Source organism: Nipponia nippon, unplaced genomic scaffold, assembly GCF_047370975.1.
Source record: "Nipponia nippon isolate SJK-2023a ecotype South Korea unplaced genomic scaffold, ASM4737097v1 scaffold_2, whole genome shotgun sequence".
NCBI lineage: Eukaryota > Metazoa > Chordata > Aves > Pelecaniformes > Threskiornithidae > Nipponia > Nipponia nippon.
This window is the reverse complement of record NW_028262336.1, coordinates 122653469-122941826: the sequence shown is the minus strand read 5'-3', so window position 1 is coordinate 122941826 and position 288358 is coordinate 122653469. Positions and strand designations below refer to the sequence as shown.

General features: G+C 41.3%; 2 protein-coding genes across 5 annotated transcripts; one reads left to right on the top strand and one right to left on the bottom strand.

The window, feature by feature from the left end:
• Positions 1 to 48711: 48711 nt before the first annotated feature.
• Positions 48712 to 54631, bottom strand: FZD4 (frizzled class receptor 4). Of its 3 annotated transcripts, none has more exons than XR_015704955.1 (3): positions 54348 to 54631; positions 51909 to 53288; positions 48712 to 51670 (listed from the first exon to the last, which is right to left on the bottom strand). XR_015704955.1 is itself a non-coding variant. In XM_087758434.1 (3 exons), the coding sequence occupies exon 3, from the start codon at positions 53259 to 53261 to the stop codon at positions 51960 to 51962; it is 1302 nt and encodes a 433-aa protein (XP_087614560.1). In that variant the 5' UTR covers positions 53262 to 53288; positions 53734 to 53969; positions 54348 to 54467; the 3' UTR covers positions 48712 to 51959. The 3 variants fall into 3 exon arrangements, 2 of the variants coding, with proteins under 2 accessions (XP_087614560.1, XP_087614559.1); XM_087758434.1 differs by adding an exon at positions 53734 to 53969 and having other exon boundaries at positions 48712 to 53288; positions 54348 to 54467; XM_087758433.1 differs by having other exon boundaries at positions 48712 to 53288.
• Positions 54632 to 72715: 18084 nt separating this feature from the next.
• On the top strand, positions 72716 to 257632 carry TMEM135 (transmembrane protein 135). 2 transcript variants are annotated; one of them, XM_087758855.1, is made up of 15 exons: positions 72716 to 72880; positions 86914 to 87041; positions 94590 to 94682; positions 114399 to 114432; positions 151298 to 151363; positions 191734 to 191780; positions 236241 to 236282; positions 238288 to 238434; positions 240600 to 240669; positions 246063 to 246230; positions 249439 to 249502; positions 250207 to 250283; positions 251929 to 252027; positions 253610 to 253677; positions 255291 to 257632. In XM_087758855.1, the coding sequence occupies exons 1-15, from the start codon at positions 72740 to 72742 to the stop codon at positions 255421 to 255423; spliced, it is 1377 nt and encodes a 458-aa protein (XP_087614981.1). In that variant the 5' UTR covers positions 72716 to 72739; the 3' UTR covers positions 255424 to 257632. The 2 variants fall into 2 exon arrangements, with proteins under 2 accessions (XP_087614981.1, XP_087614982.1); XM_087758856.1 differs by lacking the exon at positions 151298 to 151363.
• The last annotated feature ends 30726 nt before the right edge of the window (positions 257633 to 288358 follow it).

The window sequence follows — 288358 nt, the reverse complement described above, 5'->3', positions numbered from 1 at the left end:
TTCTACCATTCTGAGCTTTTAAACGTATGCCCCAAAGCGTCATAGAATCATAGAATACCATGTTGGAAAGGACCTCAAGGATCATCTGGTCCAGCCTTTCTAGGCCAGAGCACAATCTAGACGAGATGGCCCAGCACCATGTCCAGCTGAGTCTTAAACGTGTTCAGCGTAGCGGAGTCAACCACTTCCCTGGGGAGATTATTCCAACGATTAACTGTTCTCATTGTGAAAAATCTACCTCTCGTGTCCAATCGGAATCTCCCTGGGAGTAACTTGTACCCATTACCTCTTGTCCTCACCATGGGACTCCTTGTAAAAAGGGAGTCTCCATCTTCTTTGTAGCTCCCCTTTAAGCACTGGGACATGGTGAGGAGATCAGCTCTAAGCTTCCTTTTCTCAAGGCTGAACAAACCCATCCAATATAAGCAAGGAGTTTCTGTTGCATTTTTGTGTGGGCAAAATGTGCTCCCCTCAATGTGACCCTCTGTTCGCACCCTGCCTCTACTCCAGAGCCACTGACATGGGCCCTCCAGCACCTGGGCGGGACTGAGTCATCTCCCTCATTTTAGCAGCTAAAAAGAGTGTTACTCAGTTACTGAGCAGCCTAGACTAGCACACAAGTTTTAGATGACTAAGTTCAGGTGAGACAAACACCAGCTTTAGGACCATATATTAAAAGATAAATCAAAGGGTTACCTAGCAATGGCATTAAAAGTGCAGAGGATCTTAGGAAATGTAAGCCCCCAAGTGAGTTATTCACTCCACGTTTGTATGTGATTCATGTTTCTAGCTCTGCAGGCTTACACGCTCCCTCTGCCCTACACCTCAGGTTCAGAGCCTCAGGGCTCACAAAGATGTACTTCTTACACCAGGAAGCCAAGACCACACATTTTTCATCTCCATGAGGACCCATGCACCATGTGGCTTTATCAAAACAGTCTAGCTCTTTAAATAGTGTAAGAGGGAAACAATTTCACCTTGCATCCTTTTCTGTCACATATGCTCCAAGATAAAGAAAGCTTTAAAATCAAATCAGATCAGAAATATCTTAATGAAAAGAACACAAGGTACAAGCAGCGGAGAGTCAGGGCCAACAGATTCACAGATTCTTATGACATATGAATATATTTCAACACCAAAAGATATTATTGAACACCAGTAGAAGTATTCATCAGTGAAATGAGGGTTGTTTCTCTTTATTTTGTTTTTTGGATGCAATTATGATGAAAAAGGGGGGGGGGCACTGTCACAGGCTCCACTGTCTCTTGATATCAAAACAGAATGGTCGTGATGGTGCCCAACAAAAAGCACAGCGACGAGCTGATGTGGAGCTCAGCCTTCCTAAGGGGTAAGGCAGGTGTCCTCTGCCTCCAGCAGTGCACAAAATTCATTTAGCTGGAGAAAATCAGTGACTTTGGACATCAGTTCTATTAAAGCAGCAACAGCAACCAAAGAAATGAGCAGACATCTGAAGCAGGCTTTATCTGTCCCCCTTTAGACTTTTGCTGTGTAAAATATTGATCTGAATGAGTCAGTGAGGTTATCCTGGTGGCAAGCAGAGGGAAATATGTACTTTGTCAGGTGAGAGTCACTCTATCCTAAGATGGGTGTTTGTAACAGAACAGATGCAAGCGCAATAAGGTCAGTCTAGATGACTAGCACAGAAGTAAACATCTACGGTATAGCTGTCTGAAGTTAAGTGAGCTAAATTCCATCCTTATTAATACAGAGATGCAAGAGCTAAAAAGTGGTTTTACAACAGTAGCAAGAAGAGAAATTACAGTCTGGTAAATGCCTGAGCCTTACAGGAACAGGACATGCTCTTTATTCAGAGTTACATCAGACTGTCAAAGATGCGATGAAAGAATGGATGAAGAGGTACTTTATTCAGGGTTGTTCATGGAAAGGACGGAAAGGCAGGACGCCTGGGCATGTTCTGACTGACAGCACTGGATCAATTGCATTTACCTCTTCTGTCCAGTGCATGGTCACAAGAGTTGCGCATTGAACTGTGGATCTAAAAATAATGCACTCAACCATCTTCGCAGTAAATGTATTTCAAAATCCTGTTTTATTTTTCAAGTATGTCCACACACCAAAATAGGTTTTTTTGGTACCATTGAGTAGAGCCAGCCATGAATTCTCCACTAAGTATATTTGGGTTATAAGTAACCTTTGGATAAAAAACTTTTGTTCACAGCTTAATTACAAGAATAGTAATGAATCAGCAAAGTGATTGAAAGGTGCAACAAATGTCCCTGCTACTTAAACAAGGGAGAGACCAAAGCTCTTCAGTCCCTTTTTTGGGCTACTAAGGTTTTTTTTTTGTTTGTTTTCTGTTTTTTGGGTTTTTGTTTCGATTTTTTTTAATAATTAATGTGCCCTGCACAAAGGCAAAAGAGAAAAAACTGAGATGTATTTCTTGGTCACTGTAGCAGTTTGTCCCTATTTCGTTGAGTCCTGCATCCTTTTCCAGACTCCCTGGAAGTCCACCCTAAAGAGTTTGGGGAACTCTTTAATATTGAGATGTGTTCCTAATCTGGGACTATAGTTTTTTGAGAAACCACATTTACTGACCCATCGTATCTCCTGCATCCTCCAGCCTGGATCAGGGTGGATATTTTGCTGCTTTTTGCATAGTTGCCCTGTATTTTGGATATGAGTTGAAACTCTGCTGAAGTGACTGTCCAAGCTGTTTAGTGGGCCACCAAATTAGCTTTCATTTTTTTAAATCTCTGTCTTATCTTAGATATTCTTGACTTAAATTGGAGTGCACTGGAGTGTGAATTTAATACTGACTTATCTTCTCATACTCCATAAGGACTTGCTTCTGTCTTCCTTTTGCCTATGTTAAGTTTGGATCCAAAGTGAAATCTTGTTTTAGATGAGGTTTCGAACCTCCCCTAGAGCTTTGGATTTGGGTCAGATTCAAAATGGTCAGAAGATTGTGCTCTGAATCTCATTCATTTGCCCACAAAACTATAGAAAGTATAATGTATTGTCTAATGTTGCCAGATGAGTGCCACTGAAAATGACATACTTCCCTCATAAAACTTATTTTATGAGATCTCCACCATGTGGACGGATTTTATTGGTTGGACTATGAACTTCCAAAAGGAGTTTGGCTCTTTACATTTCCTTGAGTTTTAGTCATCCAAGTTATTAAAGAACACAAATAAGAAAACATATTTTAAAATGATAGGCTTTATCTTGGGGATGTGATTACAGTTTTTTTGAAGTTTACTGTGCTTATTTGTGCTGATTAAGAAGCTTTGTAGCCCACTGGACCGAAAGTATTTGATAAAAAAATGAATGTTACAGAACTTCTAAACATCCAAATAGATATACAATAATTCCCCTAGATTTATCACCTCCATTACTATCCCTTCTTGTAAAACAAGTAGCAGTTCTCATTCCTCCAAGTCACTGGCCAAGAATCCGTCCTGGATCAAAAGGTAATGCAATAGTCAGAGGATTTAGAGTAGTCAGAACACTTGCTAGTGGTCAAAATGCCAAGAGCAGCCTTGGTGCCAAGTGAACCAAGACACAGCTCTGCTTGTACTTACTTGGACGGCTATTGCAAAAGTCCCAGGAGCTAACAGCTAACAGTTCTCCAGAGGCGAGGAAAGAGGTCCTTGCTCCTTTTATTGCATAGTTAACAAAATAAGTGGCTTAGCTGGTAAACATGGCCTTGGGCTCTTAACACAGGTTATAGTCCTGAGGTTTATACTACCAAAATCTGCAGGCCACATTTCCTGGCTGCTTTGCCAAGTGGGGCTGTAGGGCTGTTCTTCCGCATGCTTCTGTTGGGCGTTCTCAAACTTCATGGTCATTTTCACAGTTTTAGTTGTAAATTGGTGCTCATCCTGCCTCTGAAAAAGGGCTTGGAAATGTGAAGTGAGAGGAGAAAAAGGTGCAGAAACCAGGAGGCAGATATAAAGATGTAATAGTTTATCTTTAAAAAAAGTTCTCAAGATTCTTTTAAGCATTTGCCTGAACACTGCAAGTGTGAGGCAGGTAATGTGGTGGCCTTGTCCTGCAGCATGCAGGGAAACACCTCTGTAGAGCTCCTCCTCTAGCACATACACTGGTACCACACTGCAGTCCCACGAAGCGAGTGGCGCAATTTGTTTCATGCTGACTGTGATCCCCGAGGAGAGTCTTGAAACCTACTGAAGGAAAAGATGCAGCAGTGGCTTCCATCTCCTGCCATTACAGAGATGTCACCCGCTGGGCAAGATACTTGGAGTTGAGACGTGAGGGAGGAGAAAATGCTGTGCTCTAGCTGTGGGAGTTTAACGGTTTTGAAAGAGGTCCAGAGGTACATGAATTAGCCCTGCTATATGGTACCAAGAGTGCCAGCCACATGCAAAATAAACTTGTGAAATTCTTCACAAGTCAAATGTAACTCTCCCATTTTTTCACCCGTCCCGTCTGCAGAATGGCTCGGGGTACTTTTTTCCTGCATGCCATCTCCTCTACCCTCTTAACTGTAAAAGATGCTCTATTCTCTCTGTGCCTCTCAATATCAAAATAGAGGCTTTTAAGCACTGATAGATGTTTTCTGCTATTTTTCCATTTTCTTTCAAATGTAAAATTCTGCAGAGCCTATTCACTCCATTTCAGTGAAGACTCCGCTTCTAGTTCACGTTTAGTACAGTTGTGAAGGAAAGAAATGCCCTACAAAAGGCATTTGGAGTCTAGGAAGGGGTATAGGCTGGTTTGCCCCTTTTAAACACAACATAAACAAACTATAAGTTTGTTTGTTTAGAATTGTATGGATTTATATTGCAGCTTTGTTGCAGCACTGACTTAGTGAGCAGTCCAGGTTAATCCACTGTTCAGGTGGGTAGGGATTGAGCAACACAAAGACATGAATGAACTGGCAGAAATTTAGAATAAACCAGCAATTAATTACACATTAATGACACAACAATGATTATGATGAAAAAAAGATTTTCAAAATGTAGCCAAGTATAACGTAATCTAATGACAGTGCTAGGGGACATGGAAAGTAGCTATGTATGTATTACATACAAGCATATGCAATTTTAAATTTCAGAGGGACCATGGGTCATGAGGTTAGACTATGAGTAATAGGATGAAGTTGTGCAAAAAAAACTTTAGGATGAATTACAGGAAAAAATAATTAGCTCCACTGAGGTAGTTTAGACTCATAGGCTCCCAAAGGAAGCAGGAAAATCCCAACACATTTGTCACCTAAAACCAATGAATTAGATATTCTAGCCAGTAGATGTTTGAGATCAGTCCCTTACTGCCTCTATGGATTACAGTAGATATCTAATAGCACATTTTAATCAACTCAGCTTTCCATGAGCCTGTTTGTCTAACAGCTCAGAAGAAACTATCTAATATATCTGCACGCTTAAAGAAACATGGAGTTGCCTTGGACTTTTTAAAGCACCTTAGAAGAAAGATCATATGTCCTACCTGCCTTTTTAACTTCCTAAATATCTTTGGGGTGTAATCTCTAGTGCAAAGATGAAGAGTTTATGTGAGTATCATTAAACCAAACTTCCAATTAATAAAATTATCTTGGGGCAAACAAATTGTTAGGGAAAAGATGAACAAGGTACTATACTTCAAATATAACTTTGAAATTTCTGGTAATGTCTGATATGATAGATCATTGCTATCGTATACAATAATAAGCAGAACATTTCAAATTGAAAAGACAGTTTTCCAGTGTTTCTTCTCAGGCATGTAAAATTAAGAAATGGCCAATTATTGCTGTGGAGGTATTTCTGGGGATCATCTTCTTCGTGGTCTGTGAATGATGGAACAGACAGTATTTTCCACTAAATAGGATGAGAAAAACGGCTCTGTGTTAGAAATCAGAAAGTTATTTTCGCAGAATCAATAGAAAAATTATGTTGAGTCTAAAACGGTCAGCAAAAAACACACCTCCAGCAACTGCCAGCAGATTAGAGAGGGGCTTACTTTCTTCCCTAGGCTGTCTGCAGAAACCACCTCTAAATTACAGCATTACCATGAGGCCACTGAGGGAAATGAAGTAACTATTGAGACAGCCCTTCCTTTCCCACTCCAATACCAGGAAAAGCTGCAGGAACAGCTCCCAGTCCCTTTGCAGCCCTCACCTCATACTGCATCTCAGGGCAATCCTTTCCTGGGCCTGTAACAACTCATTTCTGCTTCCTGCTTTCTCAGCAGCTGACTTCCAACACCAGGGAGATATAAACAATTTCCTCTTATTCCCATTTGTGGTAACATCTATTTCTGCTGCTGTCCCTTCACCTTTGGCATGGCTCGGAGAGATTTTTCTGCCAGGAGCTCAGATAGCAGAACACACCTGCAACAGGCTTTGTAAATTCTGATGGCATTTGTGTTTATAAATGCCCAACTGACTTCAAAAATCTCAGCTTTGGAAGTATGTCCATGGAAGTCAATGTATGGTTACACAGTCTTAACTAATCAAGTTACTCTGCCTCTGGTGGTTTAAGTCACTGCGCTCAAGTAACTGGTCAAGTGCATGGGTGCTTTCTGGGCTCAGCTCTGATGTGGTAAATTACTAAAGTCTACTAGTTTCTATCTATTTTAGACTCCTAGGTACTCAACCACTTCTTAGAATATAATTTGCAAGATGAAGTCATTCAAGGTCTTTGAAAAGTTTTCTTTGTCTATGTATTTCATGGCTAACTTTGAAAGTCTCAAGCATTTCTAAAACTACTCTTAAAATTCTTTGCAAGTCGCATGACTTTTCAAGCTCACTAAGGTATGTTAGTAAATTTCAAAGAGATTGGGTTTGATTTAGAGATTTATAATTATTTATGTTATTTCTAACTATTTAATGTTTTTTTTCCAAGACTGGAGAAGGTTATTATCATGCTGATCCTCTCAAACCAACTCCAAGCTGAATCTTGTCTTATTTAGACTGGGAGCCATTTAGGCTGTTAATAATTGATTTTAATTCCCAAATGACTGAGAATAAAAATTACAAACCAAGACTCTCAAGAATAAGTCCTCCTACCATACATTTATGTACAGTTACATACTAGATTTCACTTTAGGATATGAGGGTAATGGTACTTCATTCTACCAACAACTAAAATAATGGAATGACTCTTGAAGGAGTGCTGATCACTGCTTATGTTCTGATCTCAATTCTAATTAGGAAAACAAATTAAATATAAGGATAGGTATGATATCCTTAGCTGGTATAAATCAACATAATTGCACCGAGTCCAGGGGAATGACATCATTTTACGTCAGCTGAGGATCTGACCCAAGCTTGCAGAATGATTAATCTTCCTCATGTACTCCAAAGTTTACGGAAATTACATTTTTATGTGTAAGTCCTCCCTTCAGCACCACCACAAATAGATTCACTGTGCTATAACCCTAATGCTTCCTTTTCCTAACATACATAAAACATCTGGTGCAATACGTCATTCTTAGCATCCGTCACCCATATTTACTAAATCCTAAACAAAGATACACTTTTTCCAATAATCTCTTTTTCTAAATATTTCCTTTAACATGCTTCTTCTAAACTATTCTTTCCAGGTCCAGTTCCAGATAGAAAAGTAGAATTTGCCAAACAGGGTTAAAGCCGTGGCATGTCTAGTACAACCCCAGAAGCATCCATGCCAATAAAGGATGAAAAAATGAAGCAAAGGGTCCCTTTGCTCCTACGGGGAATCAGTCAAAGCAAAATATCTGAATAGCATTATTATCACAGCTTGCACTTCTAGGATTGTCTACTGCTTTGTTGCTCATTTTATGATCATTGTGAGTGTGATTCTCCGCTGTCTGGAGTTTGTACAAGCCTATGTGTCTATCTATCTCACCTCTTCACATATGGATGGAAGGGCTCATGGAAGGGTTTCTATGGCAGGAGAAACAGTATAGAATCCACACCATGGGAAATGCTTGGAAGAAAGCTCACATTCATGGATGCAGGATAATCCAAACAGGAGATAAAAGGTCATGGGAAACCAGGCGCCATCACTTCTGCTGCTTGTGGAACCACTTGTTTATATCTAGTTTCCGGATGAGACAGGAAGTACTGAAATATCTCAAAACCAGTTCTTCCTTTAGCATTTTTAAGTAGAAGTGGGAAAAGAAGTAGCTGGAATCCTCCATCCTGATTTCACAGATGCCACAGGGGTGTATCCAGCCTTAATCAAACTGGGGAATGAAATGGGGAGAGAGAGGACCACCATTGAGCACAGTGCAGCGGTTCTGTGGTGACTCTAGTCCCTTAACCTTGCTCACATAACCTGGGACCTGTCTGCATTGCCTTGCCTCCAGCTTAAGATCTAGACTTCAGTTTGCTACAGTGCAGGGAAATTGCCTCCTTTGTTCAGGCTGAGGCAGCTAGATTCCTTCTTGTACGTGTTCTTGCATGTCTTGCATGCAGCTCAACATAGGGGATTGAAAGTCCTGCACCTGGAGAAGAACAACCTCAGGCACCTGCTGGGGGCTGACCAGTTGGAAAGCAGCTTGGCAGAGAAGGACTTTGGGGTCCTGGTGGACACCAAGCTGAACATGAGCCAGCAATGGGCCCCTGAGGCAAAGAAGGCAGCCAATGGTATCCTGGGCTGCATTAAGAGAAGTATTGCCAGCAGGTCGAGCGAGGTGAGCCTTCCCCTCTACTCAGCACCGGTGAGGCCACACCTAGAGTGCTGGGTCCAATATTGGGCTCCCCAGTACAAGAGAGACATGGACATAGCGGAGGGCCACAAAGATGATGAAGGTTCTGGAGCATCCCTCCTGTGAGGAAAGGCTGAGAGAGCTGGGACTGTTCAGCCTGGAGGAGAGAAGGCTCAGGGGGAACTTGTCAATGCATATAAATACCTGCAGCGAGGGTGCAAAAAAGATGGAGCCCGGCTCTTTTCAGTGGTGCGCAGTGCCAGGACCAGAGGCAATGGGCAGCAACTGAAAAACAGGCAGTGTCACCTGAATATCAAGAAACACTTTTTTTTTGTACTGCAAGCATGACCTACCACTGGCACAGGTTGTCCATAGGTGCTGTGGACTCTTCATCCTTGGAGATATTCAAAAGCTGTCTGGACATGGTCCTGGGCAGCCAGCTCTAGGTGGCCCTGCTTGAGCAGGGAGGTTGGATGAGATGATCTCCAGAGGTCCCTTCCAACCCCAACCATTCTGTGATTCTGTGATTCTGTGATTCTGTGTCCCTGAGCTAATTTTTACAGGAGAAAGGCAGATCCCTGGGCCTCAGATCCAGGAAAGGAGGTCTTTATAAAAGAGCAGTGCAAACCTGCAAGATTCTTCTATGCAGAGATGTGGGTCATATGATGATTCTGATGGAGCAGAGATTCCCAGTGATTACTTCTCACAGGTTAGAAATTATGAATAAACAGTAAAACAGGCTGAGGATGATCAGAGGCTTTGCAGTTATCTCAAGTTAATCTGTGTAAAGTCAGTCGTTGTAAATTTTCTTGTTCATCTGAAGTTTCTAATGTTGTCTCATATCTGTCTAGCTAGGTTTCTTCCCAGCCAAGTCAGTCATCTCCTAGTAATTGGCTGCTCCTATTTACTCAGCCTTCTTTTTTTGGCTTAGCCCTGTATTTAGTTTATTTGATAGCTTCTTTATCTAAAACCAGATTTTTCCTACCACCCCTGCAAACAAACTGAAGAAGAAGATTGTATGCCTATGGCTGAGCCTGAATGATTTTTTTCTTAAAAGATGTAAGGAACATAACAGATAACTATACATAATTAACCTTCAGGATTTTATGAAACTTTCAGCTATGTTTTCTTTTTTTAAAAAGTTTCATATTTTTTAGAAATATTGAATTTACTTCTCAATCTACGGTGGTCATCAAAATTTACATCAAACATATATCTGTGATGAAATCAAGATATCCTGCTGTAATTCTTTTTCATAGTAAGTGGCAGCTTAGAAGACATCCTTGCAAACCAAAGACAAGCCAGGGATGGAGCTACCAGCTAAGCAGTGGGGCTGACCAAGTGCCCAGTACTTGAGCCTGGATCCAAGTCCTCTTTTACTTAGGAGTGTTGGTGTGTCCTAATACTCCGCAAACTTCTAATATGACTTCGGACATATCACTGAGGAAATTGAGGTACCAAGACTCTCACATGACAGCACTCCTTTCATTGCAAGGAGTGTTGTGGGTTACAAAGCACACATAAAAAGTTGTGACAACTGAGATGGGCTATACATAGGAATAGATGATGGCTACACTCTTAGCTTGCATACCTAAGAAAGAGCTCAGCTTATCACCACTGATTTGCATGAGTCAGACCAACTAAGGATTGACTCAAGGTACTGTATAAAATAGCTTGGAAACCCCAAAATATAGTTAAAATATGGTTAAAAAGCAATGAGACAATTTTGTCTCCGAGATGCACTTCAGCAGATGACTATCGGATGTCAGTAACTCTGCTGGTTTTTAAGATGCCAGCACACAGCCATGACATGTAAGAAAACTCACTGGTTTTATGGCTCACAGAGCACTATCTTCATCCAGAATAAACTAACTAGTTCATTATATATGTATTACATAATACATGAATATATAACGTTATTTCTATGAGTCAGTGGTGTAAATATGTGAGCAAAATATTTTTACATAAAAAAGCTCTGATTAAGAAATTGAGCACACCAAACCTCCATGTGTCATGGAGGGCAGTACAGACAAGCTGGCCCTGGCACCAGGGTCAGCACAGCTCTGTCACTCTGACGCTGCAACTGAGCTAAGAAGCCTTGCCTCGGGCAGCTAAACTCTTTCTATGAATGGAGTAGTGCCATTGCTGCTCAGTGCTTCCCTGGGTGGTGTAGAAATACCATTGAATTATGCTCTGTATTTCCAACTGTACCCACACGTCTGGAAAGAGTCATCCAGTCAATACAGTAGGGTGAAATCCTGGCCCCAGTGCAATCACTGAACGTGTCACCACGAATTTAGAAGAGTACAAGAAACCAGTGGAGTCCTCTCTCCTCATATCTGCTACGTTAGAACGAACCGCAGCATCCTGAACTTTTTAACTCTTTGCCAAAAAAAGAGGACTATGACAGAGTAGTTTATAACAAAGTATGCATCAGGATTTTTTTTAAGTAGTAAGAGCCTTTAACCTGCTGCCAAATCTGCATGTAATAACTGGAACTCCAGTGCCTTGCATGAGTGGGGCCTGGACCACCTCCAGCACAAAGTAGTTCAAAAAAGATTTATTTCAGTGTAGCAGACTGTTTCTGTGAGTAGCACTGAACAGTGCTGCTTTCACAAATAGATGCTCTAAATTTCAGCTGTTTGTTCGTGTACTAGGAGCACCTTCAGTCAGAGGTGAAAATTCCTGGGTGCTGGAAGGGCTCACGGGGCACCAACAACTCTCCTGTACCTTTCCCCCGTGCAGTTTAATAATCCAAGCAGTGCATACAACACCAAGAAAGGACGTGTTTCCCTGACTGTCACAGGCCACAGGCTCCAAAGGATTTTTCTCCATTAACCACTCTCCAAAGCTTTTTACACGTCAGCTGATTTCTTCCTACCCAAAGCACAACGCTCTGACCAGCCCATTGATATAAAAACCACGAAGTACTTTCTTACAATAGGCAGCAGAGGGAATGGCAAAGGGCTAAACGGATCTTCTCTTACACTAGGTTCATTAAGTGAATTGCACTGAGCTCTTACCGTGTCCAGTGGACTTATCATAGGTTATAATACAGCTTGACAGGCTGATAACTGTATATAACACACTACTTATGGCTGTCCTTTTCTTACAACATCTGTTAATGGCACATTTCAGGTTCTTGGCAGAGGAAAATTAATTTAGAATATGATCAACTGAGAAAATAAGTCCACAAGTATACACAAGATTGGATTGTTCCTTTAAAGAGCGAGTCGTCTCCATGGCAATGTGTTTCATGGGAATTTATTTCTTCTTTTTGCTGTTTTTTCTACTCTGTTTCTGCTATATTCTAGTATGTCACTGATGGTGGTCTTGTTCCTGTTTCTCATGGTGTAACCCCAGCTGTTTCATTCAGTGGAAATACTTCTGATGCTCAGCCATGGCTTACCAGGTAGCAGAAGGGACCAAGTGGGTTGTTCTTTTTTCTTTTAGCTCTCTTCTTTCCATCAGCATTAACTCTTTTGGCAGGTTACTGAGCATTTCTTATAAGAGATGTTTTGTATATATTTTTATGTTCTTTTCCAGCTGGAATGGTAGCTGTAATGTCTTGCACTAAGAGTCCACAATTCAATGTGCTAAGGAGAAGTTTCACTTTCAGGCCGCTGAAATCTTAGCCCTGGAAATAAGTATATGGCTCTTATCTTTCTATATGCTTCCTAAATTAGAAGTAAGAATGTCTCCAACCCCCACAGCTATATTTCACAATAATCTTGCTGGTTTTTCCTGCCTTTTTCTAGGCAGTATATATAAGGAACATAAAGACATTTCAGCTGTGCTTTTCTCACAAAAGATCACATAACATAACACTTCCACAGATGAAGAAACGCAACCCGATAGGAGAGAGGTATCTAACTCTAAACTAGCACGGAAGCCTGTTTGGAAGATCTTGACAGTTTGAGGTATGTGCTTGTGGGGCATCAGGAGGAGAATCCTTCTGTGGAGATCCACGACATTGCTCCCTTACCCTCGTTAGCAGAACATGTGGGGCTGGGGGAGAAATGCGTGGTTATAGCAATGCTCCCATCTTTTGCAAATGGCTTATAGGGACAGAAGAGGGGATGAGAATGGACAATTTCATGTTGAACCCGTTGGCTCCAACTTACCTGTATTTTGTTGCCCTACTTAGAATTTCCTTCATCTACAAAGGCTCAAACAGCAACAACAGAAGACAGAAAAGGAATGGTTACCAAGACCCAAGAGGTGTCCTGCATCTCCATGGCTGTCTGTCAGAGCGCTAACCCCTCAGCCAAGGCAGGACATGTGGAGAACGCCACGAGAAGAGGCCTGTCCCCCAGACAAGGCAGCCTCTGTGTGTCCAGGGTACCCGATGGTGAGGACAGGAGGGTGAAGCAGCCACAGACCTGCCCCTGTAGCATGTGGGGACAGGTAGAAATGAACATACCACCCCGGGAGTGCTGGGGAGGGAGACACAAGAGCCCTCAGCTCTCCTGCTGAATACAAAACTTTAGACAAGGCTACGACTACAGCGCTGTAATTAAACGGCTGAGGATGAGGATGGCAAGGGCGATCAGAGTCCCAGGTCCTCACGCCCGCTGTGGTGCAGCCCAAGTGCTGGGCTGAGCCCAGGACATCCCTGGCTGCTGGCGTGGGGGCCGGGGCTGGTTCACCTCCTTTCCTCATCAGCTTTTCCCTGGCAGTTGCCCATACGTCCCATCATATACATAGACATATACTCATCATATACATCCCCGGAGGTATTTAAAAGATGGGGAGATGTAGTGCTTAGGGACATGGCTTCGTGGTGGGCTTGGCAGTGCTGGGTTAACAGTTGGACTCGATGATCTTAAGGGTCTTTTCCAACCTAAACGATTCCATGATTCCATACTCACTGTGGGGAACGGACGGGCAGCGAGGGCAGCAGGGGCTACCTGAGAGCGCCGGCTCTCACACTCATGCATTAATGCAGCATTTAAGCGCCTAGTTTAAGCATGTCAAGGCCAAGGAGTAAAAAGGGAAAATCAACGCGAGGCACCTAGCCCTTGCCAAAGGACACACCAGCGTTTCCAAACAAAACATGCACATCACAACCCATTTGCTCCCATCCAAGTTCCTCTTTCAGGCTACTCTGGGCAGAAAAGGCTTTGATTTTTACAAAACAGAAAAGAAAAAAAAAACAAACAACCAAACCCAACACCCTCCTTTAATTATTCTGTCGATTCTTATGTTTTAGCCTCTTCTAATTGTGAGGCTCCCCACCCCACCAGCTCCTCCCTGGCCGGGACGGGGCGGGGGGGGGGGGGGGGGGGGGGGGTCGGGGCTTGAGCCCCGCGGCCCGGGGGTGCGGGCAGCGGCCGCGCCGCCCCTCCCCTCCCGCCCTCCCTGGCTCCGGGCTGGGACGCGGGGTCCCCCCCGCACTCACCCGCCGGCCCCGGGCCGGGCAGCGCCAGCAGGAGCAGCAGCAGCGGCAGGGCCCCGGCTCGCCCCGTCGGCATGGCCCGCTGGGGTGGGGAGGGCGGCCGGCGGCAGCCGCGGGGGGAGCCGGGCCGGCGGCGGCGGGAAGGGCGGTGAGCGCGGCTGGGTCCCCTCAGGGAGGGCGGGAACTGCGGCGGCTGGGTGGGGTGTGTCCCCCCACCGAGTCCTCCCAGACACCCCACAGGCACCGGTCGTTACCCGCCCCGTGTCCCACCGGTGGGGGGGTGTTGTCACTACTGCTGTGACAGAGGGGGTGGCGGGGGGTCCCCATCCCTGCCCCCAGGCAGGGGGCTATGGGGGGGCTCTCATCTCCATCCCCCGGGGTGAGGGCAGCAGGTCCTCACCGCCACCCTGCCCGCAGGGCTGAAGGGTGTTTTCCCCACCTGTTCCCCACAGCCACTGGGGGTGGGGTGGGGTGGGTAAGGACGGTCACATCCCTCTCCTCCTCCTGCCCCGGTGCCGTGGGGTCTCGGAGAGCTGGAGAACAGCTACGCTGATGGAGGAAGGTGAGGGCCCTTTGCAGAGACAGGGTGTCTGGGAAAAGTGAGACAGGACAGAGGAGGGACCAGAGTGCGCTGAATTCCTGGGGGACCCCAAGGGCTGAGGGATGCGTAAGTCTTTGCAAGAGAGGCATGTCTCCGCGACGAGGTCTGGGAGGGGGATGGGGAATGAAGACCCTGTGTCAGCCCGTGGCACCAGTGCTGTTGGTTTTCGGAGAGTACTGGGAGCACAGCAGGACACCCAACTCGGTGCAAGTGGCAGGGGCAGGATTTACCTGCTCCCAGAGTAGAGAATGTGTAAATACAACGAGTTTAACTCCTTGGGAAATTAAAGAAATCATCTCTTGTAGGGACGGAAGGAGCCAGTGGGCAACTGGATCTGAGACCTGATGGCCACCATCAAGTGGAAAACAACCAGAGAGGACTGTACACGTGTGAGTTTAACAAGGGAAACCTTCAGGGGTCTTAATGTCTCTCATGTTGCAGACCTTTCTTTTCCCCTTTCACCCTCTCCCATTTAATAGCACCGAGATGTCATGAATTCCTGACATCTATTTATGGTCACATCCTAAGAAGTTCACTACTGTTTTGCTCATGGATTTTTTTTGTTCTTTTGAGAAAGCATTGGAAGAAGTAATAAGCCACTGCTAGCCAAAGTGAAGAAAAAAAGAAGTCTGAAATGTCATAGCAAAGCACCCTGACATTTTCTAAGAGTTTTGCAGGCACTTTTAATACAAACCAAGAAATCACTGGGGCTAGAGAGTCATAAATAGCTCTCTTTGCAGCTGCTTAGTATTAATGCCTAAAAGCTGACTAACACTTCCACTCCAGCACAAAAAGTTTGGCTCAGACCCACAAATCACACAATCACAGAATGGTTGGGGTTGGAGGGGACCTCTGGAGACCATCTAGTCCAACCCCCCTGCTAAAACAGGTTCGCCTAGAGCAGGTTGCACAGGATCACGTCCAGGCGGGTTTTGAATATCTCCAGAGAAGGAGACTCTACACCCTCTCTGGGCAGCCTGGTCCAGTGCTCTGTCACCCTCAAAGTTATGAAGATTTTCCTCAGGTTCAGGTGGAACCTCCTGTGTTTCAGTTTGTGCCCATTGCCCCTTATCCTGTCGCCAGGCACCATTGAAAAGAGTCTGGCCTCATCCTCCTGACACCTGCCCTTAAGGTATTTGTAAGCGTTGGTAAGATCCCCTCTCAGTCTCCTCTTCTCCAGGCTGAGCTGTCCCAGCTCTCTCAGCCTTTCCCCATAAGAGAGATGCGCCAGTCCCCTAATCATCGTTGTAGCCCTCCGCTGGACTCTCGATGGTAGTTCCTTGTCTTTCTTGAACTGGGGAGCCCAGAAATGGACACAGCACTCCAGATGTGGCCTCACCAGGGCAGAGTAGACAGGGAGAATCACCTCCCTCGACCTGCTGTCCACACTCTTCCTAACGCACCCCAGGATACCATTGGCCTTCTTGGGCACATTGCGAATGGACCCCCCTAAATCCCTTCCACCCGTTACTTCAAGGCCAGGGCTCTGTGGGTTTTGTGGAAGAGACTTCGGACGCGTTTGACTCATGCGGAGGGGTGCTCCCTCCCGAGACCCTGCCCCAGCCCCTGCCCGCTCCCTGCCCGGCCGCAGCCCCACGGCCGCAGCCCCACGGCCGCGCCCTGCCCGGGACGCGCCCACGGGGGAGGCGGCGGGCGCTGGCCGTGGTGCTGAACCGCCGCGCCGCCGGGCCGGGCTGGGGAGCCCGCCGGGGGCTCTGCCCTGCCGCCGGCTGGCTGGCTGTTCACAGACAAGAATTAGTTCATCTTGCCTAGGATTTTCCAGGGTTTTTTTCTCCCCTCTCTGCTCCTGTTTCTTATTTCAAAATTTTCTGTCAACCCAGAGCGTGGCCAGTTCATTCAGCTCTCCTCTCTGTTAATCAGGGCATAATTCCAGTGAGGAGGCCAGAAGAAAAATGTGGGGTGAAGGAAAACCTGAGTGTAGCGCATGTCTTGAAGAAATAGGAACATATCCACGTTAAGAGAGTTCTGTCCCAGTCCCCCGTTGTTCATTCCTGAACAAACAAGCAGAAGTTTCAACTTATTTATAGCAGATTTATAGCTGTGCTTCAACTAAAGCAGCAAAAACTTCCTATGATGTAGAGGACAGGAAGACAGAAATGGTAATGGCCTAGTGTATAGGACAGAAAGGCAGAAATGGTAATAGAGTTTTGGGGGGTTTTCCCAAGTTGGACAATGGTGCTTGTGAGGTTAAATTAACTACTTTTATTTGTATCACAGTGAGTTCTTCTCATGAGAGAGTGTATGAGTGGCAGGAAGATATTTCAGACCAACAGCAGGGTTCTCAATGCCTACATTCAACCTCACTATGCAGAAGTGATGTTAGAAAACAAACAAAAAGTGGTGCTCTCTTTCTCTCAAGAAACATAAACAAATGATCATCACTTTGCTTCACTTTGTAAAAATTGATTCCCATTTTCCCCCACTAAGCTTCCATTTATCTCCTTTCTTTTTTCAACAGCTAAAAAGGAGAGGAAACTATGGATTAATATCTCACATCATACAATATCAGGTCTATTAAAAAGCAGTATTGATGAGATCCAGAGGTAAAAATGGTCAGCTGAAGAGACTGTAGCCATGCTTCAGAGTCTCTAGGGTGGTCTTCTAAGTGAAATAAGTTGCCTCACTACCACCAAAGTCTGACTTCGTGTCAGTTCTTCCCTTGTGTACCAAATCCATACCAAGAAAAAGATGAACTCAGCATGTTGTAGTAGCACTTTGTTCATCTAAGTGACTCAGTGTTTACTTGGAATAAGATAGCAAAGAAAGGTCATACATATTTTATAGCCAACATGGATTTGCCTAGTGTAAACCATTTCTAAATCCTAAGATAACACATCTAGGCCTGAGGATAAAAGAAGAACAATGGATGTTGTCTACCTTGACGTTAGCAAGGCTTATGACACAGTCAGCCACAGCATCCTTCTTTTCAAGTTGGGTTATTAAGGTTTGACTAGGTGGATTACCATGTGAGGCTGAAAAACTAGCTGGGCTGTCAGGTTCAAAGGGTTTTGGTTAAGGGTTTGTACTCTTCCTGGAAGCTGGTTACAAGTGCAGTTAGTCAGATGTTTATCCTGGGATGTACTTTTTTTAACATCTCTATCAATGACCTGGAGGAGAAGACAGAATGCACCTCAATGGCTTTGCAGGTTACACTAAACTGTAGGAGGATCAGGGGAAGAGCAGTTGGTACCCTTGAGGGGAGGGCTGCCATTCAAAAAGACCTGGACAGGAACGGGTCAACCAGGGCCTTATGAAATTGAACAAAGATAGCAGCAAAGTCCAGCCCCTGGGAAGGAAGAACTCATTGCAGTGGTGCAGGCTGGTCACTGACTGACTGGGAAACAGCTCTGCTGAAAACGTCCTGGGAAGTCCTGGTAGACAACAGCCAAAATATGAGCCAGCCGTGTGCCCTGACAGCAGTGAAAGCTAGCAAGTTACTGTGCTGTACTAACAGGAGTGTAGCTAGGTATTGGAGGCAAGTGATTATTATTCCCTTCTACCCAGCGCTTGTTAGACCACACATGGAATATCATGATGTGACAAATTTTTAGGCCCCCAGTAAAAGAAAAATATTGATAAACTTGAGCAAGTCTAGTGGAGAGCGACCAAAATTGTCAGGGGCATGGAGCACATGCCCTGTGAGGGGAGGGAGAGGGAAACAGGCTTGATCAGCCTAGAGAAGAGAAGGTTGGGGGGCGGGGGGGGGTACCTAATAGCAGCCTTCCCATATCTATGAGGAGGTCATCCAGAAGACAGAGCCAGGCTCTTCACAATGGTTCATGGTGGGAGGAAAAGAGACAGTGGACATCAGATGAAACAAGAAAAGGGTGGTCCTTAAAGAGTGATCTGGTAGAACATTATTCCCACAACATAAATTTTCAGGTTAGGGTATCCAGATGTTTGGCACTTCCTTTTATCTTGAAATGAGATTCTCTTTGTATTGTAAGTCAATATTTCAGCCCCAACAACGGGTTGCTCATAAAATTTCAGAGATAGCACTGGAACATGCAACTTGTATTGGACACTTTTTTTTTTCTTACTTTCTTCTTTGAAAAGTAACAAACAAAAGAAAAATCAATGACTCCAAGAAAAATGTTTTTATGTGAGTTTTGACAATTTGGACAATCACATATGTGTCAAATTGCCTTTGTCTTCTGGAACAGGATAGTTTAAAAAGTTCTAGTTTACCAGGCTAGATATTCTGTGCAAAACTGCAGACACACTGACAATATTAACTTCACCAAATAGTCTGCCACATGCATTGGATTTCGACCTATTGATTGGTTTCTGCTCAGCACTCAAGTTAATTTTCCAGAAGCATAGAAATAAATTCTCAGGACACAGTTGGAACTTCTGGTGACTTTTAGGTGTTATTTTTGTTTATTGTACAAATGCACCGGAGATTTGACAGTGCAAAGTACTCAGCATTCTGGCCCTAGTTCAACAAAGCGTGTAAATATGTGTTTAACTTCAACCTTAGACTTCAGTGCTTTGCTGGATCAGGGCCAGAGAGGGTATTGTGCTGAAAATCCATCCCAAAGGTATGCTTGCCGTGCAGCTAAACACAAAAGACAGCCTCTAAGTGGCTCTCCTCACTTCCTTTTTCAACTGCATTTTTTAATAAATAAGTAAATAAATAAAATTAGCCATCCTTCTCCAGCTATACAGCAAAGGCATTATGAGAAGCTTTCTGTGTGTGGCGTTAGAGTAAGCATGCAGTATCCCATGGAGTGGCTAATAAAGGGGTGCACAGGCATGCAATAGTGATGTTGCTGGGAATGTGACTATTCATTGAATTTTCACAGCAGTGTCTCATCCCAAGGGGTAACATCGTTTCATGTGATGCTAGCAGCTATTTGGTTTTAGTTCAGGTTTTCCTAATAAATTCCAGCATTATATTTTTGCAAGTAAAAGCTATAAGTGATCTTTTTTACACACCTGAATAAGCTTAGTTCATAGCTTCATTAAAAGACAAGCTTGTAGTAGATTTTCTCCTCCAGATACATATGTAAGTATATAAATTATAACTGTGCTTCTAGTCTGTGTACATAAATACCTCATTTTTGTGCAATGCAGATATATATTGCTGAGTTGCAAAGAGCAGCAGTGCAAATGGCCAAGGTGGCCAAGAAGGCTAACAGCATCCTGGCTTATATCAGAAATAGTGTGGCCAGCAGGACCAGGGAGGTGATAGTGCCCCTGTACTCGGCACTGGTGAGGCCGCACCTCGAGTACTGTGTTCAGTTTTGGGCCCCTCACTACAAGAAGGACATCGAGGTGCTGGAGCGTGGCCAGAGAAGGGCAACGAAGCTGGTGAAGGATCTAGAGCACAAGTCTTATGAGGAGCGGCTGAGGGAGCTGGGGTTGTTTAACTTGGAGAAAAGGAGGCTGAGGGGAGACCTTGTCACTCTCTACAACTGCCTGAAAGGAGGCTGTAGCCAGGCGGGGGTCGGTCTCTTCTCCCTAGTAACAAGTGATAGGACGAGAGGAAATGGCCTCAAGCTGCGCCAGGGGAATTTTAGGTTGGATATTAGGAAAAATTTCTTCAGTGCAAGTGTAGTCAGGCACCGGCACAGGCTGCCCAGGGAAATGGTTGAGTCCCCATCCCTGCAGGTATTTAAAAGACGGGTAGATGTGGTGCTTAGGGACATGGTTTAGTGGTGGACTTGGCAGTGCTGGGTTAACGGTTGGACTTGATGATCTTAAGGGTCTTTTCCAACCTAAACGATTCTATGATTCTATGATTCTACAGATGCTTCCCAAAGGCACACAGCTGCTCCTGCAGCACTTGAACGCAGCAACCTTACCCTGGGAGCCAGCATTGCCAGCAGAATAATACACAAAGACAGACTCCTGTTTATTCTTATAATTTACAGCTAAACACCACTAGATGTCCTCTGCTGCCAACCCTGCTCTTAAATACACAGCTAAAGTGTTACTATGTTCTCTTTTTACAGTTATACCCCTTGCATTGAAAAGCACATTACTACTGCCAGATTATTACTGCCTGGAGAAGAGAAGACTCCGGGGACATCTTATTGCAGCCTTTCAGTACTTAAAGGGGGCTTACAAGAAAGACATACTTTTTAATAGGGCCTGTAGTGATAGGACAAGGAGTAATGGTTTTAAATTAAAAGAGGGTAGATTCGGACTAGATAAAAGGAAGAAATTTATTATGATGAGAGTGGTGAAACACCGGAACACGTTGCCCAGAGAGGTGGTAGATGCCCCATTCCTGGAAACATTCAAGGTCAGGTTGGACTGGGCTCTGAGCAACCTGATCTAGTTGTATATGTCCCTGCTTATGTTGGACTAGATGAACTTTAAAGATCCCTTCCAACCCAAACCATTCTATGATGCTATGATTATTTTTGCTTTATTAACAAATGCTACATGACAAGTGTTAGAAAAGGTGTGATTGCAGTATGTCCTGAACACCTGTACAGAGGAATTGGAGGTTTTCAACTTCCCTTCCATTCTTGGACTTCACCTTTCTACTCACTCTGTCATCATCCCCTTTCTGGGGACATGAGAAATTAGTAGATGAAAGGTCTGAGATTTGGGTTCTACACCAGCAAAGGATTGGCCAAGCTCTGGTCATTGGAGAGCTCTTTCTTCCTGGACATGATCTTTTCATGCTGACTGTCATATCTTGTATTCATACCTGCAAAATCATTTGGTCTTTTTTGCAAGCTGGAACTTGGATCAGAGCTGAATCAAGCCTGCTAATGGGATTAAAATGGCCTTGTTGTTACATGAACTCGCAGTCTGTATGATAATGAAATCCATACAGAGGGATATTTAAAAACAACCTGCAGTATGGTGGATGAGGTGGGGACAGACACATAGTGCAAAAAGGGTTCCAGGTACATCTCAACAGAGAGGACTAGAAAGTTGTGTGTTCACAGTCAGAGTGTTTGTGTTTATACAGAATAATGTATCACGAATGGAAGTAAAAAGGTTTAGCTCAAGTGACAAGCCGGTTTATTATCTATAAAATTGTCTTCCTCTTTCTAGGAAGGCACCTTGTGGGTGTCAGTTCAGGGACAACTTGTGTCTTACATCACTTGCTGGGGGCATGGATTGAGGCTTTTACTGAAGAATGGCGTTGGCATTTCATGATTGTTTTAATTGCTAGTACTCTGGGCTCAGAACACCGTTAAGGAAGAGTTTCTCTGTATTATCACTTGTAAACACACTGTTATTTCAGGTGAGAGAAAGGAAAAGCTTTTCACAAAGGATAACATCTCTTGCTAGATCATCCAGGCTTTAATTATTTTCACATAAACTGGTAAAAGAAATTTCATTTATTTAAGGGAAGAGTCTATAATACAGAATTAATTATGAATCGCTTGTGCTTTCATTTTGGCAAGAATAGCCTAATTTTGCTTCATGAGGCAAATGATGTCTTATTATATAAAATCTTTTTCCTGCTCACATATTTGTACTATCTTAGTGAAAGGCTATGAAAATGGCAGTCTTATTTTATGAAAAGGCAGTCTTATTTTATATTGCTTTATGTCTCGAATGTTTGTTTATTCTTTACATTATACTTATTTGTATTGTGCTTGTGCCAAAATAATCTTAATCTATTGTGCTAGACATTGCAAAATACCTAATAAAAAAATACTGTTTCTGACCTGAATAATCTGCCTCCTGGCCATGAATTCAGAAGCAGTTCAGGGGTGACAATTAACTTGTCCCAATTCAAGACACCTTAAAATGTCTTCCACAAGCCGAAATAAAAGCAGCTTTGCCCCAACACGGCAAATTTACTACTTCACAATTGAGGGGCCATTTTCTCATGCTTTGTTGTAACTCTTTAAGTGCCTCCTTAGCTACCACTGCATGATACACACCAGGTTTATGCCTTAAGCTTCGGTGCTGTGTGTACATAGTCATGGATGAGAGACAGCAGGTAATTAAAGCAAACAGACTGTGAAGTTTGAGTTAAGCAAGCAGCAGTTATGGGCTAAAAGATCAATCTGAATTATCACAGTGGCATTTTATTGTTATTTGCCTTTGTAGAAGGTGTAAATGAACTGTGATGATGCACAGAACTGTGGAATAAAGCCTGGAGCCTCTTGACACTCCTTTCCACCTAATACCTTGTGCTGGTAAATTCCCATGATATTGTGCTGTTTTTCCTCTTATTCCAACATTGACCATATAGTTCTGATCTTGGCAATGACTTCTCTGTTTTTCCTGATGCCTCACTTCATATCTAATTGTGGAGTCTCACTTTACATCTAGCTTTGTCAAGTCAGCTTTTTCATCTTCTTTTTCAAGAATTCATATAATCTCAGTGCATCCCCTCGTATTTATACTACTTTAATCTTTGGTGCCTCCAGTTAAAGCAGGAGTAGAAGAGACTGGCTCATTGTGTGCACGTTCCTCCAGACACAGAATGGATGTAGAAACAAACTGCAGTGGCTAGTTATACATTTGGGTTTGGGACCTTGTCTCAGCCACCTCATGTTTAGCACTTTCCTCCATGAAGCTGCTTAACCTTTCAGACAGTCCAGTTTGGAAACTTGCATGTCCATCAGCAACTAATAAAACCAGCAGTACCAGCTGATCAACTTTCTATACCTCAATGAGAGACAGAAAGAAAAGAGGTGTCTACAGCAACATTGAGACTAGATATGTAAGAGAAAAGTCCCCTGGAACAGTGGTCTCTGGTTTGCCTTCTTGAACATCTTAGAATGAGAACGTTTGCCATGACATTATGAGGCCCTTGAGAAGTGTATGCTCTGAGTGGCTGCCGCATGGAGACCAGGGTTGAGAGTTTCTTTCTTTTTGTTCCTCATCATATAGACTAAGTCTTGTTCTGTAAATATCTGACTTAAGAAATATCAATCTAATGATAAGAAATCATAAAGATAATTTCTTATTGATTTTGGCTGAATGTTTTAAGGGGAAAGGAAGCACTGAGGAGTCCTTCAGGGACCTGTGTAGATTTGCAATCAGCTACATCACCATTATAATGTCTACTATGTAGCAGAACTTTGATTAAATGCCTCATAAGAAAGCAAAATGTGTCCTGGCAGCACCTCTCCTTTCAAGGGTTTCTTTTCAAGGGTCCTAAGAGACAAATTCAAATCATGACCATTGCACATTAGTGTCATAGAGCCTGATCTAGTGTGCCTTATGCAAGAAGCTAAATGCAAGGTTCTCCTGAGAAAAAACTGCAAAAACTAGTGATCTTAATTTTTATCATAAGAGACATCAGCGAGGAGCCCAAGCAGCCTTCACTTGTCATTAAATCTGGGATCATAAATGAAATATAGATTCACACAGCTTTCTGTGCAAACACACTACACAGAACGGCAGGCCTGGTATGGACTTTTTTAAGCCCATCTTTCCCCTCTCAAAAAATCCACCATAAACCAGTGTAATCAACTTGTCACCTGATCTCTGACTTAATTGCTTCTTGGTTATCCACCTAAAGAAGGCTAACTCCTCAGTCTAGATCTCCTTTTCGCAAAGAGCTCAACATCTTCAGGTGAGTTAAGAGGCAATCCACCTCAGCAAGCCACATTAGCTCATTTATCTCTTTACCAAGCCTGATCAACAAATGCTGATGGGGCAGGAGATTTCAGGCAAACACTATCAATCTGGCACAACAGCTGGCTTCAAAATGTCTCTCTCTGTCCTTTATTGCCTCATAATTAAAACCACAGTGGTACAGAAAGCACTTCTAGTCCTGATCAATTTCATATTAAATTCAGTTTCATTCTTTCCATAGATTTTAATGAAGGCCATATCAGGTCCTGACAATATAAATATTCAACCTTCCAGGCTGTTTCAAGCTCTCATGGTGTTGTTTTTTTTTCTTGTTTATCACTACAAAACCTAATCTGCTCAAGTACATCCGAAAAGTGAATGCTGCCAAATACAAATGAAATCATGAAAGTTAGCTACTAACTGCTCTGAGGGCACTAGCCTGAATGATAGCAATGACAAATTGCAATTATTATATTGTTTTGCCATATGCCTTAAAAAACTGAGTCAGGAAAAAAAGTTTCCTTATCGTTTGTCTAAGCTGCCACTTACATTCCCTTTTTCTCTAATCAGCGATTGCATATTAGATAAAGTTTGTCTCCATGCCAACCCACTCAGAAAGGTCTTGGACCGGAAACACGGCCAGTGAGGGACAGAAGTTCATGAGAAAAAGTTTCCAACATTTTTCCAGCTGACAGGAAACTACAGTTACCGCAAAGGATTTCTTGACGTTTTCGCTCCAAAACATGGGTCAATAGTCAGACGTTCAGCTCATGACTCAGCCATGAGAAATGTAAAACATCTGGCTCAAATCTCCGCTATGAACAAGCTACGGAGAGATTCATGACCTTAAGCTAAAGGCTCATTGGATTCGCTTTTAAAGACGACGAGTTTTATCTGAAGAACAACCATGTAGGAACACCCTGCAGTATTCTAGTTGTCAGGACTGAAGCAGTGAAATGCCTTCCTTTGATCAACAGCAAATGGAGGAATAATAGAGTATAGCACTATTCTGCATTATTCGAAAATAGAAAAATAGTCTTCATTTTTCCGGTCCATTGCATTAGGGCTCATTTTCTTCATTTTCTTGAAGTTTTGAATAAGTAATGACAATGTAATAGTAACTACAACAACAATTGTGTGGAAGCTGAAGCTACTAAGAGGTCTTACCTCTCACATGGTAGGTGCTTACTTTACTCACAATCACTGTCATAAAAACTTAGTTCACAAACACTTTTCACATGACAGATGTTTTTTATAAACCCCGCTTCAAGTGATGAAATATTTATCCTTGTTTTGCAGACAGAAGAATAAATGGCATGCCTGAAAACAGAAGCAATATTAGCTATGCTAGGGAATGGACCCAATTCTCTTCAGAGCCAGTCCAACGTCTGTATAAGAATAGATTCACGAACTGAGGACTGATCCCTCAACACACCATCACTCTTGAAAAATCTTTTAAGTAGAAGATAGTCTGAAATGCAGAAATGATCGTGCAGTCACAGACAAATTAGTGGCAACATCAGAACTAGACCTCTGAAGATAATCACAGAAGTCCATACAGATGGATACAGATCTGGCGCAGTAAAACCACATCCATCTTCTTGATATTTGGCTAGCTGAGAACGTAGCAAGACAAGCTTACATCTGCCTGTATGTGTCTGCGTAGACATATCCATAAATTCCAGCCTCATGCTTAATTCTCTCACTCACACTGCTTCCCCAAGAGTGACGCAGAAGCAAGTTACTGCTATCGTTCCTCACCATCACTCCGACACCAAGCAAAGGAATGCAATGGAGCAATTTTGGTTTGCTCCCTATGCTCAAGGCTGACTCGCATCTATAGAACTGTGATTCTGAGGCATCTGGAGGAACAGCTTGAAAAAGTGTCTGTAAAATCGGCCTGCTTATGGTCGGTCCCTATCTCTAGTTCTTTTTGTGGCCAGGCAGCTGTAGTGGGCACTGGGATCCAGTGGCTGTGTGATTTTTAACTACTGATGTATTCCAACTACCTTTTTCATAGTGGATTCTCAATTAGTGGAAGAAACACTCATGAAATATCTGTAGGTAGTGCATTTTAGGCCATTACTGTAGCCATCCTGTGAGCCTTTCTTTATGTGTCATGGCTTTCTTTTGAATTTCATGGTCTTTAGCCTATCTCTTCAAGCAAATTTATTTCCTTCCCCTTGTTCCTGCTTCCCACTAAAACCCTTTTCACAGGGGGAACTTTTCAATGGCTTTGCCAGTCCTGGTGATAATAATGCCTTTCTTACATTAGTTTTACCCTTAATTTCCTTAAAAAATCAGAGCAGAGCTGAAGCCTGGGGCAGGGAGGAGTGCTCACCCAGCGCCAGGCTCTGCGCTGGTTAGAGGACAGCATTTAATGCAAACATAATCGTAAATAGGACAAACTCAGGAAGTGGTTTTAAATGTGTATATTGTTCAAGATTAAAATATTCCCATGGGAGCCAGTGCATCAGCTGCTTCCAGCCTGACAGGGAACCATAATTTGGATGGGAACAGGTGGAATTCTTCCCAGTGTGTGAGTAATTTTTTCTCTGGCTCCCCTTACAGACTTTGGTACAGATCCTAACGCAACACACACTATTCTTTTTAGTTCTTTGTTTTGCTCCAAACCCAATCAAATGGGCAACATGCAGGATGACTAAGCTGGTGGACAGGACTGTATTTTTTCAAGGCTGTTGATTCTGGCTGAAAATGGATTATCTTGGTTTTGTCTCTTTGCTCAGATAAAATACAGATGGATAGCTTGGACTGCAGATAACCTTTTTTCCTCCAGAAAAAAAAAAAGGATTATTTCATACCTCTATCCATCATGAGTGCTATTGCTACAGACTGGGAGAAGGACCAAGGAAAGATAAAGTAGAAACAATATATCCAGTCTTTCCTGAGTAGTCAAAATTTGGTAAAAACTTGAAAATCACATTAGGATCTGAGTTCAGAAAATATCAGGAGTGTCTGCGTGTGATTTTTCATTTCAGGTGAATTATAGGTCCTGGAGAGGCCAACAAATCCTGCATGGAGAAATGTATTAAAAAGGTTAAGTGTATCACACTCCTTTGTTGTCTGCATCACTATTCCCCTAATACTGTTTCTGCCAAGGCCCCATCATTACTACATCACTACTGAAGCTGAGAATAGTATAGTTGCTATAGCACAGTACAGATGAGATTTAATGAAAAATATCCGAGACACCGAGACAGCCTGATGGCTAGAGCCAGCAGTCTCTCTTCTGTTGACTAGCTTGAGTTTAGCCCTGTAAGAAGCTTGTTTCTGTATTGATTTTTCATATGTGGATTTTTCTCCCAGGTCAGAGGAGCAAGGAGCATCATATATTCAAGTACTTCTGAGATAAACAGAAGGGGGAGAGCTGCACCATGAAGTTCCTCATGCCTGTGGCTTCTGCATCTCACTCCTGCTGGCTCCCTTCCTCCCTCAAGGTACCTGAAACACAATAAAGCAAAAGCCCTGAGTCTTCCTATGAAGTGAATTTTCTCTAAGGTTTGAAGGGAAGTGGCATACAAATGGTGAAAGCTTGGAGTGTTTACAATGTGAAGCTCCTTCGGTCTGTCCTGGTGCAGAGGAGCAGGAGGCATTGGTAACTAGCACTAGCACACCTCTTACTGAATTCTCCAAGAGCTGAGCCAGTGCTTTTAAGGAGTCTCCCTTGACTGATGTTTTTCACAGAAATGATCTTCCATGAGGAAGGATTTCTCATCTGTGTTTTGTGTCATCTGCGGTGCAGAGCCTTGAGGCTGTTGTTGCAGTCAAGGTTCCCCTCTGCTTCCAAAGGTGGTTTTTTTTGCCTGGATAAGATATCGGAAACATTTGTGAACTGTGAGTATTTTCACACAGGGCAGGAAAAACATTTCCTGGCCAGCCTTAAATATACCCCATGGTTAGAGGTGAACTCTGACTCAAAAATCCTCTAGTCTGCAAACATCAAGAATGGAGAAAACAAGACCTTTTGTCCCAATTTTATAGTGACAGACAGGTGTAGATTTTGAAAAACTTAGATCTGAGATGACATGTCTATGCAGCATTTTGTAGGCTGCCAGGGACTTTTGAAGGCTGCCCCAGATTCACATACAGAACAGCTAGACCATGCTCCAGTCTATCTGATGGGTTATGTATCAGTAGATACATGTCAGTCACTCATCCCTTATGGGCAGCAGATGGGGAAATTGCTGGGTGCATTGTGCTTACAGCTGGCTTCATACCTGCCCACGAGGTGTAGCATGGATGCTCCTGTGACAGTCAGAATTTGAACCTAAATCTCACTTCAGCGCCTTCCCATATGAACATCCTTCACATGGCTATGGATAGCATGAGTAGGTGTATGGATCGTGACCTATATTCAAAGTTAGGTGGAAAAGAGTCTTCTCCAGTTTCACCAATGTTCAGGGTGAAACCAATACCTTCAAAGGTATAATAGAGATAAATAAAAGCAGCTGCCATGGAAAGCCTTGAACTCTCTGGGTCTTTTACTGTGTATGTGGGAAATCTTTCTTCTTTATTTCAAAAACACGTCGGGAAAATATGTATTTATGTGTATGCGTTTGTGTATATAAACGTAAGTCTTCTTCTGAACACAGTTGGAGTTACAGTTGCAGGGATGCTGATATCTAAACCTAGGGCTGTTTTAGCAGAGAATGCCATCTCTGGATACAAATGTTCTCTCTGAACGTTTTTCCAGAATAAGTGTATAGACAGATAAATCTCTAGTGAAACTCCCCTGAAATTACATCACAGATTAAATTTTGTCCCATGTTCTTCCTTGTTAACAGCTTTCTTCCAACAGAGTTGGCTTCTTCTAAAGGCTGAAAGACAGAAAAACCTGCTAGACTGGGTGCTGTGTGTGCTTCTATACCACCATGATTTTATAAAGGCTGGCATTAGAGGGGTTTGCTCTGAGGACAACACATCTTGAACTGGGTTTGATGGTCCTTATATCTATTGTATGACTTTCTCAGGAGCATTGTGGAAAATCCCACAGATAATCTGGTAATATAACTAAATTAATAAAAACATAGTTATAATGGAAGGAAGCTACAAACCCTGTCAAGGGCTCCAATTTTGCATTTCTACTACAGCCAGTTGTCTAGCACCGCTGCCTGGAAGAGAGGTTTCTGTCCAGCCTCCTCTATGGTCATGGCTGTCACAGGGCAACTGAGATCTTTGGGTAATGAAAAGACTACCTGTAAGTGTTGGGATCTGGTGTGAAATCTCTGCTGCTGCCTGCCTTCTTTCTCACCTGACTCTATCCTTCAGTTCTAGCTTCAGTTATCTCATTAAATGGATCTTCTCTCTTGAGAAGCTCCCAAGAAATACATCCGCCTCAAGCCTTGAGATGTTATTCCCTTAACAAGGTTTGTCCCATCCCAGCAGTCCTCCCAAAACATCTTGAGCATGATCTGCCAGGTTGCTTTTTGCTCACAAGCAGTAGGTGTTTAAATATTAATTCTAACTCTCATGCTTACAGGGGGTGAGGTCAATCCATGTTACATTAGGCTGTGAGGCAGACTCTCCAGATGTTTGCACAATTTGTATCAAGAGACCCTAGCCAAACACTATATGGTTGCAGCTTTGAAAAATGCTCTTAGACCTCATTTTGTAGGCAATTTTGCTTTTCATACATTCTGAGGTTAATTTATTTGGGCTGCATTTTTCCCCTTTTAAGATTGTGGGTGGATGTCAGTTATGACAATTTGTGTCTGGCATTTTGGTACTCTGGTATGTTTGCTTTTACGGTACGTGGAAGTGCCATGGATTCCTGTTGGATTGTGGTCATTAAAATCACAATTAATACCTATCTATTTGTGATGGATTGGGTTGGTCCTTCAGAGTTAACTTTGAAGCTTTTCTTAAAAGCAACTTCAGTGTTACCTGTCTAATTCCAATGGCATGGTCTTTCCATCTTCAGAGATCGAAGTGTGTTGATGAAACACTGACAAGGATTGGCAGATGTCTGCTGTGGACATGAAACAGTATTCTGGTTGGCTTGCTGAATTGAGTGGGAGCTATGGAAGCTTGCGTTTTGCAGGATATACTTCCAGCAAATATATTTTGTAGCAAATATTTCAACATTCAAACTTGGTAGTAAAAATTCAGAGTCAGCATCTCAACTATATTCCCATCCTATGAATTCTGATGTACTAAAATGTTTTTTGTTCTCCATCAGAGATAAAATGAACATCTTCTGAAGTTTGTAATGAAAAATCTGAGACAAATTATCAATAATCAATAACCTCGGGACTGGGGCACTTCCCTCAGAGTGGAAGGAGTGACCTAAATTCAAGTTCTTGGTCTGACTTTGGAGCTTTCAAGATACTCCTCACGTCCCAGATCAATGGTATGATAAATCTGTTGCTCTGGGTCAAAAGTCACTCAGTTTTTACCAGAGACCCCATGCTGATGTTGAGAAGAAGTTTATAAAAAATTTGGAGAGGTTTTCTGGATTTGATTCCAGGCATGCAAAAAGAGTTCATGCAAGCAGCTTTTTCCAGTCCTCAGATTAAAAGCTACTGGGTAATTGTTGACTTGTTCAAGTCCTGTCCCTGAGAGCTGCCTAAAAAAAAAAACCCACCTTTGTTTTGCGCACTTCATGTCCTCAGCTTGGGAAATGGAATCCAATTTTCTAAACCATCTGTTAAAGCAGCTAAACGTTAGCAACAGAAACACAGAGCTGATTTCCAGGAAGAGCACAGGCTGTTATCTAATTGTATTCTCTGTGCTGAATCAGATGGTTCCTGAGTCGTTAAACAAGTGGCTTTGCTTGTTCTTAGTGATATTTGGCACTGAATCTTGACAGATAGGTTTTTGCAGGCTGCAAATAGCACAGGGACTTGAGAGTGGTAATGATAAAAATTAATGGGAGGACTGGCTGCCCACACAGGAGTACAACACCCTGCTAGAGCATTATTTGTACATTGTATTTTCCATTGTGTTTGCTCAGTGTTAGGACCAGCTGCCTTCTAAATTTCATAATTAATTTCTGAAGATGTAAGGCTATGCTGTTTAAGTTACATTGTCATAAAATGAATAAATACAGTCCACATGTAAAAATCATTCCTTCCCAAATATCTGACTGAGTTTTCTTGCAGACAGGTATGTTTAGCATGACCAGTGGCCACACTTCTGCTTTTAAAATCTTTTCTTAAAGCTTCATCTCACATAAATAAGTAAAATAGGCTACTATGATTCATAAATGAAAAGAAAGAAACACAAGTATATTTATGTAGCAACAGACTTCAATTTTAACTCTCAAGCACTCTGTATAGAAAGTAACCCTATTCCAAAAGGCTTCCTGTCTGCAAGATTTAATTGCAGACTTCTGATAATTTATTCCCTAAGAGGAGCACAGCAAGTTCTGTTCATTTCTCATATCCCTTTAATGCTGACTTCTGTGCATTTCCCATGTGAAGTCATCCAAATAGATTTGCAAACTGTCTTGATTTCACACAAAGATACTGCCCTGGGATCCTGGCACCTACATGAGACAAACACCCACCAGTGCTTCTGAATCAGAGGAGCTTGCTATATTCTCTATCAGATCGCTGACGCACTTGGTGGCCTTGGCTGAGACTGTCCTACCGTGCCAGGCACTGTACAAGCAGAAAGGAAAAGACAGACTGTCAGATAAAAACGTGGCGGAAAGGAGGAGTGATGCTCAGGGGTGCAAAGAGATTAAATGACTGGCCAGTGGTCACCCCTTAACAGGAGTGTGAAGCACACCCTAACCTGTGCTCAGTTCTGCGATAAAGGCATCAGACCTCCTCTCACCACCTCCCAAAATTCCTGACAAAAATGCCATCAATGAAAGCACAAATTATTGAAGCTGAATGTAGCCTGTGCTTGCATGATGAAATGACCCCTTCCTCTCTTGTTTTGTTCCGCCGTTCCTGTTCTTGTACGCCAAATCACGGCGAACCATAGCAGCGAGTCCATCTAGTGACTCTTGAAGTGAAAATAAAAATTATGTTTCATTTCATGAAGTTGTCATCAGAAATGATGATTGTAATTAGAAGAGAGAAAAGCTATAAGGATGCCCGAAGACTTATGCTGGGAGGCACCCAACTGTGCCGACTGCAATTTTCTATAATAACCGAATAGATAACCGACGGGGCTCGGGAACTCCTTCTGAAACGACGGGAGGATGGGGCCGAGTGATACTCAGGCATGTCTATATAACGCTCATCTGCTGTTGTCATCATCATTCCTCTGGTGCCAAGTCTGTCTGCTGTGAGACAATGGAGGCTCAATTCACGATGACGCAACTCAGTCGAAGGCCAACAGAGCTCTGCCACCTGAGGGATTAGTCCCTCCTCTATCTTTTTCAGAGAGTTGGATGTGCTGCCGCTGATGTGTTAACGGCTCTTGACATATGCTGCAGGAACATCTTTGCAAAGCAGCTCACAGGGAATCTCTCGTATAGCTCAATTAATATTAATTTACATTACTGGGAGGTGGTGTGCATTTCCCACATGCCAGCGCAAAAGCAGACCCAAAAAAAGCTTTAATAATGAAGCAGATCGCAATGGGAAGCGACTGATCCACACAGCCTCCCCGTGAGGGTAATCCCAGCTCCAGCAGTGGAAAAGTAAACAGAGGGGCTGGCTGGCGGCGGGCATGCGGACGGTGCTAAAAGAGCAGGAGACCTGCGGGGGGGCTCGATAGCAAGGAAGATGGTGCTTCAGAGAAAAAGTAAATGTTTGAGCTGCCTCCTTTCTCACAGACACAGTCTAGCTGTAAAAAAGCTCCAGCAGAAGCCTGGCTGAAGGCTTGGTGAGAAACATAGTAGAAAAAAGGATTAGACAAGCCTCGTATAGTAATGCTTTTAAGGACTGAGAAGAAAGTAGGTGGTTTTTTCTGAAATACCGGATTTATGATCTGGGTGGAAATTACAGTATGTAAAGTATTTGCCACTTCTGTGGAGAAGGAGAGCTTAAAAATGAACCAGGGAAACCCATTCTGAGAAAATACACCACAGAAAGGGAAAGGGTCTGAGACTCTTAATAACACCGTTGTAGAAGACACGTGTGAAACTTAACCTGAAGCGCTGGGTACAAGGCCCGTTAGCCACGTTAGAGAAATATTAAATTGTCCTGGGGCGTGTGCGCAGACTGTAAACTGAGACACCTGGGGAATACGGACCCTGGTTTACGAGACATTTTGTCTTATGAATACACTTTTGCGAGCCAATCTGAAAAAAATCAGTCCTGCACCTCCGGTTCCCTGCTCTCGGCATGCCATGCTGGAGACAGACGGTGGCTCTGGTGACACCCCGGGAAGTCCCCCCACCTCTGCTCCCCCTCCATGGGGGCAAGGGTAGCGCCAGGCACAGCCTCTGCCTCCCCTGCGTGCTTTTATGAGGATTGCGTGGTTTCTGGCAGCCGAGAAGAGAAAGGGACCGTCGTCTCGCTGCTTCCAGGGCGCTGGGACACGGTGGGTTCGTGGGACAGCCGTGACACCTAGTGGCCACACACGCGAGGTCCCGGGAAGCTGCTCCCACGGCCCTTGGAGACCACCCGGCAGGTCTTCAGACCCCACCAGGCACAGCAAAAGGGCACAAGGTTTCTGTAAGAGCACCGGTGGGAGAGTCAGAACACATTTTTTAAAGGATCTCCACATATTTAAGGAAGATTTTTGCTCTGCTCAGACTCCCTGCGTGCTTTTGGAGGAATCCTGTCTCCTGGTGTCACCCTCTGGATCCACACCGGTGGGTTTTGCTCCTCTCCGACAGCCCCGCTGCAGTGGGCATGTGGTAACCGTGCAGAAACTCAACCACCCACCTTGAAACCAGTTTAGATGATGGTGATCATTGCTGGGTTTGGGTCTAAAATCCACACTTGCCTCTGTGCAATAATCTGTGGCCTTCGTCACTTACAAGGGGGTCAAAAAAATTGTGCTCAGACTCGGTCTAAGCAAGCAGGCTTGTTGGGGGGTGTTCTGTCTGGTTCCTGGCTCCTGTGTCTGTGTGCCCTGAAGTCACTGCAGTCCACCTGCATCTTTGCTGGGCAATGATTGCTGTGATAGTACTTCTGACCTGTAACTTAATCCAAGGCTCAGTAGATGTGGTCAATAAATGTATCAGTTTTTACTGGTAGGTTTGCTTTTTTGACCAGGCAAACAGTTTTTTTATCACAGTGGATGGTTTACTTTCCAGAGGCTTATCCCTAATATTATACTAATTTTTCCAGCAGTAAGATGAGCTCCTGGTCTTGATTAGCCTCTTAAAATATAAATTTTAATATTCCAAACTCCACTGGAGAGGGCAGTAGTAGGCATTCCTATCGTCAACCTTATCCAAGCATTTAAAAACCAGGAAAAAAATAAGAAAAGAAGGGACTTAGATGAGGCAGTGCTCAGAAGTGTAACATTTAACTTCTAGTTTGCAGGCCTCCAAACTGGGATCTGAACCCCTGCTTTAGGTGCAGATGCTGTGGAGATCCTGCCCATGCTCCAGTGATGACGGCTCTATGAACAGCTGCACGTGAGCCATGTACAGAGCCAGGACGTTCTCTCCAGGGCTAGCTGTGTTTCTTACCCTAGGGCTATTTCAAACAATTTTTTACTTAAATTCACTTCACTGAAATACATTTATGATTTAGATTTAAAATTCAATGTTTAACTTTAGTTTTTAATTTAATTAGATATTTATAAAATTCACTTGAAAGATTGTTTGGACACTTCAAGAATGTTCTGATAAACTCACACAGAGGATGGGAGATAGAGCTGAGTGTCTCCAAGTTACTAACGCTGAACTTTATATGCAAAATACACCCAGGTACTAATAATGCACGCAAATATTGTGACCACATACAGATATATAAACATAGAATCATAGAATCAATGGTTTGGGTTGGAAGGGACCTTAAAGATCATCTGGTTCCAACCCCCCTGCCATGGGCAGGGACACCTTCCACTAGACCAGGTTGCTTAAAGCCCCATCCAACCTGGCCTTGAACACTTCCAGGGATGGATGGGGCATCCACAACTTCTCTGGGCAACCTGTGCTTCACAACCCTCATAGTAAAGAAATTTTTCCTTATATCTAATCTAAATCTACCCTCTTTCAGTTTAAAGCCATTACCCCTCATCCTATCACTACAGGCCCTTGTAAAAAGTCCCTCTCCAGCTTTCTTGTAGGCCTCCTTCAGGTACTATAAGGACCCTATAATGTCTCCCCGCAGCCTTCTCTTCTCCAGGCTGAACAACCCCAACTCTCTCAGCCTGTCCTCATAGCAGAGGTGCTCCAGCCCACTGATCACCTTCATGGCCTGCCTCTGGACACGCTCCAACAGGTCCATGTCCTTCTCATGTTGGGGGTCCCAGAGCTGAACGCAGCACTCCAGGTAGGGTCTCACCAGTGCGGTGTAGAGGGGCAGAATCACCTCCCTTGACCTGCTGGCCACACTGCTTTTGATGGAGCCCAGGATATGGTTGGCTTTCCAGGCTGTGAGCACACATTGCCAGGTCATGTTGAGTTTCTCATCAACCAACACCTCCAAGTCCTTCTCCTCAGGGCTGCTCTCCATATATATGTGTGAGGGTGTGTTTAAATAGGGCACACTCCCAGAACTCCAGGCCAGTGATCTACACTCCTCCATCCACATGAGCTACTACCCACTTTGCACTTATATGTACCACAGTTCATGTCCAGAGCCTTTCTAGTGTGGCCAATAACCTGCTGTACTGAAGATGAGGAGCAAGCGCTGATGTATTGGAGGGCAAGGAGATCTGAATGAGACACCGGAAAATCTGGGAAGTCTCAATCAGAGCAGGAATGCGAGTGAGCTGTGCATGCCTCAAGGGATACAGTCAGTGCTCTGCAAGCGCTGGGTAAATCATCTACAGGCAACGGCAGTGTGATGAAGGTGCTGCAGGGGGGGGAAGAGACAAATGAGACCATGGGGAATGACTGACTACAGTTAAAGGTCACAAACCTTTGTAAATATATGGTAGAAGCTGAGTTAATGTGGTGAAAGATTTACAAGGCCTGAGCAGGCATAGGAAGAGGGGTGAGGGTGGCAAATTTTGGACCAGTATAAAAGTTGACAGTCATGTATTGGCAGGAGATGAGCAAGCCGGGCAGATCTTCAGTAGCAAAGAGCAAGACTTAAGTCTCCAGTTTCTGAAGGGACTGATGCTTTTGGAAGCCCCAGTTGGGATGGTCTATGGAAGTCTTCACGTCACAGATTGTCACAGTCTGGAACAGCCTTTAAAGTATCTCCTTTTGGGTCTCTGTGTAGGATGGCCCTGCTAAGGAGGTCCATCAGAACCTTCTCCTCAAAGGCCCAGAAACTGTGTAAAGTAACAGTTAAAAAGTGTAAGGGCAGTAGGAAGAACAGCTTGCTTGGGTACCAACTTTCATAGGGGCATTGTGAAAATGCCAGCAAATGAAAGAACCGGCTGAGGCATAATTCACACCACTGAGAGCAAAATGCAAATAAAATGAGTCGGTTGTGGGCATGGCAGCTTGCCGAAGTACGCCATGTGCACTTGACATGACAGACCCCTTAGCAAAGCTGCTTTATCTGCCCAGGGCCAAGGCAGCCGGTGCATTTGTGCTGCTGGAACAGAACAGGTAGACACGTCAGCTCACCGATCAGTTGGTCCCAGTTAAGTCAATGGAGCGGACGCGGGTTTTAGAGTCGAGGACACTTTTCCCTTTGACTGACCAGCAACCAGCTGAGCTTTTGTGTGCCTTGGGCAGGGTATTACCAGCACAAACCTCCAAAATGTCCAGCCCTTAGACTTAAACCAGGAAAAAATAGTTCCAAATCTACCCTGAATCAAGAGATGCCAGAGATTCATATTCTTCAAACAGCATTTTCTTTTAGCTGTGTTAGGAGGAATAAAAACTTCTCTTGAAAATCTTTGTGATCATTTTTAAGTCTTAAAAGTGCCCTTTCCATACCAGAAAAATCAAAATATTTTTACTCCTAATCAGTCTCAATTGCATTTTTCATTTCAAAAGTGTCGCGAGAACAAGGACCCAAAAGGTGGCTGGAGCTGAACACCATCAAGCCAGGAATACAGAAAGCCAAGAGGCACGGTGGCATCTCTGAGCAGCCACTCTCTGCTTGCAGGCTTCACTTGCATAGCCTGAAACCATGAGCATGAGCTGAAACCAGGTGAAATTCCAGGCATTCATACTTTATTTTGACAAATTCTTTCCTCCTTCCAAATGGCCAGGCCTGTGCCTTGGGATACAGCTGTCCTTTCACTCCTGAGAGGCAACCTTTTCAGTTGTTTCAACAGAAAAGTTTTCTACACAATCCTTCAAACTGAACATTTACAGTGTTTAATAAAGTCTGAGCACCCTAGGACTTGGAGAAATGCACCTCTTGGTTCCCTCTGTAGAGGCAACGGGATAAGGTAGCTGTGTGCCTGCCTATAGTTCAACACCGTTTATGCATAGCTGAACTGACAGCAGAATTTGTTCATTATTCCTCATTCCTGGATTAATGTAAGGACAAAAGGATCATGAAGGATGCTAACTGGAACACAGGCTTTAACATTTTCCACAAATTTTCAAGACTTGACGCAAGCTGCTGCTGACAACAGGTTTGTTTTCCTAGGCTTGCTCTCGCAGGCACCGTGGAGGTTACACATGGGAACGCACCAGTCTGTGGCCACCGAAGGAAAGGGGCTGCTCAGAAATGAGAAGCTCCACTTGAATTTGCAGCTATTGCACTTTGATTTGGTGAGCATGCTCCCTATCAACAGGGTGGAAAGAAGATTGACTTGGGGATAGGGGGAAAGTCCTGTGTTCATCACCAGCAAATTCAGTTTCCAGGATATAACTAGGATTTTTCTCCCATTGTCAGAGCTGCAGGCTTGTCTTTGGCAGGGGTCACAGAATAACAAAATCACAGAAGGGTTCGCATTGAAAGGGACCTCTGGAGGTCATCTCATCCAACACCCTCTTGCTCAAGCAGGGCCACCTAAAGCCACTTGCCCAGGACCATGTCCAGCTGGGTTTTTAATACCTCCAAGGATGGAGGTGCACAGCCTCCCTGGGCAACCTGTGCCAGTGCTTGGTCACCCTCGCAGGAAAAAAGTGTTTCCTGAGGTTCAGAGGGAACCTCCTATGTTTCATTTTGTGCCAATTGCCTCTGGTCCTGTCACCGGGCACCACTGAGAAGAGCCTGGCTCCGTCCTCTTTGCACCCTCCCTTCAGGTATTTATAGACATCTGTAAGATCCCCCTGAGCTTTCTCTTTGCCAGGCTGAACAGTCCCAGCTCTCTCAGCCTTTCCTCATAGGAGAGATGCTCCAGTTCCTTGCATCATCTTCATGGCCCTTTGCTGGACTCTCTCCCACTCCAGGTGGGACATACTGGAGAGAGTGCAGCGGCGGCTGGAGGCATGGGGCTGCCCTGGCTCCACTGCTGAACGGTAAGCACAGACTCAGAGGGGTTGTTTTCTCCCGATGGGCATTCCCAGCAGGGAAAAACCCACTCCCTTCTGTCTCACTGCCACTGCCTGGATGAATGAGCGATGACGGGTTAGTGGGCAGTGTGGTCTGTCAAGCCCACATGCTGGGTTCTCACGTTTCAGTCAGTTGTTTTCACCTTTCCGCCAAGTAAAAATAACATGTTTCCAAGGGACTTTGAGTCTTGTGATGTGGGAAGAACCACCTGCTAAAAAAACACCAGGGAAGTTTTCCTATTCATTTGTCAAAGGCAGAATTTTCATTTATCTTTGTGGAAAAAGGACCCTTGAAATCATTGAACCAACCCCTTGCTGAGGGGCTTAACATGTGGCAAAAGTTACAGGAGCAGTCAGGAAAGCGCGGTGTTTTATTAATGACTGTTTGCGGCAGTCCACGGAGGGCTCTGCTGAGGTCGGAGACGTTTTTTGCCTCTTACTCGAAGGGAGCGACATCGTGGGTTATAGAGAAATAAAGCTTTCCTTGGCTCTGAGATATGTTTGGTGGAAAGGTCCATCCCAGATTGGGCAGACTGGTGTTATTTAGCCTTGTAGGGTACAGCAGCTGGACAACCCAGACTGGAAAGCTTTTCTTTTGGCTTTTGCTTCCTTGGGACACCCTTCTCCACCCATGGGTAGGTGGCCCAACAGGCAGAAACCCTGAGTGATTCACCCGTGCGTGAGCTGTGCCCGGCAGGACCGTGCGGGAGTGTGGGTAGAGAGAGACGCTGCCGCAGCAGGAATATCCTCGGTCCCCTGGACACCCCCTCAGCACCGCGTGGGACTGAGCAGCCCACTCACATCGCACACCAGGAGGGTCCAACCCACAGCCTTCTCCAAGCAGTGAACAGGGCCAAAGTCCTGCTCCCCGAAGGAGGTCAGAGCCTCCTACTTAATTTAGTGGCAGAAGCAAGACTATCCTGCTTGTTCTCAGCAGAAGTATTGGAGAATGGAAAAGTGGCTGAGCTCCATGTAGGGTCTCTAGAACATCCAAAGTCTCATCCTGAGTCTGGGAAGCATTCAGCTGGCCCTCAAGATCTAAAAATGAGTTTTCAGGTCTCACTGTTAGAAAAGACTCTCTGTTTAGAAACAGACAGCAATTAAGAGCCCAGTGCTGAAATTGGTGGGACATCAGTAGGGTTTCAGGTCTCAGCCAGTCCTTCGTGGTGGTGGTATGACATCCCCACGCGCTGGCAGACCTCCCGCAGCGCTGCCCAGCCAAGCAGCCCCAGTTCCCCATGGTACGAATGCAAGCGGGTCCGTGTCCTTGCAGAGCAATGTTCCACTAGAGCTTTTGGTGTTAGAGGTTTTACTGAAGCTGTTTTTGAAGTGATTAGGGCAATTCTACACAAGGTTATCATTAGGAGAACGTTTGAATTAAAAATACAAACATATATATGTATACATATGTACCCTGTACGTGCTACTTACCAACCTACTGTGTCCGTCCTCAGAAACAGAGGTTTCCATATCCATGTATTTCTCATGATAGATCAAGAAGGTCTGACCTCTACCATCTTAATTGCATAATCACTATGCTAAACAACAAATTGTAGGGAAAATTCTGTGGTGTAGATAGAGATTACACTAAAAATAGCACATACAAAAAGTACAGATGCCAGATGCTGGACATTTGGAACATTCTGCTTATTTACACAAATAAAAATGATATTTCGTTGCTTAATCCAGTGCATGCTTTCTTTTCTTTTTTTATCAACCCCAAAATCTGTTATGAAAGTTTCATGTATATTTGCTAATGACACACTAACAGTTGTTTGAATAAACAAAGTGTATTTTCCTTCATCCCTGCCTGCCCCATTGACTTTGCCTGGAAATGCCGATGAGGAACTTTTGTTTGCAAAACTAGTCACAGAAAGATAGCCGTGTGAATTCTGTCCTGCAGTGTTTGCACAAGCACTGGCAGCAGAACCAACACAAATACTCATGGGAATTTGTTTCTGCAAGGTTAATGTCAGAAATGATTTATTGAAACCTTCCTCCTGCTCACCAGTCTGGCATCCATCAAGCGAGTAAACAACACCCCCATGATTTCAGAGTGCTCTGAGGCTGGTCACTGAGCAAACACTCCAGATCAGAGTCAATATTTTGGGAGTAATCAGTCAAATGGCATTTATTCCCACAAAATTTAGGTTGAAATACTTTGAATCAAGAGTCAAAATCAATGTTTTGGAAGATAAGTGCATTTTTTCCTGTTGATGCGTTAAAGTTGCTCAGCAAAGTTGGTGAGATGATAGTTAATCCAACTAAAGTTATACTCACATTACATAGAATAATTTTTAAAAAACCAGCTTTTTAATGAAATGACAGAAATGAATATGTCTGTTCTCATGTGTTCCCATTTCAAGAAGAATTAGGATTTGCATGGTGTTGCCACACTTGTGCCATGGAAATGCCCCTTCCAATCCTTTCTCCACTACTCCTTGCTCCTGAGAGTTTGTTATTTCTTTAAAAGTTCTTCTTTCTTTCTAATCTATTTTCTTTATGAAATGCACACTGAAATGAATTCTTCCTTTCCCATCCTGAGTTATAACTATAGAAATCTGCATTCATAGGGCCCTGCTGAATTGCGGGTAGAGCTCCCAGAACCAAGCCCAGCCCTCAGGGAATTTAATTTATACAGCAAGCAGATTGTAGCCAGTCTTATGGTTACTTATGGCCAAGTCAGTGGTTACTGAACCCAGCCAAGAAGGATAGTAATTATTTTTTTCTGTTTATTTACCAGACAAATGGCTATTACCTTCACGGATATAACATGTTACGTTCTAGTCACAGCCAAAGCCACTTTCCCTCACCTCCAGCAGGTGTTGGGTGGTTAAAGGATCGAACGGGAACCTGAGGCAGTGGCTTGAAGCTGGCAAGTACCTCCAAGCCAGTATCAGATGGAGCTGAAATGCTAGTGTTGTCCTGTTCAAATGCCAGCTTAAAGTGTTCCTGTCAATGTGAGGACGTGGTCAGAGCATATTAAGCCATAAATAAAAAAGGGCTAAAGGGTGTTAGGTTTACGGTTGGACTCAATGATCTTAAGGGTCTTTTCCAACCTAAATGATTCTATGATGCCATGATCAGCTGTGGCCAGACATGCACTTTGCAAACGACTGCATTTATTGAAAATCTTTCACTCTCAGTTTCTGCCTCTGCCGGCAGCTACTGACCCTTCAGCTCTGCCAGGGGCCGGGCGCTGCCTCATCTGCTTTGGGCAGCGGTGCCCAGGTTAGTTTAAACACCCCGCACCTTTGAGGTGTTGCGTGCTGTCCCTTTGCCAGCAGCACCGTGGGAATGCCGAGCAGCCACGGCTGGCCCGGGGACAGATGTCTGCCCATGCTCTGGGGCACCTTGGAGCTCTCCTTCCATGCTGTTTGAGTTTGCATCTCTCTGGTGTCTTCCTTCCTCTGCTCTATAGGGCTCAAGTCCAGTTTGTTTTCCAACCTCTGCGTTATTAGAGAGATTTTTCTTTTTTCTTCTGCATCCAGGGGAATCAACGCATTAGCCCAAGAGCATGGTGCAGCTCAGGAGACCCTGGGTTTAGTGGTCACGTCTGTACTCCTTCTCCAAAGCCTGCCCCAAGGGCCCTGGCTAGCCAGGAAAGGCAGCCTTGGATCCCAGCCGTTCCTCGCCATGGGTACCACCGCGCAGCACAGCAGCTCCATCTCCTTCGGCTGCTGGCACGTGGCAGCCCTGCGCCTACCTGCTCTAGTGCTTCCTAGGAATTAAGAACTTGGTTTTCAGAAAGGGATGCAGCCTGAGGTCCACAAACCTCCGTAAACCAAAAGCCTTCTAGTCCCAGACTCAGCAATCACTTCCCCTCTAATGGGAGGTAAATTATTTAACCTGAGCTTTGTCTTCATTAAGAATATGATTCTGAAATAGGAATTTCTAAAGGCTGTCTATCTGCTTGTCTGCATTAGTGAAAAAAATGCCTTTTAGTCAAATTTGTGTGTAGATTTGTAGGTGAGCTATAGAAGTTCGATGGAGAGAGGACTTCACAGTCTTTTTTTTTTTTCATTAAGGCAGATTCTTCCCTTCTCCTTGTGGAAGAAATCTCTTTCCTTCCTTAAATGAGCAGTGATGAGCCAGCAGGTGCAGTAGGGAATAGGATGTGAAGTGCCAGGTTTTATTTTTGCTGCGAATCTGTTCACATGGAGGTTTTTCTCCTGCTCAGCCCTCTCTGTGTGCCTCTTTGGGCCAACAGATCCTCAAACCTCTTGGTCTTTCTTCTGTTGCTAGGAGGTTAGTTGGGTTCTTCTGGGGTTGTAAGGAAAGGCTTTCAAAGCTGAGCGTTTAAAAACTTGGGCCTCTTCTGCTCCAGTTCCTTTAGCAGAGCTGGTGAAGTGTAGAGGTCCCGGGCACTCCTTGCCTACCCGTACACTGCCTTGCTCTGCATGGCCCCGTACCGAAGCAGTATCATAGAATCATAGAATTGTTTAGTTTGGAAAAGACCTTTAAGATCATCAAGTCCAACCGTTAACCTAACACTGCCAAGTCCACCACTAGATCATGTCCCTAAGCACCACGTCTACCCGTCCTTTAAATACCTCCAGGGATGGGGACTCAACCACTTCCCTGGGCAGCCTGTGCCAGTGCTTGACAACCTTTTGGTGAAGAAATTTTTCCTAATATCCAACCTAAACCTCCCCTGGTGCAGCTTGAGGCCGTTTCCTCTCATCCTGTCATCGCTCACGTCCCGACAGCCATGGCAGCTCTTGGATCCTGCTCTCTCTCTTAGTCCGCCCCGGGAGGGCCATCACCTCCGTGACACGAGACAGCAGCTCAGCAGCAGATTTAGGAATGGGACTGCAAACTCCTGACAGGAGCCCCGGCTGTGGGAGGGAGTCATGGGGCTGCAGAGCACAGCTACTGGAAAGGCCGCACGAGTGAGGAGGACCGGGCTGGTGGCCATGTCTCTCAGACTTGATTTTTCACAGCCAAAAAAAGAAAAAGCGCCTGATATCCTGAGGGGGGTGGAGGAAGGGATGCGGCCCTGTGCCGCGTCCTGGTGCATCCCGAAGCTGGCAGGGCTGTGGCAGACGCAGACGCTGCTCTCGGGCATCTTGGAGAGGGAGGGACCTCGTGAGCTCGCAGAAGCCAAACCCAGCTCATCCCATGGCAAACTGAGGGCCGGCTTTGCTCATGCTGACAAGATGAATTACTGGTGTTTCAGGATGAGACCTGCCCCTTTCCCTGCTTCGGTTATAAAACTGTTCTCCAGGGAAGCAGGGATTGCCCCTCACTTCTTTTGGCTCTGCTTGGGCCACAGCTGTAGAAACATGATTGTTTTGTGAGTGGAATGGTATTATTGTTTGTCATAACTTTCATATGCTGGGGCCCCTGTAGCTGATTTTTGCAGCATTATATATATATTCCCTCCTCCTCTGAGAACCCCTCTTCCCCATTTCCAGGCCTCTCCCGCACCCCCTACCTTTCAAAAAGATGCCACGATTTTATTGTGGTTCTCTTGCGCGTGACTCTGCAAATGCTTTTTGCTTTCTGCCTGGGGCCTGCCAGCTTTTTCCCACCGCTGCCAAATGGCAGCAGAAAGAAGAAAGGCTATCGTCTCAGGCTGGAGGCTCCCCTTTCTGCTGTGCTCTCCCGGTCCTTTTTCTTTTAAACATAACCAGCGTGAGGTCAAGGAAGAGATCATGTTAAGTCTTTTGAATGACCTTTTTGGAGAGTACGTGTTGCTGGCTTCTGCCACCGGCAGCTTCCCTTGCCACAGCCAGGGGAAAGATGGACCTTTGGCCCTTTTGCCATGCTACCACGTTATTGGGTCACGTGTTTTTTTTCTCTGTGAGCAATGTTAGCAACCTGCTGTAGCCCCGCCAGCCCTGAGCCCAGGGCTGAGCAAGGAGAGATTAATATTAAATGGAAGGCGAGCTCGTGATTTCCTTATCTAACGCACTTGGTACAAACCATCACGTATGGCCCAGAGCTGGTAGATGTGCTGCTGGACAAAGCCTTCACACCAGCGCCTGAGGTACGGCCCCGCTTTGCCCTCACCTTTCCAGATGCTGGTTTGGAGCCTTGATGGAGGGAGAGGATGGACGGTCCTCCTGTCGCTGCACCCCATTGCCTCTGAACACCCATTTAATGGGTTCAATGTTAGGAGCCTGGAAGAAAGCCAGGGTGGTGAAACACTGGACCAGGTTGCCTAGAGAGGCTGTAGATGCCCCATCCTTGGAAACATTCAAGGCCAGGCTGGATGGGGCTCTGAGCAACCTGATCTGGTTGCAGATGTCCCTGCCAATTGCAGGGGGGTTGGACGAGATGACCTTTAAAGGTCCCTTCCAACCCAACCCATTCTATGATTCTATGAAAGCCTACGGCAGCATTGGTCTTACCGAAGAGGTACCAGCCCTCTCGGGAGCGATGCAACGCGGGTCGGGGTGCAGCCTGGCAGGGCTGGGGAGCAGCTGGAGGCGAGGAGACCCAGTCCGGCAGCAGCTCCCCCGCTTTGCATCCCAGCCCCACAGTGCCATGAAAAGCAAATCTGCCCCGAGCAGCCCCCCGGGAATGGCCTGGACACCAGTGCGGAGCAGGGCTGGCGAGGGGCTGGGGCCAGGGTGCAGCTGCCGCTAGATGTCAGCCACTCCTTGCTGCAAAGAAAGAGACCCAAAAATGGAATAAAAATCCCCAAAAAGACTCAATTCCTCCTTTACCATGGCACTCTGCTTAACATCCCACACCAAGTACTTGAGTGAGAGCGTCTCTGAGTTGCTTCGGAAGAAAATACTTCACTTCATCCATTGAAACATTTAATGTCAGGCTGTTTCTCTGCACAATAATGTTTTAAACCTTAATATTGTAGAAGCAGATTGTCAAATGAGTTGCATCTATTTTGCAGGAAGGATGTTTTTCCCTTCCTCAGAGTAAGCTCAGGAAATGAGAGAACCAGGCAGGAAACTTGCTAAATGCTGATGGAAATATAAAATGAAGATATTTATGTTGCCAGTGTATCAACAAGCCATGGGTAATTGTTTTGGGGTTTTTTTTTAATGTTTTAAACCATTGATTTGAAAATGGACAAAATTAAAGTTATGTCTCCCTTCCCTCTGAAGTGGATCTAATTAATCAGCACTTTTGCTTCTGGCAAGCAAACACAGCAACAAAATCAAAAGTTACAAATTACAGTAAACTTTGCGGTGCAATAATATTTGCATTTGGAGTTTAACCTGTTTCCTCTGGTGTTGTACCTAACATCTGGCACACGGGAGGTCCCTGCTGCCCCCAAAACCTAGGAAACCAGAACAAGTTTCTCAATACCTTCGCACGTGAGTCCTTGTTCGGTGCCGCTGCCCTCTAAGCCACCTTTGTGCTCTTCCAGCCCCGTGGTGACTGTTTGGCAGGGTGTTCCCAGAGCGTAAAACAAAACATCTGGTTGTTAACAACACAAGGCTGTTACAACAGCTGGACTCTGCCAGGATGCACAGGACCTCTGGCCAGAAATCGTTTCCCAGCTGCAGGAAATACTAGTGATACGGGATCTACTGTACCAGCTCAGCATCAGCTGGGAGCTGCCTGATCTGCACCCATCCTCTTGGCCGTTCTTGGCGAGGTGCAGCAGGACGATGGCACAATGCAGCTCCAGCCTGGACCGTGCTCTGCCTCATCACCATCGCAGCCAGCGTTGGCTTTGCAAGCATGAAGAGATGCTCTGCTTTGCGCTCAAACTACATTCATATTTGTCAGCCTGGTTGAACTGTCCTAGGTTGAGGCAGAGGCTGCAAACTCCTGGCGTATATTACGAGCCAATTAGCCCAAGCGTGCCCAAAAGGGCACTACGGAGCATCAGTGACACAGCTGCTATGGGGCTGTGCAAGGGGGCTTTCACCTACAGGTGAGCAGTTCAAAGCTGGACTCGATCATCCCAGGCGAAGCATCAAACTTAAGGAGTTACCAACTGCCCTACCAAAGGCTTTGCTATTTTAGCAGAGGCTGGGGAAGCTGGAAGTGGTCGCGTAGTTGCCGCTTGTCTCTCACCCATTCCTGCATCCCTGCAGGCAGACGCAGCTCTGGCCTCGGCGGGATGACGGTGCAAGGGGGCTCGGGGAGCAGCTCCCCAGGATGCTGCCTTCGGGAGCCACGGCAATGCCAGCCAGAGCCCTGCTCCCCGGCGGTTCACGCTGCCTCGCTGGGCCAGCACAGCTCTTGGTGGGGCTGCTGCATAAACCAGATCACCGACATGATCCCAGTTAAAAATAAACCTCCAGCATAAAGCAAAGTGAAAACTCTGATGGTCATTTTTAACCCGCATCTTTTTGCCGATCTGCTTTGCAGCTCAGCGTCGCAAATAGTTGCACTGGCAAAATGAAGGAGGAGCTGAAATGCGGCACAGTTATGGGAATGAGTGGCTGAGGACGGAGTGGGTGTGATGGAAACTCCACCACCGAAGCCGGGGTCTCATGGTACCACGTTTTCGCATTACTAGAGCTTAGGATGCTCCTGATTTCTGGCAGCAGAACTCTGGTCTCCTTCACCATGAACTCCTTAACATTTGCTCTCTTTAAAGACAGCTTTAAAAAAAACAAGACAAAACCAATCCAACAAACAAAAAGTCCTGATAAAGGCTACTTTTTGTGAGTTTTGTATACAGCCACGTACTCCCCTCCGTAGGCAAACCTGAGCTGATCTGTCACCCCGGTGGCTCGGGAGGCTGTCCCCGATGGGAGCCACCACAGCGGTCAGCCGTCACTTCGCAGGTGATGCTCTGAGATGCCTGACGTGGGGGACGTGCATATGGGCAAGTGGCCGCCAGCGAGACCTGAGGCAGCCAACGCCACCTCAAACGCTGTGTCCGAGGTTCTCTGGTGGCGTGACCAGCCCCAACAACAAGAGGAGATCCTCCACCCTCCCCCAGCGGCTCTTTTCTTTTATGTTTGTTACGCTTAACTGTAGCTATATTAAAGACTCCTGATGACAAGTTTCAAGTCAGAGATCTCATTAATCACCAACCTGAGAACATTACAGTGATGAGCTGCCAAAGGCATGAGCAAATCACTCTAATTGCAAGGTTTAGATGCTGCTCTTGGAAACTTGATTAGCTACAGATACACAGGTGATAATTCCTACTGTCTTCTTTATAGCGCATCCTCACCATTATCCACTCTAGTCTGATTTAGGTTCTTATTAGAATAATATTATGCTAATCAAGTAATCCTGCACACAGACTGCTTCATGATGGGGATGATTAAGTGGGTTTAGGTGATGACTAATAGCACAAACTGCACTATCAGCGTCAGAGAAACTGGTGAGGGACGTACACAAAAAGAAGGAACTCCTCATACATCCTAACTGTGAACAGAAATGATAAAAAGCAATGAAAAATAAGCAGAGCATTAATAAGCTTAATTTTTAAAAGAAAACATTGCAAGAAAATGTAGACCATCAATTGAATCTGTTCTCTGAAGGGCTGAAATTACCCCTAGGAGTGAGCCCATTTCAAGCATGTTACTAAGAGCAGAATTCACCCCTTCCAAAAGCCACTAATAGTTCTCATATACTCAACAGGCAGGGGGTTACGCCGCCCTCCTCCGCCACACGCCCTGGATCTGAATGCTCAGTGCAGCTTTGGATGCACGTATTCCATAACGCGCGAAATAAAAATCACAGAATCATAGAATCATTAAGGTTGGAAAGGACCCGAGATCATTAAGTCCAATCTGTAAAAAGGAGCCTTACAGGAGGCTCTGCTGTAGATGAAACACGGCGGATGGCTGTGTTTCCATCTTTGCACTCCTGCTCGGTTTTGGGGATGTGCTCAGACAAGCCCAGGGCTCCAGTCGCTTCCCCAGCCAGCGCCCAGGACTTGTGTGCCGTCTTTGAAAGGGCTTCTGTCCACCCCTCGTGCCAGCCCTGAAGCATGCACGTACTTCCACTGTTGCCCAATGATGTTTTGTTCTCAGTTATTTCTCACAGCCCACATTTAGAACCAAACCGTGCCGGATTAACCCATTCGGAGCATCCATTCACCGCAGCGTGAGCATTTCAGTCCTTCTGCCTTCGGGGGAAAAAAGCACTTGCAACAGTGATGAAGCCAATTTAAGAAACAAACTCACCACAAATGTGAGGGCTGCCAGGAATACCTTAGTTATCCACAGAGGTTAAAATTTTATTTTGATATAAAAATTAAATAGCAAAGGTTTTGGGTTTTTTTACAGTGATAAATTAGAAATTTACAGTACATACATCAAAGCAGATATATTTTCTGTACACCCCAAAATAATCAGTGTCTATTTCCTTAAAATTCAGAAGAAGGACCTAACTTGTCTGTTTAATGTAAGAGCCAAGCTTATACCTCTCCAGCAGACGCTTCCAAAACCTGCAGTGAGAAGAGCACACGCGGGGTGGGGGAGAAGGGAGCAGGGACTGCACAAGGAAGGGAACCGCTGCAAAGTTTCTGGTTGTATAACCGCAGCAACTGCACTTCCAAGACAGGATTAGTCACACATTTTTTGGCTTTGAATTCATAACAACGTTGAAACGAGAGAACGTACGAGTTGCAGATACCCACTCTTCACAACCACCGGGTTTTAGGCTATCTGCTGTGACTTCCCACTCATACAGCCCCAAAGTGGAGCAAGGTAAATCCATGTGGATGAATGCATTTATGGAACGATGTCATTGCTGTAACAGCTAATTTCGCTTTGGGTTGGTACAATATCCCCCCAGATGCTCGGGGAAGACGTTCCTTCGGGAACAGCAGCGGATGTCTCTCCCCAGCCCACCTCCTCCCCATAGTATTCGAGTCTCTCACACTCTTTAATGGAACATCCCCCCAGGTCCCTCGTATGGCTACACAGTGCAATCTTCATCCGACTCACTTCCAACGTCTCAAGTCACAGGGGACGTCTGTCTGTCACAGTTCGTGGGGTCACAGGCAGTGATGCAGGGATCTGATAACAAGGGACTACTTAACATGCACTTCTGTGTACATACCATGGTTAAAAACGCTGTTTATTGAATCAGTCAGGTCAAACATGGGTAGTATTGGCCAGGAGAGTATCCAAACCATTTCAGAGTGAAGGACACTTGAGTGAACACGACACCTTGGCACAGCCCGATACTAGGATAAAAGACAAGGCTCCTACTGCATCCTCACCCCTTGAAAGTCAACATAGAGCTGCTGACTTTACATCCCTCGCTACGCCAGGAGAAAGGTTGCACGATGGAGAAACTCAGCCATCTGAAGATTTCCTACTTGCAGAACTCCTGGTCCACAGAGGAACAACCAGATCCAAACACAACACTAAAAGGGAGAGCCTATGGAGAGGATGAAAAGGCGTTGGCCAAGACAATGCTTGCGCGTCTTGAGCAGAATGCATCAAGTTGTCACTTGTTCTGCTGGAAAGGGAGCCCAACCGCAAAGACTGCAATTAGGGTTTGTTTGGGGTTTGTTTTTGTTGCTTTTTTTTTTTTAAACGTGCTCTAGCACATGTTTCAACATTGACATTGAAACAATACACACTTCTGGGACAGATTAGTGTTCACGGCCAGAGCTGGAATGAACTGTGGTTTGGGAAGCACATGGGGCACCTGTATGAAAAGTGAGGACTGCAATAACGCAGTGCCTGTTCTCAGCTGCCCTCGATGGCCGTGCGAGTCGGGGCACTGCGGGGATGCTCCGCAGCTGACCAGGTTCCACACAAAGCGAGCAAAAGTTTAGGGCACACAGATAAAACCGAAGGTCCTTCAAACGGATAAAGTATCAGAACAGTGTTCTCTTAAGTACTCCCGGGCTATTTCTATTTGCATCACCTTTCTTATTAGCCAGACAAGCCCCTGCCACAAGGTTCAAGCTACCCATGAGCACAAGCCGATGTCTCCTCAAATAAAAGGATTAGAAAACTCGACAGTTGCTATGAAACATTATTCACCAAGAAGTTGGTATCTCTCCTCTTGGGACCCCTTTACAAAAACTGGAAATGTCTCTTGCTCCCGAGGACTGAATGCCTGCTCACATTCTGCATGTAAATATAGGTTAAAAAAAAAATCTCCATAGCTGTCAGTGAGCAATTGGAGCATCGTCATAAGGCAGTCAGCTGTACTGCGATGTCATGGGCTGAGAATGTTCTTTTAATTGTAACTGACACAGATAATTATACAACTGATCTGTGTGAACATGAGGTTGCCAAGGAACTTAACATTTCGCTTCTCCCCAGACTGGCGTCTGCAGAGATACCATCTCACTGAATGAAGTATATTAAGACTTAATTGCTTTACGCAACAGGTCTCCAGAGAGAGCCAGATAAGTTTACTTGGAGAAAACTGGCATTGTTTGAAGAGACCCTCAACTCATTTTTCTCTTTCCTGGAGGGAGGAACACTATAATGTAAGACTTTATTTAAAGCTATTAAATGCAGCAGAATAAAGTAGTCCCCTGGAAATAGCAGGAGCACCTGAAGGGACAAGGAATGGAGGCAGGCAGATAACGATAATCGATGCAGAAGACCATACACAGTTCCCCAGCTCCCACTGACTCCTCTACTTCTGACAACGGCCTTGAGTAAAGCTTTAAAAAATAAGAAATATTGATTGAACCACAGAATAATTCGGTGGGAAGGGACCTAGGGAGGTCCAGATTCCTGCTCAAGGCAGAGCCAACTCTCAATTCAGACCAGGTTACAGACAGTAAATGAGTCAAAATTATTATTAGACCATCAGATGACTTAAAGAATCATCCTCACTAATACCTCACTAAATCCTACTCATCATGGGTAACTCTCAGACCTGGGAATTCCACTTGGCATTTGCTGGAGGATCCGATCCTTGGCCGACTTGCACAGCGTATGGGAGTAACAGAATTCTCCAGGGCATAAAGACACAACCCTCAGCAGGCGCTTCCTTCACGACGCTGAACTCGGAAAGAAGGCATCTAACTGAGGTCCTGGGTGCTCCATCTTCTGATAACTGGACCCTAAATCAGCCCAGAATTTGGCCCTGGACTGCCCTTCCTCCATCAGCTATAAGACGATGAAAAGAAAACAACATCCCACAGCTGTGGGCTACAGTCCCTCAGCTTCTAAAGACTTCAGTATATTGCAACCTGCTTTAAAAAAAAAAAAAAAAAAAAAAAAGGAAGATAACGTGTTTGGATATTTCACAGCTTTTAAAGCCTCCCTGGGCTTTCCTATTTTGGGCAGCATGGTTTATGGCTATTGTATCTGCAGCATGATCTTTTTTGCTGTTTATTCTTTAAGGCTTTTTCTTCCATCCCCCAGAGACAGGTTGTGTAACCGTCTCCCTACTCTACTCCCAACATTTCCACGGCAATGCTTACACACCATCAGTCCTTCACAGGAGAGCAGTCAGACCCTCGGCGTGTTGTCCTTTTCTCATACCACAGTCTCGTTCCCCTTCCCAGGTTTCACCCAACCGTCTGCTCTCTTCTCCCGCTTCACTTTCCCTGAGTTCACCAGTCTGTTCGAGCACTTCTGCCACGTGTGCAGAGTTTTGGCTGACCAGATCCACATACCTGATGTGATACCCACCAAGAGGGACATGAAGATTTTGAGCATCTCCACTGCCATGTTGGAATCATCTGCCGAATAGCGGAAAACGGCCCAGTTGGAGATTTCGTAGAAATAACAGGCAATGACACACGTTGCTGGGACGGTGTACAGCACTGAAAAGACACCGATTTTGACCATCAGTCTTTCCAGTTTGTCGGTTTTAGTTCCATCTTTCTGGAGGTTAGACCTGATTTTAAATAAGGCCACGAGTCCCGCTGCAATGAATAAAGTCCCAATGACCAGGTAGGTAAAAAGCGGAGCGACGACAAAGCCCGTCAGCGCATCTAGGTTCTGGTTCCCAACGTAGCAGAGACCGGTGAGCTCGTCTGCGTCTACTAGTCTCATAATCAAAATGACGATGGTCTTCACCGCAGGGATAGCCCAGGCTGCGATATGGAAATAAGAGCTGTGCATTTCTATAGCTTCATGACCCCACTTGAGTCCTGCAGCCAGAAACCACGTCAATGTCAGAATAACCCACCAGATGGAGCTAGCCATCCCGAAAAAATACATCAGCAAGAAAATTATAGCACATCCTGTGTTCTTAAGACCTTCTTGGATAAGAACAGGTTCTGCTGCCTCTTCAAAATCACAGGATATCCTTTCCCGGCCCACAGTTAGCCTCACAATATAAGCAATGCTATAAATATTGTAGCACATGCTCAAAAATATGATTGGGCGCTCCGGGTAGGAAAATCTGGATGAATCAATCAGGAAGGTCAGGACTGTGAAGGCAGTCGAGATGAAGCAAAGGCTGGCCCACACGGCCATCCAGATATCCGTGAATTCCTTAGCTGACCTGCTGTAGAGACCAGCGTCGTAGCCGCACTTCAGGACACAGTTCAAGCTTCTCTTCACCCAGATGTACTGCTCCGAGCTAGATCCCATGCTGTGGCACTCTTCTCCAGGCTGCAAGGAGGTCTTGCTATGGAGGGGAACCTCTTCATCTCCTGGGCCCTCCATGCACATGTGGTTGTGATCATTCTGGGGTGGGAATTTGCTGCAGTTTAAGCTGTCCGGCCAGGCAAATCCAAACTCTTTTAAAACGGGTTCGCACCTTCTTTTGACAGAGAGGCACATGCCACCGCAGGGACCTATGGGGATGTTAATCTTCTCCGTGCACATCGGGACGTAGACCGAACAAAGGAAGAACTGGAAGAAACAGAAATCACAAGTGCGTTAGGGGAAAATTAAACAGGTCAAAATGTAACAAGTTTTCTTTTCTTGCCTTTTTAGCCGTAATATTTGGTCCTTTGCCTTAAAAAACAGGAAGCAGCATAAAACAAATAAACCAAGAACAATAAAAGCAAAGGAGAAAAAAAACCCCAAAACCTAAAAATGTTGTCTTCTTTCAGTTCAAATGTGGTCCAAGCCAAAGCCTGAACATTTTACTCCCCAGATTAGCTCCATGTAAATTTAGCCCATCAGTTTCAATAAAGCGAGCGGGATTTAGCCAGATCTAAATCTCAAGGGTGCAATTTAGGAAAGCAAAAAAACCAAATTGAAACTGTTTAAACAAATACATATATTTGTTCTAGGCACTGCCTGGATACTACAGCTAACAAACAAACAGAAGAAAAGGCATTTATTGAATTACTTTGGTTCACAATCCTCCTAGAAGAATGTCTTTTTCTTTTACCGTAAGGTCACGCACGTATTTACAACGGTAACGAAATATTGTCGTGCTCTCGGCTTTTGAATAATCGCAATTCTGCGCCGCGACAGCGTGAGGGGGGTTGCGTGCTCGTTCGGGATCTCTGCCCCAAGAAACAAGCCGGGTTTTGTTTGATGAAATCCATGCCCGTGGGGAGGAACGAGGACCTCGCCGTTCGCCTGGGAAAGAAACTCCTGCGGTGAAACTCCGGGAGGAGGTCCGGAGCAGCGCCCAGGAGCCAGCTCCCTGGGCTTCTCGTTTCAGAGGCTCGCAGCAACTCGGGTACCACAGAAGCGGGGGGGACACGGCCCGGCAGGGCTCCGGGAGCCGCCGCTTCCCCGGGCGGGAGGGGAGGGGAGGAGAGGACCGCGCCGCGCCGCTCCCCGCTGCCGGGCCGCCCGCCGCCTCCCGCGATGGGCCCTGCTCCGCCCGGCCCGCGGGGAGCCGCGCCGCGAGGCGGCGGCACTGTGGGGTTCTTCAGGGTGTTTTTGGACCGGGGATGGGGGGTGGCAGCCGGTCCGGGCACAAAAGGGGAACCCCCGGCCCCCCGAACCCACCTGGAGCTGGCTGGAGCAGCCGTACTGGATGAGGGGGGTGAAGGTGGTGAGCTGCAGCTCGGCGTCCGCCTGCAGCTCGTGTCCCACCAGGTTGGGCATCTTGGTGACATTGTAGCCCAGGTTCTGGCACATGGCGATGCGGATGGCGTCGCAACGCCGCTCCTCCTCGTCGCCGAAGCCCCGCGCTCCGCCGAGCAGCCCCGCCAGCAGCACGGCCAGCAGCCGGGCCCGGCCGCTCGCCCCGCCGCCGCCCCCCGCCATGGCCCGAGCGGCCCCCACCTGCCCCGGCCGCGGCCCCCACCTGCCCCTGCCCCTGCCCCTGCCCCTGCCCCGGCCCCGGCCCGGCTCCGGCCCCGGCCCCGGCCCCGGCCGCGCCGTGCCGCACGGGCCGGCTCCAACGGGGAGGGGCCGGGGGCGGCTCCGCGGTTAAAGAGCCTCGCCGAGAAACTGCCCAGGGGAGGGACGGCACCGCCCCGGGCCCTCCCAGCGCCACCGCCCCCGCCCCCGCCCCCGCCCCGGGGAGCCCGGCCCGCCCCAGCGGCCCGCCGGGGGCGGGGGGGGTCCGACCTGCACCCCCCACCTCGGCACCCAGGGCTGCCTCCCCCGGGACCCCCGACCCGCACCCCCACCCCCCGAGAAGCGCCCTTCCTCCTGGCTGCATCCCGCCACCCCTCGCAAGGGACCCCCCTCTTCTCCTCGCTGGGGACCCCCTACCTGCACCCCCATCCAGAAACACCCAGATCACGGCCCCTCGCCCCACAACGGGTACCTCCTTCCACCCCTCCGGCGGGCCTGGCGCCCCTGGGAGACATCCCCCCGCCCCGGTGTCCCCACCATCCCTCCCCACAGCACCCAAGTCCAGCTCCCCTGGACATGTCGGGGCTCCTCGTCATTGCACCCCAGCCCTTCCCTCGCTTCTGGCCTGTCTTTGTACAGCCAAGGGCGCGCAGCTTCTTCGTGGCCGGGTTAAAAATATCCGGGGTGGCTTTCTAAGCTGCCACCTACTTCCTAATGAGTTAAATTGCACCGCTGGCCGCTGGGTTACACCTGGGGTTTAGCGCTGTTTGTTTTTTCATTGGAGCCAAGAAACCTGGAGGGCACTGCTAGGTACCCTCTGGCATTTGTATAAATCTCTAAAATAAAAAAGTGTGGATGAAGCATTCGTGAATTTGGAGGGGAAAGGGCTGGACGATTAAGCAGACCCTTAACGTGTCCGCGGGAGGAGGGATTAAGAGCAGACAAGCGAGACTCGCGCTTAAATTCTCTCAGTATTATTTACACCTGTAATAAAATCTGGTTGAGCTGGTTGTGCCTTTAGCAAAAATATGTCATCTATTAATGAATTCTTTGTAAAGCATTTTGAAAATGTTTGTAAAGCATTTTGAAAATGTTTGTAAAGCCCCGGTTAAGTGACCTCTTACTGTGTGTGTACAGCGTGGGGCATCTGCATGTGCTCCTGAGCATGTCCGTCGCGAGCAGCAATGCCCTGTACGCACCGCGGGGCCTTCACTTCTCCCCGATATCTCCTGGATGCATTGCTGGACTAAGACTAGGACTAACAGACTAAGGCAGCGCCTAACAATGCCTCCTTTCTGGGCATGAGATTGGAAATCACAGCAAAACCCATGCTATCAAGTGCCCTGTGCTCAGTCACCGCGGGTTTCCCCTCTGCGGCTCCATCGCCATTGGGTTTTTTTCACCTCCGAGATGTGGGAAATGCGTGTGTGAGCTGTGCCGTGATGCTGTAGGGACTGCTGGGCTTTAAGTGTGCTTTCCTCTAGCAAGACAGATAGTATTTTAATTGGGGTTTCATGAGCATAGCTGTTTTCATAGCTCTCACCACCGTTAGTACTTTACAGCTAGCTCCAATAAACAGTGCCTATAACCTTACAAAACCCTTGCGAGGCAGACAAGTAATATTATCTTAACTTTTTAAACGCAGAGGCAGACAGTGCTACAGTCCCAAGGTCAGGCAAGGAGTCTACGATGGAGTCAGCAACTCAACCCTATCTTGCAAGGCCCACACGTACTCCCCAGCGCTGCCGTCCGTACCCAGCAGTGCTCAGCTGCTAATCCGGGTGGACGATAACGCTGTGACCGCACACGGCGTGCTGCGCGTCTCCCGAGCTCTTCCCAGCCCCACCGAATTTACCACCTGCATCAGACAAGCGCGGGGAAGGGGTGACGGGTGCTCTCCATGCAGTCAAACACTCGAAAGCAGGAGGCAGAGAAGTTTTGGGATTTTTTTTTGTCCGAATTATGTAGGAGAAAAGACTAGAGGGAGGATCACGGTGACCTTAAAAACTACGCATCTTTGTCTTAGTATATGAAAACCCTTTTCATTTGCAGTCTCCTGCTGCAGTTAGGCACCGAAGCAGAGTTTGCTGCTACCAGAGCAGGATCTTTGCCTCCTTGCCATGAAAAAAATCACGTGCTGCATATTCAGCAGTTACACAGCAAAACCTTCTGCCCGTGGACCTGGTCCTTGGACTCAGGGAAGGGGTAGGGGGGCATTTTAAAGCTACAGTGGCCACAAGTATCTTTTTAGAAGAAGAACTCTCCCCCCCAAAAAACCCCTACCGCTATTGCCTTTTCTTTGAGAACACAAAATAAATATTAGAAAGTGCTACACTGCTGTGTTTGCTTTGGAAAGTCTTTTAGATAACAGGAATTAGTTTTCAAAACAAGAGCACTGGGAGAGGTGGTGGCAAATCGTACGAGAGGTCGGAGTTGGAAAAAATGGTAATTACCCTACTTTGAACCTTATGCATATATTAACAGTGATTACATGTCACCATGATAAGCTTGTACAGATCAAAGTAAGAAACCTCCAGGACAGTGGGTTTATAGGTTCTTAGGTTACTGGGCAGTGCGAGACGGTGGCCCGCATCCGGCACAGCACAAGCCATGTTCCTTCCTTGATTATTGCCTGACTTGCAGCATATTTTCTTTAATAAATCTGATTTCGATTTTGAGGTTGCCTTCGTTAAAGGATAAGCAGCCACCCTGACAATTATTATTTATTGCGGCTGCCAATAATTATATTTGGTATCTAGTCTGAGTTATCTTCAGCTTCCAGCAACTGACTTTTGTTCTATCTTTACCGGCCAGGTTGAGAAGTCATTACCGAGATTATCTCTGTAGGTAACGTCAGGCCATGATTAAGTCACCCTTTGGCCTTTTGGTAGTAAGCAAACGAGATTGAACTTCCTGAGTTTCTTACTGTAAGGCGTCTTTTCCAATTCTTTAATCATGCTTTTGATTTTAAAGGAGCAAGATTTGACCCTGCTGTTTGAAAAGCACTTTCAGCCCAAACCACCCTTTACAGTCTTAATGGATATGTCTGAATTCGTAGCCTAAGCACCCTTGGTCCTTTTACAGTCAACTGGGATAGGCAGACACTTGCAGAAGGCAACTCACATAATAGGAATCACATGAATATAAAATTCTGCTTATAATTTATTATTATCTTGCTATAACTATTTCCCCCTTAAGTTGTATGCGTACTTTTGCACATTTACTAGAGTTGTGAACATATTTTTACATTACAAAACTAAATAAGGCTTACCAGCATCTCTCAGAGCCTTCCATCACCTCGCAGGGAATTTGAGAAGGTTCGTAACTCTTCTCTGAACATTTTCAATGCCTCAGCGTTTGCCTGAACTGCGATATTAGAACATGGCTCAGCTTTCCCATAGGAGTGACGCTAATGTCAAATGTGCAGGTAAAATCACCTCGTCATTCCTACAGAAGACGACCCTGCTTAGACCTCCGAGGACACGATTTACCCCACAGCATCGCACTGGGAGCCAGGACTGCTGCCTTGTGGGCAGACCTAGGAAACCTCAGGCACGCTGTTGGTTTTTTTTAAAAAGTTGATACCACATTAGGATGTGATTATTTTAACCAAATATAGATGTCAACTTTTGATCAGATTAATTTCATTCTAAAAATGCTTCTACCTCTCAACTGACTGTAGAGGGAACCCAGGATGCCTAGCCCAGAGGTGAAAACTCACCAAGAGGTGTCTAATGCTGGGTGAGAGCAGTCCCTGCCTTCCCTTCGTCACATTCTTGTAATTCTTTTTGGATTTATATTCATTCAAATCAATGTCTCCTTCCTACTGTTGGACATTTATGCTTTTCTTAAACTTTATTGACTTTATAATTTTAAAAAATTTATTAAAGATTTTTTCTTTAGTTTTTCCACCTATAAAGTTAGCTGAATTTTTTAATCAAGACAGATTGCTTTCTTTATGCAGTGATGGCTTTTCAGGCATCTAGTAACATATCTACAATTGATTCCTAATTACTATTCACACGCTTAATATGAATTCTCTCCCCTACTTACTTCTGTACTTTGTGAAGCTGTCTCTTTTAAAGCAGGAGATGAGCCTATTCCCCAATTTGCATTTATTCTGCTGTATTTATCCATTATAATCAGCATTTCAATTGTCCAGTAACAACCAGAAAAGAAATTATTTGTTTTGTCATGACACTTCAAGTGAACGTGGCTCTACTCGACCTCAGGGAAAAACCTGGTGCAGTGAGCTGCATATGTATTTATGTGTGTATATATATATACACATACGCAAATATGTACACACACATATCTGGTTTCTTTCATACATGAACTATTCCTATATAATACCAGCGCACAAGGTAGTGCACAGAGTGGGACTCTGATTCAATGACGTTGAATCAATCAACATTGATCTCAATGGGGCAGAACGTGTCCCAGACCTTGAAATAAAGTATATAGTACGTGCAAATTCACCTGCCACGGTGCATCGCGGGCCCTCTCCGGGCCTGATCCAGCAGGGTGGGATTTGCTCCTGATGCTCTCAGGGTACTTTGTTTAGGTTTCTACCTTTGGTGTCTCCATGTGAGCCAGCTGGCCCTGCAAAGGGAGGCCCAGACAGTACCAGCAATGCAGCCTAGAGGGCAGGTCTCCTGACATGCTGTTGATCTCTGTTTTCATGCCGACATGACTGTAATTTACTTTCATGTACTTTGGTGCAGCTAAGCTGTGACACGTAGATCCCATATCTGGATTCACGTGTGTAATTCCTCGCATGCCAGCATGGGTCAATAGTTGCCCCATGACCCTTGAAAGTCAATATTTTGGTCTGCACAGAGACCTCAGAATTTGGTTTTATAGCATTGTAAACAGGAAATTTCAGTGTTACTTAACACTCATCATTTTGAGAAATCCTTTGCATTTAGATAGCATCAAAACATTTGACAATGCAAGAGGATTTTTCAAATTGTGTGTGTGGTTAGAAATCCAGAAGGCACAGATGTATCACACGCAGCGTTCAATGGGGCACTGAGAGCAAAGCTGGCCATAACTTTCATAAGATGAAAGGTGCCCATATAAAGGTCACTTTATCCATGTGTGAGTATTTTTTCACACAGCTATTTCTCTTTCTATGCTTAAGAATAACTTTAATTCTTTTTTTTTAAACAGTTTTCCCAAAGTCCCTTTCCTCAAACAATTCAGAGATTGATACATCTCTCCAGCCAGATTAGCAGAACAGACAAGAAGCTGCGAGGCAAAGTCACTGGCAGGATCTGGTGAGACAAAGACATTTGCACAATGATTTTTTTTCAGAGTGTAGCTACATTTATAAAATGTTGTACTAAAATACCATCCCATCCAAACCAACCAGCCCTCCTCCCTTGTCTGATTTTACCAGACTTCTCAGGAAAGCTTTCCTGCAGAGATCGAGCATGCCCAATTTCAAGAAAATCTGTTCCTTTTGGGAAAATTAGCAGACTGTAGTTGGAAAATCAGACCCACAGTGGAGGCAGAATTCAGCCTGAATTTTGGAGTCAGTGCTACTGCCTCCCAAAATGACTTTCTGTTTGAATTGCTACTCAGCTTTGCTGCTATAATGCTCAGAGATTTGCATTTTGGCTTGAAATTTCCCACACTTGACCTTAGTCCAAGGGATTTTTTTTTTCTGGAAAATGATGAACAGTTTTCTTCTCAGAAAATTGTTCAGAGGCCTCTTTTTTATGCTCAGATAACTCCAAAACAGCTTGGTTTTATAACTTTGGATTTGGCATGTGCAGAGTGCAATCCTGAAGGAGGAATGCACTTCTTGTCTCATTTGAAGAAATTTCATTTCGCAATAGCCAATTAGCCTGCAAGTTTTGGAAGTAATAGACCGATCGTTCACAAGGCATGATTTAACCATGGTAGAAAATGACAGGCTGAGTTCTTGTTCTCTGAGAGGTCATGAGTCTTGCTTTATAAATACGGCTTAGTTTCCTTCTTGCAGAGTCATCTTTCCCACTAAATCTTTCTGCATCCTGTTTAACTCTATGGCAGCATCGGAGGTTATTTCCCGTATATTTGCTCTCCATAAGCAACGTTGTACTTGGCTCTCGGTGGCATTGTGCACGTTCTGCAAAGCAAATTTCACTGGACATGATTTAAGAAGGACTCTTTCTGCCTCGCATGGCATGCTGAGTTGAATTACTGCTCCTCACTCACCCAGACTGCACCAGGTCCTGTTCCTCACATCCAGTTGTCACCCACATCACACAAACCCGCTTAGGGACATAGGGGACAGATTTTTTTGAAAGCATCCTATAGTGCTTTCTCCTCAAATGTATTACCCAAGAAGCAAATACTAAGCTTTTAAACATTTAAATTAATTAATTTATTACCCAAGAAGTAAATACTAAGCTTTTAAACATTTAAATTAATTAATTTATTACCCGAGAAGTAAATACTAAGCTTTTAAACATTTAAATTAATTAAGTAATTAATTACATTTTTAAAGTTTGGAAATAGGTTAGACTGAGATACAAATTGCTTAAAATAGGAGCAAAGAAGGTGGATTTGCTGATACGCTTCGGCTGGTTTGCACTGCTGCAGCGATACCGCGATGAGCTGGTTTAATCAATCAGTTATTGCAGGCTTAAGGTTGTTCTGTGTCATTGGAGCAGCACAGAGCTATCAAGCGCACAGATGAATCTGGCCACAGATCTTAAAATGTACTGGTTTTACCCGTTAAAAAGCCCATGTGAGCTGATATGCTGTGTTTAATTACATAACAGCAAGTATTGACTTGCAGGGCACGGCTGGAAAAAAACCCCTTCTTTGTATTGTGTTAGGCAGGCGGTGGGTCATTCTCCTGGGAACAAAATTCAACATCTGCCAGGAGGTGAAGTTCGCTGCATTCACACCGCTCCTGTAGCATCTGTGAATACACAAAGGGGGACCGCACACCGCAGTGAAACCTGTCCCCGTGCTGATAGGGACCGCTGGCACGACTCTCACGAGGAGCCGCCTCACGCGCCCGTAACGTGGCTTTAAGTTACACACACAACCGCCTTCAGGTCCTTATAGAATCGCAGAGAAGTTTAAATAGGCAGCAATACCTGACTCTTCCAGTTCTAGTGGGACTGCCCAGTTCACAGTAGCGCTATTCTTCACTTTGTGGGCCATTTAAAATACAGTCACTGAGTGCTAATTATTTCCAAATTCCAGTCTCCTCTGCAATTCTTCTGATTTTTTTAATTTATTAATGGTTGTTTTCTCTTTAAATGATCACAATATGCATGCAGTTTGGGCGCTGGTATAATTATTTCATTTAAGGAGACGAGTTTTTGCTAATATATTTATACATAGAGCATGGACATAATTGCAAAAGATATCTGCTTTATTCTGCTTCCTCTTTCAGTTTAGTTTATCCCCTTTTCTCACACAGACAGAGCTGCTCTTCCACAAACCATTTGTGTATGGCATTCACAGTTGTGTTTTTTCTTTACCTTTTCCTATATAGTTAAAGCCGTGCTACTTTCATATGAAGACAAACATAAACTTCATTCCAGACAGTGAGAAGGACTGGTTTGGCAAGCCTTTGGCAAACAAGTTTCTTAATTTCTATCCAAGTTGGCAAATTAATCATATGGATTACTGTTACACAGACTAAGGGACTTTCAAAATTAGTCTGAGCATAAATGTCATTCGCTTTTGTCCAGAAGCCTTTGCTGCCATTTTACATTTACCTTGTGTTCCTTGCATGGGTACAGGTGCTTACATGGAGTGCAACCCACCTTGTCCTATGTGCATATATGCTCTTCCTCTGACTCCCTGGCAGGGTAGGTCCAGGTACTAATTGTCAGAAAACTAACCCAATAAAATAAATACTCCTGTGATGACGAGGAGGGGTGGTGTGACCACGAAAGAAAACAGATCAGCTTAGATTGGCTTCAACCGTCGAGGAACCGCACCCTGATTCTTTTCTACCGTGCTGATCACGATGGTATTTTAGCACTGTACTGAGGTTTTGTTATCAATGGAACAAATGCAGAATTTTATTTTTTATTATTGCTGGATCGAGCATTTGCGTATGTACTGATCTTTCATTCTTGAGCAGTGTTATTTATATTTGGAGGCTGACAATTCATCTAGTTCCCCATAGACATATAGATGAACTTAGAAAATAACGAGACTTTATGTGAATTCTGTTTTTCTCAGGCATTTTTATTCCTCGGAGAGACGTCCATGGGGCCAAATTACCATGAACACTAGATTACCATGATATTTCAGTTCCTTATGGTAAAAGTTCATGTCATTCATTACTGTTGACACTATACACACATCCTTGGGGAACTATGAAAAATATAAAAAGAAACTCCTAAAAATGTGCGTAAAAAAAAACATAAGAAAGCTGCCATTTAACTCAAATATTCCCCAAGCAAAACTAAAGCCAATTATTTCCCAAATATGAAAATTTCAGGCCACAGCTGGGCATAGTGCTGTATTGAGAGGTAAGGTTACTCAGTTTATGACATAAAATCACTCCAGATACGGAGGAATCAGTTGGAAGGAAGGCCAGCGTACCAACTCCTTTGCTCTGAATACAAGGCGCAAAGCAGTGAAGAGCCAGGCTCCCAATTTAGACAAAAGCCACTGTATCTGCTCCTCCAGTGCAGCCCATTCCTCAGGCTAAGAGCTAGATTGATCTCACGTTATTTTAATCTTGCAGGAAAGGCTCTCGTGGTTGCACTTTGCCACCACACCAAGACCACTGCAATGCAGGACAAGCACTGAAGCGGCCAGCGATGCTCTCCGTGCTGCCCCAAACATTGCCTCTTCTTCCTACGCATCTGATGCAGGGGTTGTGCAGCCTAGGGTGAGTTTTTTGATAGGTTTTGCCATTGCTAAGTTAGTCTGCCATCAAATCCTGTGTAGTCAAGGCAGACGGAGAAGGTACTCGGGAGTCCAGTTCAGATCTAACGGGGCAGCATTGGAGATGCTCCACTCTCCCGTGACTATCAAAGGAGCTCAGGACATCTATCTCGTTCCTTAGCTGCTCCAGGTAGTTGGGTACAGTTAAGAGGAATTAACATAGGCTCAAGTGTAACAAGAAAGCAGGGACTAAGGAAGAATTTATGCAAGAATCCTTGGGCAACAATGCATAACCGTAGGATAAAAAATTCTTTGTTTCAGCCTGACTAGAGGATCATTTGGAGGCTGACATACCTTTATTGTAAGACTCGCGCATAAAGTGCAGTGCCATGCCACTCCAGGCTCTGAATTATGAAAGGATGAACCGGCCCCCAAACCCATGATTTGAGTAAGTAAAAAGCCAGCATTTCCAGCGATCATTTGTTAAGTGGACACCTGGGGAAAGAGAATTTTCAAAAGTCCTAGAAAGTGGTACTGGTAAGAGATGGCCCTGGGGCTTATTTTTCTTCAGCTAAAACAGAGATGCTGGGTGTTAAATGATATTTTGAGACAGTGAGCTTCTGGTGAGCTGTACTGTAAACCTGTATATCTCTTTTTTTGGATCATCAATAATCCATCAATAATTATAGCTCCTCTGTACGGTGGTAAGAGTGTATGCTCTTTCAACTTAGTCTATTTAGTTTACTTAAAATTTCCTATGAAAATATGCTTTTTTCACTATTTTTATGTAAAATCTTTCCCCCAAAACAGAGATGGATGCAGTTCAGTGGGGGTGGGAGTGCCAGGAGGAGGTATAATTTCTTGCTTACATTGTGATTTCCCATGTAAATTTTACTAAAGTTCTGGTATGAGGGAACTTATTTTAAATATATCATATGGGTTAATGCTGCTTCGTGGTGCCGCGACATAAATTGCACATCCATGGACATCAGGTCATTAACCATCCTTATTGCCTTGTTTTTAGGGGCAGTATACTATCCCAACCAGCCTGTACCAGTTTCCCCCTGGGTTTCTGACCGAAGAGATCTTTATAAAATATTACCATTACACCTCTTCTCTAAAAAAAAAAAAATCAAGCAAAATTCTTTTATTTTCTATAAATAGGATACAGAAGGAAGGTGCTTTCCTGGTGTGGGAGGGGAATGTAAAATGATACCTTGTCTGACCAGTTACCTCATCCCTATGCACATGCATACGGAACTCTAGCCAACGCAGTAAGTTTTCTGCTCCCTATCTTCAAAGTCTTCCAATGCTAAAAAATACTGTAAAAATATCAAGAGAAGCTTTCTGACAGTGACATACATCAGGCTGCAAAATGACCTCTCCCAGGGAGTGGTGAAAGCCCTATCATTTATGTTATAAACAATAGTAATTCTTAACACATGATGTGCACAGAGCTGGACAAATCTTAAATGTTCTGCAAAACACGCCTTTGAGATGTTACTGCTACACAGAGACATGGATGGGGTTCTGGGCTTAGGGCCCAGAGAGCAAATGTATTCCTAATAAAGAATCTACACTCAAGTCCATCTCTTCTAGCTGGGTACTTAGCAAGATAACCATTTACTCACAACTAGACAAAACACTGGCAACTATTCCCTGGAAGACAATATTGGGAGAGCCAGAGAAATAACCTACTACTTTAAGGAGGGGATTTTTTTAGAGACACAAAGTTAGGTGTCCAACCTGCACTGAAATCCAATGGGATCTGAGCATCTAACTCCCACAGGGTTCTCTGAAAATACTGACCTTAACATGTTAAGATTTTTCTCTTGGCCACGCCAGAGCTAGTACGAGGGAAGTCTCTGCAGGAGATGTCTGTAAATGAGATCAGAACTCAACCATAAAATGCTGACAAAGTCATCTGGAGCGCACAGAGCTGTGCTCAGTGATTAGTATACCATTCCATTATTTTTGTGTTTATTACATTTTTTTCCCATGTGTTGGTTTTGGTTTATCGGCAGTTTTTATTTTGATTTGTCTTTTATTATAATTTACTTTCATTTGCTAGTTCTCAGTCTATTTACAGAGAACAAAAGAATGCACAATGTAGAACAGTAGAATAATAGTGTTTATTTTCACAAGTTTGGACCGATCAAATAACTCACAAGTCCCAAAGCGGAACCATGCCTGAGGTAGGTTAGGTCATCTCAAGTGTGGGGAAACAAACAGAAATATCCCATTCTTCACTATTGTTTATTATATTTATGCCACTTGGGAGTTTTAACAATACCACATATATAAAACATTTGTTCTTGCTTTCTGCGCTATTCAGAGTTTTCTCAAGCCTCTTTGGTGCTTTTTTTTTTTCCTAGGGACACTGCAATGTTGCTATGCTTTAGTGACTTTCTCAACTGATTTAGCAGAAATGTAAGAAATGACCCCTAGGAAGGAGCCAGGGGTGCTGAAAAGGAGGTTTTGTTCTCTGAATGCTTCTATGTTTAAAAATGGTTCTTTTGAGAGTTTTAACGAGTTTGCTTCAACTTCTTTCCTTGATTCTTTTTCATGTACATTCAAAGCTCAGTCCAGCAGAGAGAAACCAAAGGCAGAGTCTCTTCTTGCTCTCAGTATCTTTACAGCCCCATCAAATCCACAACTGGTTTTTATACTGCCTTGAGTTTTGACAGGAGGTCCAAACGTGGATGTCTAAAGCCACATCTGCCTGCCTAAACCCAGTATTTCAAAAGCTAATAGTAATCACGGGTACATCGTTTCTTTTATTTGCAATTTGAAGTGCTTTCAAGACACCTTGTAGCAAAGGGTGGCTGCTCAGCCACCCTGCTGAAAATAAAGGCAAAGGCAGCAGCTTGCCTCAAAGAGCCTCCTGCAAGCCATGCACCCTGCTCACAGCTTTGGACACCCAGAGTCCTGCTGAAGGATGATGTAGTTTACGAACCCAACATTGCAGGACAACCTAAAATCACTGCCAATCTGCTTGAAAATACAAACCTGTAAAATGCAGCGATTCAGCAGCGGCTACTTAGGCCGTTGAATTCTACCGCTGTGACGTCCAAGTGCTGGCAGCAGGAGTGATCACACTCCTGAGGCTATTTCAACATAAGCATTTGAAAATTAACTTGCTGAAATTTACTGTTCATTATTCCTCTGGAAAAATTCAGGCTTAAAATGAAAGCCTTTTCAAAAGTGCTGAGTTCCTAGAAATTATCATTACTTTGCAAAGGAGCTGTTGGGTGCTCAGTTGCTTCAGAATAACTACATTTCTATCTGTGGTCTTAGCAACTCAACTTTATGGACTGATAGTTTTATTACAGAAACTTTAAGTGCCCTAGGAACTTCAAACAGAGAAAAAATGGCTCCTTCTGAGTCTTTTCTTAAGTTCACGAAGCTGCTCATGACTTTGAAAAAAATCCTGTTTGAAGCATAAATAATGTTGCAGTAATGACCTCAAATAAGATGGAAATGGGTGAAGAGGAGGGCCAAACAAAAATATTTTACTTGAGGATTTCATCGTTCATTCTGCCTCCTTTTTCTCTCCTATTTTGTGAAAGATCCTTTGCATCGACGCTGCTGAAGAACAGCCAGCCACCGACTGCGCTCCTGCCGGCAAATGGCAATGACAGGCTTGTATCCACCCTACTTAGGACCAGACCTCTCTATAGTATATTTATCTCAGATCTCATTCAAAAGGCCCAAAAAAAGAGCCAGAGAGGGAATTAGCAACCAGGTGGCACAGACAATAGAGGTCCAGAGCTCTAGTTCGCTCCTCGGACCGCTTTAGGAGTGGAGACCCATCTAATGGTGCCTCAGAGCCCCATGCGTGCAGCGGCGTGCAAGCCCAGCCTGCCCTCATCCTTCCCACTCATAGTCATGGCAAGGTGAACATCACCTGCACATTTGAAGGCTGCTGCCCTCCCCCGGTATGCAGAAATGAAGGACGTGGAAGCTATGCGGGACAGGTCTTTCCTGACTGCTGGATTTGATAAAGATCGAGACAGAAGGATGGCAGAGGAAGGACACGAGCTCCAGACACAGCACGGTGACCGCAGAGCATGGGCAGACATACCTTTCGATAGCACACAACTTTTCCACCAGAAAAGATTTTATTCCGTCTGGGTGGTGTCAAGGTGGGTTGTAGCAGTTTCAGTCAAATGAAGGTAGGGAACTAGCCGTTATTATCTGGGCGAGGGAGTTTCAAGCACAGGAGGACGCTGACGTCCCCGGATGATGCAAGACATGATCCTGCATTCTTTGCAGAACTCCAGAAAGCACTTTCCTGGAAAGCAGGAAAGCAGCAGAGAAGCAGCAGGGTCACAGTTGCTGTTCTGGGCTGCTCTGGGGACGACATCCACATGCACTGCCTCTTACTCCTCTTCTAGTGAACCCAGGGGCTTAATTTAGCCTTTAACGACCAGTGCTGTCACCTGATTTAGAAGGAAGAAATCACTGTCTCCAGGAACAGCGGCACCATAGGCTAAATACTGTTGAAGTACAATTCTACTGATGCCAGTAGCATGACTATGGCTCAGTATGTCACCTCTTGGTTTGGCCTGCAGAATCGGCGTGGTGAACATTACAATTTTGTTTTCTTGATGTAATCCTTGGTACCTCTGTAAGAAAGACTGCAACATTTATGTCTGGAAAAAAATGATTTGTATAAACTGGAGGGTATTATTGTGTGTATTAAAAGGTTCACAGGGTATTATCCCACAGCCCATTCCATATTTATTTTGGAAATGATTACATCTGGAAAATGGGAAAACTTCCAGTTAATTCCTTTACCTTGAAATATCAGCAAACACAAGAGTATTTTGAGATTATTCCCTGCTAAAAAATGAACAAGTAGCATTCATGACTGTAAGCCAAAAGAGAATCTCTCTTCAAATAATGCAAAATTGGTTAAGTTTAAAGTGTAAGTAGTTTCAGATATAAGGGTGAAAGTAGTTCTTAAAGGGACCTTCTTTCTTTGGAGGAAAGTAAAACCAGCTCAGTTAGCAGCCGTTCAGTCCCATTCAACACAGCCATTTCAAGCATTAGTGATATATGTTACAAGCTTTGTGGTTTATTTCTACAAAAGTAATTATATATTCTAGCTACCATTGTCCTGGATTTTGAAAAGAAATGGAGATTGGCGGAGCTGACTATCCCTAGGTACATCACCAATGGCATGAAAGTCCAGACTTGCTTTCTCAAAAGTCTTCAGCTCTCTCCTGAAATTTGCTCCTTTTTTTACAATTTTTCTGGCCATGTTTTGACATCTCCCTGGTGAGCACACAGCACAGCAACATCTCCAAGGTTCTACGCAGTTTGCTGAAGGAAGCAGATGTCTGCGTGTACATGTTGCCTCCACTGACCTGAGCAGAAGGATGAATTTAATCCTTAACATTTTTAGCAGCAGAATATTTTTCAGTCTGGATTTCATAAACTTTATGATGGAGGCATGAGACAATCGCACAGATGGCAAAAAAACAAACCCGAAGGAGAAAAACCACGAGAGTGGAAGAATGGGAAAAGAAGGAAAATAAGTGAGTGCAAAAAACCCCTTCTGCTGGAAGGAGCGGTTCTTATCGGACAAGAGAAGCTACTTCCAGAAGCGAAGTTCAGGCTCCGAGAACTACAGGAGCAGCAGGGAAAAGTTGGACCAAGGGAGAAAAGAAATACATGGCAAAACCAAAAAAGCACACAAGTTGGAAAGCAGCACAAGAAGAGGGCAAAGCATTACATTTCTTCCAAGTTAAAATGTTTCCAGATTGTTCTGATATTTAAAAACGCTTAGAAGGAAGATTTCCCAGATCTCAATGCATTTGGAAGGCAAAGCCTCCTGCAACGTGAAGTTCCCCGTTTGGCTTCTTTCCTCGGTTTCTTTTTTTTCCTGTCTGATTTTGTTCCAATTAGCTGAATGCTGTGCCTTGGATTCCCAGCTAGACCACCCCGTAACACTGACACCTCCTCGCTGCGAAGGCAGGCGGAATTCTTCACACCTCCAGCCACTCCGGCGGAGACGAGATACGTAATTTGCTTGCGGACATCAGATTTGTCAGACGCCGAAGATCTCAGCAGAGAATGTTCTCAGGCACTACAACCTGGAAAGGCAGGCACTACTTTTCTTCATTCAGCAATTGCCACTCAAGCTATCCGATTCCCTAATATAACCGGTTATCAGCAGTATAGGTAAACTGGAGGATTGCAGTGCTGCCCACCAGTTAAGGTCTCTTGCTGAAGACTGAGTCTGGCCCTGGACTTGTGTTGAAAGCCGTGTTTTGTTAACCCAGCTGCAAACGGGTATGCGGGCAACTGGAGCAGAGTCTAAATGCAGTGAGATGCTGCCACATCGCTCCCTTCTGTGGCACAAGGCACGGAGACGGGGATATCGTACCTGTCCTAGTCTAACGAGGCTCATGTGCGTATCTGACATTTTTGGCCTCCTAAATTTTTATTCAGACACATTGGTGTGTATATATATTGGTGGATATATAGCTGCATTAATGAGGACGAGGGAGTAAGCTGAGCACTCTCAACGCCCCCAAGCATTCACACTGCTCAGCAATTAGCTCACTCCCTGGCTTTGTTTTCAGGACTGCTCTGAGGAACTCTCTCCAGGGCACCTGGATGTTACGAGGCAAGTCCTGAACAGCATGTGCCACGTCACCTGGCCTCACACCACGGGATTCATCACTGGCGTTTGTTTAGGTAATGTTATAGAGGCAGCCTGTTGTTCCGAGTACACAGCCTTGTTCATGTGACAAGGAGAGCTCCCAAAAACGCCAGGTACTTACGGGGGCAAAAGTAAAGGTCCTTAATGCTGTTTTAATTCATGTGACTCCTTCCTTTTCCAAGACTATTTTGTCCCAGTTCCAATCAAGGGTAAGTTTCTCCCAGGACAGAGTAGCCTGGGCTGGCCTCCAACGCCAATTGGGCTATCGGCAATATTCCCATGCTGCTTTACCCCTAGGGCTTCTTCCCAGAATAGAGCATTGCAACGCCATGGAAAAGGGCCTGGAGCAAGGTCAGGGCTGTGCCGCCTTCTTTATCAGTGCATCGTCAGGGTCTTCCTCAGCTGGCCCAACAGGAGAGATGCAAAAGCCTCCAGTTTGCAGCAGGCAGCTATTCAGTCAGACAGATCAGGGTTGCTGCACAAATGAACAGGGTATCCTCTTTTCCTTAACTTGAGCAGGACAAGTCCTACAAAATCAGGACTGTTTGCAAAAATGTGTCTCAGAAGTGAAATTATTATCTTGTGCAATTATTAATATTGTACATGCCACAGTTCGCTGCCCACAAATACAAGGCAGCAAGCAAGCCTTAAGCCCAGAGTAGCAGCAAAGCCAAAACATGCATGCAAGAGAGCCAGAATCCGTATCTTGGGCAATAATTGCCTTTTCTCCCCACAAGCAGTTCTTTAACAGAGTAATACAAAAACAGAAAGCAAGGCACTGGGTCCAAGCCAAAGTCCAGACAACACTGCAGCAGGTTATCTTGCCAGTGCTGCTTGCCTCCAAGGGTCAGCACGCAGCAATACTCACTCCCTTAGTCACTCATGCAACCGCAGCTGCAGGGGAGCTGTACCTCAGCACTAAAGTGGAATTTAAAGGTATCTCTAGGGTCTTCTGCTAGATTTTAAATACAGACTGTCATAGACAGAGTTCTACCTAGCAGAGGGTTGGTCGGTCAAGTGCACTTGACTGAAATAGCATAATTGAACTATTTAGGCCAAAAATCTCCTACTGCAGATTTGCTGGGAGCCTGCAAATAGTCTCGCAGTGGCTCTGAGTTCTGTGAACCGTCCAACTTGCCTATCTACAGGCTGCTAAATTTGAAATGCAAGTATGCTCTTGCTCCCATAGCAGGCTTCTTGGAAGGAACTGTAAAGGTTTTTGCAAAATTAATGACAAATTTGCTCTGTCTTGTTGGGAGCGGTGCAGACTGGTCTCAAGTCTGATCAAGGAGGGGACCTCTGCAGGCTGTGCAGGAGGAGAATTTGAGGCAGGCTGTAAGGGGGAGGAATTTTCTTGCTGTGGATTTGTTCCGAGTCTGTATTTGACTGCAGGTTGGTTTGCTCATCTTCCTATTTGCCTCGGGATGTATCTGCCATTAGGTCTTGAAATAACCTCTCCTGATTTGACCACTGCACAGAAGGTACAGGGTGTACTTGCTCCAACAGGACTGAGTGTTCACAAACTGTTACTTAACAGAGACCTAACGTAAAATCCCCGATCCTGACACACCCAGCCCATTTAGTCCCAAAATAATCAAAATTTCAAGCTGGAACCAGATGCCAGTTTTGCAACTGAACTATAACCATGCTATCAGTCACTGCCTTCATGGGTTTGTAAAACTCCATCATATCACCCCCCTCTTCTTTCCAAACCAGAGGGAATCCACCTCTTTTAAGCTTCTCCTCGCAACGCAGTTGCTCCCGCTCCCCCCATGGCTGTAGCTGCCTTTCTCCCGCTCAGCTGCCCCGGCAGACCCGGGCCCGCACTGCGCACTCCAGGCCTGGGTGCACCGAGGCTTCAGGCACCGGTCTCCCGCCCCCCTGCTGATGTGCAGCCTCGGCCGCCTTCCCCGCACCCCTCCGGCCCCCTGCCCGCAGCCGCGCCGGCTCCCGGGGGGTGCTGCCGGCCGGTGCTCCCCGCCTGCGGCACTGGCGGTACCGGAGGCCCCCGCCGGGCAGGGAGCGGCCGGGGCTCGGTGCTGCCCGGGCCGCGGGTGGGGCACACACGGGGCACACGCGGGTCACAATCGTGGGACAGACGGGGACACATGGGGCACACACGAGGGACACTCGGGGCACACTCCGGGGACACACGGGGGACAGGCAGGGAACACACAGGGCACACTCCAGGGTCCCACGGGGGACACTCGTGGGACACCCCAGGGCACACTCGGGGGACAGACGGGGCACACTCGGGGCACACCCCAGCGACACTGCGGGCACACTCGGGGACACGGGCAGCGCCGTGCCCCGGCCCACGTGCGGCGCGGGCCCCTCCGCGCGGCTCGCGCCACCCCGCCCCCGCCCGCCGGCGGCCGCCGCCGATTGGCTGCGGGCCTCACGCGAGCCGCGAGGAGGGGAGGGGGGCGGGGAGAGAGCGCGAGGCTGCCCGCGAGTAACCCCGCCGCCGCCAGCGCCCCGCGCGACCTTTCTCCTGCATCGGCGGTGACGCGGCGGCCGCGCGCGCGCCCCCCACCCCGTCCCCCGTCCCCGCGCGCGCGCGGCAAAGATGGCGGCGCTGAGCAAATCCATCCCCCACAGCTGCTACGAGATCGGGCACACCTGGCACCCGCGGTGCGGCCGGGCCGTCCTGCACATCACGCAGGGGGCCCTGGCCGAGTCCCTCCGCATCTACGGCACCCTCTACCTGGTGGGTCGGCGGGGGGGGAGCCTGGCCTGGGGCGCGAGGGGAGGGTCTGGTCTGGGGGCGGGGGGGCAAGGGCATGAGGGTCATGGGGGGCGTCGGGGGTATCCGAGAGGGGGAAGCCGGGCCTTGGTTTTGGGTGGAAGGGCATGAGGGATATCAGGGCGGGGGGAGCCTGGGCTGGGGCGGGAGGGAAGGGTGGAAGAGATATGGGGGGAAGCCTGGCCTGAGGTGAGGGGCGTTTGGGGAGGGCACAGGGCGGGGGGGGGGTTTGGCCTGGAGTGGGGGGAAGGGCATGAGGCATATGGAGGGAGGGTGGCCTGGGGTGGGGGGAAGGGCATGAGGCATTTCGAGGGAGGGAGGGGGTCTGGGGTAGGGGGAGAGGGGTGTGTGGGGAGAGGGAGGGCAGGAGAGGTGTTGGGCCAGTCTGACCCTGGGGTGTGGGGCAGAAGAGCAAAAGAGATGTTTTGGGGGGAGTCTGATGCTGAGGGAGAGAGGTGATGTGGTGGGGGCAACTCGGCTTGAGGTAAGGGGTGTATGGGGGGAGAGCCTGATGCTTGAGGGTGCCGGGGCAGAAGAGGAGGAGTGTGGTGAATCCGGCCCTAGGAGGGGAGGAGAAGGGCATGGGGGGTGGTGGGGTCTGGTGGCATAAGAGATGCTGTGAGGGGGGTGAAGCTGGTGGGGTAGGAGGGCATGGGCACAGTCTGAACATCATATTTTCGTCATTTTGCAGTACCTATGGTGTCTGAATAAAAAGACTTAGTATTTGCCTGAGAGGCTAGCATTGTATCTTTGGCAGTAGCAAGAGCACATGTGTATTACTGTTGGTGACACCTTGGTAATCAGTGCCTTAGGATCAAGGAGGTTCCATTGTATAATGAAACAAGGCTAAAAAAATACATTAAGGCTAAGTATTCAGAGAGTATCCTACAGGTGAGGCATCTTAGGTTGAGCGTACAGTTAGACTTGGTTATGTGACCTCAGCTGCAGCTGGCTTGCTTCCAGCAAATTAGGGTGTAGGTAGAGGAGTCGGGATCTGTTTGCATCCATCTGTGTAAACATATTCTGAAAGCTGATCTAAGCTGGGATCGCTGCAGGTGAGCACTTCCTTCTGTCCCCATCTCTGTGTTTCTCCTGTAGTGGTGCTTGGAGGATTGAGTAGTGAGCTGGCCTCAAGCTAAGTCATAAAGAAAGAAAAACAAGTCATTGAGCCTGTATTTTCAACTCTCTACCAGTGCTGGTCCAACAAAATTATCAAGATATGTAATAAAGAGAAGGGAAGGAGTGGGATTGCAGCAGTCCTGTCATAATTTGTTTAAGCTCCCATTGAAGTGTTCCTTGAGTGAAAATTGTGACGACATCCAATTACACGATAAAAAGAAATGAATAACTGGTAGCAGGGTGGACCTAAGGAGTTGTCATGTCTGACAGTGAATATTTTCACTCTGAACTGACACAAGCAGAAGTGGCAGCTGTTTGTGTGGGCATACAGTGCGCTGGATCAGGAAACTAGGACAGAGAAGAACATTCCTTCTCCTCCTCCCCTCCCCAGTAATTTTTTCTTTGTATCTGTTTTCTGATCCAGTTTGCTGTGTGGGAGCATGAATACTTGTACCAGCAGAGAATGGGCCTGAAATAAGCCATGAGAGGTGTAGTGGTGATCTGTCAGGTTCTGTAAGGATAAAGCAGCTTAAACAGTTCTGTAATTATATCAGAGTTCTCCAGCAGCCAAGCCTGGTGAAGAGATTCCTGCTCATAACTATGTTACGGTTCACTCAGATGTGCAGTCATGGGTTAGGGGGAAAGCTCCCCCTTTTTTATTTCTTTGAAAAGAAAATCAAACCCAAAAATGCAAAATGTTTTCCTGATCTATTTTACAGTGTGGCCCCATGAACAGTTATGTCTTGTCACAAATCCAAGGTGGGGTGGGAACCTTCTCAACCAATGTCATGCTGTACCACAAAACATCTGCATCAGTTTTTGTGCTGCCTTCTTTACAGTTTTTTAGTGTTTTTTTTTTTTGTTGACAGTGTTTAACTTGACTTATCAGAGTAATCTAAAGCTGAGCTGCTCTAAAATCTTGCTGCTACCTAAAGAGGGAGGAAGTACTTGCCTGCCTTTGCTCCCAGATACAAAACTATACTCCTTTCTTTGTGGGGTCTTGGACCTTATCTCTCCTTGAGCAGATCCGATTCATTCACTAACCCAGAAGAGGTTACTACGCTGCTTTTAGCTGGGGTAATTTTCAGCTGCATTCATGAATTGACTTGATTTATTAATCAGGATTTGATGAGCACCAGAGCCCGCGTAAGGTGAAGAGTGAAAGGGTGCAGTGGGGACTGCAGAGGAAGAAGCAGAAGCCTTGCACATTAAGTAGGTTGGCAGGGAAAGAACACTTCTGAATTAAGAGAGTCATCACTAATGTCATTCTTTGCTGGACTTAAAGCTGTGCTTGAAAACCTTGTATTTGTAAATGAAATATCACAGTTGGACAGTACAAATGTTCAGTCCTGTTCTGTATTCTGAGATTCACATAACGGGATGAACTTAAGTTATTTTATCTTTATGTCAGTGTATGTTCAGTATGTTTCTGGTACTGCTTAGTCCCAGTCCGTTGTACAGCTCAGCAACAAAAAATTGCGTTTTCATTTTTTATGTCAAGCCTGTAAAATGGCTTCTGCTTGTTTTTTCCTCCTGTTACCACAAGCTAATAATGAAGGAAACTAGATGAAAGAGTTTCCTTTCACAAAAGCTTGTGTGGAAATGAATGAGAATGAATAGATGAGAATAAATTGCCAGAGGTCGTTCTGGGAGAGAACATGGTTAGGGACAGTTATAATCCAGAGTCCAAACTTGTAACATCTACACCCCACATTTCTTAAATGCTGCTCTTCAGTCAGTGGGAGACTGATGGAGCCAAATTAAGTGGTGCTAGTATTTGATGAGTAAAATACTGGTTTTCAGTAAATGGCTTTGAAGAGTCTTTGCTTTTAAGTAGTGCTGTACTGTGGTTTTTTTTTTTTTTCTTAAACAACTGTACTTGAGTATTTTTTTTAAGTTGGAAAAAATATAATCTTCAGAGATCATACTTCTACTGCCTTTATTTTTGCTCCGGTACAAATTGAGTGCTTCAGCAAAAATGGGTTTTATAACTAAATTGAATTGTCCCTTCCCATACAAAGTGGCTGATGGGAATGCCTATTTCATAATTAAGACTGTTTGTATTTCACAAACCAAGTGCCCCAATGCATAAGTCTTCTGAGACCCACTTTAACTTTTTTTTCTTTTTTTTTTTTTTTTTTTTTAAAATTGCTTAACACCTATACCCTGGAAAGAAACCCCAATCAATCTCCCATAAACCTTATAATTACACTTTTTAAACACTGCCTGCCTTGATATCTTAAGAAAACTTTACTGAAAAAGTCCTTCATCAGAGTTTGTTGTACTTTGTTCTAGCTATACTTCTGTTTTAGATTAGTCAAGGCTGAAGAAAATGTGAAGGTGTGATCTTGTATTTTCAAAGTTGAAGAACTCAGACTTCTAGAAATTTACAGAGGTGGGGAGAAAAGAATGATTTCGCAGGGAAACTGCATAGAGCTGGAGAGAGGGAAATGAGAGGCTGGAGTATTGGATTTGAATTGTCTCAGCTTGTTTCCTGGGATTTCTGTTGATTTTGCATGGGAAATCTGCCACGCATCACATGCGTTAGAGCAAAGTCCTCTGTTTCCTGGGGGTTTGTAGGCTTTAGGCACTTGTTTGATGATGGTGCACGTTTTGCAGTAGATGAGTATGCTTAGTTGTTAGTATGAAGTTGTAGCAAACACTACACATCAAGGTTATCCTGCCAGATCTCCAGCCAACCCGGGCTTTATACCCCCAGCAGTAGGTGTGTCATGTTATAAGGGGCAGAGACAAGGGAGGGTCGACCCTTAACTCTTTCCGTACAGCACGTGATCTTCCGGTCGCCAGCCCTTATCTTTACTACATTTCCCCCTCCCTTAGCTCCAGTAGTTCTGGGTCTTGCTGGGGAAGCTGCGTGTAAAATAATCGATATATGGTAAGACTTATACAGACACGCATCCGTTACGTTCATGGATTTTGCCCAGTCCAGCCAGTAGTTCGTCGCGGCTCCCTCATTACTCCCCCACACGATCAGGATGCATAGGGAAATGGTAACCTGTCAAGATAAGACTCAATAGATTGATTAATGTCTATACGGTCTAATATTTCGACTGGGTACCCATTCTAGCGTCCCTTTCTCGGTTTGCACACACGCATACCCACGTCCCAGGCAACGGAGGGAATAAGGGAACCCCATTCACGGGCTTGCAGGTCCCGTACTTGAACCAAAGGGTAAGGCCCTTCGTTCTCATCTAGCTGGAAATGTGCCTGGGTTGCAGTCTGGGTTTTATAGGTGTTCCCTCGAATGGTATGATTTAAGGTAATTAGTGCCGTCGTCAACAGACGCTGTGCCCGAAATAAGGGAGGGTCAAGGGGAGGGGGAACCCCTGTTCCTGGGCTTATCTTTTCCCCCTCCCTAAGTCGGTCGAGTGACTCTTTTAATGTGCGGTGCGCGCGTTCTACAATGCTTTGGCCCGTACTGTTATAGGGAATGCCATGACTCAACTGAATATCCCAGCGCGTGCAAAAGTCCTTTGTCTTCTTGCTGACATATGCCGCTCCATTATCTGTTTTAATTTTTTGTGGGATGCCAAGTTGCGCCATACAGTCCTGCCAATGTAAAATAACTGCGAGAGCATTTTGTTTAGCATGCATAGTCGCTAAAATAACTCCACTGCAGGTATCAACTGTGACATGCAGATACTTACGTGGATTAAAGGGTTCATAAATCGTAACATCAGACTGCCATATTTGGTTGGGCTGCAACCCTCGAGGGTTTACCCCTGCCTCCCAGAGGGGACCTTTGGAACACACAGGACAAGCAGCAATCACAGAGCGAGCATCTTGCAACGTAATGCCAGCGAGCCTAGCTAAACCGCGAGCTCCACAGTGGAGCAGCTCATGCAGGCGGAAAGCTCGCCTTAGGTTAGAAGTTTCTTCAACCGCCAGTACGCTCTTTGCTAAGCTGTCCGCTACTTCATTCCCAGCAGAAAGAAAACTCGGTATGGAACTATGACTATTAACATGGATAGGACAGACAGGAGCGGTTCTCATTTGCAGTGCGGTGAGCAACATTCCGGCAATCTCCGACGTTGCCCCAAGTGCCCATCGGCACTTCTTCAGTAACTTATATACATAGCAAGAGTCTGTGATTAGATCCAAGGCCTCTTTGGGCCGTTGAGTGAGAGCCATCCATACTGCTTTGGCCTCAAGATACTGCACGGATTGCCCTTGATCTTGATAACTAATGTGGGTCCACTGACCATCCTCCTGCCATGTAACGACAAGCTGGGGAGCCAGCTAATGCTAAAACAGATCCTGTCTGATCTGCCAGCATAGACATGGTCATCATGTGTCATCTTTTTGAGGTGTGCGAGAAGGCTGTACTGGCCAGATTGTATTCTAAAATAGTCCAGAATTGCTGGGTATATTAAAATGTGTTTTCTGTTTTTGTGCTGCAAACCATTGTGTATTTGGAAGTAGGGTGGGAAGACTAAGAAGGATGTTAGTGTTACCCTTGAATATGCTTCTGTATGTCAGGTTGGATCTCTGGGGTGGGCCATCAAGAAACTCCCTTCTGTCAGGACCTGGTACCTGGAGTTGCTGTGGTGCTGGTGGTGTGTGATTGCATTGTGTTGGGATACCTTATCATCTTAGTACTGTGTAGTGTCCCTTATCGCTCTGCTGTGTTATGAATGACATGTAGGTCAGTGTGTTCTTGCCTTTAGATTCTTCTGAAAGCTGGGTTAAATATGACTAAAATTAGCTTAAATGTTACTAAAGAAAGAACCTGGCTGTGACGTCTTCGTTCCAGGCTGTGATCATTCGGCTCTGTTCAAGTGGCTTTTGGGCCAGACCAGTAAAATTCTTTCATAAATTGAAAATGAACAAAAGTAGTCTGTTGCTGAGATACTGAGAATTTTAAAAGAATCAGTTAATGAATTCAGGTAGACTGAAGAATTTATGCTCAAAGGTGCAAGGAGTAACCTGGAGCCTGCATCGCAGTAATGGTGGAAACCAGGGAAAGCCCCAGCCTTGACTGACTGAGCAAAGATCTTGGTAAAGACGCTACAAATACTGGGAACCAGCAAAAATCATTAAAGGGACTGTTTATCAAGGAGATGTAAATCTGTTCTCTTAAGTTGGTACAGCTGTACAGTAGAGTGCGAGAATTTCAGGGTAGGAAGAAAATCATTGAAAATTATACCAAGTTAGACATTTCAAGGGGAATGAAAAATAGCCCTCAACTCATTTAAGTACAAGGGAAACAAGTGGCAAAGATAAGTTGTCATGGAATGAGAGCGATGCCAGGATTGAAGGTAATTTAGATGTCACTCAAAGAGTACATGGGTACTGTTCACTTCTTTTTTTAGTTGGGTGGATGATACGGAAAATTTTAAAAAAGCCAAACCAAAACAACGCAACCCCCTGACAGTGATACTCATATAACATCTCCCACGGGACAGAGGAAGTCAGAGAGCAGGAGGCACACACTCTTCCTCAGGGTATTGCGGGAACTGACTTATGAAATGAAAAAATCTGGAAGCTAGGTTTTGTAATCTGTGAAATCGGGGAGAGGCCAGCTAATTGAGGAACAGCAAATCTAGATGTTTAAGAGGAGGCATATGAAAAAAATTGCTGATTTGAACAAGTGTCTTTCAAAACCCAAGTGTTACCTGAGGGCATTTTGAGATTAAGTTACTCCAAAGCGCTTAAAAATAATTTTTATAAAGCAGAAGAATGATGTTCTTATAAAGTTCATACAAAATTGCAAACAGTTATAAAAGAACATATAAATAATTGAATATAATTATGAAAGAAATCTGACATTAGTCTAGCTCTGCCTGTTGCTTGAGTAATCTGAGGTATTTTCTTAACTGGTTTAAATACTGGGGTTTGCTTCACTTCGAGCATGCAGAGGTGGCTTAAGTTATACAGTTTTCCTTGGCTTTTTAGTGATTTGCAGTGTATTATATAAACCATCTACACAGCATTATTGATCATCTCTAAATTTACATTTTAAAGGTGTCTAAATGTGCCAGATAGTCACTCTTATAAATGTCATTGAACGCTGCCTTCCTGGAGATTTGACTAGGTGTCAGAATATTTCTGTAGCTTTTTTTTTCTCCTTTTTTGTTGTTTTTCTTTTTTTTTTTTTTTAAACAAAAGTTTGTTATGATGTGCTTGATTTTAGTTGGATATTGTGAAGGAAAGAGAGAGAGGTGGTAGTGCTTTTTTTCAGTTTCCATCAATCAGTGCTGTATGTGTTGGCTAATTTCACTAAAATTTGATGGAGAGATAATGTTCTTAAAGACATACATTTTGTACAAACTTAGGAAATGGTGGTTTGGTGGAGGAGGGAGAGAAAAAATGGTGTTGTACACACAACGGCAGGGTTAGTGCAAGGTCTGTGGTTTTTTTAGCCTGCCAGGTAACCTGTCAGACTGTGTGCCTTGGTCAGCCAATTAGCACAGTCATTAAGTCAAATGCAGTGCATCCTGTAGAATCTGTGGTTCAGGGTACTGGGGGTGAAGCTCAGGTTATTGCGGTTGGTTGATGATTAGTTGTAGGCGTTACATGACACATCGTTAAAATAATCAGGCCTGACTGGTGCCTCTGATGATGGGAAAGCTTGTTGAGTCTCTCTTTTCCACTGGAACACATGGATAGCCTACCTCAAAGTCTTGCACTAGACTATGTAGCTGTGTTCTAAGGATGGTGCTGGAAGTGCATGTATTCTTTCCATGTTTAAGGCAGAATAAATAAATTCTGATTTCTTCATTCTATAGGGCTTAAAACTTGTATATGAAACTGAATTAAAAAAAGAAAGGCCTTCAGTAATACTCTCCCACAAACTGATGGTATCCTGAATCTGGGGGACTGATTTTTCATAATTATGTTTTCATGTTGGAGAGTCAAAATGCAGTTGTGTGAATTCTGTAGTTGATGCTAGAAAATATTTTTTCTGTCTATTTCTTTATTTTCACTGAGCAGGCTTTTTTTTAATACTTCAGACATAAAATACAGTAGGCCTTAGAGTTCAAATCATTAGTGATGTTTATTCTTAAAGTGACTAGAGTATTACAGAATCATAGAATGGTTTGAGTTGGAGGGGACCCTTAAAGGTCATGTAGTCCAACCCCCTGCAGTTGGCAGGGACATCTTCAACTAGATCAGGTTGCTCAGAGCCCCGTCCAACCTGACCTTGAGTGTTTGCAGGGATGGGGCATCTCCCACCTCTCTGGGCAACCTGTGCCAGTGTTTCACCACCCTCATTATAAAATATTTCTTCTTTATATCTAGTCTGAATCTACTCTCTTTTAGTTTAAAACCATTACGCCTTGTCCTATCACAATAGACCCTACTAAAAAGTCTGTCCACATCTTTCTCATGAGCCCCTTTAAGTACTGGAAGGCTGCAATAAGGTCTCCCCGGAGCCTTCTCCAGATTGAACAATCCCAGCTCTCAGCCTTTCCTCATAGCAGAGGTGTTCCATCCCTCTGATCATTTTGGTGGCCTCCTCTGGCCCCGCTCCAACAGGTCCATGTCCTTCCTGTGCTGAGGACCCCAGAGCTGGACGCAGGGCTCCAGGTGGGGTCTCACCAGAGCAGAGCAGAGGGGCAGAATCCCCTCCCTCGCCCTGCTGGCCACGCTGCTTTTGATGCATTACTTTTTTTTTTTTTTTTTTGGATGTATTACTTCAACGGTGTTTGCATTTGATTTGAGGGGTGATGTCCTTCTTCCAACTCCCCTCTCTATTGTACTGTACATAAAAACCACGTTTCTTCTAGCCTCATTTCTATTCACATAAAAACAGTGTTGGAGAAGTAGTAGCCTCTCTCATGTTTTTTCCGCCTATGCTAAATATAATTTCATAGCAATTTTTTTTTAATGAATTAAATACTTTTTCGTATATATGAACGTTTTCTATCTATTTCAAGATGGTAATGGCCAAAGTGGTTTAGCGAGAATTAAATCAAAGCTGGTTTTAAACTGTAGGGTAAATGGGGTGATTACCATTGGAGAGTAAATCTGTGGTTAGTTTACATTGGGTTGATGAACAGGAGAAGGAGAAATCTTCCAGTCTGGGCTAGGTGCATAAAAGATAATCAGCTGTTTAGGGAATCGTTATGGTGCTCCCATATTCAAGGATTTTGGAGGGCAGGTTTGTGGTCACGTCTTTTGCTGTCATGTATTTATCCTGCTGTTCGTTCCCTTTGATAGCAAGTAATGAGGGTGTGGGGTTGCCTTCAAAGGCCTTCTGAAACGGCCAGGCCTGCATTAAAGCGTAATTGAATTTTGGGCTTCAAGTTTTAAACAGTTGTGTGCAGAAGTGAGGAAAGGAGTTATTTTTCTTAAAAAAATAAGTCAGAGGCTTTCCGTTTTCAGTTTTCCCACAGGTCATAATGGGATACGGGGCAGTGCTGGATTAGTCTTCAGGTGTGGAAAGGACATGTTCTCTCCCCTATGCTTGACTTGTCTTATTCAAGAGGCTTTACCTGACCACATTCTTAGTACCAAACTGGTCGTGTTTGGGGCAAATATTTTCGCTGGAAGTCAGGCTGGCAGGTTCGGCTGTCATCTGCTGGTTTTGAGAGAGAAGAAAGTGGAGTTAAATTGCAGGAAGGACTGCAAAGGCTGTTACAGGCAAACAGCTCAGCTGTTGGTATGGGCTGTGGATAATGAGTACTGAAGTCTCTGTTTAATGCTTATATAGGCCAAATAAAGACTGCATCTGCAGACTGTACTGCTGCTTAAAGTTTCTTTTTAGTGCATAAAACATCATAGTGTAAGAAAACTTAAATTGTGGTGAGAGGAAAACATCAGTTTTAGTTTTTGAAATGCGGGTTTTCTTTATTACTTTCCAGGTATCTTGGAATTCTTGCAAATTAACTTACAAGGAGTGGTTATACTCTACTCTGGCTCAAATGCTTAATTCTTGATAGGGTTGGAATTTTTCTTGATGAATAAATAAATCTTTAACGTTGGGTAAGTATTTCAAACTTGGAAATTCTTTACCTGCAGGGAGCAAATCTACCTGAGAAAGCGCCACTCTCTAATTGTTACTTTACATGTCAGTGACAAGCGTATTGGTTTATGTGATAGAGTTTTTATGGTATATTGGATATATGGTGAACACTGGTTACATTAAGTCTTTTATTCCCTTTGTAGTCTCTTCCCTAGAGAGATGTGTGTACAGGGTGACATTTTGATTTTACAGTTTTGTAATTTTTTTTTTAAATGGATGATGCACAGTATATATGTAAATGAGAAGTGAAAGCCACGTGCCTTCTATCTGGAATGGAAAGCAGTCAGTGATAGCTCTTAGTAGCTGTGAAACTTTATTCCACAGTCTGATTTTTTTCTTTTTTTTTTTTTTTTTTTAGAAAGGAGAGGTGGTGCTGTACAGGGAAGGGTTGTCTTGGTTAAATGAAGTTCCATTGAAGGGTGGAGTTGTTAATGACAGTCTTTATCCCAGAGAGTTCTGTAGTCCTTCTAGTGACTCAGTGTTTTATGGAAAACTAAGATAGGAAGTTGCAGCAGATCCGGAGTGTTCCTAAGCTGCTGTTAGTCAAAGGAGATGCTTGGAGCGTTCTTCACCCTGGGGTGGGTAAGGCTGCATTGCTGTGATCTGCCAGGACAAGTCACGAATAAGTAAAACCTGTGCCTTAATCCACTGGCATTTGGTGGAGTCTCCCTGGTTCCGGACAGTTTTTGGGCAGCCTTCTCCTCATAAAGGGTGATAAGCAGGAGAAACACCATGGCTTCAGAAATGAAGTAGAGGGAGAGGCAGCACTGGAAGTGGATTGTGCTTTTCTCTCCTCTGAAATCATGGCCTTGCAGTGGTGTGAGGAGTGTGTTGTTTCTGTTCCCTGGATTACAGCTAAACCTCTGGGTGAGGAGGTGAGGTGAGGCGGCACGGGCAACGTGAGACTGAGGGGAGGCAGCATCGTGTCTGGGTTTCATATAGCAGCAAACACTTGGGCATTATCTCACACAGCAGTGCTCCACTCACGTTGCGGACATGCCGTGCTAGCTTATTAATGCTGAAAATCTACAATAATTTGTAAGCACCGAAGAGTTTTATTTTGTAAAATTCTTGCCACTCCATCTCAAAAAGAGTGAAGCTAAGAAATTACAGAGAAGGGTGACAGGAATAATGGGAGGTGCGGAGCTGGTTTTGGCTGTTCCTGCATACATGATAGTCAACTGTTTGGATCAGTGAGCTGAATCAGAATTGCAGTCCTTCATTCTTGTAGTGAAAAACACCCCAAGCTAACTTTTACAGCTATTAACACTGAGGTCCTGATACAGACCACCCTGAGGTGCCTAAATAAAGATGTCCTAGGATTCACGTGCTCCTTTTGTAGCTGGAGAGCTGAGACCCTAATGTCAATGAGATGTTCGTTTCGATCTGTCTGACTCTACAGGGAGTCGCAGGTAACTTACAGACCTTCTGCTACATCTGTTAGCGTCTTCATGGAGATTAATAGTTTGCCGGGGAAGTATCTACTGGATGTCCTGATGTCCTCTCCTTCCATGCTGCTATCTGCTACTGACGTCCGCTGCTAAGCCTTGAGCAGTGCATTTGTTGTAAGAATTTGGCCTTCTTCACAGTGTCCTCCCCGCTCACTTGAGTGAAAAGCATCCCGGTGGGAACCATGAACCACGGCAGTCTGACAGATTTCATAATCTTTCTGTCTTGCCAACCTTAACAGTACTTTTGTGAAGTGTGTGGAACTGAAAGGGAGAACAAGGTGGTGTCCAGAAGTATCTCTGGTATTTTATCCATATAATCACGCCATTGGTGGTGGAGGAGAGGAGGGGAGCCTGCTCCATAGGCTGCTCTTGCCTGTTTTCTGCTGTACACGATACTTAGCTTAGTTGATATTTATAAAACACTTTGAAAATAATGAGTTGTGGTTTTTTTTTTTTTTTTTTTTTTTGTGGGCATGCATCAAGCTCCATTGCCCTTACACATACAGCTTCTTCAGTTATCGTGAGCATTGTTTCTGTGGACTGATTTGTGTGTTGTTCCTGGTTCTTTTCTATTTTTCACTTGGGAGTAGAATAGTAAAGAGAAGGGAAAGCAGAAATTTATATTAGTCTAAAACTTGTTGGAGAAGCTACAGAAATAAATTTTTTACTTTAATTTGTTGTTAATTTATAAGATACCAGTCTTTTCCTGCTATACTTCTGACACTTTACTCTGGGGAAGCAAGGCTTCACACTTCAGGTGTAAGATCTGTGTTCTTAAAACAAAAAAACCTGTTATTTTATTCCAAATGTTCATGACCTTCGTACAGTAGGCTGGAAATAGCTGAGGAGGTAGCAACTAGTGATCCGGTGTTTAGACTACATTAAGACTTTCCTTCAACAGAAAGATTGTCTGGATTGCATTATTGCCTAATCCATTATGGTTTAAGCAGTCTTGACACTTGATTAAGTAATGTGTAAATCTGTTTTCAGAAGTCTGTTCCTGCATGTATTTCTCCTTAATCCTTAGTTCAAGCTTCATTGTGGAAACAGATTTTGGCAGAACTTTCCTGTGGTTAGTTTTAGCAGAATCCTCAGCCCATCTCTGAATCTAAAACATCTACTTGCTATTCGGTACGAGTGGACAGGGTTTCAGAAGAACAGCTTCCTCCCCTGTGTTTTTAAATTGAGGAACTTAAGCTTTGAGATGTGTTGCCAATACCGATTCGACAGGATGTCTTCTGTTGTTCTCATCAGCACCAGCAGTGTGAAGCTCACTCCGCTTGGAAGTTCTCTAATTCTAAGCATTGACCGAAAACTCCTGCCAGTTTTGAGACTCCCTGGGAGATCAGTGCAGATAAAGATGATAATGCTGTTAAAAAGAAAAAACAATAAAATCTGTCTCATGGTGCACCCAGAGTATAATTTCATGGAGTCATAGGAGCACACAGGTTGGAGGGACCTTGGGAGGCCGTGTAGTCCCAGCCTCCTGCTCAAAGCAGGGCCAGTTGGATGAGGTTGCTTGGGGCCTTTTGCAGTTGAGTTTTGAGGATCTCCAGTGATGGAGAGTCCACAATCACTTTCGGCAACCTGCTCCAATATTCAGCCGCCCTCAAGTGAAAATTTTTGTTCCTTAGGTCTAATCTGACTTTCTCATATTTGAACTTGTCTGTTGCCTCTTGTCTTACCCCTGTGCACCTCTGAGAAGAGCCTGGTTCTCTACACCTTCCCATGAGATAGTTGCAGAATTTCTGTGGACAAAAAAGACTTTGAGGACCTTCAGCATTTGAGTCGTTAAGTAACTGTTCTTTATAAAACATGGGACATGCATTAAACTAACCAAAAAAAACATTTCTTTTTTAGATCCAGACTGTGTTCTGCTTTAGGCAGTTTTTTAGAGATAACATACCATTTCTATAAAATTTGTCAGGAATGTGGTGTTCTTCCAGCAGATGGTGACAATTTTTTGGAGGACTTGCAGTTGGTTAATTGGAGTCGAGAACCTTTAGAAATACGTCATCACTTCACAGACACTGTGTATTTGGATTACTTTAGTGATATTCTGACCTTAATTATGTGATAGTCCAATTGTCTGGAAGACAAAACAGTGTAAATTTATTACATCTTAAAAGTTCTGATATCTGGCAGACAAAGTTTCTGACTATTATGGCCAATGGTAACAAGGTAATAAAAATCCTCCTATACTTCCCATTTAGGATTGCTTGATGTGTTTCCTGGTATAAATATTGTAACAGCTGGAACAAGTTCAAAGGAAATCTTTGTGGTATTGTTCATAAAACCAGCAAATTTAAGAGGCTTTGATTTACTGCTTAAATGGGCATGTCTCCTTTTCCTTTTTCATTTTTCTTTACAATGTGCAAAAGAGCCTAACTGAATTAAAGTTTGTCCCCCCCCTTTTTTTTTCTTCTCTCCACCCTCAGATTGCAGCTATTCTCAGGAAACGAAAACTTGACTATTATTTGCACAAACTGCTACCTGAGATCTTGCGATCAACTTCCTTTCTGACAGCAAATGGGACCTTGTATATTGCTTGCTTTTGCATTCTAAGGTTGGTATACTGTCCTAAAAATGAAATGTAATAGGAAAGCTATTTTTATGCAGCTTTTCAATTTATATAATAATTTGTCTTTTTTTATAATAAGCTTGTTTGTAATGGGTAGGAGTAAGAAAAGCAACAGCAGTGCCATCATCTTGATTTCTGGTCTTACCACTTGAATACGAACCTTTTTTTTTTCCCCCGTCTCGTTTTTGTTATCTTTTAAATCAGTAAAAAGGTCAATATATACACCTTGCTTCCTTTTCTCTGTTTTACTGATTCAAAATACATTGTTGCAGGAAATTCAAATATATTCTAGAGGGGAACTGAGAAGGCCTAATCTTTCTCTCCTAGAAATAATTGATGTAATTTGATGTTGGTTTCTATTTTCCTGAAGCAGGGGCTGTGATGACTTTTAATTATCGTAAACTTTATCCAGCCATACAAGTTTGTACTTCCCTTATTTGTGGTTGTAAATGAAGGAAATCCCAGCACAGCTTCTGGGGTTCTGTAAGATACAGACTTGCTCTGAAAAATGAGTATAAATGCCACTTCTGTATTCTGAGCTGTTTCCAGTGTATATTTCAAGTAACTATCAGGATAGTTAAAAATTAAACTTTCCTGTTAATGAACATGACGATGTCCTAGATCTACATGCATTTATTCTAAGAGATCTTATACAGAGACATGTAAAGCCTGCAGTAGCTATGAATTTTTGGAATTTATCTGACAGTGCACTCAACAGCCCCTCTAAAAGTTAATCAAACCCATTATGCCCTACTTCTAGATCTGTTTAGAGGCCTCTAAACTTTGCTTCAAAGCTGAGGGAGAAAGCTAAGGAGAGGAGGAGCTGGCTGAGGAGCCATGGAAGGCTTTTTAAGTAAATAATTTGCAAAGTTCAAAGTGAATCTTTAAGTAACAAGCTCTAAAGCATAGGAATTTTTCTAGCAATCTGAGTTGTATTAATATTGATTTATCTTTACTCCTCTCAGCTGTAGAGTGGTCTTCCTTATCCTGCCATGTACTTGCCTGTAAATCTGCAGTGCCTTACTTCAGCGCTGTAGTTAGATGTTACTCTCTAAATTACGCTGGTGTGGCTTTAAGTTTTATTGTTTTCAGCTGTTTCTCTAACAGAGATTAATGGCCATCTAGCAGATCTATGACTATGCCTGCGCTAGTAAATGAAGCAGGTAAGAGATTAATGTCTGACTCTGAAGCCAATTGGTATGGCATCACTTTCACCTATGTGGAGCATAGTTGTCTAAAGCTGTGTTGACCTCCAAAACAAACAGCATGGCCAGATGTGGACTGAGTAATGGGAATTGTACCTAGTCCATGCACCTTCCAAGTCCTCCAAAGCATTCTTTGGGTTGACCCAGGCCAAAATCATGCAAAAAACAATTCTAACAATTTAACATGACAAGGGATACATGTAAATGCTTACCCTACTTACAGCTGTGCAGCAGAGTAACCAACCAACATCTTGAGAGATGTGCATGCATTTTGTGTTGCAAAGAGATGCCCATGAAGAGTTGTCGCCTCCAGCAGGATCTCTGCGGGTAGGGCCTCTGCAGACTGCCCACCACCTGCGATTGCAGGACTTGCAAATAAAAAAATGTCAGCCTATTGGCTGGGGTGCCAGTTGGAGCTGGTGAACTGAGATCACAAATGGAGGCAAAAGAAGAAAGTATTTAGGAAGCCTTACGCATTACACGTGTTGGACTATATGAAAGTCCAATTATAAGGAGTATTTTCTGACAGGAATAAAATTCAAAGCCTCAGCAATTAAGTCAATAGGATATGAATAGGATATGCAAGGGCTATTAAATGACGTTTCAAACAGTGGATAACATGATTGTCAGAAAAGTTATATCTTCCAAATTTACTGGTGTTATTTGAAGGATAAATATATATCTGACGATGATCCAATCGGTGCATTATACATGAATTCCCAAATGATTTTTGACTTGCTAGGACTCTTCAGGAATAAAGATCCTCTGTCTTCCAGGAATTAGTAAATGATTAGCAAGTAGTTAAAACATGTGAAATAAAACAAGGAATAAATAATCAGTTTTCATAATAGGAAGAGGTTGCCAGTAATGTTCCTGCTGTGTCCTTTGTTCTGGATATACCTAAAGAATCTGGAAAAAGGGATGAAGAATAGTGTAGGAGATTATATGAGATTATGTAGGATATAGAAATCTAAAACTGACTCTCATCCATTTCAGAAAGATCTGTTGATTAAAATCACTTACAAAATTTGATAGAGACGAGTACAAAGTAATGCATCGGGAGGAAAAAAGCAGTCCTATCCTTACACAAGGATGGGCTTTAAACTAGCTACTATTAATCAGGAAGGTCTTTGAGCGTTGTCACGGACAGATTCTTTGAACAAGTCAGTTCAGTATTTGAATATGGTCAAGGAGCTGAGTAAGTGTTATTTGGAGACGAAATGAGAACAAGCCAGAAAGCTGTATAAGTGCATGACATCTTTACAAGTTGAGTACTGTATACCTTTTTTTTTTTCTTTTTTTTTTTTCCACAAGAGCTTCTCCTAAGATCGTAATGTTGACAAGTCCTTCACTTGGAATGTACGTAATATCAACATTGTGTTGCACCGTGAGCCATATAAGCTTCCTTCTCTCATATGCTGTTGGGTGGGTGACGGAGGATGGCAATGTGAGATTTCACTTTTTTTTTTTTAATCAATTTCTGTGGATTTTTTCCATATTTGTTTTTTTAATATTTTGTTTGAACTTGCATGATTCTTTGAATTTATTGCTGTGTGATACAGTGTACTTCCTTCAGTAGCCCCTGAGAGCAAAAGCAATTGCATGTCATTTTCCAGCCCAGAATGCGATTTGGTATTGTATGTTTTAATCTACCAAAGAAATATCTGTACCTCTATGGTGTTCTGTATAACTGAGGCCTGAGTGTTTCTGAACTTGATTTGCAACCATGCAAAGAGATTGTCTGAGACTTTGGAGACCGAGGTGCTCTAGATCTGATTCTAGATAGTGATGAGAGATTGGATATGATAGATTTGTATAATAGGATGCATGCTGCAGTTTTTGTATCTTTTTTGGTTGCAAGATATATTATAGCAGGAGCAGCAGTAACTCGGAAGCAAAATTGTCCAGCAAGCTCCATGCAGCTGACTGATCTTACCCTCCTGGAGTTCTAGACCAAAGCAACAGATGAAAGGGTTTGTAGCTGGACATGTTAACCTCATATTTACCTGCACAGTTCCTGAATTGAGAAGAGTTGCCTGTTTCCTTCTTTTGTAACACCAAGGAGGAGATGTGTTGGCAGGCATATAGGGTGTCCTGGGTAAAGTGATCACTTCATATGTTCATACCGTTACCAAAGTCCCGCCGAATCTTCAGTCACCGTGTATACTGGAAATATGTCTTAGTCATCCAGTAATAATTAAAAGACCTAAATATGAAATGTAATTGTCAGTGAGAAGTCTGGCTTATGGTAATAGGTGTTTTGATGCTCCTGTAGTATTTGTTTCCTTTCAGCTAGGGAAAACCATCAAAATTGAATCCACTGCAAATATTTTCAAGGATCATAGGATCATAGAATCATAAAGGTTGGAAAAGACCCTTAAGATGATTGAGTCCAACCGTTAACCTATCACTGCCAAGTCCATCACTATACCATGTCCTCGAGCACCACATCTATCCGTCTTTTAAATACCTCCAGGGATGGGGACTCAACCACTTCCCTGGGCAGCCTGTTCCAATGCTTGACCACCCTTTCGGTGAAGAAGTTTATCCCAATAACCAACCTAAACTTACCCTGGCGCAGCTTGAGGCCGTTTCATCCTTTCACTCCTTACTAGGGAGAGGAGACTGACCCCACCTTGCTACAGCCTCCTTTCAGGTAGTTGCAGAGAGCAATAAGGTCTCCCCTCAGCCTCCTCTTCTCCAGGCTAAACAACCCCAGCTCCCTCAGCCGCTCCTCATAAGACTTGTGCTCCAGACCCTTCACCAGCTTCGTTGCCTTTCTCTGGACACGCTCCAGCACCTCGATGTCCTTCTTGTAGTGAGGGGCCCAAAACTGAACACAGTACTCGAGGTGTGGCCTCACCAGTGCCAAGTACAGGGACACTATCACCTCCCTGGTCCTGCTGGCCACACTATTCCTGATACAGGCCAGGATGCCATTGGCCCTCTTGGCCACCTGAGCACACTGCTGGCTCATGTTCAGGCGGCTGTCAACCAACACCCCCAGGTCCTTTTCCGCCAGACAGCTCTCCAGCCACTCCTCCCCCAGCCTGTAGCGTTGCATGGGGTTGTTGTGATCCAAGTGCAGGACCCGGCACTGAACCTTGTTGAACCTCATGCAGTTGGCTCCGGCCCATCAATCCAGCCTGCCCAGGTCCCTCTGTAGGGCCTTCCTACCCTCCAGCAGATTGACACTTCCACCCAACTTGGTGTCATCTGCAAACTTACTGGGGGTGCACTCGATCCCCTCATCCAGATCATCAATGAAGATACTGAACAGAACGGGCCCCAGTACTGAGCCCTGGGGAACACCACTTGTGACCGGCCGCCAACTGGATTTGACTCCATTCAGCGCCACTCTCTGGGCTCGGCTGTCCAGCCAGTTTTTAACCCAGCACAGAGTGCACTTATCCAGGCCGTGAGCAGCCAGCTTCTCCAGGAGGATGCTGTGGGAGACAGTGTCAAAGGCCTTACTAAAGTCCAGGTAGACAACATGTAAAACTTAAGGCAAGAAAGTGCAATTAAAATAATTTCAGGCATTATTTAATATTCTCACCATTTCATAGGCGGGCAAAATTCTGCAAAATACTACGTTCAGCTCTGGGGCCCCCAACATAATCAGGACATGGACCTGTTCGAGTGAGTCCAGAGGAGGGCCATGAAGATGATCAGTGGGCTGGAGCACCTCTGCTATGAGGACAGGCTGAGAGAGTTGGGGTTGTTCAGCCTGAAGAAGAGAAGGCTCTGGGAAGACCTTATTGCAGCCTTCCAGTACCTGAAGGAGGCCTACAGGAAAGCTGGAGAGGGACTTTTTACAAGGGCGCATAGTGATAGGGTGAGGGGTAATGGCTTTAAACTGAAAGAGGGTAGACTTAGATTAGATATAAGGAAGAAATTCTTTACTGTGAGGGTGGTGAGGCACTGGAACAGGTTGCCCAGAGAAGCTGTGGATGCCCCCTTCCTGGAAATGTTCAAGGCCAGGTTGGATGGGGCTTTGAGCAACGTGGTCTAGTTGAAGGGGTCCCAGCCCATGGCAGGGTGGTTGGAACCAGATGATCTTTAAGGTCCCTTCCAACCCAAACCGTTCTATGATTCTATGGAAATTTCAAAAACATCTAAATCCAGTATCAGCAATGACTTAGGCTGTGGATAGATGTTCTCATTCTAGAAGAGATTACCAAGCTAACTTGGCTGTCTTTTTTTTTTTTTTTTTTTCCTCCATTTCTTTCTTTCTCCTTTTTTTTTCTTGACGTGAATTAGGGAATATGTGCAGACTGCTCTGTTGGCAGAGCAGTGGCGGTGATGATCTCTGTTACGGATGTGTGACCGCCCAGCTGGGCATTGTAATCTCTTCCGCTGGTGAGATCCAGAAGACTGCATCTGTCTGAGCTTCAGACGGAGGTGCTGGGCTCCAGTGTTGACTCGGTTAAATGAAAGGTGTGAGTTTTAGGGTTTCGGTTTTATTAAATGCAAAACCTCATGAAGACATGGTTCTCTTAGTCTAGCAACTAGAGTAATTAAGTTTGTCCACGTACAGCTATACATTAGCTTGCTTGATTAGATTCAACCTTATGTATCAACCAGCCTTTGAGTTTTGGATACCGTTGTACATTGATGAATTAGATGCATAACCTGAAAGAACTCATATTTCTCATTCCGCCTTCTAACCATAGACCATGTGAAAATAACCATGCAAATAAATAGCAAAAACTTGTTTTCATTTACTTTAGCAGAAGTTTAAATGTTTCACTTACTCATTGGACATTTTGATTTCCACTAGGTTTTTTTACGTAAAATATGTTACTGTTGCTTCCGAAATCTTATCAGACTGAACACGTAAGCATTCGTAGAGGGATTCTAAACCATGCCAAAAGAACAAATTCCTGTTTCTTTCCCACAGAAAAGACATTTGTTCTGTTACTTAACAGGTGTGTCTGGTAAGATGTGTTCATACTTATTAAGATTTTTAAAATGGCTTCTCTGAAACTTCATACAGTAATTGCTTTCCAAGAGAGTCCTAATAATGAACTTTAGCTCCTGCAGCATTTGGCATTGTCATCCTGAGAAATTATCCTTTTGCAGCCGTGGGAATGAACAGTGTGTGTAATTGCCATTACATCACTTGCTGCTGATACCCTGGCTCTCTTTTCACTTACGAACATAAGCTGGCATTGCTCACTGGTAATGTTATTTTTGCAGCAGAAGTATGAAATGAGGCTGATCATGCCTTTTACAGCAAGAATGAAAGTGGGCTAATGAGATGGTATTGATTAATTATCTTTGCTCTCTCTTCTGTATTGTCAGCATGGAATTTTATCGAAGACAATTTCCTTTTCTACCCTGTATGTTTGCCATTTTATTTGTTGTATTTTGTTCACTGTGTGTTTAGAAGGGGAGACTCCATTGTAACACTCTGTTTTCCTGAACTGATAGTGCTTATCAGCTGAGCAGCACCGGTGTAATTGAAGTACGCTTATTATCACGCTACCAAATTTCATGACTTCCTGACTGTTGTTTGCTTCTGTGATCAACCTGAATTAGTTTGAAGGTGCAGGTGTCCTGAACAGACCAAATGTGGTTGGTGACATTGTGTCTGACAGGCATTTTGGTTTTTGTCCTTCAACAGTGACCAATTTATAGAAATATTTTCTTAGGTGTTGTCATTTGTGTAGCTATTTTTTTCAACTCTTATTGTTGGAGGAATTTTGATAGTTGAAATTGTGTGGACTCTTTGAGTGAAATCCAGATCTTGTTGCAAAAAACCAAGAGCTTTCCCACCTTAATAGAACTGGGATGTCACTGTTGCTTCCAGTTCTAATGTACAGATTGATGCCTTGGCTTACTGTAAATGAGTGGTTTACTGTTTTTAGTATCAGTTGACTATTTCTTTGGAGCATGACATATAATAATTTGATTTGATTTCTGGCTCACCTGATTGCATCCCTAAATTCCACAAGGCACACCTTCCTGAAGATGTATTTGGACAAGTAGCAGAGAGAGGAGCAGCTCTAAGTTCTTTTAGAAGATTTTTCTCTAATTAATATCTGCTGCTTTTCAGAGACATCACTTGAAAGCACTGCTTTCTTTGAAGCAAAGTAATCCTTGAAATGAAATGGATACGTTAGTGAAGTATTTCAGGTGTTTAATGTTTATGAAGCACTTTGGGAACCCCTCTGAGAACTATCCAATTATAAAAATTGATTAATGTAAAAGCACAAAATTAATCTTAATAAAGCATGCGTAACTTTATGATAAAGGTAAAATATGGTGTTATACATGAATGTTTCGGTTGCTTTGCAAGTAATGTGTGTACAAATTACATTTTCAGGAAGATACTTGGAAAATTCTACTTTTGGTCTCCTGGCTTTGGTGCTGCTTTACCTGCTTCTTATATGGCTATTCTCATCGAAAGGAAAAGCAGGTACGGTTTGTGTTTATGGATTTTCCGTTTTGTGTAATAATATTTCTTGTTTTGGTCATTTGATGATTGACATTTGACAATTCAGTGGTTTTGTTTCAGAATGCTGGAGATGTAGTTCATTTGAAATAGTGTCTTTTGCAACCTTAGATTTAAATCTAGGAAGCTACAGTGAAAAAACACTTTACAAACATTCAGTTTCTTTTTTGTGTTTTTTTTTTTTCTTGTTTTAATGTGTAATTGGCTTGCTTAGGATTGCCTGATGATGCTCAGTTGCTTAGTTTTTCCTACTGAAGCTCTGTTTTTTTTGGTTTTTTTTTAAATATAATTTAAATAATGTTTGCAATTAGTCACGGGGAAGGAGCATGGTAATGAAAGTTGCTAATGACTTGAGTTAGCAACGTGACATTAGTTAAGGTAGAGGAGTAATAGGATGTTGTGGAAAAAACTGACTGGAAGAGCTGAAGTAATCCAAATTGGATGAAATGTAATGATACAGGAAGCAAAGCCTTTCACTTAAGGAAAGGTGCCGAAGTTCAGCTGTCAATGGGAAGTTTGTTATGAAAGCATGAAGAGGGGGGAAGAAAGCTCTGAGTGATCCAAGGATAGCCGAAAGCTGCCGTTTGTAATGTGGCCATGAAAGGTGGCGGGTGAAATCCTGGGTTGTAAGGTTTTAATGTTTTGAAATTCGACTTACACTGGTAGCTTGTCTCAACAGTGAAAGTTATAACCCTTAATTACTTTAATATGGAATGAGGTGCTTTAGTCATCTAGTTAGTAGGTTTTATTCAAAGTAGAGAAGGTGACAAAAGGGTAATGTACAGGATTACTCTTTAAAAGACGATGAGGGGTGTTTAGTACTAGAGATGATGTGAACGCACTTTTGGTTACTATGAGTACCTGAAACTTCCTTAAGCAGTCATTTCAAAATAACTGCAAACATTTATACATCATGTTGTTGACTGACTGTGAGGCCCCATTCCTAAACTTCAGTCATGGAGTAAGCAAAGCCCAAGCCAAGTTTTAGGTAAGATTGTCAAAATTCTGTCCTTTTAAAAGAATGCATTATCCATTGTTTTTGATTATTGAGGATGTGTAAGAAGTTCTGGAGAGGTGGGAGCACTTCTAAATCACTCCATTTAATGTAACTATAGATAAAATAACCATAATAAAGTTAGTAAATAAGTTAATTATCTTTTTAATGTCCTTTCTAGCTGACTGATTTTCATCTTACTGCAATTACTTTCTAAGAGGGTGGATAGATTTTGGTAGAACTTTGTCTGGTTAGTTAGACTCCAGCACTGTGCTCGGCATCAGTGTTTCATTTTGCAGTGAGAGCAAATGCGTTTTCTCCCTTTGATCAGTGACAGGACGAGCTTAACTTTTCCTACAGACCTGTTACAATGCGAGAGATTTTGTGTGTCAGACTTCTAATATTTCTAGATAACATTAAAGGGGAAGAAATCAGGCTGGTTGTCCATCTATGAGTTTCTTGTAGTGCTCAGAGTATTTGTGAGTCAAGAGTTGAAACTGCTTGCAAACCCAAACCCGTACAAGGTTTTTGTGTAACAGTGGAACAACTTTGAAAAACTTTCAAACCTAAGCTTGTTAAGTGTAGCAAAAAGAGTAAGCAAACAAATTTTGTGTCAAATAGGGATTTCTGAAAGTCTTAGTGGCAATGTATGAAAGCTTTGACGTGTTAACAGGCTCCTATTTAGCATCTGAAATTTGAAAGAAATAAAAGTTGAAATAGACGTCTGTGAAAATGACAAAAGTAGGTTGGTACAGCATGTATGTAATGAATAATGCTGAAATACTTAATTCCTGGGAGGTTACTCTTCTTTCTGTCATAATCCAAAATGCGTGACCTAATTGCCTAAAAAGTTCACGTTATATTGCATCAGATAAAAAGTAAAAAGGCCACGTTGATATTGCAACACATGCAGCTGAAAATGTGGGATCATTGTTATTAATGAAAAAAAATTGTTAAATGGCATCAAAAGGTAGTTGAAAGTTTGTTTTTTTAAATATGAAGTTGTTTGGTATGTTATCAGATGCTAACCACGTATAATGTGTGAAATGCTGCTGCTGACAGACTTAGTGAAATACGACTTTCTGATTCCACATGTATTTGCTTGTTAGCTTCTGTTACAGGCAAAATCAAATTTTAATAGACTTGTAGTCTTAGGAAGCTGACGTTTGACATGGAGACATAGTGGTGTTTTCAGTCGTATCCTTAGTAGCTTACAACAAATTGTATTGAAAAATCAGGGAGGTGGGAAAAAGTCCTGATTTGAGTACATAAACGTATTTCTAGTCCTTTAAATTGCTACTAGCAGCTGGCAGCAACATCAAACTTAATCACTTAATCTCTTCCCAAGTGGATACCCTATTTTAAGTACCTCACTGGCATTTGCTTGCACAGCATCCCTGTCAGTCCTGAGCTTGGGAACAGCAGGCTTGTAAATCAGATTTTCTTCTGGGTGTTGCTGTTCATGTGTGCCAGCCTTGTACATTTCATAGTTCTTACGGAAGAATGGGAAACGGAGCTGGATAGCTTGTCTAGGCACATTATGATCCTGAGGAGAAGCATGTTTTCTAATGTGCTGCAAAACTAGTTTGATTATAGTTTGTATGTGTGTAATAGATAATTGCAAATTTGTATGGCACTGAGAAGGGGAGGTGACATTTCATAGAAACTTCAAACACACTCAGGGAATGATCTGCATTATATTATGCTGCTGCAGTGCTATAAAGATATAAATTGCCCATTAGTATGTCCGTGTGTATTCTATTTGGTGATTATAAAGTATGGTTATCCTGTCTATGAAAACTAGTTTATTAGGATCCGGGGAAAGGGCCAAGGAATAAAAACACTTGTCAACTTGTTTATATATGTATCTATGAATGTTCTGTGAGATTACTGGAAGAGAACTACTCACATTGTTATGATTAAGTTATGTTTTGGTAAGAATTATTTCTTGGATAATAATTGAATGTAGATACTTCAACATGAAGATTATGTGTTTGTAATTAGCAGATTCATATTCTATGCCTTTAGTCCCTCATTCTGGTAGGAGTGACTCAGAATTTTTGCCTTTTTCTGGTACTCTCAAGCAGTGTGGTTGCCTGTTAGGATTAGGAGGAAGCATCCTTACTGGCGAATGCAGAATTCATAAATGACAGTCCGACATCTGTTAGCTGCGTAGCTGGTATACGTTTGAGGCTCTGAGAAGTGCTAAGAGGGCACAGACTTAAATTTCAGCTGACTTGGACTTTACATTATCTCATACAGTACAGATCTTTTTAATCGTTTTTAGTGTTAGTCCTGTCACGTTATTTCTTTTCGCTGTATTTATGGCTCTGGCAGAGGTGTTGAAAAATGACAAATGAAACAAAATGTATTGTAGGTGTTACTGGTGTGTTGTGTGTTTTCACATGCAAAGAAAATATTCTTGCAAATAAGGAAAGTACTCCCTTTTCCTGGGGAAGTGTACACAATTCATTAGACTGTACATTTTTCTAATTCCTTTTGATTATTTGGCCGTGACTTCAACATCTTAATTACTCTTTATGTATATATTGTCATAGTAACTATGGCTGTATTATAATAAGTAAGCTTCGAACACGTGCACTGCACAAGTGTATTTAACAGAATATAATTTTCTTTACAATTTCACCTTTTTTATATCTTCTATTAAAGAAAAATGTGCAATTCTTTTGTCACAGAATTTAGTTTTGTAGTGTTAGACATTAAAAGTTGTGTTAATGTCTCCTCAAAAATAGAGATATGACTCAGTAACATTAATTTCGTTAAGCTTTCTTAGGAAATCATTACATGCATTTTATTAACCTTTGTTTTACCAGTGTATTCCTTGTTTACTCCTAAAGGTGTTGTTTCAAATTGTTGATAAGAAGCAATTTTATTTGTTTATAATTTTGAAAAATGAGTATTTTGCTTATGTGTTTTGGCTTCTGTTTGTAATTCAAAGTTGCAGTCTCCTGTCTTTTTTTCAACATCTATTAAATGTTTTCAACAAGAATTGAGCATATAGTAGAGGAGGAGGTATGTGGCTTAGACCGAAAGACATGGTACCGTGGACCTTGTTCCAGAAGCACCGAGACTGTTAGAAGGCACAGAAGTAACTGAATATACTTGTTAAAATCAGTGTGAATGAAGCTGTTGAAATGTGATTTGAGGCTTGGCTGAAGCCAGCCTATTACTGGAAATCTGATTAGAGCGGTTGTACCTTACTGATTTCTAAGACAAAGAAGTCCGATAGCTCAGGGAAGAGCCTGTGTTTAAGACCTCTGTGATTCCTCTCGAGGAAAAGAATGATGTTCTCTTAAGTGTTTTGTAAATGTGCTTGTGTTTCAAAACCGTTTAAGTTCTGTTTTGGTAATAGCTGAATGGCAAACTTCAGTTTGTTGGACTCTTGTTCAAAAAATAATGTATTAGTGAGTTTCAAGAACGATAAATCTTTAAGAAGGGATACAATTACAGTTTTGATGAAATTAATTGTCTTGCTGCCTGGCTAACTTTTTTTTTTTCTGCTCTCTGTAAGTAATTGAGCCAAAGAAAGTTTAACTACAGCCACCTAAAAGTTCTGTGGCAGTTCTGAAGGGACCCTTCTGGGATTGCCCCCTGCTCCCCCCTTAGGCTGCATTAATGTTTACATACTGGCTGTTAACATTATAGCGGCGCCTGTCTCCTCGCTACAGTTAAGACTGTGTCACTGATGGTATTATAAAACTTGAGATTTAGGGCTTTTATAATTTGGTTGTAAAATCTTGCTCTAGGCGACTACTGTCAACATGTTTTTAGTTGAAAACTTTGGGTGTTTTTCATCAAAAAAATCAGTATACTGGACTCCTAAGAAAAATATTTAAAGCATGTGTATTTAGAAAGTGATATAGTGCAACAGTGCATGTTAGAGAGAACATTATATATATACACTTACATTTAGTGTTCTTGGAAACAAAAGTATGACTGTGTAGTGCTTAGAAAAGTGGCAGAAACATTTGTATAAGAACAATGTGGAATTTTTAGACTGTATGTTCATTCTCCTGATGAAACGTTCAGTTGCTGTTAGGGTTATTTGCTTGCCTTAAATGCCGTTAGGCTAAATACATTATAAAGGAAGAATATGGCAGCACCGTAATGGTAAGAAGCATATGTTGCAAATAGAGCATTTTTGTCCAGTCAAATACAAATTTGTTGGTATATATTTCAGTATAGTATGTTTAGACTTGAGGTGATAATTTCCTTTCTCAAAATGTTTTACAGTTATTCAGTTTGACATGTTTTAGGGAAACTTATAAATCACCAGTATGGGGGGACGGGTTGAGAGAGCAAGCTACATTGAAGGATGACTTTTTTGCATATTTTTTGTGTTGTAGTGAAAAAATCCTCAAGTTTGGATCACTCACATGAGTATTTTGCCTGTAATCTGGTAAGGACAGCTAGCAGGGAAACTCTTTTTTTTTTTTTTTTAATGAGTTTTACTCCTTTAGAGTGATTATTACTGTGAAATATGGAGCCAGGCTGTAGAAGTTACTGGGAGCACTTTTTGTTTCTAAACCAAAATATGTTAAAATCCGTTGCACTTCAGCAACTGCCTTGGTGAGAGCCAATGTTTGAGAGATCTGTGTTTTTTGTAGTAGCAGCATGTAAACATTTGGACATATTTTGCTGCATGCTTTGAGGGCTGCTACTGCTATAGTTATCAGAGGGAGGGAAAGCATTGATTGATCAAAGTTGCCTGGGAGTGCAGGAAGATGCTGTGATTGTGGGAACATTGTGAATGGCAGGTAGCTGAGGACTGGCAGCTGTCGGATGTGTTTTTCGTGGAAAGTAGCATCTCTTGCTGACTTTGGGTCTTAGTGGGAGCTCTAAGAGCTGGGAGCCCATCCCCAGCACAGGGCTAATGTAGTTCTAATCAGTGGTTTACAGTAATTTCTCTTTCTGAGAAATGGGTTCACCTGGCTTATGGTTTGTTCTGACACACTCAGTCTCCAGTTTGGAAAAAAAAAAAACAGTAGCCTGGTATTTTACACTAGAAAGATCGATGACCTCTGTAGGGTATATCCCTGGCAGTCATAACTTTGTTGATAGCTGCAAAGAGATTTCTATTTTTCACTTATTGTCATAGCATTCCATGTTAATTCTAGAAAAATTTCCTGAAGCTGACTTAACTGTGTTCAGTTAAATCAATATTAATGAAGCCAGTCTTTAAGAACCACCTTTTATAAGCATAGGAGCCAGCAATTCCACTGTGGTGTAAGTCAAGCAAGCGGGGTAGAAGACCAGCTTGATTGAACAGGGAACTCCTCGTGGAGCTCAAGAGGAAAAAGAGACTGTGTGATCTCTGGAAACGAGGTCAGGCTTTGCAGGAAGATTACAGAGCTATGGTTAGCATATGCTGGGAGAAGACACCAAAAGCTCGATTAGAGTTGAAACTCGCCAGTGTTGTATCTGACAACAAGAAGGGCTTTTTAAAGTACATTAATAGCAAAAGGAGGTCTAAAGAAAGCATTGGACCAATCCTTGTTGAAGGTGGTCACCTGACTAATAGGGATGAAGAAAAAGCGGAGGCATTCGATGTTTTTTTTTCCTCAGTCTTGAATAATACTGATAGACCTTGGGCTGCCCAGTCCCCTGAGTCAGAGGACCATGAGTGCAGGAACGGTGACTTTCCTTTTGTGGACACTGAAGTTGTAAGGGATCAGCTGCATCAGCTGAATGCTCACAAGTCCATGAGGCTTGATGGGATTCATCCCAGGGTACTGAAGGAGCTAGTGGGTGTTAGGGCAGGACCCCTCTCCATCATCTTCCAAAGGTCTTGGGAGGTCCCTGCCGACTGGAAGCTAGCCAGCGTTATTCCGATCTACAAAAAGGGTGTGAGGGAAGATCCAGGAAAGTACAGACCTGTTCGTCTAACCTCAGTTCCTGGAAAAATTATGGAGAGAATTATACTGGGTGCTATTGAAAGGCATTTAAAAACAGTGCAGTCATCAGGCACAGTCAGCATGGGTTCACAAAAGGAAAGTCCTGTTCAACTCATTCGATACCCTTCTATGACAAGGTCACCTCCCTAGTGGATGAAGGGAAGGCTGTCATTTAAGTTGTAGCCGGATTGTGAAGCAGTCCTGTGTGAAGGAAAAGGATGTCCTCCGTGGGTCATAAAAAGATGCTGTGTTACTAGCAAGATGTAAACTATGTGCTCAATTTGTAAAAGTAGCTGCAGAGTTAAATTTGCTGCATTTAAATGAACTGTGGAAACCGTTTTGTTCTTTATGCAAGAAAGATCCTTTCTCCCATACTATGCTCTTAATTATTCCTACAATCAGTCTACCATAAGATGTAGGTATAATCCTTATACTTCTCCATGCCTTTTAAAAAGAAGTTGTTACAGTCAACACTTAGACTTTTCTCACCATCTGAAATGTGTGTTTCTGTTTCATACCAGTCATCTCTTCCCAATCAGCTGAGCGAATCACCATTGTGTCTCAGTTACAAAGGCAGTCTAGCTAACTGTCTTAAGCTAGATTTCATCCACTTCAGAGGGCAAAAGTTTGGCAAGATGAATCCTATAGTTGTGAACAGAGCAGGAAGGATCCGTGGGGATCTGTGATTCCAGTCCCATGCATTTATAGTCAATCAGCCCAGGTTATAAACTAATCAGGCTTCTGAAAAACTGTAACCGTATCTGCAGAAGTGTTCAGCAACCAAGTTTCAGGAATTTTCAGCCTGCAGCATTCGAGTGTTGGAAAAATTTGGTCCAGCTTGCTTATGTCTCGCACAAGATGGAAGAGCAGGAGCGCAGCTACAGCTTTAGAGTCGATAATCCATTTTCTGGGGTAACACAGGTAGACAGAGTTAAGAATACTGGAAGATCCCATGTAAAATATATACCTGAGATTCTGGAGGTGCTGGAGAATGTGTTGCAGACATTTGGGTGGGTCTGTACAGACTGGGTTTATTCTCACTTAGTGGTGTTACAGTCAGGGCTGAGCCGGATCAGGCAGGACTACTTGGTGGCATTTGCTTAATGGTCTCCAGTTCCCTGAGTTTCCGGAGGATTTACCAGCTTGGGCAGAGCGCCAGCCGTGAGGTTACTTCGTGAATAATAATAGAAAGACATCACAGGCAGCACCCATTAAGCTCTGTGGTGCTTTTGTCAGTTCCTGTGGGGCCAGCCTGGGTGGACAAAGGGCAGTGCTAAGGTCAAGCTACAAGCTCTGATAGATCCCAGGTGACTCTGTGTAGCTTGATTATAGTTAAAGTTTAATTTTTATTATTCTAAGGACCACTTCTGACAGATCTGTTTTTGAAATGTTCACTTTGTAGGCTGAAAACTAAGTAGAAGTGATTTAGTCATCCGAGTATTAGTATTTTGTACTTTTGTAATTTTGTATTCTGTTTTTCATCATTAACCCCCCAAAACCTACAAAAAAACCCCTAGAAAACTTACAGTCCTGTTGAAATGCTTACAGAGAAGATGTTAAAATTCAGACTGCTGCTCAACATTGGACTGCTCTGCAAGTCTGACTTGGATTCAAATGGCACAAACAGTGGATTAATCGCTCTGTTCTGTCTGCTCAGCACTCGCGTCCAGGAGACGCTCATTTGGACTTCCTTGGCTTAAGCAAACACTTAATACATCTTCTGTGTCTGAATGCTTGCATGTAACATGCGGCTCCCAGAGGGGGCATAATAAATATTCTGCTAGTATAGAATAAACTTCAGCTGCTGCCTAGGTGAGCTGGCTGTAGCGCTGGCTGATGTGGCAATGAAAAGCTTGACATTTACCTGGCCAGATAACATCTGTGCCTACCATGCCTCTGGTACCATGGCTGAAAGTCTTTGAGGGAACTTCTCTGCGATATGTTCCTCAGGTCTGCTTATAGGATATTGTTTTTAGATAGTACAGATGAGAGGAGCTTAAATCTTTGTTTCCGTATGAGCCACACCTATAAACCCTCTGTAAATTAAGTGACTCTTTCCTGTAGTCTCATTGCTCCCAAGGAATTAATGTTGTTGTTAGCTCCTGCAGCAGGAAAAGTGTGGAGGTAGCAACCTGGAATGGTAATGATTTGCTATATTTAACCATGCGAGGGTTTTCTGTGGTGAAGATTACAGCAGTGTAGTGTGGTTAAACATCTTGCTTCCCCTTCCTGCCCTCTCCCCTCCACATCCCAGGACAGAAAATGACACGGTTTTATTTCCTTCAGTGAGTCCTATGGTTTGCATAGTGTTTCTTGTAATCAGATGACCTCCACTGCAGACTGAAACTTTTTGATAAACTAAGGGTATGCTGTTAAAACCTCCTAAAGATGGTCTGTCTGAAAAGCAGGAACAACAAAGTCCACGGCATTAAAGGCAAGCATAAAACAGGTCTCCTGAATTTGGGCCAGTACCTGTCATCGCAATCCGAACTGCTCCAACTTGAGTGAAAGACTGAAACAATATGGACTGTCTGGTAGTACATCATCATTTTGTCTACTTGAAGGAATTTGCATGTGTTCCATCTTGCTTCATCGGTGATAAGTTTTTTTCCTTTTAAGCTCTTCTTCGGTGTCTGTTATTCATTCCTCATGAGCAGCGGACTGAGGAACTAGCAAAAGTGTTCTAATATCAACCGTTGGCATTTTGGATCTTTGAGCTTAAAGTTAGAAAATAATAGGTTCAAACTGGACTTGGCAATAGCTTTTTTCTGTCTTTGGGAGGTGAGGTGTCACATTAATGGCTGGCTGTAGTATCTGGCACAGTTCATCATCGAATGCTGATGGCCTGCAAGAAGTTGACTTCTCAGTTAATAGGGCTGTGTTGAAATGACTCTCAGTCAAACTTTTGATATGGCTTCCCTACCTTTCTAGAGAAGGCTTACATTGGCTTCTGACACTGCTGTTCCTTGGGACCCCTTGTGTTCCAGGCCCTTACGGATGCAGGCACCTCTTAACAGCATTAATCCGTCTTTTGCACGACTAATTCATAGCTCCTAACTGGATTTGAAGCCTGTTTTTAATATGACTTAATATTCTGTCATTGGGGTTCTAAAGGGGAAAGAAGTGCAAATGGCACTTTATGTTGGCAAGTCTTAACTCCATACCCTACTTCTGTTGGAATAGCTGGTCTGCTGTTTCTGAGTATAAAGGCATTTAGAAGTTAAGTCCCACCATGTGGAAAAACTGTAGTAGTCTTCTGTTTGAGTTGGATTGATTTGTCACGTGAGCTTTTTTTGCATATTGCCTCAGGTATTTTGTAAGCAGTGTAATCCGGTCACAAATGTAATCATTAAAACGTAAGTCTAAAGAGAAAATTAGCGCTAAACATGCAAACAAAACAGTTTGACAGACTAGAAAAGGAGCATTAGACTGCTTAAGGCTTTTGAAATAGATGAAAAAAACGTGATGATTTGAGTAGGTTATCAAAAAACTTGTACTGTGGAATGGACCGTCTCAAACTGGTCACGGAATATGGCTTGGGGAGGGAAAGGCAGCAATTTCAAGGGGCTTCTTGGGAAGCCTCTGGAGCCGCTTCTCACGGGGCTGCTGTGGGCTGGGTTTGGGATGCGCAGGTGGGGTATGGGTGAATGGCTCTTAACCTGAGAAGGGCTGGAGGGTAGAGGTGGAGGAGAACCAGTCAAATACGGGATGAATTTCCACTGGGGGTGGGACAATCCCAAGCTGTCTGCTGGAGTATTAGCCTTATATGAGAATTTTTTTCTCCTTCTTTCTGTCCTTCTTACTCCCAAAATATACTGAGTATATGTTCAAGGCCGGTGAATATTGCATCTCTCTGCAACTCTGAAATTTCCGTGCCCTGTCTTGCTCTTCTTCCTAATTTTTATTAACAGTTCTGTCCATTATGTCCTCTTTTTGCTATGAAACAGTAGTGGTTGCCAGCAAAATATGTAGAAGCAATGACCCGCTGTTGCTAAGGATCCCCAAAGCAGTTTTGCTCAAAGAGTATTTGCTTTTGTGCCCTATGCACATACCTTCCAGACAGAGCGGCCAAGCAGCACATGTTGTATCCCAACTGAGAAGGTGCCCAGAAAAGAACCGAGTGTTTTCTTTTTGATTGACTGAGCTGATTAAAAACAATCCTGTGTTATTATCAACAGTCCAAAGAAATTGTTATTTGGGGCCTTATTTAACACCAGATAGACCTTCTATACCAAGAATGTTAATAATTTAAAAAATTGCTGGAAATCCTTCATTTCTTTTCCTGAGGTTTGATTAATTTGTTATTCTTCTGTTATCTACTAGTCAATCCTTTTATGAAACTAATAAGCTTTTTGGAATCTGATTTTTATCTCTTCATGGAATCTTGGGAGGTTAAATCACGCTTTAATTAAGAGGTTTTTTCCCCCTCTGTAGGTCAGCCTTTGTTTTGACTCTGTTGGCTCTGTAGATACCATAGACAAACTGGGAGAGGAGGAAGAGGGAGGGAATGTTGAAAGAAAATCTGTATAAAATAGAGTATAAAACAGTTTAAAAATTAAACTATAGATGTTATCTTATGTTGCACTAGCTGAAAACTCGGTAAGAATTATTGGTACTAATTTAACTGGAATGTATTACTGTAGATGTATTTTCTTTTTGGCTTCTCTCCCTTTCCAGTTTTCTCATACCCTTTCTTTGGCATGTGTTCAAATCATAGAACATGTTGACTTTCTTTTCTGTCCTTTTAAGAACAACAAATTCTGAGTATTTGCAAGAAAAAATAACCATTTTACTTAACGTGTAATGTGCTCGAAGCAAGTATTACTGATTTGCAGTTTTGAACAACGTCAATTTCCCAAACTGTAAAGTGTTCATTTCCTTCTTTAAACAACCCAAAATTTTGAAATAGAAAATTGCTTGAAAACAACCAGTGGCCCGTGGGTCCTTTAGCTGTATTTTTTGATATGAAGTTATGTGCCTGAACATTGTCTTCCTGTGAAAGACTTGCTACTGGTATTTACTAAGTTCAAAAAGTAATCATTTTCTTTTTGGAAAACGTATTGCTTAGGTCTGTTTTCATAATTTTCAGCATTATTTTGAAAGCTTATCTGTTCCTGCTGATTTTAAGTGAACTTTTGCACCAGGATTTCACTGCTGGCCTCCAGCTGTCAGTAGGAAATTGGTGGGTGTGAGAGATTAACGATACCCTAAACATAATCTGTAGTACTTGTGTTATTACAGGGATGCAATCGCAACTCCAGATCTATAGTTGGTTAGCTTGTGGTGTCAAGCTGCTGTAGAGCAGAAAAAAAAGAAAAACCCTTCATTTTGACCTCTTTCTTTTCAGGGGAAACCTGTGATTTGTGTGTTTGATTTAATTCTGCAGGTTATAAAGTGGTGTGTTTTACAGTGTGGGGGGGAGGGAAGCTGGGGGGAGGAATTCTTCCTGTTTTTGCAGACCACAAATCCTGTCTGGGGAGCCATTACAAACTATTATGTTAGCTTCTTAGTTTATGTTCAGAAATTTAAGCCAGAGTTAACTCTTTCTTTTTCCTTCTTTTTTTATTTAAAAAAAAAAAAAGGACAAATGTTCTCCAATTTTACTATAACAGGTCAGTACAGCGTAAGTTATGTGCTCTTTACCTTTTTTTTTTTTTACATTCCTCCCCATATATACCTTTGAATCCACTGATTCCTTTGAAAGTAGTTTTATTTGTGATTTCTTAGACCTGTAGAGAATCCAGAAAAGGATTATTGGTTAAAATAAGGTGATAACTGTCAGAATATGCAGCAGACTCAATGAACAGTGGTATTTGTATAAAATTCAAACTTGAATTTGTAGGAAACTTATAAAAATGTGTTTTTTCATAAATTCACTATGTTAAAGCCATGCGTAGTTCAGATCTTGTTGTATAGGTCACAAGAAAAGGTCAGTTTGACTTGTTTCATTCTAGTACCTATTTATTCTCAGGTCAGGCTTACTGGTTTGACAACACTAAGAATTTTTGGAAAAGCAAATAGTAGGAACGTGATGTTTTGGGCTGGGGATGAAGTTGGGAAGCTTTAGAGCAAATATAAAACTGTTCTTGTCTTAGTAGTGAGTTGGATATTTTTATTTTGTGGGGTTTTGCCCCCTACCTGTTTAAATTTACTATATACGTGGAGAAACATAACCCATCAGTGAGGCTGTTTAATCAGAGAACGTGTTCATGCATAAAGTTTTTTAACATGCTGCTTTATCCATCTTCAGGCTCCTTCTAGCCGTCTCTGCTAGAGACACACTGCTGCTGTACGCTGGGTTACAAGAGCTGTAGCAGGGTACTGGGCCTGGGTGTACTTGCTCCAGTGTGTACCTCGCCCTCTGGTGTGAATGTACTGGCTGGCTGGTACAGCTCACACCTAGCGCTATTCTCACTGGGAGAGGTGCCTGCTTAGTCAATTTATGTGAATTTTGTACGTAGTGGTATTCATCTTGCTGTAGTTATTTCCTGTTATTTCTGACTTGGTCACTTACTTCCCTTTTAGTTTTAAGCAAGAAAAAAAAAGTGATCATAAAAAACACAAGACTGGTAAAAAAAAAATGCAATTATAGTAGTTCAAATATGTTTAATTAATTGCAGTGAATGTTTAGATTTCAGGATGTCTACTCAGAAAGGTTTGTGGTTTAACTGAAACAAGGCAATAGAGAAAACAATGCTTTAAACTTTGTATTGCCAAAAAAAGTTCTGGATGAGAAAACCGCAGGGACTGGAGTGCTGCGTATTAGACGTATGAGATGGACAGGGCAAGGCAAAACATATGAAAGAAAGAAATATTCAAAAGGAGGAATGAATATTCAGCGAGAAGTAGCTTCAAAATGACGGGCCTACCCCTTTTCTGTGTCTCTTCAGAGAAAGAGAAGGTGTTTGCTTTCTGTTGGAAATTTTCTTTGAGTGGTGCTGTGGTTGCAATAATTAATTTATGGTAAAATTGCCATAAGCATAAGCATGTTCTGAGGATTCATCCCACCTTCAGGCAAGGTTTTTTTTCTGTTGTTGTTGCTTTTTTTTAGCTTAGCAACAACTCTATATTTAAAGGAAAACCATAAATATATTGAAGGAAAACCATAAATAAGGAGGGAGAACTGGCAGTGAGTTTCATAGGAAAAAATATCTTGGTAGTATTTTAAAAATTGGTATTTTATATGATTTGCTATTATTACATGAAGCAAAAACACATGCTACTTGTGAAAGTAAAGTTATTCTTTGAATTTTATAACGTGTCAAGCTAAGCAAGAAAACATTCTTTAGGAAACTGTTCCACAAATAATATGTTGGCATGCAGATTTGGACAGTTGTCATTGCTTCTATTGGCATGAATAGGATTTTCAACTCGTGTCTAAGGGGAATTGGACTTTGGCCTCAATCAAGTAAGTTTTCCAGAATTTACAGCATTTACATGAAAATATAAATACCTTGCTCACAGGCAGATGCATTCAAAGTTTGAGAGTGGCACTTAGTGATTTATTTGACTTTAAAATACTATTGATTAAACAAAGAATAGGAAATCTTTAATCTGCTCTTTATTTCCTTTATTTTCATTTTAAGTCCTTGAAGATGAGTTCTGAAAAATTGAGACAGTTTCAGTAAAGAGCCATGGGTACGATTAAAATCTTAGGAAACATTGTGGAAAAACTGAAGGAGCTCAGTTTTTGTTTAACAAATGGTATGTGGGTGACTTGATTGGACTCCGTAGTGTTGCAGTGGAGGTACAGATGTACCTGGTTTCAGTGACCAGAGTCTTGTCTAAAGTAGGGTGCAAATTGTAAAGGGAAATAGCATTAGAATAACTTATCACTGGTTGTGGTGACTTCATTGGAAATACTTCAAGACAAATTTGATCTTTTTGAAGAAGTGGCTAATTCATTAAAGAAAAGTTTGTGTTTTGTATTAGTTAGGAAGCCAGATTATTTATCACTGTAGTCTCTTCTGTTTTTATAATCTGTGGACAAAATTATGTGTGATATTTTGAAGCTGTTTTCCACCGTTTTTTTCTGTAGAATGATAGAATTGTTCAGATGAGCCTTGGGAAGCAAGGACCAGCACTGAGTTCAGACCGGCTTGCCTAGGGTTTTGTCCGGTCAGCCTTGCACACCTCTGAGGACAGAGGTCTGACAACCCCTCTGGGTCCCCGTTCCGATGCTTGGCTGCCTTGATGGAGAAAATGCCGTCTCCTCAGGTCAAGGCAAAATCTCCCTGGCCGTGCTCGTGGTCCTCCCTGCCGGCTGATCAATGCCTGTTTTGCACTGGGGACCAAAGCTGGGCGCAGTACTCCGTGTGGAGTAGTGAGTGCCAAGTAAAGGGGATTAATCATTTCCCTTGACCTCCTACCTACACTTCTGGTAACAGAGCCCAGTACACTGCTAGGCTTCCTCGCTATTTTTATCCTATAGCTTTTTGGTTTTTTTGTAACAGTTATTTTAGACTCTTTCCTCTGGGCAATGCAATCACAAAAATATGTAGTTCTCTGTTGAGGTTTATAGGCCGTAGTTTAAGAGCTATTGCTGTTAGAATTTGGTCTGAACATTACCAAGTTGTCCGAAAAGCAAATATTATCAATTTAAACTTTTCTTTGAGGAAGGTATAAATGAACAAGAGAATTATTTTCTGGAAGCCCGTGGTCTTTTGTAATTTAAACATTAAAAGTGGAATCCATGAGATGGGAATTGTTCAGCCACAGATGACGTGACCTGTGCTGAATAACTAAACTTGGAGACATTGGCTGCTCAGTTCCTTAACAAGCATACAAGAAAATTCACGTGAAAGTGTGAACTGGGGGGAAAAAAAAAGAGAAACAAGATGAAAAGTATGCTAAACACTACTGCTCTTTGGTACTTGAATTAAAGGGTAATTAAAAAATGTGATTGCTTTTGTGAAATCCTCCTTTTCAGATAAAAGATACCAGTCTTGTTAAGACTTTTTCAGAATAGTTTTTCTTCAGTTCTTTAACACAACAGACTGGCAGGACGGACCAGGACGTGCCATCCCATCTCTTGTCCCACGGATGCAGCTCTCTTGGATGCTGACTTACGTCCTTGTCCTAGTTCAGCCTTGGTCTGCCGCTCATGAATTTTGCCCCTAGCTTGTGTTTTCCCTTCCCTAATTAAAGATTGCATATGTCATTAGAAACAGAGCACGGTATGGGAGATACTGTCGGTTGAAGAGGTGAGAGGGAGGCAGTGAGAAGCCAAAATGAAGATCTTGATGAGAGCAGCCTCTGGAAGAAAATGGCATGCGACAGAGACGAGGGAGGAGGAAGGGGCAGTAAGGATTTGTGTGCATCTCCTTGGGCTTTCCCGTAGCGGCCTTGCCGAACCATCGCTGGTGTAACTACTTGCTCATGTTGGTGCTCCCGAGATTAATGGTCAGCGCTGGTTCATGGACCTTGGGGGTGAAACGTTAGCTCTTTATTAACATCTTTATGCCTCCCCAAAGCAGGTGGTTAGACATGGCTGAGTAATTATTTTTGTTGTTTAATTATTTCCTGCTCTTGTAATACAATTTCCCGATTATATTCTTCTCTTATTTACCAGCTGCAGTTTTGATACAGTCCTTGGGTTGTACCAGTGACCCTTTCGCTTGGCCTACCTCCATCTTTCTGTCCTGTTTTCTATCAGCTGTCATTGCTACAAAATAGCGCAACATTTTCTGAACTTCCACCCGCTTTTTAACAGTTGAGTTCAGGGTTGGGTTAGGCTTGCTGGATCACATTTGCACAGGACCAGGAAAAATCCCGTTGTTTTGGTTTTGTTTTTGTTTTTTCCCCAGAAACATGGGGCTATTCATTGTTAAAACAATCCCAGAATTAATTTGGAGTAAGAAAACCTTGTGCTTGGAGTTAGCCAGGGCCTCGTAGAGCAGCAGATAGGGACGGGCTTGCCGCAGGCACTTTCAGATGATGTCATCCAGCAACTTTCTGTATTTTCAGCTCCGGAAGTTACTGCCTTGTGCGCATTCGTTGTCTGCGCGTTCTCCCTCCTCCCGACCCCCTACGTCTCGCATCAGTCTCGCTGCAGCCGCACTGCAGCTTCTGATTTCTTTCCTTCCTCTTCTCTAGCCCCCTTTTCCTTTCTTTGTCCTTGCGGTTGGCGAGTTGCATTTTACACTTAGCCGAAACGGACCACAATAGAAGCTAAAACTTTGTGAGATCAAATTTGTAGTTTTTTTAGTATTTAAAAATTCAGTGGGAGGCTAGAAGATCCTGCCTGCATGTCATCCCTGCCTGTGTGACGTAGAGACTGAAGGAGAGAATCCGCCAAGTAAAGCGCGTGCGCGTACAACAGCCGTGCTGGTTTGCGCACGCTATATGTAATACAACGGTGAATGCACACACCGTGCTCTTAAAGCTGCGTCTGTCACTCGGTAGCTGGTGGTAGCTTCTCGCAGGTGAGTGCGTTACTGCAGGCCGTTATTGAAGTTCTGACGTTTTACAGAATATTCAAAGTGTATTGAGTTACCACATTAGTCTCATGGGTAAATTTCATTCTGTGTTTCCAAACAGCTGAGCATTTGGATATTTATCCTAAACTTTTCATACTATTACAGGAGTAAAAAAAAAAAATAAAATCCAAGAGACGTGAAGTATCCAGTATTTTTCCCCACGAGAACAAATTAAAAAAAAAAATTTACAGTACACAGGACTATATTGGCTGTCAATTTGGTAATCGGGAGGGTCAGGACACCAATATTATTTTATCCTCTGAGCTAAGCAGCTGAAAGACTGGGTGATTGTTTACAGACCAGCCTGAGAGTTGAATTCATCTATTACATGAGGTGAATTTTCACCCCTTCCTGCAGTATTTTGATGCTTTATTACAAGTTGTAGAGATCTCTTTGCTTTAACATTTACAGACCCTATTTCCTATCTGTTGTCTTTTTGTTTCTTGTGTGCCTCGTCCTCACCAAATTTTTAGATTGAGGCTTTTTTTTCTTAGGTTTCTGTGCAAGAGTCTTGTTTCTAATACCTGGCACAGAGTAGTACTAGGTGGAGAAGGTATACAAAGAGCAGATTCAAAACTCTGCTTTTTAAAAAACAAACAAACAAACAACCCCCAAACTGATTTTGCTAGTTAAAGTTTTGAACTTAAGCCAAATTTGAATCTTCCCTGTGAATAGAGAGCAACTTGTGGAACTCAGGATGGTGCATCATTGCTTCCTGCAAATTCAATGTGTTGTGAAAGCACTAAAGCTTTTAAGTGGATTATATCCCTGTACCTTAGACATCTGCTGTGAAAAACCTCGAGCTGGATGTGTAACTTGGCAAAGTTATAAACACCTAAACATGGGGTCAGAAAATACCGAATAAACTTGTATTCGGATGGTTGAAGCCTGGCAACTATGCAATAGGAATTTCTCTCTTTCCTGCTACCTGTGATTTTGTTTTGCTTGCTTCTTCAACCGAGGTGATAGCAAGGTATCTTCAGTTAACATACTGTTCTCTTAAGCACTCTATGAATGCTTGAAAACTTCGTCTCATGAAAAAACGGAACATACAAACCTGGGTTGGACCTTCTGTTATTCGTGTAGTAGCAATATAAAAAAATCCTAAATGATGTGAAGACAAAGATGAGATCAGGTTATAAACCTGGTTCCAGACTGAGAAACTTTGATGGTTAAACATGTGGTGCCTTCTATGTCATTTTCAAGTTTTGTGTATAACAGCAGTGGGGACAGTCAGAAAAATCCCAAATACTACAAGGCTGACAGTAAAATCAAGAAGTTAAGAACAGCATTCCAGTAAGAAATACTGAGTTTTCCAGCCTTTGGCCATAGTCTCTAAGCTAATCTTTGCGGAAGAGCAGGAAGGAGTGAGGGCAAAGCAAATCCACGGTGGTAAGGTTTTCCACTTTCTCAAGGCTGACGGTGACTTGTGAATGATGTATAGAAAATAACTGTTTTTCATCTGGGCCCTACAGTGGCATCCAGCACAGGCTGTTACTGGAGCAGCTCACATCTGCATAGTCAAGAGTTCAGTTTTGGTCTTCTGCTGCAGGAGCATCAGCAGAAGTGTGAGAGCATGAGCTGAAGTTCATACTTTTCCTGTCTAAATAGCAGTGTGAGCTATGGGCAGGGACATAGGGACAGATCCGAAAATAGAAGGGGGGGGGGGGGGGGAGAAAAAAAATGAGGTAAAGGTTAGAAGAGAAAATGGTGGCGGCTGTGCCAGGGCGCTGTTGGCATTGTGACTCTCAGCTAGAAAAGGCGGGGCGTACTGGTTTGAGCCAAGATTTCTGCATCACTGGTATCAGTAGAAAACACTTTTCATGATAACATAAGCAGAAGGGCTAAGGCGCCTTGAGTTACGTAGCACTGATCACAAAACAGAAGCTTACACACAAGCATGTTTCTGTAAATTCAGAATTTAACTTGGGCTTTGGCCACAGTTTGTATGTTTACGCTCCCAGCTCGCGTGTAGGCTTTTATTTTGTGATGAGTGCTGTGTAATTCAAGGTGCCTTGCCCCTTCGTGAAGGCCTCAGGACTCACGCAGTAGCAAGTTGCTATATATAACTTGGTTCATGTAATTCCTCACTGCTTTGAATACCGTGCCACCAAGGTGCTATTTTTGGTTTCATACATATTTTTTTATAGGGTGGTAATGATTTGTCCTCCATCACTAATCTGTTTTTTTAAACTCTCTTCTTTAATAAAATATTCTTAATGCTTAAAGTGTTTTTCTTCAGTGTGGAAAAAATGTATAATTCATTCACTAATTTTATCATTTCTGTTTATAGGAGAGGTCTCCTCACAATTTACATGGCCAATCAAGTAAGTAGTCCTTTATTTCAAGAATAAAAATATGTACGATCCATTGGAAATGTGTCTTGATTAAAACTGATGCTGAGATTCATTGCCTTCTAAATCCTTCCAGGATTTTTTTTTAAGAATTACGTGTTATTAGGTAAATAAAATTATCTTAAGAGCAAATTGTGACTATAGGTCTTGTGGAAATAGCTGCAAAGCAAAGGCTGAAATGTATTTCATTGTGCTATGCCCAAAATTTCTTGTATCATAGCCCCAGGAAAATGGGTGGTTTTATATATCCCCTCCATAGTAGAATGACACCTGGTACTTTTAATGTTCATTATTTTGCAGATGAGTAATCCAACACCGTTGGATTTTTACTTTAGGTTTGTAATTAATTGTTTCTCAAACATAGCAAATATTGCACATGCAAACACTTTTACCACATGATTGTATAGATTTAAATTTTTTTGTGTCATATTCCTTATCTCACTCAAATACATAACAGTAGTGAATTTATCTAAATGACGCTTTGTGCATTAACTTTTTCTAAGCATGTAACACTTCTGTTACACGATCATTCTCCTTTAGAACTGATTTTATTCTGTCAAAAGAATTACCTGAGTTTTCCATAAAGTTTGAGTTGTGTAAAGAGTCACGGAAACTGCAAAAAAAAGGAAACAACCTAAGCGTTGTGTTCCAGTCTACTGTAACAATTTGCTGGGGCCTCAGTAGAGTTGTGCAAGTGTAGATCTCTGATGATGAAAAGAGTCATGAGTAAAAGTGATGAGACAGAGGCAATGTATTGCAGTACGGACTAGGGTGGTAAAATTGATACCTTCTCTTCCATCCTTGTAAAGTCATTGATGGTGACTCTTGTGATTCTGAAGATTTTGGGAGGGGAGCTTTTGGAAGGAGGTGACATCATATGTTTGCTAGCAGGTGAATATCCTGGAAACTCCCTATAAGCGTTTGCCAAACGCAGTACAGACTTCTCTCAAATTCTGGTGTTTAACAATTTCTTTTAGGCAAAAATTGTTTCTTGGGTTATTCTGCATTCATATACTGCCTGTCATTACAGACTGACTCGTGAGTGGAGCTTACAGACTTCAGAAGAGAATAAATTAATTCTTGCCATTAATTCTATTATTGTCAAGTACCATTTTAACTTCTATAGGTGCTTGACTTGGATGGCTCGTACAGTATCCTTTAGGATTCCTCCTCTTTGTAAAGTTTTTTTCCTAATTTGAAAAGATGAAAAGTCCCTTTCTTGAAATGTAATTAATTAGATGTTCAGACCCTCCTCGATAACACATGGGAACAAAGCTGGATTCCTACAGGTTATGTTAACCTTGAAAGGTTTGAAGTTTTCCTTGAATTCAAAAGAGCAACTCTGTAGAAACTCCTTGTTCAGGAAAGGTAGGTTATAAAAATGGTGATAATTAGTTGGGCATGTCATCATTCATTTGGGATGGACTTTTCAAGAGAAGGGTGAAATAAGTGTGCTTAAATAGCAGCACCTCTGAGTATCACAATTCTGAGAAAGCTATCATCCCGTTCACGGCTCTTAAGCTGCGATGCCACATAGTTCACATGATGTTGGACGGTGTTATAAGGGAAAAGTCAACTGATGCAGTTGCATTTTATTGAGACCATTCAATGTAGTGGATATTCTCTTCAGCATAATGGTTTCTTTTAGTCACAAATCCTTGGTGAAGTCAGGGCTACCAGGGTTTGCTTTGTAAACTGCCCTTGATCATGAGGTACCTTGTTAGCAAGCTGTGTAGTCATTGTAAATGTTTCCCTATTTGTGCTGCTTGTCTTTGGTTTAGAACTTTACATGCTTTGATAACATTCACTTAGAAATTTACTAAGCCTTTAAAACGTTTATTTCAGTAATCTTTAGTTTGCAGCATGCCCCATTCTGAAAGCTGGCAAATTTTAATCACTAATGATGGCAGCCAGATTGTGAAATTACACTGCATTTCTTGCATTCTGTAAAACTAGTGTCAGGACCTATTAAGATATTCATTGAACTAAATGTATTACTTTGTTTTGTTTCACTTTTTACTAAACTATGTTTTGCAGCCTGAGCGATAATAATTGAGGCTTTTCATGTGATTCTTCATGTGTGCCTTTTCCCAGTTAGACAGACAGGAGGTAATTGTAACTAGGTTTATTGGTTTTTATAAGCAATTATCATGATTGTTGCTGTAGTGAATTTTTATAGCCATATTAAGGCTTTTAGATCAGAAAACTTTACTTCTATTGTCCTGTTGGCAATACGTCACTATTTATCAGAGATGAATGTGCTTAGTGAAAAAGGGGAAAGATGTGCTAAAGTCTTTATGCATGGCTGGTGTTTCGCAGTTCAGTGAGTGAAATCCAGTAGAACATGAAAGGCAGTGGGTCTAAGGACTTTTGTTCTAAAAGTGACGTTTTTATTGATTTCTAATCTGGACCTGCTAGAAACATATGAACAAGTGTCCTGGCTAATTTTAAATAAGTCAGTGATTTATAGATTTATGTGAACATGAACTTCCCAGTTGTGTTTCCTTGCTGTTTACACAACAAAATGACAGATTAAAAATAAGCTGTTTAGGTTATATATACTCTATGGAAAAATTGAATAAAAATGCTTTCTTAGACCAGCTTTCTGCTAAATTGAAGCTATACAACAATGCACTTCAGGGCTTCCATTTTTTTTTCTTTTTAAGATAAGAACCAGAAATAAGTATAGGAGTGAAGGATCTGTAGTTTTAATTTTGATATGCAGAGTCTAAAATCAACTTCTGAGCTTCTCGCTGGAAGTCAGTCAAAGTTTTTAGAAGTAAATTAATATGCCTGAGCCCTAACATTGTTGAACACGTGGGTTTGGAAATTTTTAACTAGTTACAGTCTGAGACCTGACGTTTCTGTAATACCCTGGAGCAGAGTAGCAGTAGTCAGTGCTGTGGACCACACAGGAGCACGGAGCCTTTCAAGTTCTATTTTGGATTGCACATGTTAAAGTCAAGAAATTTCTAGGATCGTAAGAGATGCATTGGTAGTGAACATATAAGATGATCCTTCATGGATAACTGGAGATCAAAAGGAACCCCAAGATTCCAACAAAAGATGGAAAATGAAATGTAATCTCTTCAGTTATTTTTATCTGGAAAAGTAGATGACATTAATGACTGCCCATGGGTAAGACATATAGCTCTTATGTTTCAAAACAGTTATGGCATACTTCATTGTGAACAGCTCAACAGTTGAGTTGCTTTTAAGTTGAAGAAACCATGCCTTTGGATCAGGATTTTTTTTTTTTTTTTGTGTTGCCAACAAAACGAACAAAGGCTGCCGTCAGTATGCAAGATAGCAAGAGACTGATCTGGACTAGGGCCAATGTGATACAAAACTTTTGAGAAACAAAAATTTAGGAAAATTGATATGTTGCCATTGAAATGCTACACCAAAGAGGCAGTTATCCTACCATGTGCTGAACTACAAAATGCGGTTTTTTTCCTTTATCAGAAAAAATGGAAGTTTCTTCACATGCTATGTTTGAAATTCAGACTATGCGTCACTGTATCAAAGGCTTTCTTCGTTTTGTATTACAGCTTCTAATGTACTTAGAAAATTGGAAATGTTAATGTTAACAAGTTGCTCTTGAGGGTCACGGGTTAAACAATGTAAAGCTCAAGTGTAAGATAAGGCAGCAAAAGGCAGAGGGATGCTGTCGAGGACTGGTTCTTGAGCGTGATGGGAGGAAGAGGTGTAGGAATCTGGCCCAGCCATAGAGAGAGCATCAGGTTGTGGAAAGGTATAAATTTGAAAAATAAGACAAGAAAGATAGGAAGAAAAGGAGGCAGAGAAGTACAAGCCAAAGATGAGAAATGAGAATTTATCGTGGCAAGAGACATGAAGGGACTGGAGCTGGGCTGATGTGATGGGGGTTGGTTTGTGGGAGTGTTACAGGTATAACAAGTGGAAGAAAGATGAGAAAACGTAGAGTCTATTCTCGTTAAAGCAGTGAGCAGATGATAAAGAAAATGATGGGTTTGTGGGGAAAGGAAAGGATGAATTCTATTGCAAATAATATGAAGAGAAATTTAACAAGAGCCTGGAAAGAGAGAGACAGAAAGGGTATTATTGAACTCCTTGGATATGGCAGTTGGAGAAATTGTTGTCAGCAATTGCGTTTGGATAAAGTTTACACAGAAATATGAAGATCCCGTGTTTTATTTATCGCTATGCTGATGTTAGGTCATCAGTGCATCTGCCGTTTATGAAGTATTGTATACAGGTCATCATATACCAAGGAAGAGATACTGTTTGAAAGTAAGAAATACACAGCCACGCTTGCAATCAGTCGTATGGAAGCAAAGTATGGGAGGAACGGTGCATCTTCCCAGGGACGGTGCAAGACCAGTGATAATGAATAGAAACGCTGAGAGGAAAGTCAAGAGTGTAAGAAGAGTGGAATAAGGGAAGACCTTCAAAATTTTGTACGTCCAAACTTTTGACGCTTTTTGGAAAACCTCTGAGAGCTGCTGCGGCCGTGCTCACTTTAACAGCCTGCTAATGAAGCTGAGAGCATGCTTACCTCGCTGCTGTTCCTTTTAGACGTACCAACTCCTTCCCTATGTCTGCTATTTTAGAAATACTTTTTTCATTTGTATTTCAGCTCCAATTAAGAAATTGTTAAAGCTTCTAAGAAATACTGTTCACATTAAACAAATACTGAACCGAACAAGTTGATGAAGGGCATTCCAGTGGGTGATGCTCTGCTTCTGTATATGATAGAGAACAAGTAGTACAGCTGAGCACAAAGTTTCTTGCAGTTTTAAAGTAGTCCAAGCAGTTTCACAGTTGAATTGTTTTTCAGTTGCATAAATAGACTAAATCTGGGCTCATTTTGGCTGTATCTTTGTTTATTCCAACCAGCCAGTGTGAAGGCTGCATGTAAGTTGTGCCCTTAAAGCTTGAAACATTTGGTCTAGGAGCATGCAGAAATGCTGAAGCACAGACTTAAAAAGAAATCTCTCAGGATTGAATGGAGAAATAAGTATCCAGTGCTCTTCAGTCAGATTTAACTCCAGATACTTGTATGTTTTTTTTTTTACAGGATGGAAGTCATAGTGATTCAAAATATTACTAAATCTTTGTGCTTTGCAATATTCTAAAAAAATCGAAGCCATTAGCCTAATTTAAGATATTTGGCACACACAGGCAGCAAAGTAGATACCAAGCTTGACAGAGATATGGTGCAATATAAAACATGGTTCAAATGTTTGAGGCCAAGGGCCCTCCACTATCACTTTCCATATACACTAAATTTGTTGTTATTGTTTCACGCTTTGTGGGGGTGATACGTGGAGGGATGAAAGAGAGGAGTGAGGCTTGTTATGGCAAGAGGAGAAGCAACAACAGAAATCCACTTTTAAGCTGTGGTTTTGCTGATCCTGTAGTTTTCAGTTTTTGCTAAAGGCAAGCTGGTAATACTGTAAAGGAAGGTACTTGCATGCAAGAAGTGCTCTGACACTGAGCATTCTTGAGTGATTTTTCTCACCAGCTTATCAAGCACTTTCTGTACAAAATTGCCAATGTGTCTGAGTTGTTATGCGTGTTTCAAGAAATACCTTGTGCCAGTTGCAATTAAATGCAGGAGGATACTATGAATAATACAGGTTGAAGGTGTGTGCTTGTTTTTTTTTTTGAGCAATGTGTTGGCTATAAAAATCATGTTTCTATCATTTGCATAACTTGCAAATGAGAAATTATCACCTACTGCTGTTATATGGTATAAAACATTGTGTACTATTTAAAAAATATCCTTTAAAATAAAAAAAAAGTCCATGATTGCCACTTCTTCATTGATGATTCTGTGAAATAGGTATTTAACATGTCCCCTTTGTTTTGGCAAACCATTGTATTTGGTTACACAGTTTGTTTATTGTAACAGGAGAAAATGTTTTCTGTTTAAACTTACTAAACCGGCACTTTATAAACAGGGCACCGACTGGCTCCTTTTCTTCTCCATGGGAACAATTCAGTTTTAGTCAAAAGATGGAGGCAATGCAGAATGAAGAAGGGCAGATGGATTTACTTTTACCCAATACATATTTTAAAGTTTTTAGAAGTACTGGCTTCAGTAAAACGGATTTGACCACTCCTCCCTTTTCTTTTTAGATAATTAAAGTTTTGTTGTGTGCTTTCATGTGATTCTTAGTATTAACATTATATAAGGACTGCCGGGACAGGGGAGCTTACCTGTTCTGTTAGCATATTAGCTGAGATAGGAATACCTGGATTTTTTTTTAGTTTTCTAACATTTCAAAAGTAATCTCTATAACTGAAAGTGCGTCAGGTAAAGGCTTGAGACGCTCGTCCCCCAGGAGGCTATCTGTCCTTCTGCCACCAGCTCTTCCTTGCTTTGTCACCATTAGCTGCGCCCCTCTTCTGGGGTGTCGGTGGCTTTGGTTACAGCAGCAGCTGGCAGGGACCATGTATATTTATTCTCTAATGGTGTCCAGGGTGGATACCCCTTTTATTCCTTGCGTTGTCACTTTTTGAGTCTATAGTGTGTCAGTTGAAGTAAAACCATTGCTTAGCTCCTTCTGGCAGGATAGCTTTGTTCTTATAGAATTCTTACAGAATAGTAAGTTGTCTTATTTTCTCTGTTTTGTAAGTTGTTGTTAGAACAGCACAAGTACTTGGATATATGGTTTAGATTGGATATTAGAAAAAATTCCTTCCCAGAAAGGGCAGTCAGGCACTGGCACAGGCTGCCCAGGGAAGTGGTGGAGTCCCCATCCCTGGAGGTATTTAAAAGACGGGTAGATGTGGTGCTTAGGGACATGGTTTAGTGGTGGACTTGGCAGCGCTAGGTTAACGGTTGGACTCAATGACCGTAAGGGTCTTTTCCAACCTAAATGATTCTATGATTCTATGATACTCTGCCTCTGACCTCCTGGTTAACTTAGAGGAAAATGTTCCTGTTTGAAAGCTCCCAGGGAAGCTCTCCTGTTTTCCTCATTGAAAACCACGCTGAGCTAGAACGCAGGATCGTAAAGTAATTCCTGCCTCGTGGAGGTCAAAGCCCAATGTTGGGACAGCGTTCTGAAGTGAGGTACCGACCTCCCTGGGGAAGCATCTGTCATTGCTGCCTGGGTAAGGGAAGAGCAAAAAGGACAGAATTTGGTACTGTCTAGAAAGAAGTCTCCAGTACTCACTTATGGCAAAATTTCTGCTGTCACATGGACAGACTGCCTTAGGTGGTGACTTGCTGCTGGCTGTAGTTGATAATTTTTGAACTTCTGTCACCAGTTAAGCCTTTAATTTTAGCGCTAACAAGAAACTAGTCTTGTCTGGTATCAATTTAGACATCGATATCAACTCACTAATGTTTTCCCTGAGGCTACAGTTCCAATATATGTTTCTTCCTTAACACATCTCAAGTCTGAAGCTCAGCTGAGAGTCCTGAATCCCCACCTCTAATAGTGGCATTTTTGCTACTATTTTGGCCCACGTTGTAATGTGGGATTTTGTGAAGACTTGTTTGTTTCTGCTTCTATCAGGTCATTTTTCTGCTATTTTGTCATCTGGATTTAGGAAGAGAGCCTCTTCCATAGCTTCTGCTTCGTTACTGCCTGGAAAAATGAGGTAGAAAACAAAGAACTCGCATCTTTTTCATTTCATAGAAGGCATACTCGGATGGAGCTCATCCAACATTTGTTGTATGGCCTTCATCATTTACTCTGTCTTACAGTTTAAAGCCAGGCAGAGTCAGCCCCTCATTCTCAGAATGACACTTGGGGTATGGGTGATGTCATAGCACGACAGTCAAGTGTCACAAATGCACTTTTTGACAATGACGGAGGACTTGAATGTAACCTTGTTTACCAAACTCGGGGAAAAGAATCAAGATTGATGGATTTTTATCCTTTAGATTTTAAAGAGCAAATCTCAAAGAAGAAAGCTAATCACGTTAGTTTAGACTTGCAGACAGTGTGCTTGAGTAAGAAATGTGGGGATTTTTTTGTATAATTTCAATAGGTAATCTTTAATACTCTATAATTAAATGGTAATGAATTATAGCATTCTCGGCACTAGTGGCACTTAGATTATTTTGCAAAATAAAGCCTCAAAATATGAAGTTGTCTTTCAGAAACATCTCGGAGGAAAAAATCATAATGAAACAAGCAGGCTTACAGATTCAAAGATCTGCATAACTAGAATATACTCGTTACTCATTCTGGTCCCTTTTTCCTTTAGTTTGGACTCTGACAGGTAGAATCAGTAATTGAGAACTAGCTTTTATTAATTTCAAGCTCTTCTAATGCTTCTTATTTGCTGTAATGCCTAGGTATGTATATGCATGTGTTTGCAGAAATAATTAAAAAACTCCAGCTTAGAAATAATTAACTAAACCCAGTTTTGAATAAGAACATGGAAAAGAAAGCTTGTTTTCTCTTCTCAGGAGACTTGTAACTGTTCTTAACCTTGTCGTGCTTCTGCTTTTGTCTCATTGTCTCAGCATCCCCAGGGTACAAAACAGTGCAGGAAGATGCTGCTAATACCATATGCCAGGTGTATACTGCAGTGGTAATGTAAAGGAAGTGTAAATGTAGTAGTAGCAAAAAGCCAAAATGGTTTCTGTTAAGATGTTCATAAAGCTAACGTAGACTCATTGAAAAGGAGCAAATTTTTCTGAGTAGTTTGGAGGAATATGGAAGTTATTCAAAAGAAATGGGTGCTTTTTAATGCCTGACAGTAATGTTCAGATCTATTCCAAAGGCACCGCAGCAGAAGAAAAATTTTACCCTTTCACAGAATCTTTGAGTTTATTGTGGTGACTGTGCAGGGAAGTGTATTGTACGATCAACATTTCCAGACTCCTTGCTTAGAAATTAAATGCAGATGTTTTCAAATAATCAAAGACTTGGGCATGTTTTATTCTAGTCGATAAATGCTCGAGACACTTTCCAAAAATTTTATTTTGGAATTCAGAATTAGATGCCATAAATGGGTAAGCTATATACTTTACACATATCATGTTCTGTGGGATAGGCAGTTTGGCAACTGAAACAGGCAATATTGAAATAAATTGCTACTTTTAAATATAAACATTACATAAAACTCAGGAGGGAAATAAGCTGAAGTCTTACTTTCTTTTAAATAGAGCATAATGTAGACTAATTTGATTAACAGAATACTTTACATAATCAAATTACGGATAATTCATGGCAGTCTATGATGATTTTAAAAGGTCGAAACTTAAGGTCACTGTCACTACCCCCACCCTAAATCTTTAAAAGGCAGATTTTAAAATTAGGAGTCATGTGAACTTAAACATTGCTGATGTCTTCACTTTTAAGTAATACAGTAATAAAGTTAGATCCTGGCAGCTGGCGTTCTTGAGGATTGACATGGCTAATTGGCTTTGGCATCTTAGCCTTAGGAAACCTCATCCATCACTACAGGGCAGGACGTTTGGCAAGAGTCAGAGAAAACATTTAATACTTTGTCTCTTGCTTTCTATGCAAAGCTGCTTTGCATTTTTGAACTTTCCAGTGTATCTTGTTAGAAGCTCGATGTAATACTTATTTTTATGCTCCTTTAACATGATCTTTTACAGTGAATAACTACCTGTTTGACTTTCTAGAATTAGCAAAAATGTCAATATTGCAAATCAATTTTGAAATTTACCTCTCGGATGAAGCTTATAGCTTATGCAGAATTTCATATCAGAAACATGCTAAGTGCTGAAGAAAGCTAGTTGACTTTTGTAGTTAATTCTTTGATAGTTAGTAATTGAGATGAAAATAATGCTTCAGATTCTGAAGAGCTCTCAGACACCCATCTCTAGCGCATATAGCATTTCTGATGGCGAGAATTGCTGTGGGCAGTGATTTGATAGATGAAAAAAGATGGGTCAAGAGTGAGTTCAAGACTTCCCAGCTGGTGAAATCCCAGAAGTGTTTCAAGAAAGTTGAGGTTTTCCTGGTGGAAGTAAAGGGTTTCAGAGGTCTTCTGGGGAAGGCTTGTGAGGGCAAGAGTCTCCTGCTCTTCCTGTTTCACAGCAATCTCAGCAGTCCTCTTCCCTTCTCTCAGATTTTTACATTGTCAGGCAGTCACATTTTCCTCCTCAAACCTTCAAGAAATGCAGGTGTTATCCTCCTTTCTCAGCAGCAGTCCCTGTTACCTGGTAGTTCCTAGTGCCCTCTCGAGCTTCCGAGGTTGTGAGATTTGGGAAGAAGGGGAGATGGGTCTGTTCTGGGAGAAATGGGGGGAAAACACTGTCTGAGGGCTGAGGAAGTTGAGGTGGGACCTTAAGCAAAAGTAATCCTTTCTCTTTATGTGATAATGTAGGTGTAGAAATGGAAACTTCTTTGGGAAGGAGGGATTTTTTCCATTTCCAGCAATATTTGCCATTTGCATCTTCACCTCTGCTTCAGAACAACGCTCAGGGTCTGGGTGCTGCTGGCAGGAGGGAAATGCCCCGGGTGTTCAGCAAAGCAGGTAAAATGCTGCTGCAGGCTCGTTGCTCCTTCCCTCGCCCCAAACCCTGAAGTACTCTGTTGAAGCTTGAAAATCAGAGTGGATGTCCTGCTGGCCGTGGGAGTGGTGCATAACAAGACAGTCTTTGAGGCAGTGGGCTATTAATGTATCTGCTTTATCAGCTGGTGAGCTGAGGTGTAAAGAATGAAGGAGAGGTGTTCTTGAGCTGGGTTCTCTGCAAACTCTTGATGCTTCGGGCAACAGTTGTAATGACCTATTGTTGGATACCAGATTTACCAGGAACACACACAACTTATTCGGCTTGCTCTTGTTGGAGCACAAAGGAATTGGGCAAAGGCATTTGTGCGTAGCCAAAGATACAGAGGTCGGTGCATCAGCAGAACTGCTAACTGAGTGCACTGGCTAAAATGTATAAATTCTCACTTTAACTGTGTCTCTCTACCGCCTTTTAACAAAACTGGGAAATTTTAATGTATAGAATTTTGGAGTCTTGATTTTTTGAGGTTTTGGCAGTCCTACTTAAAATCTTCTGGCTATTGTGTTGATGATAGTTGTTGTCAAGCTGTTTCTTTATGGTTTCTGGGATTGATAAAGTATTACGAAAACTAGTCTTGGAGTACCGATTTCATTTTACAGAAGAAGAAAGTTTCAATTCTGTGTTCAAAATACGCAGAATGAAAGCATTTCTAAGAAGAATACCGTTTACAAAGTGTAAGTTCACCCTGCTGGTTTGTGATTTTTTTCCCTTTCTTTTTTTTAACACAATGTTAATCTTAGCATTAAACTGGCTGGTGGAATGAGCGTGCATTGTTTCTGATTAATTCTATATTACATTTAATTATTATTTTCTGTGCTCCAAATGTTTCAGTTGAACTAAATCCTTCATGCTTTTAATTACCTGTATCCACTCCTAGTATATTGGTGCCAGTTCTAGTCTGATATTGTTCCTCACGTCATTTATAGGATAATGATAATTAAACAGAGCAGCAGTTTCAGCCCAGAAATCATTTTGCTCCTTTTAAAACTCTAAGCTGTCAAAATAAAAGTCAATGGTGTGTTTGCAGTGCTTAAATGCTAGTTCCACAGAAAGTTTTGGTCTAAAAAAATTTGCTCTGAAAGTTATAAATGTCTTTTTCCATACAAAAGTGAGTTGTTTTGGGAAACAACTTCTCCTTTTTCACACTTTCTGTGCTGGAAAACAAAAACTATACCTTTGCACATACAGTCTGAAGTGATCATGGTTTTTATATTTTCACTTCTACATTTTGAAGAAGTATTTTCTGTGTTAAAAAGCGTGTCTCATAGGTATGTATAAAAGTGATTTCGAAAGTTTTATTGTAAATAAGTAAATATTTTAACTTATGTTTATAAACAGATATAATGGATGTGCCGGTGTACAGCCATAACCTTGTGTAAACTGGCAGATGTTAACACGTGGCTCTTTAAGTTCTTTACATGATGCTGTTACAGGATACGTAGATTTTTAAACAGTGCTGAGACTAAGATTTTTAATTGTGTAAACAGTCACTGGTTTGGCATTCAGGGGGAGGTGGTTCATTTGAAATCTTGTCTCTGTGATATGCTCCTTATGCCTCTAATAAGGTTGGAAAAGCGGAGGAGGACAACTTCTAGCACAGCTTGTAAATGTCAGTCTGGATGGAAGACAGGTCAGCTTGGAAACGATATTGGTGTTGGAAAAGTGAAAGGAAAAAATCCTTTCTCAAAGCTGAGCTCTGACGAGGAAAAATTGTTTTAGAAAATGTAGAATGCTGATTGTTTCTGGTAAAGCAGCAGGAAGTAATTCTGAAGTATCAAACTACAACTAGTGAACGTGGGGAAAGTTGAAGACAGAATAAGATTTATTTTAACTACGTCTAAAGCTGACTCATTTTCCTAAGGCAGTTTTTTTATGTTGGTTTGAGCCATGTCCACATGTGAAACTTTGCAATTAATGTCCTGTCTTTAAGACTATTCTGTCTTTAGAAGACAAACTGACTTTAGCATTTTTACAGGCAAATCCAGAGATGAGTGTGGAAGCAGGCTCTTTTCTGAATCTCCTTCTCTATTTTTTTGTACCCTTTCCACACTATAAAGCAATGATCAGCAGATCAGACTTATTAGTCACTATGGAAATTTCAATAGTGCATCCGTTAATGTATATTACTACAATATTCTGTTAAATATTTCAGAGGAGCTGCATTGTTTGAGGTTGGTCTTATGTGGTCACTTCCACACAAATCTTTAATGTTTGTGTAAAGTCAGTTGTGTGATTCTTTGAGGAGTTTCTTTATGGTGCAGTGATCTTCCTCCGTCTGCTCAGAAGCAACGGAGTGCTTCGGTAGCTGCTGCTTTTCTCACGTCTTGAGGATTGCAGGAGATTTTTGTGGACTTTGTTAAAATAAGTCTGGAAATGGAAATTCCATGTTCAGTATTTCCAGGGAGAAGAATGATCTGAAGTGGGAATCAGGAAGAGGGGCTGAATGCTATCTATTTAAAAACATATGTTTCTTGACTTTAATACCTGTTTTATGTTGACAGAACATGTTTTGTCAATGAATTGGCACATATGCGATGTTTCTGAATTTTGTTAAGGATATCCACTATAGCTTGGGTTACAAAAAGTATGAGCATTGATTTTTCAGTAAGATGTGTTAGACTGACTTTCCATGAATTTTAAATAACTTCATTAAAAATGTCCTGAATTTGTTTAACTGTCCTCCAATATCCAACTTAATAAATTGTCACCTTTGAATATTTTAAAATGTTAATGATTATATTCTTTTTCAATTGCAAATCTCTTCACCTTGAAAATTTATGCTTTCACTTATATAAAATCATTTGTGTCCATAACATTGGGTAAAGTAACTGGTGGCTTCAGTCTCTTTCATCCAAATTTGCTGGTACAATTCCTTTGGCAAAATTCTACTATTTGCAGCATTTCGTTTACATAATTTTATGTGTTGTTTTGCAGATCAGTATGTTGGTTAAAAGGTCTCTAAATATCAGTCATGGTGCAAAAATTTTCAAAGAATGTTTGTACAGTTGCATTGGAAATATACACTCCTTGTATGTGTAAGCTCATGCCCCACTAGCTGCCTACAAATAGTTTGTAAACAATTGTATTTGCTTTGCATATTTGAAAATTTCAAATATTTTAGATGTTTGTATAGGAATTTTTTTTTTTTGTTTAAGAAGAACAAAACCCCTTCCCGGCTTCCTGACACACACACATGCACGCGCACACACATGCTGTCTTTGTCTTTATTTTTCTCTCTCTTCCTCTCTTTAAGGATATTTTTTATTAGCCAGCAGGAGCTTTACAAATTATGGTCATTCTCCCGTATCAAAATATGCAGTTGTCTTTGGTGACAACAGTTCTTTTAACACACTGAAATTCTATGCTGTCCAAGAAGTGACTTCTTGAATAACCCTTTTGCTTTACATTTAAACCTTGATGTTCGCCATGTCTCTTATTCTTAGCCTAATTAAGACTGCTGGGAACTGAACCAGGTTCAGTTAAGCTGTGCAAACGGGCCCCTTGAGTCCTGAGCCACGACTCTGGCGCACGATACCCACCATTTTGTGTTGAAATGGATACACTGAACTTGAATATGGGCATTGTTTGCTAATGCTTGCAAATCATGGTAAGTTAGTGGCCTTAGGCAAAGCGAGAGGTAATAGGAATTCAGTGATGTAAATAACCTTGCTGGAGAACTGCGCCGTGGTCGTAAATAACCAAGCTCTCAGACACCTCCCCCCTGCCTTCCCAAAAGAAAATCTATATAGGATTTTTACTGAATTGCATGACTGCCTGCTTATACTCTGTTTATAAATCCGAGTATACCAAAGGTTGAAGATATTTCTATTTTGATAAATTTTGGAATAAGACCTCTCACTGGTATGTTAAAATAAGTCTTACTAATGGGCAAAAACCTGTCATTTTTTTCCTGAATTCTATCCAATGTGTAATATAGGTTGTATATTGTACATGTGGAGACTCAAAGCATGTGTGTCAAACTAGTAAGATTATTTTTGGAACTTTACTGAATGGAGTTCCTGCAATCTGTAATTTGAGCAGCAATTTAAGACAGTGTCAGACTGATTTGTGTTAGCCAGTATCCTCTCATGCGTAAGGGGGGTTGGAAGGAAGCCTCAAACACAGGTCTGGGGAGTGGAAAACCTTCAACCTGTGCAGTGAAAGTTTTCCAAAGTAGCTGTGAACAGAAAACAGACGGGTGTTATGAGCAGTATTAGGAAACTATAGCTACAGGAATTTTGCCACTGGGTTAAGAAGAAAGGCCAGCATAACAGTCTGTCGGTGAGCATCATGACCTTTAGCAGAAGTAAATGATGAATTACTTGAGATTTACTGAAATCATTAGATCAAAGGAACTGTTAGGCACTAAAATGAAGAAAATGAGTCAGTGTTTTGCAGTACTCTGAGAATCAAAAACTGTCGTTTATGTTCATTTTTGCATTTTTAACGTAATTTTTTCAGTTTGTGGATCATCTTGAATGCAAAATCATCATCGGTCTGTAGATGTGAGTCCCATACTGTGGGCATATCTAAATTCAGCCACAGGACCACGTATCTTTTTTGGGACATAGTGTAGACATGGCTGTTGTCACTCCCTTCAACCTGCGAAGTCTACTTGACTGGCCTCAACACACTGCAATAAACATTTGTGAAAATAATAATTCTACACTGATCTGTGGTTAGTAGTGTTTTGTACTCAGTTGCATACTATTTATCTTCCAGCGGTGTTCAAAACACCGCTTTAAATTTTGACTTGTAATTTTAAATGCAGAGAATTCGTTCATCTGTTACATCACTGATATTTATGTGATGATTAGAAAAATAAGAGAAATCTTTTAAAACAGAGATTAGAGATCTTTGTTAAGGAAAACAACTTTGCAAAGTGTATTTATGTTAAACTTTAATGCGTTAACATGATGAACAAGAAAGGTGTTTGTTGCTTGCTTTTTAAGGAAAATGGGTGGGAACAAATGGAGCAAGAGTTTATAGGTAGCTTGAACAGGTGATTTGGAGAAAAATACTTCAGAGGCTTGGTAATAGTGCTAATACTAGATTTTGAAGACAAAAACCCATAGGAAGCGCCTGGAAATTTTTTTAGTAATCACTTAATATCTACTAGATCGATAAAGTGAATAATAGCAAGAACTCTGACAGCCTCTATGACATCTTTTGTCTCCTGAAGTATCTTTAGACTGGCAGTTGAGATTATATTGACAAATGTTTGGGTAAGCTCATGTGATGATCCTTGAGGACCACGTTCAAGTCTTAAATAGCAGCTTTATTGGGTAAAACCACGCACGACTCCCAGAAAGATGCAGCTTGGTGCAAATGTTAGTCTGAGATTGTGGGCACTGCTGGAAGCGGTAAGATTACAAGTACCGTCGGCGCACCGTTGTTCTGTACAAGCTGTCACCAAGCAAAGCTGGCAGTCGCCTCTCCCCCCGCTTTTGTTGTTGGATTTGTAAGCAATGGAGTAGTTGATAGAGGAGCAAAAATGAACAGAAAGGGACTTAGGAATTTTCCAGTGTATTGTGATGACCGAGGAAGAAAATGGAAGGTGAGAATAAGGAAAAAGGGTGAAGTATATTGTACTTTGTGTGCTTATCTCAAAAACCTGTGGGTTTTTTTCCCCAAAACTTGTTTTTTTAATTTAAAAACTGTATTTAGGAATTTTAAGTATGGATAGATTTTCCTTTTATATAGTAATGTGAAAAGCTTAAAGACTTGTAAGATGTCATAGCTGAAGAAAACTGTGTGAAAATAGTTTGGTCTGAAGAAAGGGAATGATTGTTCACAAACAGAATACCAGGACTGGCTGGTTGAAGAATTGATAAAATATTGCTGTTTTGCAGGTAAAAAACAAATCCACAGAAGTTGTGCATACATCTTTATGCTGAACTTAGAAGCACAGAATCTGATTTAGTTTTTTGCCTCTTATTATTGCTGTTTTCATGGAACCATGTTCACCAACTCCGTTGTTAGTTCTTTGAATTCAGCCACAGAATTTCAGGTTGGTACTGCAAAAATGAGGATCGCACAGTTACGGCGTAGCAGTAGGTAATGGGGAAGAGTACTGACTGTCATTGTCATAAATGCTCTGGAAAAGAGGAGACGGAGAAGAGAAAGTTTCACTATTTACAGTTTGTGGAAATAAGAGCTGGTTCTGGAGACTTGCAGAAGACTCTCGTGATACTTTGCTGCTGACGAAGTGGCAGTAACGCAGTGCATGTGAGGAGAAAAATCCCTTTTTATCTACATAGCATTGGACTCCAAATTATTATACGGAGTGATAGGAAGTTGGAATTATGAGGAAAATGTCAGTTCAACACTTTGTAGCTATTAAACACCCCCTACTCCCCTCAATATTAAGGATGATTGGGAAAAGGAATAGAGGATAAAACAGAAAAATCATTATCACACCACTGTATAAATCATGGGTGTGCTGACAGGTTTACTACTGTCTGCAGTTCTGGTCCTCTTTAAAGTGTAACAGAAGTAGAGAAAGTACCTCATGGAAAAATAAAGATGCAAAGGTGTTGAAGAATATGTGTAGGTGGAGGAGCTAAACTAAGTAAACTTAGCCTGGGGGAGGATGACTAAGGAGGAATAGGAGACAAGTATGTAAAATCATGTTTGCATGGAGAGGGGGAATAGTGATGAACTATTTACTGGTAATACAGGAATGAAGGGATGCCAAAGAAAACTGTTAGCTGTTCAAAACAAACTGATGCACATACATACAAAACTACACTGAGGAATTAATTGGACGTTGTGGATGCCGAAAGCTTTCTTGTGGGCAACAAGAGAAATCATGGGAAAAACAATTCATTAGGGCAATAAAACATGAAGATCCTGTATCTTGTTCTGGCAGCTCTGCCCTATAGTTTGCTGAAGTGTGTAGCGAGGAGGGTATTTTTCAGGCATTTGTCAGTGCTGGTTGTTAGAAGCAAAGTATTGAGCGAGGTGGGCCGTGGACCTGTTCTGGTGTGGCCGGTTTTGTGCTCTTGGGTTTAATACAGATATTTCTCCTTCTGCTTCTGGAGGGCGAGTTCAAAGACTTTATACATCTGCATCTGGAGAGGTGAGTCTCGTACCTTGGGCCAGTTCAGCTCCCGCAGCAGGAAGGCGTTTTGGGGGGTGTGTAAGCTGAGAAACGATTCCAGCAGTTTGCTGGTTGACCCGCCGGAGCCCGGGCAGTCCGCTGGAGAGCTTGCTGAAGCATACTGCTCCACTTCCCACTGTGTCTTGGTCTGTAGCCTCTTACCTGTGTATTTGCTTTTCGTTATCCGAGCTGTCCACGCAATAATTTATCGAACGTACATAAACAGGATTTTCTCTGTGCTTAATTCTTTTTCCCTTATGTAAAACAACCAGGCATCTTGTGGCGAGCAGTAAGAGAAAACGCAGGGAAGCCACATGGCATTTGGCGCTTTGGAGCGTGTTTGGTGGCTTCTCTGGACACACAGTGCGTGCTGCTTGTTAGCGCCGAGTTACGTACAGATGGTGCATGCCTAGGAGGGATGTAGCTTACTTTACTAAATCCTTTGTTAGTGTATACAGATGTCAACATGGGGATTTGTATATAGATAGTGGAAAGTGCTCTCTTCAGCTGAGGTTATTTGTCTCTGACGGATTTGGAAGTCTCTGTTCCAGTGGATGGAGATGGGGAGCTTTTTAGCAAAGTGATTAGTAAGACCTTTGTAACACTGATAGTGTAGTTTTGCTTTGCCTTGTTTTCAGACAAAGCAGATCTCTTCCCCTTCCCTCCTCACTAGTTTAAAAGCAGTTGGTCTGGTTAATTGTCATAGAAAAAATAGGCAGAAATAATATTTTTTTTAAAAGAAATATGAAGAAATACTGGAAGGTTTTAAAGAACCGTGAATGCCATTAGCAGTTCTGCCTGTAACTCCTGTTTATTCTTGGTTATCTAGTTAGAAACAAATCTTCTGGAGAGGTAGTTCTTTTTCCAGGCTGGAGGGAGGGAAAGGACGAGGGTTTCACGACGCAGAAAGGAGGAGAGAGCTTCTGTTTAAAGTGCTTTTGAGTCTCGGCAATTTCCTCAGCGTACTTTTAAGTGGGAAGATAAATACGCTGTATATAGAATCTGTGATGTAAATATCTGAAAGTGTAGAACATTATTTAATCATAATAACGTGCATTTCCTAAGTAATTATAACAGGAAATGAAATCATTTGGGCAATTACGAGTGTTACATCATTCAAGGGGTTGAATGGTATTTTCGCTGGAGGCTTTTAATTGAAATAGATTACACTAATATTTCCCTGAAGTGATAGATATGTCCTCCCATTACATATCTAATTATTTCAGTAATAGTTTTAAAAATTTATTGAGAATGGTCAGAATGTTAGGTTTATAAACTTCACTGTATAAGAAGTTAGAAATAAGGGAGTTCTTTTGAGTTTGATGGGTTTGAGCATCTTTTCCATATGGATTCAATTCACATTTTAATCGGAATGTGGAAGTCATTACTCTGACATCTGAAACTGAGGTAGCAATAAAAAAAATTATCACAAACAAGACAGCAGACACAAATTATTTTGTGTTTATTACTGGGTGGCCCTTTTGAAACTTTCCCAAAGTTAATTGGTTCCAGATATTTGAGAATTGAAATTGTATTATGACAAATTTATTTCTGGTCATATTTAACTTGAATCTCCTCAGTAAGGCTGGCTTAAACAAACAGAAGAATTGTCAACCCACTCATGTCTGCCTCCCGTTTTTGTTGTAGTAGTTTTAATCCTAGTGATTTGGTTTAATAAAGACCGCTGAGAAAACAAACACTGGTAGTGACTGCACTGCTCTTGTAAATTTTTTATCAGATCTCTAAGGTTTTACTGCGGCGTAAGTGCTGCTGTGTTAGCTTAAATCGTTCACAAAGATGTCGTGTCGGATTAAATGCCTGTGTAGAGTTTATATATGCCTGTGAGCAACATTTCCTGCTGGATGTGATGGGAATGTGTGTGTGCGAGGCGGCGGACGTGCGGACCTGTCCCTGCCGTCATGGCGAGCGGGTGACCAGGGCAGGCTAAAATACAAAACCTGGAGTTTCCTCCTCTACTTCCAAAGCAGCGGATAGCTGCCTTACGCGGGACGGTCTGTCTGAGTTGTTTTGTGGCTGTAGGCGTTCAGCGAGATCTCGGATATGGGTTCGGGATGGGTTATTTGTGTTGCTCACCTTAGGTTACGCGTGCTGGGAGCCCCAGGGGCTTTGTATGAGGGAGGCAGGCGAGTCCAGGGCAGGGTGCACTGCACCTCGAGTTCTTCTTCTTATGAACTGGTGTGATTTAGGTTGGGTATTAGGAAAAACTTCTTCACCGAAAGGGTAGTCAGGCACTGGCACAGGCTGCCCAGGGTGGTGGAAGTCCCCATCCCTGGAGGTATTTAGAAGATGGGTAGATGTGGTGCTTAGGGACATGGTTTAGTGGTGGACTTGGCAGTGCTGGGTTAACGCTTGGACTCGATGATCTTAAGGGTCTTTTCCAACCTTAACCATTCTATGATTCTATGATGTATTTTCTGTAGATAGTATAGAAGATTTTAAAATATTTGCAAAGGAGAGGTAAGTATGGCTAAATAGCATTGTCATAGGTCATATATATCTTCTTATACTGTTGTGTAGTCTACTGCTATTGCTATATTTATTGAATATTTATTCAGTATATTCATTGAGTATTCATATGCCACTATTGTATAACAATAGCTTCATTTTTCCCTTTTAAACCTAAACTTAGGCATGAAAAAGGTTATAAAACGGAAGTTACCTTAGTATTTCCCTAACCTGTCTATCAATATGTACCTCAAACCTTTTCTGTTCCTGTAAGAAACAAGCCCTTTTTCAAATTTCCTGAACTTTTATTATGGGTGTCAAGTTTTAGTCTTTAAAGACTTTTAACATCTAGAGTTAGAAATAGCTAAAGCTGTTTCTAACAACTAAATTAAGTAATGAAAGTCTTGCAATGGTGAAGTCAAAAGTGGAAACTGCTAAGAATTAATTAAGTTTCTCTTAATGAAAGGATCTAATTTGTAGCTTGGTGTGCCAGGTCCTCGAAAGACAGTCTTTTCCCTGTCAAAGCTTGTGTATTATCAGCTGTGACACACTGGTAATAAGATACACACACAAACCCCACACATTTATATGTGTGTATAAACTTTAAAAACACACCTGGTGAAAGGGAAGAGAAAGGCTTTGTCTGTCTGTATGTTTTCCAGAATTAGCAGTAAGTAAAAACGTTAAAGGAAATGTTAGATTTGTGTAGGCATGGCTTTAATTAATACAAGTCTATGTTCTGTAACTGTTGTGTTTGTAAAATTTATGAAAGAGCATTAAACTGCATTAGGGTAATTTATGGACCAAATAAATGTCAGTTGCTACGGTAAACTAGTGTAGGAAACAGTGTAACTAGGATAAAAAAGTGAAGAACTAGAGTAAATTGTAACTGTTGTAAGAACAGGGATACAATTGTTTCTTTATATCCACCCAAGCAAGTGTAAGTTCGTTTACAATATATTTATTAACAGTCTCAGGCTAATAAAACAACACTTACAACGCAATTTTGGACACTTTCCAGCTCTCTGTTTTGTGTAGCGACAAGTTGAGCCAGTGATCTTTTTCTTTAATAAGAAAAATAAAAAAAAGTAATCTGTATTCCTGGCTCCTTTATAAGGTTGTTAAATTCGCTGTTTGGCATTTCAGAGCAGTGTTTTGCATTGTGCTCAATTAGTGCAGACGAAGCAATCGAAGCACCGGTTTCAGAAATGTACCTAATTACTATAAAACACTGAGAGATCCATTCATTCTCCCTTTCTGGCTCCGTGGGTGCCAGCCACAGAGACTCCAGCAACTTCTGAAGCCTAATCCCGGTTCACGTCTCCACGTTTCTGTGGCACTTGCATTTTGGAAGCCGTAATGTGGTCTGGCTGTTTACAGTCATGTGTTGCTATGCCCCCCATCTGTAGCATATTGTGGAAGTGAAAGCTCGGTGCATAGGAAGAAATTGAGAAAGACCCTCTGTGGTAGGAGTCAGAATAATTAAAAATAAAACATAAAATACCACCTCCTTTTTCTAGAGGGGGAAGAAGGGCTGAAGGGTCTTTTTCGGGCTCAGTGAAAATGGATCAATTTTGGAATAGGATTTACTTGCAGCTTGTAGTAGCCATTATAATTTGATGGCTGGTTTGATGACTGACCTCTCCCAGCTTGATGACAAGCCTTTCCCAGTAGCCTTTTTTGGAGACTTCTGGTTGATAACTTATTTTTTAAACACCTACCGGGCCTTTAAACCAAGACTTAACACAGATGAGCATCTGCTGCTTCCTTTGGTAAGATCTGTGTTCAAAACAACAAAAACACACCTCACTACTCTAGTTGAAGCTGTTTTATCTGGAGGTTTTTGTAAAATGCTAATTCAGCCGTCCCTCTTTTTACTGGGTGAAGATGACTGCTATCAAGTTCTTCCATATAGATACCTGTGTTAATGTAAAGCGTGTAACACAGCTACATCTGGGGAGCATCCTACTGTGGACAATTCGTGCTAACAATTTTTCTGATGTTTTGATTATGCAACTCCTTTAAATGCCAACGAAACTCATTAGTTTTAGCAGCTTCAGCACCATTCCTTCAGCTGTGTTATGAAAGCTTTCTAAAGCGTGAGCCCAAACGAGACATTATAACGGTCTGATTTACGAGCCCATTTGATGTTTCTTCACTTATCAGGATTAATTTGCTCATTTGATGGGCAACACAGCTTGTTTTAGGCTCAGTTGATTGTCTGCCACGGTTTCTAAATTGTTTTTAGTATTGCTACATTCCTTATACAGTTCGTTCTTCTGTAAATGTGATTTATGTACTTTTTCCCCAAGAGGTATGAGCTATTTTTTGGCTGTGCTAATGTACAGGATATTCAAACGAACATGCTTATCCATGCAATCCAGTGCAGTTTATATAACAGACCTACTACATGTATTTGTTACCTTTAAACCTTGCCAGGAATAACTGTACGTTTTGTTCCTCGTCAAAAATCCTCTTTCTTGTTATTTTGTACTTGGTTAAAGTGTTTGTTGTGAATCTTAAAATCCGTATAGTTTTTTTTATCTTGCATGTTTAACATAATAAGTAAATCTAGGGTGAATAAAGTGGTCTGGTAAAGGGATTCTGTGGTTTGTCTGCCCCTGAGATGAGGAGCAAGAATTTCAGCTTAAATTTAAATTGAAGTTTAAGCTATCTCCTCATTGTTTTCCCTGCTTTCCCAATATTGCGATACAGCTCTGCATCACTTGGAGTAGCTTAGGACCATGCTGTGGTTTCTGGATTTGGCAAATCTAGCAGGTGATTTACTGGGGATGCTTCCTGTTGATCCGAAGAAATGTGCAAGCTCAACTGCAGGCTTAAAAATCTCTTGCTTTGTCTTTGCTCTGTGTGAATGTCATATGTTGTGCCTTGGGACGTGCAGATTTCCTGCTTTCATAAATAATACATTTTGTGAACAGAGTAGACTATTGTGACAGAATATACAAACCTACATTTAATGTACCACCAGACATTCGTCTGCTAATTCTTGTAATAATTCAATTAATTCTGGTCCTGTGCTGCAAAAATGAAATGTGAATGCAAGGTTTTCCAAATAAGTGTTTTTCAAGGCTTTTTAAAATGAGAATTTAATGGTGTTGTCCTTGTGTACAGGAATTGTGTATTGTGTATTGGATAGCGTAACAAAAATTTAGATTAATAGTGTAAATTCATCATGAATAAATCACTAATTCCAGAGAAGCATTTTATTCTAGGTTAATTTTGTTAGTATGATATGTAGGAGATTTTTTTTAAAGTGCTATGTTTTGGGCTAACATTTCTTCTGTTTAAGTACATTGTGAAATTTCTGTTAACTTTACTGTGCAAAAAGCTTTTTTCTTAAACAGGCCTTGGGTGTGGTGTGGTTTTGTTTTGTTTTGGTTTTTTTTTTCAATATTGGTGTGTTTTGCTCTTTGATGGATTTATTGTCTTTTACTGGAGGATACTGAATCTTTGATATCATTGTCACTGAAAAATAAGAAGGAAATTCAAGATTAAATGTTACTCTAATGACCACATTTGGAGTTAAATTTAGGTTCTTATTTAAAAGGTGGCACTGGTGCTTAACACAGTTTTTCTGTATTTTAAGTAGTTTGTATTTCTTGTAGTTTTTTATTTTCTCTAAATTTCTTAAGCTAGCTTCAGGGATAGTTATTCTTAAGATTTCATGGTTTTGTTACTAACATGGTGCTTCAGCCTTAAGGTTACGTATCTTTCAGTATAATAAGAATTGAGAATAATACACTTCTGAATAACAATGCTGCATAATAAAGTGCTCCATGTCATCGTGAGAGGAATTAAATTTGGAGTGCAAAATATTACGTTACAGTCCTATGGTTCATTTATATGTGTGGGAAGGTTGTTTTTAAAAACAGGCCAAAAAGAAAGATTGTTTTCACTCCAAAGTAAGCATCACATCTTTTTTCTAAATTATATTAAAATTTAACCTCTACTTACAGAATATCATATCCTATGGACATCAGTTGTACTAACGAGGTGCTTGCTTAACTTCAGTCTCTACAAGTGCATAAAAATGGTCTTTAACTGTGCGATCGCATAATGCCTTTTCCTCGGGAACTTTGCTCGTTCCCAGTAAATGACTGAAGATGTCTTCTGGATTAGCAGCTGCTCAACGTTTTTTTTTAACCATAACCATTGGTGTGTGTTCAAAAGTTCCTTAAAATACAGGTTATCAGTTCCTCCATGGGCTTTTCTCTGATGCTCATCAGCTGCAGTCTGTAAGTACTTCACAGATTGTTAAAATTTATCCTCATCAATCAACTGTAAAGTGGCAAATATGGTAACCATTTTAGGCATGAGAAGTAGTTGCCTAGAATTATTTATTCTGGTGGTGTTTGAAAAGTATTTGATAACTTAGTGTGATTCAGTGTTAGAAAGCTGAGACATTTGCCCCTCGCTCTTTGCAAATTTGTCGGCTTGTATTTTTTTAGCGTATTGGAACTTTAGCTGGTCTGGATGTTCTCAAGGTGATGGATGGCAATAACTAATTCAGTATTCTTTATAACTTTGGGAGCCAAGTAAAAAGTATTATTCATCTTTTGGAGGAGGAATTGCCATGGTAGTACCATCAGGAGTAGATTTTCAGGACTTCTTGGTTTCCCACCCTTAGGAAAGAGGACCACAGTGTACTTATTTACAGAAAAATCTGTATTTCAGTTGTCTTTCCTGATATCTGATAAGAAGAATGAAAGCTAGGGAGGACAAGTCTTATGAGGAGCAGCTGAGGGAGCTGGGGTTTTTTAGTCTGGAGAAGAGGAGGCTGAGGGGAGACCTTATCGCTCTCTACAGCTACCTGAAAGGAGGTTGTAGCAAGGTGGGGTCAGTCTCTTCTCCCAAGTAACAAGCAACAGGATGAGAGGAAACAACCTCAAGTTGTGCCAGGGGAGATTTAGATTAGATATTAGGAACAATTTCTTCACGGAGAGAGTGGTCAGGCATTGGAACAGGCTGCCCAGGGAAGTGGTGCAATCGCAGTCCCTGGAAGTGTTCAAAACACATGTGGATGTGGTGCTTAGGGACATGGTTTAGAGGCAGACCAGGCAGCTAGGTTAACAGGTTGGACTCGATGACCTCAGAGGTCCTTTCCAACCCTAACGATTTTATGATTCTATAATGCAGCTCTTCTGTGTGAACTTTACTTATTTTACCGATAATCTCACTGGGTTCTTCCTGCTTTGCTCATGATTTGCCTTCCAAATTTTAGAGAAAGTGAAGCAGGGGTTTTACAGACCTGGTGTTGATTGCGACATAGCTTTATTTCCTTCTTTTACCATTGTCTATAGCAACTGTCCAAATTCTGATGAAAGGCTAACTTCCCATGAGACCACTGATATGCGACAGCAGAAATCAAGTCTCCTATTTTTTGTGTTAGAGTAGGCTAAACTTTTTTTACCTATATAAAAACGTGCCCAGTTATTGTTAGGATTACAAAGCTAGTTGGCAATAATTACAAGGTTGTTATACACCAGGCAAGGATTTTTCCTAGTGTTGAAGTCAATTCAGTAATTTTGGCAATTGCAGTATTGTCGAGCAGGCCTGACTGAAAGCCCCTTTGGCTCTAATGTGTTTCAGGACATGGAGACTGTAGCCAACTTCATCTCAGGGGGTTTGAGTCTGAGTCTGGCTGGTGCCTTGATTTTTAAGGGCATTTCACTAATTCAGCTTGCTAGAGGTACTTTCTTCTGCTTTGACATTTGGTATTTGTCCTCCAGTCCTGCTGCTGGGCTGGCTACAGTAGTTCATCAGCTGGAAGGGTCAGTCCAGTTAGCTTCTCTTCGTGGAAAATGTTCAAGAGCAAGGAAGGAGTATCCAGCTCCTGGCATGACGGAGAGACAGAAGTGAAGTGTTTTAAACTTAGTTACTGTATATGAGTGAGTTCTGCATTTTTGGAAGTTCAGAATTCTTTAGCTACAAAATTAGTAGTGAGTTCTTGCAATTTTTGTTTGAGCAGATTTGACAGACTTTACTACTTTTCGCTGTTGTATGTTTACATAACGTTTTCATGATTGTGGGTAGGTGTTACACCAAAACCTTCGTTATTAAAAAGCAGGGCTTCTGGAGTACAATTGCACTGCGACTTCTGTCAACGGTCTTAGTGTTCAGAATAGACGTGGCCCTTCTGATAGCGTATGTAGAGAAGTGTGGCTTCCTTCTGAGATTGGTCTCATGATAAAAGCTTCCTGCCTTTCTTGAAAAGAAAAAAGAGTATGCAAGTGTGCTTTGCTTTGGGCCCCGCACTGCTTGGCAGAGAAGGCTATTCTCAGACCCTGGAGGTACTGTTGTCCTGCCAGTTTTGAAGAAAGATGCTTGGGAAGACGAAATCTTGCTCGTTCGGTTTATCTGAAATGGCTTCACTTGCAAAATTTGTTGAGCATTATGCAGCCTGTAAGTGAAGATTTCTGTTCTTCTGGGCAAAATAAGAACCGTTTTCTCAAGAACGTGAAGAGGCTGACCAGCGCTTCTGCCGGCTCTCACAAAATTGTTCTAAGCCCTGAAGTTTTGAGCCTTCCTTAAAAGAAGTTATTTTTTTTTTAAATAATGCAGAAAACCACATTATGTTGGTAGTTAGTTACTATTCCCTTTGTAAACCATACCAAAATTGAATTTCTGAAATTTCTTGCTGGTTATTTTGTTTTAAGTGGTTTTAATCAGTTACAATCAGCATTTGATGTATTTTTTATAGACAACAGCATGTGATAAGTAAATCGCACCAATTCATTTTTTGTTAGGTCATCTCCAGAAAACACCTACCCTTCATCACAAACAATTTAGCTGTTGTCCAACATCAGGGAAACTTTTCTAGACAGACGAGGGAGGCATTTTTTTAAGTTGCACCAAAGATGAAATAGCATGAACCTGTGTCTTCTGTTTCTAATTAGTTAGGAAAGATTGCGTGACATACACATGTTTAAACAATAAGGTTGGTGAGTTGAGTGTCTCATCCAAAGTAGATGGAGTCTATAATACTTATTGTTTACAGCACGGTGATGATAAATCACTAGTTTGAAAATGTTTTTTAGATTAGGTTTGTATTAGTTTAACTCATAACTCCGTGGGTAAATTACAGTACATGGAAACAAAACAATTGAGACAAAGAAATTTTTGTTCCATTTGCAAATACTGAGAGCTACTACTTAAAATTGCTACCAGTGGGAAATATAAAAGATGAGCTAATCCCCTAAAGAAAAAGGACCATGGTTGTGAAACACATTAAGCATAAATCTTGTAAAGCTTGTAGGGAATGCACTGAATTGAACCCGCTCAGAGTTCATGCTAACAAGAAGTTCTGGTCAATGAAGGCAGATAAAGGGATTGTAAATGACTGTATTGAAAGTAGTCTGGACTTCCAGAACACATGCTTGGATCATATGAAATAAAGCTGTCTAAATACGCAGCTCTCATTAATTTAGTGGTGTCGTGGCTTTGCCCCAGTCGGCAACCAAGCACCACACAGCCGCTCGCTCACCCTCCCCCCCGCTGGGATGGGGGAGAGAATCTGAAGAGCAAAAGCAAGAGAACTTGTGGGTTGAGATAAGAACAGTTTAATAACGGAAATAAAATATAATAATAAGTTGTAATGAAACGGAAAACAGCGCGAGAGAGAGAGAGAAACAAAACCCAGGAAAAACAAATGATGCAACTGCTCACCACCCGCTGACCAATGCCCAGCCTGTCCGCGAGCAGCGATCGCTGCCCCCCGGCCAACTCCCCCCAGTTTCTATACTGAGCATGACGGCATATGGTATGGAACAGCCCTGTGGCCAGTCTGGGTCAGCTGTCCTGGCTGTGCTCCCTCCCAGCTCCTTGTGCACTGGGCCAAGCATGGGAAGCTGGAAAGTCCTGGATTTAGTGTAAGCACTACTTAGCAACAACTACAACATCAGTCTGTTATCAACATTATTTTCATACTAAATCCAAAACACAGCACTGTACCAGCTACTAGGAAGAAAATTAACTCTATCCCAGCCAAAACCAGAACAAGTGGTTATAGGGTAACTTAAAAATGTCTGTGTTACAAGACCCAAGGCCGCTGGAACAGCTTGCTGGTGTCATTGGTTATTTAAATCTTTGCCATTTTCCAGGGGTTAGAGCAGAGAATAGGGATCAGGGGTCTTTGGATTTTGCTCTCAGTTGTCCCAATAACTCACTGAGGAACTGTGGGTAGACTGAAAGCTCACCTCAGTATGCTTTTACTTGTATCACAGAAGAGTTTGACTTCACTTATTTATGATAGCTTGGGAACAAATTCTACAGGAACATCCTGGCGCTCATTGCCATGTCACACCCCCTTCCTTCTTATCTATCGGCTCTCTTTCATGGTGATCTTCACTAGTGCTCTTCAGACCAGCAGTGCCAGGCGTTAGAAAATCACAGCAAGGAGCCAGAGTGGACGGGCAGGCAGAGATGTAGTTAAGTAGTTCAACAAGGACAAGTGCAAGGTCCTGCACCTGGGCTGGGGCAAACCTTGATATCAGTACAGGCTGGGGGATGAAGGGATTGAGAGCAGCCCTGCCGAGAAGGACTTGGGGGTACTGGTGGATAAAAAGCTGGACATGAGCCAGCAATGTGCTCTTGCATCCCAGAAAGCCAACCGTATCCTGGGCTGCATCAAAAGCAGCGTGGCCAGCAGGGCGAGGGAGGGGATTCTGCCCCTCTGCTCTGCTCTGGTGAGGCCCCCCTGGAGCCCTGCGTCCAGCTCTGGGGTCCTCAGCACAGGAAGGACATGGACCTGTTGGAGTGGGTCCAGAGGAGGCCACCAAGATGATCAGAGGGATGGAGCACCTCTGCTATGAAGACAGGCTGAGGGAGTTGGGGTTGTTCAGCCTGGAGAAGCGAAGGCTCCAGGAAGATCTTATTGTGGCCGTTCAATACTTAAAGGGGGCTTATAAGAAAGATAGGGACAGGCTTTTTACCACGGTCTGTAGTGACAGGACAAAGGGCGATGGTTTTAAACTGGAAGAGTAGATTTAGATTGGACATAAGGAAGAAATTTGTTACGATGAGGGTGGTCAGACACTGGCACAGGTTGCCCAGAGAGGTGGTAGATGCCCCATCCCTGGCAACATTGAAGGTCAGGTTGGACGGGGCTCTGAGCAACCTGATCTAGTGGAAGATGTCCCTGTCCAAGGCAGAGGGTTGGATTAGATGACCTTTAAAGATCTTTTCCAACCCAAACCATTCTATGATTCCATATAGTGTTGGGGTTCAGTTTAGCTGTGGTCTCGGGGCAGTGTTGCCCCGTTATCCTGACACTTGGTGACTGCATCAAGCGCGGGCAGGCCTGTTGTTCCTGCGCGTTGTTCCAGTGGCCCCTGGCCAGGCAGCAGCAGTGTCCCCCATGGATCACTTCCAAAGAGGATGGAGGGAGGTGGGAAGCCTTCCCGCTGCAGGGCTGGTGCAGGATGGATGGATGGGTGCATGTGCTCTGTCTCACCATTTTGGAGCTGGAAATCTGAATAGTTCGCTGCTCCTGAGTCCTGGGGGAGCAACTGACTACGTGCAAGTGTGCTCGTATATTCCTGGGCTGGCCGGAGTGGTCTTCCAGCTCTTATCTTTTATTCTATCTGGCAGCATTACTAATCAAAACCATTTTTGACAGTTGTCATGTGCTTTCTGCAGGCTGGCTTGCAGCTGTTTTCTGTCCTCCTGCTGTGCGATTGGAAAGGAGGAAGGTTTTAGCTGGCTTTGGTGGTTTGCTTCTCAGATGCAGAAACCTCTGCTCGGTGCTGGTGGCGAGGCAGCCTCGCTTGGACCTCCTTTCTCTGGCATTTCGGTCAAGGCAGAGGAGATTAAAAGGCCTATTACTCCAGTTTCCCATGCTGGCTGCTGGCCTGGTTTGTGGGTAATTCAGTTTGTGAGCATTATACTGCCAGATTTTTTTTTTTTTCTGGTTTCCTGATATTTAGTTAATTGCAGCGTTGAGCCGTTCACTCCTTTGTGCAGAGAAAAGTAGAAAAAGGTGAAAGTCAGTTACAGGCTGGGACCAGGAATCCCAATTAAATATCAAACATTTTTTAGAGGAGGGGGTGGGAGGAAGGAGAGGGAGAACAGGTAGAGAAGAAGTCAGGAGAAGAAAAAAAAGTTATCATAATCTTGGAAAAAGTTACAAATCCCATAACTGTAGACTACTGGGCTCAGATTAAGATAAATAAATAGTAATGCTTTTATTTCATCCTCTTGGCAGCGCATAATGCTTGATTATTTTTGTGCTTCGTTCATTTGTTGAGCGTGTATTCTGCAGCTGTAAGTTTTAAGGCTCTTTGAAGGAGAGGCTGAGGTTGGTGAGCCGGTCTGCAGCAAGGGGGTGTTCTTGCAGTGGAGGCATAGCGAAGGCTAAATGCAAAGTCCATCACCATGATGTATGTTATCTTTTGGGTGTTACGAAGATCAGGGTAGTCCAGTTAGGTAGTAAGGTAGAGGTAAATTAATTCACAAGAGAGTTCATTAACCCTGAAAGCGCAGATTTAGTTCAATGAGCAAATGGAATTTGTTAGTGTAATAGAAATTGCACTGAACTGGTCAAATATTTGTGTGTAAATTTGAACCTACATTTAAGGAGACAAATCTGCAAGTATTCTAAGGAAGGAGCAAGCCATAACTCTAACAGAGCTACCTGTGCTGTTAATCTTGTTACTTTTAATACTGGTTTATTTATGCTATATTAGTGATGAGTTTTACAAACCCCCAAACATCTAGTTAGGGAATCAACATACGTTTATTATTTGAGAAAGGAGAACTGTTTTCAGTTAGTACTTTTGTTGTATAAGATAAATGGGCATGTATGTGCTTCATTTGCTTTCTACCCTCTAATCTTCAAGATGGTCTTTCCTCCTCCCCCATAAATTAGAGCAGATTTGGCCCTTCTCTTGTGCATCCAGCACTTCCACAGACAGTCCTGCAAGCTGATAATTGCTGAGCGTCGTGAATATTGCAGCTATGTGTCCTTCCATTCCTTATAGGCATCTTTATTTTCATTTGGGACAGGCAGTAAAACATGATTATATAATGGAATTGTATTATCCTTCTAATAAAGGTGCACAAATGCTGTGTAAGTAACCAGAGGAAAGGGAGATCAAATATTACGGAGTGCGAAGGTGGGTGTTTGGTGCAGTATTTTCTCTGGGTGTTCACATTCTGAAAGCTGAAAATGAAAAAAAATTGGTGAAGTTTCAGAAAATGGGTCCAAGGCTATCATGAGCTCTGTAAAATATGCTTTATGGTGGGATTGAAATTGTTTAGTCTTTATAGACTTCGTAGTTAAGTTGCTTTTATTGAAGGTAAAGTGATTTGATCTGCTAATGACTGAATGGGAAGAGCTTGTGTCTCACAGATGTCAAGTATATACTGATCTACTCATTGTACAAGTGAGGTTCAAATGGTTCAGTAATGAAGGCAGAGACGTTCAGACTCTTTTAAAAAAGTAAAAGACGGAGGTACATGGAATTCACACCTGTAAAATGGAACGAGTGAATTTTTTTAATGATTTTCTAGAAAGTAGGCATTTAAATTATTTAAAAGCACCAGTTCAGCTTCAGTGTTGTATTTTAATGTATTTTACATATATTTTAAATTCATAAAACCATATAGAATGGCAGTAAATTCTATGTTGGTATTGTAGTAATTTCATCAAAAACTGTAACAATAAATAAGCTCATCAGGTAAGTTACATCTGTCATCTGGAGTAAGGTTTAGATGGAGACAGTTGCCTTACAGTTGAAATTTTGTGGACTGAAATTAGGAAAAATATTTTATTTCAGAAACTTCTTGTACATTTTCCTATTCACTATTGCTTCTGAATCTCACCAAATCTTTTTTTTTTTTTTTTTTTAATAGCACTTGTGCTTGTTTTCAAAAGCTGTGTGATGGTTAGCTAATGAAGGCTATAACAATAGTTCATTTGCAATACGTAATCAAGTTGAAGAATGTTAATGATGATTTCGGATAGACTGTCAATAACCTTTTTTTAATGTAATTTGCTTTTCGTGAAGAAACACAAATTTTACAGGCCAGAGCTGTCAGCCAGCTATTGTAGCCAAGATCAGCAAACTTAATAGGAGTGAAAAAAAGTCTTTTGTGGTATTCCATCCATTTTTACAGTTATAACAAATTGCACCATTTTAATTTTAATTAAATCTGTAAATTGCTGTGAATGACTTCAAAAAATCTGTGCCTTTCAGGACATATCTTTAAATAGTTTTGGGTTTTTTTTTTTAAATGCACGTTTAGAAGTAGGTGCCAAAAATTTGTCAGGTGATAAAAAAGCATGCATTTCTAAATTAATTAATTTGCATTAGCAATCCCATCCACTGCTTGCATTTGGAGTTCTAACTTCGGTAAAACAGTAACTATTTTGATGAAGTATTATAAGACCATTTTATTTTTGTGAATAGAAAATTCAAAACATCTGGAATCTAAAGTACTGTTTTTCTTGCTTTTTTTTCCCTATAATTTCCATCAATAATGTGCAATTATTTTCCACTTTAGTTCTGGTTCATACAAGTGGCTTCTCCTTTTTTTTTTTTTTTTTTTTTTTTTAAACCCACTTGCAAGGAATTTGAACAGAAGCGACTGCTTTCTTGGAGGGGGAACAGTTGGTCATCTTTGTCTGGAGATGACATTAGAGCTTGCACAGCGTTACAGGGCGGTAAGGTACGTGAGGCTGCCATTTCACCTCACGTATAATGTAACACAGTATACATTCCTTACAGTGAAGAACAATTTTAGGATTCAGCAACTATCAGCTTGGCAACACATTTATTTCACACTGAGATCACGAAAACCATCTGTTGATAATTTGCTTTCTTATGGACCTCTGACTTGCATGTCTGAATAAAAGTATCTAAAGTCATTGCCTAAGCCTGCAATGATTCTTATTTAAGGCTTATTCACAGTGAATTGAATGCAAATAAATCTTAAATTTTTACAGCTTCATTAAAAATCTGGTTATAGTGAAATATTTAATGCTAACAGAAGCAGACACAGTTAAAAATGATCTAAATTCCTAGTCGGCGGTTTCTTTGGGAACACTATTATTATTTCTTAAATGGAGAGTTTTGCTTTTTTAGTAGGTTATCCTGACACAGTGATAAATATTTCCAGTCAGTGGTATTTAGGAGTCACAGTTACACATTCTAACATAAAATACAAGATTATTTTAATATTTTCAGCATTTAAAAAATTGACATAATTTATGCTGTATTTTTAAATTAGGAAGCAATAAATGTAATTGTATGTAAAAACTTGGCATTCAGTGGACAAATGTCTAATATAAATATATGCAAGAATTTTAAAAGATATTTTAAAGATTGAAAAGGGCTGACATTACAACCAGGTAATTAAACTTATTCTAAATGGCATGTAACTGTGGGTATCTCTGCTTAAGGATACTGTGAACTGTGAGCCAAAAGAGCCATGAAAACTGTTCTGGGGGGCAGAAGGGAAGTTTTGACCTGATGCCTAAAATATGCTAAACTTTTCCAATAGAAATCTATTGCTGAAGAAGTCCAAGAAATTATTTTGTAAGGTAGCCTGTGTTGAAAGATAGATTAATTTGTGACATAGTACTCTGCATGTTTTTATCAGATTTAATCCAATTAAATAAACAAACTTCCTATTTCAATGTACTTAATACTTTTTAAAAAAAATATTTAAAGTTGTGATGTTTGTGTTCAATGGATTTAAACTTCATCAATATTGAAACAAGTTGTATGAGAATATTATGCAGCATGAATATTGGCTATTTTTGTACTAATAACTTCAGTAGGTTTGAAATTAAAAACCAAGAATATACCAGGCAAGATGTGTTCAATAAACTGGATTTTTAGTCAAAGTAGATTTGATGTCTTGTAGGGATCCTTTTACTATCAGCAAGATATTATCACATATAGAATTTAAGAAAGTATATGAGGTGTGTGAGCATATTGTTCTTTTTTCATTACTGTTGTGGGATCCTTCGTTCATGCAGCTTTTTTTCCCCCCCATTCTTTATGGAGCATTACGTGTGATGGAGTTTGTCTTTAACATTTCAAAAAAATATAGGTTTTTTTGTGAATTTGTATTTTAAATTTCTCCACCCCCATGCTTATTCCTTCGTATTCAACTTGTACAGCTTGAGTGCCAGCAGGATGCTCTGTGTTTTGGGATTTCATTGTGGCTTGGCTTGTGACAGCTAGAAACCGCAGAAGAAAGGATGGCCTTCCACTTGGCTGGCACAAAGCCTTTCCACCAGTTAGGGAGTATTTGGGCAATTGGGCTGTGCTTCTTTGGGAACAGGGAATTTACAGGTCATCTGTAAGTTGCAGTTTTTTCATGGGCTTGTCACTGAAAATGTTGTTGTGAAATACTGGAAGAGGTTGATCAAAGAGGTTGTGGGGCCTCCATCCTTAGAGATGCTGAAAACGTGCCTAAGCAAGCCCTGGACAACCTGCTCCAAGGGGCCCTGGGTAGGACCAGATGACCCGGGTGGTCTCTGCCAAACGACTCTCTTTGTGCCTGCATTTGCGGGGCAGAAAGGAAAAAGATGGCAATTGAAGACAGTGCCAGAGTTTGTCCAAAACAGAAGCGTTACAGATAAATTCAGATTTTTAAGACTGGCCAAATTTTCCTAGCCTGATTACTTTTATCATTAGTCTGTGTGATGTTATAGCTTTATGAAGGTGTTAAAGAAATTTCTGAATGGTTTCATCTTGTTCTTCTTCCATGTAAGACATTGCCATATTAGAATCTCATTGTTCCCACTTAGTTTTCTTTGTAGAAAGGATACAAACTTGAAATGTTTTCTGCTAATGCCCACCTCCTTCACCTTAAACATTACACCAACAGTAAGCTTGGGTCTGATTACTCTTTTGAAAGATGAACTTCTTTAAACATCCTCTTGGATTTTGCATAGCTAAAAACCCAATAACGTTGTCTCTAGCCTCGTCATTGTCAGTGCATGGATGGCTGTCGGTGGCCTCATCCCCCCCACGCTGTTCGGGTAGGAAGCTGTGACTGTAGTGCTAATCTCCTTACTGATGCTCGGCACATGAAGACTGGCGCCTGTAGGAGGACATCTATGGTGCTAGATTTGCTGTTGCTCTGATTTTTCCTTGTTTCTGAATGGTTTTGACATCTGGCATTAACGATGTGCGTACAAGTGTATTAAGAGAGATCTTTTACTAGTAGATGTGAAAAGGAAGTCACACACACCAGTGGTTTTCAAAAGAAACCAAAGCAGCTTAGCTGTATTGACAGAATGCTCAATTCGGTTGAAACATCCTTAAAAATGTTGGTGAAAGAAACCAATTTGGGGAAATACAAAAGGTTTTATGAAGTTCACTTCATCTCTGCAAGAAGAAAGGTTTGAGAAGAAGAATCGCACTCGGGCATTGCCCTGCATCGTCGCGGGTGTAAATGAAGTCATACATTTTGCAGTCCAGTGTTCTGGAGCTCACACATTCATTTACAGATGGGACACACACACACACATAAGTTAATTAAAAGCTCTTTTATAAAATCATTTTCTGCAAGCAATTACTAAGAAAAGGGTAAACCTCACTTAATTGGTGTCTAGGAAGATTGACGAATTAATCTCATGAGATGTCTTTGATATTACATTTGTCGAGATACAGCTGTCTTAGGGTAGTGTCGCATGAACGCAGCAAGTCTTGCAGTCATGTAAGCATCGAGCTGCTTATTTTTTAAAGCACTGTTTAGAAAGATGATCAGCTGCTGCAAACTGCTTTTATTTATAAACATTCTAAATGTTTTTTTAAACAGCCTGCTAATTACTCTTTAACATAGATCCTTAAATGTTAGAATATTTTTTTTTATTAGAACCAGATATTAAAAACATGTTTCATTGCAGCTGAAATTGAAACCGGCTTCACTACTTGCTATGGAAACAAGTCTTTAAAACAAATCCGTTCTTGTTACACTGATGTGCCAATCCATGTTTTTATGTAACCGGTGAATTTTTTTCATGCCTTTTTGCAGCCAGCTTGTAGAAAGAAATGTGATACAGAAGCTTTGCCTTTTTTGTGTTATAGCCTGAATTAAGAGTCAGTAATCTATGTTTGTGTCAGAAGTATGTCCTAATTGTCCCAGTGGATTAAAGAAAAGATGGGACAACTAACACAGAAAGGTATGCAACCTAACTAAAGATTAACCTAATTAAAGCTTTGCACAAAGTTATGTTCCCTGTCATTTGCACATGACAGCGCTGTGTTTTGTAATGCCACCCTTAGTAAGAGTTAAGAGGGGCTCAGGTGGAGCCTGAGGAAAAGAGTTGCATCATACTCTTGGTTTTTGATACTTGTTTGTTAATTCAAGTGTATACTACTAAACAGCAATTTGAAAAATGAATTAGTTTTGTGAGTTGTAAAATACCATATAGCTATTTTTTCCCTTAATATGACACTTTTACCTGACAACCTGGGGAAGACCATTATATGGGGCTGAGCATCTCTGACCTGAATGGAGGGTCTTGTGTGTCTGCTGCAGTGTTGCGGGAGGTACCACGCACTGTTTAGGTGGTTACTTAAGCTGAGACCAAAATCCTCGATAGACCTCTCACCTTGCAATAAACCTTTGCCTAACCTGTGCAGACTGGTTTAAATAACTTACTGAAGTGATTCAGTTGTAAAATGGGTGCTGAAGGTAGCTGACACTTCAAAAAATGTTGTAAAAGTTGAAAGAAATCTTAATGAGCTGGGTTGTCTGTTTTTTAAATAACTAATTTGTGTGTGTGTTTGTTGATGCAGGCCACAGAAACATTGTTCCGAATGGCAGTAGCAAGAGGAGCTATTACACCTTTAAGGCATGGAGAAGTAAGGCTAAATATATCCTATTTTTTTTTTCCCCCCACATGTGGTATAACATTTCATTAATGTAATGCTTTATAAATTCTTGGGAGACATATTGTCTTCAGGTAAGTGAAGAGGGCTGGACTATATATAACTTGCATACCTCTGTTATAGTTTTTTTTTTTTTTTAAAGGAGAACAAGAATTTAAATCCTGCCCAGTGGGAGATCAAGTATTCTTCAAAAAACACTCTATTTTTCTCTTTGCCTGAATTATAATTTAGGCTTATAATAGAAGTGACTCACAAGAATGTCCTTTTAGCCAGGCAATTTTTCACTGAATTTTCTCTATTAAAAATGGTAGAATCTAAAGAAATTCATATGAGGTTGATCTTTGTTATTGGGTAGCTGCGGAGAGGTTACTTCATACTTCGTCTGTTCCTTTCAAGGAATCACTAACTTCAGGTAGTATATGAGGTATTAATATGTGAATTATTCTAAAGAGGATAAATATATTTGAATATTATATTGCTCATACATGCCTCTGTTGATGGTGAATATTTGCTTCCTTCTTTGTGTGGTTTTATATCAGGTAAACACTGTTCTGAACATTGCTGATTAAATGCCTCCAATATTAGGTGGTGGAATTTATGCTTAGGTTGAATTTAATTTAAAAAAAAATAAAAAATACTATAGTCAGTCATGACACACTGGAAATGAGAACTGATCTGAGCATCGCCACAGCTGGATGCTACAGTATATAGGGTTTTAAATGTAGAAACCTCAGTGTTTTTTCATGGCAGTCTGATTTTGATCAAATTCCTAGGTAACTTTGTGAAAAGTTCGTATAGTAGACAGAGTATTCAATCTGGAATCTAGACCTAGACTTACCCTGGAATCCCAGCTGTGCTGTAAAATGTTCCTTATGCTGATGAAGTTGCCTTAATATCTCTTTTCAGATGAAGTAATGTATCTTTGCATCAGTGTCTGAAGATGTTCCTGACATTTCCTGTCCTGACATTGTCTGTAGTTTTAGCTTTTCTGAATATGGATCCTTTATAATTTTTTATGTACTGCTCTTCATTCTTTTCTACAGAAGAGTATAATGCAGTTTCCAGAAGTGTTAGTAATGGAATATGTGCAACGCTTCCAAATTACCTCTGTTTAGTTTTTTTCAGTGAAGGGTACTTAATTTTCTGTGTTTTAATGATCAGGTTTCCCAGAGAGTTTGTGGAATCTCCATCCTTGTAGTTACCCAGTGAATGGTGTGAATTACGGAAAAACCAAACGATGTATTTTTTTTTTTAAAGTGTAACTAATTGTATCATGGAATGCAAAATACTGGGATGATTACAGGCATAATGATCTCTGTTGTGAACGATATTAGTAATTTCTGTGTCTGATACATCTTATGTTGAGCCAGTTCAGCTCACTGATGTGGCGGAAAAAGTTCCACTTTTTTCTTCAGATATTCCCTCTGGACTTCTATCAGTTAAACTGCCTCAAGGGCTAGAGAGAACCAGATGAGGAGCAGCAAGATAAGGGGGTGAGAGAATGTAGCCGTGATTAGCAAGAACGGAACTGTGTGAAAGTTCATCTATTTGATGATGGTGAACTTTACGTTGGTGTACTGTGTCCTGTGACACTATTTCCGAGGTATTCCTTGGGCTTCAGTGGAAATGCAGTTAATGCTAAGCTAGATAATTTATAGATAAAACACGTAAGAATTGTCCAGAGTTGGCTTTTTGTGTAACAAGGCAGTGGGAGAAATAAAAAGACCTTTTTTGTTTCTTATATTTTTATCAGGCTATATGCAGGGGGAAAAAATATTTTGACTCGAGGAAGATCTTTTCATTAAATTCCATTGTGGAATTATAATTCATTTAATCTGAAAATGAGGAATGACATTAATCAAATGAAATGAATTTTTCCAGAAGAAACATCTAATTATCAAGAGTCATATTAAAATTTTTTTTAGCTCTTCCAAGAAATTGCTAAATGTTTGCACAGTGCGTAAGTAGAAAGGGAGCCAGAAAAAAAGTTGAATATGAACTAAAGTTGACTGTATTCTGTTTGAGAAGTGCGAACTTGGCAGTGAAAATCAAAGCAGAGCAACTTGTTTATTGGAAATTCCAAACTACGGAGGCAGCAGTCCAAATGTGCAAAAGTGCTGTTCAGCTTTCCTAGCAGTACTTAAAAACGTAACCCCATTTAACATTTAAGAGGGGGTAAAACTATTCAATACTAGAAGGCAAAAATCGTGTAAATACTTTTTTTTTAAATTCATAAATTAAAAAAAAATGACTATTCTGTCTGCACTGCTGAACAGATTAATGCGCAAACATTTATTCTACACAGGCAAAACAGGGTGCATGAAAAGCTATCCATTATAATCCAGCTGTTATCACCAGGTGTATTTATAAGCTTGAATGGGAAAATGAATGAATGGGAAATCCCTTTTCTTCTCCTTCCAGCCTTTCTTTCTCCATTCATTGGGACTCATCAAGCCTTTATGCATATAGAATTTTTAATTTTTTCCTTTATTATTCTTGAAGAAATTGAAAAATGAGGTTGTACTGTTTTTTTGACTTTTGCATGTGGTTTGTAAAATTACTGTTGAGAGTTTAGAAGAGCTGCCAAAAGTAGTTATCAACTTTGAGTAAGTAGTGCTGAAAATTATGTAACTGTGGGATATGGATCATAAAGGTTCCTGAAGAGTCTTCTCAGCAATTCCCTTGCTCCTGATTGGATTGAAGTGTTGTAGCATCCATGGGAGGGAATCAAACCCAGAAACATAATCCATTTTCAGGATTCAATATGTCGTTTTTCATGATAATTAGTTATATCTGTCAGTTGCTTTGTTTTGAGGGTGGAGCAGGAGGCAGAGCCTTGTAGAGCTTATTCGTTTCTGTTAGCACTTCTAGCTTATTCCCAAATGATTCAAAAATTGTATGAACAGATGTGATCACACCAAATCTATGGCTGCGCTTGTGTACAGAAGTCTTGGGGCACGTTTCATTAATGTCACAGGGTTTAGAGTCGGTGGTAGGCATAGCTGAGAGCTGTGCATTCAGGGTGTCTGGACCTGACACCACCTGGAGAGCTTCTCCAGCTGTTTCTTCTGCTTCTGGTCCTCATGCAGCAGGCTAAGGTTTGCTGCCATCTGTTCCTCACGCCATCCAGCCTGTTCCAGACAGACCTGCTGTCTTCGTGGGTGCTGGCTGATGTGGCAGCAGTGATGGAGTTGAGGAAACAAGAGCAACTACAGCCTGCCTGCTGAAGAGGGTGAGAAGAGAAGTAGAAGGAGGCTAGTGCTTGAGAGTTGACTGTTCATGCTTCCCAGTTCTGCATCCCCTGGAGTTTTTGCTGTTGTGTCCTCAACCCCCAGGGGAGAGCCAGGAGGAGTAAGGGTTGGCAGCAGTGGCTATGAGAAGTCACTGGATGCATGGTAGGAGGATGGAATACATTTGACACAGGCTAAGATGAAGTTTGATGACTATACACAGAGAGAGAGAAAACTTCCCTAATTTTAATTGGAAGTGACCAATTTTATTTACGTTGAGCAAGTGATATACCAAAAACAGTGTGTCACATAAGATTTGTACAGTATATGGAGGTACTGAACAAGAAGGAGGGATCTGATTAGGACCATTAGCTTGCAGGACTGATGTTCTCAGTCCCTGTAGAGGAGGGTAACGAATGCACGCAGCCCATCCAGAGAAGGAGCAGGAGGATAAATGGAGAGGGTGGAACCCTTAATGGAAAAAATACTATGAAATACGTAGGCTGACAGGGACAACAGAGAGATAATGGTAGAGGCATGGTTCCCAGAGAGCTGGAACTGATATCAGCCATGCATGAACTCTGTGGATGTTTGTTCATTTCTAATAATATCTTACGAATTTGTAAACTGCCTTAATCTCTTTTCATCTGAAAAATGCTGAGACTTCTGGGTGGAAGAATTCAGGCATGCATCTTTATGGTTCATTAAGTCTATCAGGAAAAAAACCATTGCTGCCTGAGACCTCGAGAAGAGAAGGACCATGGATTCTGCTCTTCTGTCTGAAGTGTTAAGGCATATGGAGAACCTTCAGTATGCTGGAACTTTCAAAATCTTCATATAGTGTCTTGTGATGACAAAGACAGGGAAAAAAATTTGCAGAAGAGAAAGACTTGCATAGGAGAGTCAGAGCAAAAAAAAGAGCTTAGGCTGTATGATAGACTCCATTTTATAATGCCTGCAACAGCTGAGATGTTTTGAAATGGTTTCAAAGAAAGGAAAGGAGTCTTCAGTCTGTAGCATTACAATAGAATGCCATTCATTTAGGATATTTGGTGGTTCCCCCCAGTTATAAAAAGCCTTTGTTCATGAAATGTCATGGGAAACAAAGTGTACAAAGGGATTTCCAGGCTGTGTCTTTAAGTTTCTGAGAGGTTCAGTTCACAGTAGTGGTTGGATTTAGCTGGGGTGCCTGAAGAGAGAGCTATCCAGAGCTGTCGAAGGCTCTGATGAATATATGTATGCATGCATATGCATATCCGTAGGTTCTTTTTAACTGTGAAATTTTATCTTGTGTTGATTCTTTTTAAGAAAGAATTTCAACCTAGGAAAGGAAGGGGATAATGTTAAACTGACATTACTGCTAGCTCAAGGTTCTTTTCCCTCTTCTTCCCTCTCCACCATGTCATAGCAGAGTGCAGTGTAGAGTCCTGGAAACTCACATGTGGAATTAAGTCATGTAGACAAGAACCTTTTTTGTTAACACAAATAACTAATAATTTTTTTTTTTTTTTTCATGAGAAGGGACTTTCTAATTTTACTCGCCATTGGAGCAATTAGAAAGAGATCTTAGGACACCTCAGTCATATTCAGTTATGTGCTTTAAAGGTGACATGGAACAGAGTGCTCATTTAAATGATGATCTCTTTTCTATATAAAGGGGTTTATTCTAGAAATTACCGAATTCTACATTTGCTTTTTAAATTTTGGAGTTTTTCACAATGAGGTTTCTGCTTGTATTTTTGGCCAGCTTCATCTGTAATACATGAAACGCAGGAAGACTTCATAAACGATAACATTTTAGGTTCTGAAGAAGTACCGTGAATCACTTGAGATAAATTTTCATTGAAATAAAATTACTGTGGGCACACTGTTTCCTGTGATTTCAGCTCAGGGGCATACCAGGCCTAATCACTTGCAGGCACTTTAGAAACTGAATGGCAATGGGATAGCGGACATCTGATCCCCTCGCCCTTGAGCCTTCCTATCACAAAGATGTCTTTATTTTCCGGGGTTCAAAAGTTCTGCTCTCAGAGATTACCCCAACATCTCTGGTTTCCATGCTTTTGTCTCAAATACTTTGTACTGTCATGTTAATATGTGAGGAAAGATGTTTTCTCAGATTTACATAAATCTTACAGCAGTAGAGACACTGTAGTTGTGGTCCTGAAGGCTCTCTACTTTTTAAGCCTTCTGTCTTTAGCCAAGGACACATGTAAAAAGCAGTGCTGTTAGTAAAAATGAGCCTTGTTTGTCCTCACTGAAATGATAATGCTTCCTAGCCAACCGTGTTTGAAATTACAGAAAAAAATCTGGTTTCGTACAAGGAAACTTAAATTTTTCTAAGGCCGTGTCGTAACATTCATGGGCTTTTTCTGCCTTCGTAGAATCAGAATCGTTAAGGTTGGAAAAGACCCTTAAGATCGTCGAGTCCAACCGTTAACCTAGCACTGCCAAGTCCACCACTAAACCATGTACTCAAGCACCACGTCTGCCCATCTTGTTGGCCCCGGCCCAACGATCCAGCCTGTCCAGGTCCCTCTGTAGGGTCTTCCTGCCCTCCAGCAGATCAACACTTCCACCCAACTTGGTGTCATCTGCAAACTTACTGAAGGTGCACTCGATCCCCTCATCCAGATCATCAATGAAGATACTGAACAGAACAGGCCCCAGTACTGAGCCCTGGGGAACACCGCTCGTGACCGGCCGCCAACTGGATTTGACTCCATTCACCACCACTCTCTGGGCTCGGCTGTCCAGCCAGTTTTTAACCCAGCGCAGAGTGCACCCATCCAAGCCGTGTGCAGCCAGCTTCTCCAGGAGAATGCTGTAGGAGACAGTGTCAAAGGCCTTACTAAAGTCCAGGTAGACAACATCCACAGCCTTCCCCTCATCCCCTAAGCGGGTCACCTTGTCCTAGGAGACCAGGTTAGTGAAACAGGATCTCCCTTTCATAAACCCATGCTGGCTGGGCCTGATCCCTCGGTTGTCCCACACTTGCTGCATAATGGCACTCAAGATGATCTGCTCCATGACCTTTCCTGGCACCGAGGTCAGGCTGACAGGCCTGTAGTTCCCCGGATCCTCCTTCTGACCCTTCTTGTAGAGGGGCGTCACATTTGCAAGTTTCCAGTCATCTGGGACCTCCCCGTTTGACCAGGACTGCTGATAAATGATGGAGAGTGGCCTGGCCAGCTCCTCTGCCAGCTCCCTCAGTATCCTTGGGTGGATCCCGTCTGGCCCCATGGGCTTGTGAGCATCCAGGTGGAGGAGCAGGTCGGTGACTGCCACCTCCTCGACAACCGGGGCTTCATTCTGCATCCTATCTCCATCTCCCAGCTCAGGGGCCTGAAAACCCCGAGGATGGCCAGTCTGACTATTAAAGACTGAGGCAAAGAAGGCATTAAGCACCTCAGCCTTCCCCTCATCCTTCGTGGCAAAGTTTCCCTCTGCATCCAACAAAGGAGGGAGATTCTCCCTGGCCCTCCTTTTGTCGCTGATATATTTGTAAAAACAGTTTTTGTTATCTTTAATGGTGGTGGCCAGTTTAAGTTCTAGCTGGGCCTTTGCCTCTCTAATCTTCTCCCTGCAAAGTAGGATCGTCAGTCTCTTGGATCTTATCTTGTGGGTTTTTTCCCTCCTGGTTAAGGGTTGCTAGTACACAGAAGAATTAGTATTTTTTTGATTTAATATATTGCAAAACAACATCCATTTAATTTAACCAAACCATATTTTCTGAATATGTAGTGTAAGATCCAAAGTGCCGATAGGTTTCAGTATTAATTTCTCTTATCATTACCCTCTTATTTTTGAAGGGCATTTGAAAAACTAAAAGGAAGGAGTTGCTTGCAGGCAGGTATGAGTCCCTTTACAAGGAGGTCTCTTCTCTCTCTGTCCCCAAGAGAATAATCTGTACCTTAATTTTTAGCTTTTTTAAAAGAAATGTGTTTAAAAAAAAGAGAAAAACGTATCCTCGATCAGTGTTCTGAAACTTCAATTAAAAAAGCCCCTTTAAATTATTGGCATACATAGATACAGCTTTCCGTTGAGTGAAATCTTTTTTGGAAGTAATATTGAGCCTGTCTTTTTTAAGTTCTTGTAAAGGAGCAGCAAATGGATAAAATGTATCCATAAGACTAGAACTGTTTTATAGTCTATCTATTTAAGGTTTTGGTTTGCGGTATGTGTCAGAAGTATTTAAAAATAGTACTGGTACCTGGAAAATCCTTCTGGCAGGTCACAATGGTAACAGTTCAAAGGTAATTTAATTGCTGAAGACTGGCATACCTTATCTATATTATCTGGAAGTAAGTCAGAAGTAAATAATTCTTCTGATTAAATGCAGTGAAAACTAAAGCTTGATTGGAGAGAGAGAGAGAAAGAGGGAATGCCATTCAACCCTGGGGAGGAAAACCGCCAGCTCACCTTTGAGGTGTTCCAGTGTACAAGTGATGTTTTTGCCATGTATTCAGTTGTGTGAAGGTATTATTTGTCTAGTTTGCCCTGGATTATCAATTTTACGCGGTTTATAGGTTTTCAATTTATTTTTAATCATGAAGAGAAAAGTAAATTTGTCGCAAAACCTGAGTTAAATATAAAGAACTTTTCTGCTCTTTTAATATGCGACTTGCCTGGGGATATTTAGTTTCTTACTAAAAATCATCATGAGCTTTGAAAAATTATTGACCTACTCCCAATAATTTTGAAGTGGAGTAGTGGGATTCGTGGGTTAGGGAACGTGGAAAATGAATACATTGTAGGTATCGTGTATGGTGCAGATTTAAGGTAGAAATACATGAAAGTAGGATAGTGGCTACATGTTCCAGAGTATGGAGAGTAACCACTGAAGAAAGATAACACACAAGTTTGGAAACTTAGAGAACTGACGATTTCAGTTCTGTTTTGAAAGTTATCTAGGTGATTCGTGCTTTGTGTTTTTCTTTTAAATGTAGTGGAAGTATAGTCTGTTTATTTTTCATAGAGTGGAACACTGTGGTTTAGTACTGAAGTGTTTGACATACCATGATATGCATTATTTTTATTATAAAGTAATTTTTTTCAATGCAGGCTGATGGTATGTATTTATCTTAGGATAATCATAACTTCCCCTTTGTGAAGTGAAACATAGGGGTAAAGAGTAAATTGAATTATGCTCAGAAGTATTTGTCAGGTATCTTCCACCAAGAAGTTTTTGACAAGAAGTAAGGAGGGAATTACCTATTTTAAAGACTTCTTTACTTTGTAATACCTTGCCTGTATATTCCAGAGTTCTTATTCTTTTTTATCAGCAAAATGTGAGTGCATTGCAAATATAGACCATACAAAGTTATGGTAACAAAACTAAATGTGAGGAAATATATTTACTTCCCAGTCTAGTTTTTGATTTAATGTGACTTTGAGTGGTCAAGAAATATGGTACTGGGAAGTATATGAGATTGTTTTCTTAAGATGATTGTTCTTAATTTCTTTCTCATCAAAAAATGTAGTTAGTGTTTGTCATTTCAAATATAGACATTTTTCTTCCGTAACCCAACATCATTTGTTTAATAACTATTCAAATTACTGTCTTATATGTCATGGCCTTGGAATGAAACGGTCATCTTGCTATACTTGAAACCTGCCTCCAAAGACAGGGTCTGGCAACTCTGTTGTTCTGCCAGAGCAAAGATAATCTCTAGGGAGAATTTTACTTCTATTCATGAAGAAAGGCAGAATAGGTATTACAGGAGGTAGGTACTTGAATAATGCTTCTTTCTCACTTTGGTGTTGTTGATGCTAATGTTATGTTAATGCATTCTTACAGCTGAAGAAATAGGCAATAGTAAAAAGCTATTTGAACTGATAAAGCAAAGAATGTGTTCACATTTCTGTATGCATTTAAGAATGTTAAATACATGCTAAAGATGTAATTAAAGCATACACTCAACTGATTTTCAGTTTCCATGCAAGTTGTTTGACTGAAGTTATTGGAATAATAGTCTTGCCAATGTATGAATGCGCTGTCGTATTCTCTGACACTTTACAATAGAAATGTATGCGTGTCAGCTAACTCATTGCTTATACTGTATGGAGAGGCACTTTGAAGAAGGGATAGTTTAAATTTAGTGTAAACGTTATTTACATTCCATGATTTCCAACGAATGAAATTTAATGTTCCTTGAGGAAAGCAATGCAAATGTAAAAAACATGTTAAAGGGATTGTCAATGTTTCCTGCTTGCTCTTTAGAATTATCATTGAATTCAATTATTTAAATCATGTCCTCTCATTTCTGTGGCAGATGTAGGAGTGGCTCATGACCATTCTTGAAAGCCCAGTTGATGGGACAAATCAGTTTGACAAGAAACAAATACCAAGATAGATTGCAATCACTGAGGAGTTGAGATCAATTTTGGACTTTGCATCATAGGCTTTTTCCTCTGGTCAAGTGACTGGGGATAAAAGGAAATCACTGTATTTCTTCTTGTCCAGTCGTTTTTAATATAATCACAGAATGGTTTGTGTTGGAAGGGACCTTAAAGATCATCTGGTTCCAGCCACCCTGCCATGGGCAGAGACACCTTCCACTAGACCAGGTTGCTCAAAGCCCCATCCAGCCTGGCCTTGAACATTTCCAGGAAGGGGGCATCCACAGCTTCTCTGGGCAACCTGTGCCTCACCACCCTCATAGTAAAGAATTTCTTCTTTATATCTAATCTAAATCTACCCTCTTTCAGTTTAAAGCCATTACCCCTCATCCTATCACTACAGGCCCTTGTAAAAAGTCCCTCTCCAGCTTTCTTGCAGGCCTCCTTCAAGTACTGGAAGGCTGCAATAAGGTCTTCCCAGAGCCTTCTCTTCTCCAGGCTGAACAACCCCAACTCTCTCAGCCTGTCCTCATAGCAGAGGTGCTCCAGCCCACTGATCATCTTCATGGCCCTCCTCTAGACCCGCTCCAACAGGTCTGTGTCCTTCTTATGTTGGGAGCCTCAGAGCTGTGTGCAGTACTCCTGGTGGGGTCTCACGAGTAGTAGCGGGGTAGAGGGGCAGAATCCCCTCCCTCGCCCTGCTGGCCATGCTTCTTTGGATGCAGCCCAGGATACGTGGGAGATAATGTTCTCATGTGTTCTGCTGTTCCAGTCCAAGTTATTTTATGCTCCTTACCCGTATGTTAGACTTGTTAAAATATCTTTGATCATGCACAAACAAAAAAATGCACAAACAAAAAAAGTAAGCATCTTCAGTAACTTGTAATTGTCCTGTATATAAACAGATTGCATAAACCTAAATGCAATTTGAAATGCATTATTTGGGGTTTCTAAAGAGAGGATGAATGTGCTACAGGCAGTGAGAAAGCTCTTTCTGTTTCCTTTTTGATGTTCAAAGTTTGGTGAAAATCATACAAATAATAGTTTATATTTTCTTATTGATGAGTAATTTTAGAGTGTAGCTGGTGAACTGATAAGGAGTAAAAAAAATGAAAGGAAAGGGAGAGATATGAACAGAATGAATGAAATAAGTGGTAATAACTAATATTTCTCCCATAAGATCCTCATAGTCAAGCAGTTGAAGTATGGGCTGGATGAGCAGACAGTGAGGTGGGTTGAAAAGTGGCTGAACAGCTGGGCCCAAAAGGTAGTGATCAGTGGCACAAAGTTTGGTTGGAGGCCAGTAACTAGCAGTGTACCCCAGGGGTCAATACCAGGTCCCATCCTGTTCAACATCTTCATTAACGATCTGGATGATGGGGCAGAGTGTACCTTCTGCAAGTCTGCTGATGACACCAAACTGGGAGGAGTGGCTCATACACCAGAGAGATCTGCTGTCATCCAGAGGGACCTTGACAGGATGGAGAAATGGATTGACAGGAACCTCGTGAAGTTCAAGAAGAAGTACAGAGTCCTGCAGCTGCTGTAGAGCAACCTGAGGCACCAACATATGCTGGGGCCATGCAGCTGGAAAGCAGCTTGGCAGAAGAGGACCCGAGGGGCCTGGTGGACACCAAGTTGAACATGAGCCAGCTTCATGGGCACTTGCTGCAAAGAAGGCTAATAGTATCTTCGGCTGCATTAGACAAAGTATTGCCAGCAGGGCGAGGGAGGTGATGCTTCTGCTCTACTCAGCACTGGTGAGGCCACACCTGGAGTGCTGGGTTCAGTTCTGGGCTCCTCAGTACAAGAGAGACATGGACAACCTGGAGGGAGTCCAATGAAAGACCACAAAAGATGATAAAGGGCCTGGAGCATCTCTCCTGTCAGGAAAGGCTGAGAGAGCTGGGACTGGTCAGGCTAGAGAAGAGAAGGCTTGGGGTGGGGGGGTGGGGTGGGAATCTTATCAATGTATATAAATACCTGCAGGGAGAGTGAAAAGAAGACAGAGCCAAACTCTTCAGTGGTGCGCAGTGCCAGGACCAGAGGCAATGGGCACAAACTGAAACACAGGAGGTGCTGTCTGAACATCAGGAAACACCAGACGCCGTAAGTCTGGTACCACACTCCAGTGAGCTGCAATCAGTTCATACTTAAAAATCTTTGATCTTCTTCCTTCTTTTAAAGAACTTCTATGAGTTTGCTCTGGGAGCCCAACCCTATACCTAGATACCAGCATGTCTAGGGGAACAGTCTAGCCTCGGACATTTAAGTACCTCTACAAATGTAAAGCAAGTCCTTGTTATGGAAAAGGTCAAATGCCATTGCTCAGTGCTCAAGTGTGAGCATTGGGGGCACTTTGAGAATCAGGAATAGTGGGCGTTAATAGAACTGCATGTTGTTAAAGTTCTGTAGTAACTGCCTGCATTGGTTTATTGTAAGGATTTTTTGTAGTATTTTTACAATATTAAATCGCCGCCTTCTCAGAAAGAATTATATTGTTTTTCTTGACTAGTATCTTAGCGTGAGCTGGTTACGATAGGTGAAGATCTGGTCTGCCAGCAGCAGGAATGTTAGCCTGAGTGAACTGTTGGAACAAGTCTCCCACTCTGAACCGTGAAACCGATCTGTTCCTGTCGGTTACAATTTTATGGAAACTAATTCTTTGTTGATGGAATCAGGTGAAAAATATGTGGTTCTGATTAACAAACAGTATGCAGAGTTTCTTAAGGTCATGGAGAGCATTCCTCTGGACATGTGCATGTATTCAGGTGTGTGTGTATGATTATGCACATATATATATATTACATATGCATCTTCCTATATTAAAAATCACAGGCAGTTTAGTTTTCTCTTTTTATATATACTTGTTTTTAAATATTTGTACTATAATTGATAAATTTATAATATTAAATATTTTTATTATAGTAGAAAAAACATTCAGTTTCATTGTTTCTAAGTTTCAGAAACTTGTGTTTTTAAACTCATCAACCCTCAAAATAATATTTAGTATAACTATGTAACAGACACTCAAATAATGAGCCTTTTTTGAAGTAGCACTGTTTTCTGTAGGAAATATGTATTATACAAGTGACTGCCTGGATAAAATAATGACCTTTCATTTTTAAGTATCCTGCAGAGCTGCAAAAAATAAACTGGTATCTGCCGTCTGCCTAATGGACTGCTCACCACATCACCACATGCAATTAAGCATAAGTGATTTTTCTGCTCAAGACAGGCTCAAGACTGATTTAGCAATGGAACTTAATTACATCTAGCCCGTAGAGAAAATGGCCCAACAAGGCTGAGGTTGTTGGCAGGGCAATGTGGGAAAGCTATTGCTGAAACTCCCTTCCCTGTTTGTGGTTTTCTGTTAGCAGTACTTAGCACTGTTAACCTTCAATTAAGCAAATATTCCCACAAAAATTGTTCATTGTTATTTCTTTCTTTGTTACGGCTAAAGAGAAAGATAAGGAAACTTTGCAGCTTCTTAAAAACAAGTGATCTGATCAAATCCAACTGCTTCACTGTATGGGTGAAGTTCTTCTGTGCTAATGGAAATTAAAACGTAAAAAGTAGCTCTCAAATGCCTGTATAAGTGTAAGGTCACCATTCTGGCCATAGAAATCTCAGGCTAAAAGCTAAAGCTAAATGCACACGTGCTTCTTGACAATTTAGGTGTCGTAGGTAGATTGTTATTTTGTACTCAGGTTATAGGAAGAAATGGTGAAGGACCTGAATATTAAAAAAAAAAAATAATCATATTAACTATTTCATACTCAAAATTGCTTCATTTGAGTTTTTAGGAATGTGTTATTTAAAGGAAACAGGAACTTCAATTCTTTGACTCCAAGGAATACATCTGGAATAACAATTCAGAGGGACATATGGCATCAATTGCCTTATATTTTCCTATATGGGGGTTCTGATTGCAGTAAAAGGGAAAACTGTTCATTAATTACCTAGAATTAAAAATACAAATACTGTGGTGTTGTTGATTTATATAGCCTGTTGAAGTACGGTGAATTTGGAAAAAAATGTGGAAGTTGAGCAAAGAAAATTGACTTTTCTGTTTATCACCTGTGACAATAATTTGATTTACTTTTGTAGTATATTTTGCCCCTTAAAGGTTTTGGCTCCCTTACTCTTACCTCTTCATATGGATAAATCTCTCATTCACCACCTCTATGTCATTTTCATTTACAAAGAGAAGTAATATTGCAGTTGTAATTAGTTCAATATAATTGCCTTCTCAGTAGTGCTTGAAGTCTTGTTCCTGCTAACAGCTATGGGCATGTTTATTAATGGAAATATTCATGGTAACGAAACTAAACATGTGCCTAAATATTTGCAAGAGCGTGCAGCGTGAGACGCTAATTCCCAAAGGCACGTTTAGCACATGCTCTAGTGCTTTACTCGGTAGGGAGCGAATTTACGTATGTGTATAAGTCCCCTTGATTTCAACAGAATTTAACCAAATAAGTGACTTAAACTTTTTGCTAGACAGGAAATAATAACTTAAGCATGTACTTGAATTTTTTTTTTTTTTTTTTTTTTAAATCCCAGCATTGAAAAGCTCATTGGAATGACCACTGTCTTAGCCTTATATTTACCATCCCTGGAATATTTAGCACCTCTGGCTTTTATTTACCATCTCTGGTGTATCTGGGTATTTCTCATTATCACGAAGAGGAGTAGGTTTTGTTTGGGTAGTAAAGAGGCATTTAAAAAATGATGCTAAGGTTTCTCCTTAAATGCATTAAGTATAGCTTTCAATAATCTATTTTGTAGATGGCCTTGTAGCACCATCAGTCAGTAGAGTTTATCAGTCTGTCCCTTTCTATGCCTGTTTTCAGGTGCATATATTTTTACTTTGAACTGCTCAGGCTGAAGTTTCTAAAGCAAATGAGGCTGGTGCCTCTCAGATAAGTGTCCTTCGCTACGCGATCTTGATTCACCTCCTTTCATGAAGGAGGCCGAGGTCTTTTGCAAAACCCAGCACGTGACAAAGTAATGAAAGACACATGCACTCAGAGACCTGAATTACAGTTGCACCAGCAACATGTGTCAAGAACCACATGAACTTAATAAGGGGTGACTCCTGCTCCAAACAGTTAACTCCCTAAATAAACTTGGAAAAAGGCTGGAAAAAAGTGTAGTATTAACGTCTCCACATGAGGCTTGGATAGGTAAGCGAGTAACTTGGAGTCATACAAGTAAAAGTGAAAAGTAAGCTTTTTATCTCTTCAGCTACAAGGGCAAAATGCCACCGGTTATTTTGCAGTAGCTCGTGCAATAGCTGTACTTAATTCCTATCATAAACTAGGGGTTACCTGCAGCGACAGAGCGCTGGTCTTGATAGTCCAAGTGGTCTCCTGCAGTTTTAGGTTCCAGTGGCTTAGCAACCTCAGTTCTTTTCAGCCATCCAGAGATAAGGTAATGCTCAGGCCGCCCTGTAAACTTCATGCTACAAATTTAGTGACTAATAATATTGTTGGGATGTAAGAAGAATCATACCGCTTTGCCTACTTCTTGAATTTCACTGAAGTTTGGAAGCTAAGCTTCACTCCTATAGAAGAAAAAGCTGGTGTTTTATTGGGAAAATGCTGACAGCATTGCTGCCTCCTTTCGTGTATTACTGAACTGTTTGTAATACAGGTAGAGATGAACTGTGTGCTTTACAAAGTTCCCCTCTGGTTTTATAATTTTCTAAGACAGGTATTTTGACTCCCATGCATGTGTTGGATTTTAAATCTCTGTTAACTTGTTTGTAAGAAGAGTTCAACAGTCGTTTTTAATTTACTTCTCTGAATTTTCTTTGCTCTCAACTGTGTCATTTTATGGTCTGTGCAGAATGGAACTGAACAGAGGCAGATGTGGAAATATTTCTTTTCAGTAACTGTGTTTTGTACACAATGTACTTCTGTGGCATTCATTACAGCTCATTGGACTTTGTGTCAATTCAGGAGAAGAACATAGACAAATAAAATTTCTGTGTGTCATCTACGTGCCCTTGAACTCAGTTTTACTTTGCAAGGACTGTGTGCAAGAGACCGTGAGTGGGTACAAGTTTCCCGTCATGAGAAAAGTGCTTGGAATTCCAGACATTTGGAAGTGTGCACATATGTTTAATAAAACTTTTTTTTAAGAAAAGACGCTTTTAAGTTGCTGAAACTCAGAACCTTTGTGTAATCAAATCTGACCCTGGAACTGTTTATCAGACTTAAAGAAAGTGCCCTTCACTTACTTTTTATTTGAATGGTAGTGATGATGTGTAAAGGAAAGACTGATTGATATCTGTTTCCATGTTCTTGGTAGCCACTGAAGATCTTCAAGTTATTTCTCTTGTTTCATCTTGAATAGAAAAGAGCCATTTAAAAGCAGCAGCTGATAAACAATGTGGCCTGGTAGACGCAGTGGTTATCAAGAAATAATTTCAGTGTGAGACATTAAATATCTATTTTACTAAGCATGTCCTTCCAACAGTTAACTGTACTTGTGAAACTGCCTTCAATTAGTGTTTTTTCATAACTTAATCTCCCAATATAGATTATTTCAGTTCAAGTTTATGCAATTTCTAGAAATAGCATTTAGCATTGAGGTTCACAAAATATTTTGATTATTTTAATGTGACAGTAATATGGGAAATATTGTTAAAAGTAATGGAACTGTGTGCACAAAAGACAGAAACACACCATTATGGTAAATTGTATTCATCAGCTTGGTGGAACTGTATTAAATGCAGTCTCATTTGAGCTTAACTACATGATACTGTAAAATATCACTCATTAGTACTTTGCTAACATTGCACAGATGGTTTATATGGCAGTTGATCAGTTAATGCAGGGGAAAAAAAGGTAGTTTATCCTAAAATACACTATGGAGAGATTTGTTTTTATTGACTCTAATAAATGCTTTGGGATGAATTTTGCTCTAGCATATATTAAAATACCAGTACAAGGTTTTATTACAACAGCTATCAAAGTGCCACTCAACAATGGACATGGTGACAAATAACTGGCTAAAAAAGGGTTCCTCCCTCAGTTGCTTGCCTCAAGGCATTTTTATGCAAGCAAAATTATAATTTGAGGTTACGTTACTGATACTGGAATGAAAAGTGACAGCTGTGTAACATTTCAAATGCTGTGCTTATGTCTGAAGCAGAGAGAACAGTTTGTGCATTTGAAAGTTACAGAGGATTTTAGAGAAGCTGGATAAAAGGGTTCAGAATTGATCAGCTCCCACTTGATTCCTTCTCAGTTTGCTGGCCCTGCCTGTGAGACGTGAAGGTGTCGTGACTAGGCGTGACGATACAGCCGGCAGCGCGGCGGCTGGTGCTCTCCTCTTTGCTGTCTTCTCCAAAGGGTGATCGTGGGCTGGGTTTGGAGTGGGTGTTCATCCACACTGCTAGGGCAGGGAGGATCCTGCAACTAGCCCTGTGCATGCTACCTAACGCTTGGCGTAATCCCTGCTTCGGTATAGTTTTAACAAGCCTTAATACCTTCTTAGCCTAAGTGCTCCCTCTGCTCATGCCATACCAGCGCTTGTCACTTCTGAGACACCATGTTACTGCCCTTCCTTTCGTTATGGACCATATAATGGCCATAAAAGAAGACATTTCGAAGTTTTGCCTTGGGATGTTTTTTGTTCTTCCAAGTGGTTGTGCAAAGACATGCGCTTGTACCCCTTAGTGTGAAGAAGTCCTGCTGTGTCTCTGTTGCAGTGGCCAGGCAGAGACTGGTAACCATGCAGTTCCCGTCCCTGGCTCACAGAAACTCGGTGCACATTGCCCCACGGGCCTGGGTGTCTTTGCGTGTTCTCCCCTCCCCATTTTTGTTTTCTCCAGTATTTCAACAGTTGGGTTTTTTTAAGGTGCTATCAAGACAAATTCTTTTCTTATAATGAGTAGAAACAGCCCACCAGATTTGTGCTTCTATAGCTTTATCCCCAAAATGAGAGCTATGTGCAGAGAGATGTGGTTAGAGAGCGCAAGCCTTGCTGGAGTGGTACTGGGAAGACTGGGCCAGCCTGCTGAAGGGGGACTCTGGACTAATCTAACCATCTGATCAGGAGAAGGCGATGGGAAAGGCGGTCTGCGAGTTACAACATAATTTCTGTGCTGACTGCTATTAAGATGTCTCCAGTCCTACAGTGCTGAATGTGAAAGTTTCCCTAAGTAGGGATTTTAGGAGAGCTAAAATTAGACAAAGCTGCTCTTAGTGCTGGAATACCTAATTCAGTCATTTTCCCAGTACAGATGAGAGTTCAAATTTGCCTATATTAATTCTCTCAGGGTATCTTAAGGAATTCTATTCAAGATCTCTTACGAAAAGAATTGTGTTTCTATTGCTGATGTTCTTATCTGGCATTATATTAAACGTTTGAAAATATATGTATTAAACATTTGAAGATATACTTATGAACCAGGATTGCTTGAATTCTTCTTTGACCTATTCCTGTATTGTAGGCAGATTATAGTATCAAAATACTGTAGTAAATCACTTCGTAATTAAATTCTTTGTTGATATCTCAGGGGTTTGAAATTCCTTTGGGTTTTCCCACCACCACCTTTGAAGATAAGACCCAATTTGTCATGTTTTCCGTGATTCTAAAGTAGTTTTTGCTCAGGTGACTTAACAAGCAGATAAAAATGGTGCTATATTTAGGGAACAGAAAATATTTAAGACTTTTATTTTATGTATTCATTTATCCTTTTTTTTCTATAGAATTGGCAAAGTTACAGCCTTTCAAAATATCCAAGAATTTATATCCAATTATTTAAGGCTGTCTTTTTATTGATCAAAACCTTTCTAGTGCAAACATTTTTTTAATTGGAAGGAAAAAAAATCTTTGCTAGAGACTCAATACTTACTATAGGTAAGACCTGAGAAGGCTCCTAATTTTTGTATCAGAGCTTTCCAATAGAAGACACATTTTTCAAAACAAACCAGAAGATAACAGAATTAAAGTCTGAAGTATTTATTTTTTATTTTTTAGCTGCTTGATCTTGGCTATTTTGTGTCTTGGATTTATTTCTGCTTAAAAGCATAGGGGCCTCAGGTCAGATTCATATACACTTCTTACAGTAAATCTGCTAGTATTAAGCCCTCATCCTGTTTTATTGTGGTATGTCTGTGTTGTGAGTTTAGTTTTTGTTTTAAGAAGCCAAATGGTAATAATGGTCTGTGATTTTCCCCCAAAACAGTATTTTTATATGTGCTTCTCCCTTGGTAATGTGCCACAATATTGGTCAGTGTTTGAAGAAGCATTTCATTGCCCCAGTAGCGAAGTAGGAGTTCTTCAAATAGTATGAAATGCTGCCAGAAGTTCTGGAAGCAATCTGAGAATTGCTTTGATGTTACGATATTTGTACACGGATACCAAGTTAAGGGCCTTGTACAAGGCTCACTTTAGTTTCTTATTTTTGAAATTTAAACTAAAGCTCTTTAACACAAAGGAAGCAACAGAAAACCCCTAACACGTTATTTTTTTTGACAAAAGCAAGGCAGCTTGTAATTAGGGTTGAAAAGGACTTTTAATGGTGTACTAATTTATTTCTCCTCCTTGTCCTGACAGGTTTAATTATTCCTAAATATCAGTGAGTAGACTGATGACTAGCCCAGAATTGACCAGCTCCACTGATGATGGGACAGTGGTAAAACTGTTCTTGCCATTTTGTTTCATTTTTTGTAAGTCATACTAGTGAATTATTCTTCCTCAGGTAACCTGTGTTTTACTCGATTGTAAATAAGCCATTCAGATGTTTTCTGTGGATCTAATGGGTCTTTTTTTCCATTCCTCTGTGATCATGCTGGCTGCAATTTAGAGGGTTTAAATCAGTTTTACTGGGTGCAATATTTCCCCTTAAATTGTACTCTAACTTTATTTCTAACACATTTTAAAAAATTAGACTAAAATCATCTCCCTCTTGTAATATTTTTTCTTTCCTGGATTCCTGGCATTTTTTCTTAACTTAAAATAACTCAACATGTTGAACTTTTCCATATCGTCTCCATCAATGTCTTCATCGTTATTTCCTTTTTCCCCTTTGCTTCAGAAAATGCACCTTTCATGTCACTCTCAGGCTAGGGAGTAGACAATTTATACAAAGACGAAACCCTACCAAAACTACCCTTTTTTAAAATTACCAGAAGAACTGAACTCCTTTTCTGCCTCCCTCTCAACGTTTTGCTGTTGCCTCCTTCAGTGTTGTATATATTATAAGGGCTGTGCTGTTACTACCTTACTTCTGTGTGATCCATCTCATCTGATGTATAGCTTCTGGTTGTGCACTGCTCTGCTCAGTTATTTCTGAAGGAATGCGGAAGGACGCTGATTAGCAGTTTCACTTTTTCCAGGGGTTGAATAGCATAATTCTGCAATAGCATTTGATTTATGGCAAGTGATAAGGAGGTAGGGCATAGAAAAGTGAGGAGGTGGTATTCCTGTCTAAAAAAAGTTCTGGGTGAGTAGATGTGGAAAAGAAATTGTATCATGGGAGAACAAAATGGATTAATCTCTGTGAATTGGAATAGCTGATGTATTTTACTGCGTCTTTATGAACTTGTCTCATGGTGAACAGACTTTTGTTCAAGTTGTGTTGTCCCTGTAGCAGAAGCAACTGAATTACACAGGAACAAAACAGTGTCAGTGAGTGCAGCAAACGCAGTAAATTGTGCAAAGGGCCAACCTCAAGTGTATTCTGAGCTCGCCTGGTGCTCCAGGCTCTGTGAAACAGGCTGTCTCCTACTTGAAAGCTTTGTCATTACTGCAGTTGAAACGGAAAATTACAGTGGTTGGTCTGAAGATATCAGTTTGCTCAAAGAAGTGGTGTTCCGATGTTCAGAAAAAACCCCAGCAACCTAACAGAGCATGTGGGTGCACATCAAGTATGACAGGAGAAAACACCTCAAAGACACAAGCTTATGAACTGAAATAATAGCATGTAATTTTCCCCTTCGTTTACATTTAAAATATCTTCGTAACAGTAAAGAGTAGACATTTTTCTTTTAAATATTCAAGCCCTAGTCACTGCAGAAATTGGATGCACTCATCAGTAAAGCTGATTACTTCCCATTGCCGGGAAGGAAGTAGTTTTCTAAACCCCCGCTGAAAGTTTATGGCTGGTGCTTTTACTTCACTTCATGCCTCCTCTCGGCATGAATCCCTTTGTGTGTCTACTGACAGTATCTTTTCATCAAAGAGAATATTTCCAAGTCTTATGTGCTCCTCTTAACAATATGTTGAGTTTCTTTCAATATTTCTTTTGTTCTCAAAGGGGACTGTAATTGATGCCAAGTAAGTAATCTGAAGTGTTAAAAGCATTAATGCCGCTAATGCAAATTATTTTTAGCTGTTATTATGTGATAAGGTCATTTTGATTGTATGAATCAAGTATCTTAAAGTATTCTTTGCAAGATGTTTATTAAAAAGAGGCTTATGTGAGCATAATAGTTCATTTTTGTTCACCAAAAGTATTACATTTATTTTCAAACTTTCAGCCAAATATCTGTACCATGACTAATCTGTTAAATTATTGTCCAGATTAAAACTTTGTGTATAACGGCATTGTATTTCTACAAGTTTTTTTCCGTAATTTGATAGCTGAAACTATCAGTTTGTGTTTTACGCTGGTGTATACTTGCTTGAATATGTGTAACTTGATCCGCTCAGATGAATTTTAGCTGTACTGGGGCATGTGCTGCCTGCTCTGCTCCGCTCTGCTTTTGTCTCCCTTGTTTTCACTTTTGTAATGGTTCCCTGTGGTCCATGAACATTAAGGTCCATGTGAGGTCAACCATACCTTGCAGACAGTGACAACAGTCAAATAATGACAAATATGGGGGGGGGTCACGCGGTGTTTCCTGTATTTAATTTAGAGGCCAGTGATTTGTGAGCAGCCTGCAAGGATGCTGCACATAGTTTGGTTTGTCTTTAGGTTCAGATTTGAATCCCTGAGTATTCTCCTGCTCCCGACCTCCTTTTGTTTTCCGTTGCTTAAATACTTCCTGGAAAAGGAGCGTGTTTGGGGATCTTCTCTCTCAGATTTTTTTTCTTTTTCGTGTTCTGCACGTGTTTTATTTCACTGCTTTTAATGGGTGTGGGTTAACAAAGCTGTTTCTGTTTAACCACCGCCTGAACTTGGATAGTGTGAAGAGGAAGTTGGTCCAGCTAAGGAATAATTTTAGTCATTAATGTCTGTGAGATCCCAAGGAGAGAACACCAAATATTTTCTTCTGGGTTCCAAAAAGAAGAGGTGACTCTCGGCTGGAAATACCTTTTGTGAAGTAGGAAGTGATGTGTAGGTACGGGTGATTATAAGCTCAAACGTTTTCTGTCTCCACCAACTTATACTAAGAAGTAATTTAATAATAGTTGTAACAGCGCCAGAAGGTAGTAAGGCAGGCAAGATATTCTGAAAAGAAAATAAAACCAACAGCAACAACAAAACTCTCTCTTTTTCTTCAGCTTTTTAATAAGCCTGTTCTAAATTGTAAGATTAAAGATTTCTGCTCATACTCTGATGATCAGCTCTTGTTGGCTGATGAAAAATAAGGAGCTCTTGGACTCACTGTGATGGCCCTTGGCCTGTGCAAACCTAAGTGCAGGTGGTTGTGGTGCTGGGCGGTGATGGGTTGTTGTGATTGCTCTTAAGGAAACAATATAAAGATTAAATCCTTTTGTTACTTCCTTGGATTTCAGAGAAATGACTAAAATCCCTGAAATACCTGGAAATTGTGATACAGCAGATTACTCAAAGATTTCAGGAGTATTTGTGAAAGCATTGCCTTAAATATGGAATAATGAAATTTGATGAGATAATCTATAATGTCTTCTTTACCTCAGGTGTCTTTGTTATTAACTTAGCAGAAAGAAGTTTTTGTTTCAGAATACTTTCACTAAGATTTGCTGTGGTCTTTTTTTGGTTGATTGATTTACTCTTTCATGCCCTATTGGGAAAGAAAAAAAATCACATCATCTGTATGTGATGGATACCCTGATATTATGCACTCTGGCATTTTACAGAGTAGGATGTGCACATAAGCTGTTTTACAGGAAAGTCTCTTTCGAGATTGTTGAGGAAACAGGCCAGAAATATAATTATGCCAAAACTGCTGAGTTTTTAAAAAGAGTTTCCAGTGATAACAGGATTTAAACTAAAACCAGTTTAATTTCAATTACATTTCTGCAATTTGCAGGAAAGAAATTTTACCTTGAGTTTGAATTTTTCTGGACGCGAACCCATTGACATAATGGCATAGTGAGCTGTGGCATTTTGTTTAGCTCGTTTTCAGTGTTAATGATATAAAAGTGCTAAATTGATGGTTGGAAAAGAGGATTCTAGCATTGTCGCATTGCAATTGAATGTTCTCATAGCTCATTTATGCTGTTGAGTACAAGTAGCGTCAAGATAATGTATTTTGGTGGAGTGGGGGACTGACCCCACTATTTGTTCCTAGTGCTGTTTTTGCAGAGACTGTCTAGGATTAACTGAGAGATGAAAAGGTGTTTTCAGCTGGTCATGCCTGTACCCAAGGATGTTTCGTTGGTTTCATTTATATTATAATCATCCATCGTCTTTGAAGTTTAAATAGTATTTTCTCAGTATAATCCCATTTTGAATGCCATTTTACTTCATTAGTTGTCAGTTCATCTGTTCACACACCTCGCTTTGGGAAATTCAGAATTTCTCAGTGGTGATTTGGAAAACTTGAGTCAGTTTAATGGAGAAAATATTTCACGACCAGCTATGGGTGCATTTCACCTTTTGCTGTACTGCTTTCAAAGTGCCTATCCTGTAATCAAAAAGGCCTTTAACTGCTGGGACATAACCAAATCATTTAGTCTTCTGCACCGCTTGTGGGCTGTAGATGCAGAAAATACAGAATCAAATTATGTTTCCTGAAAGCGATGTGTGGAGCCCTGTAATCTTCGCTAGATAAAGATCGGTGTCTTTGTGCTTCAGAGCAATACTTAATGAGACGGTTCAAAAGGACAGCAGATGTGTTCTGGAAAGCATAAACAAATTGGTTGAGCTCTTTGGTGTTTTATTTGAAGATGTTCATGTGAAGTCGTTTTAGACAGTTCAGTGTATTGGGTGATTTCATGATGTGCTTTCCTTCAGTTTTTCTCCTTATCACGAGCAGTCTTTGTAGAGTTATTGCACTTGACTAGAGGTTGTTCATCCTTTGCTGTCAACCAAACCAAAAAGGTCTTTCAAATGTGAGTACTTGTGTTATGGCTCACCTGGCAAGCTAAGGTGAGGTGGACTCTGGTGATATTTAGAACTAATTCAGTGCTGAGAATTACTTGAATGCAATCTTAGGGGAAAAAAAATCTCATAACACTTGTGAAAGTATGAAGTTTTTGAAGATTCAAATCTATAGCATTAATTTTACAGGGAAGAATATAATCGATGGTGTCTTTTAGAGGAGTAATCGGTTGTATTAAATGCAGATGTTTCATTAATGGAAGTCTTTAAATAATCTCTATTTTTCTCCTCTTAACTTGTCCTTGTTGTGGACTACAATTTGATTCTTAACACACCAGTATTTCTTGAGTTTATATAGAATTATAGAATCAGAGCATGTAGTACAACACGGCATGACTGAGCTCAGCTCTTTTCTAATAGACAAGTTCTATATTTCAATACAGCACACGACAACAATTATCCCATGAGAATAACTTACATCTGAAAAATGCCTTACTCCACTAAAAACTTAGAAAAATTATTTTTAAAATGTATTTTTGTTAGTTTATGGAAAACTAAGGTAAGTTATAAAAATTTAAAGGCTTATCATATGTATGATTTTTAAGTAGAGGAGTTAAAAAGAGGACTGCCAAGCCCACCACTAAACCATGTCCCTAAGCACCACATCTACGTGGGTTTTAAATACCTCCAGGGATGGGGACTCAACCACTTCCCTGGGCAGCCTGTGCCAGTGCCTGACTGCCCTTTCGGTGAAGACGTTTTTCCTAATATCCAACCTAAACCTCCCCTGGCGCAGCTTGAGGCCGTTCCCTCTTGTCCTGTCGCTGGTTACTAGGGAGAAGAGACCAACCCCCACCTCGCTACAGCCTCCTTTCAGGTAGTTGACTTTACCCACCATGCCAGCTGCCATGAAAGATGTCATTTGAGCGGTTGGGCCATCTCTTGGAGCAGCCCTTCCCTCCCCAGCTCCCAGCTGGGAGGCGTTGGGTGCAGGCAGCCCTCCCACCTTCCCGGGGAAGGGTGAGGGAGGTGGAGGTGCAGAGCAACCAAGAAGGTGCAGAATAGGGCAGTGGTGTAATATTAAGGAAATTGTGATGATTTTAGTTGGTTTGCTACATACCAATTTTGAAATGTCGTGTTTTGTACAATAACAATTGGGATATTGCTGTGGTACTAGGGCAACAAAGTAATGCCTCTAGGCATGAACAAACATCTCTACCAGCTTTTAAACGTTTCAGAGAATATTTAAACAGTCACCAAAAGGCATAACCTTATATTAACCTTGTTTCACGTTACTTTTGTTGTTTAATATTATATTTTTCTATGTTGTGGTAGGAGTAACAATAGCTGAAGGAATGGAAATTAATCCATCTTCTCTATAGTGTTCTCTGCTAGTGCCAAGGCTTTTTTCCTGAACCTGTAACTTACGTGTTAAGAAGTGGGTGACAGATCCTCTAACATTTAAATGATAGACGGTAAAACAAACAAGACAATTTTAAAACTGCCGGGAGAAAGAGGAATATAATATAATGTGAACAGTTTATCCTAATGAAGTTGTAATTAAGTTCTGTAATAGAATAAAAAGGCATGTTTCCTGATGTGCAAACCTTTGCTGTATAATCTTTTAAACAGAATTACATTAACAAGTATTTCAGTAAAACACTGTTATTTTTCCACTGATTTCCATACCTGTTTTGAGCTTCTCTTTATTAGGTGTAAGAATCTTAAAGCTTAATAAAAATTTAGGGAAAGGCACTGTGAATCTAACTAGAGCGGTTTAAAATAGTGCTTCTCTTAGCTCCTGGTTAGCATCTCCTCTTTCCACTCAGTCTCCACTCAGGAGATGGTTAAAAGGACCAAATGAGGGGGTCTTGGAAGGAAAATGAGTTGCTTTACGCTGCCCAGCTATCACCAACAGCGTGAGTCCCTTACCTCTGGCTCACTGCCGCGAAGCAGATGCTGAGCGCTTGAGCGAGCTGCTTCGCTGCTGCAAGGCAAAGCCGAATAAAAGGTAACCTCCAGCAATGGGATGGAGTAGACATCTGTGGCGAGAACTTCTTAAAGTTGCTAAGTCCTTCCTTTCCCGTGACACAGAAGAATCTGTGTCTTCTCGGGAAGCTTCACTGGAAAGTAATTCCATCGCAGCATGAACTCCTTCGTTTGACAGATAACATAATCTCCGCTTTCACCCCCTTCCAAACAATTCTGATTATACGTCTTTCCTAGCATGCTCACATAAAATGCTAATTGTTAAGTGCCCTCGTTACCCTGAGGAGTTAACTGTGTCTTACGATGACAACTAGTGTCAGCTCTACATTGTGGAGGCTCCTATCCTGGGAAACATGAGAGGCATTTTAGCTTACCATGCCATTTCCCCCTCCTCGCGCTCTCAAGGGGGCTCTTACTCGCAAAGAAATGCGTGTAGTTCACAGTGTTACTGAAAACTCTGCCAAAGTAGTGGAAAGATAAAGAAACACTGATGTTAAATGACATCATATGCAAGGTGCCAGGATGTGTGCGTAAACATAAATAATTATAGTAAATTTTAAATTGTTTTTCTTCAATTAGTTAACACCAAAATACTGTTGTGTATATGTGTGTGTATATATATATATATATATGTAAAAATTTGGTAGGTGTCTGCTAGTCATACATAGTTTTTAAGAAAAGAAATCCACAGTTCTGAGCGCATTCTTTAATGCGTATTTCTCCTGCTGCACTGTCGGCTTCCTCGGCTTCTGCCTGCCCCTGCCTGCATTTTCACCAGCAGAACAGAGAGGGCAGCTCTGGGCTCGGGCATGTGGATCCCGAAATTTTTGAGGCTGAAAAATAACTATTTGTCTGTTGTAACTAACTTACAGTAAGTCTGAGCATGCTATAGTTTCTAGTAAATTTTAAATTTGTCCGTCTAACTTGCTCTAATTATCAAATACACCGCTTAAGTTAATGGGCAGTTGCAATAGTGGGAAAACCATGCTGTTTATTTCTGAATGATGAAAATACATTATTTATTTCTGCTCCTTTAAACCTGTCCCTTTACTAGTTTTTAGGGCTTATCAGAATTTCATGGTGTTCTGCTACTGTTTATAATTTTCACCAGTATGAATGGTTACTGGATACAGTGGCTTTCATGACGCTGCCTTGCACAGAATATTATGCTTGGAATATTATTTTAATACATGCGCTTTGCAGCAAGGAAATTATTTCAACACCTGTAAACTTTTAAAGACAAATATCTCTTGCAGTTCCTTTTTGGATACTAAGGTGATCTCAGACCTTGTAATTCTTCAGTGATTATGAGCTCTGGAAGAAAAAGAAGCAAGCAGAAATCCTCATGGTGGAGATGAAATCTTGGATGATATCTGTAACATGAGCTAAGGAATTATGTTCAGAAGTCTAATATGAGACATCCGCACAGACTACTAAGAAAATTTATTGTTATTTTAGTATTTACTACATTTTGTAATGCTCTTGTAGGATAAGTAACCAGATTTAAATTTCACCTTACATATGGATTTAATATTTAGAGATGGTAGCGATTTTGGAGTTTTCATTTGCAACGTTACATTTCAAGTATATTTCTAATGCTGTATTTTCAATGTATCCTAATTTGAACCGTTCACAACTACTTCGCATGTATTCGTCAATGTTATAAAGATGAGAAGTTCAAATCGTGCTGGTTGAATTGACTGCGTTGTTAGGAGTTTGCAGTGTGTAACAGGCTACGATTTGGTCTCGGTGTGGCTTAAGCTGATTTAGGCAGGCGTGAACACCAGCTGCCTGCTCCTGCCCCCGTTCAGTCCTCGGGAGGGGAAAATAGTTACTTTCAGATGGTTCAGGTCGATGATTTGTTTTTCTGTGCATCTCTGTGCCAGCAGAAGACACATGGCAGTAATCAGCAAAAAAAGGTGCCGGAGAGGAGGAGCGGTGACTACGTAAGTTGGTGTTGTCTGGAAGTAATTCATGAAGCTTCAGCCCGAACTGAGTCACGACCCAGTGATGAGCAAACCTGCACAGCAAAATGTGTAGCTGTCATGAAGAACTCACCAGCTTGTAGCAGTGTCGCAGTGACCCAATCTTAAGGCAATCTTAGACTTTAAATATAGATTTAAAGTGTAGATTCTCAAATTTGGTTCACTATGGTCCAGTGGTATAACATAAAACTCTTGCAGGTGTTGCCAATGAATATCCTGGACCCTGTAGCATATATTAGCAATAAATATAGTTCTATACCTTTAAAAATTTAAAATGATAGCAGTTTTGCAGGTTGGTTGTAGTTCTGAAGTGAATGAATAATTAAAAAAGCAAGAGCAAAACCCTCTATAGCATTTTAGCATTTTGGGGGCCCAAATTCAATTAAAAGGGCCTGTTTCAGCTATTTCAGAACTATTTTACTCTGACCTAACATGGTAAATGTAAAGAAAAGTGGAAAAGTTTACTCCTTGTAGATCATATACTTTAAAGCTATTCCTGGCATTTTTAGGATAAAGTAGAACAAATGCTAAAGTATATTTTTCTTATAATTTGAAGTTTCTTGAGACTCTGTTTGTAGGCTTGGTGGTGTATTCAGAAGCATTGCATGTTATTTAGGGTATTGTTTGACATGAAGTAATTTTATTTTGTCTGTTTTTTCCTCAAGACTAAGCTGCATGCATAATATACATGTTAACTGTAACTATTTTCAGCGGTTTTATTGAAAAATAGCAGACCAAAGGGAGGAGATGGCTTCCATGTGCAGTCAGAAAGTTCTTCTGGTGGTGGGGGCACTGATTTTGGTCTCTCTCCGCCACCCAGCTGCCGATTTCAATGGATCTTGCAGGAACGTCATTCTCCGAGCCGTGTAGCTTTGCTGCATTTGGCTGAAACCAGGCTATAAATTTCTAGAGGTGTGGGTGATTGACAAAGAACTCTCATTTCTTTAGGAAATGAAACGCAAAAGCATAGGAATATTTTATTCTGTGTAAGTTTAAGTGCCCAGAGTTAATGGTTATGAATGCAGTGTCCTTGCCTGTGCCAGACTAGCATGCAAACTAATATGGTCAGAAAGAGGAAACTAATTGTAGGGCTTTTTTGATTTCTGGGATTAAGAAATGAGGATCACTTCAGCTAATGGGAGAAAGCTGGCAAGAACAGATTTTGTGTGAAACAGAATTTCAGCTTCAACTTTTTGAGATAATTATTTCCTGATTAAAAGTCTATACTGGTCAAAGTCAGGTTAGGAACCTTTGTTTGTGTAACTTGAGGATGGTGAGAATGCCACCAGAGAAAAGTTACAGTTGTCCAGAAGTGGGCATTTTAAGTACAGGAAACTTACAGTTGAAATCACACCAATAAGAGAACCAGGAATGCTAAAGAAATGGAAAAATAAGGCAAGAAAACTAACTCACTCATGCAAAAGATGATAAAGCCAGGACTAAAAATTAGCCTTGGTGCTTACAAGTTAGACTTGGGAATTGAGATATTATTGAGAATTAGATAAGCTCAATGATTTCATATCATTGCACTTTTAGTTACATTCACGTATATTCATTCTTTAGTTGTTAAAAAAGTTATATTACACTGTTACTGTTAACAAATTAACTGTTACTGTTAAAAAATTAACTGTTAAAAAAATTACATTACACTCAAAGAGCTGTAAGCAGGGAAAAGTGAAATAGCTGCTAAATCCCTATAAAAATACCAAAATACCCCACACGAAAGCAACCTGACACAAAATCAACCTTAATTATAGATACATGAAAGAGTATCTACATTATTTTTGTCAAAGTCATTTGAACAGAAACAGATGGGTGCAGACCACACAGTCAATGAGGGTTAATTACTGAGATACTTTACTCACTGGAAGTTACTGGGAATGTTTGCATCTGTAAAAACAGTAATGAATGGAAGATCAAGTTATTGTTCAGGAGTGCAAATCGACTTTTGAAATCTGTTTGCATTCTAAATTTTACTCCAACATCTACATGACTGAATTGCAATTGTATTACTTTGGCACTAGTCTAAGCTATTTATTATTACAATAAAGGCATAATGTATATCTAGATTTGTTATGTTATGTGGTGTTCTTTGCTCCAAGCACTTGGACATTTTTCTCTCTAATTTGTGTTAGTTTATCATTGATTTAGAAAAGTCGCTAGGCAAACAGATAGATCTTTTTAATAAACATGGGGAGAAAATACTTCTTTTCCTAATGTAGTTCAGTACAGCATGGTTCTATATAGAGTCTGTATGCAAATGCAGTTTGCTAGGCTGTTCTAGGATCTAGTACTTCACCAGCTCACAGAAGAGTTGAGGTTGGAAGTCACCTCGCGAGATCAACTAGTCCAGCCTCCCTCAAAGCACAGTCCACTGGAGCAGGTTGCTCAGGGCTTTGTCCAGTTGAGTTTTGAGTACCTCCAAGGATGGAGGCTTCACTGAGCCTTACCACTCTCACAAGAAAGAATTTATTTCTTAGATTTAAACAGAATTTCATGTATTTCTGCTTGTGCCCGTTGCCTCTTTTCCTGTTTCTGGGTGCCACTGAGAAGAGTCCAACTTAGTTGTCTTAGTTCCCCCGACCTGGAATTTATGTATACACATTGTTAAGATCCCCCCTGGGTCTTCTCTTCTCCAGACTAAACAACCCCAGTTATCACAGCCTCTCCTCCAAGCCCTTGATCATCTTTGTGGTCCTTCACTGGACTCTTTGTGGTATGCCCATATATATATATGTATATATACGTTTATATATTAATTTTCACTCTCATGAAGCTTGTTCTTCTCAAGGATATTGCCTGTTAAAACATTAACTGTATTGATTCTCTTTGTACACAGTATTTTTGGTGAGGTATTGGTCAAGAACATACTCCCCTAATTTTTGCTTCACTCCATAGTTTCAGAACACCCTTTGTTGGGAAGGGGTTTTATTTTGTTTTGTTGATAGATCTCCGAAGAATTTGATCAAATACCGTAGGTGCCCGCACCAGTCTTTACCGTGATTAGCCTTGTACAAGCTAGAGACTGTTTATCTCTGAAAGGCAGAGAAACTGCTTCAGTTTCCGAGTGCCCGAGCACCATGAAGGATTACAAGCCACTGTGTGACTCCACTTCGTGTCTAATCACTCTCACAGCGGGAAGGTATTGAGTTGTTCTTGTGCCCTGCCTTGCTGCCTGTCTGTCTTACTCCTGGTCCTCGGACAGAGACAACCAGGGTGCTTGAGCAGAGCTGGACGTACACTTTTACTGACTGATTAATGTTCTGGATTTGTTTCATGGAGAATTTTCTATATTCCCTGATTTGAAAAGCTCTAAGAAGGCTTTCTGGTTCACAAGCAATAGGAAGCCTTTTAAGCTAGAGGATTTCTTTTTGATATATGCTTGGTTTTTCACGTGAAAAGTCTTCATTAGTCAAATTCTTGACTTTCAAAAACTTGCAGAGGTATTTTCTTTGTGAAAACTGTGACTATTGAAAAAATACAGTTAACGTAACTGCAAATATTCCCTGGTAATTAGAAATGAACTATAAAATCTGCCGAATGGCTGTTAGTTATTCTCTTAAAACAATAATGAAAATCAAAGTTTCAAAAGTCATCAAGTGCACGTCCACCCAGGCAGGCCTAATTCAGCAAGACTTGCCCTGCTGAGGGCGTGCTGATTTTCTCAAGAGGCCTCCAAAAACAAAGCAAATCTAGAAGACAAAAAAGCCCCCAGACCTCCAACTGTCTGAGTATTAAAGTCATGGTTGGGGGGCTTAAAGCTGAGCTATGTCAGGAAATGGGAAATGAACTGAAAATACGGCAGTGTCACGTTTAATACATTTCTTGTGGTGTGTAAACCGAGACTGCCATGTCTCATGGCAAAAATTGTCCCTTGTAGGGACTAATCACTGAAGCTGTTCATTTTTCCCTTACTGGTCAGAATCCAAGTGTAACCTTTCAACATCAATCCATTTGACAGTGTTTCTGTTAATACGTGAACGTACTGATGCCACATATCAAGGTACAGTTTTCAGAGGAGGGCGCTTGATTGTGCGAGGCGGGGGTGCGGGTGCGTGCCGCTGTGGGCAGAACACAGACCTCCGGCGGGAACACGCTGCAGAAGCACCCGGCATGATCCTCCTGATGAACCACACCAAGCCTCTAGCCTTTATGCCTTTTTTCCCCATGCTGGTGAATGCAAAATAAGGAAAAACCACTGCTACAAAAGGCTAGTGTTGAAGAAGATACATCTAAATGTTATTTTCAGAATATAAAGATGATGCTGACACCCCCCTCCTCCTTGATCCTGATGCAGTGTCTTGGTGGTCAGTGGAGATGTGTCAGTGACTTCAATTAATTTGGGGGCATTTCATTTTAGTCCTACTACTGAGTGATAATAACTTAAAAATGAGCTGTCTTTAAGGAAGAATTACATCTTTCAATTCTGTTTATCCCCTTTAAGTGTAGGTTATGCATGTGATACTCTACGTGTCTCTGTACTGAGCAATTGAGTCCATAGTGTTGTCCAACGAGATGCGCGGGGAAAAAAATAAATTTGCCTAATTTAAATGCACCTTGCAATAAGGAAAAAAAAGGACTTGATTTTTTAAAAGTTGTTATCTTTATAATATTTGTTGTGATTCATTCTGAGTATTTTGTTTCAGGAAGGTAGTTTCTTGTTTGTGTGATAGGGTGGCTGGAGTTTCCTCCTGCTCATTTCTTCCTCTTGTAATTATTACTAAGCCATATGAGTACTTTTTTTTTTTTTTTTAATTCGGGAAAGAGCAACCCTTCCAAATAATTTTATGTCCCTGTAGCCCTAAGGTATTTTACTTAACTTTCTATGTCTAGATATTTTTGTGTGCATGCTTTTTTCCTAGTTAGATACTATTGGAAATGAGAAGGTGGCTGTGTGGCAGCCTAACAGAATGATGTTTTCACAGCTGCTAATTGAGGGTTTATGTTTTATAGCCTGGGATGTGACTTGGAGACCTGGGAGTACCAGAAAATACAGAATAGGATTGGAGGTGTGTCCCCGTTGCTTGGTGTCGGAGCTGCCTGCCAGTTGGGTTGATTAGTTTGAAAAATGAGCCTGGACCAGCTCTTCCAATGTGATATGCTGTAAAATAGCTCTTCTTCACTCTTTTAGTAAGGCACAATAGTAAGGTACTGCTGTTTCATTTGTCAGTTACTTCTTTTATACTTCAGTCTCTCAAGCATTGTGCATCCTTGCAAGCAGTGGGCTCTCGTCAAGAGCTTTAAGAAAGGCTGTTTCGTGGCTCCGTTACACTGTGCTGTAGCTTTGTTTGCTGTGGTTAAGATAACATGAAAAACGGAGGGCGCAACTTGACAAGTGTTTTTTGAGAAAACAAATGTAGGGTGTTGAAGTGCTTAACCATATGTATATATATGGAATTTGTGAACTAGAAAATCAAGGGTTTAGTTTTCTCTTTTATTCTTCCATACTCTTCTGAGACTGGCAGGTGCTCCCCGTCTTGGCTCAGTTACCTTCGACATTTGCTAATGGTAATCATTTAATCATGATCAAACAACAGTGCTTTAACATGAATCTATATAATCTCTTGCTTAATAACACATACCAGTGTTTCTTTTGATCTTATCAGTCTAGAGATTGCTTGAGGCTTGCTGGCAGAAAAAAATCAGGAGCCTCTAACAGCTGAAGTGGTGTAGGTGTAGCTAAATTGGCCCAGTGCCCGATAAGGATCTGACAAATTGTTTTCTACATTTTCTTAAAGCCTGTCGATTTTAAAGCAGCAGCAATGTTGCATTGCTTCAGAAGTTACTTAATTTCAACTAGAAAAATAATCATTATGTGGGTCACCAAGATTATGACAAGAGTTTTCACCATGGTCCAGCCACCTCCGCGCCTTCTCTTGAATAAGCCAAAAGCGTTGTGATGCTGACATCTTTAATTTTATTGCAGGTCATGTATTCTGGGCATTGAATTGTTCTTTGTAGCTGCCTCTTCTGGATTTTTTTAGCTCTCTAGCTGGTGAGAATAAAGTTATGCTTAGCATTGCTCTCAGGAGAATCCAGTGTGCTAGCCCCAAAAGACCATCAGTCTAAGAGGTGGGAAAAAGTGATGGGGGGCACAATAAAGACTTCCCCAAGTGATTTTTCACTGGCTTGGGACAGTAAATGGAGAACTAAGGCGGAGAGTGGGAGAACAGATAGAAACTAGTTCGGTGCTCAGGAAAGCCACTTGCCAAACCCATTGCTGATCTAATCTAGTAGTAAGTGGCTGCTACAGCCTTCCTCGGCACCGTGTCAGAGCGTAGGGCTGTTTATAGCAGTGAACTCCGGTGGTCTAGCTGATATTATTAGCAGCTTGTGGGTCTAGGGCTGAAGTCCTGCCCTTTAGTCCCATATAGGTGAAGATGTAGCTGTCATATGTAAGAACTGCCTTGTCAGCAATGGGTGACTAATTCCGTCAGGTAATTATTTACGATGATAATTTTTTTGCCTGGGGCATTAAATAATACTAAAAAGTAACTACTTACATTAGTAAGAGTGATCATCAGATGAGATTTCAAGTGGCTGAACATAATGAAACATCACACCTATTTTCACATAACTTCTTTTTATACGACTTCTGGTATCTTAGTCTAATTCGCCAAAAGGATTCCGTGATTTCCCTTCCCTTTAACTACTATAAAATTAAAGAAAGTTTTATGCTTTTTAACCAGATAGTTTATTATTGGAAAAGAATAGCATACCAATTTTATAAAGACAGTTCATTGATTAGGACACTTTGGTTTATGTTATGTGATGTGGAGATAGAAAAGAGGTATCCCATGCACATGTATTTCCTTGACCTTGGAGTACAAGGTCATTACATTAATCTGCATGTCTAGTTCCATTATTTTAATTTTTTTATTTTATTAGAAGGGAGCTTGCTTAAGAGATAATCTTCATGATAAGAGCTGTAGAAAGCTTTTTTATTGGAGCAGTAACATGTCTTGAAATAAAAATCAGGAACCACAACCATCAGCTGAAAAATTCCTAGGAGTTACACCAAAATATAATTTTAATGCTGTTTGTGTAGCTCTGTGGATTTACGGGTAAAGCTAGGTTTTTCTCAGTAGACCAAATAATAGGTATGGAAAAATAATACTAAGTGCACCTTCCCTTCTGTGTAACTTTTGGAAGAAATTGGCTCAAGGAATAATTATTGGAGGGGCTTCTTTTAACTGACGTGCTAGTCAAATGTCATCAGGGTTTTTAATTTTCCATGATTTTTACCAATAAAATTTTCCTTGGACAGACCTTAGCTGGCAGTTCTTTTTTTCTGTGGCATACAGCCGTCAAGAACTAGGGGGAGTAGCTTTTTTTTTTTTTTTTATCACTGAGTGTAGATATAACTCTCACAGGCATTGCGAAGTGGTTGATCAAGAAGGTGATGGTTTTCAGGCTTCATGAATACGCTTGAAGTCAAGTGTTGATGTGCCAGTGGTTGAAACAGCCTCAGGTCTTCTGTGAGCTGGATTTAACACTATTCAGTGTTGAACTGTAGCTCCAGCACTCTAAATGCTTCTACCAGCTGATACCACTGATCTGTCCCTTCTGTCCTTCTGTCCTTCTGTCTTCATTTACATAGATTATGTGTATCTTCAGTGCTTTTTGGTTTTAATTACAAGGCCTGTGTTACTTGATCATGGACTTCAGTCCTGCTCTTTATTCTGGTTGTATGGGAGAACCAGCAGCCTCCCATCAGAGACTTTTTTTACCCCAGGAAGTCTGACTATAATGAAAATGCTTGAGGAAGATACACATCACCTTGGGATTAGGTGATGTGCATGAAAATTCAGAATACACGAGACCTGAGAGTAGTTTTAGTAGTTTTGTCAATGTTATTTTTCCTTTCTCTGGTCCAAGATATTGATCTGGCTGTGAGGGCAAGTTGTCTGTGAGCTGCTGCTGCTGCTGGTGTTACTGGGGCTGCTGGTGTTACTGGGGCTGCTGGTAACTGCTTTCAGCCAGAGCTTTTTGGTTTGTGCTCAGAACTGCGAACTGCTGAATGTTGCTTTGTGATACTGTTTATGTGAAGGCTAAGCTTTTTTGGGGGGGGGGGGGGGGGAAATATTGGCTTTGTCAGCCAACAGAGATCTAGAAAAAACACCTCTTAAGTTTTGTCAGCAACTTTCCTCTTTATTTATTGAGTACAGTAAAGTATGATGTAATCAATTAAACTGCAGTGCTCACCTTACATACCACATATGCTAACCTGTCCTGGAGCACAGGGATTTTTCCTTGTAACCTGTGCACATCTCTTTAAGATTTTCGAATATTTATGCTGTATTATTCCCATTAGAAACACGTAGGTTGGCTGCTTGTTGTATCTGTTGCAGCTGGAAAGTTTCAAGGTCTGTGCGTTGCCAAGCCCAATTTGTTGACCTTGTATCGTAAATCAGAAAGTGATGGACTCCGCAAGAAAAATCCCAAATGAGACTTCCTGCTTGCTAGATTTTAAGGCTTAAATTCACTCAATATGTAGTTATTTTTAAATCTAAAATTGGTATTGCATATTGTACTGAGGATGCTACAAAAAAATTCTATGGAATGGGGAAAAGTTGAAAAAAAGGGTTATTTTGAAAGTAGCTTAATTTTGGAGCACCGTGACCATTTGCCTTCTGTTTCTTGGTGCTATGAGAAGAAGACAGTGACTGGGCTTTCCACATTGGGCTGTGCATTTCATGTAGAACATCTGCTTTAGCTGAACGTCTTGCTGTCCTTCGCTTGTGTAAATGTTGGGAGAGACAGTGTCAAACATGCCCAGGGCATTGCTAGGAGATGTTTGCCTCGACTGATCTTAAATCCTTCTGATAAAGGAGATTCTACAGTCTCACAGGCAATTTGTCTATCACTACCCTGTAGAGACACCTCTTCCTAGTATCTAACCTAAGTTATTTTCACTGTAGATTTAGCTCTGTCTTCCTCCTTCTGTACTTGATGCGAAAGATTTATCAGTATATGATCATTATATGAAAATAGTTGTCATGTTTGTCACTAGCTACCTCTTTTTTTAGTTTAGGTGAAGCAGTTTCTCAACAGTTGTGGATTGCACACCTCTTATTTTCATCGTGCTCTCCTGGGTTGTCTTGTTTTGTCCGTACTTTCCTTTAACAGTAGTGCCCAACACCATATTTCAGGGTGTTGCTAGCACCAGGTCATTAGTGTAATAGACCATGATGTCTTCACCTCCTCTGCCTCTAAAAGACTCCATAATGCTATTTTACAGCACTTTCTGCAGCCTTGCATTGCTAGCGCCTGTTTATTTGTGATCTGCGGAATGCGTTGTACTCTCGTACTGCCTATGCTATTGTTTCTTCTCATGTTTTTTTGTGTATGTGACTTCTGCCAAGTACTTCATACTTGTTTTTACTAAATTTCATCTTGTTGACTTGGGGCAATTCAATCACTTTGCGTGAAGACCTGGACTCTAAAGGATGTTGTCAATTTGTGACATAATCTCTGTTCCATCGTTCAAACCATTACTGAAGAGGGAAGCAAAACCTCTTTGGTGACCTCAGTTAAAATGCCTTTTAGTTTGATACTGAACTGCTGACTATTAGAGTTTTCTCTGTAGTGTTCTTGAGCAGCTCTGTGCCCACTTAATTAACATATGCACTGCCACAAAAGTGCATTAAAGTTCATATGAATTACATCTGCTCCTTTCCTTAAAACATCTGTCAAAAAAGAAGATTACAATACTTTTACTTTACTTGTTTATTGTGTTGGTTGTGTCTTATATAGTTGTGGATATTGGAAGTGGCCTGGTTGACTGTCTAATATTCCTTGAACTTCTCGTTTGCAAAAATTAGTACCCGTTTTCTCTTTTCCACCTGGCCAAGGTCATCCACATCTTAGTTTTTTTTAAAGAATATTTTTAAATTCTGGAAGACATCTGATATCTATAGAGGTTGATTAAGCAAGTTCTTTAAGTTGCCAAGATTTTGCCAAATAGAATACAGATTACAGACAAATTGATGATAGGTGGATGGTGAGATGGGCTGAAAACTAGTGGGGCTGAACTGACAGGCTTGAAGGGTTGTGATCAGCAGCAGGAGGCCAGTCACTGTTGGGGTACCACAGGGGTCCATACCGCGATCAGTCGCATCTTCATTAATGACCCGGATGAGTGGACAGGAGGCTGCACCCTCAGCAGGCTTGCAGATGATACAAAACGGGGAGGAGTTGTTGCCGCACCAGGTAGTTGCGCTGCCATCCAGAAGAACCTCAACAGGCTGGAGAAATGGGCCGACAGGAACCTCATTGGGTTCAACAAAGGGAAGTGCCCAGTCCTGCCCCCGGTACGGTACGTGCTGCGGGCATCTGGAAGGCAGCTTTGCAGAAAAGAACCTGGGAGTCCTGGTGGACACCGAGCTGAACATGAGCCAGCAAGAAGCCCTTCCAGCAAAGGAGGCCAGCGACCTCTTGGGCTGCGTTAGAAGAAGCATTGCCAGCAGGTCGAGGGAGGTGATCCTTCCTCTTTACTCAGCCCTGGTGAGACAAATCTGGAGTGCTGTGTCCAGTGCTGGGCTTCCCAGTACGAGAAAGACACAAACATACTGGAGTTAAGGGCCACAAAGATGAATAAGGGCTTGGAGCATCTCTCATACAAGGAGATGCTGAGAGAGCTGGGGTGGTTTAGCCTGGAGAAGGAAGAGCTCGAAGGGAATCTCAGTGATGTACACATGTATACTTGTTAGGTTGTTATCGAACTCATTTAAGAAAAGAAAAAAGGGAAAGAAGAAAAGACTATTTAATGAAATGAGTGTTTTTAATATGCAAAGGCATACTCCCCTGCCCCCTGAAACCTGGTTTTTTTTGCCATTTCTCACTTATTTCTCAATATAATTGCGTGGGCTGTCAAGGCTTCTTGTTCCTCCTGTCTCCCAGAAATGGCATCCAAAGAACTGATGATTGTTGTTTGAATGATTAAATATGGTTTAAATTTTAGAGGGCTAGGGCAGATCTTTTTAAGTAGAACTCAGGTTTAAATGTAAGTCTGCTTTTGCTGCTAGTTTGAACTGAAATGTACCATTGTCTTCACTTTACCCTAATGATTGCATATAAAATTATTTCAGATGTTCACATTTTTGATGCAGAATAATAAAATACGGTAGTGCTGGTGAAGGAAAAGGAAAAAAAATGGGTAGTTTACACAGTAAACATTATAATGTCTTGTGTGACCTAATTTTAAGTCACATGTCAGAAGACTTGGAAAAGGGAAATAGTCTCATTGTAAGATTTTTTTTCTCTGAAAGTCGTTGTAAACTTTTCCTATTCAAATTTTTATCACACTTTCTGATCTGTATCAACATACAGCAGCCTACTGTTCTGTGTGCTTATAACCTTCAGGTATGCACTGCTGCCAGCATTTCCATTTCTTTTCACTTAAGCTATCTGTATCCTATCATGATCAAAACTTCTTGAACCCTTAAAAATAAGTGCAAATGTTTCCTACAACACTTGCAATTTTTCTGTAAGGTTTTTGCCTCCTGGATGGTGGTAGGAATATGGGCCAGTGTATCTAGAACAAAACAGTATTTTCTTGCTCTCCTGCTGTATCTGGCAAAGATGGCATGGATTAAGGCAGGTTATGAATTCAAAGCATGGTGTAGTTGTTCCTGAAACAGCTGTATGTACAAGCAGTTCTACAGTCAAGGTACAGTGGCTTGTTGGTATCTCAAGGACGACGGCTTCGTCCTTTCTCTCCTTCTCTGCTCCTGGCGTGGAGGTCCCTCTCCATCCCTTTTGCCTGTGCCTGCTCTGATGCTTTTACACCCTTCCACTGATCTCCTTATCTCACCAAATCAGCAGAAAACTCTGTAAAGTTTTGATTTACCTTTTTTTTCCTCCTTGAGTTTGTTTTCTTCAGCATTTTTGAGTCACTGTGCAGGTGGAAAGGAGGAGGTGAGAGCACGGAGCTGGGAGCAGAGGGGATGGGAGGAAGAAGTAGGACGTTCCCCTCTCTGTGCTGGAGAGCTGCTAAGTTTTGTCTCTCTTATAATCTAAAGCAAGACTGGATTGTTCCAAGTGAGTTCAACATAAAGGTAAACTACTAGAAAGGATACTCATTTGGGAATAGAATTATCTACTCTCAAACTGCTCAAAAGTGGTTAAGCAGAAGCAGCTGTCTGTACAGACATCTTAAATGTCCTGCCTTTTAAACTGAAACCAGCAATATGATATTTGAATAAAACACAAAAGCAGAGACAGGCAAAAGATAATGTTTAAATTTCCATTCTATTGCTTTATTGTTTCCATTCTATTTTTTTTAATTATTTTATTATTTATTATTTTATTCCAGATCATTTTAAGTGGCATTGTTTGCTGTGTCTGTTGTCCCACTACCCTGGTTTGGATTTCATGTTTTTTCTAACTTCTACAGGAATGGCTCAAAGTCAACTAGAAACAAGAGAATCCTTTTTGGTGGATTCAGACAAGCTTTCCTTCTGGCCCATCAAGCATATAAATAAAGTGTAACTTTTATAGTAACAGTTGTAAAATCTTCATGATCCAGAACATGCAGTAGTAGTGTGATGTTTTATGTAATAACACTCTCTCTCCTTCTTGTAGGTCCTTTTGTTCTGCATCACAGCTGCTCTGTTCATGTTCTTTTTCAGGTATGTTGCTAGTATATCTATTTATGTTTGTAAAGATTATTCTAAACAGGATTTCTAAGAGCTTACTTGATTTTTGGTATTCATCTGAAAACTTGTGTATTCTCAACTCAAGCTTTCTGAACTGAGTAGAGTGCTTCCACAGCGTTAAAAACCCAGTGCTGTGAGCATCATTGGGCTAAAAAGGGAAATGCTGAGTTAAATGCTTTAAATCTTCTGGAGATTATACTGATTACTTAAGGAGCCTCCTCTCATCTCATAATTAAGACCCTGGAGATCTAACATTACACAGTATGAAAATGTCTGAAATACTGCTTTCCATATATGTTCTTAAAATAGCTTATGGCAGGGAAGATAACATTTTTTCTTCTTGTGAAAATAGAGGGGAACAGGAAAATGAGGGTTTACGGTCTCAAATAATGTCAAATATTTGACATGCGTGCAGGTGCAACTACCTTGTTTTAATGTTAGAGTAAACTAGTTTCACGTACGTTTTCGCAAGTTATCAGTTGTATTTCTTTTTTAAAACATAGAGTAGTGGAGTTGGATGAGACACTCATTTTAATAACTTCTTTCTCTCTTGGTTTGCGAGATATACGTAATGTCATTTACCTTGTCATTGTTTCCTTTTTAAATACCAGACCTCTCAAATTTTCTGTATTATATCTCAAGCTGGAAAGTTGCTTGCTAAAGTAACCTTTGACTTCAGCCCTTTGACTTAGAATTTTCTGTGGCATGTAGCCATCTATGGTTCTTCAAGCCATATATGATCCCCTGGTAATTGCAAAAGTCTGGAAGCTGCAGCTTGTTTTTTTGTAATTCCCCTTACTTACGAATTACTTGCAGATCTTGGCCAAGAACGGTCTGTGGATAGGGGAGAGCTGTTAATTTAAAGGATTCAAAGAAGCATTCCTCCTTTCGTTTAGCACACATTAAGACCCTTGCATCGGCAGTCTTCTCCTTGCTTTATTTTCTTCTACTTCCCAGAGGCATGCCATAAGAGCCTTGGAGAATTTGACCTGTGAGGTTGAAGTTAGACACTTGCCTGTATGACTGCTGATTAAACCAACTCAAAACACTAAAATGCTGGTCAGAGCTATAAATGTTGTATGATTTGAGAGGAAGCTAGTTGTCTCCTCTCTGTGTCTTTGGTAATGAACCAGTGTTTTAGAGACAACCTGGAAGTTAAATGAGAGCTCACCAGAGCCCAGAGGTATTTGGTGAATTCCTCCCTGACCTGACACAGCAACGCTGACAGTAAATGGGCTCCAAAGCACTTTCTCTTCTAAAATTAGTCCCTCCATGCCAGGGTTGATAGAGCAGTCATCAACAACATTTACGGAATGATAGAATTGTTTAGGGTGGAAAAGACCTTTAAGATCATCAAGTCCAACTGTTAACCCAGCGCTGCCAAGTCCACCACTAAACCATGTCCCTAAGCACCACATCTACCCATCTTTTAAATACCTCCAGGGATGGGGACTCAACCACTTCCCTGGGCAGCCTGTTCCAGTGCCTGACAACCCTTTCAGTGAAGAAATTTTTCCTAATATCCAATCTAAACCTCCCCTGGTGCAACTTGAGGCCATTTCCTCTCGTCCTATCACTTGTTACTAGGGAGAAGAGACCGACCCCCACCTCGCTACAACCTCCTTTCAGGTAGTTGTAGAGAGCAATAAGGTCTCCCCTCAGCCTCCTTTTCTCCAGACTAAACAACCCCAGCTCCCTCAGCCGCTCCTCATAAGACTTGTGCTCCAGACCCTTCACCAACTTCGTTGCCCCTCTCTGGACACGCTCCAGCACCTCAATGTCCTTCTTGTAGTGAGGGGCCCAACACTGAACACAGTACTCGAGGGGTGGCCTCACCAGTGCCGAGTACAGGGGCACTATCACCTCCCTGGTCCTGCCGGCCACACTATTCCTGATACAAGCCAGGATGCCATTGGCCCTCTTGGCCACCTGAGCACACTGCTGGCTCATGTTCAGGCGGCTGTCGACCAACACCCCCAGGTCCTTTTCCTCCAGACAGCTCTCCAGCCACTCCTCCCCCAGCCTGTAGCGTTGCATGGGGCTGTTGTGACCGAAGTGCAGGACCTGGCACTGAGCTTTGTTGAATCTCATACAGTTGGCCTCGGCCCATCGATTCAGCCTGTCCAGGTCCCTCTGTAGGGCCTTCCTACTCTGAAGCTGATGAACAGATGCAATTTAATTCCTTTGTCTCTGGTGTTGTAACAGAGGAATTAAAATACAGGACCAGGAGGTTATAGGTCCATTCGTTTAATTCTCAGAAAAAAAAAATCAAAATAATTTTTGTTTGTAAACACAAACAAAAACAGTAAATCAAAGTAGATTTATCAAAAAATAATTAGTGCAGACAAATTTATTTTCTTTTGTCTTTCTGAGTGTAATGGGTATTGTGATTAGAACTTCTTCGCAGTGAATCATGGGGTACTTTCCTAAAGTAACCAGGTACAGATGGTCTGTGTGAAAATACCTTTGGGTAAGCACAGAATCCCCTGGATAATATGTAGACAGAGTTGTTGTCAGACGTTGACTGTCAGACAGGATGCGTTGACTGTGTTGACAAGCACCTACTCAGGTCCTCCATTGTTTAATATTTTTATATTTAAATAATGACAAGATAACAGTGGAAATGGTTATTATATCTGTAGGTAAAACTGCTGGCTGAGAACTGCAGTTATTTTGCAGAACAGACTTGGAATTAGATAGATGCAAACTGGAGATACGATCTGAAAAACTATAAAGCTGCTTAGTAATGACAAGGTTGAGGTAATACATTTACAGGTAAGGAGCTGTGGAGAATCAAATGGTTTGGGAGCAGTTCACTGAAAGAAGACCCAACAGTAGTTGTCACACTCTGCCGTCTGAGTGTAAGTCAACAATGTCACATTCCTGTCACAAGGGAAATGCCGTGATGGGATGTATAGAGCGTGAGGTACATAAAATTGTCTTTTTGTTGTACTTAAAGTTTAAGAAGTTCTCAGTGCATTTTTGTGTCCTTTTTGATTATTACATGCCAAAAAGAATATGGAAGAGGCAGAGAAACGTCAGAGTTTCTCCTCCAGTGATCTGGATTTTGGAAAACATGGTTTATTTAAAAGGATGGATTGCAGTTGTTTAATTTAAAAAAAATAAATAAGGGATGGGATAACTGTCTTCATGTACGTACAAGACTGCTGAAAAGAGGAAGAGAATAAATAGTCTGTTCTCACTGGCTGTGATAGAAAGGATAAGGGATAACAGAGCAAGACATTTCTTCTTACAATAATAAACTGCAGCACAGATGAATTCACGTAAATGGTGAGGAAGGAAATCTTAAGAAAGAAGCTGTGAAAAGATTCTCTGGCTACAGATCATCTATCCTTTCAGATCTGTAGGAACAAATTTTGGATAATACAGGTATTACCACTTAGGGACAGGAATATTTTACTTCCTCAGTGTCTTCCACTTTTTCAAGCACATCAGTGGCTGTCATATTGTGAAATATTTGATGTAATAAGCTGTCAAAGACAGTGGCCAGTGAAGTCTTTGGAGGAGGAGAACCTTGCTGTTGAATGCAACTTGAAAGGTATAACTGGAAAAGAATGCCAAATTACAGCTCTGTGCTGTAGAAATCACCATGTCTTGTAGAGCATACGGAGTGGAGACAGGAGGGCAGGCAACGGCAGGGAACACGTCAGTGGTCCAGGCAGGCAGGGGCATCTCTGAAAATCAGTAGAGGAAGAAATGTGACTCTTCTACCACGCAATTAAAGTGTTCTTCCACAATTTCTAGTCACAGAAATATAGTAGGAGAGGAACAACTACTCAGGGAGAAGACAGAGGACAGAGAGGTCACTCCATCAGTCCTCAAAGTTTTTGTCCAGTTTGTCTGGACTGGGATTGTGAGTTGGTCATTGTCTTATCCCATATGTGAATTCATCATTAATTCCCTTCAGTAAGATTTTGGACAGCTGTCAGAGGAATCCTCTGTGGATCTATCCAGAGCCCTGGGGGAGGCAATCTTCCCGTCTCCATTGTTATCTAAAATAGAAAAGAATTGGGAGAGCTGTTAAACTGCATTTCCTCTGTGTAATGACTCAAAATCGCTTCAGCCTGTTCCTCATCATAAGGGGATAAACTGACAAACTGACAAAATAGTCTTAGAATTACAGTACTTTCAGAAAAGTCTCAGAAAAACACCTTATTCAAAGTCGGATCTGCTTGGCTTGTAGAATGTTTTCCCATTGACTATCAAATGCTGTTCACAGCTAACAAGCATTTATTGACACTCTCTTTCAAAGGGGGCTTTTTGTCCTCCCCACCCCACCAAAATGTCCTAAAAGGTGCTGAGAGCAGTAGCACTTTTGGTCACCAAGACCATTTGTAATCCCTTCCGTCGTTAAAGATAAAATCCTGATATCTAAATGGTGTAATCTGAAGCTTAAAACCTTTCTAAAAAGAGAACTTGATGTCAGTATACCTTTATGCTACCAAAATATGACGGATGCTTGAGAGTCAAATGACACAAGGAATAAAAGCAAAGTAGTCTTTATTTTCTCAGTTCATATAAATTGCCTTATCTGAGGTTATTGTTAAGTTTTCTGAACTTAAAAGTGATTAATGTCCCCAGTCAGTCGCTCTGGTTGGCACTAGCATTCCTGGCACCTCTAGGGTTAACTGAATTTAGCCACTATTTCTGCTCTGTGTAGTTTTGAGCTGGATCATTTTCCTTGCACAGCTCATACCGCGATGCACCGTAGCTGGCATCGGCGCTATGAGCCAGCGGCGGTAGGTGGTTGGGATAAGCGTGGAAAGCAGAGATGCTCTTCAGCATTCACATGGACTTTTGTAATGTTAAAGTGACTGCATACCAGCATGGCTTAAGGTGATCTTTGCTGAACCTAGGAGATGAAAAGTTATTTGAGTTGGAAAGTTCAGAACTGTTTTCTTCATGGAGGAATTAAGATGCATTCTATACATCACACAACTTTCAGGATATCTTTCAGGTTGCCATGTTAATAACAGCCTGTAAAGTTGAGCTTGCTTAGTGTTGCTTCTGGAAGGCAAGTGCTCTGGCTGATAGTTATCCACTAAAAGAGAACAAAATATGGCACATAATTGTAACATGATCATACCTCTCCTTTGATGTGGGTATTTTCCTACCCACACCATTAGGAAATACTGCTGTAACAGATGTATGAATCTTGGTCTATGGATGTATAGGCAAGTTCTGTCTATGTATTTGAAAAGTTCCTTTTCTAGTATAATGAAATTTCTCAGTATCTCATTATAATGTCTGTTTCAAATTATTTTCGAAACAAATTCTGTAATGGTCCTTTGGCCAGGCAGTTGTAATTTGCTGATGCTTCTCTCTGACTGCCAACCCTTACACGTCTGATTTCTGCCTCCAAAGCAGCAGAAAAACTCAAAAGCCTGTGCAATGGATCTGGTGAGTTTATTATTTGAAAAAAGGAAGTATTCAGATAATTCTCCTATCATTTGGTATAGAAAAGGTTTCTCCAATTGTAAAATTAATGCCCTTTACTCTCTGTTGGAAGGCTTTGTCCTCACATCGTGTTGACTTGCTACCCTGATCCTCTTGGCCCATCCCTATGGCAGTTGAAAACTGCACCAAGCAGCCTTGATGTTTATCACTGGAGTTTCCCCAAAATTCTGTTGGACTGTTCAAACATCATTGCATCTACTACAGGACAACAAGAAAAAGAAGGTGCTAAATATCAAGAGTTAAGAAGTGAAGTTACAGAACTGAGATGGTAGAAGAAAACCCAGGAATAATTACTCCAGAATAGATAAAGTGAGAAGAGAGTCAGAATGAAAGGTAAATTCAGAAGAGCAATATAGAAAGGACGACAGTAGGAAGAGGGAAGGAGAGGGTGACTGAAGAGGGAAAAAATAGGATCACGTCAGCCGATAGGACAAAAAATAGAAGAATATATGAGGAAAAAAGCAGCTGAAATGCAGATGATGATAGGTTTACAAGCAACAAAGTTATATTTACAGACAGAGGAAGCATATTTTAGTGTATTATTTTTTCCTTTGTCTGTTCCATCCTCCTTTTCTGGTGCTTTTCTCCTAACTTATACCTCATTTTTTTCTCAAAATGCTTCTGCTCAACTCCACTGGAAATGATGAAATTATGCATCACTCATTTGTGGATAATTGTAGTATACAGTAACTTGTATAGTCCGATCTGTCATAGGTGTATTTAATGCGCACATACAGTCAGCCACAGTTGAAACAGGATTCTTTCCCCTTCTACCTTTTTTTTTTTTCCCCTCAAAAACTTACATACAGAAGCGTGTCTGGGGAGAGGAACATTTCCATATCTTTAGGAATTAATTTTCAGGTGACACTGAGCTCCATGGGAACTTAATTCTCATTGCTTACCAAAAAAAGTAATTTGTGATGTCATGTGATGTCATGTATGATTTGTTTAAAAATGCACCATTTTTTAAAGTGTCTTGGAACAAAAGCACACTTCTCTTTAATGCTTCTATTTAAAAAAAAATACAGTTTGCATGGAGTTAAGGTTATGGGTGGAAAGGTTTTGATTATACCATGATTTCATGTCATCTTATTTCAGAATAATTCATAGTACTGGCTGTCCAGAATACCGTTCTAGAATAACTGAATAGAATAAAACAAACAAGCAGGAGGAATCCTATAATGTGTAAAATAAATATCTTTACAACATAATTGAATTAATGTGATTTTAGTAGCAGTTTTATTTTGAATATTACACTTTTTGGAAGGTTGATGCAATGGCTGTGCTTTTATACATATTTGAAGAAATCCAGATAATACAAAACTTACAATCTCTGCACAATAAATGAACACCTACGTATAAATCCTATCCACATAAACTTCCAGCAATTTGGGTGAACATGTGTTGGCAGACTACAGCACTGGTTGCTATAGTAGTTAATCCTTAGACTATATACTACCAGTTTGTAACAGGCATATGTTAATTCATCTGCTCTGAACCCTCGAAAGGAAAGCTCCATGTATGAGCTGAAACTAGCTATTATGGGAAGTTGGATGTTTCTGATGATTGATTGATCATAAGTTGAGGATAAAGTCTGCCTTGTATAGAGATAAATGTTAAAATGTTATTTTCTGAAACAATAATTTCAGACAATCCGAGGTTATTGCTGTGATTTCACAAAGCAGAACATGGTGTTTTTCATAACTTGGGGTTTGCATAGCTCACGACAGAAAACTTCTGATCTCTTGATGTCGTTTATATATTATTTATTGATTGAAAATGATAATGAAAAATATAATGAACATCTAAGAAACGCAGATGCGCTGTCATATACTGCCATTAAGATGGAGTATTGAAACTTGTGTAGTCACTGAAAACCTTTAAGAAAGGTCCTTTTGTTTGCAGAGCTCTCTATTCTATCTCATTAATGAAATTCTAGCCTCCCAAATTACAGCTATTTACTCTTCTTTCCCCATGAAACACATATCCTGTAATTTATTCAGTATTTTCGACATGATATTTCAAAGTGCCTTTATTTTCTTTTAAAAATGTGCGGTACCAGTTCCATATCCGTCTCTCATTTAATCACCTAAGATCCCTTTTGTACAGAAGCAACTACTTGAAAGATATTTTTGCCTTTTAATTCTACTCTCTTTTTTACTGTAGGATAAGCACGCTTAATAGTCAGAGTTGCTGTTATAGGGATTTAGGATCAAACAATCTTCCCCTTTCTTACAAAGATTATTTTTAAGTCTTCTACATTTGCTGTAGAATTACAGGAGTACATTAAAAGTCTTCTGCTATTGAATTATTAGGTAATAAATCAGAAGAAAAAAGCAGATGAGAATTTTTTTCCATGTTTATATATGTTTTTTATTGTCCTTATATAAACATCTCAAAGTTAGTGGTTCGAAGCATTGTTTTGGTAACTGTCACGAAACTTGATTTCTTAGGTATTTTGGATGACCTGGTGAGTAGAGGAAAACATTCAGTCTCATAAGAAATGCTATAAATATCAGTTAGTTTTATTTAGTATGAGCAAAAGTAAAACATGGTATCGCAGGAGGGGGTTGCGGATGAGAAGATAACCTCCTAGGTTAACTCTGACATTTCTCTGGCAGAGCACAGCCTTGAGAGTTGCATGTGCTTAGTTCAGATGCAAACGTGGGTAGAAAGGTGAAATAATCTGTCTTCTGTTTATATACCAATAGAAGAAAAGGTGAACAAGTATTTTTACTTTTTTATCTTCACGGAGCACATTTTTTTTCTCTCTCTCTCATACTCCTTCACCAAACTTCAACTGCATTTCACTTTTTCTTTCTTGATTCCTTAAAACTTGCAATGCCATGTAGTATGGCTTTGGTTTGAAGGGAAGTTGTGGCCCAGTTTTGCAGAGCTCTGGTCCTAGCTCTCTGCTGCATTCACAGAGGGCGAGACTGGTCTCCCCAAGCTAACGTGTATCCACCTCTATCTCAAAAATGATATAGTAGTGTTAAAGATATGTTTTAAGCATCTTTTTAAATGCAAGAATTTGAGATTATTAGATTTTCATACAGGTAAGAAGAATATCTAGACTTACAGGCATTACAAAGAAAATGTATATTAGGGTGCAAAACTGCGGTGTCCAGCGGGACCTGGTGGGCGTCTTTAGTGAGTTTGGGACCCTCTCCTGATGATGTTGTTGCACTTTCCTTCAGTCATCTGTGGTGGCTGCTGGAGGAAGTCTGCGAGCAAATCCCACTTTTTCTATTTCTGTGTTCTTATATTTGCAAGTACAAATCGCTGTTTCTCACCTATTCGTTTGGGTAGTGCGGGAGGAACGGGACAATAACGGTATTCATAAAATTAAAAGAAATAAATTCTGGTTTCCAGTCTAGTATTAAAGAGAACCTTACAACAATTAGATCTTTAACATAACTGCAGTGCCTGTTGTAAATAGGTTTTCAAGATTCATCTTCAATTTTAGGCACCTGTCTGACATATTTAGATTAGGAAATATGAGGAAAAAGATGGGCAAATCAAGAGGGCAATTCCCATCTTGCGTGGGCTTAATTTATGTTGCAGAGCTGCCTCTCTCTATGGTATAGGTGATGGTGCACCAGACTTACTTGCATAACTCTAGGTGGAATAAACCTAGGCTAATATCTTTCCTTAAAGTTACCTGGAAACCATGTTAAAGTAATTCTGAGTGGTGGTAAGTGTTAAGAATTCCTGAAATGCTGAGAGGTCATGGAGGATGTTTTTTCTAACTTATCCTGCATACATGACTTGTGCTATCCTTCCATTTCATGAACTCACTTTTTGGCTTTAATATGAAAAAAAAATACCTTGTGTTCTGCTAATAAGAGCAAAAAAGGAAGGGAACACACACGTATATATATGCATATATATATTAAAAAATATATATAAAAGTATATATTTAAGTATTGATTTTTCTGGGTTATCACCAAAGTCTTTGGATGGGAATGAAAGGAAGAAGACATCATAGAATTCATTCTTTCCTACATGGAAAAAATATGTCAAATATTTGAAAACCTCCTTCTGAATTCTAAATAAGATTGTTTTAATTTGTACAGTACTATAAAGTACAAAACTGTAGCGAACTTTTTAATCTCATTAGATCCTTGTCAAGAGTAAAAAGAGAAACCGTTTATACTTCTGATGCATCTGATGAATTGGGAAGGCAATTTAAATTTGTTGTTGCTCTATTTCTGTCTTTCAAAAAATACATGGCCATGTTATCATTGACTTGTAACTGAATTTCACATGCAGTTTTGGTAATATTCACCTGATGTCTGTCATATTTTTTGCCAATTTGGGAATAAGATTTAAAGTATTCCTTTAAATTAGGCATCTGTCAAATAATGTTCAGTTTAATAAGGTTTCTCCTGTTGCTGTATAAATTTTCTTGAGAAAGTATGTGATAACGATATAGTAAGTTTAGGGATTAGAATGTAACATTTAATATTCATGCTTACCTTCTGAATATATATGTTTGTGATACTGCAACGTTACTAGAGCATACTCATTTTAGTCTTAAGGTACCAGGAGGTATCGGACTACTTTCCTGAAGATATCCCGAGAGAGAACTTTGGACATTTTGATGGTGATTGTTAATCACTCGATGCCTGTTGAATTTACCGTTTCTTCCGAGGAAATGCATGCCACATCAGTTTATATTTCCTGCACTCATCATTTTACTGTCAGCCACGGCATGGCTGTCATGCCAGGCCAAGCAGGGTCAAGAAGTCCGTGCCTGTCTCTGGACAGAGGTCACAGAGTGCAGGTCTGTAGGCACGAGGGAACAAAACCAAACCTGAGAGTCTATATTGTAAGTTATAGGTGTTCAAAGGGATAAGCATAAATATCTTTACAATATCTCAAACACTCCTTTTGATAGTAAGTTTTAGGAGAAGAGAAGCATCTCTTAGAAATCAGAGCAGCTGTTACCTGGTGCCATCCTGGTGCAGAGCCGTGCTGGTGCCCAGTGCCGGTCTCTGCCTCCCCCCGTCCCAGCCGGCAGCTCCGCAGTCTCTCCTGAAAAGTGGGAGAGAGGATAGGAAAGGTGAGATAGAGTCTACAGCAGCAGCAGTGTTATTATCAGCAGAGACAGATGATTTGTGTTGCTTCCCCGCGTTGCGGTCGGTTGTTGGCAGTGGCCGTGGGAGCCGAGGGGAGGGAAGGGGCTGGGAGGAGGCTCTGGCTGGGCGCTGCGTGTGGCAGGGAAAGGGATGCTCCTCTCGAGTGCCTTTCAAAATGTTTTCTTCTTTGAATCCCTCTCACTCCTTCGCCTCGCTATACACTTGAGGGTGACTGATGGGCTATGCCGAGTGCCAGAACTGGCTGCTCCCCCTTTACCTGCTCTCGTTATCAGATATGCCGCTTCACCAGAGAAGAAAAGAGAAATGCAAGGAGGGGAGACAGGACAGTATCCGCAGTGAAGGAGCAAGAGGCCAAGCAGGACAGGGTTTCCACCAGCCATGAACCAGCTGTAGCTAAAGGAGTGTGAGAACATGGGTGATTGCTTTGTTAGAGCTGTAGTGCAGCTTTGTGTCTTCGATTTTACTAAAGATCTTTAGAGAGAGTACTTATTTGAAAGCATATTGGATCATCCAAGTACCTAATTTACAAGTCACCAGGTCATTTTTCCCCCTTTTTTTCCTCCCCTTGATCCAATAGAGAAACATTGTACGCTCTTGCGGCACTCTGTGTCTTTGACTCTGTTTTTATATAGCCAAGTATTACTGAAACCTTTATTATGCTCAAATGATACCCTAGAAAAAAGGTTATCATTGTCCTTTTGGCTTTTTTTTTAAAAGATGGATACTGCCTCAAATCCCTTGAACCACCTTTCTTGTTAAAGGAGGTTTTCCAGTCCTGGTTCATACTACTTTTCACTTTGTCTTTCAAGTTGAAAAGGTGATAGTGGGTTGAAATAGTGGGTATGTATTTTACTGCTGTTATTCAAACTAGCTCTGTTCTTGAAAGTATAAGCTATGGTTAGATTAGATCCAAACGAAGAATATTAACTGTGTGGGCTGAAGTCGAGCTGGTTTTTTATTTTCCCCTGGTTAAGTCGCGCTGCTCCTGATCCTTCAATATGCAGAAGGGCTGCAGAGTAGGCTTTCTCAGCTGTCAGCGAGTGAAGAAAATGCTGTTCTAATTCCTGTCTCTCCTAGCTTTTTTTGTGGTTGCAGCTTTTCATAATGAGATATGCTGATCCATCTGTTCCTTAGTAATACACACGTCAAAAGTCAAGAAGATGCTCTTAAAGTGGGTGACTTCTCTTTTGTTGGGCTTCACTGCTTTTAAACAGAAACAAAAACGCTTTTACGCTGAACTCGGGTGGCTTGCTTTGTTGTTTCCCGTGGATTAAGTAGTGCAAATGATTTTACGACTATATGGGAAGAAAGGAAAACATTTCGATAAAAGTATCGTATGGTTTCTGTTGCCACTTTGCATGGTACATGTGCCGATTTGCATGCTATAAAACAACTTGAAATGGGGATTTTAGTACAGTGTATACACTATTGAAAATGTAACTAAAGAGTCTACAGAAATAATTAGTTTCTTTAGGAGTTAAAATGGAACACCAGTTATTGCAAATAGTTCATTGCATTTGCTAAATCAGTAAGTTTACTCTTTTATAGAAAATACTAACTTTTGAATATAATATGAAGAGATTAAATTTAAATTTACATGTTTGGTCACTTTTAGACATATGGTATATAGGCTCCTGGAATTTATTTAAACCTGTTCTTTCCAACAGTAAATCTTGTTCTCGTTTTAACAGATTGCTTTCCATGTAGTTGGATCCAGTTGCATGGCCTCCTCAAGAGAGGAAATGCATTGCCTGCAGACAAGCGGTGCAAGAATTATGGCTGTACAATAGGGAGGATTTTTCCACCATTATCACTTTTCAGTGGAGATTCTTTTTCAGATACGTAACAGTGACTCAGTGAACCAGGAAGGTGTTTACCTGCAAGGTGATCTGGTGGTAATGGGAGAAGCTTTTGAGGGCTAAAATTTCAGGCGTCTCTGTCCAGAGCCATCCCCAAAGGAAGAAAAAGGGGGTCTCCTCCCCTTCTTGAGGTTTTGTCTGTCAATCACAAAGGGCTTTTGTCCTGCTAGCATATCGATGTGTCTGGGCTTTGGCTGTTTATCATCTTCCTGTCATCCTTAAATGCAAAATAAAAGAAAGGAAATAGCTTCTGGTTCTCAGGCTTTGAGAATAAAGTGCTTGTGGCTCCCGGGGACCTCGCTGTCCCAGCTGCCCTGGAAGGCCTTCTGCGGGGATGCGGGCGCTGGCAGTGCCGCACATCACCCGTGGGGCTCCCAGCTCACGAGGCAGTGGTCAGAACAAGGCTGATATTACAAGTCAGATGATGAGAAAGCAGTTGAGCTTCACAGATTCAATTTCTCTTTGATCCTGGCATTAAAGTGTCAAGGTTTGCGAGTGGAAGCATAGTGCAGAGAAGATTTCCGGCTGCTTTAATCCTGGCGCTAAAAAGATCCATTCACAGGGTGTAAGGATTGGATTTTATTTTTGCAAGATTTCAAAACTGTTAGATATATTTTGCCTATGTTTATTGCCAAACATTATAGAAAGTGGGTTTTTTACTTTCCTTATTTAAAATTATTTTTCTGTAAGATTTTTCTTGTGCATATACTCTGTAGTAAAGATTTGGAAGCTAGTTGCCTTACCCTTTCACATACATTTGAGGCACTTCACATTTTACAGATAGACCACTCAGGGAGAAGATTTAAGTAGCCTGCAGAAGGTCAGATACAAAATTTGTGGTAGCGATGCCTTCGAGCCATAGAGTTCCAGTCCAGTTCTTAAATCACAAGGCTATCTCTCCTGCGTTCCTGTTACAGGACATAATTTAACTTTAAAAAGTGGGACATGGTACAGAATTGCTGTCAGAGAATTAAGGTGGGAAGCAGTATATAAGCAGCTGTATAACACGGTAGAGTTTTAAGCCAAATAAATATTAACTCAGGAGATGTATTCTTCATTTCCTTTTTTCAGCAGAATCTGATACTTTTGATATTTTGGCTTTCTGAGAATTTCAATTTCCTAATATTCTCTTTTCTTTTTAACCAATTTCAAAAGAGAAGGGGAGAAGGAAAAGAAAAGGAGCCGAACAAGAAACAGACTGTGCAACTGTGAAAGTTTCTTTTTTAGTTTTTGTTGTTACCTTATGCAGTGTTTTCCTGGGGAACTTTACATGGCAATTAGGATTTGAGAAATGTACTTTTGTAAAATGGTGAAAGTGAAGTTAATTTACGGCTTTTGTACTCTTATTTCTCGTTTTCTTTACTGTCTCAGCTCCTTGGCTTAATTTCTTTTTCCCAACTGTTTCCTGTCAGTTCTTCCTGTTTTTGCTGCTGCTCTATTAAAAATAGTTATCTAGTTTTGCTGAGCTGAGGGATATGTCTATGTAGTTGCTTATTTAATTTAGAAAAACAAAATCCTCCTGACATTAAAGAAAGAAGAGATCCCTTTGAGCAGCAGCTACAAAACTTTTAAGAACAAGCTGTTTATTTACAAAAAGCATCTAGGAAAGGACTAAATCATAATTCTTAGAGGATGGATTAGATTTTAGAAACCCCGGCTTGTCATTTGACTGTTACCTGTGTTTATTTGATGGCTACAAACCTTTGTGGAGAAACTGAGCTGCAGTTCTTGCAGGCACCATCACAGTCATGAAATACAAGTCCTAAACTGGTAACTCACACTCATCGCATGTTTCTGATTTGATAGCAGTCAGGGCAGAAAATCTCCATTTCATGAAAAGCAGAAGGCAATTACATTACATTAGAATCTACATGCTTTGGTATGTATTTTTAAAATAAGTAGTCTTTCTGTTTATGTAAGGGTTGCACACAATTAAATATTTTACATGTAACTACTGTGCAACTTGAATATATATTTGTAGTCTAAAGACTACAGTCCCAAATATGGCTTTTAACATATGACATTTATATTTCATTTTAGAAACAGTCATATTTTTAACTGCAGGCATTGGAAATACTTGGAATTCTGTTCCTGTGAGCTAATTGCTGACTAGAATAGGAAAATAAGAGCTACTTTGTGGTTAGATGCTTGTGGTCTTTCTTTTGGCTTTTGGCCCTAAGATAAAATGTCAGGGAAAACACACTAACGGATAATGGTATCAATCAGTGTATCCTGGACATAATTTGAAGCCTGTCAAATGTCTGCTACTTTATAAACATTGAATTACATAATTCTTCTTTATTCTACCTTCTGCTTATACATTATTTGGTTAGAAGAGTATAAATTATGTCATAGATGATTTTCACAGACATGGTTCAGTTCATAAAGTCTCAATTTCACAGAAGAAGAAACTGCTGCGTAAAACCAGCTTCTTCTGTGAAAGTGAGACTTTATGGGCCATTTTAAATATTCTGGAGAATGAGACATTCTTTATTCTCTTTCCTATGCTTAATATATTGACTAGAAGCTGTACTGCAAAAGGTTTCTAGTCATGTATTTTTAGGCTAAATAATCCTTGCCCCAAAGTAATGGATGTAATAGCAAACTGAAATTCAGAATCTGACTCTGCTTTTAGTAATATTAATATCAAACCATGGGTCTAATCATCAGGTGAAACTGTGGTTCAAAAGTTCAGTGGCAAATTTTCAATAGAATTTTAAGAAACTTGAATTTCACTTATGGTGTGAATAAGAGAACTGTATAAGTAAACAGTAAGTGAGGAAAAACATTAGCGTTTGGCCCAGGATCATGCAAATGCCAAAAATTCTGGGATGGTTCCTCAAATACATTCTTTGAAGTTACTTAGAAGAAACAAGGAGTTGAATAACAGCGTGCATAGTTATTGGTCAAAAATGAGTTGTGTCAAGTCAATCTGGCTTCCTTCTGTGAAGATAAGAGGCTTTGTTGATTCAGAAGTAATAGCGGATATCATATATCTTCAGTAAGCCTTTAGACAGACTCTCATGTGACACTCTCATAAGCAAGGCCTTAAAGTACGCTGTAGAAAAAACCTCCTACTTCAAGTTGGCTGAAAAACCTGACTACTGAGTTTTACTGTCAGAGTGGAAGTATTGTCCAGGGGTAATTGGTTTCATCCACAGATTTAATATCCACTGTAAGTCATCATCCTGATCATTAATAAAGTTGCTGAATAATTAGACCCAGCCAGTCTTATCTTCCCAGTTGTCTGGTTTTATCCACAGATTTAATAAGTATGTCATTCAAAACAGTTTGGCAAATTGGCGAAATATTCCCAAAATACAGGATGCAATTCGGTAATGACAAATGAAAGGTTCTGCACTTTGGAAGAAAGAATTAACTGTGCAGATGGAGAATTTGGAACCTCTTCCTAGGTCACACTCTGGGAGTTAGAGTACAAACTGAACATGAGTCAAAAGTTTCGGGATGTGGTAAAAAGTAATTGTAATTGGGTATATAAATAAGACTACAGCATGCAAGCCATGTGACGTTACCATTCTCCTCTAGCGTTGGTAATGTCAGCTGGAGTAACAAAACTCCATCTGTGGACAGGTTATGCAGAGCCCAGAGTAAAATGAGAATGATCAGACATTTATAGACCGTATTCTTTGAGGAACTTGAAATTACTTGAAATGTTTTGTTTAGTCTAGAAGAAGTCTAGACTGATAATAGTCTTTTGATGTATGCAGTGCTTCTCTCATGAGGATACAAATAATGAATTTTCTCTTGGGTGAGAAGTAAAAGAAATTATAGACTAAAATTGAAGCAGGTTGGAAATAATTCTATTGGAGAAACTTTCTAATATTAAGAGTCGCTCAACACAGTGGAACAGTTTGTCCAGGGATACGGAGATTCCATCATGCCAGTGTCCATCATGGAAGACCAGGTTAGACATGAATGGTAGATCTGCAGTCCTTGTTTTTGGTGGAGAATAGACTATATGACATTTCTTCTGTTCCTACCTTCTGTAATTTTATGTGATTATTCTGTATAACTTGTGATACAACTGGAATTGTAATGATGGTTCTCTGAGGTTGCGTGTTGATTCTGAGCTCAGGAGGACTACTCAAGTGGGCAAGCATTTCTAAGTGGAGGCTAACTGCGTATTGTCATTTATTCATTTCCCATTTTAGAATTTCTTTTCTCTCTCTGTTGCTGCATGAAGAACTAAATAAACAGATAACTGCTTACAACAGTTGAGGAAAAACTAAATTAATAAAACGCTTGAAACCAGAATATAGAAATAATTGGAAAAGCTGCTTTCTGGAATTCTGTCTCAAGTTTTTTCTTTAAAGTTTGATAAAGTAGTTGATAAAACAAGGCAAAAAAGTGATTTGATTTGTTCCTCTCCCCTTGCAAAGTTAAATTTTAGACCCAGCTAAAAGAAATAGCAAAGAATCACTATTATGTTTTCTGCATTTGTCACCTTCCAAAGCTGACTTAATGAAATTGGGATTTAATTTACCCTCTGTTGTCGCTCTGTAATACAGACTGATGGGTTACTGATAGTTTCTTGCTGACACACCTCTTCCCACGGGTGCAAACAAAGGGTAAGCCATATGTTGAAAGCTAAACTTTCAAAGCTTGAAATGTTCGGGGCATTATTTGTGGCTTCTGATAAGAGTGTGAAAGTTTTCACTGCGCTGTATGTGCTGTGATTTGGTGACAAGGCAGTGTCAGTTTGAGTTACATCAACACATCCCCCAAGCAGTACTAATGTAATTTAGTAATGTTATTAGAAATCATAAAAGCCAAAGGCTGACATCCTACTGTAAATCCATTGACTTCTCTAGACCATTACCAAATTTGTTTAGCGTGTGTTACTAAATACTTGGGTTTGCTTTAATAACTGATGAATATAAAGGGAAAGTGCAGGAATAAATTATTCGTATTTCTTGCTCAATATACATGCTTTTCTCTTTGAGTGTATAAGAAACGCTTACCTTACATGTATGGTAAGCTAAAGTTGAAGATGTGACCATTTACAGTGGGTGTAATGTCTGCGTATGTGCTATCGGTTGTCTTTGGGAAGCATGTAGCGAGTTAGCCAGAAGTTATTATTGTGACTTGCCAAAGCAGTCTGATGGGTTTTTGCTGCACTTTCACTCCCAATCTCTCAGCACATTCTTATTTCAGACACATTTGATTCATGGGCAGCCAATATGAATATAAAAATATAAAATACTAATTTTAAAAAAATCACATTAAAATCATATATTGTGCATAATCCTGTGGATTTCCCTCGTGTTACAGTGCACTTGCAATCAAATAGCATAGCAGCGATTAATAAAAGTATGCTGAACATGCCAGCTGGTACTCGGAATTACAGATAACACTGGGACTGATATGCATATTTGCACGCACATGCACTCGTTGAAAAGCAGTTATCTAGGTTTCAATGAAAGGCATTGCAAAAAATGCAGCGTTTCTCCGGAAGGAAAAAATGAATTAAAAATTAGGGGTTTTTTTGAGCATTCTAAAATGCAGTCTCATTAAGTAATGAACTCAAAGGTGAAAGCGTCCGATCTTTGAGATTCCTTTTGGTTCAAATTTTGAAAAAGTCATTTGTCATTTGATCTACAAATGCCTTTTAAGGATTTAATATATATATATATATTTCCAGAAATCTCTTCTTCACCTAAGAGGTGTCAAGTACTGTTATTTTAAAGTGTGCACTCAAGTGTCGTTTTTAAAATAGCAATTTCCGTGTGTTTTATTTCACACTGTATAAGGATTGCAGCATAAAAGATAAAGACAGATAAAAGAAAGTTTAAGAAATTGCATTGTTGGTACTTCAGAAGACATTGCTGCCTAAGGTTCATATAGGGTTTTTAAGAATTATTAGTAAATTTTGAATACCAGGTGTTGTAGCTCTACAGTGACGTTTCCTGACTTTTTAAGAACTTTTTACTTCTGATATTGATTATGCTAAAAATAAAAAAAGGACAAGGGGGGAAACATAACGGCTCTTTTAATTTTCTTTTTAGTCAAAGTAGTCTTTGCTGTAATTTGTTGGAGTAATAGGTAAACACTTTTTTAGATTTATTGTTTCTGTGAACTATTTTAAACGGAATATTACCTGAATTATTTTACCTGCTGTATTAAAAGTAACACTCAGTAATTAGGTTTTTAATCTAATATAATCTCAGATGTTTTCTGATATGTACATCTAACAAACAAAGAGAAATTGCTTATTTTTCACTATCAAGTAAGAGCTGATAGTTGATAGTGAATGTGCTGGTGTCCCCCAGCTTGAGCAAGACTCAGTAATGCAAAATATTCAGTGTTTCCTTTACATGATTGTGTAATGAATACTTCTTAAATAACATCCTGTAAAAGCTCAGGCATTCTCAGATATATACAGGAAAAAGCTGCGTTTGCATTGTGTAAAATATTTTCTATAACCAGATAATTGTCTCCTCTTTTATACTAGTGGCCAGAACTGCTCCAGGTGGTAAGTTAGACGTGCAATGGAGCTGTAAGGATCAAATTGAGCCTAAAATTTCATTGGAGGAAAAGCAAAGGGAAGGCAGGGCTGTAAACTCAGTCTTTCCAGAGTCGGCAGGTGGGAAGCAGAGCTCCTCCGATCCTCAGCCTTGCAGCACCCACCTGCGAAGCCGAGGGCAGGGACCCAGGGAGGGCAGGCGGGAGCCTGGAGCTCCTGGTGCTCTGAAGGCTTTGCAAGTTACAGCTTCAGCAAACTGTCTGTAAAGCTCATTAAGGAGATATTCAGTTAGTTCTGAGCCTGCAAATGCTGACGGTCTCTGCCATATGTGAAGGATGTGGGATGGGGGTTTTCTCTTGTGCAGAATAACAGGAAATTTCTTTAGCTCATTATAATTTTTTAAATTTTTTTTCCTTTGTTTTAAAAAGTGATGTCAGTGAGCTCCTGACTGTGCAATGGTAGAGTTATTTGAGCTCTCCGAGTGTTGGCAGCTGTAGTTACTTCCATTTGTATATGAGTTCTCTTTCTGTTTGCGTCTGACCCGCATGAGGTTGGCTAAGGCAGAATTCAGAAAAATGCTCAAGGGCTGACTCTCTGTCTTGCTACATCTATTTTATTCAGCAATTAAATCAAGCTTTTCTGAGGTCAAGGATTTTTAAGAGTAACATTGTCTGATACAACTAATCTATGAACTATTTATCTCACAAAAAGTTTAATTTAAGACCTAAGTTAAGACCTCGGTGATTTTTTTTCCCCCAAATTAATTTTGTTTTAAACATGCAAACATAGGCGGCACCAATGTAACTGCACAACTTGAACAAAATTCAGCGCTTAAAGACTGAAAAGCATCCAGCTGAGCACTGTGCAAACTAAATGTGTGTTCAAATTTTATATAGATTCTTCCAAGGTTATGAACATACATAGAAATTATTGTACTGGAACAGATCAATGATTCATCTAGTCCTGCTGAGAAGTGCTGGTGAAGCATGCCAAAACGTAAATCAAGGACTTGATCAGGATATCAAGTCTGTCACGCAATGCTTCACCCAGCTGGAGACCTGGCAACTGAGTACAAATCACGGGTGACTAACCTCCCCCCACCTTCATCTTCTTCCTCCGCTGGAGGTCTCGTTCCTTCATTGACTTAAAAAGTCTCAGGGCTAGATGGTAGTTTCAGAAAAATCCATAACAGAGCAGTGGTCTTCTGGGTTGTGCTTGGCAGAGGGAGGCCACTGCTTGTGGGTGCTTGCTCCATGCTTGCAAAATGGGATTGTGTAGCCAGGAGTGCCCGTTAAAGCCAGGTCTGCACCACGTGTCTTCTGTACCCATCCTGCCTTCCTCAGGAGCAGAGAAGGTAGCTCCTCATTCTCATACCTGCGCAAAGTCCTGGAAGAGTAGGAATCTGATGTAAGATGGAAAAATAGTAGATTGTATAGCGGGCGGAGGGGGAGAATGTGTCAAACTACTATTTTGTTAAACGAGGTCCTTAGGTATTTCAGTTCTGCTAATAACAAGCAGTTGCCCCGTTCCTTGGAGGAAGATGCTTAAGCAGTGCCCTCAGAACGGCAGAGTACTGCACTTGCAGGGTGTAGCGTGTCTTGTGAAGGTGCAAACCAAACCCCATAGATCTGCTGTAGCTACAACAAATAGGAACAGTCTTCAGACGTGTAGCCAAGTCTGCCTGCAGTGAGGCCCCATGATATGTAAACACGTCTACATATGGTTGGATGTATGGTTGGTCATGAATTTAGGAGGAGATGCGTGAATGACCCTCTCCTCTTGAAAAACTGTAAGGGATCTTCAGTTTGATGTAGCGCCTATTAAAATGTGACAGGGAGCAGGCTGCTGAGTAGTCCATGGTGTGTGGGTTGTGAATCCTGTATTGGGGGATGGAAGAGAAGGAATTTCCTTTCCCCCCTTGGAAGCAATTAGGAGAAAACATTAATAACGTACTCAAAAGCCTGGCTGTTGTAGGTTGAAGAAATACGGAGGAAGCTGTGTAGAAGTCTTCCTGCTGGGCCACCCTGTCCCTCTCAGGGTTGGGAAATTCTTCAGAATTGAAGAACTGAGTGTTGTCAGCGGTGATGATCTGAGTTTCGGTCATGGCATCCAGAGAGCCATCTGTTAGGCTCGACTGGAGTCCCGTCTGCGGCAGCCCGTTGCCTGCTGTGGTCTCTGGCAATGGTGTGTTTTGGTGGATATCTAGCGGTACTATTGCTGGATGTATGTTGTTAGCGATCTCATATTAGCAAGTGATGTTCTGGTTCATTTAAATTTAAGTTGTTTGGTTTTCAAAGCTGCTTGAAAACTTTTGGGTGAGATAACCTGTTAATGAATGTTTGATGGTGGAAAGATGCATCACAAGTAATATATGTGTTGATGCCGGACTTGCAGAAGAAATCAGGTTTTAGATTAATTCTCTCCCCATTCCTCCACCAATTTTTTTTTTTCAAACCAGGTGACTATGACAGTGTTTCTTGAAATATAATGGTTGGCCAGTGTGTGTCAGGTGGCATGGTGTTTTAATGGTTTGTGGATGCTTACTACAAAGTTAAAGCTGACATACTGTGGATTTTGGTCCCAGAAAGTTAAATACTGTAGCTAGAACATTTACTCAATATATCTCATATTCACATCAGTAATACAGGAAAATAAAACATTCTCTTAATAGTAGTACTTAACAATTGTTTCCTGTGTAAAAATCAGATATAATTGGGAACTAGGAAATATAAAATAAAAATTCAAACTAATCAGTACATTTGTGAGATACATAATCAGAGTTGTAGTATGACTTACCAAGATTGGATCCGATTGAATGTTAGTTTTATATTACAGTTAAGAATTCATGAAGTGTTAACTAAACTTGAGGTGCTGTGAAGATGTTTGAAGCACTATACAGATGTTCATATTATTGAAAATCTGATTTTGTCACAGAAAGCATCTAACGGAAGGTAGTAGCTTGATACATTGATTTCTTCAGCAGTTTAAAGCAGGACTTAGTTTTACAGCTCTTTTCTGCCTTGTCAGATTTCTCCTGGCTTCAGCAGAGTTCTGGCTAAAAAATGTGCTCTACACCTCACACATAGCTAATTTTACAGAGGGAGAACTGACTTTTTTTTTTTTTCTTAAGGCATGATTAAAATAGGGGTTTGATCTGTTTATAAAATTGTATCAAACCAGCGCCTGCCATCTTTTTATCCACTCATCCAGTTGTAGTAATAGATTTACTGAAGTGATCTCGCTATTTTGAATTGAAGAGACATGTGAATATTGGTGATATACCCAGCAGCATAGGTAGGGGAACAGTGTTGTCAGACGCTACCCTGTGATTTTATTGCAAAAGTGGATATAATTTATTAGTCGAGGAAAAGAAATCAGAAAAATATTATATTGAAGGTGAACCAATTCATATATTGCTGGGCATTACACAGACCACACAGATCTGAAGTCGTGCTTTCCGTCTCTTAAATCTAAATAGCCCATGCTTAGAAAAGGAAAATCTTCATTTTCATTTCCCTTTCTTTTCTTATCTTCCTCAGTGAAAGGCTTCACAGCGAGTAAGCCTGATGATTTTCTGGAATAATGTCATAGCAGAAGATTTGTGTATCAGAAATGTAGTGTTCCTTGCCGAGAATTAGATTTACTTACTCCTGCGATAGTTACACTTAATCACTCAAGAAGAAAAATGGGCATGATCCTGCAATACAATCTCTTTCCCACCATGTCTCTGTGTTGCCACAGTATGGGCATGGCATCTAACAGAAATTTTACCCCTGACAATAGGTACCTCTGCTAGAGGACAAGACAAAAAAATGTGTGTGTGTCTGTGTGTGTGTGTGTATATATATACACACGGTGTATATATATATATATACACACACACGTATGTATCATGGGTGATTGTGATTCATGAAGGAATTTGACAAAGTTCAGTAAAACTCCACACCTTTCTGGCATGCCATTTCGGATGGTAGAGTGGACCACCATATATTCTCCATTTTAAAAAAGCTCCATTTTAAAAAACATTGACAGGAAAAAAAGGTAGGTTTTTCTCATATTGGGAACCTCATTTAAAGATAAGGAAAATGTGGATATCCCAAATCTTAATGCTTTGCTGTTTCACCTAGATTCCCGTTTTATCCTGCACTTACCTGCAAATGGAAAATGTTGCTTGCATGTTGTGACTGCGTGGTTTATGCTGCAGTAACTAACGTGCTCTTTCTCAGCTAATCTAACCTTCAGAAAAAGCATTTCCAAACAATACAAACAAGAAACACCATCAAACAGCAAATTTTCCCTTCTGTCATAGTTTCTGAAATTTCACTGGGACCCATCTCAGAGAAATAAGTAAATTTTTGCCCGTAAAGTGAATAATTCTGTCTACATACATATATATATGAATTTATACCTGTAGACATCGATGTGCAAGCTGGTGTAATGTTTTAATTTTTCAGCTGACATTGGGAACTGAGAAGGGTAGGGACTGAGGAGTAATTTATAATGTACATTATATTTAGTTTATAATGTAGTTTATGTACACATCCACAGTTAGTGTTTTGCATAGATGTGTTATGGAGTGTGGATTTTTTTGTAAGGTACTTACAGCTCAAGTTATCATACTTGTTAAAGCGTTGATGTAGGAAATGTGTGGCAAACAAACTGTGGCAGTTTCGTGTCGCTTTGTATCATTTTGTAGTGTTTCCTTGAATGTTTTGCAGAAGAGGAGGCACCTTGTTGTGACAGATCACTGTAGTTATGGTGTATCTGTTCAGAAAAATGTCTCACGTAGCTTTTAAATCCACTCATTTAATGAGCTTTTAAGAAACAAATAGTATGATTTTCAGATTCACTATGGATGTAAAATTAAGCTGCTTTGTGCCTATGGAGTGAGGCAGTCTGAGGAAAAAAGGGGGTAAAAAAATGATTTATGAGAGTCTCCATTTCAAAATATAATGGATTGAATTTAATATGCAACTTCTAAAAATCATGTTGTGAACATATGTTAATAGAAACTTCTCACAAAACAGATGACGAGACATGAAAAAGATAAGATTCGGGGAGAGTTTGTTGTTCTTAAGTGTATCTTTTTCACGTTAGCCTTTTAACAGATGTAATTTCTGCCGCGGCAGATAGCTGCAAAACTTCATGTACATTTGTCAAGTGAAATCCTGACCTCCCAGCCAGGTTTTGCCTGGTTTCCAAAGGAGGAGGGATGTTTGCTACAACACTGTCTTGTGTTTCTGCCAGTCTCCTTCTTAGGAACCTTTGAACCCAAGAGCCAGTTTTGGTCATATTTGCAAAAGCATGAAGGTCCCAAAGATACAGAAAATTCTGCTTTTTTTCATAAAACTAAGCAGCTGTGTGGACAAGACAGATACACCGATGACTGCAGGCTGCTGGGTGAACCTGGTCCTTTGTAGACCCTAGGGAGCGCACGAAGGTGTTACACTCGTGCAATAGGCTTGCTGTGCAAATTTCTAGGAAATCAGGCTCGGTGCATTTGTTTGCTCCTGGAAGAACTTGTTGGTTTAACTATTAATGAAAAAAACAAAACTTATTTAACCTAGCTGTTTTTAAACAACTTTGCTGCTCTCTTATTCTTTATCTACAGCTAGAGAAGTTGAATGTGAATGATCAAAATGCCTTTAAAACTTGTATGGTGAATAATAAATGGCATTTAAAAGTCTTGGTATTTTTCCTGTCTCTAAAAAGGCATAACTGTTTATCATAGAATCATAGAATCAGTAAGGTAGGAAAGGACCTCTGAGATCATCAAGTCCAACCTGTAATGTGTACCCTTCTCAATATAGCTTATGTTTTTTTTAAAACTATTAATAGAAAAAGAAGAAAAATTCTGTTATAAAAAGGAGAAGTTAACCATGATGTGCTATGATGTGCTGGCAAGTTAGGTAAATTGCAATAAGATGCTATCTGTATGCAGATACTCAAAATCTAAGTTGTACAGGAGATGAAAACATTAGCTGACTCAGGATGCCAAATGAATTCAAGAATTGACCCGCCCTCTTGTAAAAATAATTCAGCTCAATTAAAAACATACAGAAAACGTTATAATATTTTTTATTTCATTGATGAATAAAAAAGTTCTTTCGCTAACTGAAGTTCAACCCAATGCTGAAAGCACACCTAAGGTCATCTTTTCCTCTTAAACCCTGCTTCTAATCAGGGGGCTCTAAAAGAAGGAGTTTACAGAAGCAGGATACAGCCTGCCCTGTGTTGACCCAGGAGAGGGAAAACAGGGACCAGTCCTGTTTGCTGTCTTCTGGGATGAAGTGTGATCTTCTTTAAAAGAATATAATTCAGTTGGAGTTAAATGTAAGACAAAATTTCTGTGGATATGTTTAGTGGTGGGAGGTATCATTTAGTGAACAGACAAAATATTTAGTTCAGATTTTGGTCATTGAATGAATAAATAATGGTGTTTTTCATGGAAATGTCTGGTATCAAAACTTGTGGCAAACTTTGAAGTATCGAGCAGAAAGTTGATGAATATTGTTAATTCTTAATGCAAATTAATTTGGATCATCATTTCAATATCCATTTTAAAGTTACTGTTTGCAACCGTGCAAATTCCATATCGATGGGACAACAGAAAAACCTTGTGTACAAACCTCAGAAAACAGGCTGGGCAACGTTAACGTCCAGTAGGAGAATCTGAATCCTCCAGGAGCGTAACATAAATTTGAGAGAAGATAAAAGATGCCTTTTCTCCATCGTCTGTCTCTACAGCTTCATTATACAAAACACCAGCAACTCTGGAGTGTGTACACGCACTTCTCCTCACAGTTTCTTAACACGTGGAAACCTGTCCTGGCAAGCCAGCAGGTTTAATGCAGAGGTGTAGGGTTACTCAGTTGTCGTCTTTGACACCGACACTACAGAGCCTCTTGCATCTTGACATGCCTTCCACGTGAGGAAAGGCATTCTGCAACCCGTGTTACTCATTTGCAAGGCATAGGAAGGTCTGGGGCGTATTCTAGATAAAAGAAAATGATACAGTTTGATCAAGAGAGAGGTAGAATGTGTATGACCAAAGCAGAGTCCAGAGGAGGGCTCTGTGGAGCCTCTGTGACTTGACCACACAAATGTTGTGAAGCTTCAAGGCATGTGCTGCTTTGTCAAGGTTGTACCTACAGGGCTCATGAGTCTCCTAGACATCAGCATTGCTCGCCTGTGTCAAGAAGCCTCTTAGCTCTGGAATATTTGCACTGAGAGTAGGAATAGATGACATTTTGGAGGATTACCTTCCAGGGAAGATCTTGTAAATAGAGTAATTGTGTCCACATTATAAACACGAAAAAAAAGCCCTATGGGAACTTTTTCTGAAACAGCTCAGAAAGCACTGAAGCTGTTTGTGGTGCGAATTGCTTGTAATGAACTTTCCTCTGCTCCTTATGTGCTAAACTTTCTCGCACGTATTTTCTTCTGGCCCATAGGGACGGAGCATGAATCTGAAAATGAGGAAAGAATTAATGAAATACTCTAGTAGTATTTGGCACGAGTCAGACAGACATTGGTTGTTTTGTCCTTTCAAACTGTCGGATTAGATACTTCTGCCTGTGCTGCAACATATGGCCCTTGAAGGGCACGTCTCTAGGAGATTTAGACCTCACCATTAGTAGTAGGATTAGAAATGCAGCTAAAACATACTCCCTAATGAAGTCCAGAACTCTGATATTCTGGACTGGAGGTGGGACTTTTTCCCCCAAAACTCACTTGGCTGCATTCCACGGGTCAAGTTTTTGCAAGCACATCATGGAACACGTTCATCACTGATTGCCATACAATGTTGTTTTGCAAGATAAAAATGCACGCAGTTTTATGTATTTTGAAATATATTTATAGAATAAAGTTATACTTAAAATTCTGAACAAGGAAATGACTACAAAAAAGAAGTCATCCCACATCCTCACACTCCACCCTTCGTTCCATCACAGATAAATCAACAATGTAAAATTGTTGTTTTTCTCTAGAACAAAAGTTTCACAGCTGTATTTAAAAGTATGTTGATGAAAAGTGATTCATAAGGTGAAGTAATCTTTTTATACAGTGCATTTGGCAGATTTCACCCAAATTACACCATAAAAGAAATATTATATTTGACAGCAAACTGTTAGTGATGTGAAATTTGAGAATGAAAAGTGACTATCCAAAGACTTATTTATGACTATGCTGCTCTCTGATGGTACCCTGATTTTCATACCCAGTTGTGGTCAGTGTATGTTTTTTCCCGTCTTTGTTGTAGATTTAAGCTTTAGATAAATTTCTACTGTCCTTCCATTGTGAAATAATTCACATTTGCTTGGTTTAGGCATAATTGGAGGCTATTATCTCTAATTTGTCTACTACACAGAATTCTTACCAGCTAAATATAAAAGTAATTAAACTTACAAACTTTTGGGCTACCTTAAAGGGTTTTAAATTACATCCTTTTTGTCTGTTGTATTTTCATTTTAAAAGGGCATGCGTGATTCACCAAATTACTGTGTATATAATGTTAGATGACTTAATGCTGTAACAAATAATTACAAGGATTTAATAGAATGGGCTAAACCTCTTTATCCCCCTTTGCATGAGTGACTTGGGAGCAAAAGGTTGTGACCTACAGGGTCAAGAATACTGCGTGGAGTCTTTGAGAGCAGTAGATTTATCAGACAATCCTATTCAGGCTCTGCTTTCCTATTGAAGCTGTCCTGATGCTCTGCAATTAGTAGACACCAGTTACCAGGGATGTTAATGTTTCTTCTGGGTTTTGTTTGTTTTGTTGCTGGTGTAGAGTACTGATTAGGGCTTTTGAGTGTGGAATTCACTTGCAAGTGATTTATTTTGCATCTCTAGGATGGTTTCCAGCTGTTTGAGGATTATTTTTTTTTTCCTGGGAAATCTTGGTTTCAGATAGCAGCCCGAGTGGCAAACTTTGAGAAGTTACAGCCAGTTCTTGATCAACTTTTCTTTGTAGAATGAGAGACTTTCATTTTCTACCTATCATGTACTTTATTTCTTTTTTTTATTATCTTCCTCGAAAATCAATTCCAGTCTTTCACTGTTTTAAGCGTTAAATGAAATGTTGATAGCAGATTTATAAGAACCTATTGAGTAAAGTTAGAACTGAGGATGTTACCGAGTCTGTATATTCTAGGAAACCCGTGGGATGTTTTACAAAAGAATGTGCCCTTGCTTAAGCTTCTCATTCAGAAATTAAACCCCTATTGATACATGGAAACAGACTCCTATTCATATGTTCCATATGATTTGTAGCATCCTAATCCTTGCCATGAATCCTTTCCTTATTCTCAGTATTGTAGACTGAAACACATCACTTCAAAACATGGCTTCTTCACATTTTTTTTGGAAAACGTCAGCTCTTGGTTGATTACAGTTCTAATCGTCTCTTTTCACAAGTGCTGTGGATTTCCTACATCTCATTGAAGAGCAATGTATTTTTAGTTATTTAAAAACTTGTCTTCTGTCAGTATATATTTAAAATTTACCATGAGTCTGCACATTCATACAATTGCCTAATTCCATAAACCTTTAATTTCTTCCACTTTTACTAAGATTTATATTTTTTTTACCTTCAACTATTAGTATCCCTTGGGTGAAACATGTATAATACTATTCTTAGACAATGTCATATGCCAGTAGCCAGTGGAAAATAATGAATAAAATTAAACTTCAGTAAGTAATTGGTAGGCTAAATGACCATGCAGATTGTACATGCTGCCTGGCTCACATCCTTAATAACAACTTGTCCAACTTAAGTGTAATTTTGTTGACTTGTGGTTGTTGTACTAATGTAAAGCTATTGCTGTAGTTACTTGCTGGATTACAAGTGAAATTTTGAACCAATAATAATTTTTTCCACAGTTGGCTTCTGCATGAAGTACATTTTGTAACTTTATTATAATAAACACTCAAAATGGTATAGGTCCAAGTATTGCCATCTGCTGTATGAAGTTTGTTAAATTGTTTACATAATATTGATGAGTGTATTAAAACGGTAAAAACTTGCCAAGAACATGCCACTAGAACTTGGATGCTTCTCCAACTAATTATTGCAAATTAAAAATTAAGCAGCCTTGTCTAATCTGCTTTCACAGCTTTGCAGCATCCAGAGCAGTCTGTGAGTCAGCATCAGGTGCAGTTAGAAAAAAAGACATGTTCTGGCTTGGGGAGAGATAGATGGAGAAATGTAATCCCCTGAAGAAAACAATCCAAATGTCCTGGATATTACCGTAAACTGAACTTTTTCACTGGAAAGCTGTCAGAGCTGAAGGAGTAGTTCATGGTGCAAATCCTTTGTCCACTCAGTTTCGTCTTTCCTGCAAAATGTGTAGTATTAGTGCGTCCAGTGTGCCAAAATTTGCCTTGGCATATTACACTCTTTCTTCAGTTTGCTACATCTTGTTGCCTCTAATAGAATTAAAGGGATGTGTCACTGGAAATTCCTGATATTTGTTTAGTTATTTATTTTTACTAAAGCCTTATAAAGGGATCTTGCATCTCAGAAGCAAGATTGGGACATAAAATGTCTCCTGAAGGACTCTGTACAAGAAAACTCACAGCAAAAGGAGAAAAAGGGTGACCTGCTTAACCTGGATGGGTACGAGTGGAGCCCACATCTTCATGCTCCGAGTCCTTGGTCTATCAGTCACGGTTGATATCATTTCTTATTAAATGTTGACTTTGGAAAAAGTGCCTGGCACAAGCAAGTAGAACAGTTAATTTCTACTGGCTGTACATTTTTATCAAAGACGGAAGTGGTGGCAGATGTGTTTTCTGGCCCTCCAACGGATGTCCCTCGGTTGTGTTTCACAGCTAAGGCAGTTGTGTCGCTTCTCCAGGTGTGTATTGTGGCCATGTGGATTGATGTACCTGGTTGTGCCTCTTGGCCCATAACTGAGAGGCACTGGGCAACACCTGTACTTTTTCATCATGACCTTTAGTTTTGGATAACAAAACACAATCCAACACCTTGTGTTCCCAGACCTGCTGGGATTGCAGCCACATGAAGGTTTGTTTGCCACACCATTTTTATTTGACTTCGTATTTTCAGGGACAAAAAAGTACATTGAGCTTGCTATCTAAATTTAAAATTAGGACAACACGAATTTTATTCTAGGAGGACAAATTGTTACGTTTGTTACTTCAACATTAGAAGTGAAAGAAAATTCCAACAAGAAACAGGTGAATTCAAAGTTAAAATCTTATTTTTTTGATCTTGTTTAGAATTTCTTTGAGGCTTTTCTCAGCTGAAGGAACCAAGGGCTGACCTGGGTAGAACAGTGCCATCAAAGTGAGAGTCCCTTCTGGATCCTCATTCACTGCAGTGAGACTTTGCTGTTACTAGGACAAAGAAACCTTCAGAACAGCTCTGGAGGATCTCCACTTTTCCTTCCCGCCCCTAATAAGGTGCTGTAGTTGGTTTAAGCTTTGGATATTTGAGAGCATGTAAGTAAGTGTTATCTAGACTTTTCTGTCTCTTAATATAGAATAAAAGGACTTAAATAAATCATGAGAGATTGTTTAATTTTACCTATACCTTAAGGAAGCATCACTTACTCCGTTCATGTCAAATACCTGACTAACTTGTTCTTTAAAATCTCCACTAATGGAGAGTCCATGACATCCATAAACAATCTATTCCTATTGTTAGCCATTTTTATCACAAGATTTTTTGAGTGTCTAATCTGAATATATCTTGATGCGACTTTGGTCTATTACTTTTTCTTCTGTCCACCACAAACATTGAAGAAAATAGATTATTCCCTTCACTTTGTAGCAAACTTAAGTAGCAAACGTTTATCACATCCTCTCACCTTCTTCTTTCCTTGTCTCCCTCTACCCTTCTCCCTTCTTCTTTAGACTGAACAACCGCAGTTAATTCAAACTTTCCATACAAATAATTCTCATTGTTTTATTCTGGTTTCTCTGAAATGAGTCAACCATGAAGTGTGATGCATAAGAATTTATTTCAGCTGATAAAGCTGATAAGAAGTTTCTGGAGAAACTGATAAGAAGTTTCTGGAGCACAAGTCTTATGAGGAGCGGCTGAGGGAGCTGGGGTTGTTTAGTCTGGAGAAGAGGAGGCTGAGGGGAGACCTTATCGCTCTCTACAGCTACCTGAAAGGAGGTTGTAGCAAGGTGGGGTCAGTCTCTTCTCCCAAGTAACAAGCAACAGGATGAGAGGAAACAACCTCAAGTTGTGCCAGGGGAGATTTAGATTGGATATTAGGAACAATTTCTTCACGGAGAGAGTGGTTAAGCATTGGATCAGACTGCCCAGGGAAGCGGTGCAATCACAGTCCCTGGAAGTGTTCAAAAAGTGTGTGGATGTGGTGCTTAGGGACATGGTTTAGAGGTGGACCTGGCAGTTAGGTTAACGGTTGGACTTGGTGGTCTCATAGGTCCTTTCCAACCTTTATGATTCTATGATTCTGTAAACCTGATAAAGCAAGAGAATTAATTCAGTATTTTGCAGCCTTTCTTCTGCATCCCCGAGCAGCTTTTGCTTTTTGACCCTCCACAGTTCTTACACTGTATTTGTGTAGTTGATTGTTTCTACATACATATAATGCACATGCAATTGATGAATAGCATCCTGTTTTTCCTGAGCCTGTCTCTTCCACTTGTAGCTCTTTTTTGCTTGATATTATCTGCAGATGTAATAGGCATACACTTTTTGCTCTGTCACCTTTCTCGCTACTGAAATTATTGAGTAGCAGACATCTAGGAGAGGTCCTTGTGGAGTACCGCTGAGTACGTCCTTCCAGTTTGTCAGGAAGCCGTTGATAGCTGCTCTCTCGCTACTATTGTCTAACCAGTTTTGTATTTGTTCTTCCATTAGATTATGTTTCCTTGATTGTTTTTAAAAGAAAATACCACGTGCTTCAAGGTCCAAAGCCTGAATCAAGTCAGTAGTGTATGGCACGTACTGCTTTTCATCTCGAGTCACAAAACGTTACCCAGTGTTAAAAGGGTTTTGTTGGGGATTTTTTTTTTTTGATAAGTGTGTGTTGATTGTCAGACACGTCCTCATGATTGTCTTCTGGGTGCTTACAATGTCTGTTTATGTATGATGGTTTCTCACAGTAGGCACCTTCCTCCTTAGGAAGCCAGTTGAATTGCAGTTTTGTCTAATTCCTCCTTTCCCAGACAGTATGATATTTATTGTTTAACTTTATCTTTACTAAAAATAACTTGTCTAAAGCATCCCAAAGTTATTTTCACTACTGCAGTCACATTGGTGGCTCATAATCAGTCTGTAACTGTCCTCTAGAAATGAGGCGACTTGCTGCCAGGAAGCTGAAGATTATGCTACATATTTAGTAGTTGACAAAAGCAGATGTGAACACATCACAGGTATGCTATTAGTTATGCTGGTTACCCATGCTTAACCTGAATTTAAGGCTGAATAGGATACTTTTTTCCCAAAATAGCAGTGGTTACGCCTTATCTGTTATAAGAGACCAACTTTCTGTGATGTTCAAATGGCATGTTAATTTTGTGGGAGGTGGATCTTTGATGGAGACACATAAGTCCATTTCCATTGACTTGTTACGTTTTTGTGGCACAGTAGTGCCATGCAGTGCTAGCCTCATTTCCAGGATCAGTTTAATCATTGCTTTTCTTGTAGGACCAGCTCTCCTGGGCGTAGTGTGACAGTGACATGGACAGGAGTGCTTCAGCTTGTGTTCCCAGCTAACTCGGTAGCTAGCTCCATGTGAGACTGCTTTGATCGTGTGAATGTACCCTCAAAAGAGTTGCCCTCAGAAGGGCTGGTTCAGGGGGATTGGAGTAAGGATGTGTTCAGTAGGAAGAAACCCCAGTGCGTTACTCTTGTAGGACACCTGACAGCCTTCCTTGGTAACAATAAAGAGAAGATCTCCATCTTTGCCAGTAATAATTTCCCATAGAAACTGACCCCATACTTCATACATTGCAAGAACACAAGAAAAAATATGGAAGGAAAAGAAAATATTCTCATATCTGTGCTTTTTATTGTATATATTACTTGGGAACTTGCATGTATTTTTTGGTCCCTGTTACTGGAGCAGTGGCAACTACAAAGATGCAGAGTTTGTTGACGGCTGTGCTTGACAGAGCGTAGAAGCTGTTGAAAATTACAGGTTTTCTGACTAAAAATGAGTCAAGTCATCAAGGATTTTCTGACATTATTTCTCTGTGACTTTGATGATATGTTTGCATATGCAAATGATTTGGTGATTTGGATTCAGACTTTGACTTGTAGACCTAAAACAAACCTTGGCGCTACCTTAGAGGTTCTGACATGTCTTCATTTAGATAATGTTAGCCAGTATTTCTGGATGGCTTGTTTCTTTTTTGTCAGTGTCACTTATTTACCTTGCTAATTAAGTTTACATTTTTAACGTATAAGTTCTGGCTTCCTAGTGTAGTGTCGCATGTTTTCTATCTCAGCTAGCTGAGAGTAATAGAAGTTTAAAATTGGTGAGAAATGGTGAGAGGAGCTAATGGTTCTTTGAAATCTTACAAACCGAACTGGGGTTAATAATACTCATCTTCATCTAATTTGTGAGCTATTTTAAATGTTTATCATTCCCTATAAATTTTTTCAAAGGCAAACAGAGGCTCTGAACACAGTGCCATTTGGTTTTTCCACTTAGATCATCTTATTCCTACTGAAGGGGTATTACTTCCAGGTCCCAAAGGTGCATCAGGATAGCTATCCTGGAAGGACAGGGAGTAAAATTGCATCATTTTTATGGATATAGATTTTTATGAGAGTTACTTATAGCCAGGTTCACACAGCCCAAAACTTACCTAAGTGTCTTTACCTGTTGTGTTTTCTGGGTTTTTTTGTGAATTGTTGAGGAGTATTTTGTATTTAAAACTTTCTTGACTTTTATAAGAAATTGGATGGAGGTGAAACAAGGTATAGTCCAAAGCCCCATTCACAATATCAGACATCACTGGCAACATCGCCACTGCGCTGAAATCTCATCAGTGGACGTTAAATACTTGATTAATCATACGTTTTAGGAAAAGGCACATCAGTCGTGTATAGATGTATATTTTGATGAAGCAGTCTAGAAATGGGGAACCATGTAATTACATACATATTTAGCATATGGCACTGAAGAACAACAAAATATAATTAGTATATATAGACTGGGTTAGAAAAATAGCAGAAGTTTTCTAATGTTATTTTTCAGTGGTATAGTCGCAGTATATTGTGGTTTTGAAGTGGATGTGTTCTCTCAGCTGTCTGGTTTAATTTCTGTGCTCTGCAAGAGAAGTACAATAAATGCTCATAATAAAAACCCCTGTGACATACCTTACTTGCCCAGCTTGGAAAGTGGGGCTGACATTTCTTTGATTAATCTTAATTCTGAGTTTTTTTCTTTCTCCTCTATGTGAGTGAAGGGAGTTAGCAAGTGTCCAGAGCTCTCTGTATAGATGAAATGTAGTGGAAATTTTGGGTAGTGTTTCCAATCTCAAAGTTAGAAAAACCTCAAAAACCCCACAACAATGCCTTCTCCAGAAGTTCTCTACTAAAGAAAAACATTGTGAGATGCCAACACGTATGCATTGGACTATGATTTCCTATTTCCTTGATTGTATTTGATTCACGTGTTGATAATTTGCATCTTGGAGATGCTAGAAATTACCCTGTGAAAATATGATAAAGTAAGTTGATCATTTCATGAAATCCAGTCAACCCAAGAACTGGGACACTCTGACAGAGACCGGGCATGGTGGCACTTCTGCTATAGTGATAGGAATTGGCAGCACTTCAATACCGTCTCTGCGTAGTAGTTGTAAATGCCACTTGTATATTTGCAGAGCAAAATAATTGTGGGAGGTTTTATTGATGTTGTAAAAAATGATATCAACAGTGGTTAACTTACCAGCAATAATTTTTGGAAGGTTATTTTCAATAAATACCATGTTCTTTCACTAAGTTAAATTCGTTAGTTGCAGAAAGTGTTTCATGTTACATTATTAAAAAATATTCTTTTCTTCATAGTTTTGTGTTTTATCTGGGAGATCGCGTGCATTCTTGGCATGGAATTTTTTTTAAAGTTTTTTGTTGTAAAAAATCAAAATTGGCAGCATTACAGTATTGTTCAGAAGCCACATTTATGTGATTATTAGAATAAGAAAGGACCACAAGTCCATCACAGAGGTGACACTTCCACCTCCGAGTGTGACCTACAGGCTTGGGCTCTGTGTTATATCACTCCAAGTTTCATGATCAGTCTCTCAACTTTTTTTTTTTTTTTTTTTTTTTGGTGATGCAGCTTTCTATTTCAAATACTGCACCTGGATGTGCAGCACTAAAAATATGATCAATTTGAACAGCACTGCAGTAATTTAAAATAAAACTATGTTAGAGTAAAACTTGGTCCCTTGCTACAGTATAAGCCAGCAAGGGAGTTACTCAGGAGTGACCTTCTGTGGTAGCACTGAAATTTGGTTCTCAAAATAGTGTTTTCCAAAGCTGTGCACAAATACTTTATTCACTCTGTGGTTCTTTGAGCACACTTTTGAGATTTTAATGTATTTTCAAGAGTTCCTGTGATACTTGCGAACCTCAGAGGCATGTCTACACACCACAACCTCATGCTGGAGATCCAGGTACGCAGGTAAATCTGCATGGGGCAGTCATCACAAAGAAATACCATACAGCCAGAAATTAAAGTTTCAACAAATTTTGCAACATGGTCATTTAGTTTGAGTGTAGCAACAAACTGATGCTGTCCTAGTGCTTATGGCTCAATAACTGCTTGTAACGGATGATTTCTGCAATATTCTGCGTTATAAACATTTAAGAATATTTTTGAGTAACAGAGTGAAAATTTCACTTCAAGTCATTGCAAATAATATCTCACTGATCTAAAAGGCATGTATTGCCTTCATTCTGTCATTCTGTAACCTAACTTGGCAATGGCCTGGGCATATTCAGAATGACTGCTAATTTCTTTAAAATCTTTTTATAGCTTTTCATTTCATTATAAGTTTATTCTGATTATATATGTCAATTTTATTAAATGTCAGAGATACAGGTAATACAATATAAAAATATAAATGGATCATCTCCTTGTAATCACATTTTTCCCAAATTGAAACAAAGCAAACAGCCAAACATTGCCCTCAAATCCAATTATGGGATCATCTGGGGAAAGCAAATGTTGTATCCATTTCTCTTGAATACTTGAATTAATCAATCAATCTCTGTGAGAGAGGTTTAGCTCACTGAAATTTTGAATCACCTGCAAATAGCATGAAGTATGTTTACAGAAAACAGCTCCAACAAGCTTAGCTTCTTTTTTTTTCTTTTTTTTTTTTTTTCCTTTTTTTTTTTTTCCCCCCAATTGCAGAGAGCCAGTAGAAAAAGCAGAGGAGAATTTGGCAGTAGATAAATTTAGCACAGGTCTCAGCATAACATAGAATTGCTGCAGATGCCACCATTATTTAACCTGAGCCAAACCCGGTATAAATTTAAGATCATTTGCTTTTTAATGTCGTAACAGTATGTCCCTTTGGTAACAGCCTGACTGTTCTCATTGTTCTAACAACAATGAAACGGCAGCAGCGCAACCTCAGCCACGGAGGTGGACGTGGTTTTGTGCGCGCGTCAAGGTACATTTCTCTGTATCCCGATAACCCTAGAGGCAATTTGACTTCCCATTTTCATGCCTTCAGGGGTTTTTTGCCGTTTCCTATTTTTGTTCTGCGCCTGATTTGGAGAGAGTGTTCGGGTTTTGCTGTAGCAGAAGGTTACTGTTTTTTGATGAAACACTTGTAAGAAAAAAGTTAAAATTGGGTAGTGGGAAAATGACATCACTTTCCAAAATTCAAAAAACCAATTGAACTAAGCAGGTAAATCCTTAACTTCATTGTTTAGTCAGCTCTTTTAATTGATGTTGGCTTCTTCTATTAGCTGTGGGAGGCAGGGGCTTTGATGAAGGGTTTTGAGAAGGGAACGTGGCCATCTGAGTGACTCAGTTGCTGCGCCTGAGCCCACAGCACAGCGTTGTTGCTACACAATGACATGGAAAGGCCGCATCCAGCTAAAATAATAAAAAATAATTTTTTCTTTGCTTTTAAGATCTTTTGAGAGAAATTCCATTTACTCAAAAACGCACGTTTCAGGAAGCACTAATCTCTGAAGGAATGAGAGTGTTGTAAGTAGCAGAATAATTAACACCACTAGAAATCTGATTTCATATTTGGCAATAACACACAAAACTTGATTAGCAATCAGATGTGAAGTGTTGATCGATAACAGCTTTGGTTTACAACCCTGAATCCAGTATTGTAATTTAACTTCAGTATAAACAGCTTTCTTTTCAATTGTGGTGTCACATTCTTGCCAGAATTGCAGAATTTTTCTTAAAAAATAAAATTCCCTGGATTTACATGAAACCTTAATGGGGCCATAGTTCACTGTTGACAACGCTGTCATCTCCATTCACCCTTTCTTTCCAAGTATTGTAAATTGTGCATTCAGTATAGGTGTAGAAAAAATAATGTACATCCTCTACTGTGCTTCTTTGACCCTTCTCCTTGAATGTTGTCCTTACTTGCTCTTTCTTTGTTCATTTACTTTTTTTTTAAAACATAGTTTTATATTCGCTGCATGTAATAGTTACAAAAATGTAGCCTTGTCGAAAGATCATTTTATACTTCAAGCACAGCTAAAAGAAATGTCATGGTTACATTCTTTCACTTTTTATTCGAACACACAAATGTTAAACTATCAATCTGATTTGGAAACACAGGCAATGAGACTTTTCATTGCATTTTGATCCCAGCTGCATTGCACATTTAATAGTTTGAAGTATGATTTTGATAAGAGTTTCCGCTACAACTCTTCTGACTTCAGTTATTTTTAATCTGATTTCTGACATGTCTTCTGAAAGCTACGTGTTGTCCATGGGGTACAAGATTAGATTTTTGGTTATAATTCCTCCTTATAGTTTTTTTCATAGTCCTGGGGTGAATAGGTAAGACCTGTGAGTAAAGACAGAAAGAAAATAAATGTTTAATCCAGAAAATAGGAAATTCAGAGGAGAGAGAATGTGGGTGGAAATCCTTTTTTCCCTTAAATTTGCCTCTGGATTTCTTCCGCACAAGTCACAAGTTGTGCCTCGTGATCCTATTGAGTCTTGGAGGAGGCAGCTCCGAGCGCAGTGGTGCCGTGTTCTCTGCCTGTAGCTCTCACTGGTTCTCCTGAGGTTATGTGGTTCAACCGGATGGGGCCTCCTTCCTGACCCGTGTCGAAAAGAGGGGAAGAAGAGGTTTTCCATCAGTTTTTCCAGGCCAGTCCTGGCAAAGTGGAGGACGAGAGGAAAGTGAGTGGTTATTCCTGCTCCTGCATCATCTGGGAAAAGTTGGGCTATGGAGACATAGCACAAAGGAAGGGCTTAGGTTTGATTTTGGGGGAAATCTTAAAGGTAACAGCAACTGGTACATGGAACAAATTATTTTTGTTCTCTGCATTTCCAGGTGCTTTGATATGATGATTGTTCGGGGTCTCAGAGATACGTTTCCGTCAGGATGGATGGACAGAAACGTTTGCACGTCTATACTGGGGACCATAACTTAGTTTGAGATACGGATATTCTTTTTGGGTTGAGTTATCTTTGTGAGAGACGTAAGTTTTAGTGTCTTTAATAAGATGCAAATAAAGGTGATTGGTTGAAATAGCCACAATTACAAAAGAAAAAGCAAAAAAATCTTGTTGAATCTTCCACGTTAAAGCAACCTAGCCATCTATGAAGGAAACCTCCTGCGTTTTGATCTCCTGTGCCACTTGTAGCTGTAGGTCTAGAAAAGAAGCTCCTTTTGTTTAGATGCTACTCAACTGCAAGTAGTAGGTTTGATCCAAAGGAATTGCATCTAAATGCCTCTCTGCTTCCAAGTAGGGTGCTGCAATTTTAGATTTGATGCACTTTATTTCTGCTAGGAAAACATATAAGCAGAGTATTCTTTTTCTAAGCTGATGTCAAAGTCATGAGTAGTTCCTGAAGTCAGAAGACTCTCGTATAATCGTATCTGCAGAGATTTTTAGGATCCAGGTTCCCATAGATTTATCTAAATGAAGACCAAAATGTCTTTCTGCAGCCTCATCATAAACCACTGACAGCTTGATAGATTTGGGCAGTAGGATTAACACAATAATCATGTTCTTCTTTGGTCACTGAGAAGAATGTAGATACTGTTCAGATAGTTGGAAGGTTCACCACAACTAAGTAATGACAAGTCAAAATAGATTTTGTGGCATGTCCAATCGTAATTGTTAGAAATCACATTTTCCACTTAAAAATGTAAATGTGTGTTCTTCCACTGGGAAAAATACTAGTGATACACATTTCTGAAGAACCTTTGGTTTCAGTTTCCTTTGTTTTATCAGACTTGTCTGGGTTAGCTCTTATTTTATATCCAGAGATATAAAACACTTAATTTTAAAATAAATTTTTCTGCATAGTTATATCAGTGAGGAAGATCTTACTGGTTTGAAATTGTTCTTGTTCCCAGGGCCTTTTGGAAAACTAATATTTCCAAAATGTGATTTTATGTTACAGTCACCACATAATCAAATTAGTCTCCAAACAACTTAGAACTGAGCTTGAACTAATTCTTCCATTTCTCTGATTCGGAATGATTAAGCACGTGTCCCTGAGTCTGGAATTACTTTATAATCCTGTTTTTCAGTGGTGCTTATTCTGCACATTCAATCTCGTAGTCACAACCCACTTGATTAGCATGGTGGAAAGTGTCAGACCATGGGGAGGTATGGAGAAGGTACTGATGGATTTTTTATTTTTTTTTAAGAAAAAGAAATGAGCTTTTGAGAATAACATTTAGAGGACAGACGGGGGGAAATACAAAATAGGAGTTTGACTTGCAGGAAGAAAGAGCAAAAGAGGAGATGGAAAAGGAAGAAGAGAAATGGATACAGAATGCATCTCAGAAAAATGGCACCTGTTGCTGTTAAGACTGAGGAGAAGACGAAGAATGAAGGACAGAAAAACAGAAGGAGGAAGGTATAGTAACCTCTCTGAGTAGCTTAAAACAGAAAATGGATTATCCTCTAGAGTTCAGCACAGCTCACAAAGGAGTGTAGATAGCCTTTGATTCCTAATAGCAAGGGATTAAATAGCAAGGGATGTAGCTGGCGTGTTCAGACACAGTCACGTTTCATAACTGTGATCCTTCCGTCTCTATAAAACAAAACACCTTAACACGGAAACGTGGTCCCCCCAGCCAGCCTTTATGGGCAGAGGTGCTGCAGTAATATGCCAGCACATGTCCTGTGCTTGCAGTGTTTCCTTCCCACATGGCCGTAATGAGAGCTCTGCATATAGGAGTTTCTAATTTACTCTTACCCTGAAGGATAACATAAGCAATATGGGGTTGTTGTTAAACACGGCATATGTTGTTGCTGTGAGCTGCTTTCTTCTTACCAGTTCCGTGGGTGAAAAGTCACTTGTTTCCTCAGAAGGCTTCTTGTGCAGGGTGTATCAGTTGTTCACAGAGAAAATCTTTAGAAGAGTTATGACAAGACATACTAATAAAAAAAACCCCAAACATAATTGCTGGCATCCAGCCTTACAGTTCAGTGTGGGAACTTCTCCTTCCCACAGGATGGAGGGAGAGTAGGGCAAACTCATGTACAGCACCTCTTTGCATACACAAACATAAATAGTTGGAGTTCGTGTCTTGTTGGAAGTGTAGTTAGTATCAAGCCTTGGCTCTATTCCACTTTTGCTGTTTTCTTTATGAAAAAATAAATGTGTGTGGCCATACGTTAAATTTATGTTATAAATATGCACGATTAAAATCGACCCTATTTGCTCATGTGCCAAAATTGTTCCAGCAGGGGAATTTGGAGAACCCAAATTTATTGCTATGGCTCCTTTATTCTTCTTCTTCTCTGGCTCCAGCCATGGCTCTGGCCAAAATAAAGCTGGAGCAGAGCAGAGCATTTCTGCTGTCAGATCAGGTACGTGGTGCCCAACAGGGACAACTGGCAGAGTCGCTGGTGCCTCTGGCTTTGTACGAGGGACAAATTCCCCTCTGATAGGAAAACGTAACGAGATTATGTGCCCTTTAAATTATTGCTTGCTGAGCAAAAACTGGTGCCGCCTTCCTGCAGTTTGGAATTGAGTCCCTGGGACATTCAGGGTGATGGGAATGGTAGCAGAGGTGAGCTACACCGAGTACCTGTAACGACGTACAGCTCACCCCTGGAGACCTTCCAGGTTGAATAGTACGCTAAAAACAAGCTTATAATACACTGTTGAGGTTTTTCCCGTCTCAGGGGTATCTGCAACGCTGGGCACATGTAATGCATTTTAGTGTGCTCATTTGCAGCTTGTATGGCTCGCGGGGGTCAGCAGCAGAGTGCAGACTTTTTCACCCCTTGAGCAATGAAGCATTGAGTAAAAGTTATTATTACCAATTAGTGGTGGCATTATTATTACCAATTAGTGGCTGTATGAAGCAAATCATTAGTCTTAGTTCAGTTATTAGCAGCCAGGTGTTCATGAAACGTGCCATGTGCAGCTAGCGTTGGACCTCAGCAGTCACCGTCGGAGCCAGTTGCTGAATTTGTGATGTCTCCGCGCTGTCCCTGCATGGGTTTTTGTTGTCCCCCCCCCAAAGAAGTGTGTCTGGAGTCAGTGTGGAGGATTTTTTTTGTTGCTGCCAGTGTTGTGTACCTAGTGAGTGAATAAATAAGGCGGTTTCAATCTCTAGACGGGTATTTTGAGGCCTTTAATATGCTGAATTCATGAGGTAAAGCCAAAAATTAGATTTCCAGATTTGTTGTTTGTTGCGGCTTCGTTTGTAAGAGCAAAATTGCCATGTCAGAGAAGGGGAAGTTACAGTGCAAATTACTCTTGATTGAAAGTATTGTTTCTCTAGGACTTCTGTTTTTGAGACCCTTAATACACAATATTTCCACATACCTATTCGTTTTGCATAATGAGTTTGCACAAGACATTTTAGACAGCAAGCAGCATGAATTAAGTTCTGTTTAAGAACTTAAATTGCACTTTTATACTGTGTTATTATTAAAAAAATAAGGCAGTTAATGGAAAAAAAAGGAATTGTATCTTTAGCGTTACTTCCATATTGAACTGTGTATTTAACTTTGGTGTATTTTGCAGAAGGATGCATACCTGTTGCTCTGTAACTATATAGAATAACTAATAAAGTAAGAAAAATAAGAATAACTAATAAAATTCCAATACATCAAATACTTATTGCATAGAATTGACTTTAATTGTGTAATTAGAATAAGGATTAGAAATCTTTTTTATGTTTCTTGGAGTAATGAGAAGAGGGTTGGAGTGTTGTTTTCTCCTTTAGTGATTCAGATGTCTTCTGATTTTCATTAGTGAAGAAACGATTTGACTGACAATTTCTTTGAAGAGAGTTTAAAGCAAATGAATTGTAGGATGGCATCAGTCAGGTCGGGTCAGTCTGAGCACTAGTTGGGTAGGGACATCTGGTGGTGCAATAAAGAAATAATTGAACACTTGCAACTCGAAGTGCAGTTGCATTGGAATGATTAAGGCAAAACCATCATTATGCTCATGCTGTAATTACTTTTCTATTTCGATATTATTCTAGAAACACTTAACATGCATGTTTACGTTTCAGTTTGTGAATAGTTTTAATTTACTGGAAAAGGGGAAACTAAGGCCCTATTCTTGAGCTGGCAGCTTGCAGGTGTAATGTGTTGAATGCCCTTAACTCAAAGGGCATTTAACTTGCAGTCAGTTGGAGGTTTAAAATCGAACTCGTGCTACCACACCGTGGGTCTGTGGACAGAGCAGGTATATGTAAACCCTGTGCATTTGGGCTGTGTTTGTAGTTCTGCCAGTGATTTGCTGGGATCTCTGGGCAAAGCTGATTTCACTTGCTTCAGTCCATCACTCACCAATTGTTTCAATCCATCTCTCTGTAAAAGTGCTATGATGATTTTCAGCTTCTGAATTCCACAGGCAACGGATCATAAAAAGTAAAATCTTTATATATCTTGGTCACAAAGTTCTATATTAATTAAAGATACAATGAAAAATTGTATTTGTGCAAGGTTACCTTGAACCCCTATAGATCATATATACATGACCAATATTTTAGGTGTAGTCATTTTAAAAGGGAAAGTTCTTAGGACTTTCATCATCCTTAGGATGAATTTCTACTTATTTAGCACTGGGCACATGGTGACAAAACCAGTTCCTTGAAAACATATGTGTTGAAGGCCATACCCTTGGGAAGACTTTCCAGAAGGGTTTAATGCTGTGACATCTTACCAGCACCGCACCGGGCACTCTCCTGCCAGGATGAAGCAAGACTCTATAGATCTGTTGATCATCTTTCATCTTGTTCCTGCTGTTCATATGTATGCAGCCATCGGTAGCATGTGTTGACCACGCATGGTGTCTTCTGGGAGATGGTGTCACATTCTCTCAGGGAGGCTTGGGCACAGACTTTCCAGGTGCATCTTGGTCTTTGCAGGCAGAAAGGTTGTGTTCATCTATTCCGGCTTATGAAGCTTTTGCTGTCCTGTCTTCTCTTAGAGTAGGTGTGTTCTTGAAAGGATGGTGTTGATAAGTTACTAGTTTGTGCTTTATGTATTGTGTCAGGAATGCATTTTTACCATGATGTATTCCCCGTGCAATCCTATAAAAAGAAAAAAGGAAAAAAAAAACCCCAAGTATCTGCTCTTTGCTTTGCTACCAACATGACACTGGTCCTGTGAGAAGTCTTCAAGGAAGAACCTGCAAGCTTCAACTCCTTTCATCATTCCCTGGGCAGAAAAAGTCAATAACCTAAAACTTTCACAGCCAATTGTGGACTCTTTACTGTGGTCATTATTCACACAAGGAACCCTATAGTCTGTAAGGAAGGATGTATATAATCAAGCTCAGAATCAGAACAACCACTACGTAATTAAAAACCTGGGACTTTCGGATTGAGAGTTTTCTTAAAGTAACGAGTTGCAGAGATCAGCAATGTGTGAAGCAGAACAGAGTATCTTAAAGTCAGAATAACTATTCCCTGCAGCTCTTCACAGGAGGGTGGGTTATTTATCAAGGTCCGACCCTCCTTTCTCTCCTTACAGTAACATTTATGTTTCGTAAAACTCATTAGGACTTTCTTCCATAAAGTAACAATTCTTTCTCACATGAAATCTTCCATTGTCACCCCAGGGATTCTGTCACCATCCTTTAAAAGTTTCTCCACTCTTGGTTTGGATAAAAGAGAGAAGCACTGGCATTTGTATGCTGTACCCTTTGTTTCTGAGATGTCCCAAGGCCATGGTGACAACTGTGAAGTCGGGGATAGCCACAGAGTTGTTACAGACGTGCTGTTTTCCGTTCATGAGAAGCTGGTGTTCACCCGCAGCCCTTCTACATAATATTTAATCTATAACACTTTGTATTGCAAGCAGCCCGTTATAGCAAAAGCTGTTGTTTTTATGTTTCAGGTGCAAAGATGGCTTGAAAGGATTTACATACTCTGCACTAAAGTAAGTAAAGTTTCTGTGAGTGCATAGCTTAAAGTGAAGATTTTGAGGCATCGTGCACAGTGGCAGCTGCGTTGTATGAAAAGAGTTTTCTTAAGAAAATTCATCCTGTCATAAAACTCTTCCAACTTCTGGGGTATACAGCATATTTTGAAGAATGCATAATATGCTGGCACGAGAGGAATCTTTTAATATTTGGGACCATTATTGAAAGGAAATGCAGACATATGGTTGCATGTTTTTGAAGGAACATTATTCTTTTATCTTTCTAAAACTGGGATTCGTGATTCATAGAATCATAGAATCATTTAGGTTGGAAAAGACTGTTAAGGTCATTGAGTCCAACCGTTAACCTAGCACTGCCAAGTCCACCACTAAACCATGTCCCTAAGCACCACATCTACCCGTCTTTTAAATACCTCCAGGGATGGGGACTCAACCACTTCCCTGGGCAGGCTGTTCCAGTGTATGACTACCCTTTCACTGATGAATTTTTTCCTAATATGCAACCTAAACCTCCCCTGGTGCAACTTGAGGCCATTTCCTCTTGTCCTGTCGCTTGTTACTAGGGAGAAGAGACCGACCCCCACCTCACTACAACCTCCTTTCAGGTAGTTGTAGAGAGTGATAAGGTCTCCCCTCAGCCTCCTCTTCTCCAGGCTAAACAACCCCAGCTCCCTCAGCTGCTCCTCATAAGACTTGTGCTCCAGACCCTTCACCAGCTTCGTTGCCCTCCTCTGGACACGCTCCAGCACCTCGATGTCCTTCTTGGAGTGAGGGGCCCAACACTGAACACAGTACTCGAGGTGCGGCCTCACCAGTGCCGAGTACAGGGGCACTATCACCTCCCTGGTCCTGCTGGCCACACTATTCCTGATACAAGAAATTCATTCGAGATATCCTCAATGTGCCACTAAACCTTGTGTCTGCCCTAGTGGTCCAGGCTCTCCTAGAATTTACTTCACAATGAGACCCTCTGGTGTTCCTTATTTGTTGTAGTTATACAGAGTTCTCCCATCTTTGTGTCTCGTGTCAAAAGTAGAAAGATGCGTTATTCTTATCTGTCCCTTTCATACTCTGCTACCCTCTACCACTCGGACAGCCCGGTGCATGGACAGTGTGAACTCACAGGTGAAAAAAAGAGCTGAAGTCAAGCAAGACAGACTTGCTGTTGTTGGTAGTGGAAAATATTTTATAGAGTTTTCAGCTATGAAACAGCTGTGAAATTTGATATAATGTGCCAGTAGTTAAAAATTCAGTCTATGGTCCAGAAATATGGACATGAACCACTCCTGTGGCAATGTGCAGCAACAGTGCTTTCTGAAATCATCAGTTCACAGTCACATACCAAATGACAGTTTTTCTACCTTCATTGCCCTCAGCAACACTACTACAGTGCAGTGTAATCTGGATTATAGTACAAAGTGTTAGGACACACCTTGCTCTTATGACCTCCTTTGCCCTTGATATACAGTAATTCTACACCTAAGATGAACGGGTATATTGACAATCTCAACTTCCGGGTGAAGAAAGAGGGCTGAAGATGAAGCCAAGCAAAACAAAGTTGATGCTCTTGGTGGGAACAAAAACATTTTGAAGATTTTACAGAACAGATATTTATAAAAATATTATAGTAATCATCAACCTTTATGTAACCCCATTTTGCTGGAGATAATTGAGATATTTCATGTGCCTTTTTATTTTCTTATTTGATGTTCTTGCTTTGTATGAGAGATGGACTTCCCCAGTAATGTTTTTGTTCCTAGTTTAAAAAAAGTTCCTGGCAGCAATTGTGACTATTATCTGAAGTTTAAATATATGTCAGTTAATTGGTCTTTTCAAAGAGATACAAGGTTTGGCAGCTGTATAAGATGCATTTTCTTTTGCAGATCTGTGGGTAATAACTTCAAGCTTGTCTTAAAGACTTTAGAGATTTATATTGTGCTTAATATATTCATTTGAGCTATTTATATAATTGTTGTTTTGCTCTGTTTTGTTTTTCTTTCAGGTTCATTGTAGGGAAAGAAGAAATCCCCACTCATTCATTTTCACCTGAAGCAGCGTTTTCAAAAACAGATAGAACGATAAAGCACTGTGAAAAAGTATCGCAGCCAATGAACATACTGACTCTAACAAAAAAGCTCATGGACAAAGTGTGAGTCAAAGAAAACAAAAGAAAAAACAAAGTGAATCATTCTTACTTAGCTCATTTTAATGATTTGTTTCATTGTATTTGACAATGTTTTATAAGACTTTTGCTTTGCATTTAAGTGTTTTGCGTTTCATTTTTACTGGGTACTTAGCAGTGACAAGTGATGAACTCTAATGAAAGCAAAATTTAAGACCCATATGTCATAGCAATGACTTGCAACGTGCATTTGTCTAAGAAGGGAGAGTAAATTCAATCAATTCTGAGTGGCAGAGTGGTGGTTGCTTTTTCTGCAGTGTCAGCAAAACCAGCTCATGGCATGGTTCTGCTGGTGCTAGTAGTGATATTAAGGAGGGGAAATTGCACAGCAGCAGACCTTACTCAGGTCACCTTAAGTGACCATAACATCATTTTTTTGGTGACCTACATGCCTGTATTGCTTAAAGGAGAACAAGAACAGGATTGGTAGCACCTGGCCTACCTCCTCTGTCAGGAAATAGGAAATTGCGAAGCAAGGAGTGAGTCTACAACTGTTTTGCACAAGGTCAGATCTAGACATGTGAAGCAAGGTAAAATAGGTTCCCTCCCAGTCTACAGGATCCAATCTATTGTCCTTTAGTATGAGCTTAAAGAAATGACATCAGATAGCTAATATGTTCAGATGATGTACTTCTGCTGTGCTTGATTTGTCTGCTTCAGGCACGTTGGGTACCACAAGAAGTCGTTCATTTACAGGGAAGATGGAATAAAAAATGGACTAGGGGTCTGTTCATACCACACCTATGAATCTTCACTTCCACTGACCTCCCCAGCAACAGTTTTATGACCAGATCTTTACCTGCTGACATGCAGGAGAGAAACAAGTCTTCCAAGTGCATTGTGTTCTCAAAGTAGTGGCTTATCTTACTTGCTCAGATAATGCACAAAAATGAAGTGACCTACATCACGCGGCAGCTTCCTATGTTTTGCTGTGGTTTTTAATTGAAAAATATAAGGGAAGTCAGCAGTGGCTTCTCAGGCGCAACTGTATTAGACAAGAAAAGACCTACAAGGAGAATACAGCTCCAGCCATACGCAGATTCTTTTAGCTGAGTTGCTTATACCTATTTTGCCTTAAATGCCCCTTATTCAGTTTGCTAGATATAGTTCATAGCACTTCCACTGTTCGTTAAATACAAGGATCAAGGGACTACGGGTGGAGAAGAGAGTTTGTTCTTTAAGGTTTTGAAACTCCCAGCTCAGACCTTCAGAAAACTTTCGATTTGCAGTCCTAATGCTCTCACAGGTTTCTCTTCCATATGGTTCTTTTCAGTATAATTGAGTCTAAATGCCTGTAACCTGATCGCATTCTCATTACAATTTTTGCTACATAAACTGACCTCACAGATGATTTATGGCCATTAGACTTCATAGTACACAATTCAAAACTTCCAAGATATTTGGCAGAGTATATAAATTGTGTAATTTATTTTGCATTAAAACTTAAAGACTTGGCTCTAGCAAAATATAATGTTCAGACCTGGTATGACATTACTTCTTTTAATTCTACATAATGCAGGGCTAACAACTGTACAATTCATGTGTCCCACCATCCTAAGCCAGTCTGTTTTAAATGCTCAAGCTCAAATTCTCAGTCCAAAGTAAGAGCTACATAAAAATCAACACAGTAGAAGAAATAGCTCAGAAGTGAAAGGCTTGTAATTGAGAGAAGTCTCACAGGTATCTCTGTGCATTTGTATGTCCTGCATTGCCCTCCAGTGAACCTTACAATGGTATGAAAGATGTAGGGACACAGATAACGGATGCTTGGTCAAATATCCTTCCAGAACCACAAAGCAGAGACAGACCGGGAAGGGTCACATCACTTCTCCCTGTTGACCACAGCGGAAAATTTTTCTTTAATTTTATATTTAATATGTAGCATGGTAAGAGGTTGGATCCAAATAAGTGTGCAGACACTTCTTGCTGTACAACTGAAGTATTGTTAGTTTTTATTGTCCTTTTATGGCATCATAAAAGTTCACAGTGCCCTTCAGTGGGTAATGGGGAGAATGAATGGTGGGAAAATAGCACTTTATGTATTTTTAGGCAAGAAAAAATTTATGAAGCCTCCTGTCGATGACGCTGAAAACAGCTATGAGTTAATACGTGTTTCATTGTGCTTTTTGCAGGTGCAAACATGGCCCAAGGCATAGATGCTGTAAACACTATGGAGATAATTGCATCTCATATTGTATTAAAGTAAGTGCAGAAAAGGTTAGCTTGACAAACTCTGGCAAAGACAGGGTAAAACTCTTTAGTCGGAAAAAGCATATACTTAGGAAGTGAGAAAGGAGCCTGTTACTCATTCTTCTTCTATTGAAAATGTGACAAGCCTGAAAACAGATTTTCTCAATTTAGGGCAGGGTGGTGGTGGGGTTAAAGTTCTCTGGTCTTTCAGATTAGCTGGAGTGAATGAATAACATAAAACGTGTGGGAAAAAATGGACTAGCGAGCAAGGAACTTGTTTAACTATGTGATGCACTTCACGGCTGGGCCCACTTGTGACTCCACCCTAAATAAAGCACCTGGAATGTGCTGCTGCGGCAGGCGGCGCAGCCCTGGCGCACGTGCAGCTGCGCGGGTCTGGCACGCTGCTGCCGGGCGCTGGGCTCCCTCCTCCGTTCATTTATTTTAAGGGCTCAGGGTAATGAGAGATTGGTCACAGTTGCTTCGCCCAGGAAGAGCTGTTTACGTCCAGTGGCGTAATTCATCCTCCATGATTCGTGTGATCAGCGCATTTTTTTTCAGAGGAATACTGTGTAGAGATTCGTTGTGGCTGGCGTTGGGTTGGCACAGGTGGTACCACCTGCTATGCCTGTTTTAGGAGTTGGCAAGACTCCAGAAGATCTTAATCACTTCATAATTTACCCGGTTTTATTTATGGAGCAGCAAAAATGGATTTGACTATCTTCAGATGCTTTTGCAATATATTACTTTTCAAAAATAACTTTTTTAAATTAAGATTTTATATACAGTTAATGTTATCTCAGAAGAGCTATGCTTAAATTTAGCATCAGAAGAGATCTAGCACATTTATTCATTTATGTTTATTGACAACGTCATTTTGTGTTGTATTCACACTCTTTTTACACTTCAGTATATTAGCGTACCACTGCGTAACGTGGATATAAGTTGCGCTGGAGTTGATAGGATTTGAGATGGTGCTTAAGTGTTCTGCTGAATTGTGATGAGAATATGCAGTAGAGCATTCACGAATAGTTCAGGATAGTGATATCACTTTTCTGTTGTAGGTATGACATATACTTAACAGAACCCAGATTAAAATTACAATTTTACAACCTCTCGCCACTATCTCAGTCCACTTAATGTTTCATTCATGGGCTCCTTTCTTCAAGGCATAACATCTTTGGGGACACGGACTGTCCTTTTGCTTTGTGCTTGTTCAGTGCCTTGCCCAGTAAGTTTGCTGTCCAGTGCCTCCTGGCTCGCTTTGTCTCCCATCTCCTGAGTGCTCATGTTTGGTCAGCACCCTCTGGGGAGCAAACATTCCCTGTGCTTTCATTTGCAGAGTACTCTGTGTTTTCCCCATAGATATCAGTGTCTGGCCTTCAGAATCAATGTCCAAGACTGCAGTGAATATTATCTTCAAAACAAAGATTAAAATTAAGCAGAAGTGGTTTCATGGGTTGATATGCTGCATTTCCAGATCTCTGCTGATGGTAGTATCTCCTAGTGTGCATGTTCTTACGTGGGTGCCTTGCTATTACTTCAGTCTGCTGCACTTTTACATAAAGTGCTGTCTTTCATTATTTAGGTATATTTTACAGTAATTAGCTCTTAACTGCTGTTAGTCCAGACTTGCTTCCTGAGCTTATTTATTAATCTCACGGAAAATCCTTATGCATTCTGTGCTTGCATGCTCAGCAGTCAAATCTGTAAGTACCCTCATAGCACTGTATTATTTTACAGGCGCAGTTAGAACAAACAAGTAAGGATTTCTGTTAGAGTACTCATAATGGAACTGATGCCTCTTCTCCACGGAAAACTGTCATAATCTGCTGGAAGAATGATTGTGTGTGTGACTTCATGGGTGAAGAGAGAGCTGATCTGACCGTTATGGAGTATAATGAGCTTGAAATGCCTTTAAAATAGAAGGGAGACCAAGAAATAGGAGTTAGTCTTGTTCAGTCACTCTAGTGGAGTGACCCAAATCTGATTCCAGGTTGTGAGTTCCTCCGATTGCAGTAGATCGTCCCCACACTACTCTCTCTGTCCTTTTTTAGGTGAGTAGGAAGATGTGTTAATGATGAAAAGAACAGGAGCATCAAAAAGGGGATATTCAGGAGTCTCTCTCCTCCTCAGTTGTTCATTCAGCATCATTTTGTTCACATTTCATATAACCTCGAAAGGGGATGAGGGGAGAAGAAATCCCAACTGATAATGGAGCTGAACTAAGTCTTGGTCTGACTAAAAATAATAATTAAAAAAAAAGACATTTTTATAAGGCTGTTCGCTCATTAGAGAAACCAGTTGTGCATTTGAACTATACTTCATTCTTGTACCAGTCTTGTGTAGTATTTTAGTATAAATTATTCTTGACTCCAATAATATAATCAAGGAAGTATCACTGAAGTGGCAGCCAGATCTTTGAACTTCCTGCCTTTTCTGTGACTTTTTAAAATTAAAACATGAGTGAAAAATTTTATTTTTATGTATTTGGCTTTTTGAAGATCCAAAGTTCTTAAAGCATTTTCAGTTCTCTCCATGGCTGTTCCTGGAGCCCATCAGTAATAACTGTCAGCTGACATGGTTTGAGCATGTTTTTGTAACTCCATATCTGTAAGGGAGCTTTCAAATCTGATAGTGATCTGATGAGCTGCTTATTGCCAAAATTTTCCCTTCGTGCTGTATTTTCCCTTACCCTTGAACATCTCGCCTTCTCGTTATCATATCTGTGCTTTAGTTGTCATTGCATGCTCTTTTTCTCCTGCTTTACATTTAAATGCACATTAGGTAGTTGGCAGAATCCGTGGTAGCTTTTATGTAACATTTAGGAATGACATACCACCTGATTTCATAGACTTCCCTTCAAGTTTTAAATACTTGAAATGCTTTGGGTTTGTAAATGTCTGAAAAGAGCTACCAGAAGCAGTCAAACAATATTTTTCCTCTTTTGTTATTCAGCTGGTTACAATGAGGAGACATTGGCCAGCAGTAGCAGTCCAGTTGTCCGTTTTTTCTGCTGATGCTGTGGATGACACCAGATGACCCTCATACCTTACCTAATGACTAGGATGACCAAAAAGAATATAAGATTATTTTCTGATTATTGTAATCTCTGCATTCTGTCTCTTGAAGGAACATGGGTAACCGTATACCCAGAACAAATTTTAAATATCTTAACTAATTTATTTTAAATAATTATTTTAACTAATTCCTAATATGTTGCAACAGGTTGACTGAGTTTTGGTATGGTACCGAACTCTCTTTATGTGCACACACATGCTGTTCTGAATTTGAGTTATAGCCAATATCTGGACTGTATTATTAACTTTTTCAGAAATCTGTTTCTCAAAAGGTAAAAAAAAAAGGTTTATTCAATGGGTTTTGCAGATATGTAGTTTCAGTGTGCTGCTACTTCTGGCTGATCTGAGTCCCAACTCAAAATCTCTGGAGAAATGGCTCTTAGCAGAGTTTTCTTCACTTACTTGTGCTTATTATAGTGTCCTGCATATACTCTGCTGTTTTCTACCTCCCTTATCATTTGAGGTCTTTTTATGGAAGAGAAAAGCTACAATATTGTGCATTGATTATAAGATGTAATACTTTCTGTGACTCTGAAAAACACCTCTAAGTGTGATATGGATTCACCTGGTTGATTTAATCAGCTAAATAGAAAGATTTTGTGCACTACTTATTGCTGTTTGGTGCACATCAAAACTTAAGCCTCAGTCCTTCAGTTCAGCACTTCTGAGTAGGTGACTCATAAAAATAAAATCATGGATGTATTTGAGTGTTTTCAGTTGGAACTTAAGTGTTTCCTAATGCAGTATTCCTCAGCCCATCAGAGTAACCTTTCCTACAGCTGGGTGAAAACGTCAAACATACCATACTGTTGTTGGTTCTCTTGTTTTAGGCTTTGTTCATAGCTGCTGGTTTTAGGACTTTCTTTTTATATAATGGTACCGTAATCATCTAATTTTCTTGGAAGACAAGGGGTATGTACTTCACACTAGGGTACCTCTTAATTTTAGGGGTGAATATATGTTCATCTTAATTTTGACATTTTAACTACACAAAATTCACAGTGCATTTACATCTCTGCCTACCTTGCATGCCTTTCAGTAGGCATTTTCATTACATGATCAGAAAACACTGGGTCGTTAGCTGTTCAGTATGTACAATTTATATACCTTTAAGAGTAGCAGACGAAGAAGTGGAAATTTTTCATTCATAGCTACTGGATCATTGGATGACACAATATATTTTCTTCCACTTGATTCTCATAAACCACTTCTTGAGTAGCAGGAAGAGTAATTGCTTCAGGAAGAGTTTATTACTGGATGTTTAACCACAATAAAATTTTATGAGCTTTATGATGCATTATAAAGTTCTGTAGGAGGCAAAAATGTTTCGAGTTTCTGAGTTTCAAAGGTGGCTCAGTCAAACCCTCTGCCAGTTGTCCCTGTAACTGGAATTGCCTCGGTGTCCCTGAGTATCTTCCGAAAAATGAACAACAGAAATCATGAGCATTGGGTGCCTGTCTTATTTGCCAATGGTGAATGCACAGATAGTTTTCAGATGAGGCACCTTCCAACCAAAAAACGGATAGGTTTTATTCAGAATGATTAGAGAAGTTCAGCCATAGGGTAAGAATAATGATTGGAAGCTTTGGAAGAAGTTATAAGAAACTGGGGAGAAGAATTTGGAAAGGAAAAGTCAGTGAGGTTTTGTGACATGGTGTAAAAAAGCAGATCTGTATCCAAGGTGGAGTAGTAAGAAAAAATCATTGGAACCCATGTTATCCTTTCTCAGTAGCTCTGCACATAATCTCCCTTCCAGTTTCACCCTTTCTCTTGCTGCAGGCATCACTCAGCCTCCAGTTTGGTTGAGGGAAGGTATGTGAGCACGTGCCAAACCATCAGGGTCAATTTCTAATTCTCGCACTTTCTGAAATTTTATTTTTTGTGGACTTTTTCCTCCCTTAGTGCTTTCTCCAGACATTTGAGTGTAGAAGTGCTCTTTTTTTCCACCGCATTACTTTCCTCTATATACCCATTTGTGGTTAAAAGCTGGTCAGTAACCTGGAAATGAAGTCATCAGGATTATTTCAAAGGACAGAATTTTGGAGCAGAAGAGAAGTAGAGTTTGTCCCTTGAGGCCTTTCAGATATTCATAGAAATTAAAGGAGAGTCAATTGTCTATGATTTTATTGCCTTTGCTATTTTACAGGGGAATCAGGAAAAAGAAAACTGATTTTGAGTTTTAAGATGGGGATGGATTTTACGTAGTATCTGCAGAGTGGGTTTTATACTGCTCAGTGTCAAAAATAAGTACTTCTGGAGATGTTTTTGCTTTCCTTTTTTGAATTTGTGGTTTCTTACCACAAAATCTTTCTTTCTTTTCTCTAGGGCTTCATTAGGATGTTTAGCATCGGTTACCTGATCCAGTGTTGCCTTCATATTCCATCCACGTTCCGGCATCTGTTTACAGAACCATCTCGGCTGCTTTCTCTCTTCTACAATAAGGAAAATTTCCAGCTTGGAGCTTTTCTGGGATCTTTCGTCAGTATATACAAAGTAAGCTTATAACATACAGAAACGACAAATGCCATGTTTTTTATTTTACTTTTCAGAGTATCACGAAGAACTAAAAAGTCTAGCCACTTAATATTACTGATACTGTTTGCCACAGCATGTCACCAACAAATTCTATCGTATTGCAGTAATCAAACTGTAAATATAAAACTAGTCTTCCATTCCGTGTGTTTTTTCTGTCGTTTCTGAATAAACCAGAAGAATTTTGCAGCATGGTATCAGGATCAGGAGTACTTCACAGAAAGGGAACTCAGATTTCGAAGGGATTTGCTGTTAAACAAAAACATTTTACTGCAGACACAAGTAGCGACTGCAGTAGCAGCAGTGTTGCCAGAGAGAAGCCATTTGCAGATTTTTTTGGCTCAAATATGTGGAATTCTTACTTGATGCTAAATAGCAGGAGATTGCAGAACATATATCATGTGCAGCTGAGGAGACATTGCACTTACTGCTTGGAAATCTACTCTTCTACACCATTATAAGATGACAGCTTGCGAACTGATGCGCGTTCATACAGCATTGTTGGAATTAATTGAATTATGTTTATTTATGCCAAAAGAGAATGTGACAAAGCACACACCCTAAGGGAGAATATATTGCATAGTGCCGTGCTGAAATGGTTTTTGCACTTTTATATTCTTAATTTCACATGTCATTTTTCAACTGCCACTTTTCTTGCTCTGCAAACTTAAGATAATTCTGTGTTATTCAGGGTAAATATTACTTACTGAAAATTAAAAAAAACAAGTGTTATTTGTAAGCAAAACAGCATTTCACTTGACTTGCAGTCAGGTTGAGAGACAAGAATTTGTAAGGTTACAGAGTTTAAAATTTTTGATGGCAAAGTGCAAATGGGCTGTTCAGACTTTATTTGAAAATTAAATTTTTGCTCAAACTTTAAGAAAAGAGCCTTTAGAGAAAAACATATTTCAATTGCAAAAGCTGAAATTATTTTGATGTCTTTTAAAAGCTCCAATTGCAAAGTGTAATTTACTTCTATAGATACTCATGACCTTTATTTATAGTTTATTAAGTATGTACTCAGCACTGGTGAGGCCGCCCCTCGAGTACTGTGTTCAGTGTTGGGCCCCTCACTCCAAGAAGGACATCGAGGTGCTGGAGCGTGGCCAGAGAAGGGCAACGAAGCTGGTGAAGGGTCTGGAGCACAAGTCTTATGAGGAGCGGCTGAGGGAGCTGGGGTTGTTTAGTCTGGAGAAAAGGAGGCTGAGGGGAGACCTTATTGCTCTCTACAACTGCCTGAAAGGAGGTTGTAGCGAGGTGGGGGTCGGTCTCTTCTCCCTAGTAACAAGTGATAGGACGAGAGGAAATGGCCTCAAGTTGCACCAGGGGAGGTTTAGATTGGATATTAGGAAAAATTTCTTCACTGAAAGGGTTGTCAGGCACTGGAACAGGCTGCCCAGGGAAGTGGTTGAGTCCCCATCCCTGGTGGTATTTAAAAGATGGGTAGATGTGGTGCTTAGGGACATGGTTTAGTGGTGGACTTGGCAGTTCTGGGTTAACGGTTGGACTCGATGATCTTAAAGGTCTTTTCCAACCTTAACGATTCTATAATTCTGTGATTCTATAATTCTATGTATTTTGAACCCAAAGGAATTGCATTATGGACTGCTTTTAAAAAAAGTCTATCTTGTCCCTCAAAGCAGTCCAAAATGCCTTTGTAGGTTTGTAGTAGCTGTACTATTAAGATTTTGTCTTCCCCTTACTGTTAATTAATGTCAGCAAACATGGTTTTGCAGAAAATAAGTCGGCCATGGTAGCCTGGTTTCCTTTTTTAAATTACTTTACAAGTTTGAGTAGGAAAGTTGACTGTCATAATTGTAATGTATCAATGGCTTTGCAAGGAATTTATTTATTAAAAATGTGCACTTTAAAATATCTAGTGAGATCACATCTGTGGTACTGTGTCCATTTTTGGACACAGCTATTACTTCATTTCTTCTTTTAATGTTAATGTCTTTCTCAAGAGTGGGTTCACCTGAGGGCCACCAAGATGATTTGAGGACTGGGTCATACGAAGTATGAGGAGAAGCTGGGAGAACTGGGTTTTAAGCTGGAGGAAAAAGGCTCAGGGGAGATTTTATTGCTACCGACACGTCTTGGAGGTGTGCAGTGATAGGATGAAAGGCAACGGATACAAGCTGAAATACAGGAGAGTCCAAAGAAATATAAGTAAATATGTTTTCATGTGAGGGTGGCCAAATATTGGAACAGGTTGCCCAGTGAGGCTGCGTAGTCTCCATCCTTGGAGATGCTCAGAACTCAACTGGATATGTTCCTGAGCTACTTGCTCTAATTAGACCTGCTTCAGGCTGGACCAGATGATCTCCAGAGGTCCCTTCCAACATAAATCATTCTTTGATTCCATGAAAAGCACACATACGGTGGATTAAGAGGCTGACACACATATCTCAAAGTAGACATCAGCCAGCTGTCATACTGAATTATGTAATGTTCTCTTGGTGCCATCAGCACTGGATTGGGCCTTACTAGGCAGACCTTGAACCATTTAGAAGCAAACAAATTTACAAGGGGTAAAATCTGGAGACAAAGTGTGGATTTCCAAAACAGTTGAAAAAACAATGCAGTGGATGTGGCAGATGTGGAACAATCTGGATCATTTGGTAACCTGCAGTCATCCAAATGAAATATATTTTAATGCAGCCTAAGCCACAATTACTTACAACCATTCTGGCCTGAACAGCTGTGTATTGTTGTCTATGTCAACAAACAGGTTATTATGCATTTCACTGTGTCTTTTAATCAGATGCAGTTCTAACTTTTTAGATTAATGTGTTTTCCTGGTTCCAGAATTTATTAGATCTATGGAAAAATCTCAAGGTGTTTGGTGTGTAGTTGAAAACAGACTTTATCATGGGAAAGAGTCTAGACAACTACAGCAAATGAAGATGATGTGAATTCAAGATTAGCTTTGGAATTAGATTTGTATTCAAATTAGATTTATCTGCTCTCTGATTCTGAAAAAAATGGTAGCAGTAAACTGTTAATTAAAACACTGAAATGTTTCAAGTACTGTGGATTATGGGTATTACCACGCTACATTCTTAATTCATACTGTGTGCTATATTACTAGCTTACGGAGGAATATCTCCAGTCTGTGCGTTATGAAAGAGAAAAACTAGGGCTAATCCTGCTCTCTGTTCACCTGCAGGGTACTAGTTGCTTCCTGCGTTGGGTACGAAACCTAGATGATGAGCTTCATGCACTTGTAGCTGGTGAGTCCATGACAAGAAGTTTATATTGCCTCTATTGGGACTCTGCAAATATTTCTCTTGTCTGTCCTCCCATTCTCTTTTCAGACTTCTGTGATGAAAATGGGACTGTGTACATCAAGGTTGTGTCAAAGTGGCAGTGGTGTTTCAAGTATCTTCAAATAAAGAGTTGCAATGAAAATTGTAAGGCAAATTCAACCAAATGGTGTGTTTTTTACAGTCAGCTTCAAGGACAATGTATTATTGTATGCACAAATGTGAACTTGTCCTTTATTTTCCAACTGTAGAGATGTGAGGTTCAAATACTGACTCTTCCATACGTGACAGAATACACATTTGAAAGGATGGGCTCCACTGGATCTGAAGAAAGACCCTTTTGCCATTAAATATGTGTGGTGGTGCAGGCCCTTCCTTGCGGTTTGTGCATCTATCACGTACTGGAACCTCAGAGGTCTCTCTTCCTTGTGGGATAAGAGAGGAAATTGGATGCTGTGCTCCTAAGCACTGAACTATTTATTTCGGGGTTTCAAAACTCTCTTTTTTTTTAATGACATAAACCATATTTTGATGGGCAGCACAGGAACATCACTGAACTTTGTTGTAGCAACGGAAAGCATAATCTTGTGCAGAGTCTGTTGAGCTGACATACTGCAACAGCAACAACAAATCACAATCCTAACAATACTTTTGTTTTCTAATTGTTACAGGGTGTCTAGCAGGCATTTCTATGATGTTTTACAAAAGTACTACTATCTCTATGTATCTGGTGTCCAAACTAGTAGAGGTAAGATATTACCCTCGTAACAGAGTTCTTCATTTCATCTATTTTTTCAAGGCAGAAAAAGAAAATTAACGTCCCAGGCTTTGTCAGACAGTTCCAGTATAATGCAAAGTTGTGTGGCAGTGGTGTGTTTCAGTATGTGTGTGCCAAGAGGCAGTGCCGGTCTGTGGTCTCATTTCTTTCTTATTTTCTTTTCTGTGACTCATTTTAAAAGTTCTTTATCCACTGGTCTCCATGTATATTCTCCACGAATTTTTTTAATCTCCGGATAGCCCTTTGCTTTGTAGCTTTTGCAAATTTTTTTAAATCTGAAAGTTCCAAGAATGTCTATTCTGCCAGAAACATAAATCAGACCTAGTCCTTAATTGCAGATTTATTGCCAAAAGCTACAGCTTAACTTCCTGCCTTTGTTCCCTAATTTTGGCATTAAGTTATAAGATAACTCAAAATAGCTTAGGTTTTAGTCTATAGCTGGAGTTGTTTGTCAGTATACTTCAACTGATTGAATTCCCAGCTTTGCAATGAACTTCGTTCTAATTACTGTTTTTCAGGCTTGAATTATTTCTATGAACTTTTTAAATATAGGAGCCCAGGAAAAAAAAAGTTTGTAGAGTTTGGGTATGTTGATTATACTTTGCTAACCAGCTTTTGATTTCTTGCTGTTATTTTTCCATAAAATCGGGACTTAGTCATGGTTATTTCCCCAACAGCGCCACTGGAATAAGTTGAGCGCGTTCTCTTATTATGCATCATCCCCGAATCACAAAGCTTTCTTCTGCAGACCTCGAGGGCCTCATTCCCTAGTGATATTTATCCACCTCCATTACCAGAGCAGAATTCATTTCAAAGAATATAAAAAGAAGGAACTATTTTTTTTAAGCATAAAATTAAACATAAAAAGGGAAGATGAACGCTGCTTATTCTTGCTCCTTGTAATCCTAGATCAAGCTCTGAAAGTAGTTCACATATTGGTTACATAAAAGCAAATCTGAGTTATCTATATTGACTTTTAGAACACCAGTTGTAAAAAACCAATATTATCTTGTATTGCTGATGGTTTTCTCTGGACTTTGAGACATTGTGGCTGCAGTGAAATACGAAAAGTGCTGTGTGTTCTTTCTTCCCTTTTTTTTTTTTTTTTTTTTTAACTACTTTTATCATCTTACGCAAGCCAAGGGTAACTGACCAAAGAGGCGTGTGCTGCTTTAGAAGGTCAAGCTGTGCTCAGGAAAATAAACTTTACATGTTTTCTCAGAAAGAAAAGTACGTGATTTCAAGCTGTTTAAGAACAGTGAATATTCATTTTGTTGAAATAGTTACTCCATTGTTCTTTTGCTTTTTTAAAATGAAGAATTTAACATAGCAATCTTTCCCTTTTTTATCTTTAAGATCTGTACTACCCTTTTAACACCCAAGCTGTTGCTAGGTCCTGTTCTATACATTAATAGCCTTTTATTCTATTGATCTTGGACAACTTCTATAAGCTATCTCAATCAATGTCACATTTGTGGACATATACAAAAATATATGAGCATAGGTTAGTAATGTTGACATGTTACTTTGAAAAGGCGAAATAAATAAAAAGTAAAAAGCTACTTTTACTTTGTTTATTTTGTTTCATTCATCATTTTTTTGTTTATTTTTATAGACTATATACTTCAAAGGCATTGAAGCAGGGAAGGTTCCTTATTTTCCTCATGCAGACAGCATCATCTATGCCATTTCTACATCGATATGCTTTCAGGCAGTAAGTACGTTGTCTTCTAACAGAATATGAAGTTCTTCTAGTTTAAGTCAAATGTAGAATGAAATGAGGAGTACAGGGATATGGTGATAGAGAAAACATAGTGTGATATAGTGATTCCAGCAAGATGCTGTGAATCGGGGCTCCTGCATCCTGCTTTTGAGTGTCACAGTGGGAAGATCATTCCTGGGACTCAAATTTCTGATATGCTTATAGCTGATTACATTATACAAAGCATTGAATTCTTTGGAAACGATCTCAAAATGATGAACGTAAATGTGTGGGCTTTCATAAGCATATGAACAGACTGTTTCTGAAGGAGACAAACAATATATTGTAATATTTTGTGCTTTTTGAGTCAACTAGAAGTTTTCACTTTCAGCTAACTTGAATTAAAGTTGCCTAGTTGAAAGAATCTGCAAAGACTAGTAAGAAAATCGGAAGTTTTATGTTTGAAACACGCTGTAGTTATAATCTTTTGCACTTTCCAAGTCAATTACATGCCTTCGCCCTCAGTCCTTTTATCGGCTGCATGAGCTAGAAAAGCTCCTTTTCACTGGTACCCAAATGACTCTACTATTCCATTACATCTCTCCATTTCTAGACCTTCTGCTGAAACATCCCACTGAATGATTTCTGGACCTCCAGAGCTATATGTATTTTTTGTACCCCTCAATAAAGAGAATATAAAATGACCCTAAAGCACTCTTCTGCTGTCTTGTGCTTAACAGGACAGTTCCACTCCTCCTCCACATTGCTCCCATATATTTGGGAATATCTCTCATTCTAATATCAAAGTGAGCTGATATTTTAGTTCTTGGGATGTGCCTGAAGGTCTGCAGCATTGAAATCTCCAAAGTACTATTGGCGAGGACCATCGTGTGAGGCTAACAGAAATAAAGTTAATATGAGAAAAGAGGAAAGGGTTTTTTCATTACTTAATAACAAGTTGGAAAAGGAGCCCAGGACTGGAAATAAATTACTGGGTTTAGGAGGGAGGAAGGAGGGGGAAGTTAGCAAAGGGATCTATGCTGAGATGTTTGTTACTCACTGTATTCATAAGTGACCTGGAAAAGTAATGGAATAGAGAGAAGACAAGCATTTTGGTTATATAACATTATTTAAGATACGTAACATGAAATACAAAGATGACTGACTACAAGAAATGGTAGATCACAAAATGCAGAGTGAGTGGGGGATAAAATGGCAGGTAAATTTGGCATCCACAAGTGCAAAATCACACATGCAGGAATAATGATTATCGTTGCTTTGTCTGCAATGAGATCTGAGTTAATTGCCACCACTTTTGAAAGATAGTCTTCTGGGAATATCAGTCTGTGCTGGTGGTGGCCATATGGAGCCTCGAATTCAGCTGTGAGTGGTTTGTCTACGGACAGTGCTGGACCTTGGCAGGTGATCACAGCTGCTTTTGGTCCATGAATCATGAGATGATTTTAAAAAAATAAAATAAAAAAAAATATGTATTTCCATAACTATCCTTTCACTGGTTTTGGCAACATAATGTAGCAGATGAAGCTTTTGCCTGATGCTGTCAGCTGGCTTTGACAGAATACTCTCCTTGCAGGCTGTCATGGAAGTTCAGAACCTGAGACCTTCATACTGGAAATTTCTTTTACGACTAACGAAGGGCAGGTATGTAATTGGGAGTACGTTATAGCTTGTCTAAACACGCCATTGATCACATTCAACTTTCTGTGTCATTCACTGTCAACAGCAGAGCTGTAGGAATAAGTACAGGCTAATTTCCTGAGTATTTACTTTGCTTTTCAAATCGTTTCCAGTCCACTTGAAGTTCTTTGCTGCCGAAGTGATGCTGCTGGGTTTAGTCTAATGACAGGAGGAAAGACTTAAATCTAGTTAAGACTGTTTAGCAGATGAGTGTTTTACTTGAAGGCTTTTTTATCTTTAGTTCAGTTGGAGGGTGGAATGCTTTCAGATTTCAGTGGAATATGAAGAATCCAGTAAACAACTATACAGGTTGAAGAAATCACTTAGTATGTACAGTGATTGACAACATGGTATTACTACATGTTTAAAAGCATTACTAGAAATGTCAGAGTATTTCCTAAGAAATCTTTGAAGATTCAGTAGGCTTTTATAAGGACATCATTTTCAGTAGGCTTTTATAAGGACATCATTTTCACTGATCACAAATTTACATTGTTGTATCTTATTGGATATTTTTTCTCTTATTTGCTGCAGGGATCTAAAATGCTTACCTTTTAAAATAGATTTTGCTGTAATTAATTTATAAAAATACAATTTAGTGAAGTGTACACTGTTATACTGAGGTACTATGTGGCAGAAACAAGGCATCCAAATCATGATGTAGGTCAGTTTATGAATGGGATTATAAAAGGTAACGTTTGTCGTGACACTGAGCTCTCGAGACTATAAAAATAGAAGTGAAATCAGAGGCCAGTCCCTGGAGCATGTTGAACCTGCACTCCCCATGGCACAGTACACTCTTAGCGGGACAGGAGGTGACTGGATACATCGCTAGACGTAGTGGGAAGCTTTCCGTGGGATGCCTGGAGGCAGACTGCAGGCAACCTCTGAGGCTGTACAAACATGATACAGGGGATGATGTCAGTGCAGATGTCCAGTTTTGGCTGCATTTTTCCCTCTTGTGCTAACCCTAGGATTGCTTTATTTGAAAGAGAGGAGGGAGAAGAAATTCTGTTCTGCTCATTTATTTTATCTGAAGTAGATCTCTGTAATAGTAATTTTGACACTCTCTCCATAGAGGCAGATTCTTCTGATGTTTCATAGGTCTTTCACTCAACAATTTTGAAGACTAAACAGGTGGAAATAAGTTGCAACACCCGTAAAATTGTTATCCACACTTGGGCAGGCATGGCCAGAGTTGGCGAGGCTGGGGTGAGAAAGAAGAGTAGTATATTCTGGTTTGAGTTTTTTTGTGAAGTTAAAAGTAGAAGGGGACTCTCCTTTCCCGTTTTCCACAAGTTGTGTTCTATAACGTATATCTACACAAAGCATTATTAATTAGATTTGTCAATTTTTTTTTTTTAATCTTTATTGCCCAAGATGAAAAACTTGCAGTCTCTGAACAGTGCAGGCTGAAGCCTGTATTTCAAAGGTTTGGATAGTCTTTCATGAAGTGAAAGAATTTTAATAATTTTATAAATAAATTAATTTTTTTAAATAAAATAATTTTTAATAATTTTATTTTTTCAAAAGTAAATGAATGATCTGTTCACTCTCTCATGTCTCTTCTTTTTCAGGTTTGCTCTCATGAACAGGAAAGTTTTAGATGTATTTGGTACTGAGGCATCTAAGAACTTCAAGGATTTCACACCTAAGCTTGACCCAAGATACACGGTTGTACCACCAGAGCTACCGCTGGAGCTGTCTTGAAAATGATAGTGTATCTTGTCATTGAATGTGATCAGCATTTTGTCCTGAAAAGTTAGTTAACTTAACAGTCGTATATAAGGAGGAGGGCTTGGGCTCCACTTCAGTATTATTTCAATGAGAAATGCTTTTTACCAATCAAAAATACTGAAGCTTTGCAGGAAGATGTGGCTTAGTGATTAAGCCCCTTCCATACACAGAAAATGTTTCTGGATTACTGTAGTTGGTTGGCAGTATGGTAGATTCCTGAATGAATTAAACAAATGAGTAATATATTTAGAGAAGAGAAGTAAAACATAGATATGCATAATAATTTCAAAAATTCTTTAGTTCATACCAGTAGAATATTTCTTGGTAAAACTAAAAGTAATTCTTAATTTACAAAGGAAGACAAATGGCATAGTTTAGGTCCAAAATTTTATCTGATCTTAGAACTATTGCAGTTGGGTGAAAATGCCTCTTTGGCTTTCTAAATTGCATCACTGATTTATCTTAAAAGAGACACGGCCCACTCATTTAAAATCACAGTGTTTTTGCACAGCTATGGCTGTAAAGTAAGGCATTCCTTAGGAAAAGAAAATGCACATTAATTCAGAAATCACATTCCAGGGCTGTAAATCCCACTGACGATACGATACAGACAAGGAAAATAAGGCGGCGGTACCGGTGCCTGCTGCGCCGTGCGGAGCAGCGGGGTGTGGTGGTCAGTATCTGCCAAGTGGAAAATGACAAAACCGGCAGAGGAAGGAATGAAACGTTCCAGCCTCTGAGATGGTGCTGGAAACAGCAGCCAGTTACAAAAATAAAAAAGCCAAGAACGAAACAAAACAAAACAAATCCCCCAAAATATGCTGAAATTAAATGTTTATTTTTAAAGGGCTTGACATTGTCACTTTAGATGGCATGGGGTTGTTTGTCAAGCTGCAATGCCAGCCAGCATTTCAAGCATTTCTTTAAAAGACAACTGACCCCTGAGGTTAGACTGTTACAAGAGAGCAGTTTTGACGATTGTATTAATAGTATTTTTTTCCTTGCACACAGTAGAGTGGTTTTCCGTCGGTCCATCAGACAGCCACGACTGGGACAGTTACATTAAATTTAACATGGTACTCAGTGCAAATAACTACCTATGCAAATTCCATCTAATTTTTACCCTGCATATTTCTGCAGATAATAGTTTATATTCTAATGTGAGACCTTGACGTGGTAATTGCTTTTTTTGATTTTTGGGGCTTTTTTTTGTTAGAATCCATTCAGGTGATGCTGAATGGTGTTTGTTACCCTACAAGTTAATGAAAAGATGAACTATATTCACATTCAACTGAAAAGAGATGAGGTAAGCCGGGGAACGGAAATTGCAGTAGGTTGCATGTATTTTAAAAAGAAAAACGAAATCAGTGTTTTATTGGAAGTCTTTGTCAGATGATATGAATTGGATTAATTAAGAGAATCTTTGTCTTGTAACACTGTAATCCTGCTCCAGCCTTAAGCATATTTTAATTCCCATTAGTTTAATTTCTTATTACTGAATATACAGTAATTTTTATCAGATTTACAGGAATGTCATGAAAATCGTACCAATCTGTGCACAAAATCTGCTTCTTCATCAGCTACTGTAACAGTGCTGCTTTATCACTGTTACTAAAGGTGCTTCATCCTTTAAAACAGTGGTTGTCCAAGTTGGTGTGAATAAAGTTCTGCAAGCTAGTTTGTATGCAATATTTTATTTCTTGAAATATTATATCAAAATTCCTCAAAAGGAAATAAAAGTTAATTCAACAAGAACTTTAAAAGGATCATAATAGGTTTGGAGTGTTTTTCCACTGGAATATGGTCTAAAATATTTGACCTTGTAAAGTCTGAGAAGTTATATATTTTAGGTAATACGTTAGAACTCACACTATATTATGAATACTTTCTAGTGTAACTATATACCATTCTCAGACTTCAAGATATTTTATAGATGGATTAATTTTTTTCACTGGAATGACAATTGTGATTGTCTATTTGAGTTAAAAAAAATACAAGTACTACATGTAAGCAGCTAAACAACAGTTTTGTCTATGTTTTCTTGCTTCCAAAATTCACAGTCCTTGTTTCAAGTTATTTTCATGTAATATAAAAAAAATTTAAAAATCTTAAATTATTTTTATTCAAATCAAGTATATGTAAGAGAAAAAAATAAAGTCCTAATGTTTTTCCCAATAATAAACAGTTGCTGCTTGAAAAAGTGACTTTTTGTCTATGTTGTTAATAAGCCATCTGGAGTCATCAGTGAAGTAATACTCGGCGGTGAAGGAACGCCAGGAATGTGACCGAACATTTAAATTGTATGTATTTGTTACAAAATAAAGTCCTAACGCCGTGTAAGTGAAGAGGTAATGCCAAAGCAGTTCAGCTGACAACTTCAGCCCTGCGCTTCCACGGGTAATTACGCAATATGGGTTGACGTTATTTAATGTTTCTTTTTTAAACAGAGAAAGCCACATAGCCAGTTATGAAGGCAGTGAAAAGCTGCACGCTTCCTCCAGCTCTGCCCATCACGTGGACAGACAGTCGGACCTCATGTGACTGAAATGGCAGCGTTTCCTACCACCTGATGTGGCACAGCTATTTATTTTTTCGATCATATGATGGGTATCTGATCACGCTGAACTTCTGGCGAAAGAAGTTGATTTTGCAAAGAGGAATACAGGGGGAGACTTGCTCAGGAGGTGGTGGGAAGCAGTGGGTCAACCTGAAATAGCACAGTTCTTTGGTAGAGGTTTGGGTGTCCTTAGGGAGGCTGTGCAGGAAGATGTTGCTCGGCTCAGGAGGGTGTACCCGAGAGCTGCTGCCTCATCCATGGCTCCCAGGAGTCGGGAGCAAATATGCCTGTGGTAGGCAATTTTTTCACCTTTCCTTGAGGTTGTTTGCATGCACTGCTCTTCTGGAGAGTTCATCGCCATCCCTTCCACTCTTACCACACCACCCTTATTGTGCATCTCACTCTCTCTGTGGCTGTAGTCCCCGTCTTGCACCCCGACCCCCATGCTCCCTGTGTCAGATCGCAGCCTTTTGCCCCAGTTCCTCTTCGGTCTTCATCCCTCCCTCACCTCTACCCAGCCCAGCACCAGCTGTCCCGTCTCCTCCCTTCTGTCTTACAAGCTCCATTTACAGCCCTTGGGTGCCTCCTTTTGCTTCTCCTCTAGCACCGCTGCTTCACAGGGCATCCAGAGCTCTGCTCCCAAGGGAGCATCAGGCAGGGGTGTTCTGTACACCCCAGCTTTGGCTGCCACCCTTGGGTTTTGGTCAGCAGAGCTGCTTTAGGAGCAGCAGAATTCAGCAGTCCCGATCTACAGTTTTCCCCTCCCGATGCAAGACGTTTTGGCCGTGACTAAGATACATGCGCAAAGTCCCAAAGTGAAGGGTGCGGTTGTTCTTTTATGATGGATACTCATTAACATCCTTTGCCTGCCATCTTTCAGCTGATTTTCAGGCTGTATGAGATTGCTCCCATTGCAGACCTTCATTGCTTATTCCCAGTCCTTGATGAAGGTGTTGACATCTGCCACTGAGATCCACTAAAGGAGAGGATTTTATTTTTCTTTTACGGAATCATTTTAAATCTAGCACAAGGCTGAGATTCGTGCAGTTTTCCTGGGTTCATGTGTGGTAGATACTTCCACAAGGGAGCACGTGAAGGCATGTAGAAATGTTGATCTTTTAGAAAGCTAATAATAAAAGCAGAGTGCCTACAGTGACACATTTTTAGTTTTTATAGACAACGCCATCTCAGTTCATGAGGAAGATGAGTAAAACATCAGAACTGCTTCAGTGTAGACGGGGTAATTTCACTGCTGAAGGTAAAAGCTTGATCTTCCTTGTATTGTCTCACACCTGGGTCTCCAGGACAGTCGCAGAAGCTCTGCCTTCTGCAGGTGACACCTCTCCAGGCAAGGCTGCTCTGAGAAAATACAGGTTTCTGTTGCATGGTCAAGAACCTCCATGTTCCTCAGTTTCTCAACCTCAATGAGAACCAAGGTGCCTTCTATAATATGGACAACCTGTTCTCCTAGTAGCTTCCCACACCTCTCATAGCAGACCTGGGTCCCGTTTACCGCAGCCATCTTGGGTGGGACATTTCTGAGAACTGTCAGTAAGGCTCAAAAATAATTTTCAGAAAACTTGTTGGGTTGTTCCCCTTCTCCTTTGAGAGTTTCCCTTCCTTTTGCCCAGGCCACCGTGCTTGGACATGGGAAGGGGTTCATTCCAGATGCTTGGTGACATCCCAGGCAGAGAGGTCTGCTGTGGTCTGAGCTCAGCCCTATACTTGGCAAGTTAAAAATTCAGGACAGCTTGTGTGCAAATGCTTCAATTTCCAACTCTGCCAGAGAAAAATATTTCTGGACAAGTGTTCCTGGGGTGGGTGTGCACTGACAAGGCACAAAAAGACAGAGAGCAAGAAAATCAGTGATGCTCAAACTGAGCTTTTACTTGTTTTAGGGTTTTTTTTCCACAACTACTTTTAATATGGAGAAGAGACAGAGCCCAGGCTCTCTACATCAGCATCAGGGTTATGAATCCTTGCCGTGATGCAGAAGAAACATAGGACCAAGGAGAGGGTGGCATGTAGCAAAACGCAGTTGGGGCCAGCAAACTCATTTTGGTGGCCATAGCTTTGTGCCTAAATACTGGTCTGGAGGTTTCCATTTCCAGATTCGTGTTTCCCAGCAGTGAGTCCTTCACCAAGGAGACCATTATTTCCCTCACTTCGACCCTTGTTCTGCACCCAGATGAATCCAGCACTGGGGGGTACTTGCAGGTGAATCAGTTTGGGGGGGTCTCACTTTCACAAGTTGCCTCCTTTTACAAAACAAATACATTTTGTCCCACTTCTCTGAGGATACAACGGAAGCATTTGAGACTTTCCCTTGAGCTACACAATTTCATGGGTTTTCTTATTATTTAGTAGAAGATCCTGAATGTTTTATTTATCCTGTAGACACATTTACAGTAATATTTGAGGCAAGGATATTTTTTCCCCCATAAAGAGCCTAAAATTGTGGATGTACTGGCAAAATCACCCAATGCTTCCCCTTGCCTTTGGCCACATTGAAATGGGTTCGCTTCCTTCAGGACACAGCACCCACCTTTTGCAGCTGATGGATTATGTCCTTCCGTCTCCATCAAATACGACGCTCATTTTACCAACAGGCTCCTTTGAACGTGGCAAGCAGAAACGTGAATTAGAGCCCACTTTGATCTTAAGGACTTTTTTTTTTCCTGGCGCAGGCCAGGGAGCTTTCCGCTTGCTAATTAAAACAGAGAGAGGTCAGAAGAATTTTAAATATTAATGCCAAGGCTTTACTCAGGGTGGAAGAGGCTGGTTGGAAATCCAGGCGGACGATTAATCTTCTCACGCCGGTGGAATCCAATCAATGTTTTTTCCCCTCAGCTGCCACAACGGAGACATAAAAAACGCTGCTTTGGCTGTCGGAGCAGGAGGTGATGGGACTGTTCCCAGGACTACTTGAAGGTTACAGAAGACCTGATCATGCAGGGTCAGGGACAAAAGCAAGGCTTTTTTCTATGTTTTCCTATTCTTTTAAAGATTGAAGACCTGCTTTCCCATTGCAGGCAGTAAAAGCTTGCAAGAAGGGACCGATTGGGCTGGGGTGAACTAGACCTGGTGTGATAGAGTCTCACTAAAACGCTGCTACTTGCACCGTTTTGATACAAACGTAAAAAGAGTCCTGAACAACACAGAAATGTTGTTTTGTTCATTGTCTATTGGCTGTAAAAAAAAAAAACCCCAAAACGAAAACCAGGCATTTCCAGCCCGGGTCACTTGTGATTATATTCACAAGCGGATTTAACGTCTCAAACCATTTTGCACTGAGATGCTCTTACGTCTCCTTGGACACAAAAAAATAATATCCTGTAAACAGTTTGAAACCAAGACAGAAAGTGACCCCCTGGTTCACCCGTGACATCTTCTGGGTGGTGCCTGTAGCCTGGTGGGAGAGGGCAGCTCTCGGCTGACTGCGCTGGCTGTACAGAGGCCAGGTCTGGCCTCTTCTACAGCGATGTGGGGCAGGCGCTCGCTGTCTCCTCCACTGTAAGACCTGGAAACACCAACCAAAGCTTAAGCTTAAGCAGATTCTACTCCTAGAAGGTGCCCTGGCTGATGCCCGTAGTGCTGCCGGCTTATGGAGTCAGGGAAACCAGGTGTATTTCCACCAGCCTCATCTCCAGTAGTGCCCCCCAAAAAGGTGGTCCTGTCCCTGCACCGTTACCTGTTCCGTCTATGTTTCTGTTACCCGGCGCTCTGTGTCAGCCCCATCATGCTGGGAATATTGCCTCAGGGGTAAAGGAAACTCCAGGCATCCTGGCCAGGAGTCTCCTATGGGAGTGCACTGGTCCTCTGTGTGGAGCTGATCTAGGCCTCTTGGCTGCAGCCCCAAGTTTGTTATTAATGCGTTTTCCCCCACTATCAGCCAAGATGCGTATCTATCTTGTCAGGGTGGCTTGGAACGGGACTTTGCTTGGTCTCATTTGGAAGGAGACTATGAAGCTCTGCCACAACTGCTGTTGGGCCTGCCAACCCAAATGTTCTTCTGTGATGGGTTATCAAATTTTGGTTTGATTGCATCTTTAAACGCACATGGCCTTGATTTCCTAGCCAACATACCAGGGGTGATGCAGAAATCCAGTTGTTTTTTTACAACGGTTCAGCTGAATCCTCTGCAGGGTCATATTGACAGTGAGGAGGTGTCCTGCAACCCTCTTTAGTCAGGGGGGTCAGTCCCACAGCCACAACCTTCAGTGAAGTGTAAGCTCTGTCCCTGCTGTTGGTCCCAAAAGCAAAGCAGTGTTGCTTATGCAGGGGATATCAGAGAAGTTAAAAAGCTGGTGTGTGACTTGATAACTCCACTTCATGCTTGCAGGCTTACAAGGAGCAAAAGTCATTGACTCTCATACATGTTTTTCTGGATGGGACCAGCAGCAGAACACCTTCATCTCCCGACTCATAGCCTGCTGAAATTGGGGCAAGAAACCAGCGGCCCACCAGAACAAACTCCAGATAATTAAGCCCAGGGCCACTCACCACTGCAGGCTGCTTCGAACATTTGGAGTCTGTTTCTCAAGGAGCTGCTGGAGACAACCAGGGACCGATTAGATCAGTCCTAGCGAACTGGACTGAGTCAGACTCGCTGCTGCCCTCAGTGATGCGCCCAACAGCCTCCCGCAATTTGCAATCTGCAACTTGCAGAACAAAGCTGCCCTGATGAAAAACCTCCCCCTTTGATAATGCTCTTCACATGTTGGCCTGCCTGGAAACTTGGCTCCATGCAGTCTCCAATGATCAGCTGCTTTCTGAGCATAACCTCGGGCTTCACGTTCGCTGCTTTGCAGCTCCTGAAAAACAGCATTTGCAGTGCTCCTGTGGGAAGCCATATGCTGAAGTCTTGCTCACGCCAGCTGGAGTTTCTGCTCACCTGTCTGTCCCCCTTCACCTTCACGGTTCTCCTTCAACCCCCCAGTACCCTACAGCTGCTGAAGATTACCTGCATCCCTGCTCCAGGGCATGTCAAACCCAAAGATGACCCAACGGGCCGAGCTCAACCTTTCTGCTCAGCTGGAAGGAACAGCAGCGGGGCTGCCTTTCTCAGCCGAGGATGTGTTTGACCGTAATACTGGCTTTGATCTGTACGTAGACAGGGATGCTGGACAGGAATTACTGCTTGCTCCAGCAATCATAATACCACTTAGCATGGGATTAATTTTTGATTCCATGAATTACTTTGAAACTATTTTGCTTTAATAAATTGGGGTGGGAGGAGAATATTCTCACAGAGATGAGAATGAGTCCAAATAAAGCAGTGTGTGTAGCAATGCAAAGTAATTTTTCTGGGAGCCTAGGGGAGTTGGAGCCAGAATTTCAGTCCTTAACTCAGCTCAGATCCTTAGACCAAATCTTTCTTTGACTTCTTGATCCTTAAGATTTTTCTCTGCCATAAGGAAAGAGTGACCTTTTGTTTGCTGTGTTGGGAAATGTTACCCAAGACTTGACAATTTAAACACTTTATGCCATCACATAGAAGAAAAATCTCCCTCCACTCCTGTCCACTCCCTCCTGCAGTAGATGAGTGTTGTGGTTTAACCCCAGCCAGCAACTAAGCCCCACACAGCCGCTCGCTCACTCCCCCCCCGCCCAGTGGGATGGTGGAGAGAATCAGAAGGGTAAAACTGAGAAAACTCATGGGTTGAGATAAAGGCAGTTTAATAGGTAAAGCAAAAGCTGCGCACACAAGCAAAGCAAAACAAGGAATTCATTCCTCACTTCCCATGGGCAGGCAGGCGTTCATCCATCCCCACGAAAGCAGGGCTCCATCATGCGTAACGGTTACTTGGGAAGACAAACGCCATCACTCTGACCGTCCCCCCTTCCTTCTTCTTCCCCCAGCTCTATATGCTGAGCATGATGCCATATGGTATGGAACATCCCTTTGGTCAGCTGGGGTCAGCTGTCCCAGCTGTGTCCCCTCCCAGCTCCTTGTGCACCCCCAGCCTCCCCGCTGGTGGGGTGGGGTGAGAAGCAGAAAATGCCTTGACTCTGTGTAAGCACTGCTCAGCAATAACAAAAACATCCCTGTGTTATCAACACTGTTTTCAGCACAAATTCAAAACATAGCTGCTTACCAGCTACTGTGAAGAAAATTAACTCTATCCCAGCCAAAACCAGGACAGTGAGAGCATGGATCAAATTCCCAGAGGACTTAGGAATCTCATTCTTGTTTTTGGTGCTTCAGCCTCAAATCATGATTCTCAATATCCATGCCAGCTGCAGTTTAACTTGCCATTTGTGTGCTGTTTTCATACGTGAAGATCTCTAAGGACCTTCTATGCTGCCCCTTCTCCTGCACTGATGCCCTCAGCTGTGATAGTGCTAAGCAGCCTCCCATCTCCCACATGCCCGCAGGGATGCGGGTGTCCCTCTGCCGAGGCCAGACCTCTGAGGCACCCAGAAAACTGTCCAGAGGGAATGAGGTCTGGCCCATGCAAACTCCTGGACATGTCCCAGGACCTGCTGGCTGGGTATTGGTTGGTCATTAGCACTGAGAGCCTGCCCGTTCCTGGTCCAGCAACGTCCCCTGGCACTCTGCAGTATATGGGTATGGATGCAGCATCGATGGACGAGGAGGGACAGGGCTTCCCGCACCCCAGCACTGCCACAAGGCTGCTGCTGTGCTCGCTGCAGAGCAGAAAGCAGCGAGAGAGGCTCAGCGGAGAGGCACGGCAGCCTTAGCCAGCGGATCTGCAAAGATTTTGTTGTGGTTTAGCAGTTTAAGTCCTGATGGGACTTGTCAAGGCAAGGTTTTTCCCTTTGTTTTCACAGGAAATTTCTGATTCCCAGCCATCACTTATTGCTGTTTCAAGGGAGGAAAGTGAGTCATGGAGTTTCCTATTGGCCTGAGGAGATATGCAGAGAAATTACTTGCAAGGGACTCTGCCCAGACAGCCAAGCATCTGGCAGCGAGGGAGAAATTGGGCAAAGAGCTCTCAGATTCATTAGCATGGCTGCCAATTAATTGCCTGAGCCAGTAATGGACATAAACATGTTTCCCTTGTGGGCAATCATTCTAGGAGGGAGCAGTGCTGCTTTGTCAAGGGCCGGGATTAGACAGGGTGATATGCATTTTATAGCTTTAACGTCCATAATTTACTACATGGACAAAGCAGGGGAGGAAACCGGATGCATGCGGAGCGAAGATGGACGTGCCCGTTTCCTCTCGCTCACCCCCTCGGTCTGCCCTCTGGAAATCACCGCTAATTCCCTGGGAAGTTCACAGGCTTACGTTTGTTTTGCTAACAGAGCCATGCTAACCGAGGTCCCCGCTGCACACAGGCTGCAGGGAACAGCAGCCAGCGTGTCCCAGCATGGGGGCTGCTGTGGTGGGTGTCCTGGGGCAGGAGATGCATCTCTGCCCTCCCTCTTTGGCCAGAGAAGCCCTTCCCAGAGGGCATACCGAGGGCAGAGGTGCCTCCTGCAGCACAGAAGGAGCGTTTTCATTTTCCAGAGGGGTATCTCCATCCTGCCAAGAGGACGACGTGCAATGGCTAACCACTTGCGTCTGGTGGTGTTTTGACTTCCCAAGCAGCCCTCTCTGCTCTCATCAGTGTCCTTTCACTGCTTCTTCTTTCAACAAAAATACCTTTATGCTTTTAAGCTCAAGAAATGAAGGAGGAAAACAAGTCACTACCATGTAAGGGAAAAAAGCCCCTCCCGACATATATAAGATGTCCAAAAAGCTAATGATGGGCTGGGTGGGCCTATGTTCAACTCCACAGGGAAGATGATAGTACATTTCGTGCTAACAAAACCAGGAGGCAGTAAAGATTGTGCAGCCTGGTTAGAGGCAGGGCCTTGAGAGGAGAGGAGGGGTTGACTCTGTCTGCAAGTTGCTCATGGGCATTTGCCCTTTCTAATGTCTCTTGTGAACTGGCCGGGGTTCCTCCTCGTGCAGCGGCATGCGAAGCAGAGGAAATGTTGCTCCATAGGTTTAATTTTAGTGTGTGCAGCAGGCTCTGAGATCATGCATGAAAAAGTGGATCAGCATTAAGGTGCAGGCAGCAAGTGTGGACCCAAGCAGCTCTGCTCCTGTAGGAGAGATGGGGATGTCAGCACATGAATGTGGCATCGTCTTTTGAGCAGGGCAGGGGATTTCTGCTCCTGCTCTCCTGCCATCCCTGTGTCTGAGAGATTGCCCCTTTCTGGGGGGATTTAACTCATCTTTCATCCAGATATTCCGGGAGCACTCTTCAAACTTGCAACGTGCCTGCAACATGCCATGCGGTTTCGCCTTTGCTTTTGTCTCCTTTTAAAGGTTTGCTCTAGTTGAAAGAACTGAAGAAAATAAAGTTTCTTATTACAGACTCCGTTGCTCATACTCTTCAGTCACACAACCCCTTGCCTATGTGATTGTCACGAACACTCAGATCCAGCCCTGCTTTCTGCTTGGGCTTGCCCCGTGGAAGGCGAGGGCTCTTTACTGCCCGCAGTGCTCAGATGCCAAGGTGAGAAATACCTCCCTATCAACAAACATCTTTCCAAAACTGCTCACCCAGGAATCCTTCACATCCCTAAATACCCTGATGCCATGAGGTGGCTTAGGAATATATAAAAATACACCCACAGGCATGTACACACATACAAATGACGACAGGGTGGGCTACAAAAGGTTTGGCATTTTGCTGACTTTGTTTAGTTTTGCTTCATGTCATTTAATGTGATGCTACAGTCAGAAGGGACATTTGATTTCCTTTTTAATCAAAGGAGAATATAAAGGAAGTGCATTTTTAATAGAGATGAAGTGTGTATGTATTCCTCTCCCATCAATGCTTTATAAAAGTCTGTACTGCTGAGTGTTGATACCAATCTTCTGGTAAAGATACAAACTTTTATTAAAAATGAACCATAGGAAATAAAACCATACAGCTAAATTGTCTCTGTCAAATCAATAGTGGTCAAGACTCGTTTCTTACATTCATACGTGCTTCGTGTCCTTCCTCAGCAGTCTATCTTCAGTAGGGATTTTTTGCATGAAGTCCTGCCCTATTGAAGTCTTTGAATTCACTGGAGCCAAAATTTTACCTTCTGATTTTTGGGTTGTCTCTAGGTGAGCAAAGGAGTATGAGGTAGGTTTTGCTCTGGATGCAGCTTTCCCTGATGCAGCTGCAAAAGCCCTCACTCTAACGGGACCTGGATCCCATCCAGTGCATAAGCCTGACCCAAAGCCTACCCGTCTCTTTAGAAACCTTTACGCTCATTCTGTGATGACCATAAAAACCTCATGATTTGCAACTGTTGATAACACATCCAAAAAAGCAGAGATCTAATTTGATGTCTGTGTTAATTCATTTCCAAATGACTTGCCTGGTTGCAGTTTGTTGATGAATGCTGTCGGAGGGCAGGACAGGGGCTCCCACTGGCATGGTTTCCCCACACTGTAGGTACTGGCATGCCAGTGGGTTTGATCTTGGGCTGCTTTTCAGTACTGTGAGTGCCACATTTTGGCTCCCTGAACCCCCTAGATGGAGGTGAGCCCCCACCACCTGGGTCTGCGAGCTCTGGGTTGACCGCGGCAGGGATGCACTGAGCCAAAGGGCATAATGTCATCATGGGAGGAGAGAGAGGAGTTGCTTTTATTTTTGCAGGATGAACCCCACCTGGAGTTCACATGAGAACAAAAGTACCCAAGAAATATTTGTGAGGTCTGGGTCTGCTATCCTACCCTTCATTTGTAAGGTTTTGTAACAACAAGACCTCCCCTTGCTTCATCATAACAGAGCGCTAAGCCACATCCGTGTCCTGCCACGGGGATGGCTCCAGCAAAGGGTGTAAGCACGGGCTCGGACCCACCACCATGGACCGGCTGATGCTCACACACTGAGCCTGGGGTTCCCACCGCTGCTTCTCCCGCACTCTACATAAGCTGGGCCCTTTGCAGGACATGGCTGTGGTCTGGTCCATCCCTCCAGGTACCCAACACTGCTGGCTGAAATGACCCGATTTGCTGAGCAGCTGCGGTGTACGGCCCTGGGTGCACAGAGCCTAACGGGGACACAGCTGGGTGCATGGGACATGACAAACGTGAGTACTTCCAAGAACTTCATCCTGGTCCCACACCGCATTTGCTGAGTGTACTTACTCCCAGACTTTCCAAGCCAGAGCCGCTTTCTGCCCAGTCTTCTTCTGTGTTAGAGAACTTACTTACTTACAAAATCCCTGAGACAGAGACTGCGCCTTTGGGTTTTAAGGCACCGAACAAGATTTAGATAACATTTGGAGGCTAATTTAGAGGATAGAGGCTCTTTTGCAATTTTTGCCAGGAGCATCAAAGATTATACCCATCCTAGGGAATTATCTACACCCTCAAAGTCAGAGCATATCTAGAGCTAAGGTGGGAGAAGTCACTGGGAAGAGTCTGTGACAATCTGTGCTGCCTCTACCCCCTTCATAATTATGCAGCTGATGAGCAAAAGGCTTTCATGGAGCTGAACTTACATTAGGGGAAAAAAAACCAACAAGCAAGATGCAAGACCTGCCTCCCCAAACCTCTGTAAGATTTCCTTTAGGAATTCCTACAAAATCCATGGGTGACCTTTTATAAAAGAGGCGGAGCAGTTAGTGCTAATTCCTCACATCTTAAAGATCAGACTCCCTGAGGGGGTCTTGAGCCAAGCAGCTGACCAGTGAAATATCCCAAAACCATTACACACCACTGGAAATGCTTAGAAGATTCTTCACAATATTGTGGAGGAGGAAGGAAAAGAAGAAAGAAGTGGAAATAGCTGACAGAAATGAAATAGAGCAATCCTTTGCTCTGTGTGTTTGGAGGGCAAGACCAGACAGGCCAGAAGTGAGCAATCTCGCTGCTGACAGAGAGAGGAGAAACAGGAGAGGTAAATTGTATTTATATAGGTGCCAATCAATTTGGACAAATGTTCAGCAGCCCTGACACTGAGACAAATCAAAGCCTTCAAAGGAACTTCTTTTTTTTTTTAATCACAGAATAACCAGATTAAAAGCCAATATGGTCTGGAAATAATTGGAAAGATATTATTTCCTGGTTCCCGTGGGAATGTGAGCTGGGATACTCTGTGCCAGCTGCTGTCAGCAGCATCTATTCTGAGAAGACCCCAAGTACCAGGTTACAGCAACCCAGGCTAGGAGCGTGTGGGCTCAAAGAGCAGCTGAGCCCGCTTGTCCAAATTACCCCTTTACAGGCATCCTCGCTCTCTTCATTAGGCTGCAGGAGAAAAAGGGGAAACCTAAGTTACACCCTGCCAGAAAGCAGAACAACTTCAACTTGTAGAATTGAGGTATGGATTTTTTTCTGCATTGCTGTTCATTGCATTGGCTTAGTTTTGAAGTGTTGGATGTATTTCCCTGTGTAAAGGTTTAGGGAAGAAACGCTCTTCCTCTGCAGCAGGTGGGAGGGTAACAGAGGACAGTGGAGGAGAGCATCCCCTGGCCCACGGGGACAGCAGAGTCCTGCACAGTCACTGGGTCTCGGGAGGCTGCATGAGGCTCCCTGACTTGCCTTGCTTCCCGTTCCTCTTTGGAGAGGCTCCAGCTGTCCTTTCATTTTTTTTTTTTTCCTGCTGAAACAATTTTTTTAAAAGCCATATTTTTAGACTTTTAGATTATTTTTTTTTCCAGAAGATGCTAAGTTTTCGTCAGAAAACTGGACATTGAAAGGGTTTTGGTCAATGACTTTTAAAAAAAAAAAAAATCAGGTTAAATGAGATGTCTACTATAGGTACCTGGTCAAGCAGCAACACTGAACATGTTCACATCATGAAAGAGAAGTGGCCTAAGTTGACAGCTCTCTGTGTGCCATCTTTGCTATTTGTTCTTCCCATTCTTTTTGGCTCCTGCTGCATTTTGGAGCTTGGAGGACTGTGTCCCGGGTGGTGACCAGGGGAGAGGCTGGTGGGGTGAGGAGAAGGCAAGAGGCCAGTGTATTGAAGAGGTGGTTAAGTCAGCTCAGATGAGCCACAGGAGCGAGAAAAATGGGCCAGAGGGTGTCCTGTTGCCCTGCCGGCAGATTTCTCCTAGCCAATGCTCCTGCCAAGTTTGCCCACCCTAGTCTGCTGCTTGTCCTGCAGACAGGGCCCTGGCACCCCCAAGGGAAAGCCCGTCCATGACATGCTGCCTCCCATCACCTTCTGGTTTGGAAACCTGTATGATGGCCACTGGTCACCCTCAGTGTAGCACCCACAGAGACATGGTAAGCCAGTGCCTCGAGTAGCTTCAAAATGCTCATACTGTGTGTTGTCTTAAAATTCAGCCTGCCTTGTGCTGCTGGTTGGTGTTGGGAGGCACGGGGCTTCCCTGGGGCAGTGGTGGGGATGAGCATCTTTGAGCAGGCTGCTGGGGCTCTCAGCTATTATGGAAATCATAGAATTGTTTAGGTTGGAACAGACCTTTAAGATCATCAAGTCCAACTGTTGACCTAGCACTGCCAAGTCCACCACTAAACCATGTCCCTAAGCACCACATCTACCCGTCCTTTAAATACCTGCAGGGATGAGGACTCATCCACTTCCCTGGGTGGCCTGTTCCAGTGCCTGACAATCCTTTTGGTGAAAAAAATGTAGCTGTATGGGCAGGAGGGTGATAACCCTGCTGCTGTGTGGCCTTCCTGGGCATGTGTCTGCTGCTGGAAGAGGAGCCCCAGGGACCAGGCATGGCTCCTCCTCTGTTTACCAATGTGGACGTGGTCCCCAGGCCACCTCTCCTGAGTATCCTGCTTTAAAGAAAGAGAAGACAAATTCCTGAGATCTTCAAATGAGCAAAATGTGGACCCCTTTCTCCCTTTACAGCTTGGCGAGCAGTCTGGTGGGTTTTCCCCACAGTCAGGCGTGTTTGTGAGTTTCTGCGGCACGTGGCCAGGTCTTGAGCCACCATTACTCATGATGACACAGCTCTTGTTCCAGGGGAGATGGGGATTTTGGACACGTCTGGAAGGCAGCATTAGGGAATAATTGTCACATGCAGAGTACTACTTCTGGAAACCTTCCCTCCTCAGCAATCATGTTCCTCAATCTTCCTTGATTTAGTAATTCAAAACTCCCATTTCCCTCTTTATTCTGACATGTGCATGGTGTTTTATTTCCATGTCTGCTTTCAGCCTCTTCTATGGCATTGGGCAAAGCTGTTCAATGTCTTTCTTTTGTTTCCTCTTTCATTCAGTGTCCATCATGTCCTGTCTGGCCCTGTTCATTCAAAAAGATACTTCATTTTGACTATAAGCATGTGGGTTTTGGATTAGACAACGAAAGTTTTTTTTGGATTAAAGATGTTCTTTTATTACGCAGTTGTACAACAGAAGGAGGTTCTGCTGTCAGGGAATCACAGAGCAATGTAGTTTGGAAAGGACCATGGAAGGTCATCTGGTCCAGCTCCCTACTCAGATCTGGTCCTTCGATGGCCGTGAGATTTTGCCAGTGGTAATGAAAGATCCTCTTAGTTTCTGGTTAGATTTTTTCATGCTTTATTATCCTTTACTTTATGCAGCTGATAACTACATGTAGATATTTCTGAGAGTGGGAGAAGAATCATAGTGCAAGTAATGGTGTAGTTGAAGTCAAACACAGTTAATAAGAGGTGACTTGTTTTTGATATGGGCTATACAGAATTCATCCACTTCTCACTGCTTGGCCTGAAAGAGATGAGTTCTCCTGCTTTTTGTTCATCGCCAACCCACTAGTGACTGGTGCATTGAAAGTGCGTCATCCAGGATGTCAGAAGACCAAGATGTGCCCAAAGTGGAAATTTCTTCTAATGTTGGTAGAGGATTACCAGGCACAGCTCAAAGGTTGGTACTGCATAATTACACCCACATGGGCAATGGCAGTACTTTACCAGCCAGGAAAAAGCCCCAAAGGATGTCATATTGCCCAATTCCCTCCCCACCCACTGCCGTTCCAATCCCAGAACAGCTGAATTTACAACGAAGACAACCAGTAATGAAACAACCTAATAGACCTGAGGTCTCGTTTGTCATCACAGGACATTAGTGCCTCTGGACCTGGCTCTCAGCAGGTGCAAACGGGGAGGGCTCTGCCTGGGAGTTCTGACATAGTTGTGCTTGTTTGTGCCAGCTGAAGACCTGTACTGAACTCTCTGTGTCTGAGCACAGAAGACAGATGGATGCGGATTATCTTCATGAGGAGAAGATTTAGAAACCTGCAGCCTGATTGCCCTTGTTTTCAGTAAATCAGGACTACTGAAATCAGTTGGATTCTCATCTCGTTTAAATGCAATTCACCCCACTGCTGGCTTTAGTAGCATTTCACTGGGGCTGTACCTGGTGCAAGAGCATGATTCAGCCTAGTGAAGCTACACATCTGTACTATGGAGGCTGGGGGAGAGAATAGCCCATTTTCAAAAGGAAAAAAATCCTCCAATCTATACAAATCAATAAATCCTTAGAAAAAAGCTGATTTGAGACTGAGTTTCTCTAAGGCACTAGCTTGTCCTCGGCACTACTGTTTTAAGCATGTGATTTTCAAATCATAAACGTTTAGACTAAGACCATAAAATTTTAAGTAGGTATATAGCAAACTAACTGTGAAGACTGATCAGTCTCCTCGTAAATAAGAAAGTATTTATAAGCTTGTGTTCACAACTATACATACAGTTTGAGAACATAATTCTTCTTGAATTTGGAATATTACTTCATCATGAGGGAACTGAAAAACTTTGTTCAGCTTCACAGAATTGAAATATTTTTATATAAACAACCCATTCAGTTCAGCAAGCTACTTAAACTTCTGCTTAAATCCTGTTTGCTTCAAGCTTTGATTTCCCTTAGCGCTTTTTCAAGTCAAGCATAGGCTTAACAGCTTTTCTAGATCAATGCCCAGGATAGCAGGTGACGGTTTCAGCTATCAATGAGACTTAAGTCAAAAAATTACTTCTTTGGTCTTCTTGTTACCCCTAAACCTGTTTTGCTCAGCTCCAGGTGTGCATTTCTTTAATGGACCACTGGTGAGTTGTTTATAGCCTTGGGGGTCTCCAGTGCCAACTTGTGTCTCTTCTCCAATCACCCCCTGCCTGTTGACACCACATCCCATGTCCCCATTCTCAAGGCCTCTGCTATCATACCAGGCTTGTTTTCCTGTACATTGCATCATTATCCTGGGGTCATAAATATTTCATTTAGTACAGAATAAGTATTCTATATAAAAAATTATGGTTTTATCACATTATTATTACAAAGAAAACAAATCAGGCAATAGCTACCACGGTTACTAGAAAAACTGCTGTTACAGCTGAACAAGATAAAGCAAAAGTTTAGGCAAGCCAAGGCATGTTTGAACAAAGCCTGGCAAGTCGTGAGGCCTTGCAGAGATAGGATGAAGCCTGTGGTCTTTTACTGGCAATTGCAATGCTGAATTTGGTGGGATACAGAGCAACAGCAAAATGAAAGCATTAAATAGGCTTGGTGCCCAGACTGACTATTGAGAAACAACACTAATGGCCTCTTGTTATCCTGATAATTCCTCTTTCAGGAGACCCTATTTTAGGATGTGAAGCCCTATATCAAATATTCCCTTGGTGATGCCATGCCGACTACCCCTGATAATTTTCTTGTCCTTAATGTGCCTGGAAATGGTTTCCAGGATTGGCTGTTCCACTGCCTTCCCAGGGATTGGGGTGAGGCTGACTGGCCTGTAGTTCCCTGGCTCCTCCCTCTTTACCTTCCTGAAAATAGGAGTGACATTTGCTTTTCTCCCAGTCACCATGACTGATGAAAGATTATCTACTGGCCTCGCAGTGACATCTGCTAGCTCCCTCAGCACTTGTGGGTGCATCCCATCAGGATCCGTGGACTTACATACATCCAGATTGCCTGAGTAATCCCTGACCTGATCTTCTTCCACCAAAGGTACAACTTCCTTGCTGCAGACTTTCCCGTCCCACCACATCTCCGTGATCCCAACAAGATCATAGCCCCATAAGTCTAACTCATGATGTTTATTCCCCATACTGCAGCATCGGTATACAGGCACCTTAGAGAGGTTCCCCAGCATGTTGAGTTCCTAGAGAGGGTTTGGGGGACTTCTCCATAACGGTGCCTTGTAGGCACTTCCTTGCTTACATGCTGGAGATGATCCCACTTAAGCCTCATTTTGTTACTTTGTGATCCCTTCCATCACATCATCCCATGCCCTTTGCCCAGTGATTCTGTCCATCACTCTTTCACAGGACTGCTGGTTACTCTCTCCCTCACTGATTATCCTTAGTTTAAAGCCCTCTTTATGAGGTCAAGCATCCTGTTGGTGAAAATAGCTTTGCCCTCCTTAGTGAGGTGATCTCATCGTTTCCAAGCAGATGCTATTCTGTAGACAGGGTCCCATGGTTATAGAACCCAAAACCCTGCCACAAGCACCAGTTCTGGAGCCAATTACAGACTTGTCCTACTACTGCTCTTCTCCTCACACTCCTTCCCCTCCCCAGCAGGATTGAGGAGGACACCACCTGGGACCCCATGCCCTTGACTCCTGCCCCCAGAGCTCTGTAGTCACTTTCGATATAGTCCAGGTTTCCCCTGGCAGTATCGTTTGTGCCCACATGGAATAACAGCAGGGCATAGCGGTCAGAGGGCCAGACAAGCTTTGGCAGTTCCTCCACCACATCCCGGATCCTGGCCCATGGCAAGCAGCAAGCCTCTCCAGATATTTGGTCAGGTTGACAGACAGGTGCCTCTGTCCCCCACAGCAGGGAGTGACCCATCACAATGATTCACCATTTCTTTCTGGTAGTCTTGCATGATTTAAGGCAAAGTGAACCATTTTTTTTTCTTGTAGTCACATCTGACTCCCCTTCAGCTTTGATGGTGGTGAATTCATTTTGCAGCTGTAAGACCTTAGGTGGGGCAGGAGCCTTCACCCTGGTGCCAGAAGTCACTAGCTTCCACTCTTCCCCTTCTCCAGAGGTTTTGCTTACCTTGATAGTGGGGGTAGACACTGCCTGCTTCTCTACTGCAGAATAGTGGAGATTCAGCAGAAAGAAGAGCTTTGGGGCTGTGATTCATCTATCCTATCTTATATATCTGTTTTAGGGTGAGATGACACAGTCCCGAGAAGTGCCTGGTTTTGTCCGATGACTGCAGAGGTGTTCTAGATACAGTGGTGCCATACAAATCATGTTTGTCGGTGTGCGACATCAGCAAGTGGCTTATAAAATAGCTGCAAATTAAGAACAATAAGAAGTAAATGCCTTTTATACATTCACAGGCACATTCCTACATGCACTCTAACAAACAACACAGGGAAAATAGAGATAAAGAATGAACTCTGAAGGTATAATCTTACTGCAGGTTTCCAGCAACTGAAAAGCACTTTGGTGACAATGTGCTAGCAGACACTGATTTTTTTTAAAAATATTGAATGATCTTTGGATTAAAAACGGTTGATCAATATGACACTAGGTGGCATTGTATAAATACATATGAAGACTTGTGCTTTTATCTTTCTGTTTCAAAGGAATGATCAGGTGTGAAAATGTCATTGAAATGTGTGGGTTTTGTTCACTGATTTTTATTCTCTCTTCATGGTAGTTTGGGATTTAGCATCACTGAAATCCATGGAGTAGTCCAGTGATAGGCTACATTTCATAGTTTCATCAGCTGCTGAGAATCTACAGCTCGCAGTCTTTCTTTTATTTATGTATGATACTTATTCTTGAACAACAGTATTTTCTAGAATATAAATAAGAATAAATTCAGGCCTCATGTCGTCTTATCTTTTGTGAGCGGCTTAGAGTCTGACTGGTTCAGTCCCAAGGTGGCCAATGAGTTTCTGTGAATCACCATGACCTGCTGAGCATCCCTCTTCTGAAATAAATTTCACCTCCTTGTTTTTAAGAATGCTTGTGAGGTACGTTGTGCCCCTGAAGGATCACATCAGGATTGTGTGATGGTGCTAGTTCTTGTAAATGGGATTGAAATACCGATAAAACCAAACAGGAGGATGTTGATGGGTCATGCACGTCACAGGTGGAAATTAATCTGCTTTTTTGTTAATGGTGGGAGATTTTGGGGTGTCTGAAGTGTGAAATTACTCAATAGGGTCATGTCCACATTGGCAAAACAGGAGTATGCAAAAAGATGTGATGCTTTAAAGGCACCAGATGAAACTTTTTCTTGGAACTGGCAAAGTTTCACAGGCCTGTTCTGAACATTGAGGTGGACAAGGGCTTAATAAAGAGGACAGCGCAGGAGAGCAAATCCTCTTCGTTGCTCAGCCCTTCTAGGCAGGTGCAGGTCTTGGGGAACATCTCCCTATGCACGCCTTGTCATCACCCTGACTGCTAAGGGGAAATGGGCTCTGATGAACCAGTGCAAAACTGACTGGAGACGACACACTGGCGTCTTCACCAACCTGGTGAAGAGAGCTTTAAGGTAGGAAGGCTCTTATGACTTTTCTGGGTAATCAGTATGACTGGGCACCTCTCTGAAGTGCTGGCACTCTAACACGTGCAGCACAGGGAAGAAACAGGAGGACTTAGAGGTCTGCATGCAGTTGCAGGGCTAAGATCTGTTCAGGATTGCAGTGACATGGTGGGATAGCTCACACGCACAGCTGGAGAGCTCTAGAGATTGGATGCAGGCTCTTTAGGAAGGACAGGCCGGGAAGGCAAAGAGGGGGAATAGCCCTTTCTACAAGAGAGCACTGGGAATGCATGGAGCTCTGCCTTGGGATGGGTGATGAGCTGTGCATGGCCCTTAGCAACCTGCTCTTGCTTACCCTGCTTTGAGCAGGAGCTTGGACTAGACAATCTCCAGACATCCCTTCCCACCTCAAATATTCTGTGATTTTGTGAACCGCAGCTTCTCTGCGGCTTCTTCTTCTGGCCTCACTTTCATAAGCATCTGTAACTATTTTTGGTAGGGCAGAGTGATCTGTGCCCTGCAGGACTGCCTCTAAACTGGTGTCCTGTTGCTCAGGGAGAGAAGTGGCAGACGTGTGCAGTCTCATTTTTGGGAGAAAGCTGGTTATGACTGGAGCTGTGTTTATGGCTGTAGGCTAGCATATAAATACTTGGTCATGCTGGAGTGTGTAAGAAGAGAAATTGGTTTTAGGTCTTTAATACGCTTCTGACACTTGGACTGAAACTTCTCATGCTGGGGTGATTTCACACAAGAAGAATTTTAAGGTTTGATGGCTAACCAAACAATATGTCTGATAATTGAACTGCCGTGCCATGTTAGTAGTACTGCTGTTAAACATGGGAAATTTATTTGTCTTTAGATACTTGAAGCAGCAGGCTGTCTGGGACTCATCCTAATGTACTGTAGATCCATGCAGCCTAAACAAACAAGGATGTGGATTGCAGCTAGAAACTTTCACATGTGTTAGGGGAAAGCCATCCTTGCTTAGCCTAAGGGACCTGCAGAGGCAGGCCAAGCTACCTCGATGGTATTGCTCAGATGGGAGGAGGTTTACATGGGCAATGCAAATAAAAGAGTGATATTCTGGAAATTTTTAGGGAGAAGAACTGGTTAATTTTTTTTTTTTTTTAAATGAGGATTCTTTTTCTCTCAGTCAATTCTTTAAAATACATTTCAAAATTTCCTAACAAATTTTAATTTAAAAGAAGAAATTATTATTTGTGTCAGGGTTGTAACTCACAGTTGCGTGAGATTATTTAGTTTAGTTTAAGCAACGCAACCTCTTTAAAGCCGTTCAATTGTTGTAGAAAAATGGCTTTGATAGATGGTGATTTACAGTATGTTTTTCACAAGATGAAAATAAACCAACAAAAATATTTAAAAAAAAAATTCTAGTCAAGCTGAACCCTGTAAAACACGGTCTACTTTTTTTTTAATTGCTTTATATTTTAAAAGCCTAATTCAGTTTTGAGCTCTCTGGAGGAGAACTGAATGCTGCGAAGATTAACAGACCTTAGTAACTGAACTGGCCAAGGAAAAGTTTCCTGTGTTTGCCTGCCCTCTCCTAATGCATTTTTTAGCCAATACAGCCTGTTTTACTGTGTTAATGGATTATTGTTCCTATTTCATAGGAGATGGTAGGGATATGAAAGAGTGTTGAGATCATGGGGCAATAGAAGTCAGTATATTAGCACAAAGACTGATTATTTCTATCTTTAATAGCCAGAGGGGATGGTGCAACATCTGTTCTTTGTGACTATGGAAAGTATTTGGTCAACCTGCCAGTTAGCGATTATTGCATTGTACCGTCAAGAATGAGCGTCACACGATTTCAGACATATGGAAGGTGCCTGTTGGGGTGAATTTCAATCTGAGTTGCAGAGCTGAGCCAAAAATTCACAGTAAATCATTTATATGACAAATTTGGATTCCTTTCTGCCTGTGGGATATTCTGTCTATCTTTTTGAAGGTCTTATGTTGCTGCCCTTTACTGCAATAACTGATTCCTTTCTTACAAAAGAATAAGGAAACCCCTGGGGTGCTTTGAGCAGAAATGAAGAGTCCTGGGCTCTACTCCGGCCATGCCTTTGGGATTCACATCTACATATCACCTGCATGTCAGGCTAAATAATAATTCATGGATGTCCATGGATAGGTTTTCCTTTTCCTCAGTTTACTTTGAGATAGGGCTGTTAAATGGTAACCAGCTTGGTGGGTTTTTTATTTTCAGAAATAATAGCTGACTTAGAGCAACCTCTTAAAATGATAATGACAAGCTTTCTCCTGCAATTGTCACGTTGCTGCATGGCCACAGAAACATCTTATCTGGCCCTTAGTACAACTGAGGAGCAGAGAAGGGAAGGTGCAGGGCAAAAACCTCTGAAACCACAGCTGCTACCTGAGGAACAAGGCCCTTGCACAAACCTGCAGATCTCCCAGCCTTCTCTCCTTTCTTCCTACCACCAGGCCTTTATTCCCTCTCTGCTCCCCAGAAAATGTTTTACCCCTTGAGCTGAGCCAAATACCAAAGCAGTGCCTGCTCCAAGGGGTAGAAACTTTGGCAAGGGAAGTAGAGAGTGTCACCACTACATTTTCAAACCGTTTATTTCAGATTAATTGCCTTTGGTACATAGAAGACAAATTTGGCAGCCTTGTTTTCAGGACTGATGTTGGAATTTTTCACACCATTTCTAAATGGGGAATCTGGGCCTTTTGAGTAGCCCTCATGATCCCAGATCTCTCAGTGCCATGTTTCTTCTTGGCTTTAAAATGCAGGCAATGACACTCCCCACGAATGGATCACAAACCACTTTCTGAAGAGTTTGTTATAGAAATGCTATGAATCTTACTTAGGCTTTGTAATGACTGGCTAGGGAATCACATGCTATCTGTACTATCCCTGCAACGCACGGCAGTATAACCGCATCCAGCTTGGTTGATTACTGAATGCTTTTGCAGCTTGCCTTCGTGCATACGGTACTGAAATCTGCTTTCTGTGAATATCGGTTAAGAAAACAGGAGTGTGTGAATTTTCAGAGAGAATGATGCAAGATGAGGAATGGGAGTTGCCCATGGCAGAGCACTAGTGTTACGTCTGGGCAGCTCTACTGGGTATCATGAAGCACTGCAAAATCATAGATATATGTTTAATCTTTACTGCATTGAGTTTCTAGTTCATCAGATAAAGCCAAAGCTGCTGATGATCCGGGCTCTGTTTTCACTTTGCCATTTTGGGTTTTGGACCAAATCACCAATTGTCAGCAGGGCCAGCATTTGTGTGTGTGTGATTAAATAAAAAGTAGTAAAATTTTAGTCACTAAAGGTACAATTCTTCAAATCAAATAGCAAACCCTCTTTCACATGCAGTGTAAGATATAATGGAGAGCGTGTTTGACACTTCTACTGTGCAACACGGAGACTTTGCAGGATCCTCTGTGGGTTGTATGATGTGCAAGTGCCCATGGAAATCTGCGCGTGGCACTGAGCTCCCCACTGCTGGAGAGCAGTGGTGCCTGCTGGGTGGTGCATTGCAGCAGGTTCAGATTCTGCTTGGGTTCTGCCAGCGCATTCGTCCTGATTTCTGCATGGTATTATTCCTCCTAGCAGGCTGGCACAGAAACAATTTCTTCTCCCACAGGATCACTGTGGTAGATCTCAAACAGTCATTTCTGATGTTGTATGCACTCTGCTCTTAGCTAGTTCTGTTTCTAGATTTATTTTTCATGTGTTGGAGTGAAGTGGAATACAAGAGAGTGCCTGAATGCCATTCAGTTGTAGCTCAGTCCCGTCTTGTATAGCAGCAGCTGCTTTGACAGTACTGTCACGCTGTCCTGACTTTGACATGGTGCTTCCCAACTGGGATCTTTTACAGGTAATTTTGATCAGTGAAGGACATTCTTTTTTGTAGAGGAGATCCCTTTCTGTACCACACAATCTCCATGTCACAAGTACAACCCATCAATCTACAGTATTTCACATCCTATATTAAACCTGCCTCTTCACCTGGATTTCTAAGGCAGATATCTCATTGCTTGTAGGTCCACTCAACAAAACAAAAACTCTGGGCCTTCCTTTTGATGGAGAAATGGAAGCAGAAGAGTGCTGACATTCTGGGCTGTCAAATACGGTAGTGGTGAAACCATTTGAGTCCCTGGTTAGACAGAATCAGGCCCAAAGCTTGAAAACAAGATGCTCGTGTCACCTCCCTTTGGTGATGCTGCAAGGTCACTCTCTGAGGAGTTAAGCCTGGGAGTAGCCCCATGAGCTGACCTGGCCATAGCTGAGCTGGTGTAAAAGGGCTTAGCCTACCATCCTGGTGACTGGTCTTCCTCACCTCCTCCTAGGATCTGCTGGTGTAGTTTTTCCTAGCCGTAGACTGCCAAAATGTTCTCTTTAAAGATCAGAACAAGTAAAACATACTAAAAAGTTATAGCTGAACCTGGATACGAGCACACTTTTGCTGGTGGCTCTGGAGGGGTAGTAACCGGCATCAGATGTAGCGGGAGGGAGAGGTGGGGGCAAGCTGCCGGGGACAGGCTGGGGGCTGTAATCTTTTAAGCCAAGTCAGCTGCAGGCAGCACAGCGTGTCTGGCCATGTCATTACATTGTGTGAGTGAGAGGACCCAGACGTCGAGGACGTCAGGGAGCAGGAGCTTAATTCTGCTCCCTAGACCCAGACTTTCCTTTAAGGGCGAACACCCGCTGCAGCTGACCTGCCTATCTTGTCTCTGTTAGCGTGCTGGCGTTTGATTGATTCAGCACTGTTTCATGCCTTTATGCAATTAATTTCATTTTTCTTGGCATTTGAATGACCTTCTATTCCAGCCCCTCAGTTAATATTCATCTTCCCACAGACGCATTAGTAGTGTGCTCTAATAACAGATAAGTGGTGTGGTAAATACCCTCGGGTCTCGTTACCGTTCAAGAACTTACTACTTAAGAAATATGGCCCCAAATGTGCAGATGAATGAAAATAATTAGTCATAGCCCGTTATGAACAACTGCTCTGCTGTGCCCTCTCTGTGCACTTAACAACATGTGTGTGAGAAGTACTACCCACCGGTGGGTGTCCTTTTCCACCCAGGCAGGGTCTGACTTGAGGTAGTGGTGTCTCACCAAGCCCTTTCCTCATATTTGGTGCTCTTGATGTAGTTGGTGTACAGACATCTCCCATCCTGGGGAAACGTCTGATCCCTTAACTCATGTGATAACACACCATGGCATGGTGTAAAAATTGAGGAGGAACCACTGTGTATGGTGGGAGGTTCTTCCATTCAGTCTTCCCATATTGCTGGTTTTCAGGGTCTGCTCTCCCTTTTGATATCAGGAACATCCTTTTCTTCTTTCAGTCTTGGGGACTTGGACTTGTGTTGACCCCCAGCTTCTCCCTTCCACCTGCAAAAGCTCTAGTTTTCCCGTGCAGCTAAACCCTTGCTTCACACTGTGCTTTTTCCATGTTCTCTTTGGTCCTTGGCTTTCCCTGGTCACTGCGTGGAGGGCTCAGCCGTGGCCCTTGCCTGCTGCTCTTAACCCATGTACTTGCTCTCTGGGATGGCTCGCCTCATGTACAGCCATCTCTGCTCTGTTGGCTTAGTGATCCTTCGTCTCACCACGGGGGTCCTCACAATGCTCCACTTATGGGGAGTTTTTCCTGCCAGGAGCCAATTTTCCATGGTGTTCGTGACCACAGATCCCTGGTGGGGTTTTCTCCTGTAAGAGACTTCACAGACAACGATACAGATAGAACATGACCCAGAGAAACAAGAAACGTTCCCCTTTCTGTTGATACCACAGGCTTGTTGCACTGACTTTTGAGGTTATCCGACTCTTGTGTAGGAGCTTAGAACTCAGAGAAACTTTTTGGGAAGTGTATGCGGGAGCAATGTCTTAACTTTCCCATCAAATAGTTTTATGGCGAGCATGTATACACAAATGCTATTTGCAAAGTTATTGCTGCCCTGGAAGATTACAGCAGTTCTCTCAGTCATTATTAATTCCTCGAGCATTTAATCAACCCTGTGCAAAGAGCCCTGCGAATGCTCCACCACTCTGCATCTGTTGAATTTGTGGTATGGCAACCTGGGTTATTAAATGGCTGTGGCTATAAGGAGAGTAAATCAAATCATGGCTCTGCAAGCCTTTTTATTACAGTAAGCAGAAGGGACTGCTCTCTTCTGCTTTTTTTGCAACAGTAATTTGTTCCCTGCCTCACTGCTTGTGAGTGACTGAGATGCTTTGGGCTCAATTGGAACATCCTTCTCCAGTCACTACATTTGGGCAGCTCCTTCAGTCTTTGCACCTGGAGGCTAATTTACAGCTATTTGCTGTAAAGAAAGAAAAGTGCTGGATGTGAGACTGGATTGTACCAGATCTAAGAAGGTCTCCTGTGACTTAGGTCTGTATATATCCTCAGTAAATGCTCTCCTTTATGCTGATACATTTCTCAGATGGCCTGGGATCAAGGGATCTCAAGGCCTGATATCCCATCTGAAGTGAGCAGGAAGATCCTTGCTCTGGCAATCTTTGTGAGATCTGGAGGCATCTATTTGGCCTTTTGGCCGGTCCCTCTGAGTAGAAGCTATTTTCTCTACCTTGCTTGTCCCTTAAAGGCAGCAACAGGGGAGTGCAAGGCTAATGCAGTGCTGAAGTCCCCACCTCAAACCTCAGCTCTGTGTAGTAGATAGTTGTGTTATTCAACTTGAATGCAGAGTAGTTGCTTGGTTTCGAGATCAGCTTGCTGAATATCTTGCTATTTTGCTATTCTTGCTGTCTTGCTATTTTCAGCTAAAAAACCCTATCCCTCTGTTCCCTCATTTTCTCTATTTACAGTTCTAGTTTGAAGGAGCATAATAAATAATACTTTGAAAGAACTTTGTCATTGTTTATAACACCATAACAGTCAGAGGATATAGTACAATATTTTTTAAGACTTAAGGAATAAGCACACTTGTGTTTAGGATTAATTTGACAGTAGAAAGAATGGCTTGGTATTTTCCAAATAATGATGCCAAGATTGGCTTAAAAATTATTTGTTATTTATGAATACTGAGAAAGCTGCTCTGTATATTTGAAAAGATTTACAGGTCCTGAAAGTTTTGTGGATTTTTGCACGAACAGTTCATCCAAAAAGTCACCCCAGAAAACTGTTCATAGCTTAGCGTTCTTTAGCCCCTGGTGTTTCAGTTACCACTCAGGGAGTGGCGACAATACTTTATGATTTTGTAGTTACTGACACATACAAACTAATAAATAATCACATTGGCCATTTGGAAGGAGTCCTGGCTTTTACTGTACAAGTGCTCAAACAAGATATTGGCAAAAAACTTTCAAACAAAGAGTCAATTTTTATGAAAAAAAATAGCATGAATCAGTGGAAAAATACAGAGGGGCCACCTTTGTAATGGATATTAGTCTACAACTAATTTGACTAGTTCTATTTATAAAACAGATACAGCTGTGGAAAAGCTTTGTGAGGAAGCCCATAAACATGCAGCCTTCATTCGCTTTTAACCATGAACTGGGGATATGTTCTTCTTCCTATTGCCAAACCTGAGTATAATTTATATTTTTGTGTGGAAACCACGTGAAGTTGAGTGGTGGCTTCATCCATTTGTAACACAAAACCAGGAGAGTTTTGTGGTTTTGGCTGGGGCTTTCTTTTTATAATTTGATTCTGATACAAGTAAAAACAACCTTTTTGGCTGGGAGATGGCATCTGAGTTACCTTCTCCTAAAATAAAAAATACGTGTTCTGCAAAGCTGGCAAAGGTTGGCTGTCTGTGGGCGAGAATTAGCCTCCACCTGCGGATCCATGTGCAACCTGCCCTTACCGTCAGCAGGTACAAAACCTTCCCTCCCCTCAGTGTATCATCACTGAAGAACTATTTGAAATTTTTTCATTTCCATTCCCTTGGGCTAGACCAATTTCATAATTATTTCAATGCTATTCTCCGGGTTCGGAGAATGGAAACGAAGAGGTTTGTCGCCTTTTTTTTTTTCCGGTCGGATTTGCTTTCAGATGGCTGTGCTTTTGGGTTAAAATCACTGAAGAAGGATGTTTCTTCATGATGTTTCTCAGGGGGATTTAGTTGCAGGAATGCATGTTAACTTATGTTAATATTACCTTTGGCAGAAACACTGTTCCCTTTTAATAAGTACAGTCTAAAATGACAGAAGAAGTTGGATGAGCCAACCAAACTCTATTTTTCTGTTTCTGTCAGGCTGCTGCATGTGAAGGGAGATTTCACAGATAAGAAGTCCCCTAGTGATCTGCCACGATGTCTGGTAAGGTATAGTTTAAAAGGAGCTTTATCGTGACGGGGACCAATCTATTACTGTAACTCACTCTCCTGTGGCTCCAGGCATCTGATGGTTACTTGACAATTTTGCCTCAAAAAGTAAAAATCCAAATGACATGCTGTTTTTTGTATATTTATATATTTTTATATATACTTTTACAGATACATCCCAAAGCAAAAAATCTTTTTAGCCTCCCTGGTAGATACTTAGATTTATTTAATGCACCCACCAAAGGAAGTTGTTGCAGTGTCATGCTAGTGGAAGCATCAACAGGCATTGTCACTGCTAAAAAATTCCCCTTCTCTGCCCTTGCAGCACGGGCAGAGTTTGTCTTTCAGACCCAAGTGATTGCACGGATGAGTGAAGAAGCCTTTTGATATTCTGTATCCACACAAAAACATTTGATGCAAACAGATACGGGCTCCTGGCTGCTAATGTTCTTCCCTATCTGTTTGCAATCAGGGCAAAGCCAAGACCTTAATTCTTTGGGAACTTGGAAGACTTTATAAACAAGATGAAAAATGATATTGGAAGGGAGTTGGGATTTCACTGCTGCAGGTCTGAGCAGAATGGATGGCTGCTGAGTGTTTTTTCTGTCTTCTAAGGACAATTAGAATAAACCAGCTGGATTTTAAGAGTAGCAGGCAGAGTGTCTGTTAAGCAGATCACTTAAGAGTGCTTGTTTCTTGTTCTGCCCTTTGAGAGAATTTCAGGTATTTAAGCCTAAAATTTACTTGTGCAAAACTTGGCCTTATCTGGTAAAATTTTGCATCCAATGCACTAAGTGTGATTGACAAGGCACATGTATGTGTTAGAAGATGGGAGCTCAGAGGCAAAACCATCAGCATTCTCCAAGATCCTGTAGATATTTTCTTTTGTTTCAGTCCAACTGTTTTCACTTACCTTCTTAGAGCTGAGCCAGAAAGAGCTGTAGCCTTACAAAAAGAATGTATATGGGTTTTCTCAGGAGAAATCAGTAAGTATTGTGATAAAGTAAGGTCTATGCACTCTTAATTCAATTTAAACTGAGAATATTAAAAGCTGGCTGCCCCTCAATATGCATTTAATCAGCTTGAATTCTGACTACAGACAGTGTTAAAACCTGGCTTGTGACCTGCATTTAGCAAGTTTCATTAGAAGTGATTTGGACATCACTCAGATAAAACTAGATGTACATCTAGCTGAAAATAGGGAAGAAATGGAAAATTAAAAAAACCCCTCCCAAACAAATGTAATTGCTATGTTTTAAGCTGATGTCCTTTTTTCCTCACCAAATGATTCCAGACAGAGTAATGAATGACCAATAATTTCTTAAATTAGCTCTGTCTGAGCTGAGTTGCATTGTTTGGGAACTTTTGCAGTGTCCACAAGAGGTGGAGGGTATTTATCCTCAAAGTCATCAACATTTGTCTTTCTTTCTCTGTCAGATCTGTCGTGTGTCATGCCGGGGGCAGCCAGGGGACACTTGGACACCGGAGCAGTAGATTCTCTGCGGGCTCAATTATGCCAAGTTTTGAGCATGCTTTTCCCATGTAGATCACAAAAGACAGTTCCTGTATCAGACTCTATGAATATTGGTGTTATCAACGGTGCATTATTCCCCAGGCATCGAAGTCTCATCTCATGGAGTGCTTGGCTGCCTCTCAGCCTCATTACAGACCCTGATGATGTCCTTACAGACATTTTTAATCCTGACTTCTTTTCCAGCTTGCCAAAAACGATCCTCCTTTGTGAAAACCCTGATCTTCTTCACCCCATGTTTTCTTAGAATCCAAAATATCTGTAGATGATGCACAGGGCTGCCAAAAGAGTGGGTGCCTGTCTCTTCCTCCAGCCTAGTCCGCCATGCCGTAGTGGTCTACCTCAGGATCTCCTGTAAACCTCTTTATAGGTTACGAACTTTCCAGACGGAGATGCATCTGAAGTTTGACGTTGCGACTCCTTGTCACCATCGCTATGACAAATGAGCTGCTGCTGCTTCCCTGCCTGCTCGGTGCCCATCTGTGTGCTGCTGACCAGAGAACTGAAATGCACATCTTTAGCAGGGACAGTCATTTTGGTAATTGCAACTGTTTTATTTATAACTAGGCAGTCTGTACTTCAGGGCCAGTTTCTGCTCAAGAAACTTACGGTATGAATGCCTCACTCAGTTTAAGGGCTAAGAAACAAAAATCAGTTGAAGGTGAACCGCTTTACCATGGCACTTGTTCTTCCATCTCAGTGTGTAGTTGCTTTTCCAACCTTCTGCTGAGAGCATTTAACATAATCCAAATGAATTATGTCCTTGGCTCCATTACTTAGTTCCTCCCTCTCTGTGCAAAACATTATGTCAAAAAGACTCCTCCTAAGGCTTTCTGTTGTCCCTTGTGGCTTCCTGCAGATCTCTGGAATATAATTTATCTGATCCAATGCTTGTCAGCCTTCCTTAGTTTGCAGTGTCCAGCTGTGTGCTATGGGACAACACTTCATCCTTTCAGTGTTTACCTTACCCCCTCTCCACCCACCTCCACAGGAAATCTTACCAGAGCCTTTGCGACAGGAGTGTCAGTCTTCTGTTCCTGGGATGAGAAAAGTCAGAAAATGCTTTTTATTTTAAAAGTCAGGTCTTCAGTAACATGAAGCTCTTCCATCATTCACCAATTTCTACCGAAACAAAATCATTCCCTTCTTACCTGGTGATTTGTTTCTTGGTCAAAATTTTGCCTTTGTTTTATTCATTCTAGCGTTGGTTGGGTGGTTTTTTTAATTTTTTTTTTTTTAATTCCCAAATGTCCTTTTACTTATTGTCTATTACTGATGGAGTTTTCTATTTCAATATATTTTATGGTTTGGGGTTTGTTTTTGGTTTGTTTTTTTTTTTTCTCCCCTGGAGATAGTTTTATATTCTTACAGCTCTCAAAGATTTGCAGTTTAAAAGCATGTACATGTGACTGCAAGAAAATGAGTTAAAGTGGCTCACGGCTTACTGCTGAGGAACTGAGTTACTTAACTTCCCTGAAATAAAATAACTCATTTTATTTTATATTTGCAACATGATAGGAAGATATAAGTGGCTGCCTAACAGCGATTGCCTCCAAATTGTTCAGCAGTAAAGTCGCAACAATTCAAACTCTGGCATCTGTTTATTCATACCCTACACCAGCTTTCCCAATATACTTTCTTGATTTGTTTAATAGAGTATGGATGGGCCTTACATAGCTGAATTACCCAGAGAGCAAAATATTCACAGCTCACTGGTAGCTCTGCAGAAGTACAGTTTATAAGTAGCTGTACTACAGTTTTTAATTTTAAAGTTCAATATGCATGTAATTTTGTTGCTGGATCCCAGGCAATTCTGGGGAAGATTTTGTCCTAATTTTAAAACCTGTTCCTTCTACCAGGGGTGCACACAACATGTGAGGACTGGGTAATTGATTTTCCAGGGCATACTGCTCCGCAGCGGGCTGCGGCGGCTAAGTGCAGCAATTCAGACAAGCAGGATTACTTCCAAAGCAGGACAGTATACTTTTCTTTTTAATAGTGAAGCTTTAATAGTTACTTCTGCACGTCTGGGGTGAGGTATGCCAGAATTACACGTTCTCCTCCATTTCAAGAACAAATGCATCTTCAAATAGGCTATTTTTTAATTGCTGAAACTCACAGTGAAAGGCATGATGCATAAGTGTGGCTTCTGAATGATATAACTT

Bases quoted from the DNA above. Each gene is read 5' to 3' on its own strand.
- FZD4 (XM_087758433.1), bottom strand. From the start codon at position 54,608: ATGGCGGGGGGCGGCGGCGGGGCGAGCGGCCGGGCCCGGCTGCTGGCC. The intron at 53,289-54,347 runs GTGGGTTCGGGG...TGTTTCTTCCAG, and splicing joins GCTGCTCCAGCCAGCTCCAG to TTCTTCCTTTGTTCGGTCTA.
- TMEM135 (XM_087758855.1), top strand. From the start codon at position 72,740: ATGGCGGCGCTGAGCAAATCCATCCCCCACAGCTGCTACGAGATCGGG. The intron at 87,042-94,589 runs GTTGGTATACTG...TTACATTTTCAG, and splicing joins GCTTGCTTTTGCATTCTAAG to GAAGATACTTGGAAAATTCT. The intron at 250,284-251,928 runs GTAAGATATTAC...TTATTTTTATAG, and splicing joins TGGTGTCCAAACTAGTAGAG to ACTATATACTTCAAAGGCAT.